Source organism: Amia ocellicauda, chromosome 16 (genome assembly GCF_036373705.1).
Source record: "Amia ocellicauda isolate fAmiCal2 chromosome 16, fAmiCal2.hap1, whole genome shotgun sequence".
In the NCBI taxonomy this organism is placed as follows: Eukaryota; Metazoa; Chordata; class Actinopteri; order Amiiformes; family Amiidae; genus Amia; species Amia ocellicauda.
Window position 1 is genome coordinate 25,412,591 of NC_089865.1, and position 274,019 is coordinate 25,686,609.

A 274,019-nucleotide genomic window follows, 5' to 3' on the forward strand; every position below is an offset into this window, starting at 1 on the left:
CCCTGCTTCCACCTTAGTTCACCACCAGAGGTCTCTCTCTCCTGAATACTAGTCTAGTGCTTCTCCTTTCCTTTGTCCAGTCAAACCAGTCTTTCCACATTCTTCCCTACCAGGTGCACCTGTTCTGTCCTCCTCTCCTATCATTGGTCAATCTTTCATTCACCTCGTTCAATCCCTCTCTCCTTCACAGTACTTAAACCCCTCTGTTTCCTAGATTCATCGTGAAGTCTTGCATTCTCTCCTGGATCAATTCTAAGCCTTGTTTCTTGATTGTGTGCCCGTGTATTTTGTGACCTCTTGTTTCCCTCTCTCGTTTACCCCTTTCGGATCTCCCCACTAGCCTGTCCACTTGATTGATTGACCTGGACTGTCCCTGTTTACGCTCTCTCATTTTGCCCTTATCGGATTATTTGCTTCAACTCTAAAGCCTGCACTTGGATCCTTTCCTTTGGTCCTTGAGGGCATCACAATTATATAATTATAATTATGTAACTTTCATTATTGCTTGGTTTTATTACTCATTATAAAAGAGGTTCATGTGTGTGTACAAGCAAGAGAGAAATTAGCAATGTGTGTGTTTTATTGCCTTGCGATATGTGTGATGCGAAATAAAATGATACAAAATATTATTAAGAATAATAATAAAAAAGAAAAAAAAAAATCTCAGAAGGCTTAGCAGACTCCCTTTATATAATTGGTTTATTGAGTTCCCACTGTATTCCAAACCACCAGAGACATTATCTACAAAGAAACGGACAATCTTTTTGATGAAGGAAACTTAACTAATAGCTAAATCAATTACTTCCATTGAAAAATTAGCCTGCTGTGTTTAAACTCTTTTTACGCAGAGTCAGATCTGTATTAGCTAGGGACATTACAAAATGAGCCCCACTCTCTTCATAACTTTGCTTTTATATATGTGGAGTCTGAATATTAGTCCTGTTACCTAATGGAGTGGAGGCAGTGGGAGGGCTGAATTGGCTTGATACTGCCCCTGCCTGCTTCTGCCTCTAATGTCTTTCAAGACTCACACAATTGAGATCCTTGATGCGCTGGCTTTTTAATCTGAGCCACTACAATACACAGCCACTTAGATGTAATGGGTTTACCTTGGTGATAATGGGATTAAGCTGCACTTAAAAAGTGGACCTTCCACCCCCACTTACAAAACATCTAATGTTGACTTTACTGTAAATCTCTTCTCCCTTTTTGTGGTGGGGCTTTCCTTTTTTATGTTAGCATTTATTGTCCATGTTTTCTGAAATGAGAATATAGAGTTTGTAGAAGACTTCATGTATTCAGTCTATCATTATCATCATCAACAGCAGCCTTTTTCAATCCATTGCTATGGGTTATGGCCTCCCCAAGATATTTCCATTATCTATGTGCAATAAAAGTGGTTCACATGATTACAGATTAAATACACCTGTCTCACAGTCTGGTACTACCAAAATACAAAATACTGATGCTTTCAAAAGCACTCTGGGATAAAATTGTAGAAAGGCACAGATGAGGGATATAAAAAGATTTCAAAAGCATTGGATATCCCTTGGAACACAGTCAAGTACATCATTAAGAAGTGGGAGGTATACGGCACCACCTAGAATTTGCTTATAGTAGGCCATCCTCCCAAACTGAGTAGCTGGGTAAGAAGGGCATTGGTCAGAGAAGCCACCAATGACAACTCTGAAAGACCTACAGTTATTATTATTATTATTATTTTTTTTCTTAGCAGACGCCCTTATCCAGGGCGACTTACAAAATATAAGCGTAATACAAAGTGCAAAAATACAGTGCAGTTGAAGGCATAAAACATATTACAAATTCCAATTTACATAATACAATGAAATTCAAAGCATAATACATTTTACAAATTCAGACAAGTCACAGTCAAGGGCCAAGGGAAAGGGAGCATAGGGTAAATCAAAATAAACAATACGAGTTCTAGTAATGCAAGGCAAGTAATATGATAAAACATTGTATAAGTGTTGTCTTACAGGAGAGTAAATGACTAAATTACAAGTACTGTCTGAAAAGGTGTGTATTGATTAAGCGCCGGAAGGAGAGCAGGGACTCTGCTGCTTTGAGTTCAGTGGGAAGGTCGTTCCACCACTTAGGGGCCAGGGATGAGAAGGAGCGGCTCTGGAGGAATGGGAGTGGAGCGGAGGCAGAGTTAGTCTTTTAGCACTGGAAGACTGCATCGGTCTGGAAGGAATGTTTGGGAGACGAGGGTCTGAAGGTAGCTTGGTGCAGTGTGGTCGAGACAGCGGTAGGTGAGGGTCAATGACAGAATGCGTGCCGGTATTGGGAGCCAGTTGAGGGAGTGGAGCAGTGGAGTATCATGTGTGAATCAGGGCAGAGAGAATACCAGAGTTCTGTATGAGCTGGAGTGGGTGGGTAGTAGTTGGAGGCAGGCCGGCCAGGAGGGAGTTGCAGTAGTCCAGGCAGGAGAGTAGTTGGTGAGGAAGGGTCGAATTCAGCGTATGTTGCTCAGGAAGAATCTGCAGATGCATGTCAGTGTGGTGATGTGCTGAGTGTTGTACAGTTGCCCATGGCTGATATGTGATAAACTTTCCATGTGTCATCAATAGCTCAGGTACTCCACAAATCTGGCCTCTATGGAAGGTTGGCATTTCTGAAAAAGCCTATGTTAAATCACACTTGGAATTTGCAAAAAGATGTGCCAAAACATCCTGTGATCCAATGAATCAAACCACGCTGAATATTACATGGCAGACAAAAATAAGTGCATGCCTTATACAGGGAAGTGCCAACACTGCACCGAGAATAACAGCATCTGGCTTATAAAGAGCATTCCTGCTGCAGTGTATTAACTCTATTATGAGCCAACAACTGTAACTTTGTTTGTTTCACCTGAGCAGTTTTTAGCTGAACCGATCTGAGGATCAGCATTTACATTTCACTCTGCCAAGAGATTTAATAAGCAATGAATAATAATTTCAGAATAAATGTAGTTTTGAAACATTGAATGGACAAGGTGTCTTTCCTGAAGAAGAGAAAACTACAGACTAAGCGTTGTGGAATATATGCAAACACTCACATACTACTCTTTTAACAGTACTGTTTTAATTGTGCTCTGGCACTTTCAGCTTTCACTGTCATTGTCTATTGGTTATTACCATAATAGGACATACTGTGATATCTTCGTGATCTTTGTTTTGCTGCAATGCTGTGATAATGATTTAGGAATGCTATTGTCAGAGTGGGTCAAATGCAACAAACTTTCATAGTGCAGTGCTGCCTACTAATTAATATGGTACTCTCGAGATCTCCTCCAACTGGCTACTCAATTGCAACAACAAAAACAGTGCAGAACAAAGCTGCATTGTACAGTACTGAGAATTCAGTGTTGTTTGACTGGCACGCCAAATTGTAATTTAGAGATATCTTGAAATACAATGTAATATACAGATGGGTGACAAATTAAAGGAAAAAAAAACATAAAATCTCTCAGTAAGGTGTTGGGCCACCACGAGCCGCCAGAACAGCTTCAATGCGCCTTGGCATAGATTCTATGAGTCTCTGGAACTCTACTGGGGGGATGGAACACCATTCTTCCAAAAGATATTCCCTCATTTGGTGTTTTGATGATGGTGGTGGAGAGCGCTGGTCCAAAATCTCCCATAGGTGTTCAATTGGGTTGAGATCTGGTGACTGAGAAGGCCATAGCCCTCATGCCCTGTGGAAGAGACCACTCCCATCAGGACAGAAATGTTTCACCATAGGACAAAGGTGATCACTCAGAATAACTTTGTAATGATTTGTAATGACCCTTCCCTCAAAGGGAACACATGGACACAAACCATGCCTGGAAAATGCCCCCCACATCATAACAGAGCCTCCAGACTCCTTTACTGTAGGGGTCAAGAAGTCAGACCTGTACTGTTCTCTTGGTGTCACCACACATGCACTCGCCCACCTGTCGAGAATATGGTGAAGGATGACCCAACTGACCACATCACTTTTTTCCACATCTCTGTAGACCAGTGCCTATGGTGCCCCAATAATGACCCCTCTTTCAATGTCACTTAGATCCTTTGCTCTTGCCATCTTGACCCAAAATCGAGGTCAACTGGGCCTTCTCAGCATTTTTATACATGCCACAGGACATGATAGGATGTTAATTGCTTAATTGTATCATGCAGTACACTTGTTTGGAGTCATCTGCATTCGAGATCTGGGGAATTTGGAGGCCAAGTCAACACCTTGAACTCGTTGTTGTGTTCCTCAAACCATTCCTGAACCATTTTTGCTTGGTGGCAGGGTGCATTATCCTGCTGAAAGAGGCCAATGCCATCAGGGAATAGCGTGTCCATGAAAGGGTGTATATGGTCTGCAACAATGCTTAGGTTGGTGGTACATGTCAAAGTAACATCCACATGAATGCAGGACCCAAGGTTTCCCAGCAGAACATTGCCCAAAGCATCAGACTGCCTCCGCCGGCTTGCCTTCTTCCCATAGTGCATCCTGGTGCCATGTGTTCTCCAGGTAAGCGACGCACCCGGCCATCCACGTGATGTAAAAGAAAACGTGATTCATCAGACCAGGCCACCTACTTCCATTCCTTCATGGTCCAGTTCTGATGTGCACATTGTAGGCGCTTTTGGCAGTGGACAGGGGTCAGCATGGGCACCCTCACTGGTCTGTGGCTACGCAGCCCCATAAGCAACAAACTGCGATGCACTGTGTGTTCTGACACCTTTCTATCAGAACCAGCATTCACTTTTTCAGCAATTTGAGCTACAGTAGCTCGTCTGTTGGATTGGACCACACAGGCCAGCCTTCGCTCCCCATGTCGCCGGTTCACCACTTTTTCTTCCTTGGACCACTTTGGATAGGTACTGACCACTGCAGACCCGGAACACCCCACAAGAGCTGCAGTTTTGGAGATGCTCTGACCCAGTCGTCTAGCCATCACAATTTGACTCTTGTCAAAGTCGTTCGGATCCTTACGCTTGCCCATTTTTACTGCTTCTAACACATCAACTTTGAGGACAAAATGTTCACTTGCTGACTAATATATCCCACCCACTGACAGGTGCCATGATAACGAGATTATCAGTGTTATTCACTTCCCCTGTCAGTGGTCATAATGTTATGGCTGATCGGTGTAGTTCCCTGCTTTAGTATCCTCCAGAGGGCAACATAACTTACCTTGGGTTGAGTAGTGCAATGATATAATAAGATATGTTTTTTCTAATTAAATAACTCTTGTAAGATGTTTGACATGTAGAGCTCAATTCAATAGAATAGATCAGACACAAACACAAGTTAAAAAGATACAAACAGCTCTTTATTATAAAATATACATTGACTATGCTAAATTAAACACAATATGCTGGTCGCTACAGTAATTAAAAACATTTTTAGTATGGACCTGGGGACTAATTTCAACAGCCAAGTTCCTTCCAGTTCATACTTAGCTAGCGTAGTAGTTTAGTATCGAGCAGTGTACAAACAACTGTAACTGTAACTGTTTTAAAAGGTAAAATTAAGATTACACCATCTAGTCTATGAGGAGAAGTTTTCCATTCAGCCACTACTGACTGCACTGTCTGATGTGTTGGGTCTAGACTCCAACCCCAGGAAATGTCCACATGTACCCCCAAGATCTGATGCCTGTATCAGGGCTTCATCATGAGGCTTGGTGGGAAAAAAATCAACAACAAGAAACACCTAACTCCCACTGCTACACATGTAGAACTGTAGATCCTATTAACACTTCACACTGTTAAAACTAGCACATTTTGCATTTCTATAATAAGAGCTGGACTGATTCATTCACAGGGCTCCCTACACTCTCAGAAGATGAAGCCGTATTCTGCAGGATAACGACACTTAATTTGTTGCCAATTACAGAGAGGGAAAACAGTCCAGCCTATACAAGCATGTGTTTATCTAATTGAAAAAGCCTGTAATACCTGCATAATATTCAAGGGGGGAATTAATTAAAAAGAGAGCCCTCCCCACAGAGTAGGTCTTCAGGGTTTTCAGTTATTCAGTGATTTGTTTGCTAATTTGTTTTACTTTGCATGTAAAATGCTGTCGTGGTTGTTGTTTTCCATTGTGATTTGAGCTGAAAGTCTGTTTGAAAAAAAATCAAATGCACTGTTATTGTTACTGAGGAAATAGCAGCAGGCTGCTTCATTTTGAGATTATTCTATTCAAACCTTTATGCTGAGTTGTACTTAAGCAGCTGGAATTCATATGGTTGTATTTCAGCCTGAAGCCCCAATTACAATAAGGAAGCTAATAATCTGATTTATTCATTCTGTGGGCTTTCTGAAAGCTATTTACCTCCACCTAATAATAATGTGGAATTGCTGTCTTCTTTTCATGTAGATGTCTTTGACAGTTAATCTCCTTTATTTAAAATAAATGACAGATTTCCTACTGAGAAGCTCAAAATGTTCTTATATCCCATCTTATTTATTACATTTTCTTTCAGCAGATGCCTTTACTACTCAAACAAATCACATTTCTGGGACCATATTGCAGGAAGAGAAGAACATATAATATGCAACTTCAGTTCTAGTAAGAGTAAAAGCTCTGTTTAGAGGCAGTTAAAGGGTAGTTTGAGTTTGAGCAGAAAATATGGCAATAGTTACATCAGTGCTATATTAAATGGTGTGAAAACTGGCTCAACTGGGAACAGGAGAGACCTAATAATATTAGATTTATGTAGGGTCAACACACCAGATTAAAATTGATTTCTTTGCTTCAATTTCAGTGTGAAGTCTTATTGTATAAAAACAAGAATGTGAGATGAAATACAGTTTGTTGGGGAGACATAAATTAACAAAAGTGAAAATTTCATGGGGGAGAAAACCTTTGCTTGATTTAAGTGGAATACTCTCAAACCAAAGCTGACGTCCTTTCATCCTAAAAAGAAAAAGTTTAATTTCAGCCCATTACATGAAACCTGCAAAACATATACCTCATCTACAAGCAAAACAAAACTACACAAAAGAACAACAGAAATGTTTCACAAAAACCCACAAGATCTCCTACAGTTCTGCGGTCTAAAGTGTCCTGCTGTGATACAGTCTACTGTTCGATCTTTCCTGCTTGTGTTTTCTCAACCAAGCTTTATTTTATTATCTGTGCTTGGTAACGTTTCTTGTCTAGCAAGACTACACAATCCTTGTCTAGGAAGACTTTAAATCACCAGCCCCTTCAGAACTGGGAAAACTGGTTAATACAAAGAGTTGAATTATGTAAAAGTGGAATGAAAATCTGAAGACACTGTGGCTGTCTTGTAATGATCATCTCTACTAGCTTTAATCTTATCTCAACAATAAAAAAGAGCACACCTCCCCCTCTTGAAGTAAAGCCACTTCTGCCTTCCAGCTTCATTTAGTTGTGTATGCCTTTAGTATATTTTTTATTAGGATAGGGTTTTAGGTTATTTTATTTGCCCATTTTTTTATTAAAGATGATTTTATCAGAGTTTTAGGTTTTAAGATAATTTCCCACCTTTTTCCAGGGGGTTGTAACTGCGGACTTCATGCCATGCATATTTATTGCGATTTCTGTATAGAATGTAAAGGAAAATACTCCTCCCTCAGCTCTGCCTCCTGTGGCGCCACCTCCCGTGGTTCCGCCGCCGCCTTCTGGAACTCCGCCTCCTGATGCTTCCACAGCTCCGACCTCCTGATGCTTCCACTGCTCTGCCTCCAGTGGCGTTGTCTCCCGTTGCCTCCCCCGGCGCCGCCCCTTTTGTCTGCGCCTCCCTCGGCTCTGCTTCCTGTGGCGTCGCCTCCTAGACCTCCTGACCCTGCTCCCGTCCTGGGGCCTCCTTCCCGGCCACCAGACCCCGCTCCCGTCCTGGGCCCGCCTCCTGGACCTCCTGACCCTATCCTAATCCTGTGGCCGCCTCCCCGGCCACCGGACCTCGCTCCCATCTTGTGGCCGCCTCCCTGGCCACCAGACCTCGCTCCCGTCTTGTGGTCGCCTCCTAGACCTCCCGACCCATTCCCGATCCTGTGGCCCTCTCCCAGACCTCCAGACCCAGTCCTGTCATGTGGCCATCCCCCTCGTGTCCGGCCCGTTTCGACTATGCCGATTGTGGAGAGGGGGGTACTGTCATGGTTTTCAGCCATCACCCTCTCTCTTTCCACTAGAGGCCGCTGTCTCCCTGTCTTTCCTTTCCCCCTCATTGTTCTTTTCTCACCTGTCAATCACCTTATTAACATTCCAGTCTCCCTTGTGCACTTCTTCACTCTTCCTCTGTTTCCATTGGCTCTGCACCTTTCTTCCCAGTTCCTGCTCCCTGTCTTAAACCCCTCACTGCCCTCACTCGGGGTGAAGTCTCGTCAAGCACCGCTTACGACGCTGAGCCCTGTTGCCTTTCCTCCGAGCCTTGTTTCCTCCGACCATCACCACGTCTTCGCCCAGCCCTTGTTTGCTCTATTTGCCCGATCCCCCGACCCCCGCCTGTGACCTCGACCACAACTCTGCCTTGCCTTTCTTGCCCAGATCTGCCGGTACCCGACCCACGCCTTCCCGACGATCCCGCTATCCAGCACTGCATCTGGGTCCTCTGTTCCCGAGCCCCTGAGGCACACGTGACAATTCTAAAGATGCTGCAATTGCATGGATGATTTCTCATAGAATGATGGATTGTGGACTCCTGAAGAGATTTACATTGGTTTACACATGCAGACAGTGGTATTCTGTGTGTGTTTATGATTTTGGAATTACTCTAATGGCTTTAAATCAAACTATTGGACTAAATAGTTATATCACCTGCTGTGCAATTTTGTCTGGCTAAGTAAATGTTCATTATTTAATTCTACTTCTGCTGTACTTATTTACTTTTTTAAATTAGATTTTCACTAATGCAATAATATTGAAATACTGTATTATGACAAGGCAGTCATATGAATCTATCCATCTGCCTATGTATGTATCTCTCTATCTATCTCTCTACATATATCAATAAAATATGCTTACCTCATTCACGGCTACTCCCAACCCAGCAATTTCAAAACATGTGCTTTTTATGGTTGAGTATTTATTTTCAACAAACCAATTATCACTATGCACTCAACAACACTATAAAAAGACAGCGATTCAGATGTATACCAACCCCAGCTGGGTATTTGTTTATTAGCAGTTACAGAATTCCAGAACAGGCTTTAACAGCACCTATAACCATTCAGTTCCTAATGCCTCCCATCTTGGCATTACCACTTAACAAAAAGGCTTCATTGCCAGACCAGAAAAACCTTAATTCCCAACAGCTTCTACTATTCCTTCAAAGAAACTCATCCCCCCCAAACCTACATCTTTCAACATTAGAAAAAGAAGAAGAAAATAAAAAAAGGAAATTTCTTTGAAGCTATGTATGTGTCACTAGATATTTAATCGCATCAGGGGTTCCAAAACAGTTAGGTGGTTTAAAAAACTTAAGTAATGTAAGAGAGATGTTGCTTTGAACTGCCAGGTCTGGTCTGGTTAACTGTTTGGAAATGGTGTTTAACTACTTTCACAGCCTGCCCATGAAATTGAGGGAGGTGTGAGTGAAAGAACAATATCACAGTGCCCATTTAATTGACCTACAGGCCTTTTCAGGAAAGGAGAAGCAGGTTGTACAAATGCATAGTACGGAGCAGATTTGCCAACGTGACAACATCTTACAAACATTTCCTGTGGCCGACTACTGCTATCCAATTCTTACTCTCCTGTGACCCTTGACCCTGTGACCCTTGAGATTTTAAATCTACAGAAGATTTTCAAATGATTCTCTATAAAATGTTGTAAATGCTACAGCCTCCCTGTTCCTGTCAGGAAAATGGGCCCATATGATCATTAAAACCTCAGACACAGCAAAAGAGACTTTTAACGAAGCTAGATTACCTCTTCATTGTCATGTGATGGGAATATAGTAAAAGATCATTGTTTCTATTGATACACACTGGGACTGAATAACTGAGCTAAATAACTGTAAGCAGGAAAACCTAACTTTGTCAAACATGCATGGAGAATGAGACAGGTTGAATTTTGTCAAGACTGATTCTCACAAACAGGACTGGGACAGGAGAGAGAGTTACAAAACAAATTCCATAGTTTTAAATACAGGAAGTCCATACTTCTACACTCAATGGTAGAAGGTAGCTACATGCATTCTGTTATCTATGTCGACTTATGTATGGTAGGAAAAAATATTTATGCACACACAGAGGGTGACACTTTTCTGCAGTATACAGTTTATGCTGAGAGTGTAAAGTTTACGGGATGTGATATTTTCTCCTCTGTACGAAAGCTAGCAAAGGCTTCAGTGGTGCATGGTTCTCTCCGAATTGAAATCCCAGGGGTGACAGAATACACCACCTCTGCAAATTATACATTCTGGATACAATGTACAGTGAAACAACACCTCTCCGGTAAGGGTCAAAGTAGTGAAGCTGTGGGGTGTCATCAGCTCTAAATGAAATCTTCAGTAATACTCAGTCTTTAGTGGAATGTTTGTATTCTTTGATTCATTTATCTGGACTACAAATAATTCCAAAACTGACAATTTGGAGTCAACCATTTTTACTTTTCTATCAAAACAGGTGGAAAATGTAACAATCTGCATGTTTTTCTGGAGAAATAATAATTCAGCCATCAGTTTTGCCAAGTTCGTTGCACTATATTTGCTATTGGTAAGGGAAACTAATGCATTTTTAAGAATCATAAATCATTCACTACTCTTTCCATTAATCAGTAGCCCCTTTTTAAAAAACATTTCAGGGCAATGCATGGCTGTTTTCAGTGTGTGAATTGTGTGGCTTTCCGGCACGGCTCAACTCTGCTGCGGAAATCAGATGTGAATTATTGCTCTCTTGTGAAATAAAATGAAAAATACTTTCCAAGTTGATCATAACTGATGATAACAACAATAATAAAGATAACCCCCACCTCAGAACCACCACATACACACATCTGAATTTTCAACTGTGCAAAATGGTACACTTTGAAGCCCACAGGCTTGTGTGTGATTCAGACAATCTAGTAATAACTACTCTTTTATGCAGGCTGAACAACAAAAAATGTAAGCTACATTCATGTCGCTATCCATTGCAATTTTAAAAAAGGCACTTATATAATTACTCTTTTCCTGATTCAACCTGTTTGTGATTAGATCTCAGGTACTTATGGCACTGCAAAATGTAGATGAAAGCCAGGTGAGTTTGGTGGAACTACCAAAAAACAAAAAATAAAAGCAACACGAGGATTATTTCATACATACGCAGGTAGGTGATCTGAAAACAGAAAAAGATTAGCTTTATTGCAGCTCTTTAGCTTCTAAAACATCAGACTGTTACATCAAAAACAGAAGAACACACATTCCTTGCTGCTTCTTTGACTTTCGGTGACTTTCTCTTCCGTGGCTGTGTTGGGATTGCTCTGTTATCTTGCTGGGAGGGGTGTCGTCTGTGAGTGGATGCGTGCATAAAAAACGTGTCCGTCCATCGCCCTTGTACACTGGTGAACGTTTGGCTGCCTTTCCGTTCTCAAACTCTTAAAGGACGTCTTGCTGATGCTGCGTGGATTCGCTGACAACCTGTTACAAAGGTAAAGCAAGGAAGCACTGTTAGGTCACCATCCAGAAAGGGGGCAGAATTGCAGCTGCTGTCATCAGTGCCTCGAAGGGGCATGATGTCTTCAGGAATGGTGAATTGCTGGCCATTCAATGCATGATAACACCAACTGTGAAGGTGTGAAGCTCGCCGTGATCACATGGTGCAATGTCATGTGATGTGTGATACAATCTGTCGGGTCATGCTGCAGTGTGCTCTGCAACTATGCTAGCTCTGATCAGAACAACTATAACATAGATGAATTCAATAATAAGAATTCTATTAAAGGTTATTCCAGATTGTTCCCTACTATCTTGATCAAGGCTATTATTTATGTAATAGAGGAAATGAATGAATGATTCATACACTGAAATGTATACATAACAATATTTAACACAGCACTGTATTTTCTATAAAATGCAAATCCCCTAGCATTCTTTATTCTTCAGTATTTGTTTTTCACTCAAGTGAGACATTTAGTTTATCATTGGGGAAAACGTCTAAGCCTTGAGGCAAATATTCCTTCCTGTTCTTGTTTCATATGGAGAAAACATACACATTGCATTCTAATCCCAGACTTTATTAATACCTAGGTAATTTTGAAATGGACATTACTTTAAAAAACAAAAGAAACCATGAAAACACCCTATCATGTATTCAAAGTTTTGAACAGTACAGTATAGAAAAAAGCCCAATGAGATCATATAAAGCTGGGGGAAAAATTAAGGGAAATATTTAACAGGACTAGCCTGTGACTGACTTTAAAGGTTTCTAATCAAAGCTTGAATCTTGATGGAAAGGTAATCTCAAAGCCATGCATGTGCTAAGCCTGGTACTCAATCTTTCTAGTAAACAAATATGTCTGTGTCATACAAAAATCACTTGAGTGGGGTGAGAGGGTGACTGGGATGAAAGAAAATAAAGTCATCACATAGCCAAAAATCAAAATGTGAATTAAAAGTGAAAACCTAAACCAAATTACCCCAATTTTGCTTTTAGTAAGGCTCATTTGTCTATATCTCTCTCCATTTGGCAGACTCCCTGACCATAAACATAACTGCTGTCAAATTTGGTGAGCTAAGCTGTGACAATTGTGCAAAAAAAAAAAGAAAAAAAAAAGAGTGTAGCTCCCTGAGTTTGAGAGTGCCAAACATGCAAGTAACACACCACAGAGTTTGACTACAAAGATTGGAAGATGCTGTTTAGCCATTAAATCAGAAAACTTACAGATAAGTTGCCTACTGGAAGCTAGCCTGGTTAAAAAATAAACAAACACAATTCAATAATAATAATAATAATAATAATAATAATAATAATAATAATAATAATAATAATAATAATAACTTGTCACCTAGATATAACAAGAGTTTATTTATATTATACATTGTTTAACTGCAATCAGATTAAATGCATGGGATCCTCTTCTCCTTTCCAAGAACATCATGAAGGAAGATGAAATTCCTGTAACCTCAATTGAACATCTATCCTTTATAATTTACTGTAACTAAAAAAAATTCCTGGACTTTCAAGTGCTGTGCTTTTTACAGTCAATTTAGTCAGTACTGTGTCTCTCAGCTCAATAACCTGGTGTGCTGCTATAAATTCAATGTATTTAATGTGCTTGCTGAGAAGTGTTCGTTGTGTGTCTCTTACTGTAATTGACACAAGAAAAAAATAAAAAAATAATTGAAGTCATTTAGCTATCTTTTATGCTGTCTTTCATGTTGATATCATGTTAGCAATGCAAAATGTGATTTAGGTTAGCAATGGCAAGGTTTATTGTTTTTAGATGCAAACAACTCAGGCCATTCTGTACAATAACACTGGATCCCTGTGGCATCGTTCTAAAAGAGATTTGTGTTTTAGGTTGTAAATGCTGACAATGTTATGACAGAAGCTGTTTCACAGTTCAGAGAATATGAAGCTGAAATCTCTCTCAGTGAGGGTCAAAGTGCTTAAAAAGTTCTGAAAACAAATGTATTGGTATAACACAATAAAGATTGGGTTCCACCCCTTTTAAAAGCAGATGTCAGGAAACGATTGCCCCAGGAGGTCTTCACCAATGTTTGTGATCTCAAGGTATCTGTTTGGATGAGATGCAGAAAATCTACAACCTGCCTGGGCATTTTTTTAAATACATTTACTCTTCCCTTCTTTATGCCCCCCCCCCCCACCCCATGGTTTCTCTCTGTAACACTCCCCCCCTTTGTAATGCCAACCCCACTCATTTCAATGATCATTTCAAGTCTTGTTCCATACTTGGCGCAATAATGAGGGAGAAATTTATTTGAATCTGTCTTTTACATATAGCATCACAGGGAGACCTCTCTACCCCCCGCTGCTATGAACAGTGTGGGAAGAGAAGGAAGCTATTAACCCCTTTCACATAAGCACTGGGTCAGCCCTACGCAGGTTATGACCCAGTGACAAGGGGGCCCAGTGCACACTTTCACACTACAGTTGCAATAAGATCTTACTCTACCCAAGTCCATACTGGCTGGCTGACTCACCTCGCCGTCGCGGGTCTCAATGGTCTTGATCAGTACGGTTTTCTTGGAGTGGACCTCAGACATGCGCTGGTGTTGTTCAGGGCTGGTCTCTGGAAGGACAGAACAAGGCAAGGGTTTCAGCTTGAACAGGCCACAGACATTCAGGGCAGGGGTTGCATTATTATTATAATTTTTATGTGTATTATTTGTTTGCTGATCTAAATGACTGATTGTCCACTTAACCGAGCTACAATTGATCAGTTGGACCTTTAACATTATTGTCAGCGGTGACATCATTCAGTTAATGATTGATTCCAGTCACTCAGAGCTCAGCGGAATCAGGGTTGAGAACTACTAGGGGGATTCATATGGTATTTTCTAAACCCAATTCAAAACAACAACTTTGTTTACGTACCTCAGTCTAATTGGTGCAAAAATAATACCTTCCAGCTTAATTAATTTGGTAATTTAACAGGCTCTGAGTGTTTTTTGTCCCCCCAAGATAATAACAAATCAATTATTATTCAACAATAAATTCGTCTTAAAATTAAAAATAAATAAATAAATAAATAAGATGATATACATATGAACTAAGTCTTACTACTTTCCCATTTTTCTTCGTACATTTGGATGAAACACCCTTTACAAATTAAGACACAAGTTTAAAATGGTACTGGTCTGGAGTAAATGCCAACAAGCTGTAGTTTAATCTTGCAGGGCATCCTGCCATCTAGAGGGCATCATTGATACTACACTTTTTCAAACTTTTGGGGGTGTGTGTGTGTCGGGGGGGGGGGGGGTTATTGAAAACCTGTCATCAAGCCTTTATTTGTCTTGTAAACAACCCAAACACATCACCAGACACCAAATGAACAGCTGAGTAAATCATTCATAATGGCTTGAAATATGTGTTATTGACCTACTTCAAGCTTGGGTAGGGGTTAATTTTGTGAACAATGTATAGAACAGAACAGAGAGATATTTCACACTGAAATATTTTACAGTTTTAAGTTAATTTTAAAGAAAAACAACCCATCAGACATAAGGGATCAATACTGGAAGAATGATAGTATCTTAAAAAAATCTTATACATATATACACTCATCTAAAGGATTATTAGGAACACCATACTAATACTGTGTTTGACCCCCTTTCGCCTTCAGAACTGCCTTAATTCTACGTGGCATTGATTCAACAAGGTGCTGAAAGCATTCTTTAGAAATGTTGGCCCATATTGATAGGATAGCATCTTGCAGTTGATGGAGATTTGTGGGATGCACATCCAGGGCACGAAGCTCCCGTTCCACCACATCCCAAAGATGCTCTATTGGGTTGAGATTTGGTGACTGTGGGGACCAGTTTAGTACAGTGAACTCATTGTCATGTTCAAGAAACCAATTTGAAATGATTCGACCTTTGTGACATGGTGCATTATCCTGCTGGAAGTAGCCATCAGAGGATGGGTACATGGTGGTCATAAAGGGATGGACATGGTCAGAAACAATGCTCAGGTAGGCCTTGGCATTTAAACGATGCCCAATTGGCACTAAGGGGCCTAAAGTGTGCCAAGAAAACATCCCCCACACCATTACACCACCACCACCAGCCTGCACAGTGGTAACAAGGCATGATGGATCCATGTTCTCATTCTGTTTACGCCAAATTCTGACTCTACCATCTGAATGTCTCAATAGAAATCGAGACTCATCAGACCAGGCAACATTTTTCCAGTCTTCAACTGTCCAATTTTGGTGAGCTTGTGCAAATTGTAGCCTCTTTTTCCTATTTGTAGTGGAGATGAGTGGTACCCGGTGGGGTCTTCTGCTGTTGTAGCCCATCCACCTCAAGGTTGTACGTGTTGTGGCTTCACAAATGCTTTGCTGCATACCTCGGTTGTAACGAGTGGTTATTTCAGTCAAAGTTGCTCTTCTATCAGCTTGAATCAGTCGGCCCATTCTCCTCTGACCTCTAGCATCAACAAGGCATTTTCGCCCACAGGACTGCCGCATACTGGATGTTTTTCCCTTTTCACACCATTCTTTGTAAACCCTAGAAATGGTTGTGCGTGAAAATCCCAGTAACTGAGCAGATTGCGAAATACTCAGACCGGCCCGTCTGGCACCAACAACCATGCCACGCTCAAAATTGCTTAAATCACCTTTCTTTCCCATTCAGACATTCAGTTTGGAGTTCAGGAGATTGTCTTGACCAGGACCACACCCCTAAATGCATTGAAGCAACTGCCATGTGATTGGTTGGTTAGATAATTGCATTAATGAGAAATTGAACAGGTGTTCCTAATAATCCTTTAGGTGAGTGTATATATGCTTTTGTATATCAGATATTTTGAAACACTCACCTCGGAAACTTAGAGAGGAGAATGACTGCACAGGAAGGGTGATCCTTGGAAGACAAAAGCACAAATAAACCAGTGTAATTTGCTTTGTGTTTGAAAGATTTATTTCAGGTAACCTCAAAGACTTCTCTTTGTGTTGTGCATTCATTAGAGTAGTGAAGATCTGATCAAACCAAACAAAAACAGGTGCATTATCCTTTTATCTGGTCCCCCTGCTTTATCTTGTTTGACCATTTGAATCTGACCTGGAAAGCTAGCTCTCAATGTGTGAAAATGCAGATGTCTGCAAATGGTTGGCTCATTTGAGTTCATAAGAACAATTTCATTTTTATTCTGCTTTTAGACTATATGGTCATCAAAGTTTAAACCTTATTGAGGGGCTTTGTACTTATCTGTCCTGTTAAGTATTACATTTTAAGTATTAAGTATTAATCTATTAGGCATTTTAGAATCTTACAGCAGCACACATTTTTCCAATTTTACTTCATGATTTTATACAATAAAACTTACAGAGTGAAATATGTCTCTGCTACAGTCACTTAGTATAGTATCTCAGTTACATATCTTACACAAGTATCCAGAGAGGAAAGCAGCAATGGGCTACACAATGTGCCAGTGGCAAAGCCAGGGTCTCAACATCTTGGTTGAATGTCCTTTGCTTTTAATACTTTAGCCATTGGATCAATTCTGACTATATACACTGATCAGCCATAACATTATGACCACTGACAGGTAAAGTGAATAACACTGATAATCTCGTTATCATGGCACCTGTCAGTGGGTGGGATATATTAGGCAGCAAGTGAACATTTTGTCCTCAAAGTTGATGTGTTAGAAGCAGGAAAAATGGGCAAGCGTAAGGACCTGAGCGACTTTGGCAGGGGCCAAATTGTGAAGGCAAGACAACTGGGTCAGAGCATCTCCAAAACTGCAGCTTTTGTGGGGTGTTCCCAGTCTGCAGTGGTCAATACCTATCAAAAGTGGTCCAAGGAAGGAAAAGCAGTGAAAGGGGGACCTAAACAATATTAGGCAGGTGGTCATAATGTTATGGCTGATCAGTGTATTCCATATTTGATTACCTGAACTCAGCCCAGCTCTACAAAACAAATGTGCCAAGTACACACCTTTCATTTAGACTAGTGGTGCCCAAACTTTTTCACAATGCGGCCTGTACAGGATTAAATATGCTGCGGACCGGCAATGCCCCACCTGCGGACCAGTCTTTGAGAACCACTTATTTTTGCCAGAGTAACTGTTATGCCTACATTCCAGCTATTGTGATTACCTTCTAAAATAGGAAAAAAGGGGATTTACTCAGTGCTTTGACATGAACATTGCAATGCCAATAACAAGCAATTGTCAGGCCTCTGATTTGTAGTTCCATAAAAGTACAGATTATTTTCAGTAACTGATGGCAACTCATTCCAAGATCCAGTCCATGGGTTCCCTGCTTCTTCTCCTGCCTATGCTGTTGATAGCATTGCCTTGTCATTCCAGAGTGTGCCATCTACACTGGGCAGGGGCAGGACTGCTTGACTGTTGCACTGATTTCAAGAGGACTATGCCTAAGTGATATCTCATTATTGTCTCTGAAAAAATCCCACTTGGGCACACTTTAGAGATTGTGTAATGTTGTGGTCTTGGTCCTGGAGAGTGCCAGATCTGCTACATTTAAGAGATGTTTTCAATCAGTCTAGAAGCTACTCTTTGGTAAACCGAAGTCACTGGGTTATTGAGGAGACCCCTACCTGCTTTCCTCTCCTTCCAGCAGTTTCCTGTAAGTGGCAATCTCCACGTCCAGGGCCATCTTGACGTTGAGGAGGTCCTGGTATTCCCGCAGGTGACGTGCCATCTCGTCCTTCATGTTGGCGATCTCGGCCTCCAGGCGTGCAATGGTGTCCTGGTATCCACTGGCCTCACCAACATAGCGCTCCTCCATCTCTCGCATCTGCCTCATCAGGGAGTCATTCTGAGAGCAGCGAGACACATGGAGAGAAGCCAATGAACCCAACACTAGCTTTACTGCCTATCAGGGCTACCTGGCCATAACGCTGAATAATTCTCCTCTTACATTCTTACATTTTGTTTACAGATTAAATATACACACTCCAACACAAGAAAGGAAACATTTAATTAACCAGATGAGAAGCAACATGAGGACTCAACATATCATTCCCACCATTGTTGTAATGGAAAATTAATAGTCTTCTTGTGTCCTTTGCATGCCAATTAACTCTCTTTTGTCCAGTTATATCACATTTTTAATTCAACTTCAGGCCATGAAAAACAGTGTGGTTCATCTCTGTGGTTTATCTCTGAGTATGCAATACTTGTCAGTAGAGACTCACAGTGCCCTTAAGGGAGTCGATCTCGCAGGTGTAAGACTGGATCTGGTGGCGGTACTCCATCATCTCCTGCTTGGCCTGGCGCAGAGCATCGTTATTCTTGGCAGCAGCCTGACTGAGGTCCGTTACCTAAAAGCCAAAAATAAAATGCAACAAATATGGAATATGGGGGAAAAACTATGGAACTTAACTTTGTTTTCAACCCTGTAAACTGCATGGATCTGCATGAATGAATGCCATGATTGCTTCATAGGTCACACATGAATCTAAATACAAGGGCTTGATTTACATTTGTTGTATTTGTCTTGGTTTAGGACTGTCTCACTGTTTACAGCTTTAGTTTCCTTTTTTATGCATCCATTTCAGAATCGCCAATTACTCCACCACTACAACTCTGTGCTTCTGCAGGAGGGATGTCACCGAGCACATTTGAGCTAATAGAGTTTTGCTGTTTTGCTGTCATTTTATTAAGGACAAAAGCTGAGTAAAGGAATTTAGAGGTGATGAGATACCTTGGACTTGTACCAATCCTCAGCTTCCTCAATGTTCTTGGCAGCGATGCTCTCATACTGGGAGCGGATGTCCCTCAGAGCGGCGGTCAGGTCAGGCTTGGACATGTCCATCTCCACCTGGACGTGGCTCTCCTGGAGCTGAGCCTGCAGCTCACGGATCTCCTGAGGGGAAACAGTGCTGTCAGTGAGTTTCTGTAGGAAACGCTGGGTTCCTCTTACAGCAGGCAATGTGTTTAAATGGGAGAGAAAATAAAAAAGGGACTTCCTGGATGGACGATAATTATGCACATCGTTGTAGTTGAAAGTAGTCACTCCCCTCACTTGAAACAATGCTATTCAATGTATGTTAATTTATGTTTTGACAGTTTATAAACTAACCATTTGTTTAATTAATTTTCATTCTGTAAATCAGTGAATATTAATCGGAATATAAAGAGCTGGACTGTTTATATCATGATATATTTTTCATATTCCAGTACCGGTATGTTGTGTGTCTTTGTTTCACAGCTGCCTGTATTTAAATCTTTTTTTGTGCTGTGGTTAATTGGGTGCTTTTGACAGGGGTGGTGGCTAAAACTAATAATAGAGTGACTGGGTGGGGGGAATGAGCTGTGTCGCCTTCTAGAGAAAACAACCTAGAACTGGCTGCTGCTCTTCCGCTTTTATATTGTTGCTGATAACAATTAGTCCTGTTCCCGTTAAACTAGTCAGAAGTGAGTAGGGAAATAATTAAGCATGGGTTTTCCTTTCTTTTCTGTATCTGTGTTTCTTTCAACAAACAGTTATTTGACTGAAAAGATTGTCTTTAGAATGATAATGATACACAAATTGATTTGCAAAAGCAGAGTCTCATCCATAGGGATTTGGCTATGTGCCTGTTAAACCAGAAGAGATTAAGCTGAAAGTAAAACTTTTGCAATATTTATCTTATAATATGTTACCTTTCACACCATTACACATCTTGTCATACTTTTCTGATTATTATTCTTTAACATCAAGAACACAGCACTAACATATCTTGTTACTTATTCAATTTGATGTGATCTAACACAAAAACACAGGGGATACTGTGACTGCCGTCCACAACCCCAGACCGGGTCAGTTTTGTGAGACATTTAATCTTCCCCTTACTAATAGAGGAATGCAGTTAGTCTAACAACTGCACGTCCTTTTCCAATCGCCCTTTCAAGCCAAGTTAAATATAGCTGTGCATCTGCTTGCTAGTGTTAAACTGTGACCTCTATACACATTTATGTCATTCAAAAAGCATTTCTCACTTTCAGAGGCACTAAAGCTAAATGTCAAAAATCATGATAGCACCTCCATCTTGCAATTGACCATATTATTGTTCTAGGAACTCCCAACTTGCATTCACTGAGCACTTGCAAACTGAGTTCAATACAACAATTGGAAATAGCCAGACTTCTTCAGCTTTACAATATAGACTTCCATTATCCTCTTAAGGGTAAGGGGGGCTGATTTAGTTTTTTAATAGTGGTTGATCCCAGTGGTTGATCACAGACCATTGTGATAGTGAGAACTCTATTCCCAACTTAAGTGCCATGCAGGACAGTAACAGACTTCATCAGCAATGTCAGTGACCTGTGATCAAGCTCTGTTTGGTCATTTTGTCATTTTTTCAATTCTCTAAGAAATGGCATAAGACTCCCCTGGGTCAAAAATATGGATGACTGTGAGACACTGCAAGAAAAAAATGTTGGGAACGATCAGTTATTATGAAAAATAAAAAACGTTTAAAAAGCTTGGGCAGACTAAAGAAAACATGAGAGCACAATGTGTGTCTGCCACAGGCAGAGGTCTGAGCTGTCAAGACATTTCAAATTGGGGACCAAAAGGACAATAATGCATAATTAGAGAGAATATGAATATATTTTGAGAAATGTAGAGGTCTCTTAACTAACCTCCTCGTGGATCTTCTTGAGGAAGGCTATCTCCTCCTGGAGAGTCTCGATGCGTCGCTCAAGGTCGAGACGGGCCATTGTGGCAGCGTCCACATCCTGCAGGAACAGAAACAGAATCACAAAGTGCCATGCACAGGGTCATCATCCATGTGGCTGTTTTCTACCACTTAATAGTCATAATTGTCCCATAGTTAGTGAATAGTATTTGAAAATAAAGTCTGCGGGGTTTGTCCAAACTACAGGTCTAACTTTGGCAGCACTTCTACCAGTTTATAAACCCAACTTGGAATAACCAAACATTTAGGGGTTAGGTTCAGTCTTCATGCCCACTGTTCATTGCCTGCTAAAACTGTGACTGTCAAATTATATTGTGAAGCTATAAAAAAAACATACTCCAGATCACCTAGACCTTCAGACAGCTTATTGAGATTGTGCCTAATGAGAACATAAGAACATAAAAGCATAAGAAAGTTTACAAATGAGAGGAGGCCATTCGACCCATCATGCTTGTTTGGTGTCCATTAATAACTAAGTGATCCAAGGATCCTACCCAGTCTATTTTTAAATGTCCCCTTATTTTCAGCTGGGGAGTTTGTTCCAGATTGTGACAACTCTGTGTCTCCTGTTTTCCATCTTGATTGCCTTGAAGCCCAATATCCATTTGTGTCCCCGGGTCCGTGTGTCCCTGCTGATCTGGAAAAGCTCCTCTGCTTTGATGTGGTCGATGCCTTACATGATTTTGAAGACTTGAATCAAGTCCCCATGTAGTCTCCTCTGTTCGAGGCTGAAAAGGTTCAGTTCCCTCAGTCTCTCAGTAGGACATTCCCTTCAGACCTGGAATAAGTCTGGGTGCTCTCCTCTGAACTGCCTCTAGAGTAGCAATATCTTTCTTGAAGTGTGGAGCCCAGAACAAGTATTCCAGATGAGCTCTAACTAGTGCATTGTACAGACTTAACATTACTTCCCTTGTTTTAATTCTACACTTTTGACAATATACCCCAGCATTGTGTTTGCCTTTTTTATTGCTTCCCCGCATTGTTTGGATGGAGAAAGTGAGAGTCCACGTAGACTCCTAGGTCTTTCTCATGCGTTACTTCATCCAGTTCTATTCCTCCCATAGTGTAATTATAGTGGACATTTATGTTACCTTCATGTAATTCCTTGCACTTGTCCACATTGAATTTCATCTGTCAGGTGTGAGCCCACAACTGAATATTATCTAAGTGACACCTTTTGGACTTGTTTAATTTGGGCTTTAATACCTCATTGACAACAGAATCATTACATTCCAAACCAGATCAGTGGGACGTTCACCTCTCTATCTTTTATACCCCTGCCTCTATTTTTATTTTCTATAGCACCAGCAGCTGCCGAGAGAAATAGGATTTCCTCAGTGCATTTGTGAAGTATTTAGCAATCGCTTTAATTCTCTCCCGTTGTTGGCATGTTCCCAAAATAGGAAGGCAGGGGTGGTGAATTAAATATAAGCAGTGCAGGGCTGTAACCAGAGCACATTGCCAACGCCCACACAGAAAGATCAGGAGCCTCAGTGCTTGCCATGGCTAGAGAGCATGACATCAGCTGCTAAAAGCACTCTGGCATAAATGGGAGATATGTACCCAACAACTCCAAGACTAGGCTAATCATAAACAATGCATTTTTATGTAAACGTGATTCCTAAAATGATGGTTTTATGCATCTTTACATGTTGCTATACTGTATAAGTAAGATGTATAGCACTTTGTCAGTTCAGTTAGATCACATACACAACTTTTAACATTTAACCATGTAAACTCAGCAAATAATGCATAAAAAACTAAATATGTAGGACTATGTTCTTCCTATGTATCAGGATGTGTCATGTCATCACTTCCATGATAGTTGCAAACAGCTCAAAATATACAATATTCAATGTACTCAGCACTGTATATGTACAAAACTACTGATTCCTAATTGAGAGAATGATTGATTAATGACTGGTTTTATTTACTGACTGGCTGATCAGCTTGTACAGTTATTTTCTGATTACTCATATAAAAAAAGAAAAAGAAAAAGAAACTTGAGATTTGAGAAATCCATAAAAGCACTAATGTTTAATATGTGCCAAATGTGGAAATAGCACCTAAATCTTTTAACAGGCATGTTTTCTATTAATGATTCAGTTTGCCGATGCCTGTGGGCTGCAAAGGTAGATACTGGGATGTGCCAAAATATTTGTCAGTCGCCCCCATTTCAGTCTCTCCAGTTGCATTTGAGAATTGCCTTCTGTTTCATTACATTTTAAATAATGAAAATTGGTTTTAATACAATTATTTTGTGAAAGTGAGAGATCCATATTTTCAGATAAAATTTTATTTATGAATATGTAAGCTAGCAATAATTTTGAATGTAGTGAATATGTACACCGATCAGCCATAACATTAAGACCACTAACAGGTGAAGTGAATAACACTGATAATCTCATTATCATGACACCTGTCAGTGGGTGGGATATATTAGGCACATTCTGTCCTCAAAATTGATGTGTTTGAAACAGCAAAAATGGGCAAGCGTAAGGATCTGAGTGACTTTGACAAGGGCCAAATTGTGATGGCTAGATGACTGGGTCAGAGCATCTCCAAAACTGCAGCTCTTGTTGGGTGTTCCCGGTCTGCAGTGGTCAGTACCTATCAAAAGTGGTCCAAGGAAGGAAAAGAGATGAACCGGCGACAGGGTCATGGGCGGCCAAGGCTCATTGATGCACATGGGGAGCGAAGGCTGGCCCGTGTGATCCGATCCAACAGACGAGCTACTGTAGCTCAAATTGCTGAAAAAGTTAATGCTGGTTCTGATAGAAAGGTGTAAGAACACACAGTGTATCACAGTTTGTTGCATATGGGGCTGCGTAGCCGCAGACCAGTCAGGGTGCCCATGCTGACCCCTGTCCACTGCCAAAAGCGTCTACAATGGGCACGTGAGCATCAGAACTGGACCACGGAGCAATGGAAGAAGGTAGCCTGTTCTGATGAATCACGAGTTCAAGCTGTTGACTTGGCCTCCAAATTCCCCAGATCTCAATCCAATCGAGCATCTGTGGGATGTGCTGGACAAACAAGTCCAATCCATGGAGGCCCCACCTCGCAATGTACTGGACTTAAAGGATCTGCTGCTAACGTCTTGGTGCCAGATACCACAGCACACCTTCAGAGGTCTAGTGGAGTCCATGCATCGACAGGTCAGGGCTGTTTTGTGACCTACACAATATTTGGCAGGTGGTCATAATGTTATGGCTGATCGGTGTATATTTATCTGTTGACACTGACAGTCAATAACTAAGCCAAATGAAAAAATTGCTTCCCTGCCAACTATCCAACTATTTATGTAATTCTTTCCCCAGGTCAATTCTTCGAAAAAAACCATCAAAATAATGCCAGGAATTATTTTAAAGTTTACTTTCTCCAGATCTATAGTGCTCTTCTGTTTCTAAACAAGAAGATGTTATATGTCCTTTAACTCTTATCTTACACTTTGTTCAGTAATATATCTACAGCTTTAACAGAGTTTTGACAAAAGGCAAGATAACCAACCATTAGAGTTAAGTGCAACAGACCAGCAAGTTTTATACCATAAATTATAGGAAGTTTACATGGTTGATAAGTAGAGATAATGTAATTGAACTATTACAAATGAAGCAGCTAACTGGTAAATTCAGAGTTTGCCCAGAAGACCTTACAACCGGGCTTCTGAACATTGGCTAAGGGCCAAAACTGTTGAATGAATCAAGGATGTCTTAGTTGCCTAAGAGACAGTTAAACTTACAGATCGGAAGGCAGCCAGGTTATTCTCAGCATCTTCCTTCTGATGAATCTCTTCCTGCAACCTGAGGAATTTGAATGAAACAGCAAAATTAGTTTTTCATTCTAATTAACAGCTTTCTGACTTTTACAAGCATTCTTGCACTATCCTGCTGGAATGGGACAACATGATGCCCCTGTTTCTTTCTTTCCTACATCCTTTGCTTTCCCTGTCGTACATTGACATTCTTCTCTTGGATGAAGTTCTAAAATCACTTCATGCAGACACACCAAAAACTTTACAGTCTTTTCAAATTCAAAGAGGAATTGCAAATCTAAAATGGTGTATTAGCCACAAGCTCCAGATCAACACATTGTCTACAGGCATCAGTTTAAAAGTCCCATTTTGGAAGTCGATATCATACCTTTTCACATTTCTACCCATGTTATGACAGGTGGCATGGTTAAGGATAAGCGAAAATACCAAATTGTACACTGCCCTAGATACTTGAAATTGTATCATTTGTTTTTAAAAAAAAATGTACAGCTGTGATTTCCACAGGACACTTCATTGTAATTCTCAATAACTGGCTTTCAGTGCAGGTATGAAGAGCTATTCAAAAAATCTGAACATTAACTAATTTCACTGCATTTTGTTTTGTTTTATTTTATTTGTATTATTATTATCAGGAACACCTTTTATTATGTACTATCAAAAATGTAATGCTTTGTTGTACTTGTGAAGTGTTTTGTAACTGCTTATATTGTGAAGGGCACTATATAAAATAAAGACTTAGGGTTTGATTGAGTCTAAAGGAACATTTGTCCTGATTTTAAAGAGAGTAAAATGTATCATGTTAAGGTAGCTCTAGTTCTGAGCACCAGCTTCACTTTATGTAGCAGGCTGACACAAAATAATAATTGGGTTCAAACACATTGGTGATTTGAGTCTCATTGTTTAATTTAGAATTGCCTTCTTGGATTGCCTTTTCTTTTACCTAATTGGGTTTTCTAAATTAAATACCAAGGTATTTTCATGTCATTTTGAGTCTGCCCTGAAGTGCTTACAAAAGTAGCACATATAGCACTGGATCATGTAGGGAATATCACATTGGCTTGACCCTTCAGATTTGCATTTCAGAACTGATCTGAAGGGAGGCCATTTTGGGCAAACAATCAGTTTTCTTTAAGGATTTCCATTTTTTACATATTACAGCAGAAGCAAAATGCTTATTTGACAGATTGTTCAAAAATTAATTTCCACACAAAAAATTGAAAACACAATGTAATACATGATACTAAGAAATCAGTGTTGCCACATTATGGAAACTAAAGATAAGCATTCTGAATTTGAGTAGAAGCCTTCCATATGTACATTTATAAATCACCATGATATCTGTTAAGCACTCCTTATAGTTATATTTTATATCAGATTATCGTTTCTGTGTGGAGTTTGCATGTTCTCCCCATGTCTGCGTGGGTTTTCTCTGGGGACTCCGGTTTCCTCCCACCATGCAAAGGTTAGGTTAATTGGCCTCGCTAAATTGCCCTGTGTGTGTGTGTTGCCCAGCGATGGACTGGTGTCCCATCCTGGGTGTATTCCTGCCTTGCACCCTATGCTTGCCGGGATCGGCTATGGCTTCCCCGTGACCCTTGCCAGGATAAGTGTTTTCGAAAATGAATGGATGGATGGTTGGATTATCATTTCTTAGTAATTCATGTTCTTTTTATATTTAAAAAATGTTAAAATATGATTATTTAACATATGAAAGAATGAAGCTGAGGTAGTAGATGTTTTTTGGTTTCAAACTACTGATATTGTTTTAACATAAAATCACTCTGCTAACAAACCTTTGCTAAAATCTTCAGGAAGGAGGAAAAACACCTAAATCTGGAGAGAATGCCTCCGGGCCTGACATATTTTACACACATTAACATTTTCTGCATAACCAATCGATGGAAAGTCATTCTGCATGCATATGATTCATTGGGGAAACTGTCACTGGAAATCAATCAATCAATCAAGTTCAAATAAAAATTATTGAGGAGGCCATTCTTCAGGACTTTTTCATCTTAATTGCGTGTTCGTGAATAGGAAATTATACGCAGTAATTAAGATAGCTATAGATGGGAAACCTTACTTGATATCTCAAACACTTCACAGAAATATGTATCATGTGTGCTCCTTGTTTAGGATTTTTTAAAACATTCCAACAACAATGAACCAAGGTTGCCTAGTAATAATTCACACTGCCATTCAGTATCTAACTTTGAGGATCAAGCTGTAAAGAAGCTGGATATTTATGAGGTAGACCTTGTTCAAAAGCCATATGCCTTTATAAGTCAAAATAAAGAATTCTTCCATTTTTTAAATACATAAAAAGGATATGGATAGCAGTTTCAGAGTTCTGCCACTGTCACATTGAGTACAAATTTGAGAGCAGTCTCTACTCTTTTAGTGTTTTTCAATGTTTGATCAATTGTTGTCTAAACATGACACAATATACCTTTTAAATCTTGAACAAAAAAATAATTCAAACCACTTAAGAATATTTATAGTTCCTTAGATTTTGTTTCAAGTTTTACTTCAAGAGGCACTGTCCACATACTATTTTATGACACGGAAATGCTGTCAGTTGGCCGCTAGTAGATGCAATGTTATTTTTGTCTTATCTTTCCCAGAAATGTTTAATTGATTATAACCATAAAAAGCAACATAAAAATAGTTTGAATTCCATTACAATAAGTTATGCATTAATGCCAATAACATAGAGTATAAAAGTGGTATTGTATTGTTTATGTTTAAATAAATCTTCATAGTTAGCACAATAATAAATCAATAATCCTTATATTTCCTAGCAGTTTGACAAAATCCACCCATAACTTCCTTTATATGGACAGATACAATGGCAAGAGAGATGGAGGGGAGGGGTGTGTGTGATCCGTAATAAATGTGGATGTAATCAATTTATCACTTCACAGCCTTACTTCCATTTATAGACATGCACAACAATGTTCTTGAGAGCAGAAGCAAGGATGTCTTCCAGAAGCAGAGGAAAGAGTTTAGTGACAGGTCAGAGAGCCAAATATGAAAAGGCCACAGATTCCTTTGCTGGCACAAAAAAGAGTATGAAGTTGCTGCAGATGAAACTAAACTGATTTCTTTAGAGGAGAGATGTCAAATCCAGTCCAGGAATTCTGCTGTGTCTTCAAGTTTGTTTCAACTGAAGCTCTCAATTATGTGAAATGATCTATTTATTATATCATTTAGACACATATAGAATAGATTTAAGATATTTTATTGATTCATGATGGCACTGTAGAATCATTTTCAGGTTTTAGAGAAGCATTGATTTCAGTCAGTTACTCAGCTAATCAGACTGATTCGGTGTCTGGGAACTGGCTTGGAACAAAAACCAGAAGACAAGGTGATGTTGTAGGAATGCACTTTGTGACCACTGGTTTAGAACCTCAACCTCAAACATAGGTTTCTTGAACTTCATAGAACGGTTCTTGTCCTCCAATTGGTTTTCAACCCTGCATATTATATGCTTTAAATCTGGAAATGGTCATACAAAAGTAACGATGGATGACTCCTTTCCCAGCTGATGATCAAATCTGCTTAATGGATCATGATGCAGAAATGAGGCACTGACATATTTATTTAAGGCAAAGCAAGGCCCCAAGCATATGTGTCAGACATTCGCTTAGAAAAGCATTCTGAGGCATATAATGCAGACTGACTCAGACCGGAGTCAGGCACTTGATTGATAGAAATGGGAGTGTAAGGAGTTTTATGTCAACAAATATAGTAAGACAGAACACGCATCTACTGTAAAATCACATCACACTTTTGCTTGTTTACAGAAATAAACTCAGTTGTCTTGTTAAAAGCCCAGGTGTGAAATACAGATATTAAATAAACAGTGTACTATGTTCTGCTGCCAAGTCACATAACTCTGATGTCACAGCATCAAAACCATATATTTACATTTTTTGACTGGTTAACTAGAGTGTTGAATGGACCGTCCTGTGACATGATCAAAGACTATATATGGAGTTTTACTTTCAGCTCTACTCAGCTGGCTTAAATCCGGCCTTTGTAAGGAGAGCTGTGTCTCAGCTCCGTTTCCACTGTTATTCTTTCTCCAGTTTTCTCAGTGCCCAAGACTTCCTGTAGACAGCATGTAATGATGAGTGTCTTTCGTTTTGTTATAGTAATCTCTTTCACAGAACATCTCAGCTCCTTCTGTTTGATTAAGTTTTGGAGTGTTTTGTTTGGCACACTTCAATGCCTCTGAACAGTCCCAGAAATTCTCTGAGAAAAAACTGTTTACAGTTGAATGAAGATCTGTGCTCCTGGGATGGCATATATCTGTCAGCTGTCGAGAAATTGCTTCCTCATCCCAAAAGTGGCATTTTTCATCTTTAAAGTGTAGACAATCAGAAATCAGAAAAGAAAGAACAGATCCTGTTGTCTCATTTTATTCTGAAAGAGTTCGTCCTCTTAAAATCTCTCGATGCTCTGTGAAGAAATCTCATGCATACATTAGACTGGATCTGCCATTTGAAAAATTCCATAAAAACTAAATATTAAAAAACCAAAATTTGCTGTGACCTCCTGAGGAATCCTCACAAATGCCAAACCCTGGATGTTTTTTTGAACGGGATTTGGGACGTTTTAGCTGCTAGAAAAAAAAGAATATCAAGCAGTCTTTGATAGCTGTCTTTGCTTTATATACCTTTTCACAGGCCTGAGTTCATCATTCTGAAGGAGGTGTATGGAGAATGAGTAGGCACAGCTTGAAATGGAGTGGGGTGCAGTCAAAAGATGTGGTTGAAGCTGAAAATTTGGGAACATTTAAAAATAGACTGGATAGTATCCTTGGATCACTTAGTTATTAATGGACACCAAACGAGCACGATGAGTCAAATGGTTCTGGTTCTTTAAGTAGGTATCTCTCCTCATAAGAGAAATACATATATTTTATTTTGAAAGAAAATGATTTATCCTGCAATGGAAGTTTCCAATACTTGTGAACATCAAACACCTCAGGCATCTTGTTAATAGCGGAATCTCTTCTGTATTTTCCACTTCACAGACGGCACAGGAAAATAAGGGATACATTCCGACAGGCATGACGTTACTGCTGTCAGCAATTTCTTCAGTTTCTGTAAACCTGCTTGTTGTGATGACTTGCACTGTAGCAGAGTTCAGTCTCCTGCAACTGAAGGAGATCTGAAGGATGAATTCAAATCTAATTTGGAACAATGACATTTGGTTCTAATCTCTGAGTCAAAATTTGCATGGAGGTGGAACAGATGTTGCACTATAGCAGCATTTGGAAGTCCAATAGAATTGATAGGTCTTCTTATATCACAGTCATTTAGGACATGTGTTTCCATGACACAGTAAGGGCAGAAAAGGAATCCAGTAGACATCATGGTCCACAATTAACAGAGTGAGCTCCCCCTGTTGTAAAGTTTTAAAATGTTTTAAATAATACATAAAAAAACGTGAGTTCTGTCCCAATAAACTGTTTAGAATTACTATTTGCTTTACATTTTAGGAGAACAGAATGAACACATGAGTATATATTTAGTTGGGAATGCATGTATTTCTCAAAACCGTGTTTACCCAACTTTTATTTTTTCTAATCCTAGTAACCTAGTAAATGAAATGATGACACTGGCTAGATGTTTTTAAAATAATGTTTTGCATGACAAGGAGTGTGGAGGGAAGTGAAAGATTGACAATTCTCCATTACATTTTCCACAGTGTCTTCCACAGTGACTTGAGGGGTCAGAAGTGACATGACAGGCAGCTGCATGAAACACACAGTGCAATCCATTAAATAGCACTTGGGCTGTCCTGTGATGAAATTAAACAACTGGGAGATTTTAGTCATGTCTTTCATGTCTTTTTTTTGTTTTCACTTCCACTCAAATAGCAGTGGACACCCTTGTTCATGCCTGTGAAAAGTTTATTCTTTACTCTCTGAAAAGCATACTCACATATTTCTAATATGTGTTCATATATGTATAGTATAATATATATTACACTTTGTAAATGATTATATAAAAATAATCTCCTCAATTCTCCACCTCACCCCACATTGATAGAAAACTATTTTTAGGAACCACAGATGCATGAGGTTTGTGATAGTAAAAAGGACATTATAAGAATAGATCTCTAATTTCGGTTCACCACGTGATTGATGGCTGTATTCACAGTCACAAAATAGAAGCTGACAGCTGCAGTGGTGACAAGATTATGGACTATGAGTCAGACACATGCATGAAATCTGCTATATTTGAGCTAGAAAGAGCTTGCATAAGATTTCATTATCATTTCCAGTATCCTTGTTCTGGCCATGCTTAAATGTGCTTGTATCAAACGATAGCACTTTCTCACAATCCATGGGCAAGGTTTTCTAACCCTTTTGGTACTCTCACACATTGTTCAAATTGCTTTCTAAAGTCTTTAACCTTTCCATTGGAAGTCACGTATGAATGCTCAATTCAGATTTTTATTTTTATAAAAAAATTATTTGTGTCCATACAAACTGCTTTCCTCAAGCATGAAGCAAGTGTCACATAATTCTCTCAGCCTCTCTTTCAAATAAGGATGACTACTCCTCTAAAAGCTAAATCCTGTTTTTCATCTGATTATAAAAGCACCATGAGCTGCATAGTACTGGAACATATAGGTTTTAGATACAGGCAACATAAATAAATATAGGGACTAAAGACCGATATAAGACTTTTGTTTTTGAGGATTTGTTAAATGGAGAGGATTATTTTTAAAAATAAACTTATTGTTATTGTTATTGTTATTCTTATTCTATGGTTAAAGTTTACTCAGATATCAAAATCCATTCAAACGTTCACCACCAAACAAAATGATTTTAAAAACTGCGGCGTAAAGCAGTTTGTGGATATGTCTTCCTTGTCTATAATGCCCAACACAGAATTAAAGCTGGTAAATGTGAACCTTTCTAATACAAACTATTTCAAAACACAAATCAGTGTTTGCATTAAACTAACCTATCCATGGCAAGTATGTCTCATAAAAACAGAAAGAAAATCAAGCATGTGTAACTGGGCCATTAGACACATAAATCAACTCACTTTATCATTTAAATCCAGTCGAGGGATATATAATAGGTATTCTTCATTGTGTATATCCACACAAAATGCAAAGATAAAACAATGCATTTTCAAACTCTTCGCCAGACATCTGTACCTCATTTGTCCGAGACATGTCCACTGACTTATGGGTAATATATTATTGACCTATATTGTCTGCTATTAAATCCTCTGTTTTGTTTAACCAAACTCAAATCATATCCCACTATGATGAGCTTCAGGGAATATCTGTGAAGAAGTGCAGTTCAGTACATTGTCTAGTGAAAAGTTATATACTTTATGCCACCTGCATTCTTTCAAATGATTTTTTAGAGTACAATGTAAAATATTGTTGATTATTGTGATAAGTTACTAATTCATTCATATTTAAATTAAAATAACAGTTAATTCAAATAACATTTAATAATGTTTGTTTCTCCAGTGATTAACATTACCTATGTGGATATTGAAGGCTACTAAGACAGTGCTTGGTTTCAGCAAGAGAGAAAATAGTGTGCAATAGAATTTACATCAGAAATGTTCACATCCTGTTATATAAAACAGCACAGCCAAAATGTACACTGCTTTATGAAATATGACCCCTCAGAGTCCAGCAGCTGTCTGAGGTCTCCTCAGCACAAAGCTCTATCTCCTGAGTACCAATTTATTTGAAAGTTTTAGTTTCCTTTGATATAGCAGTGATTAATTTCTGTTAATTGAAGGTTTTCTATTCAAATTTATAATGAATTCAGTGCTAATAATTCCACTAATCCTCTAAAAATATAAATTCTTTACATTTCAGATTTACACATTTTTCTATTCACTTCCTGAACCACATGGTTTGAAAATTGGAAACAAAACCGTGGTGACATTTTACCATTTGATAGGTGTGGTGTGAGAACAAAATCTTCTTTTTGAAAAGGTGGTGTCCTTGTAAGATTTTGACTTAATCACATCCACCGCTATCAAACACCCTCCTTTCACCACCTTCCTAAGCTGGTGCTTCTGAGTTGTCTGGTATTTTCATGCCCAAATATGAGAAGTTAAAACCATCCCTTCATTCAAGCCTGTACTACTACTCCACCATAGGTATGCAAACGTCTAAAGAAATGTCCCTTGTGAAAACCCAAACCCCACTGTGACACATACAAAAGGAAAAGGCAAGTTCAGCAAGGTTCAGCAAACTGTGAAGCACCAATATTAGTAGGTTGTACTTTATTGCACTGTCCCTTCCTCCCATTCTCCCTCTCCCCAGTCTTACCTCTGCTTGAGCTTCTGCAGGTCATCAGCCAGGTTATCCCTCTCCACTTCCACGCGAGACTTCTGGTTGGTGAGGGCTTCCACCTGTCTGCGCAGCTCTCTCATCTCCTCCTCATAGATCTCGGCCACCCTTGTGGGCTCCCGGCCCTTCAGTCTCTCAATCTCCACCACCAGCGTCTGGTTCTGCTGCTCCAGGAAGCGCACCTTCTCGATGTAGCTGGCAAAGCGATCATTGAGGTGCTGCAGCTCCACTTTCTCATTGGTGCGGGTGGTCAGGAACTCCTGGTTCATGGCGTCGGCCAGGCTGAAGTCCAGAGTATCCCCGCCGCCATAGGTGCGCACAGGGGCCACCCTGGTGGACCTAAAGCTTGAGAAACTGGGTGACGCTGAGCTCCTGGAGACCTGGTAGACCCTGGAGGTGGCGGAGGAGGCGCTGGCGGAGCCCCTGCCGGAGTAAGAGGACCTGGAGAGACTCGGGGAGCCCGCTCCGCCCCCGAATGTTCTCCTGTAGGAGGAGACCCTCTGACTGGAAGAGTAGCTCATGCTGAACGGTGGGAGAGCTTCTTGCTGTGGTTGAAAGCTGGGAAAAAGAAAAGTGAGGGCTGCTGTCCCAAGCTCTTGCTATTTGTATCTCTCTCTCTCTCTCTCTCTCTCTCTCTCTCTCTCTCTCTCTCTCTCTCTCTTCCTTAGATATCAGCTGTCGTAGGCTCCGCCCACCATCCCCCAACACACTCACTCACACACACACAGGCATACCAGGACCTACTGTCCAGTGCCTGGGGAGAGTGGCAGTAAGTTGGGGCTTGTTTAATAGTCTGCATTGTCTCAATCCTCTGGAGGAAGGCAGTAATTATTAATGAATATGACCCAGACAGGATGTTATTCCATAATTTCACCAGTTCCCTCAGGAACTGAGAGGCCATACGGCTTGATCATAATGGCCTTACAAACATAAAAATAGGTGTCGATTTTAATCCAAATGTCATCTTGAATTTGCAACTTCAAGGTATGTTGCATTCTTTAAGATATATGTAATTCTTTATACAATTAAGTTATCCAAATAATCTTTGACTGAAGGCAAGGATTCATATGCGATATTGTTGCATTACTACTGACAATATTTTGGTATAAACCAAATGTATCTGGTAAACAAATCTGATGGCACAGTAATAAATATTTATATGCCTTGCAGACACTTTTCTTGAAAGCAGCTTGTGCATTGTGCATAGCCATTTACAGCTAGGCTGTTATTGTTTCTTCAGGACCATTAAAAAACGTTTTTTCCATAAGCATTGGTGCACCTGGCCTATGTTCCCAGGCTAGCTAAATTAACTATTGAAATAAAACATAAACAAGAAGTTTTAGGATTTATGGTAACTGAGAACAAAAGTAGACTGAATGCACTTTGCTTGGTGTTATTTTAAATGACAGTTACCTGTTAGAGGAAACAACAATCCTGATTTGGTATTGGACATAGTTTTTTTTTTATGATTGACAAAAGTGTCTTAACTGCTTAGTTAATTTATTTAGGAAAAATTAAGTAAAACAAGTGAAGGAAATCTTATTATCTTATTATTAAAATGTAATCTAAGGAAAATATAAATTTAAACAACACAATAATATGTTTTAAAGGTTTGAAAGTTCTAGCTCAATTCCAAAACATGTGAATGGTTACCTAAAATCCATTTACTAATACCAACTACCTCTTCCTAGTTAAATGTTTACAAGGGTCATATATAATGTCACAATGACCTGTATATGTCTGTATCCAATTCAATGATCCTTATATCTTTTCACCATGATGGAATGTCAAATTCCAACTCTCCTCTGTCATTGTCGTTCAGCAGGTGCCTTTAGTTATTGAAAAAAATGTATGAACATATCTTATGCATTTCCAGACGCACTGACTTTTAGTCATAAACCATATACTGTCACACATAGCACTTTCCTAATGAAAAAACAAAACAATGAAGTGGATTGATGTGAACAAAAGTTAACAAAGACAAATTAAAGTCTATAATTTTAATGGTAGGTGTATTTTAAGAGTGAGAGACAGAATAACAAAAAAAAAATCCAGAAAAACGCATTTCAAAAAAGTTATAAATTGATTTGCATGTTAATGAGGGAAATAAGTATTGACCCCTTCGACTTAGTACTTGGTGGCAAAACCCTTGTTGGCAATCACAGAGGTCAGACGTTTCTTGTAGTTGGCCACCACTCAGGAGGGATTTTGTCCCACTCCTCTTTGCAGATCCTCTCCAAGTCATTAAGGTTTCGAGGCTGACGTTTGGCAACTCGAACCTTCAGCTCCCTCCACAGATTTTCTATGGGATTAAGGTCTGGAGACTGGCTAGGCCACTCCAGGACCTTAATGTGCTTCTTCTTGAGCCACTCCTTTGTTGCCTTGGCTGTGTGTTTTGGGTCATTGTCATGCTGGAATACCCATCCACGACCCATTTTCAATGCCCTGGCTGAGGGAAGGAGGTTCTCACCCAAGATTTGACGGCACCTGGCCCCGTCCATCATCCCTTTGATGCGGTGCAGTTGTCCTGTCCTCTTAGCAGAAAAACACCCCCAAAGCATAATGTTTCCACCTCCATGTTTGACGGTGGGGATGGTGTTCTTGGGGTCATTCCTCCTCCTCCAAACATGGCGAGTTGAGTTGATGCCAAAGAGCTTGATTTTGGTCTCATCTGACCACAACACTTTCACCCAGTTCTCCTCTGAATCATTCAGATGTTGGCAAACTTCAGACGGACCTGTACATGTGCTTTCTTGAGCAGGGGGACCTTGCGGGCGCTGCAGGATTTCAGTCCTTCACGGCATAGTGTGTTACCAATTGTTTTCTTGGTGACTATGGTCCCAGCTGCCTTCAGATCATTAACAAGATCCTCCTGTGTAGTTCTGGGCTGATTCCTCACCATTCTCATGATCATTGAAACTCCACGAGGTGAGATATTGCATGGAGCCCCAGACCGAGGGAGACTGACAGTTATTTTGTGTTTTTTCCATTTGCGAATAATCACACCAACTGTTGTCACCTTCTCACCAAGCTGCTTGGCGATGGTCTTGTAGCCCATTCCAGCCTTGTGTAGGTCTACAATCTTGTCCCTGACATCCTTGGACAGCTCTTTGGTCTTGGCCATGGTGGAGAGTTTGGAATCTGATTGATTGATTGCTTCTGTGGACAGGTGTCTTTTATACAGGTAACGAGCTGAGATTAGGAGCACTCCCTTTAACTATATTGTGGTCAATTGAAAACATCAAATCAATGCATGCACTCTCCCTGGTTGGTTCCCTGACAAATTGAGTTAGAAAGCAATCATTTACCATCTCAACCATTTCTATTTCTGCTTCTGTAGTCCCAACTGGGCTTGAAATGCCTCATTAGAACAGCCACATCCTTGCTACATGCAGTCCTGATTACATTATACAATGCAACATATTTCTGAATATCTGAGTTGGGTGGTCTGTAACACACTCCTACCACTAATCCTCCGGATCTCTTGTTCAAAAGTTTAACCCACAAAGATTCTGTTTTGTTGCTAGGATCTAATTTGAGTTCTTCTGCCTCAATGTCATTTTTGTCCCTCCTAAACTGTGTATATCCTTTCAACTTATATTCATCCCTATCATTTCCTGTAAGCCATGTTTCTGTCACTCCTACGACATCATAGTCTGCTAAGACTGGTCTGAAACTAGGAAAACAACAAGATGTCTGCCTCTCACCTGTAGTCTCCTGTGTCTGTCTGTGGCAACTTGTAAATACTTCTGACATATGTCATGACTGAGTTGCTAGTACATACACCCCTGCAGTGTCTAAAATCCTATGGTTTTTCTGTTAAAAATGGAAAATAGTGGGTGGCAGTGCATTTTGCTATCTAGCTCTGTAGTTAATTGGATCTGCTCCTAAATAACAGTATAAAGTCGACATGTCTACTTTCTTAATCCCAGCGTTTTCACTTATCTCCAGTGCCTGATGTTCAGTTATAGGTGCTATAATCTATGAAGTATTGTACTGTATAATTGACTTTCACCTGCACTGAGCCAGGCTGGGAGTGAAAAGGGCTTGGTACAGTTGATTCTTATTCTTGAGAAAATATAAGCCATTGTGAATTCTCAGTGTGGAAGCTATGGTTAAGTTTAAGGCTCTTTCAGAGGTGGCTAAATTGCAGTTTGAATCATGTATTCAAAGTTGTGAAAAGCACTGAGGACTGCTTTTAGGACTACTAAAAGACCCAAGGACTTAAGTGGAAATGAGGACAAAAACCATTAGGTACTCCCACATAGGCCAAACTGTGTCTGTGTAGCATGTGTGGGTTGGAGGTCCAGCTCAGGATTCGAACCTTTTGCTGTTATTTAAATCTTGTCAAAATAAGCCAATAACTGGTCTGTTATTGAGAACTGGATTGAGTATAGTTACTTTGTAAGTGCAGTGGTCAGCTAATACATGGAACAAAAACCAAGAAACCCTTTAGCTCTTTAGAAAACAGTGTAAGAGTCCAATAGGAGGCCAGATGCCAGATCTCTTTAAATCATCGTGTGCTTTAAACCTGTGAAATGGGTACAATTGATCAATTTGATCAAATAAATTAAAGATACCAACATTAATATGAACATAATTCTGCAATCATGAGGTAGTTTATCATGACTTGCCCATATTCCTCATACACCAAATGGTAACAAGTCAGCTTGTTCCATTTAAGTCAATGTTAGGAGCTAAAATGCAGTCTTTGGCATTAAGGTTTAATGGACTAATCGGGACATGACATTAGAGCCTGAAAGTTATGAAAATAAAAATAACTAGCAGCTATCCTGTTTATTCTTATTTTATTGTATTCCTATATTGTAATGTCTTTTGAGACTTGTGGGTATGTTTTGAAAAGCTTTTGTGGGTTAAATGGGTGTCTGCTGTAGATTGGCATCCAGATTGGCATTATAATAAAGGGTTTCTCAGAATATATGGCAACAGAGGCTGAAGCAGCAGACTTACTAGGTCAGGGAAATGGAAATGATACTGTGTATACAATGACAGGATGACTTTTCTACCTTTAGGCTTCCAGTACAGAATTGACACTGAAATTACAGTAAATGACACTAAATTATATGTTTTGTTTTTGTTTTGTTTTCCATCCCAGCATGGACACTTGTTGGAGTCACATTTGGAGTTACGAGTTAAGAAGGATGTTTTGCTCATCTCAGCTTAAAGTATATGTATAAACATGACTTCCTGTATGTTGTCTGTTTCCAAGGGATCCAACCATTCAATTAAACTGCAAACCACTATTACATTTTTATAAATATTGTAAGCCATATGTTATAATTTTGTTAATCTGAAAAAATATTAGTTATAACAATGTAATTAATCTGTTACTACTAATGCCTCAGGAAAATTCTGTTAAAATTATAGATTTGCAGATGAACAATTTCACGTTGCTGTAGTCCACAAACTGTGGGTTAATTGCTGTAATTGTTTTTGTCCTGTGTGAATTACTGTAATTACCTTCATCATTAAGTTATAAAAATTGTGAATTAAAACTAGACAGCTTCTCATACCTATAGTTTATCTTATAATGACTGTTATGACACCAATATTAAATACTACTGCAAACAATAATAAAAATAAGTACAGCAGACACTATTGTATAATATTGTGTAGGTCCCCCTTTTGCCGCCAAAACAGCCCTGACCCATCAAGGCATGGACTCCACTAGACCTCTGAAGGCGTACTGTGGTATCTGGCACCAAGACGTTAGCAGCAGATCCTTTAAGTCCTGTAAGTTGCGAGGTGGGGCCTCCATGGATCGGACTTGTTTGTCCAGCACATCCCACAGATGCTCGATTGGATTGAGATCTGGGGAATGTGGAGGCCAAGTCAACAGCTTGAACTCGTGATTCATCAGACCAGGCCACCTTCTTCCATTGCTCCGTGGTCCAGTTCTGATGCTTAGGCGCTTTCGGCAGTGGATGGGGCTTAGCATGGGCACCCTGACTGGTCTGTGGATACGCAGCTCCATACGCAACAAACTGCGATGCACTGTGTGTTCTGACACCTTTCTATCAGAACCAGCATGAACTTTTTCAGCAATTTGAGCTACAGTAGCTCGTCTGTTGGATCGGACCACATGGGCCAGCCTTCGCTCCCCACGTGCATCAATGAGCCTTGGCCGCCCATGACCCTGTCACCGGTTCACCGCTTTTCCTTCCTTGGACCACTTTGATAGGTACTGACCACTGCAGACACCCCACAAGAGCTGCAGTTTTGGAGATGCTCTGACCCAGTCGTCTAGCCATCACAATTTGGCCCTTGTCAAAGTCACTCAGATCCTTACGCTTGTCCATTTTTCCTGCTTCTAACACATCAACTTTGAGGACAAAATGTTCACTTGCTGCCTAATATATCCCACCCACTGACAGGTGCCATGATAATGAGATTATCAGTGTTATTCACCTCACCTGTCAGTGGTCATAATGTTATGACTGATCGGTGTATATATATATATAAATATAGTATATATATTTATTTTTTCTTCCTGTGGAGGTCAGTGATTCATCAAGAAAAAAAGGCTTAAATTTGTTATGCAGTTTAGTTTCCCAATATTATTCTTGAGTTTGTGTGATCCTATTTGCAACCTGACTTCAATATCATTCCTGTAAAGTGTGTATATAACATTGCCAGATGTTTTTTCATTCACACTTCTCTTCTCTCTCTTCTTCTCCTCATGTTCACATTCTGTGCTCTGCAAGCCAGAGTCCCACGCTCTCTTTCAAGAAGACTGACATCAGCGTTCATTGCCTCCTCTTTGCCTCCCCCACACCACCCCCTCTGTTTCACTATCTTTAGGACCTGCTAGATTTCCCCACCATTCACTTCAGATGACTGACTAATAACATGTGGAATTTCACAACATGACTTCAGATCTCATTCCACTGGGTTCCACATATCGAAAAGGTGACAGGATTTAAGGTTCTGTTATGGAGGACATTCAGGGAACCAGAAAACATTCTCCTGCTTGCTAGTAAGCATTCTTCATTTGATAAACTCTGACATGTTCCAATAAGTAGTCTAATAATTATATTTTCTGAATCCACACTATGCTAGATTTAGAGATATAATACTCAATCAGTATCAATATAGTAAATTATAGATCTTGACCCTGGAGTCTTATATTTAGGGTATATTGTTGAGAATTAGCCTAATATTTTGACTCTAAATATAGAAAACTAATTCAGCTAATACAGACTCTGATAATGTATTAAAGGTATGACATGTGAATAACTATAAATACAGAATCAATTGGAAGGTCCAGATATTTTTTCTAGCTGTTTAATGTCCTTTTTTAGGCATGGTGAGATAGTAATTAAGAAATGAAAGGCAATGCATAACTATACTGAAAATATTGTGGAAATAACGAAGCCATAGACACAGTTAAAAGTGCACAACACACCTGAAAGACTGCACATTAGCATGCTGAATCACACTGGTCATTTTTTGCAGGACTTCATTTTTATACAAATAAATAAATAAAGTTATCCCAGAGTGTCTGTGTAACTACTCCAGTTCAACTACAGCAAGATAACATAATCATCTCTGAATAATTAGAAAAAGAAAGTATGAATATAAATATTTGTTGTCATTCAGTAAAGTTACATGGTTAAAGAAAAGCTGATACTTGCCAGAAAACATTAAAAGTACTGTACTGGTTATCTAGAGTAGGGACTCCCAAGTGACCTTGCAACCTTTGGGTAGTGTTCTCTTTTTCAGATAACCAGGGTTGCATACGCACCCTATCATCAGTGTTGAGGTCGTTACTGATAAAACGTAATACAGTAGTTGTTATTCGTTTCTTGAGAAAAAAGTAATAATATTAATTTTACATATTAGTTAATTTAAAAAGTAACATATATATGTTATATTACTCGTTATATTACCCGCTACATTCCTTTCTTTTGCCCTGCAAAACAATGTGACTTATCTCCATAGTCTGGTAATGCATTTTTCAAATATGTGCCAAACAAACTGTAACTTAAAGCCGTGGGTTACCTTTGGTCTTGGGTCAGTAGTGTAGAAAACTGTGAATGAATGCTTATTTCCACACAAGTTTTATTAGTCGGAAACTTCATTACAAAGAACATAAGAAGAACATAAGAAAGTTTACAAAGAAAAGAAGGCCATTTGACCCATCATGCTTGTTTGGTGTCCATTAATTACTAAGTAATCCAAGGATCCTATCCAGTGAGGGAAAAAAAGTATTTGATCCCCTGCTGATTTTGTACGTTTGCCCACTGACAAAGAAATTATCAGTCTATAATTTTAATGGTAGGTGTATTTTAACAGTGAGAGACAGAATAACAACAAAAATTCAGAAAGACACATTTCAAAAAAGTTATACATTGATTTGCATGTTAATGAGGGAAATAAGTATTTGATCCCCTATCAATCACCAAGATTTCTGGCTCCCAGGTGTCTTTTATGCAGGTAACGAGCTGAGATTAGGAACACTCTCTTAAAGGGAGTGCACCTAATCTCAGCTCATTACCTGTATAAAAGACACCTGTCCACAGAAGGAATCATACAATCAGATTCCAAACTCTCCACCATGGCCAAGACCAAAGAGCTGTCCAAGTATGTCAGGGACAAGATTGTAGACCTACACAAGGCTGGAATGGGCTACAAGACCATCGCCAAGCAGCTTGGTGAGAAGGTGACAACAGTTGGTGCGATTATTCGCAAATGGTAGAAACACAAAATAACTGTCAGTCTCCCTCGGTCTGGGTTTCCATGCAAGATCTCACCTCGTGGAGTTTCAATGATCATGAGAACAGTGAGGAATCAGCCCAGAACTACACGGGAGGATCTTGTTAATGATCTCAAGGCAGCTGGGACCATAGTCACCAAGAAAACAATTGGTTACACACTATGCCGTGAAGCACTGAAATCCTGCAGTACCCGCAAGGCCCCCCTGTTCAAGAAAGCACATCTACAGGCCCGTCTGAAGTTTGCCAACATCTGAATGATTCAGAGGAGAACTAGGTGAAAGTGTTGTGGTCAGATGAGACCAAAATCGAGCCCATTAAAATTATAGACTGATCATTTCTTTGTCAGTGGGCAAACGTATAAAATCAGCAGCTCATTTTGGACATGCCGTGTATATGAACATGACTGATTCAGGGGCATCAGTGATACTGGGAATGACAGATCATTCGTGGGTTTGTGCCAGTGTTGTTAAAACATTGCGAGTGAAATGCCAGGTCCAGATGGCACCGAGTGCTTTTACTCTACTGATCAATACGCGATTGCTACTGCACATAGTAGAGAGTGCAATAGCGCAGGCACATCGCATGCAAAATAATGATTCATGGACATTATCAGCGGAGGAGCATTTATTGCGATGCTATACATTCGTGGAGTAAAAGTGTTCATCTGGAGAGGGATGTCAAAATGCAGTGTGAGGTATGAGTTAATGCAGTCCTGTGTGGACTGTCTCGAGCTGTCAGGTATGCAGGCTAAATATTTAGTAAATAGTTTATTGAAATACACTGATTTTATTCACTGTAGCTTTGTATGTTGAAAACAAAGTTTACACAGTGTTGAAAATGTTTACTTTAGTGTACAATTATGTTTTGATAAATGCAATATAAATGCAGATATTAACAATAAAATATTGCTTTTGAGCATTATTCCAATATTTACATTTACACTTGTTTCATTATCTTATTGTATGCCGTTTTTTAGCTTTTTGCTTATTGTAGGCTATGTAGGTATTTATGTTTTGACCGCAGTGTGTGTGTTTAGAAAAAAGTGATTTGTTCTTGCATTAGAATGTAAGTTTCATCTGTATTAATGTTTTGATTAATGTATTAATTAAGGTTGCAGCCCGTGAATACATTTCTGAACACTCGAATGGCCCACCCCTTTGGTGTGGTCTTTGGTGTGGAACCTTATCAAAAGCTTTTTGAAAATCTAAGTATATCATATCATATGCTTTCACTTGATCTACAGCTGCAATTGTATGTTAAAATAACTATATTAAAGTACATAAATTTGTAAAACTTGATCTACCTCGTCTAAACCCATGTTGACTATTTCCAAGAATATGGTTTTCATTAAGATGCTCATCTATTTTCTGTCTATTAATTAAAAAAATATATTACATGTAATGCAGGTGAGACTGATTGGTCTGTAATTTCCTGGCTCAGTTTTGTTCCCTTTCTTCCCATTTGCAGCCTTTACCCTTTTCACTTCCTCCTTAATTGACCTCTTGCTGTTATAGTATTGAAAAAAAAACTTTAGCTTTTAAGTTTTAGCTCCAGAGCTATGTTTCTTTCAATTTCCCTCTTTGCTTTCCTGATCCCTCTCTTAACATCTCTTTGTAGTTCTATATGTTGTTTGTATTTTGTTTAGTCTCCATCCCTTTTGTATGCACTATACAAGATTGTATTTCTCTTAATATCTTGTTGCATACTTCTATTAAATCATTTTGGCCAATGTTCTTTGGTTTTCAATTTGCTAAGTTTTGGTACAAATTTTTCTAGTAGTATTTTCTTGAATTATAGCCATCCATTTTCAGCTGAATCTGTATCCAGTGTGCCCCAGTCTAACTCTTCTAAGTGCTGCCTCATACCTTCAAGGTTTGCTTTTCTAAAATTGTAGACCATTGTTTTAGACTTGGTCCTTGTTTTTTGAAAGAATGCCTCAAAGCTAACCATATTGTGATCACAGTTTGCCATCGGTTCTCTAACTAGTGTCCCTCTGACTCTATCTTGTTCATTTGAAAATATCAAATCAATGCAGGCACTCTCTCTGGTTGGTTCCCTGACAAATTAAGTAAGAAAGTAATAATTTGCCATCCCAACCATTTCTATTTCTGTAGTCCCAACTGGGCTTGAAATCCCTCATTATAACAGCCACATCCTTGCTACGTGCAGTCCTGATTACATTATACAATGCAACATCTTTCTGAATACCTGAATTGGGATTTTGCCTGTCTCTCCTAAACTGTGTGTATCCTTTCAACTTGTATTCATCCCCATCATTTTCTGTAAGCCATGTTTCTGTCACTCCTGTGGCTTCTAGGTATAATGTCTTGTTCCTTATACTTCTGGCATTGAGTTACAAACATTTCAGGACTTTCCTACAAGCAAAGTCTCCCTTTGTTTTCTTTCCTTAGTAGAACATCTCCCCTTATCAGAGCTCCCTGCCCCCCTGGTCCCTAGTTTAAAAGATTCTCAATTACTCTGCACATATGCTCTCCCAATGCATTAGTCCCCCTTCTGTTTAGATGTAGACCGTCCGGTTTGTACAGGTCCCATCTATCCCAGATGAATAGATAAATCTAAAGCCCTCTTCCTTACACCAGGATTTCAACCACATCTCTGCCTGTCTCTCTGGCCAAGCACGTGGTACCAGTAGTATTTCTGAGAAAACTACCATGGAGGTTCTGCTCTTTAGTTTCTTTCCTAGCTCTTTAAATTTGTCTTGCAGAACCTCTGGCCTACCTTTGGTTCCAATGTGAACCATAACCAGTGGATCGCCCCCGGCTTTGGACAGTAGCCCGTTTACTAGTTTAGGTAGATCTGCAACCTGAGCACCAGGCAGGCAAGATACCATGTGGGTCTCCTTATCACTAGAACACACTGTGTGATCTACACCTCTAAGAATCGAGTTTCCTACTATAACTACCTGTTCTTGGGGGGAGTGGGCACCATGGTGCCCTCCCATCACCCTCTGAGCTGTCACTGTCCAACTCGGTGTCCAGCAGCTGGAACCTGTTGGGCATTTCTAGTGGTGTACACGTCCTTTTCTGTGGATTCAACCTACTGTAACCCAGCAGTTCTGTACACTTTCCTGCTCTAAGGGCTCAGCCTTCCTAAGTTTTGGCCTGCACAACATCTCTCTCATGGGCTAATTGACCAATTTTTCCATATCACTAATACAGCGCCGATCACCAAGCTGAACCTGAAGATCATGGACTTTGATCTCTAGGACTTCAACACGCTGGCAACATCCACAGATGAAATCTTCTTGGATGAGTTCATCCAGGAAAGCAATCATTCTACAAACCTGTCACTGTAGTGGCCACATGCTTCTAAATTTAGTAAGTTGTTGGTGCCCTAATTCAACTGCTTGACCTTTTTGTTTGTTACAAAGAAACACCACAGCTGCTTAAATACCTTTTTGTTCAGCTTCTTGCCACCAATTGACACCTCACTGATTCACTGACTCCACCTCCAGATTCCTAAACTAGGTCACCTTTCCTTCAATCTAGTCTAACCACACAACAGCTAGACTGAATTAATTACAATTAAGGCAAACTAGGAATAAGATTAACTTCAATTAAGGCAAACCTAAAAACAAGATTAGGAATGCTAAGACTGTCTGAAAGTAGAAACACAACAAAATATATTTCTCTCAGCAAATAAAAGTGATATCTCAAACCCATATCAGGAAATAAAAAAGCAGAAATCTTGGCAAAGGCTTGTCACTGTTGTCTGTATTAAACTACAAGAACCTTTAACGAAAATTAATTTGATAAATGAAGAAGGCGAATGGCCATATAACAAGACAAGTGTCTTCTGCAAGTGATTGGCTGTCTTAAATAATTATTGACAGTTACTCCAATGAGGGGCGGATCTACAGGGGGGCAAGGGGAGGCAGCTGCCCCCCCAACTGTAGTGGTTGCCCCCCTGCTGCCCCCCCAACTAGCACCGCGGACATAACATTTTTACTTCTCCCCCCGCTTGCACCGTGGACAAAACACCGTTAATCCCCCCCTCCATAGCACCACGGAAAAAACACCGTAAATCCCCCACCCGCTATCACCGCGGAAAAAACACCGTAAATCCCCCACCCGCTATCACCGCAGACAAAACACCGTCAGCACCCCATGTTAATTTGGCTAACCGCGGGGATGATGATGGCCCCCCTAAAACACAACTTGCCCCGGCCATGCCTAGAACCGCCACTGCCAACGAACAACGCCAGCGTTTCGAATCCTATGTGGGCGTGGCTTTCCCGGACAAGGAGTGGGTTTCATAATGACGCCAACAGCACGAATACAAGCATACATGCGCGCAAGGCATGGGGTTCTTTTCTCAATATGGGAGGCTATTCTTTTAGATACCAAACAGTCCAAGTGGTACCTCTGCATAGACATTACATGCTGTGCACACTGTTTTTGTGTTTTAGATATGGCACACATGAGGAAATACATCTCGTGGAATTTACTGCTACTTGATTCCAATTTAAACACCACATGATTTAGATGAATGTAGTGAGAAACCTCTTATTTTTTATGGAAAGTAACTGTAATTTTATTACTTGAATTAAAACGCTAACGTGTTATATTAACTCGTTATCAAGACAAGTAATACTATTACAGTAGTGCATTACGTTACTAATGCGGTACCCCCAACTCTGCCTATCGTTTATATTTGATACTGGCAAAGTGTCAAATCCATACTGATCAAAGCAAGACAATCTTTTAAACAAGTTTTATAATGTTTTATCAACTTTTAACTTACTTACAATTTATACAAATAAAATATATAGCAGCCTATTACTCTAGTCCTAACGAGTTCTCTTTTGACTTGTTTTAACTGATATAATCATTGAAATATAGACATAATTATACAATATATTTGCTTGTAAATGAAGCCACTGTGGCGTTAAAAGTAACACGTATAAAGTTAAATCACCTATGGAGAAAGGTTTCTGCTATTAAGTAACAAATAATAACAATAATAATACATATGTATTCCCTGTAATAATTAATCTCCTTTCTCAGTAGAATTTCAATAATATATGGAAAGGTCCCTATAACTGTTACACCAGTATATATCTATAGTGTATACAATAGCATGGCCCAAACGTATCGCCACTTCAGAAGGTTTACAAAGATATTGTTCAAAAGCAACGTGTCTTCCAATATGCAGAGTGATAATGCTGTCCAGATGCGTGCAAAATGCCAATAAACGAAAATAATTAAATGCTACTAGAGAAACTGCTGAGCATTTACTACAAATTAACAAACTTCTAATAGGTCATACAACACAAGTCTTACTTCAGAGATTTCTATGTAGAGCCAATCAACAGTTTACACATCCCCTGTCTATTATGGGTCCAATCCACTGGACTCTGTTCTTTCCTCTAGGCTGAATCAGAGTTCATCCACCTCTGAACTGTCATGATGTATGAATGAGAATAAATCTTAAAATCTGCAATTTCATAGTAATTGTACACTGATCAGCCATAACATTATGACCACTGACAGGTGAAGTGAATAACACTGATAATCTCGTTATGTCAGTGGGTGGGATATATTAGGCAGGAAGTGAACATTTTGTCCTCAAAGTTGATGCGGTAGAAGCAGGAAAAATGGGCAAGCGTAAGGATCTGAGCGACTTTGACAAGGGCCAAATTGTGATGGCTAGATGACTGGGTCAAAGCATCTCCAAAACTGCAGCTCTTGTGGGGTGTTCCGGGTCTGCAGTGGTCAGTACCTATCAAAAGTGGTTCAAGGAAGGAAAAGCGGTGAACCGGCGATAGGGTCATGGGCGGCCAGGGCTCATTGATGCACGTGGGGAGCGAAGGCTGGCCAGTGTAGTCTGATCAACAGACGAGCTACTGTAGCTCAGATTGCTGAAAAAGTTCATGCTGGTTCTGATAGAAAGGTGTCAGAACACACAGTGCATCACAGTTTGTTGCGTATGGGGCTGCGTAGCCACAGACCAGTCAGGGTGCCCATGCTGACCCCTGTCCACTGCCGAAAGCACCTATAATGGGCATGTCAGCATCAGAACTGGACCACAGAGCAATGGAAGAAGGTGGCCTGGTCTGATGAATCACGAGTTCAAGCTGTTGACTTGGCCTCCACATTCCCCAGATCTCAATCCAATCGAGCATCTGTGGGATGTGCTGGACAAACAAGTCCGATCCATGGAGGTCCCACCTCGCAACTTACAGGACTTAAAGGATCTGCTGCTAACGTCTTGGTGCCAGATATTACAGCACACCTTCAGAGGTCTAGTGGAGTCCTTGCCACGATGGGTCAGGGCTGTTTTGGCGGCAAAAGGGGGACCTACACAATATTAGGCAGGTGGTCATAATGTTATGGCTGATCGGTTTAGATGTGTATATTCTGACTAGTGGTGTTATAGTGGTGGCAAACTGTATGTGATTAGTCTTTTTGGGGACTAATTCCTCTTGCATATCAGCATAGGAATATGCCATATGCAACAGGAGTGCTAGGGGATATAGTGTTTAGACAGATATGTTTATATTGATGTTTGATTGTGTATTGTTAGCTGGCACATTGAGTGAATGTGTGGGGATAGGTGACTACCAGGAAGCAGAGTTTGTTTCTGCATAGTAGTCATGCATAGGAGGGTATTCATATAGAGCGCCATGGTTCTTGAGTTCCCCAAGGAGTGGAACTACCCTATAGTATATAGTGGTGTGTGTGCCACAAGGTATGTGGAATTTGAATAAACCCTGTTGTTTAATAAAAGTGTATTTAAGAGAGACTCATCTTTTGTGTCAAAAGGCCGGATGATGGTGCCTATGCTGATGGAGCCAGGGGGAGCTGATGGAGCACTGGCAATGAAGGTGCCAGGGAGTGCCAGGGTGACTGTAGGCCGATGCCACAGGATATGATGCCAACAAAGGCCCGGAGGAAGTGCCAATATTGGATGGCCTATATAGGGTGCATAGGGTTTTATTTGTTAGAGGATCCATGCTAAATTGAAGTCCCTGTCATGTGTGGATGTTGATGTTTGATTGGGTTATGTGACTATGTGAGGATTGGAGAAAGAGTGGCACAGGAGTTCCTGATTCAGTCAGTCCCCCAAGTAGTAGAGCTACCTCAGTTTGAGTATATAGTGGTGTGCATGTGCCACGAGGTGTGTGGAACTTGAATAAATCCCTTTGTTTAATAAAGAGATTCATAGTTGATAATTCAAGGCTTGGCTTCAGAAACAAGGGTGGTCTTTTCCTTTCATTTAAAGCACTACAGCACATGAGAGTAAATTGAAGTTGTCAAATGAAAGGATTATATATATATATATATATATATATATATATATATGAAACAAAATTAAGATGTTTTATTTTAATTAGGATTTTAAAAGGGATGCCACTGAATGAACTTACTGTTTAGTATAGACCTCAGAACTCAAAGAGGTGAAGACGTAATGCAAAAAATGTCACCACCTCCCCAAAGCTCTTTCCAATGAACCTTTCACCAGCTTGACTTAAAAAGGTAAGGCATTTTCAGCAAGGGTATTCTTCTGCATTGATATACAAAGCTAAGCACAACACTGTGTGGAACGAATTATGATTCTTCCCTGGACCAAAGATAAACAGTAATGCTGCATATTAAAGATAAACCAATCCACGCTGTATGTCACAGCAATAGCTGGCTATGTTGCGTTGGCTCTCAAATATGTATGGTGCCCTTTCTGAAAACAGTGAACTAGATGTGTAAGTGTGATCAATAAATCCCAGTTTCCTTTTTTGTAGCCTTGAAAATATATATGTCATAATTGCTTTCATTTTCACCGTGTATGCATTCTGTATGCAAATGCCAATGTGTTCATCTGCACTCACCTCAGCAGACTTTCTTCAATCTTTACATCTGCAACAGTTACCGTTCAAGTCAAGAATACTACCGGAAGGGGTTGGGGACATTGTAGTTCCCATGGAAACTACAACATCCCCACCCCCTTTTGATAGTATTTTTTTTTCAGATAATCAGGGTTGCATTCACAACCTATTTATTTAATGCTTGTATCTCAGTTATATATTACAATTGTTCTGGACTAAAGAAACAAAGCACACTACATCATATTTGAAAACATAAAAGCTGAAATGCCTTCTTCAGTTGAACAAAATATAAGTCCAGAAAAATGGAAAGGCAATGGCACATTAGAGATACAGGTATACACATTGTCACCTGATAATGTCACAAATTATGCAATTACTTATTATGGTAAATCCTCAGACGAAGAAATAAACACAAAAGCATATTATAATAGTCCTATAAAAATAGATAGAGAGAGCTACCCACACCACATTTGCTTGGATGCTAGATAACAGATATTTCTGGAAATCTGTAACCAAGAGGATGAAAAACATGTATATCTATGTAGGTTAGCACATAATTAGTGTCACATTCCAAGGAAAAACAAACTCAATAGGCACTTTAGGCACATGGCCAAAAATAAATATTGCTGTAGGCTCATGGCCCAACAACAAAACAAACAAACAATAATGTGCATTTGCAATGTATGGAAGGGGGTCATTATTGGTTATTTTACACAAAGCAGGCCTACAGTGCATCCTACATCCGATGTGCAGACAACTCTTAAGCAGAAACACAGAATCTAGTACTGATCCAAATCCAAAGGTGTCCCCTAAGATCAGCTCCTGTTTATTCAGTTGGTGACACAGTCTGAACCTTCAGGATGGCAAGCAGTGACTTTAACCAGCTGAAAAATTTGGATGTCTTTCTCATAAGAAAATTGTATATAAATAGCTTTGGAAAGTTATATCGGATCTCCTGAGAGTACATTTATAATCCTTTATCAGAAAAATTATGCTACAAGAGATCAATGAGGTCAATAAACAAAGACACAAATCGACAAGCCTTCTTTTAGAGTGATAGGTTGTTTTTGTCTTTTCGCAATTTGGAATCACCAACTGTTAATTGACTTCATGAAAGGCCATGAAGGGAGCAGCTGAACTATAGCATCATGGGAAGAATTAGTGCCACTGATTGGTGTACTAGTAAGCACCAAGAGCCTGCACATCTACAGGGGTTGCACATGTGTGAATGAGGCTAAGGAAAGCTTGTCTGACTTCAAGCTACCCAGCCATGCCAGAGCTTGACCAACTGCTTTCCACCCCATGAGGAATCCTGGTCACAGTCAACAATGTTGATATAATTTTGATTTGAACCAGTGCTGTCTAGACTAGGGATTAACCTGTGCTTAAAGCAAATTAATTTACCACCACTGGAGAGCGCGAACAGTCTCCCTTTTATGAACAGGGTAACACTTTATATTACTGTCATTAATAAATTATTAATAAATAGTTTATAAAACAATTAGGAACCATTAATAATTCAATTTGTAAATTATCAATAAACCTTTATAAATATTAAGAGTTTATTAAGATATGATTTCATAATTATATAAAAAAAATGTTTTCGCTACTTTGGCTCAAATCTTTATAAATCTGATAAATGTTTAGTGATCATTTACAAATGGAATTATTAACAGTTCCTAACTGTTTTATAAACTATTTACCAATCATTTATCAATGACACCATAATATAAAGTGTTACAATTAATGGTTCTTGGAGGACAGGAAGCTGGAACAATAGGTTTAAAGAAAGTTTTTCATGTGAAAAGAGACTTGGCCGGGGACAGGGAACAGGTAAAAAACCTGATTTGGCTTCACTGTCAAGCATACAAGTATAAAAGAGGGTTAAAAGTAGCTTTAAACAAGGCCATTGTAAATGCTGAGTGAGCAGACCCCCTGTAACTCTAAAGTTGGCTCCACAGTTGCTCCACAGCTGCTGGTCTCAGAGCTATATATAGACTTCCATATACTGCATTATCATGGGACCAGCATCTCTGCTCATCATCACAGTAACAGTCAAGATGACGGAGACTGTAAACGTCCATCTCCCGGGGGTTTGGGGCAGAGCTCTATATAAGGTCAAGGGAAGATGCTGCTTAGTTCTCATGACTAATGGGAAATCCACTGCTTAAAACAACAAAACAATTACAACAATCTCCATTCCAGTGGGGATAGCATCTGTGTGTGCTGGCGGCCTGTAATATTTAGAAAGAAATAGAGTCTCAAAGATCGAAATTAAACCAATACACAAAAAGAAATATAAAGAAACATGTCCTGAGAGTCTGTGTTATAAATGTATTGCAATAATAATATTCATATATAGGGGTTGTCAGGAGTAATTTTTAGTCTTTTTCTGTCCCAACCATATCCATCAGCTCTTTAAATAAAATGTTAATTCTGAGGCTTAAAATCTCATGCTTTCTATCTAAAAAGGTCAGTTTAATGGTCATTTACCTCACTCACCTCAACTAGATTGAAAGACATCACCCGCTTAGTTTAGCCTAAGGATTTATAATGTCTATCTGCAATTGGATATCTCAAGAACAAAATGTGTGTGTATTCAACATGGTTGCACACGAAGGCTAATGTTTTGAAGTTTACATATCACTGAAAAATCTTTATGCAGATTTTTATGTTTACATTCAATTAAGATAATTAGCACCAGTCTGTGACAAAATGTAGTAGGGCTGAAGCCAGCAGACTTGATTCTTGTTGATACATTAGCAACCTTGGAAGAGTGATGCTGTGTGCATGGACAGTTAATGTCAAGGATGGAGATTAGCAGATTCTGCTAGATGCCAAATCCTGTTTTGACAATGTGATTCTCTATGTACAGGAGGTGTTAGCCAAACTCCAGCCTGCTGAACAAATGGTTTCTGTGATCAGTACTGGAGACCCATATTGTATGGCTACTTTCAGAGGAAAAAATAGAAAGGACCACCATGTCTTAGATAATATATACATTTGTCTGAATCAAAGCTCTTCAAATGTGCTTGAAACAACATTACTGACTTATAAAAAAAAAACTCTTCCTTCAGTAATAATAACAGTTGTTTTAGTTAATTCTGGTCTTTCTCTGTAATTAGTTGTAACAAGTTTATATATTTTTTATTTTTGTATTTGCATTTATTTTCATTTTCCAGTTTATGAACTTTCAAATCTGACATCTGACAAATCTCAAATCATAATGACAAGCTTTTAACATTAAAAATATGAATAGATGGTTATTATATCAAAGGTTATACTTTTCACAAAGGGTTGATGCCAAGGGAAATTGTTTGGCAATTTGATGGAGGTCTCTGGTATGCTGGGGTCTTAAAGTCACCTCTCACATAGAATTTTATTCCAAACATGATGGTCGTAGAGCCTGCCAGCAATTTACTGTATGACTGCTATTCTTAGCCACAGTTCCCTATGCTTAACATTGTTGCTATGAACAGCTTCTGATATGAATATAAAAATGTACTGCAATAACATGTAGGGATTCAATTTAACTCACCATAAACAATCTATACCATTTAATATGCTACTAAAAGGTATTTTTGAAATAAGAATGCCCATTTGAAACCTCCAATCAGAACATATGTTGGGTGTGTGATGCCGTGTTGGAGTGGACATGGAGAGACCACCCTTTTCCGGATCCTGGGGGAGGCAGATTGACCGTAGAGGCACTTGACATGCTGTTCCACTATGACCGTCTCGCCCCCTTAACAAAACAAGAAGCGACCCACTTCCTGATGAGGAAAGGCATGATAATAGCCTGTTGGAGAGTGAGGGAGATGGAGAAAGAGAGAAGAATGCAGAAACATAATTGTGGTAAGGACCTTTGGCTTTGGACTTTGACTGATCATGGATTTCAAATTGGTAGATGTTTGTCATTTCTTAGAATTTGTGAAGAAAATGATCTGTTTAATGTTTTATTTGTTTTTTTGTTTGGTTTCTATATTGATTGTGCATGAACACTATATATAATAAATCATTGTCTTTGTTTTTACTATCTTTGGTCCTCTCTCTGTCTCGGTGGACAATTAGAGACTACTAGTGAGTGAGAGTACTAGAGTACAAAGCTTTAACCTACTGTGGTTTATTATATTGTCAGAAGCCACTTTATAAATCAAAATGCAATCGGTCAAAGTTTTATTCCAAAGTCACAACCTGGGAATCTGTGGGTTGCCAATAAGTTTTGATCTTCAGCCATGAAGTCTAAGACAATTTGATACCTCTTTCTATATACATAACTGGGTAAATGTATTGTGTGGTAAAGAGTCAAATTGGTCATCTTCAGAAACCAGGTGGAGGTTAAAGGATGTATTTAAGTTGGTGTTCTTGTATGCTGTGCGTATACCCTATGTGTTTTGACAATACTTCATAAACATGCCTGAACAACGTGCTATCTAAGTGAATATGTTAGTTGCTGGAACATCTCACAGCAGCTTCTGAATCAACAAATGAAACAAAATTGACGTATACTTTGCAGGCTGTTAATTATATTCTCACTCAAAATTTTGGTGTAAAAAGTGAATAAACACTGGTCTGAAAGTGGTTAAAAAGGGTCAACACATAGATAAAGTTATTAGTATTAGTTGCAGTCTGACATCTGTTCCACTTCAAGCCTCTCAGACAGTGCTCTTATAGTAGTAACAAGCAGTTTCCCTTTAACTCTGACCTGTTCATAGACCCTGAGGACTGGTGTCTCATTCGTAGCTGGGAAAGGAAAGTTGTTTACATCAAGATTGGTCCACTAAATTGATGCCCTTTTTCTGGCACACAATGCTTCTCTTATCATGTCAGCAGTCATTTATTTTGACTTACACCTGAAAAGTTGACAAACATGTAAAATTATGTAAAACGTACCAAGTTCAGAAATAGCTGTCAAACTCACTTCCTGAATTACTTTTTTGGAGCCTGGAGAGACATTTTAAATTCATCCACTTTGTCATTTAATTAGACCAATTAAATATGTGAGAAATGGGTTGAAACAGAATTCAAAAGGCATTGTGGTCATCCAGGAATTGACTTTGACACCTGCGCTTTGGAATGAAACTATCTTTCTTGCACCATCTGTGTGTTTCTGGACCTGGCCCAAAACATTCTGCTTTTAACAGACAATACTATGCAATAACATCTCACAGGCAGGTACTAAACCAGGCCTGCTTATTTTCAACTCTTTTCAACCATTGTGTAATGCTGTGAGTGAAAATACAAGACTTTTTAGGCCTTGTTAATTTGTGTTGCTTTAAAAAGGTCTTTTAAGTTTCTCTGCAATTTTGCAATGGCACTCTGACTAGGTCAATACTGTAACAGGTGTATAACTCTGTCACCTTATTGTAGAGTGCAGAGGCATTGTTGTTCAATGCATTTCTGTACAACACCAGGCTTTTGTATTGAGACATTTGTCAATTCTTAAATGTCCATTGTAGTGGGTTGTGGTTGCTCAGTCACAGTGCTTTAATGACCTGTGCGATTGGTTCACAGTTTAAAATTCAGCAGGATTCAAAATTCACTCTTGCCTCGGTTCCGTGCTGTGCAATGTCATGCCTGCCAGACTCATCCCAGAGCTTTTATTGTAAAACCAGGCCGTTGTGAAGTCCGTCCCTCTGATGGGAGGAGCAGCGACTGTGGGTTTGGTTTGTGTTTCGTTTTAAAAACCAAGACAGAGAACACTACGAGCAATACAGCCTGATGTGGAAAGGACTTCTGTGTCTATTTTATTCAATGTGCTTTACATGATTGTAAACAGCGTAATAAATACACATTTCTGTTACGAGATATTAGGAAGAGCTAAACGTGTATAGACAACGTTATATTCATACAAGCACATTCCCATAAGAATACGTTTCCATGTGCAACAATAATTACATATTTGCTATTTAGTATTATTATTATCATCATCATTTGTGCTAGTATATACAGTGAGGGAAAAAAGTATTGATCCCCTGCTGATTTTGTACGTTTGCCCACTGACAAAGAAATGATCAGTCTATAATTTTAATGGTAGGTGTATTTTAACAGTGAGAGACAGAATAACAAAAAAAATATCCAGAAAAACACATTTCAAAAAAGTTATAAATTAATTTACATGTTAATGAGTGAAATAAGTATTTGACCCCTTCGACTTAGTACTTGGTGGCAAAACCCTTGTTGGCAATCACAGAGGTCAGACGTTTCTTGTAGTTGGCCACCAGGTTTGCACACATCTCAGGAGGGATTTTGTCCCACTCCTCTTTGCAGATCCTCTCCAAGTCATTAAGGTTTCGAGGCTGACGTTTGGCAACTCGAACCTTCAGTTCCCTCCACCTATGGGATTAAGGTCTGGAGACTGGCTAGGCCAGTCCAGGACCTTAATGTGCTTCTTCTTGAGCCACTCCTTTGTTGCCTTGGCTGTGTGTTTTGGGTCATTGTCATGCTGGAATACCCATCCATGACCCATTTTCAATGCCCTGGCTGAGGGAAGGAGATTCTCACCCAAGATTTGACGGTACATGGCCCCGTCCATCGTCCCTTTGATGCGGTGCAGTTGTCCTGTCCCCTTAGCAGAAAAACACCCCCAAAGCATAATGTTTCCACCTCCATGTTTGAGGGTGGAGATGGTGTTCTTGGGGTCATTCCTCCTCCTCCAAACACGGTGAGTTGAGTTGATGCCAAAGAGCTCGATTTTGGTCTCATCTGACCACAACACTTTCACCCATTTCTCCTCTGAATCATTCAGATGTTCATTGGCAAACTTCAGACGTGCCTGTACATGTGCTTTCTTGAGCACAGGGGGAACTTGCGGGCGCTGCAGGATTTCAGTCCTTCACGGTGTAGTGTGTTACCAATTGTTTTCTTGGTGACTATGGTCCCAGCTGCCTTGAGATCATTAACAAGATCCTCCTGTGTAGTTCTGGGCTGATTCCTCACCGTTCTCATGATCATTGAAACTCCACGAGGTGAGATCTTGCATGGAGCCCCAGACCGAGGGAGACTGACAGTTATTTTGTTTCTTCCATTTGCGAATTATCGCATCAACTGTTGTCACCTTCTCACCAAGCTGCTTGGCCATGGTCTTGTAGCCCATTCCAGCCTTGTGTAGGTCTACAATCTTGTCCCTGACATCCTTGGACAGCTCTTTGGTCTTGGCCATGGTGGAGAGTTTGGAATCTGATTGATTGATTGCTTCTGTGGACAGGTGTCTTTTATACAGGTAACGAGCTGAGATTAGGAGCACTCCCTTTAAGAAAGTGCTCCTAATCTCAGCTCGTTACCTGTATAAGACACCTGGGAGCCAGAAATCTTGCTGATTGATAGGGGATCAAATACTTATTTCCCTCATTAACATGCAAATCAATTTATAACTTTTTTGAAATGCGTTTTTCTGGATTTTTTTTTGTTATTCTGTCACTCACTGTTAAAATACACCTACCATTAAAATTATAGACTGATAATTTCTTTGTCAGTGGGCAAACATACAAAATTAGAATTAGAATACACTGTATGTATTTTAAACGGCACAGCGTGACTCCCTTAATGTATTACTCTTTCTGCAGATTTGTAACTGCAAACAATACTTTTTGCCATATTATTTATAATTTACTTAGCAGAGGTCCTTAACCAGGGCAAGTTGCGTTTGAAACAAAATACACACATTTCACGATTAATCATCCAGCTACAATATAGCAGGTTATAATTTGTGCAGGGTTGGGGAGTAACGGAATACAAGTAGCGGCGTTATGTAGTCAGATTACAGTATTTTGATACTTCGATATTCCCGTTACGTTCCTCCTGTCAGACGAGTATTCTGATTACCGATACTTTTTAAAAAGAGTAAGAGATTACTGATTACTTATACATAATTTACATTAAGTTAAAGTGTACACGTGTAAGGGAATCTGAAGGTGCCCGTTTGTAGTATTTTTGCAAGATAGTTGCTCTGGCCAAAGAGCGGCTGATTCGGCGCCATTCAGCAACAAGCAGCAGAATGGAGCTGCTAGTCAGCGCTACCCCAGCCAGTAACACGCAGCTCTGTGGCCGCTGTGGCAACATTGTAAGTGAGCAGGGATTGAATTCGTGAAAGTGCAGGCAACTGCCAACTTCCAAAGAAAGAAAATGGAGCAAATATTAAAGTGCAATACAAGATGTGCCGACCACGGGACAATGTCTGCTTCCGAGGACTAAACTTAAAATAATAATAATAATAATAATAATAATAATAATAATACAAAAAACATCTGGATAACATTTTTTTTTAATGTGTGCAACTGTAATACAATTATGCTTGACATGCGAGTAGAAAATACGAATTTTAATCACAATTATAATAAATACGATTTAATAATTACATATTTTTATGAAAGCATAATAAGCAAAATGGCAGCACATAAATAGTATCACCAAAAATGTCATCGATAGTTTGTATTTGCTGTAATAAGTTATTCTATCTTAATTTAATATACATCCAAGTACATTACAAATAGTTCCTGTTCATCCTAGCTGGTTCGGTGACCTTAAGAATGAAAAACTTAACATAATACTAAAATAACAACATACGACGTGTTTATAGACTAAAACAAAACAAATCGTACAAACTGATATAGTATCTTAGGAGGACTGTATATTACAACCACTAGGTAGAGCTAGTGAGGAGACGGCACCATGGTTATAATCCACTATCTATGTCCCTGCCTCAGGCGGAAGTAGACTGAAAAACCCTGGGAGCTGGTAATGTTGGCTAATGTGTATTAACAATTTCATAATAAATATAGTCCTAAGCCTCCATCGTGGTTTCTCCTTCTTATACCTAAAACATCACATAATTGGCGACGAGGATGAATATGGATGGCGTCGATACTGCATTTGCAGAAGAGGTTTCGCATGAGTAAATAACGTGGTGAGTGAGCAATTGCAATAAAAAGCTATTAACGAAGAAGAAAAATTACGCAGGCCTTACTGGTAGCGCCGGTATAAAAACATGGGCACAGTTGGCACAGTAACTCCATTTAATAGCCAGTTGCAAAAATGTGAGGAATACTGTGAGATGTTGGACTATTTGTTTCTTGCAAATGATATCGAAGAAGCCGATAAAAGAAAGGCTATTTTGCTGAGTGGAGTGGGAGCAACTACGTATAGTTTATTGAGAAGCCTGTTAAGCCCTCAAAGGCCAGGGGACAAAACATATACAGAGTTGGTAGACTTACTCAAGGCCCATTTCAATCCAAAACCTAGTGAAATTGTGCAGAGGTTCAAATTTAATTCTAGAATGTGCAGACGTGAAGAAAGTGTGGCTGATTATGTAGCAGAATTAAGGAAACTGGCACAAGACTGTAATTTTGGAGACACCCTGTCAGTGATGTTAAGAGACAGACTGGTGTGTGGGGTGAATGATGACAGAATTCAAAGGAGGCTGCTGGCTGAGTTGGATTTAACTTTTGAAAAGGCACTGAAAACTGCACAGGCAATGGAATCTGCTATCAAGGATGTTAAGGATTTACAGGGTCAAGGTGAACAGGTAGAGTGTCCAGGGGCCAGGTTACGGTGCACCACACGTCTTCCTCAGAGCACAAGACCCAACAGAGGGACCTGACGTGTTTCAGATGTAAAGGACAACATGCAGCAGTGGAGTGCAGGTTTGCTAATGAATTGTGTCACAGATGTGGTAAGCAGGGGCACACGAGAGCTTGTAAGAGTAAAGCGAGCTTTATTCCGAATGATATCCAGAAAGAGAGCCGACAAATAAAGAGGGGCTTTAATTTAAAGTCAGGAAAAGGCAGAAGAGCTCACCTCTTAAGAGAGGAGGGGGAGAGTGAATCTGAAGAATTAGGGGAACTTCACACAATTTATAGTGTGGGGCAAAAAGGACTGACAAAAATTGCTCCCATTATTCAGACAGTCAAAGTGAATGGCTCGGAAGTGACTTTCGAAATTGACACAGGTTGTGGGGTGACGGTAATGAACAAAGAACAGTACTCCAAGTTGTGGAAAAGAGCCATCCTTCCAGAGTTAAAACAGTGTGGTCTGCTGCTAAAAACATATACAGGGGAAAAATTGAATGTGCAGGGCATGAGTCAAGTGACTGTGCAATACAGAAATACAAAAAAGTTGCTTCCTGTGATAGTGGTGGATGGAACAGGTCCAAACTTACTAAGTCGAGGTTGGCTTAAGGAGTTAGCCATAGAGATCCAACCGGTCAATAAAGTGGGGGCAGGTGCTGCACCCAACCTCACACTAGAAGAGGTTTTAGAGAAGCATTCAGATGTGTTTAAGGAAGAATTGGGACAGCTCAAGGGCAGGATACATGTGGAAAAGGAAGCTCAGCCCAGGTTTTACAAGCCTAGACCTGTTCCCTAAGCGGTGAAGCCCTTAGTAGACCATGAACTAAAGAGACTACTGGAAGATAAGATAATTGAACCTGTTCAATTTGCAGAGTGGGCCACACCTATCGTTCCAGTGATTAAACCAGCTTATCTGGAGGTGAGCAGTTTACTAAATTAGATATGAGCCATGCATATCAGCAGATTGTTTTAGATGAAGATTCAAAAAAATATGTCACAGTAAACACACACAGGGGACTCTATACGTACTCCAGATTACCTTTTGGAGTCTCCTCCAGCCCTGCTATATTCCAGAGAACTATGGAGGGGATTTTGCAAGGGATTCTTCATGTTGCAGTGTACCTGGATGACATTCTGGAAACCCTCAAGAGGTTGGAAAATAGTGGACTAAGACTCAAGAGAAGTAAGTGCACGTTCTTGGGAAAAGAGGTGGTTTTCTTAGGGCACAAAATAGACTCTACAGGTTTACACCCAGTAGTGGAAAAAGTGCAGGCTATCCAGGATGCACCAACACCAGGAAATGTAACAGAACTCAAAGCATATCTGAGACTGTTAAACTACTATCACAGATTTTTACCAAAACTGTCCACACTGTTAGCTCCTCTTCACAAACTACTGAGAAAGGAGGTGAAATGGGAGTGGAAAACTGAGCAACAGAGAGCTTTTAAGGAGTCTAAAGCCCTCCTTCAGTCATGTTCAGTGTTGGTGCACTATGATGGGAACAAAGAACTCATCTTGGCCTGTGATGCATCACCATATGGGGTTGGGGCTGTCCTCTCGCACAAGATGCCTGATGGTTCTGACAGACCCATAGGATTTGTATCTCGGACATTAAGTGCAGCTGAAAAGAATTACTCCCAGCTAGATAAAGAAGGTCTCGCAGTGATCTTTGGAGTAAAGAAATTCCATAGTTACCTTTATGTCAGGAAATGTACTATAGTGACAGACCATAAACCACTAATTTCACTGTTTAATGAGATGAAAGCTGTTCCACAAATGGCTTCCCCCAGGATCCAAAGATGGGCTGTCACGTTGTGTGCTTATGAGTATGTAATTGTGTACAAAGCAGGCCAAGATCACAGCAATGCAGATGCCTTGAGTCGATTACCATTACTGGAGGAAGGTAAACAAACACTTGAGGAGGAGAGAGTGCTATTGCTGGATCACTTGGACACGCCTCTGGTAACCTCCAAGCAAGTGAGGAAATGGACAGACAAGAATGTGGTGCTCTCCAGAGTCCGGGAGTACGTACTGCGAGGATGGCCAACGAAGTTGGAGGATGCAGCTTTCAGACCATATGTACAGAGGCAGGAGGAACTCAGCACACAAGAAGGATGTGTGTTGTGGGCTGCCAGAGTAATCATTCCTCCACCAGGCAGAGCAGCTGTGTTGAAACAACTACATCAGTCTTATCCTGGGATCGCCAGAATGAAGGGACGAAGTTACGTGTGGTGGCCTAAGCTCAATACAGAAATTGAGACACTAGTGAAGACGTGCCAGGTATGTCAGGAGAACAGAAACATTCCAGCTGTAGCTCCTTTACATCCTAGGGAGTGGCCAGAAAAGCCTTGGAGAAGAGTGCATATAGATTATGCAGGACCATTTAAAGGGAAGATGTTTCTGGTCCTAGTGGATGCTTACTCCAAGTGGATTGAGGCCTATCCTCTAAACAGCGCTACATCAGCCATCTCCATTGCATGTTTAAGAAAAAGCTTCAGTCAGCATGGCATACCAGAGATGGTGGTGTCATACAACGGGACTTGTTTTACTAGTAGTGAGTTTGAAGAATTTATGTCATTAATCATGTCATCATCGCACCTTACCATGCTGCCTTTAACAAAAGGGTTGTTAAAAAAGAACACTGGGGAGAACTTGGAAACCGAATTAGCAAGAGCTTTGTTTAGCTACAGAATAACCCCCCAGTTGACAACAGGAAAATCTCCAGCCGAGCTACTGTTTGGAAGAAAACTCAGATCCACACTTGATCTCATCCACCCAGATTTCAGGGGTCAAGTCGAACTCAGACAAATTAGACAAAAGCAGAACCATGATCAGCATGCTCAAAAGAGGAGTGTAGTGGAGGGTGAACCAGTTTACACCAGAAACTTCAGTCAAGGTCCCATGTGGATTCCTGGAATAGTGGAGAAGAAAACGGGACCAGTTTCGTGTACTGTCATCCTGGGAAATGGGAAAGTTGTAGGAGACACATTGATCAAGTACAGAGCAGGTTCACAGCTTCTACCCCCATAACGAGTGAGGTGCCAGACTCCCTACTTCTGGAGGGGAGCCTTCCAGCAGCAACACCAGCAGAAATGCAAGCAATACCAGGTGGGGATGAGAACACTCCCACCAGTTCAGACTTACCTGAAAAGGGGGCCTCCTCACAGCTGGAAATGATACCAGATCAGCAACCTGAGGTCAGAGGTCAACCTGTAAACTTTTACAAACCGATAGATTTCGCTTAAAAGAAGTAAGACGTCATTAATGTGTTAATTGCAGAAACAAGATGCACAACATTCCTCACTTGTTGATGCTTAAAAATAACGCCCAAATTGCATTGATGTCAAACGGTGTTTTCGGTGCTGTTGAATTGAAACAAGGATAACAATACATGGTGTTTAAAAGCCCCTTTATTAAAACAGGTTGCTTGATCCGTGTATCTTCACAGATAGAACAAAATAAACTGTAGTCTTTATAAGCATTACACATACTTACAATTTACAGATAAGGTACCTATTTAAGTTTGAAAGAAAATAGGTTTATTTATTTATTTATTTATTTATTTATTTATTTATTAGCAGACGCCCTTCTCCAGGGCCACTTACACTATATCAGTGATTAGCAGAAAACTGAAACCAACTCCTGCATTAAAATGACTGAACGTGATGCACCTTCTTTGACATTAACACATTATTGATATGTCTGCCCAGCAGGCAAAATACATTAGAAACAACGTTGTTTCAACGTCATATTTCAACGTTGAAAATACATTGAAAATTGATTGGATTTGCAAATGGAATCGACGTGGAATTTTCAACGGTGAATCAACGTTGATGATTCAACGTTGGATCAACTTGGAATAATATACGTTGATTCAAGGTTAGATAGGCAACATTGAAATTTCATTGAAAATTGGTTGTATTTGTAAATGGAATCGACGTTGAATTCAACGATATATATATACAGTGGGGGGAAAAAGTATTTGATCCCCTGCTGATTTTGTACGTTTGCCCACTGACAAAGAAATGATCAGTCTATAATTTTAATGGTAGGTGTATTTTAGCAGTGAGAGACAGAATAACAACAAAAAAATCCAGAAAAACGCATTTCAAAAAAGTTATAAATTGATTTTCATGTTGTCCAAAGGACAACGTCTGGAGGATAACATGTTGATCCACGTTGCAACTAGATTTCAACCACGAAACAACGTTGAAATGACGTCAAGTGCCTGCTTGGTGATTTATGTCGGTTTGTAAAAAATGTAAGGTTATCAAGATCAGGCCCGGCGCCACGGGGGGCAAATGTGGGAATATTGTGCCCACTCACATTATATTTTGATCCGGTTATTAATTGTTCATGTAGAAATGTCTTATGGTGCATTCTTGTTACAAAACCGGCGTGCGTTGCCGCAGATTGTCTGTGATTGTGTAATTTTGCAACTTTAATTGTGTAATTTTGGTGGGCGGGATGGACGCTTACGGACACGTCTGGCAGCAGATAGTTAACCAGCCACAAAACATGGACGCGTGGAAACGGGGCATCTGCCTCAAAACCAGCCAATCAAAGTGCTGTACTATTTCAGCTCCAGCCAATCCACTCCCTGCAATCTTGAATGAATCCCTGCCTCCAGCAACAAGTTCCGCCAGAATTCTACAGAGACTGTTCAAACTGTAACCTTACCTTAATTTGTATTATGACCGATAGTAACTGTGTGCTGTATTTTGCACTTTTGTTTTGCTATTTGCTATCCTAATTCACAATGGATAAGGGCACATGGCAACGGAATAGATAATAATAATAATAATAATAATAATAATAATAATAATAATAATAATAATAATAATAATAATAATAATAAACTCTGCACAGCTTTGCGTTTAGTACGTGAATGTTTCCTCTTAAAATAGCATATTATTTAATCGTTTCTCCCGTCTTTTACAGACCGCACACACAACGGTTTGACGATGTTAACTTTTTCTTCATTTCATCCCACACCTTGTGTTTGAATGCGTTAGTGAAAGTTTCCGAAAATGGCGCCCAATTGATACATTTCTCTACATTATATTTAAATAACTAGCATAGATTATCAGTTAACTGTGATCATCGCTGCTTTAGAGAAACGTCCGCCATGTTTTTTTTCCCTTCGGGTGTCTTAAAATTCCTAGAATGCAGTGCGTAATTGACTAAGTAAGACCAGTCTTAGACCAGTCTAAGGAAAGCCTGTTTTATGCAACGGTCTTAACAGTGTGTCTGTCATTAGTAGGACTTATAATTATACTAAGACAAAGACTTAGTCTATGTTTATGCAACCAGCAGATGTCCAGATTGACTATAAGAAAGACTAACCACACAATAGTAATGAAAATAAATAAGGATATATTTTAGCCAAATAAAGTTTGTCGTTTTTTTTTTTTTCATTTGAGTTACGTGGGGAACTATTTTTCTCAGCGGAAGGTTACTAGACAAAATATCAGAATATCAAGGTAAATAAAGGTTTTTAAGATTATTATAAAATTGTTTTCAAATATCAATAGAGCCCTGTGGATGTGGACTCTAATGTTTGATAGATGATCTAGACTTTGGCTCGGGACAAATATCTCCCATAGCAGTCATCTATCAAATGTTAGATCAAGCATCGCTGGGTTCTATTGCTTAATTAGAAAATAAAGGGTTCAATTAAGTGACTGAGAGCCTGGGTGGAAGAAAAGACAGAAGGCCCTGCAGCCCTCCATGACCAGGGATCTGCACCTCTGATGAAAAGATAAAAAGGAAAGAAAACTACAACAGATGTGGTGTATCATCATGTCACACAGCAGGCTGCAATGGTTAAATGTTGTCCCATAGTCACATTGCCTTTTGATGTGCAATCTATGCAATTGTCTATTTTGAACAAAAGACAAACAGTGTGAAAACCGTAGCATTAACTCAGGGAATTATTTGCCTGGGGCAGAGCTTTCTAAAATGCTCCAATGCCTTTGAAACTATTTTTAATATTGTGACTGGCTTTGTGTCAAACAAGGCAGGTTAGACTATTGAGACTTACATGAAACTCACATTTGGTGTTTGATATTAAATTCAGTGGATTTGACTAATACCCACATAGAGTATAAGTCATGTGTGTGTGCCAGTATCTCCCTGAGAAGGAACATATTCCAGTTCTAAGCAAATCTTTGTGCAACTGTGCTGTGCAACTGTTGACCCAAATATGTTATAATTCAATGATTGTGTACTTTTCAATGAAAATGGTTATCAAAGCTGCTGTTCCTTAAAATCAGGCAGACTGGAGCTTGTACATTGTATACCTCACTCATCAAATAGCAAGTGGCAATATAAAGGCAATATAGTCAGACAGCTCACCTTTTTGAGGGATGTCAAGAAAGCCACAGGACTTGTAAATATCAAATATCTTGTTCTCAATAGCTCTGGTAAATTCTTCATAATCATCTAGGACTGATATTTTTTAAAATATTAATTGAATGTGGATCCTTCTAGAATTCCTCTACATAGTTATATTTAGAATTATCTTACAGTCAATTTATTAATAAAGCTACCTGGTGATATGAATAAAGATTATCCACATATGTGCAGCAAACTTGCACAGTCAGCGCAGAAAGAAATGCAGCCTAGCTGGGGTGGGAGAAAGTGTTAAATGGTGGATTATAGGGAATATTTAACTATAACTTACCATACTGGCCTGAGGCTTGGTGAGTACCACACACACACGCACACGCACACACATACACACACACACACATGTACACACATACACATAATCGCCAATTGACCTCAGTAGCATGTCTTTGGGATGTGAGAGGAAACTGGAGCACCTGGAGAAAACGTTACTTTGCTTAAGCTCAATGAAACTTAATGATTGTATCTATCTTTGTCTGTCTTTTATTTTGTTATTTTTTGACTGGAGAAGTACAACAAACACATGTGCGCTCACTGAATTTCAGTCTGATTCCTTTGCTTAATAATATGCCACTTGGGCAGCAGGGTTCAGAATAAACAAAGAATAAAGAATATTGTTCATGTTCAACACTTTTTATGTATACATGTATGTATTTATTTACATTAGTACATTATTATTCTGTTGCAAAGACCATTTACCACCTCTGACATGAGTTTACAGAGAGCAGGACACAGCTAACCTAATAGTACCAAGGGCAGCTGAGGTGAAATCTGCAGGGGAATGTGTGACTTGGCAGACATATGCTAGATACAGCAATATCAGTGTGACAGTATGGCACCTGTCACAACACATGATAACAGGGGTTGCAATTGTCTCACTTGCTGCAGCGGTGTCCTCAGCTGCCCTGCATTGGCAGGTTGCATGTTCACGGCTGCTGTCAATGAGCACAATTACAATATCATCACCAGCTGTGCTTCCCCTATTCAGTCTCTCTCTCCTGCTTATTTTAAATAGCTGCTGTGACCCCTTACCTGCAATCCAACCATCCTAGAATAGACCTGTCTCTGCCACTACCCCTATCCGTGGCAAGGATACTTTCAGTCAAATTCAAGGAGCACAAGAGGTCTGTTGACCTACCCTCTTGTGGACTCCTCTATTGCAACGATTGGTCTGCCTTCCTCCAGTCTCGTTCGGACAATAAGATATTTAATCGGCATAGGTGGAATTGGCAGTGCGGGGTCACAGAGACCTTTTTATCCATGGCTTACCTTGCAGAAGCTCATTCAGCACACCTGCTTAATAATAGTGGCTTGATTGCATTGTAACTTGTGGGCCTTGCAGAATCTCTCGGTCCACCCCCAGACACTCCACAGTGGGAGTTATCAGCTACTTCTTGGTCAAAGTCCTGAGACATGGAGCTCAGGTCACAGCCTGCTCCTTGGTGGCTTTGGTGGCAGCGAGGTGCCAGCTGTCACAGGCCAGACAGTTCCCAACACAGACAGGACATGATTTATCAACATCCTACCTCATCTGGGTACAGGTTTGGACCAACAGTGAAGGCTTGATGCTTGACCGCTCCCTACGAGTCATGGAGCAATCGAGACAGTTGGCTTAAGTTCATTGACACTTGCCCGCTTCAGGCACTCCCCGGACTCAATTAGGTGCACCCACCTCTGTCTCATTCTCCTGCACAACCACTTGACACCTCTTGGACCCCCACCCAGGGTAGCCTAACCCTCAGTGCACAAGATGCTCACTCAATGCATTCCATTCGGCCTGGCGATTGGCTCACTACGGGGGATTTGAAGGACGGTGTCCTAATCATTACATCTCACAGGAAGTTCCTTTACTTTGCCTTCGAGGGAAAAACATTAGGGCTTCGCACACAATCTCCAAGTGCATGGTGGCCGTGCAGGCCTTGGTTCTCGGTCCTCATTCCCCTGTTGTGTGTACAGTGTGTTGTGGCACCCAGCAGACCTCCTGCAGCTCTGGGTCTGAAGGAACAGCTACCTGCAGGTAAAATAAATACAAGTTAGCGTCATTGGTTTAATGCGGACTATAATCAATATTTTCTTACTTACAGGATGTAAATCCTTGTCAATTGTTTGGGTCTGTTCCAGAGTGCCTACAAGGAAAAAGACAAGACATCCACTCAGAGGGATTTATTGGAATTCACACTGCATTGTACATACCTGCCCATAGTTTTGCTGCACTGCCTTTTCCGTGGAAGAACAAAGACAAAATTGTAAAATTATTTTTGCTAGGCTCCATACAGTAATTATGAGGGGTGATGAAGACAGTGTTCTATAATTTTAGTTAAGGCATTTTTCTATTTTGTTATTTCCTTTGTTTTGGGTGGGGATTTTAGAGTATTTTATTGCCCTGTATATTAAAGTCTATTTTAGCTAAAAGCTATGTACTTACCTGTGCCTGTTGTGGTGTCCTGGGGTCCTGATCCAGCCTGCTCGGGGGAAAAACTGGGTGTTACAAGCTCCTTGCTCATATTAAAGAGAGGTGGTGTAGTTGGGTTAACATGTACATACTATCACCCATAAGGTGTGACACATAGACAATAGGAAGTGTTGCTTAATCCATGATGGTGGGAAAAACAGTAAAGACAGTTCATCTTTTTCCCAAAAACAGGATATTAATCCACAGTAGAGATGGGTCTGCAAGTAAACAATCCCACAGTCAAAAAGGGAAACAGTCTTGTAATCTGCAGCAACCACTTAACTCAAATAAAAACAACCAAACTTTATTGAAATGTAATACTTTCAGAGCTGACATACACAGTTCTTATTACTTATTTATTAGCAGAAACCCTTACCAGGGCTTATAGTTTACAACAAACATCAAAGCATAATAAGTGCAGTAAATAAATGCAATACAATACAAAAAAGGACCATCGTTTAATAGGAAGTGCATAAGAGCTAGATTGTGGAGAAAGGTGAATAAACCCTTCACTTTAGCTACAGTCCCAGTTTCTCTTTAACTATACATTGTATCTTGCATTTATTGTATTTTACAGTATTATGCAAATCTTTTGGGAACAGAGTTACACCCATTATGTGTGCAGTGGCTGAATCAGGCATAATTGTCAGTCTTACATTTATTGTATTAATAATGAATGGGAGATAACACTTAATGTAATGGTAAACAAATAAAGAAGACTAATACCAATGTGTTATGAGCCTTTAGTATTTATTTATACTTACATTTGGATGTATTTATTGAAGTGCATTGGGACTCAATTAGGCAACAGTGTAGATAATACCTGATTACAATTTTAATGTCTTTCTGTTTCAAGGCTACTTTAAAATCCCATTCTGTCTCAACAGAGCCATACAGTCACACTACCACTGAACATAATTATTACCTGAGCTTCGGCAGGGAAGACAAAGCACTTGTAGCTATAGCCTTGTCTGCTATCGGGTAATTCTTGAAAGTCACATGCTAAAACACTTTTAAGTAGCCATGATTGTGACAAAGGTTACTTTTTAAAAGTTACTTACTTTATAGAATGTACCAGGAAAATCACAGATTACTTATACCGAGCTACTGACACTCAATAGTTTTGTACAATTGTGAAATGTTTATTTGTATGCCTCTGTTTGTTGTGCATAAACTGATGAAAGTCTGCTTTCTACAGTGCATATCCTCTCTATACAGTGGGGGAAAAAAGTATTGATCCCCTGCTGATTTTGTACGTTTGCCCACTGACAAAGAAATGATCAGTCTATAATTTTAATGGTAGGTGTATTTTAACAGTGAGAGACAGAATAACAAACAAAAATGCATTTCAAAAAAGTTATACATTGATTTGCATGTTAATGAGGGAAATAAGTATTTGACCCCTTCGACTTAGTACTTGGTGGCAAAACCCTTGTTGGCAATCACAGAGGTCAAACGTTTCTTGTAGTTGGCCACCAGGTTTGCACACATCTCAGGAGGGATTTTGTCCCACTCCTCTTTGCAGATCCTCTCCAAGTCATTAAGGTTTCGAGGCTGACGTTTGGCAACTCGAACCTTCAGCTCCCTCCACAGATTTTCTATGGGATTAAGGTCTGGAGACTGGCTAGGCCACTCCAGGACCTTAATGTGCTTCTTCTTGAGCCACTCCTTTGTTGCCTTGGCTGTGTGTTTTGGGTCATTGTCATGCTGGAATACCCATCCACGACCCATTTTCAATGCCCTGGCTGAGGGAAGGAGGTTCTCACCCAAGATTTGACGGTACATGGCCCCGTCCATCGTCCCTTTGATGCGGTGCAGTTGTCCTGTCCCCTTAGCAGAAAAACACCCCCAAAGCATAATGTTTCCACCTCCATGTTTGACGGTGGGGATGGTGTTCTTGGGGTCATAGGCAGCATTCCTCCTCCTCCAAACACGGCGAGTTGAGTTGATGCCAAAGAGCTCGATTTTGGTCTCATCTGACCACAACACTTTCACCCAGTTCTCCTCTGAATCATTCAGATGTTCATTGGCAAACTTCAGACAGGCCTGTACATGTGCTTTCTTGAGCAGGGGGGCCTTGCGGGCGCTGCAGGATTTCAGTCCTTCACGGCATAGTGTATTACCAATTGTTTTTTTGGTGACTATGGTCCCAGCTGCCTTGAGATCATTAACAAGATCCTCCCATGTAGTTCTGGGCTGATTCCTCACCGTTCTCATGATCATTGAAACTCCATGAGGTGAGATCTTGCATGGAGCCCCAGACCGAGGGAGACTGACAGTTATTTTGTGTTTCTTCCATTTGCAAATTATCGCACCAACTGTTGTCACCTTCTCACCAAGCTGCTTGGCGATGGTCTTGTAGCTCATTCCAGCCTTGTGTAGGTCTACAATCTTGTCCCTGACATCCTTGGACAGCTCTGTGGTCTTGACCATGGTGGAGAGTTTGGAATCTGATTGATTGATTGCTTCTGTGGACAGGTGTCTTTTATACAGGTAACGAGCTGAGATTAGGAGCACTCCCGTTAAGAAAGTGCTCCTAATCTCAGCTCGTTACCTGCATAAAAGACACCTGGGAGCCAGAAATCTTGCTGATTGATAGGGGATCAAATACTTATTTCCCTCATTAACATGCAAATCAATTTATAACTTTTTTGAAATGCGTTTTTCTGGATTTTTTTGCTGTTATTCTGTCTCTCACTGTTAAAATACACCTTACCTTAAAATTATAGACTGATCATTTCTTTGTCAGTGGGCAAACATACAAAATCAGCAGGGGATCAAATACTTTTTTTCCCTCACTGTATATATATTTGTTTGATTATTTATTTATTTATTTATTTATTTATTTGTTGGAGTGAATGAGGGTCCTGGAGGAAGCAAGGAAGATCGACTGAGGAGCACCACCCAGAGGAGACCTGACGCACACTGGATCAGACCCATACCTGCTGTTTTTATGAATGCTTGAGACTTGTCCTGGATTCACCTGAAAAAGGGAAACCAAGAGACAAAAGCCCATCCTACTGAATTGATGTGTGTTATTTTATTACGGAAAGCATATTTTATTTTAGATTAGGTTTTAGTGTAGCTTAGTTTGTTTATTTTAGTTATTGTTTAATTAGGCTAGGGATAGTTTTAGTCACCCAGTTTTATTATTTCCATTTTGTTTAGGTTTCAGAATTACCCGCTGGATGACTCGTCTTGCAGACTTGATATTGAACTTTCTTCCTGTGTTGTGTAGCAGTAAAGTCAATGTTTCCCTTACCGGTGTTTGCGAGGTTCCCCATTTTCTCTAAATATCCACCAGTGACATTTATCTAAAGTTATTAATTTAACTTGATAAAATTCCACCACATCTCAACTCTTGACAATGTAAAATTAGTTTTTCACCTGCTGAAAGCTAACTGCTATAACATGCTATAATTGGAGACTCCTGCAAATTGCATTTTGGCTCTGTATTAGATAATGAGTCATCGCTTCACCTTCTATTATAATGACTCAAACAATGAATTAAAAAATGCCATGGCTTTTTGTTCACAAAGTATTTTCAGAGAGAAGTAACAGTGTGTGTGGGTTTTACATTTTTCTTTATACATGTATTTCTTGTACTAACTGCTAACTGAGTGCTTGTAGACATGTTGCTTTTCAAAATATTTTGACTGATGCCATTTAATTGAGAAGAAAACAACGGGACCGGATGGAGGCACCGCTTGTGTCATTGGCGGTGCATGTTTGCCGTCTGCGTTTCTGCGTTGATTACCGCTGATTAAATGCAGTCACTCATAAACATGCCTATCCTTCCCCCACTTCGAGGAATCGATAACTAACGTGACCGGGGCCGAGTGGTACTCAACCCTTGACATTGCAAGTGGATACTGGCAAGTCGCAGTAGATCCGTGAGATAGGGAAAAAACTGTTTTTACCACCCCTATAGGTCTTTATGAGTTTGAAAGAATGCCCTTTGGGTTACGCAATGCCCCAGCCACCTTCCAGTGCCGGATGCAGAGGTACCTGGGCAATCAAGTAAATACTTCTCTTTTGATTTACTTAGATGACATTGTCTATTCCCCTGATTTTGAGACTCATTTGCCCCATCTAGAATGAGTATTTCAGACCCTCCGTGAGTATGGATTGAAATTACTGCGTTGGAAGTGCTGTATGTTTCGCAAGGAAGTTGGGTACCTTGGGCATCAGGTGAGTAAGGTGGGGGTGGCCCCCGGAGAAGATTGTGGCCATAGAGAGTTGGACAGTTCCCTCGACTCTGTGTCAGATCAGGTCATTTCTGGGGTTTGTGGGTTACCGACGTTTCATCCCCGCCTTTGCTAAAATCACTGCCCCACTCCATGGGTTGCTCCATGGTAGGCAGCACTGTGGAGTAGTGGTTAGGGCTCTAGACTCATAACTTGAAGGTTGTGGGCCCAAATCCTGGGTGGGGCAGTGCTGTTGCCCTTGAGCAAGATATTTCACTTAGATTGCTCCACTAAAATACCCAGCTGTATAAATGGGTCCAAATGTAAGTTGCCCAGTATAAGAGTGTCTGCTAAATGACGAAAATGTAATGTAAAGAAAAATGCCCCTGTGACATGGATGCCATTGTGTTAGGTGATGTTTGACAAGTTATGTGCCCAGTTGGTTGCTTATGCTGATTTTCTATAGCCTTTCAAACTTTATACTGATGCTAGCTTGGATGGGCTAGGGGCAGTTCTTTCCCAAGTACAGGAGGGGAAAGAGAAAGTCATCGCATATGCTAGTCTTAGTTTGCACCCCTCTGAGAAAAATGACCAGAACTATAGTTCTTTTAAATTGGAGCTGTTAGCCCTTAAATGGGCCATAACGGAGAAGTTTAAGGACTACCTATGGGGAATGACTTTTACGGTGTTCCCAGATAACAACCCCTTAGTGCATTTGAGCACTGCCTGGCTGAGGGCTGTAGAGCAGCGATGGGTGGCCCAATTAGCCAACTTTACATTTGATATCCAACATAGGCCGGGAAAATGTAATCAAAATGCCGACATTTTGTCTCGTCTTCCAGGATAGAGGAGTGCTGTGGAGTCCAGCTGAGGGTGTGCTGTAGCGAGGGAAATCCCAGTGGAAGCTGGGGGTGACAGAGTAGTTTCGGCGGGTGCCCCTAAATCTCGTTGTAGATTTACAACCTATATTAGAAAAGGAAAGACATTCATATTTGCTTATTTTGCACAGAGATTGTTTTCCGAATACAACTGACCCATACCTGTCCTAGAATCCGGGGAATCGGAGCCGAGGCGGTCTGAGCTTCAGCCTGGCCCAAAACGGCCCTGGAGGCACCGAAGAGAAATTGCGTACCAGAGCAGGCATCTCACTTACCTAGGTGATTTGTGGGGTGGCTGCTACCTGACAAGACAGAAGTAAATTAACAGTATCCCTGGTTCTGAACTCCTTAAGCTATATTTGAGCATCTCTGGGAGAGAGACGCCTCTAAATCTGTTGCTGCTTACTGTGAATGTTTACAGTACAGGAAGATTAGTTCTATATGGATAGATAGTGTGTTTTATTGGGTCCTTTTATTATTATTTCTTTATGTTCTTTAGGTTAAGGTATTTTAGACTTTTATGCACATTAAAGGCAGGTTTAAGGTTTTAGCTAGTGTATTTATTGCCTGGTATCTTCCCTTATTGTGTGTAATTGTCATTTGTCTTGCACAGCCTTTGTGCCCTGTGCATGTTACATCAAACCTGCTTAAATAAAATATTGTTATTATTACTTACCTCCTGCTGTTGTGTGTTGGGGTCCGATCAAGCCTACCCGGGGAGAGAATTTGAAGGGGGTTGCGAGTTCCTCTCTCGCTCAGCAATTGAGGTGGCATAGTTGGTCACATGTTTCACACTGAGCCCCCTTAGCTATGACAATTATTTCAAAGTTGTCATATTTAATAGATGAACACCCTGTTCCCTGGCCCGAAAAGCTGTTGAGTTGGCTCCAGTCAAACAACTTGCTTTTTGATCTCTATTTAATATTTAGCTGTGATGGTAAATTCCCTGCTTCAGATTAAATCAACATGCAGTAAGCATATTCATCTTTTGCAACACACTTGTGTGGAGTCAGAAATTAAAAATGTCTGTCTGAATCAGAGGTTGGCTGCTTTGAAAGAATCAGTGGGTTGAAACTAACCTCTGCTCCATTTAAGAGTGACGGCCTAATATAGTATCTTAATCTCTCCTCCATGAATTGAATGATGTACAGCCAACGGGCCCAGCCTGCGCAGTGTCACATTACACCTCTCGATTTGTCGGAAGTGCTTTTCCATATCTTTACCTCATCATCCTCTAGTGTCCCCTTGTTCTACCCTCTGCCTCAAGTCATATCGATCTTCACTTTGATTCATGTAATTACAGACATATGCAAATAGAGAATAATTTGAAGTTTTTAAGTAAATAAGAAAGCATTGGGCTATGATAGCGGAAGGACCTGACTAGACTATCTCCATACAAGTAAATGTGTCTGCGTAGTTCCAGTACATCGTTAGCTTTGGTCACAGTCCAAGTAGAATGGTAAAACACGCATTGGAATGTGAAGCAGGCTTCCGAGAAAGAGTCTGGAGCTTTTATTGGTCTTACTCCTTGGCTTTGCCAATGGTACTATCTGTGTGTCTGGGGTTTGGAGAGGCAGAGCTGCCTGTTAAAGCAAAGTCACACAGATCACCTTTCCAAACACAGCAGGGTTGCCTATCAACCAATGTACACAAATGCCTGTGCCGTGAGCTGTGCAACCCTGTGACTGCCACTTTGTGGGGTTGTCTCATGAAGAGGGTGGAGAGCAGCAAGGGGGAGGGGAGGAATTGACCTTTCTGGAATAGGAATATGGTCCAGATCTTGCATATGCTAGTACTAGCAAAGCAAAGAGTGAATGAGTCAAAATCAAACCAAAGGCATCCACACTCAAACGAAAGACTTCAGCCGTTGAGATGGCTTAGTCTATTCTATAGCCTGGAGATTTCTAGCCCTGGTCCTGGAGATCTCCTGTACTGCAGGTTTTATAGGTTTTGGCAGATAACCATGTGTTTTGATTAATGAAAATCACCCAAATACACTTAATCACGCAAGGACCACGAATTGAACAAATACCTTGCTTAAACTGGTGTGTTGGGGCTGACCAATAACACCTGAGGGATTGGGGAACCATTTATTTGTGTGCGTGAGTGTGTGTATTCTTACAATACAGATGCATGGTGCATACATACGATTACTTTATTTTGTTTAGTGAATGAAAGCAGCAATGTTTTTAATGTCCAATGCAAAATCTCAGAGGATAATATATATGAAATTGCCTTACTGTGATAATAGCAAACGCCCTTATCCAGTGCAACATGTATACCTCAAAGTAAAGCTGCCAAGGAGATTTTGAGATATTTTGCAATCATGTTATTGTAATTTAAATGCCACCAACAAACCAGACGTGAACATTTCTACTATTTAAATTTATTTATGTAAATATTGTCCTTTTTGGTCCACAAGTGCATATTGGGAATACTTCAGTCCGGCATAAGCAAACAAATACTTGCTGGAAGGAAGATTCAAACCCACTTACATAATACACTTGTGTATTTGCAACAGACCTGAATTAATTACAAGTTCTTATCTTACAGTTCATATGTAGAATCAGTCCAGCTCAACTCATTATTCACTTCACAACTGTGGACTGAGCTTGCAAAGAACAGAAACAGCAAATAAAGATCCTTTAAAAAAGTTATTTTGACAATGCAGCACAGGGACGTGCATGTATGCATGTGAAAGCCAGTCTTTCTAAATGTAGCAGTCAATGGGTAGTGGCTCACTATGAGGGTAGGAATTTAGCTGCTTCACAAATAGAGTTCAGCTATCCCAGTGTTCTCACACAGTTGTCACCAGTTACAGTTGGGATTACCTCCACGATCACATTTCCAGGGGGCCACGGATAAACTGTAATATCCAGGGGGCCTAGAATTTTATCTGCTTTGAATTTACCTCCCTGCCTACATTTCTGTGTAACTGAAACTCTTTCCTCTGAAATATTATTTCTTATTCAGGACTGGTGAAATTGGTTTAATTGTTTCTGTTAAGACAAACAGTTAATTGAATTAGGTAGTTAAGTACTAAGTAGAGCAAAAACATGAAGCGGTAGGCATTCAGGGTAATGTAAGTAGATGGATTATGAACTGGTTGATGTATAGGAAACAGAGGGTGTCGATAAGAGGAGTTGCTTCTAACTGGAGTTAGGTTGTTAGTGGAGTTCCATAGGGATCAGTATTAGGGCCTATGCTTTTTCTAATCTATATTAATGATCTGTACTATCTGTACTATTACTGTGTACAGTTCTGGGCTCCACACTTCAAGAAAGATATTCCAGGTCTGAAGGGAATGTCCTACTCGGAGAGACTGAGGGAACTGAACCTTTTCACCCTGGAACAGAGGAGACTACGTGGGGACTTGAACTAAGTCTTCAAAATCATGAAAGGCATCGACCACATCAAAGCAGAGGAGCTTTTCCAGATCAGCAGGGACACACGCACCCGGGGACACAAATGGAAATTGGGCTTCAAGGCATTCAAAACGGAGAACAGGAGACTTATTTACACAGAGTGTAGTCATAATCTGGAACAAACTCCCCAGCGATGTGGTAGAAGCTGAACGTTTGAGAACATTTCAAAATAGGCTGGCTAGGATCCTTGGATCATTCATTTATTAATGGACACCAAACCAGCACGATGGGTCGAATGGCCTCCTCTCATTTGTAAACTTTCTTATGTTCTTCTTATGTTCTTATGTAATAATATAATTTATACGTTGTGATAGAGAACTGTACAGACTATAAGTGCCTGGTTCTCTTTCAGTTTTCATCTTTACTTTTTCTGGATATTGCTTTTTAGTGCAAAGGAAAGGCATATAGTGCCCCCTGCTGTCAAGACTATGTGTTGGTGTTCCTATTTTTCTAGGCAACATTTCTTTGCTGGTAATTCTGCCTACGATTCAGTATTGCTCAATAGTTTGAACACACATATATTCCCATGTAAACAGATGATACAGGAACAAAAATGTACATTTACAGCACTTATATAAGGTTTTATATTCTTCCATATACTTGCATAATGTATATTTATTATATTATAGACCTCCACACCAGCAGGAGTCGCTATTCTTTTTTGTTTTCCACAATGTCGCCTTTCTTCAGTGACGCTTAGGTTATGCTTTCTATTTCTTCTGGTGTTTTTCAGTGATCCAGTGACAGTACGAGCTTATGAAGGTATGTAATGTAACCTATGAGAGATATGTATGTAAATATATGTAACGACGCCAAGGGTGTGGGTTAAATGATACCTGTTTTTACACATGTTGTAGCTTTACCAAGCTTCTGTATCCGATTTGTTTTATTTAATTACTTAAAACATCATTCAATCACCACACTTCAGTTGAGTGAGTTGAACTAGTGCAGTGCTGTACACGTTTAATGTAAAATCAGTATTGTTTGAATTGAAATAGCATGCCCAAATACAATTGAGGGAGCTAGCGATATCTACGAATGAAGTGTAAGAGATGTTTAGCAGCTGAACAACGGAAGGGGGATCTAGAGTTGCTGCAGTAAAGTGATCCGATCTGTGTTTGATATGATGCATTTATTGGCAATGTGGCAGGGAAATAAACACATCAATATAACCTACGCTATGCAGGTGATGAATATATTTAACACACAATGTTGCCACAACGTTATAGCAACATATATTACATTTCTAGAACTGTGTGTGCTAGCATATTCTTGTTAAGTTTGCTTAATAAGAATCAACAGGTATACCAGACATTTCCCACCTGAGTACTACATGCTACATTACAACTGTGTTGGGTACAGTGTTCGTTTCATTTATATATTTGATTGACCTAAGGACTGTATACTGGAGAAAAGTGTGTACCTCTGGAAATTTTAAATTAACACGGTTTATTGTGGAAATGTAATGTTTGATGCCTTTACTTAACTGTATTTTTGCATTTTGTTTTCCACGTATGTTGTAAGTCGCCCTGGATAAGGGCGTCTGCAAAGAAATAAAAATAAAATAATAATACAAAAAAATGTAACCAGACCTAGCAAAATGTGGGGTGGTGTTTGAAAGGTCTCAGCTTATACACTATTTACTTTTCATGTTAATTTGCTGACTCTAATTGCCTTTTGTACAAGGGAATTGAAGAAATAAGTTAATTGAGATACACATTGTTGCAATTTCCATTGACGGTAATGTTAATGTATTCAATTCCAAACTGATAAGCATAAAGTGTTAGGGGTTTGAACTTCAGCCGTTGAGGAATCATCCATTGTTCCTCAGATCAGTCATGCATATATACACACTATCACTTGTATCGCTTGCTTGGAGATGCAGGGGGTTTGCCAAGGCTTGAATGCTTACTTGATGCCAGCTGGCTGTAGCTTTCAAGCCTAATCCCTTTTTTTAAATCATGCTTTCAGACAGTTTTCCTGACCTCAACAACAACAACAGCTGTGACTATCAGTCGTAAAAACTTCTTCCACCAAATGCAGATCTGATACCGACAATTATCCCAGGTTTTATTCATCCTGCTTTCATTATATAACTGAAGCATATATAGAGCATTTAAATAATAATAATAATAATAATAATAATAATAATAATAGTAATACAGTAGACTATGACAGAAATGCACATTCTGTCCAAGACTCATTCTGGTTAGCTAGCAGTACAGTAGTAGTAGTAGTAGCCTATCTGCTTTATTCTTCACATCCCTATCTTTCAGTCGGCAGTCATGAAGAGCTCCAAAGAAGCCATGCAGACCGCAGCCAAGGAGTTGCTGCAGTTTGTGAACCGCGGAGTGTCTCCCTACCACGGTAAGCCAGTTCTCCTGTGGATTTCACACGCATCCATTACAGGTGCGGATCTACACCATCAGCACCCCACGTTAATTCGGCTAACCGCGGGGATGATGATGGCCCCCCCAAAACACAACTTGCCCCAGCCATGCCCCCCCAGCTAAAATGGTCTAGAACCGCCACTGATCCCTTACTTTAGCCTAGACCCACGTCCTATGGTGTCCTCTGAGTTTTGTTCCAACCAGGCCTCTTGGTTTCTAAATTAACTAAATCTGTGGTTCTCAATCCTGGTCCTGGAGGAGCCCCTACCCTGCTGGTTTTTGTTCCAACCGAGCTTTCACTTACTTAATTGATCTTTAATTGAACTGTTGATTTCCTAAATAAGAGCCTTTTCATTATTTTAAACAGTAGGGGGGTTTAGTTAAGTTCCTTATACAATTTAATACTTATTATCTTAATAAGGAACCAACTTCTTATCAGTGACACAAAGTCAATTGGAAGCTAATTATTATGTCAATTATAGAGGGAACAAAAAACAGCAGGGTGTGGGTCATCTGGGACCAGGGTTGTGAACCACTGAACTAAATGAACACTGCCTGTAATGCTATTTTCAGCCCATAGTGGTGTATTTAATTCAGTGGTGGGAAACCCAGGTCCTGGAAGATTGTAGAGGCTTCTGGTTTCTGTTCCACCTCCACTCTCAATGACTTTACTGAAGCCTCGGTTAGCTACAGTGAACCAGTTGAGCAGTGCCCAGGTTGTGAGCAGGTGGGACACTTGCAGACCTCCACCACAGATTTAATTAATGAAGTTAATCAGCTAATCAGACCATGCTTTTGCTCTAATCTCCCCGCAATTTAATTGAAGACACTGGGTTTTATTGGGGACCCCAGCATAAGCCTTGAACAATAATTACATTTTGAATGTGTTAATTTGCAGTGTTCCACGTTTACAAAGAGCTACTTATTACATTTTTGACACCATTCATTGCAATAGAGTTTAAGTGTATTTGAAGCTCTTTAGATATGGCATTTATTGAGCTTTATACTCCAGCAGAACATTTATTAGCAACAGAAGACAGTTATGACTTTTTGCAATGTGATAGGCCAAAGATGAAAAACATTGCTATGTTCGAAAGTGACTTCATGCTTTTTATGGCCACCCTTGGCATTAATGATCGTTTGGCATTTTTTCAGCAAAGCGTCTATGTGCTTTCCTAAGAAAAAACTGTTGACATTTGATTAGATTTATCTTGGCTTAACTTCAGCATCTTAAAGACCTTTTCCTCAATGGACTCAAGCATTTTAGATTTGTATTATGCTCCTTTTTCTATTATTACTTAAAACAAATTCCACCTGTGCTGTATTGAAATCATACACAGTTTAACAAGGAAAGATAAAAGGTCAAACGTGGCTTTGCCACATTTACGGCCTTGTGTGCTAATTCAGCAAGAGACATTGAACCTCTGATAAGTGAGCTGACAATTTCTGCTGACATGATGTTGACATTGTGTTCCCAACCCTATCAATTTTATTGCAGTTTCACACAGAATATAGACATACTGAATCTGTATTAGGTTTAATACAGAGAGCTCCCTTAAAGTTTTGTTATTATGGCTTGCAAGATATTTCCAAGAAAAATAACTTTTTTTGCAGGTGTTAAAAATGTAATGGTGTAATGTTTTGCCTTTGTTTTTGCAACTGTTGTTTTGTCTACAGATTACTAGGGATAGGACAGTATACAATTTCCACAGTACGGTAACCTTAAGGAACAATACTATGGTAACCTTAATAGCATGCAACGTCATTCTCTATAGGTCTACTATATTTTAGAGAATAATATAATATGCTCAATGTTTTAAATAGCCTAATAAACAATGGAGCTTATTTTCTTTTTAAAGCTTTAAAGGCAGTGTAATAAATGTCAAAGTAGTCCAATGAGGCAGTCCTCATTTTTATTACCATTTACCCTTTGCTCAAAGAATGCTGTGCTGCAGGCACATCAGATTAATTTGTTATGCTGCAGATAAATCCAACATACAAACAAAACATTATAAATAAAGTGCAGTTAATGTAATGGAAACCACATTAGCAAATTATTGGTCATACTGCTTAAAACACAAACATGAACTAATATTGATTAGTTATAAGATGTAGCACAAAAGACTATACAGGTATATTATTATTATTATTATTATTATTTTATTTATATACCTATATTTATATACTTTGCATGTTCTGTTCATAAAAATATTGGTTTGATAATTTAACAATACTACAAATAATAATAAACTCACCATATTTATTGGACATTCAATTTTATTCTGCTGCTGTTCTGGGCTCCTGCTCTTTCACTTCATTTTAGATTCTCCCTCAGAACTTTCACTTCTGCCATGTTTTTGGTCCATTATAATATTTTGTTGTTCCTTTTTAATGTTTCGAACTAAATTATTAAACTTAATGCGTTATTCAAGGATAGAGCGAGTCAATCTGACTGTCTCACTGTGGATTTAAATAATTTAGTTTTTAAATAAAACACTTTTCAAACTGCTATGCCTTCTATCTATGCAAGCTGAGCATTTCAGTTTCCCCAACGTTTGCTGCAGTGAGGGAAAAAAGTATTTGATCCCCTGCTGATTTTGTACAAAGAAATGATCAGTCTATAATTTTAATGGTAGGTGTATTTTAACAGTGAGAGACAGAATAACAACAAAACAATCCAGAAAAACGCATTTCAAAAAAGTTATAAATTGATTTGCATGTTAATGAGGGAAATAAGTATTTGATCCCCAATCAATCAGCAAGATTTCTGGCTCCCAGGTGTCTTTTATACAGGTAACGAGCTGAGATTAGGAGCACTCTCTTAAAGGGAGTGCTCCTAATTTCAGCTCGTTACCTGTATAAAAGACACCTGTCCACAGAAGCAATCAATCAATCAGATTCCAAACTCTCCACCATGGCCAAGACCAAAGAGCTGTCCAAGGATGTCAGGGACAAGATTGTAGACCTACACAAGGCTGGAATGGGCTACAAGACCATCGCCAAGCAGCTTGGTGAGAAGGTGACAACAGTTGGTGTGATTATTCGCAAATGGAAGAAACACAAAATAACTGTCAGTCTCCCTCGGTCTGGGTTTCCATGCAAGATCTTACCTCGTGGAGTTTCAATGATCATGAGAACGGTGAGGAATCAGCCCAGAACTACACGGGAGGATCTTGTTAATGATCTCAAGGCAGCTGGGACCATAGTCACCAAGAAAACAATTGGTAATACACTACGCCGTGAAGGACTGAAATCCTGCAGCACCCGCAAGGTCCCCCTGCTCAAGAAAGCACATGTACAGGCCTGTCTGAAGTTTGCCAATGAACATCTGAATGATTCAGGGGAGAACTGGGTGAAAGTGTTGTGGTCAGATGAGACCAAAATCAAGCTCTTTGGCATCATCTCAACTCGCCGTGTTTGGAGGAGGAGGAATGCTGCCTATGACCCCAAGAACACCAACCCCACCGTCAAACATGCAGGTGGAAACATTATGCTTTGGGGGTGTTTTTCTGCTAAGGGGACAGGACAACTGCACCACATCCAAGGGATGATGGACGGGGCCATGTACTGTCAAATCTTGGGTGAGAACCTCCTTCCCTCAGCCAGGGCATTGAAAATGGGTCGTGGATGGGTATTCCAGCATGACAATGACCCAAAACACACAGCCAAGGCAACAAAGGAGTGGCTCAAGAAGAAGCACATTAAGGTCCTGGAGTGGCCTAGCCAGTCTCCAGACCTTAATCCCATAGAAAATCTGTGGAGGGAGCTGAAGGTTCGAGTTGCCAAACGTCAGCCTCGAAACCTTAATGACTTGGAGAGGATCTGCAAAGAGGAGTGGGACAAAATCCCTCCTGAGATGTGTGCAAACCTGGTGGCCAACAACAAGAAACGTCTGACCTCTGTGATTGCCAACAAGGGTTTTGCCACCAAGTACTAAGTTGAAGGGGTCAAATACTTATTTCTCTCATTAACATGCAAATCAATTTATAACTTTTTTGAAATGCATTTTTCTGGATTTGTTTGTTGTTATTCTGTCTCTCACTGTTAAAATACACCTACCATTAAAATTATAGACTGATCATTTCTTTGTCAGTGGGCAAACGTACAAAATGAGCAGGGGATCAAATACTTATTTCCCTCACTGTGTTTTAACTTAGTTCTATGAAGCATCACAGGCTATCGGTTACTGTAATACAGTTGCTTTCTTGTCTGCAGTGGTGGAGGAGTGCAAGTCGAGGCTGCAGGGAGCCGGGTTCACAGAGCTGAAGGAGTCCGACCATTGGGATATCAAGCCTGCCAATAAGGTCAGTATACAGTACACTGCTGTTCTGTTGCTAAGGGATAATAAAGTAGATCTTGCATTACCTCACATGTAATCTTGACCAATACAGCCATTCCATTGAACTATGTCATGACTTCTGTAGTTCTGATGTTGTGCATTTGAAATCCCAGCTTTCTTGAAATGAAAACCAGACAATCCTGCATCTCTGTGTTTGACCCGACCCATTTTAACCTGTGTATCTCTCTCTCTCTCTAGTACTTTGTGACCAGGAATTATTCCACTATCATTGCATTTGCTGTAGGAGGGTTGTACAAGCCTGGCAATGGCTTTACCATGATTGGCGCCCACACGGACAGCCCCTGTCTGAGGGTAAGTTTCTCCAGAACTGTGACTGTTACTTTTATGAAGTCCATCTATTACACTTCAATAAAAAATATTATAGCTTAAAAAATACATAGCATTCTGCAGTCCCTAGGTACATCCTGTCACTGTGTCTTCTATGTTGTTAGTGTTCATCCATCCATTGTTTTTTAGAGGATGTATGCTTTGACTCATCCAGCCTGTAGAGTCGTAGCTTTGAATGGGCGGAGTTTACCGATTGGCTATTCCAAAGTGGTTGAAAAGCCAGAAATCCAACTGTATATCAAAATAAATGATTCTGTTCCCAGCCATTGTCTTTTCTACTAAGTGGGTGCTGCAGTTCTCTGCCATCTCAAGAATATACATTATCTGCCTCAGCTGACTGACGGGTCTGTCCTCTCTCTCCACTGCCCAGGTCAAATCGCGCTCCAAGAAGTCCCAGCAGGGCTGCTTGCAAGTAGGGGTGGAGTGCTATGGGGGTGGCATCTGGAATACCTGGTTTGACAGGGACCTCACTGTCGCTGGCAGAGTCATTGTCAAGGTACCTCAGCCTTTGCAAAGTTATTATGTCTAGGAGTTACTAAAAGGTGAGCAGGGTGGCTTCACTTTGATGGGATCTTTTTGATGGAACTTTTTTTGACCATTTGGGAGTTTATGGAGCCTCACATTATTAAATGAGCTGAGGATCTGCTGAACAGCATTTCCTTATGCACTGTGCATTTTTTGAGGAAGTGATGAAACTCACGGGAAAGTATTACTTATTTGTCGGAGTCTCAGCCCTTTGAAACTTGGCTGTTTACTTTCCGCAGGAACAAAACATCTTGTACACACTCTAGCAGCAAGATGTATTGGATAGCGAACAGATTCAAATGGATAACTTCAGAGAAACAATTTATGATAATAGGTCTCAGTTTTTAGTCTTCAATCTGTGCATTTATCCAAGTGAACGCTGCAGTTGCAATCTCAATACTCAACACAGTGAGATCCTCCTGAAACACAAAACACAGAAGAAAGAAAAGGAAAAAGACTGAATGATGTTCTTAGTTCAACTGATAATCAGTTTCCTAGTTTTAAGCGTGAATATGGAGAATCAAGTCTCGGTTCTGAAAGATTGAGTCAGATACTGTGGTTCTAAGTGAGGCTGTGGTTGAATCTCTGGTGCCTTTAGTTGCAGGTTCTAGCCTGTACTCAGATGTAAAGGTCCATCAGTTTCAGAAGTGATGTATTGTAGAATTGTAAGTTGCATCTCTGTGCAGAAGGGGGACGTTTTGAACCAAAGGCTGGTTCACATCCCTCGGCCCATCCTGAGGATCCCCCACTTGGCCATCCACCTGCAGAGAGACATCAATGACAGCTTTGGCCCCAACAAGGAGAACCACCTGTAAGTGAGAGTGTGAGAATGTGTGTGTCAGTGAGAGAGAGAAGGAAAGTTGTTTTAAACCTCTTCATTTGCCCTTGATTTGTACATCATGCAGTGTTTCCCATTAATTAACTTAACTGTGTTGGCCCGCCACAGTTTCAGAATGAAGTAAAAAAAAAAAAATGTTTACTCTCATAATAAACATAAAAGATTGCTATGTGCTTTGCACTGTCGCGTTGGCAATAAGGAGCTCTCGCTCACAGCCAGTCAGCCTCTGCTCTCCCCTTGCACTTGAGATGAGAGTGGGCCTTCGGCAGCAAATGTGATGCTCGGTACAGAACGCATTTTGAGGAGACAACATCGTTTGAGGTAATGGTTAGGGATGTGCATTACCAATATTGTGGCAACATTTTCCGGTCATAACAGGGATATACAAACGTTATTAGATCTGTGTAGCTAATTTATACAATCTAGTTAACAATTTACTTTTCCATGGTTCTAAACCACACTCAACATAAAGACTGCCGGTCTACGTTCGGAAACATACCTTTGTGTTTGAGTTCCAGTGAATACAAAGTAAATACCTAAAGCTGGCTGTGTGTGTAGCTTAATAATATTAGTTTGTTTGTTGCTCCTCTTTCCTTTTCTGTCATTGCTAGTGACGCAGAAGTGTGTACATGTGGGTTTATGGCACTTTTTTGTGACATTTAATCCATAATTGCTGATATCAGCAATTCATGGTACGCCGTTGTGACATTTAATCCTTAACCGGAAGTTAATTAATATGCTTTTTTGATATCAAGAATACAATTGCTGATATCAGAAATTGAATTCTTGATATCAAAAATGCATACTAATTAGCATCCGGTTCTATTTTTGATATCAAAAATGCATACTATCCGGTTTCGGCTGCTTTCCTTGTTATAGTTACTCCCGTTCTTCTGAAAAGCCCCAAAGTAGATGTGAATAACTCAGCACTCAGACTGGCATCCTCTCATCCTCTGACATTGCCCTGTTCACTGCTGAACAACCTCAGCAGTATTGCCATTCTCTACTGGTATTTGGCGTTTATTTGTCTCTCCTTGATAGTTTGTAGAAAAAAGGTTACACACACACACATCTTAGAAGGTGCTGGGTATCGGAAAAAGATCATATCAAATGAAAAATAAATACTTATAAATACTTTTTATGATTTTTTGGAGCTATAAGTAAGTGTGCGGGTATTCTTTTGTTTTCCTTGATAGTTTGTACCATATGCATTTATCTTATATCAAATGAAAGAACAAGTTGTGGCGTTTCGTATTATGATGCTAATCGGCTGACAGAGTACAAACAAAAACACGAGCAGATGCATATTAGTCCTGTACACTATGAGAAATGGCCTATTTCACAAGCCTGTAGCTCAGGCTAGGAAGACCCTACATATGCGAGTCAGACATCGGTTGAAAGTTCCTGGTCTCTAGTTTCTATTTTTTATATTATTTTATTATTTATATTTTGATAAACGTATTTGATACTTGTATTTATAATGATCTGAAAATAATGGGGCAGAGTGTAAAGGGTTAAGTTACACGTCAACGGATGTTAATTAGTATGCATTTTTGATATCAAAAATAGGAACCGGATGTTAATTAGTATGCATTTTTTATATCAAAAATAGGAACCGGATGTTAATTAGTATGCATTTTTTATATCAAAAATAGAACCCGATGCTACTTAGTATCTATTTTTGACATCAAGAATTCAATTTCTGATATCAGAAATACAATTGGTGATATAAAAAATATCAGATCATTCTTGATATCAAAAATTATATTCTTGATATCAATAATTGAATTGCTGATATCAGCAATTGTATTCTTGATATCGGCAATTATGGATTAAATGTTACATACGGTTAACATACCAGCTGTAGATTTGTGGTTGTTTAATTGCACTGCACGTATTATATACTTAACAATGATTTAATTTACTTTGTCAAAGTATTTCCTTGTAGAACTTCTCGATGAGGAAGCCACTGTTTACATTCTTGTAGCGCAGATGTCCGCAGATCTGTAGAATTTCTCCGATCCCATTCGTGGAGCTGTGCAGATCTGCGGAAATAACAAATCCCTCCCTCACATCAGCTAATTAAATGTCCAAATGCGGGATGCAAACTTTGCCACTGATGTGTGTGCCCCCCCTTGTATATTTTATATTTAATTGACTGCAGTGGAATGAAAACCCTGTAAATACACCAGTACAACACGTGACTTAATTTCATTGATGGCTCAAGTGTAGTCTCAAGCTGATACAACCTCATGGGTTTATGATTGGATTGTTAACAAAAGTCCACAATTCTTCACAGATCTAGCCTCTTTTCATTTCAAAGTGCACCAGAGTGATGCATTTAACTGTTAAAATGTACAACATTTTCTCACGGGGGGGCATGCCCACGGACCCCCCTAGAGAATGCGGGGTCCCCTCACCACAGTTTCCAAAAATACTGTGGGAGACACTGTCATGTAAACAGCATATACAAACACTATTATATGTCTGTTTTTCACTTGGCTGAAGAAAGTGTTGAGTCTGACTTGGCTCTGTCTCTTACAGTGTACCTATCCTAGCCACAGCTGTCCAGGAGGAACTGGAAACTGGCTCCTGTTCCTCTGGCGATGCCAGCAAAGCCATGACAACAGTAAGAGACCCTCACTGCTACTTCCTTTATGTTCAAAAACAAGAACTAGTAATGCGAACTCTGCCCTGTTGTTTCCATGACTGCATTTTCTAATTAATTTTTTCATTCACCCTCATCCTTGTCAAGGCTGCTCTCTCTCACAGCTCAGATAATTGCCTGTACTCACTCAAGGTTTCTGTTGGATCCTTTTCCCCTTTCAGTCTCCTTATTGTATATTTAAAGAAAAGCATACAACCTTCATTAGTATGAATTGCATTCCCCTCCAAGGAAGCCTTGAATTAAATAAAATCAACAGAAACTCAGTTGAAACTCCTGAGAACAGTTTTTTTGTCTTTTATTATTGATATTTTTGGTTTTATTTCAGTATGCTAATGAATCCTTGTCAAGAACCTGTGTCTGTTTTTCACAAAACATGTAGTGCTTTAAATTGGCAAGAAGCTTAAACCTCGATGAGTGTGTTCCGCCAATTTTCACTTTAGCTCCAAGGCCTTGTGGGAATTTACAGCATCCTTGATAGTTGTAAAACTATTCGGACTGTTGATTTGGTTTGATAGCTCGACACACGCAGCCCCCAGGTTGTTTTTAACATTTCAGCCTTTATGGCATAGGGCCATTGTAGCTCTTGCCTAACTGCTCTCTCCTCTCCCTCGATGGCCACTGACAGGCTGAGAAACACCAGCCTGCCCTTGTCAACTTGCTTTGCTCCGAGCTTGGGGTGGAGAAGGAAGCCCTGATGGATTTTGAGCTGTGCCTTGCAGACATCCAGCCCGCAGTGAGTGAATGCTTTTCTCAAGTTTAAGAATTTGGGATTCCATGTTTGGGCGGAGAAGTGGGCAAACTTAAATGCTGAATGCTGGACTCCAGGGTTTGTGGTCTTTTCACAGGCACTGGGTGGCGCCTTTGAGGAGTTCATCTTCTCCCCTCGCTTGGATAATCTCCACAGCTGTTTCTGTGCCCTGGAGGTGAGGAGTAGTTTGATTTCTTACTGAAGACTTGATTTGCATCTCATAACACGGTTGACTCCAGTGGTGGCATCAAACCTCTCTCTCTCCTCACAGGGTCTTATGGAGTCCTGCAGCTCAGCTGAGTCCCTGGATAAAGACACCAATGTCCGTCTGGTGGCACTGTATGACAATGAGGAGGTGAGTGGTGGTGGCTGGCTTCCGTGTTTGTGTAAATCCCAATATAATGCTTTGTTTCAAGCACTAATTTTGACACTTTATTCTGATGTGGTTCACTAGGAGGCAAAAAGGACCATGGAGAATTGGTGCATTGATTTCCTTAGTGTTCGCTGTCAGGATTGTTCAAGTGAAAATATGTAGTAATGAACTTCAATGGTCATTCTATACACTACTGTAAGAAAACACCATCCAAATAGTTGAATGTTTCTTTCATGCAGCACTGAAGTAAAGCCTTTCTGTGTTGTTTTACATTTGCATGTAAAAGGTGGTATTGTGTATTTAAAATGGAAAATGGTCAATATTATATTCTGACATTGAATTTAGGTTGTCAAGGGCATATTGTTCTTTTAATTGCACTGCAGGATCCCATTGAAAAAAATATAAATAATATTTAAAAATATAACAATATTAAATGGATATTTCGCTGGCTGACTCCCTTCATGCCCATGTGCTGACCTCTTTCCCCCTTGCGTGTCGCCCCCCAGGTGGGCTCAGAGAGTGCGCAGGGGGCCATGTCCTTCTTCACCGAGCTCATCCTGCGCCGCCTGTCCTCCAGCACCAACAACCTGACGGCCTTTGAGGAAGCGGTGCCTCGCTCCTGTATGATCAGTGCGGACATGGCCCACGCGGTGCACCCCAACTACCAGTGAGTCACTCGCCTTGGCACCAGAATTACCGACTTCCAATCCATGTCAAAGCCGACTGACTGGCATTCCTGTTGAAAGGGATGTGTGACTGCCGTCAGGGATGGCTGGTCTTTACTGGACAGGGTTTATTTGGCTTCAACACGTCAAGACAACTCCTGTAGCTTACCGAGATTGTCCTCCAAGGAGTTGCAACAGCCCTACCCACAATGCAATAGTGCTGCTGTTTGTGCTCGGGACTCGCAGTTTGAAGAAGCGAGCGGCTAGGCAGGGCATTTGTTGGAGAAAGTGTGTGTGTCTGTGTGCTTCAGTTATCTGCCCACATCGCTACAGACTTAAACCAAGGCGTCCTCGCACTGAGCCAAGTTGATTTCTAAGAAAACTAAATGTTGGTTGATCTTACTTGCATTTAAGTGCCAATATACATCTAGCCAAGTAAATTATTATTTTCTTTACATCAACACTAAACTCGATACAGTAACATTTCAAAAGAGCTGCTTTGGAAACAGACAATGGTGAGTATTTAATTTCCTGCAGTGTAGAGAACAGCAGAGCATTATGACTGAATGCAGCCTGTCCTAGTTACAGCCTTATTTAAGTGGTTACATAAAGGCATCTAATACTTTGTGTGTCTGTGCGGTTCTGCTTGTCCTTGGCATCACTATAGCTGCAATGCTCTCGAACACTTCTGAAACCTATTGAACGAAACATTTATATTTCAGATTTTTGAAGAACCTAGTGTTTTTAGTGGATGAATGTTTGCTTTCTGACCATGAATGTTCAGGAATAACATCCTGTAGTTTATACCTGTTAAATGAACTACAATAGACGCCAGCCCACTCACAGAGCTTAGACAGAGAATGTGGGACAACAACATGTATATATACCTTTGCTTTATTATAAATGCAGAATATATATTTTAACTATTTTACGATGCAGCGATAGTGCAGTGCATATTGTTTTCTAAACTGAATTCTTTAACACATTAGCCATTTCATTCAGTGTCCCTCCCACTACCTGTCTATTGGACTGTGTGGAAATACAAAACTGGGAGTATAAAATGTATAGGCCTAGGGAAGAATAACATCAGAAAGATGTTTGTAAAATGCTGTTTGGGGTTGTCTTCAGTTTATAATGGTGCAACCTGGTATCACGACATTAAATCGATACAAAGACAGTGAAATTTGTTTTATTCTCAGTACTTCCTAGCCTTCTAAGATACATTCACTTACAGCTCAAGTCTTACAGCTTAGTTTGTAAGTTTATTGGTGACAGCTGTGTACCCTTGAGCTATAGTCTCCAGCCTAGTCTAGTTCATTTTCATAGGTCACACTAAATCACATTTTTACTAAACTCATGTTCGTTATTGATAATTTAAGCAAGTTGCTTCAATTAAGTTAACTTTTGTTCCTTGAGTGTTTAAATGAATTTAAAGGGGGGTTGTTCCAATGATCTCTAAAACACCTGTTTAATCGCTCAGAATGATCAGACACCCAAGACTTAAGGGTCACTTACAAAACTGTCTTGACTCGGCTACTTCAGGACCAGGGTTGGAGTTTCCTGCTCTGGGGATTGAAACCTGTCAGGGCCCATTCAGTGAGACAGATCCCTCTTTTCCCATTGCTGCCGAAGTCATTGCTCATTTTCCTTCATTCATTCATTCACTTGTGTGTTTTGTCCTTCAGCAGTCAGTGGGTGGTGCCCTCTTGTTGATGTGTGATTTTTTTTTTCCCCCCAGAGAGAAACATGAAGAGAATCACAGACCGTCTTTCCATAAGGTAATGGATACCTTTCACAACTAACAGTCAGTGTTGTCCAGCTGTTCTTTCAAAGCCGCAGGGTTTTTTAATGCTGTTCTTACTGAGGCTTTTCTTACCAAGCTGAAGTAATAATTTGCTTACCTAGAAGACTATGAGGTGTTTTCTTTAAATCCACAAATCTTGAGATTGAGGAACCATGATTGAGCTCTCTGGGTGTTTTGTGTCATTCCAAGGGCCCTGTGATCAAGTTTAACAGCAACCAGCGCTATGCCACCACAGCTGTGACGGCCTCCGTGGTCAGAGAGATTGCAGACCGTGTCAGCGTGCCGCTGCAGGTAAATTGAGATCTGCATTTTCTCATATTTATTTTTAAAGGATTTTAAGCAGCTGTGGCTGTTGTCCCTGATTTAGATATCAAATGTATCTGCAACTGAGTGCCTTCAGTTAAAACAATAAAACCAGTAAAAAAAAAAAAAGTGCTCTAACCCTGCTAGAGCATGAATCAGGTGCCTTTTATCTGTGTGTCTTATTCACTGGCTAGATGCCAGAGGCTAGAGGGTCAAAGCCATTGAAGCAGGCTGATTAAATACGCTCATATTTAAATAAGCCATTGCATTGGGCCAAAAGACTAAACCTTCACTAGATTGAATTCAGTTTTGCTTCTTTTCACAGTGTGGGTTATGGAAGTATTAATTGATCGAAAGAACTGAAGATGTAAACCTGTGACATTTGTAAAACATTTCCAACAAAGCAGTGTTGTTAAGGAAGAGAGCAGTGAAATGAGGAATTGGGCAGATTTCCTGAAGAAATTTAAAGATCAAAGGGAGCATCTTTAGGGACTTTCCAGACTTTCATTAACTTTCTGTAAAACCTTGGAAAAGTGTGCACAAAATTGGCCCACAGTACGATGTTGCTTCCTAACTGGCGAAAAAGTCCAACCTTATGTTTTCCTAAATAAAAAAAAAAATGATAATTTTAAACCAAAATGCTTAAAAATGGATCTGTAATGCATATATTGGGATTTTGAAACTGATCAGAAGAGGCAGATTTTAAATCCTTCAAAGCCTGAAACGTTAAGAGTGCTAAACCGATAGCTCATTATGTCTGGTGAAAATAAAATTGAAAACAAATGTGACAATAACCCAGCCAGAAACAAGGCCGCAGCATGAACTGTACATAGAGGATGGAAAGGATAGATCTGGTCCAGCAAATTGAAAAGGAACAAAATGAAACACTGGAGGGCTGCTTTTATAATACCCTATTATTGGAGAAATATTATTGCTTAATTAATAATTCTACAGTGCGAATCTTAGTTTAATGAAAACCTCATGATCTCAACATGTCTTTTTGGTTTCAAGAAAAAATGTTTAGGTGAGTTTACTCAAAATGTAGAATTGTTTTTGCGCTGAGATTAAATAATTTAGCTGGTGCTTTTATGCAAAGTGACTATAAGGTGAAGTAATCCATTTCCAAATGCAACTTTTATGCAACCAATGCAACAAATGTTTGCAATACAAATTATAACATTCCAACTGAACTGCAAATACAGGTATAGAGAGGTTCAGCACCAGTTTTTTCTCTTGCATTGGTAAAAGTTTTCCCCTAGATGGAAAGATGATAAAATTTTAGGAGAATACCTTGTTTTACTTGCAGATACTGTACTGCAGCCCAATGTTATAAGAAAAAGAGACACCACAATAACAAAATATGATTCTTTTTATAAAGTCATTTTGAAGAAATCTGCTAATAATTGCAAATGATAACATATATATTTATTTTTGCTGTACCCTGTATTTATTTTTGTTTGCATTTTGGTATTCGAACAGTTAACGCTTTTTTTTTTGTAGTCGTGCAATCGACGACACTGACTCTTCACTAGTTCGTACCCAGCAAGCTCAGTGAAAGTGTGTTTGGATCTACTGGATCATCTCACATCCTGGAACAATAATAATGCACAAATGAACTGCATGTTATTGATTACTGTTAAAAATGTACAGCAATAATACCACTATTGCTGAGAACTAGTATCACCTTTAACTAATTTAGCCATATTTAGAAAGCATTAACTGAATATGTACAAATGCTCCTGGCATGAGGCAACCCTACTGCAAAATAACGTTAAATATTTGTATAGTTCTATGTCTCATTAGTAAGACTGAAGTCAAGGAGGTTAAGTGACTTGCTGAGTGGGAAAAGTCAGAGGCGGAAAAAGCCACAGAGAAGAGGCGGATTGTCTGGGTCCTCACTTGTCTTATGTTGGGTTTGGTTTGTAGGATGTCATGGTGAGGAACGACAGCCCCTGTGGCTCCACCATCGGCCCGATTCTCTCTGCCAAGCTGGGCCTGCCTGTGGTGGACCTGGGCAGCCCCCAGTTGGCCATGCACTCCATCCGTGAGATGTGCTGCACTTCAGGCGTCCTGCAGACCACAACGCTCTTTAAGGTACCTCAAACACAGCCTGACTTGATGCCACCGCCTTCTCCCACCTTCTCATTTTCATTCATCGCCTGTAACACAACTATACTATGTTTTCTCAGGAGTTACAAACAACATTACGATGACGAATATAGCAAATTAGCAGGGTTGCAATAAAGAACAGAAAAAGAATGCTCTTTTGAAAAATGGGGTGGAAAAAAATTCAAATAAGTAGTGTCCATAATGAAGTGTGCCTCCCTGTCAGCCTCCTTTTCCTGTCTTTCAAATGCGTATTTCTGGTGTGGATTTTAAAATTCATCATTGGCAATGCCACTCTGTCTGGGAAGGCTGGGGTAAGCGAGCCAGTAAATTGATGCTCGTCCAAGTGTGCTGTCCTCGTTCTGAGATTGTGACAGGCAGGGGAAATGAGTTTGCAGGGCACGGAGACCAAGGCCAACATGACATGCATTTGAAAGAAAAGGGAGGATGAAAAGAAAAAGAGGAAACAAAAGAATGACGTTCGATTTCTTGAAAATAATAGAAAGGGCTGATAATAGTTGGTGTATTTTTTCCCCCCAGAGATGAAGGAAAGGGAATACAGAGAAAGATATTAAGAATAGGAGACAGAAGAGAAGGGGAGCTGTGCAATGTTAAAATGAGAACCCACATTCAAAATTTAAATTGTCCAGATTTCCCACAATACCCCTTGTGTAAACATTGGCATCCTCCATAAACTTGTAATCTGGCTCTGTAAAATGGAGAAGGCCAAGACACGACTGATATGTTTATGCCTGCTCCGTTATATGCTTTATATTCTGTCCAATACACATTCTTTTGATCTGCAGCCTGCTCATTTTAATATGGCAGCACTGTTTTCTATATATATATATATATATATATATATATATATATATTCTAACTAACTTTCCTTTGATAGTAGGATAGCACGTTGATATTCTATATGTATGTGCACGTCCCAAGCTATACAAAAATATGTGGTTTACACTTTTTGTTCCTTTTTAAACCTTGCTTTGGCAAATGTTTCCCTTTTGAAGTTGGGAAATAATTTGTGGATTGCATGTTAATCACAAACATGTTTCTGACACTTTCACTTTGGCAGATTATACTTTTAATGGGAAAAAAAGATCAATGCACACAACCAAACTAGCCACATATGCATATATGTATTGTTTCTTATTATACTATTTAAAATGTATAGCAACAATAACACCACCTTTCGAAAACTGTAATCATTGTTAAACTGTAATGTTAATACTTTTTCCACATACTACATTCAGACCCTCTTTGCACATGACATGACTACTGCAAACTAAAGTTGAATACTACTATAGACGTGTACATTACATGCATCTATACTAAGAAAAGTCAGATTATTTTGTTGCTTATACACTTTTTATGTTTGTCCCCCCCACCCCAGGGTTTCTTTGAACATTTCCCAACTGTTTGGAGCAACACGACCATACATTAGAGCAGACGGATGCTGGCACAGCGACTGACACAATGTCCACACCGCCCCTGCGCTGAGGACTGTGCGCTACTGACCTCTATGCATTGTCAGGGGGGCTTGCAACATTAGACGAGAGGAGGCGAGATATTAATCTAGAATGATTGACTATAGATGCCTTTTTTTGTCTTTATTTTGTTTGGGAAAGGTCTGTGATCCTTCTGCATAAGATTGATTCAGTCAATAAAATTACCTTTTGAATGCAAATGGGTTTTGAGTCAGTTATTTTAGTTTTGTTGGGTTTGTTTACAGCTGTAAGTGCTACAAGTCGGACTAGGACTGCTGCTTCAAACCTGCTGTCTGTCGGGAGTCACCTGTAGCTGCGGGAGAAATGTCATTACTGCAAAACATGGCACAACAGAAACGACTGTACTTATAGGATGCCTGAGTAATTAAACCCAAATTGTGGATTTTGTCTCTAACAATTGTGTGTGACACAACAGCCAACAGCTTTAGTGACTCACACTGCTGTTTGAATATCTCCCATCATGCAGTCTGGCGTCTTGAACGAGTGTGATGGCTTTCAAGTATATCAGTATCTGTAGAACTCTATTGTATTTCTATCAATGTCATTTGCTTTGTACTATAGTGCCCTTGTAAATGATTTATCCACGAGTAAGACCAGCACTTTCAATTCAGTGTATTACATTTTGTATTTATCATATAGGTGGGGAGATTTAAGTATGTTACAGTAAATAATAAACCTATACACTGCCCTTACACATTGGTAAACCCTTGGGAAATCTTAATCTGTACTGAAACATCTGGAAAAATCCTTTCTTGCTGTTGTGCTCTTGAGCAAGGTAGTTTATTCATCTGGAATACTGTGTACAGTTCTGGGCTCCACACTTCAAGAAGGATATCGCTGCTCTAAAGGCAGTTCAGAGGCAAGCAACCAGTCTTATTCCAGGTCTGAAGGGAATGTCCTACTGAGAGACAGAAGGAACTGAACCTTTTCACCCTGGAACAGAGGAGACTATGTGGGGACTTGATTCAAGTCTTCAAAAGCATGAAAGGCACCGACCACATCAAACCAGAGGAGCTTTTCCAGATCAGCAGGGACACATGGACTCGGGGACACAAATGGAAATTGGGCTTCAAGGCATTCAAGACAGAAAACAGGAGACAATTATTCACTCAGAGAGGTGTCGCAATCTGAAACAAATTCCCCAGCGATGTGGTTGAAGTGACAATTTGGGAACATTCAGAAATAGACTGGATAGGATCCTTGGATCACTTTGTTAGCAATGTACACCAAACAAGCGCAGTGGGTCAAATGGCTTCCTCTTGTTTGTAAACTTTCTTATGTTCTTAAGAGTGATTCAGTTCAAACTTCACTGTATACATTGATACCTATGTCAGTTAATACATTAATAGTAGAAATAAAGTAAAAATGGGATAGTCAAATTCAATTTAAAAACAAATCACACCAACTGGTTCATATTCAAATTAGTTGTATTTGTTTTGTTTACAAACAGGAGAACAATACCTGGGGAAAATAAACAATACAATAATTCCCACGATAGATCTTCTGCAGTACAACAACCATTTCCTGAAAAATACACTAGGTGGCAGCTGACAAAACTAGCGGACCACTTTTGCATTTGGATTACAATATCTCCAATCACTTGTTTCTGTAGGGACATTATAGCTTGAGGAACACAGTTTAGAATTCTGGTTTCACCAATGTATTTGAGGTTTATGCTGTTCAAAATTCTGTATTTTGGAATATCAATAAGTATGCAATCTTACATGTTGCAGAAGATTTGGACTCTTAATGTTTAAAGATCATGGTAATGTAAAGTGTTTATATTCACTATTCATCTTAGTTATTCGTTAAGACGTTTTACATATGTATATATTTTTAATGAAAGTAACTACTTGTGTTCATGTCTGTTGACAGTAGCAGTGAATAACAAAGACCTTTGATATGGTTTGAACTTAGCCTATGACTTCTGGGTAAATCCTCACCTTGAGTACATTTTAAGTGATACAACTTTTTGGACTATTTTATTTTTTACCTTTCAAATGATCACACAGCCTCAAAAAACACTTTCTAAAACCTCAAATTAGGCCAAATTTCCGTTGACCAGTCAGTGATCTTGTTAATTTCACACTTAAAATAATAGAAAGAAAAATAAAATGGCCAGTAATCAAACTTCAGTCACATTTGATCCTGGTTGTAGGCATATTTTACTGCTCTTTGTTTCCCCATTTGAACAGGTTGCCATGAGCCTTCTGTTTCGTGCATGGCAGTGTGTGGCGAGTTAGTGGCCTGTTCTTTTCTTCCACCTGGTATTGCAGCTCCTTTGCTGGTATCGTTTGGGGCTCAGTCCCTTTGGGAGTACAGCTGTGTTGTCTGGCCCACTTTGGGAAAGCAGCTGTAGACCTGAAAGGGAACCTTTCAGCTGTCAATCACTCCAGGGCAAACAAAGCCCAGGCCACCTGCTGAATGGAGGCAGGACCAGCAACACGGTCATATTGTTGCTCTGCAAGGGAATCGGCAGGACTGTGCTCTTTTTACCCAACTGAATTTGTTTTTAATTTTTTCAGGGAAACCAAATTAAAGCTCCCGCAAATTGCCACCTTTATTTTGTTGCCACAATAGAATCTAATGTGAAAATTGAAAAGGATATTTTGTTTCACTAAATGTATTAATATCTAAATGTTATTCTGTCATTGTGTGTATGTGTATCTATCTATTCATCTACCTATCCATATGTATGTAAAATGTATTGTGATTATACACAAAATTATTATTTGGAGTACAGAATGACTATGGTGATTGAGGCACAACTGAAGCACTGCTGCAAGAAAATGTGTTCTATGGGAAGAAATAAGGAAAGCTCTCATGAAAAGCATAGTCTCCTTGAATAAATAGAAATCGGCATTATTATAGTTTGTTACCATTTAGTCTATGGAACCATTGTGTTTGCAGAAAATCTACAAGCGGGAGGATGGGATTGTCTAGACACATTCAACCAGTTACAGCCCAGTATGGCTGATATCATGGCAGGCTGGTATACATGCATATCAAAATGTCAGGTTTAGGTACAGCTGAATCTCCACCATATGTTGACAAATATACAGTATAAAGGTCAAAAGATATTTAAGACTGTATACAACTGTAGAAAACTGTCTAATCAGGGACACGGGAGGCTACTAGGAAGCAGCACCACCCATCATCCAGAGGAAAACATGGCCCAGGAAATTCCACGGTGGTGGGAAGCTGACGGTGTAGGGAAGAACACAGGGCTGATCAACACACTATATAATGATATTGAGGAAGATGAGGGCTCAGTACAACACTGTCACCCTAGAGAACACCAGGAAGGTACCGGAAAAGAAATACAGCCTAGTAGTCAGGGGAAAGCTGGTTTGGTGGAAGATTTGAAGACTGAGACATAATAGTGTAGGGCAGCACATCATGTTGTTAACATAGAAATATATACAACCATGAAAACAAATCCTTCTTACTTTTGTGCCAGTTTTTCAAAGCAACATTGGATTGGATCACCCTGATCCAGATACAAACTTACCAAATCCAGATCTGTGATGACATTTATGATGAACCTGAGCCTGTTGAAGACCCAGACCAACCTCCGGCGTTCTCTCAGAATGAGGGACTGACTGGACGTGCAATAAGGGATGCAATTGTTAGAAACTACTTTTGACTGGTTCATCTCTGATGATTGTGTCATTGTAATTAATATACAGTGATGAATGACAGTTAAAATTAAATATATTATTTTTGTTTGATATTGACAGCTGTTTGGCGGATTATTTTATGGGGACAAAATCTTTTTTTTTTCTACTTTACTGTACTGAAAGGCTTAATAGTTAGCCTACTGTTTACTTTATCTACTTTATCACTGTAACGGTTAAACAAATCAAGTGCAAAATATAAATAAATGTATATATACTACATGATACAAATGTTGTATTATTTGACCAAGTAAAGTTTTATTACATTTTGTTCCTGAAATCCACCCTTCTGCTGGGATCAGGATAATCCTGATTTTTTGGATCAAAGTTATCCCAATCCTTCTAAAAAGTTTTGAACAACACATACTGAACATTGGATCCAGATCAAAACCAAGACTGGATTATGTGATCTAATCCGATTTCAGAATACTTTTTTCTTTTGAACAACCCATTTTCAAGATTTGATCCAATCTGATAGCCGAAATCTGATCAGATTACTTCTGAACAACTGGGCCCAAGGAATTGACAGAGTACCTAATTGCAGCACTAGTAGGCGCAGGAAGGTACCAGAAGAAAATACAGCATATCCCTGGAGAGAGTTTACCAGTAAATTTCACACCAGTGGAAAGCTTGAGATTGAGATATAATGGTGTATGGCAGTGTATTAAGCTGGTAATGTACACTATATAGGTACATAATTATATGTAACTACATTCTGTGAAATTAAGCCTCAGTACCAACCTTCCACATCAGGTTGCACAGGAAGGTAGTAGGATGTAATAAAGCACATCATCCAAGAAATGTTTTTTTTTTTTACCAGGTTTAGCAGGGAGGGAAGCAAGACATTGAGACATAACAGTATAGTACAGCCCACGATGCTGAGAACACACTGTATAGAGTATAGTTACAGTGTAAAGTATGTCTATATACAATTATAAAATACTAAAGTTATGCCTCACATGGTGGGAGCCTATGGGGCAGATTACACACACCCCAAGGTGCAGAGGATGATTTGGGGGAGACTGGCTGGTGTGGGCACCAGGAATTACCTTGGCACACCAACTACTGACATGCATCAGCTGAGCTGGCAAGCAAAAACATTAACATTATCAGTAAACTATGCCAAACCAGTTATTACAAATAGGAAATTAATTGAATAAAAAGTAGTTTTACAATTAGTTATTTAAGCAAGCCATAAACCAGAGGAGGAACTAGCTAACCCAGCTGTGTCAATACTATGATGTGGCTATTGCTTAGATTCATGTATTTAAAGTAGCGTTAGTCCAGCTGTTCCTCTGATTTCTAAGTTAATTGTTAGAGCTGATCAGTATTATGGATCTATACATTTATTACCACATGGAAATAGGTAAATTACTGAAAAAATATGAATATACATAAATAAAAACATGAAAAAGGTGTTATTGTAATGTAGCTATGGTGTCAATTTGATGTTCAAGTTAAACACTGGTTAATGTGGGTTTAGAGACAAGCTTTACAAGCCAGCCTGTCTCAAATGTGTAAATAATTACTGTAGGTGGCGAGGCTGCACACACCGTGCAGGATGACCGCGGGCGGGCAGCAGAGAGGCTCATTGCCGCTCGGAGCGCTGTCTGTCTGTGTGTAGAGCTCTCTCTCGCAGCTGCTGAGAGACGCCACCCTCCGGCGCTACCAAGCTGCGTCACGCTGTGGATGGAAACATCTGTATGCCAGCTGCGGTTAACGTCAGACACTGTCTACAAATAGGACTTGACTCTATTGAACTTTTACATGTACACAATTCAGACTGGGATGCAAACACTTGACATACTAGAGATATGCATTGCTTTTCTAGCACGAGGCATTAAGGCACCAATGGGTGATCAATTCCAATGTATTGCATTTTCAGAAATCGTGTCAATAGCAAAATGATTGACTTAAAACTGAGAAACAAAAAACTTTACTAGCATAATAAGAGGATAGATGCATTTGTGCATTTAGCAATTAACCAATTACTAATTGGCGCCTATATAATCCGGGTTACTTTATCATTTATACTTCCTCCACAGTTACTTATTGGTTTAAGAAAACCGTTTTCCCAAATAGGCCTACTATTTCGTGTAGTTTTTATACGTCTATCTGTATGTCTGGCTGTCTAGTTACCCCCAATACAAATATGAATAAATTGTACATTAATAACCTCTTTAGGTCGCAAAATGCAAATGTAAAATAGAACCATAATGTATTGATCAAGCTGATCATATAGTGCAGATGAATTGTGAAACAGGTGTTGGCAGTATACCTTAAAAAAAAAAGGAAATATACTTTCAATGTGGTATTCATAGAACTACTCTGTTTTGTATTATTTATGCATTGCACTGGCAGGGGCAGCCAGTCAGCCTCGCCCCTTTACTGTTCACAGCATCAGTCGTCCGCCAGCACCATTCAGACAACAAGCCAATTTCACATAAAGCACAACTCCGCCTTTACACAGAATACACCCATCATTTTACAGAAAACAAAATGCATGTATATATATATATATATATATATATATAACGTAAAAAATACACGATTTGAGCTCATTTAATGGAAAGTGGGTGAGTGGGTGTGCTGGGAACTGCTTTGCATACACCGGCTTTACTGAGAAGTTAAAATCCCACCTGTTTCAGAGCACTGCGAGGCAGCCCCCTTACTTTCCATATAGATAAGGCAGATTAAATCAGGAAAACCCACCCGTTGCGACGAGTATATGTCAATGCCGATATAGCATATAGCATTACTGCCCCTGACATTAACACTATCTTTTTAGCGTCCGACAAACCTGCAAAAATGCATTTGCACAAGTCACTCGCAAGTCCTAAATCTTTGCTTTTCAACCCGTCTCTCCTCCTTCACGACGAAGATGCTGTGGTCCTCCTCTGGATGACGTCACTGCGGGTCTCCATCAGAGGAGTGCTTGACTCCAGCTCCGGAGCCGCGTCACTGTGTCCCGGGTTTTGAGTCCCTCTCTCCTCCGGTTTAGCGCAGTTAGTTGGGATTTCATGTGTTTTTGCCAGTGTAGTGACTTTACTTGCATCCAAAATGAAGGTTTAAAGCAATTGTAGCAAACCCCCTTAGCATTTACCACTAGGAAACATGAAGCACCCGCGGCTGTGGAGTGTCCTGTGCCTGATGACCGTCTGCTACCAGCTAGGGATGTCAAGCAATAGATACGGTAAGAGGAAAATAACAAGACGTGTCCGTCGCATAAGAATCTGTGGGAAAAGTAACTCGAGAAAACGACGAGTGTAATTAACACGTGTTTGTAAAATGACTACATTAATTAATTAATTAATTTATTTATTTATTTATTTATTATTATTATTATTATTATTATTATTATTATTATTATTATTATTATTATTATTACTTCAGATTCAGGTGGATGTTGCAACAATCAGTTCTGTACGACGCAAGAGAGAGCAATAAAATAGATTGAGTGAACTTTACTATGTAAGAATCTATAGCCACCGTACCGATTTGATTGGTTAAGTAGATTATCCCTTTACACATGTTTAGGATTACAACACATGGAAAGAAAATGACTGTACATGTATGTAATGTTGATTTCTCGCAGTTTGATGTATGGTTAATTCTACTCATAGTTTTATGGCGGAACTGATTAAATCCTGGTTACCTTACATTATTATTATTATGATGGTGATGATGATGATGATGTAGTACTCGAAACAATGGATAATACAGACAGATATCATAAGATACCTTCATGTCAAAACAGCGTCACATACATGTTGTTGTGGTTTGGAGAAAGGGAGGAGCAGTCATATTTGAAAGACCTGTGTGGAGAAAATGACGGGGAGGACGCGGTTGTCGTCAACACAGCTCAGTGATAGTTTAATTACCACTATAGTGTCATATAAAACCAGAATTAAACTATAAGCTGACAGCTGCTCGCACAGATCTAGTGTAAACAAGACGCTGTTCTTATTCAAAGGTAACACCCAGTTAAAAATAGACCGACGCGTTTATGCAGATATAGCCAGAGTAGAGTCCAACAGTCCGTCTCTTTGGTCAGGCAGATTTGTAAAATGACCATACGTTGAATAATAACCAGATTGGCTCTAGTGCAGCTTCTGCCAACTCAAACATCATGTGGGTGGAAGAAAATGATGAGAGCTGTGTTGACTGCTCGATAATACTGTAACGCCCCCCCACTCCCCAGTGTGTGTGCTAACTGTTGGGTTCACTGCCACCACCTTTTCATACCCGGTAAGGTCTACAGGTTTAAACCAAGACAGAAGGAGACCAATTTTACTATATAAATTAAGGTAAAATGTACAGAATGCCAGAGAACAATTGATAAAAATATATTCATTTATTTGTACATCATATAAAAATAGAAAGGGATACTTGGGTTATGGGGAATACAGCAAGGTCAGAGGCAGTCTCTAACCCTCACTGAATGTAAGTCACAATACACACCAAATCATACGAAAATCACCCCACACTTCAAAGGAGAATTTAACATTAATCTAAATAAACCAAACCACTCACTCATAAGGCAACTAATAAATACACCACGCCATATAAAAGAACCACCCAATAAAGCAATATAAAGAAACACCACTGACCTACACAATCTCACCCAACCCCCCCAGATGTAAATGAAACACCCTTTTTACACACCTAAGCTAATGAATAATAATAAATAGTAAATATAGGCAGTTACTAAACAACCCTATTATTTCTATAATAAATAATAATCTAAAATATAATAGCCTAAAATAGAAGCTTTAAGATACAGTTAAGCCATACAAAGCAAAACAGTTAAATCAGCAGTAGAAAATACATCTTAGGGCAAAGGATCTGTAGGATAAGGATGTGGATTTGTGTGTGTATGTATATATACATATGTGTGTGTGTGTGTGTGTGTGTGTGTGTGTGTGTGTGTGTGTGTGTGTGTGTGTGTGTGTCCTAATACATAATATTTAGAATACAGTTCAGCTGCTTGATTTAATTTGTGTATGACATAGCTGTAGAGTTCTAAACACCTATTTGTCTGTGCTATTCTTCCCATTTTATCCATGTGTATGATACAGTCTTTATTTTATCTTGCATATTATATATTCTACAGCTGGAAATGGATAGGAAATAGTAAAAACATTGTGGATGCATAAAATACTAATCAGCAATATTCAAAGCACATGATCTGTTATATGTATATAGTACTAACTTAATTGAAAGGCACAAATGCTTAGTTACGTAGGGCTATATCAAATTAAACCTGAACCCTAATGTGGTTTAATGTATTGCCAGACACCTATTTTATTTATTTTAATACATATAGAGCAAAACTTGATAATGTACAAGTTTCTAATGTTGTAGTTGTAGGTCAATGTTTTGATTTGGTCTAGGCCTTAAACAGAGAAATATCAAGAGTAAGTGCGATACAATTGCAGGAGCATATTGTACACTGACTGGTACTCTGCCAATTGGCACATCTGTCTCACTTAAAGGGCAACTTTAACTGGGTAATCACCATCTCAACTGGGCCTGCCTTGCGCAGATTAACTGGTAGTTGCCAGACATTATTTTGGTTTTCTATGGGAGCAGTCTGAAGCTATGCGTGTATTTTAGCCCCTGTTGCCAGAATAGTCTTTTGTCTATTGACTCCAATTTAGCTCTCAGTTATTGAAAGGGTCTTTAATTAAACTAAAAAGCTGTTTAATTCAGCATTTATTTGCAACTCTTTAAATGTGGATCTCAACTTCAACATTACTAGGTCTTTAATAATTCAAAAACAATGACTAAGTGAACTCATACGCTGTAATGTACAGAGTAATTACTGTACATCCATTGAAAGCACAATAATGATTGTGTTGTTATAAATCCAGTGTTGCAAACCGACACTTGTGGTATAGCCATGCTTAATCTTATGGGCAACCATAGTGCATGTTGATCTGAATACATAAGTGAATGGCTGCTAACATGAAGTGTACACTTACTATTCTGCATGCCAGGGAAGGTAGATATTCTTTTAGCTGTAGTTGTCTTAGCTCTTTGGGCTTGTTTGTACTTAACATGTGAGGTACTTCCCCCCCTTCAACTAGCAGATCCACAGTGATGGTGGTTTTAAAAGGTGCAGTGTGCATTTTGTTTCAATTGTTTTGTATTCAACCAGTGTTTCTCTCAGTTTTTGGATTTCCCTCTCAACTCACTCATTCCCGAATGAAAACGAGCAGCAAGAATGTCAGAGCTTTCTGGGCACATGTTTCTGACCAAGGTGTTACTTCAGTACCTTGGTCAGCACCAGAACTAAAAGAACTAAGAAGCAAAATGTTAGTAGACACTTTCTAGAGACAAAGACATGTGCCAACATCCCCACCCATACAGAACAAATACATTTAACAAATATGGTAGAAATGTGTGATCTTTACATTTTTCATATGCCATTCATGCCAAATGAGTGGGATATGTTTTAAATAGCCTGAGCCCAAAGAGAATGGACTTTATCCTAATTGGACAATGAGAAATAATGGTTTAGATTCTTCTTCTTCTTCTTAATTCAAATGTAATGTTGTATGGCTTTACAAACATACACTGTTCTACATATACACAACATTACAGGGGTAACAATCCACCCATTACAGTGAATAAAATTAAGAGATGAACTACAATACGAGAGACATGTTTGGTGGTGCTGTAGTTCATATTTAAGAAAGGAAATGTACAGAACACAAGTGGTAAACCTGAAGAGTAACTATATGATTTTTGAACATGGCACCCCTGTCAATCCCTTCAGTGGGAATGACCCATGCCACCTCCCCCACTCCCTCTTTTTGTACCACACCTAAACACTGGGCAGACAGTGAGAGCCTCTGTCTGATGTTTCTGAAAATATTTGAAATCCGCTGCTCCCCAGCTGCTTTAAAAAGCAATTGAGCTTTCCTAGGTAGTCAGAAGCCTTGATTGTGTTGGTATTCTTTCTGGCTCATTATTAACCTCTTCAAATTGATTATTTTCCTACTGGTGAAATCAAAGGGAAGACTGAAGTGGTTTGTCGTTAAATGGCTCTACACACAGAAGTGGTCGGTGGGGTTTATGAAAAGTTCAAAAGGATTAGTTATTTCCCACACACATTAAAACTTAAAAAATTTAATGTCACCATTTAATTTATTCATGTATACAGTTGTCCACTAAACCATGATCACACAAGAGCGTGAACTGTGGTTCCTGATAAAGTCCACACTACAAGCAACTACTATCTATGGATTGTGAGAATCCTTGTGATTATAGTTTTCATGCCTTCAAAGTGGATTTGATCTGAGTTAAATAATGCTGAAAAACATATGAGCAAATACCTATATGATCAGCTTTGAAGCCCAGGTGAAGGTGAAGGTCTTATCTATCAATCTATCTATCAACCCATCTGTCAGTCTATTGGTTTGTCTATTTCTCTTATCTCTCTCTCTCTGCCTCTGTCAATCTGCCTGCCTGTATTCCTGTCCTGGCATACAACTATTGTCAACATGAATTTACATTTTTCAAACAAAATCATTTTTGGACAGTGAAGAGAGTATTTAATTTACAATCGTTAGCGCTTACAATAACTCATGTGGAATGCATATCATTTTAATGTTTTATCATTTTTAAACAAAAGCTGGGTTATCATATTATTATAATAAAAAGGCAATTATTATTATATTGTGTAGTCATTAAATTCCAAGTGTATAATATTTTCATGGGTACTTTCGTCTCCTGCTCATTTTCACCAACTCAAAGCATGGACTGTATACCATCTCAGAGTTTCAGAGTCATGCTTAGACTCCAAACTCAGCTATAGCCCCTAGGTTGCTGCCAGATGGAGTTAGGTCTTATCTACTGAGATGCATCTTAATTTAGGCCTGTAGATTTGAGGGCACAGACCTACGATCATATTTGCAAAGGATTTAAATTTGTATATAGAGTCCTATGCATACTCAATAGCTATACCATGCCTTGTAAACAGGGATTTTATTAATATATGTGGATAGCAGTTTCTCAAAAAAATTATGTAGAATTACCCTATCAGAATGAATGTATGCATGTTGACCTTTTAACCATTATAGACCCTCCGTTCTGCATGCTGAGATTCAGCATAATGCTGTTCAGTTGTGTGGATCTGTTTGCTACTGATAATATTAGCCAGCATGAATGCAGGGATGTGCAACAATGCTGGCAGAACAAATGTCTCCCTGTTTTCAGATGTAGTTGTTTGGAAAGCATTGTTAATTGTGGCTGCTGCCGAGTTGTGAGTAGCATAGTGGAAACACTACAACAATTAAGACCGCTCTCATTAACACTGTTAATTGTTCAAAGAAAAAGGTGTCTGCCTTCGTTGTATATCTGGGGTGTGTGTATGAAGCAGTGAAAGAGACTAAATGTAAATTATTTTTGTCATAGCTATTCCTGTGTTCATGAGGACACAGTTTGTAGAAGTCCTGTTTTCTAAATGTGTGGATTCCAAATAGAGTACAGTGCAATGGGTATACAGTATATTTAAATGTGGAGATTGGTGATCCTGTCATGCATATGTTGCGTAAGGTGTGTCTGAAGGGTTTTTGTACCCCACTACCACAGTAGCCTCCATCTATTCCCCTAGGGCTAATCTGATCAAACAGGAATTATGGGTCGCCCTTAAGTCGATCAATTGATAAGAGCTGCTAAACATGTCATTGCAAACTGCTATGTAGGTGTTTCAATCAATTCAGTCATTTAGAGATCAATTTGATTAAACATCTGAATATCTATGAGTGATTATAGATCATGGTTCCTGTAATTAAACGAATCGAGATGGAGACCTGCACACAGTTCTGAGAAGTAGTTAGACTCAAGACCTTAGTCCATCCTTTATACATGGACCAACTTAGTCCCTGAGGTCTTGCACTATTACTTAATTCCAATCCCCCTAAGCCTATTTCATAGTGGCAGGCAGTTTTAACTTTATGGGATTTCCTTAATACTTGAGGACTGTTGTTCAGTTCAGATCCTTAAGAAATTACTTTCTACTCTGCTACTTGTTATTGTAATTGTAGTAATTTTCACTTTTATATTAATATGTATTGTAAATTGCATGTTTGATGTTCTTCATTGCATTAACTGTAAAACTAAAGTTAAACATTTGATCTGAAAAGTACATTATACATGTAAGAGCTGCAACACATCTGAATCGTTTTTTGTTTTATTTTCTTTACTATGAAGAAATAATCAGTAAAGGTCTGTACATCCTTGGGTGAGTATTTATATGAGTGATATACAGACAGGTGACAAATTAAAGGAAAAACCAATATAAAGTGTCTCAGTAAGGTGTTGGGCCACCACGAGTTGCCAGAACAGTTTCAATGTGCCTTGGCATAGATTCTACAAGTCTCTGATACTCTACTGAAGGGATGAAACACCATTCTTCCAAAAGATATTCACTCATTTGGTGTTTTGATGATGGTGGTGGATAGCGCTGTCTAATACGTCGGTCCAAAATCTACCATAGGTGTTCAATTGGGTTGAGATCTGGTGACTGTGAAGGCCATAGCATATGATTCACATCATTTTCAAACTCATCAAACCATTCAGTGAGCCCTCGTGCCCTGTGGATGGGGGCATTGTCATCCTGGAAGAGACCACTCCCATCAGGATAGAAATGTTTCACCATAGGATAAAGGTGATCACTCAGAATAACTGTCATGATTTGCAGTGATCCTTCCCTCTCAGGGAAGAAGTGGACCCAAACCATGCCAAATGTCCCCCACAGCATAACTGAGCCTCCGGACCACTTGTCGAGAACACTAGCCAGTTGAGCGGTCTTTGTGACTGAAGCTCCTGCCATTCGTGCCCCAATAATGACCCCTCTTTCAAAGTCACTTAGATCCTTTCCTCTTGCCATCTTGATCCAAAATTGAGGTAAACTGGCCCTGCTCAGCATTTTTATACATGCCATAGTGCATGATAGGATGTTAATTGCTTAATTGTATCATGCAGTACACCTGTTTGGAGGCATCTGCATTCGTTATGTTCCTCCACTCATTTATTCTGGTTTTTGCTTTAACTTGTCACCTGTCTGTATCTGTCTGCCTATCTATATATCAATTTGTCTCTTTGTCTATCTATTATATTGTGATTGTTCCCTTAATTCTTTGGCACTGATAAAGTACTTAAATGGTACTGAAAACCATGCAATGATCAACAGATACATATTACTTCATACACCGATCAGCCATAACATTATGACCACTAACAGGTGAAGTGAATAACACTGATAATCTCATAATCATGACACCTGTCAGTGGGTGGGATATATTAGGCAGCAAGTGAACATTTTGTCCTCAAAGTTGATGTGTTAGAAGCAGGAAAAATGGGCAAGCGTAAGGATCTGAGTGACTTTGACAAGGGCCAAATTGTGATGGCAAGACAACTGGGTCAGAGCATCTCCAAAACTGCAGCTCTTGTAGGGTGTTCCTGGTCTGCAGTGGTCAGTACCTATCAAAAGTTTTCCAAGGAAGGAGAAGCAGTGAACAGTATGGTAATGGGCGGCCAAGGCTCAAGGATGCCAAGGATGCACGTGGGGAGCGAAGGCTGGCCCGTGTGGTCCGATCCAACAGACGAGCTACTGTAGCTCAAATTGCTGAAAAAGTTAATGCTGGTTCTGATAGAAAGGTGTCAGAACATACAGTGCATCACAGTTTGTTGCATATGGGGCTGCTGACCCCTGTCCACTGCCGAAAGCGCCTACAATGGGCATGTGAGCAGCAGAACTAGACCACGGAGCAATGGAAGACGGTGGCCTGGTCTGATGAATCACGAGTTCAAGCTGTTGACTTGGCCTCCAAATTCCCCAGATCTCAATCCAATTGAGCATCTGTGGGATGTGCTGGACAAACAAGTCCGATCCATGGAGGTAGGTGGTTCTACCTCGCAACTTACAGGACTTAATGGATCTGCTGCTAACGTCTTGGTGCCAGATACCACACCACACCTTCAGAGGTCTAGTGGAGTCCATGCCTCGACGGGTCAGGGCTGTTTTGTCAGCCCTACACAAGGGGGACCTACACAATTTAGGCAGGTGGTCATAATGTTATGGCTGATCGGTGTATGTGACCAAATTACTATAAAAACATTTTACACATTATATTGAATAGACTTAAAATGTGAAAGGGAAGATTGGAATGGTCTAAATGTGTAATCTAAGATGTGCCAAAAGGTGATAAGAACTTTAATGAGCCAGCTACCTTGAATGCAATAATAACCCAATATGATAAAGAGGTCTGACAGGGAGAGGCAAAGGTACCTTGAGGACTACTGACCACAGGCTCAGAACAGCTGCACACAAACACAGTCCTGTTAGTTTCATAATCATTTTGAGATGCTAACATGTCTTTTGGCCTAGTCACATCACATCCTGGGACTTGTTTGTCATTGCTGTGGGGGGTGAGTTCCTCACCTATCTGGTTTGTACTGAAAGGCAGTGCCCAACACAAACTGACCTCTACAGTAGCATAACAGGAAATATTGTCCAGAAATCAAACTGAAGCAATTTCGGAGGGGGGTTGCAAGAAGCACAGCCATCGCTTGCTTGGATAAAAGGCACACAGTCTTATTGATTCCATTGTATTTAATTGTATTCATTATTATTGTATTTATTCTGGTTATCTGCTTGAGACACGTCTTAACTATATATGGAGATAAACAACATCCCTCCTCCCACACCAGACATTTGGTACCAGTCTGGTATCTGGTACATTATAAGCTTTTCAGGTTAAAGAAATAGAAAATATTGATCAAAGAATGTTTGTTTCAAGGTGTGGGCATTTGATTTTATCACTTTTTATTTTATAGACCATTCGAAGGTGGGTTTAACTTAGTTCAAGCAGTTAGCCTCAAGTAAAGTTGGCCCCATAGCAACACTGCTCTGTAACTGAGAACAGAAGAGAAAGCACTGGCAAACTATAACTTGCAATTAATGATTTAAAAGTAATATTTAGTTTAACACTTTGGATCTGTCACAGCAGAATGCTGTTGTGGTTGTTTGCTCTCTAATGACAGATGTTCTCTGCACACTCTGCCTAATGTAGCGTCACACTTATCCCACTGCAAGGCTGTTTATTCTATGAGCCACTGCCTCATAGCTGCTGTAGGTAAAACATAAATCTTCCTGAAGAGATTCCCCAGGAGCAAGACATGAATCCTCTACTCCCATAGCACATACTTTGTGATCTGCACACTCAGGGCAAATCTACAATAACAGCGTACCATAATATTTGTTGTTCAACTTAAACTTACACCAAAATACAAGAAAGTAACATCATAGTAAATGGGAATACGTAGTTAACACCTGAGCAGGTATAAGTCCAATGAACAACAAAGACCTTTATCATTTTCATATTCATGATTTAAACTAATTTTTTATATTAAACTAAGTATGATGTCATGATTGTTGTCATAACTTCTCTCCCTTTAGGGAAGAGGATGTGTCTACCTTAAGTACAGTTTGGTATCAGTGACCATTGTCATTTTCAGTCAAAAGCTTTTTCTTTCTCATTTATACTCACCCAATTTGGATTAAGTATTTGTTCTTTTCATCTCCACAGCAGAAACAAGAGCACTACAACATCTTTCTAAACATCTGAATTCTTATCTCTTTTGCCAAGAAAGGTATTTGTTCCAGAGTCTCTGCGTTGATAACCGTTACTTTGATAAGATCCTTCACACACATTTAAGAGAGATTCACAACTTCAGGTAGTGAAATGTAAAAAGACAATCACATTGGACAGCAGGATATTTCAGAATAGGCATTGCGAATGTAGGTTTATTTTTTGCGTTGTTTATAATGCTCAGTAGAGCTGTTACTCTATATACTGAGTTTATGTGCTCTTTTTTAATTGACCCATGTGTTGTCTTGTGTGGGTTATCCTTTAACACTTTTAAGGAAAAATATATCAATAGGATGTCAACATCAATATCAGGAAATCAGGAGCATTTTCTTTGTTTGTGTTGTTGAAAAATGACGTGTTTCCCAGAAACCAAACGGTTGCTGAAAGCCAATGACAGTTACCTTTATTCAGTCTTTGAATAATTCCAGTAAAGTGGATTTTTTCCCTTATTTGAACAACAACAGTCTCCCAATTGCATGTTTTGTTCCTATACTCCACCCCCCGCCAAAGACAAATTTGAAATGGAAAAAAAATCCATAAGCCTTAATTAAACAAAATTCATGCAAACTCCCCACCATTTCCATTTATAAATGTAACAATGTAATGCCTGCCCAGTTATCTTAGCAGCAAAACTTCAGTATACCTGACAGCATTTCCAATTAAAACTGCTGTTTCCTTAATTATAGGGAAATCCATTGTGTGTTTGAGTGTTGATAAGAATGGACCTGTTATCCTTTGTCACTGAGGCCGAAGGGAGAATTTGTTGTCACTAAGAGATGGGAAGGTAATTTAAACATGCAAGGCATATATGAAATCTATTATATGGGGTATTTTTTATGTTTATAAAGGTCATTACTGGTGGGTGGCAGAAAAAACACGACTCTTTGATTGTAACACTAGCAATATGATAATATGCTCATTTTCAGTGCGCACTGCTACTTTGGAAAATCCTTCACATTGTGTGAAGACCGTGTGCAACTGTGTTTTACATTTCTAATAAAACACAAAGTTGGCTTTTATAGCTTTAAGCACAAGCTATGTGACATCGGGTTAGTGTACCCTTGACATAATCGTCTTCCAAAAATATTGAGAAAAAGTCAAATAGAAACATCATGTGTGAACTGAACTGGTGTTTGTGTCAAGTTAGCATGCAGGAGTGCCACATGTTATAAATCAACCATATTTATCTTCTTTGGTATTTTAAAATTCAATGTTCCAGGTTTGCTGCATGATTACCTAATCTGAATGTATATACACTCACCTAAAGGATTATTAGGAACACCATACTAATACTGTGTTTGACCCCCTTTCGCCTTCAGAACTGCCTTAATTCTACGTGGCATTGATTCAACAAGGTGCTGAAAGCATTCTTTAGAAATGTTGGCCCATATTGATAGGATAGCATCTTGCAGTTGATGGAGATTTGTGGGATGCACATCCAGGGCACGAAGCTCCCGTTCCACCACATCCCAAAGATGCTCTATTGGGTTGAGATCTGGTGACTGTGGGGGCCAGTTTAGTACAGTGAACTCATTGTCATGTTCAAGAAACCAATTTGAAATGATTCGACCTTTGTGACATGGTGCGTTATCCTGCTGGAAGTAGCCATCAGAGGATGGGTACATGGTGGTCATAAAGGGATGGACATGGTCAGAAACAATGCTCAGGTAGGCCGTGGCATTTAAACGATGCCCAATTGGCACTAAGGGGCCTAAAGTGTGCCAAGAAAACATCCCCCACACCATTACACCACCACCACCAGCCTGCACAGTGGTAACAAGGCATGATGGATCCATGTTCTCATTCTGTTTACGCCAAATTCTGATTCTACCATCTGAATGTCTCAACAGAAATCGAGACTCATCAGACCAGGCAACATTTTTCCAGTCTTCAACTGTCCAATTTTGGTGAGCTTGTGCAAATTGTAGCCTCTTTTTCCTATTTGTAGTGGAGATGAGTGGTACCCGGTGGGGTCTTCTGCTGTTGTAGCCCATTCGCCTCAAGGTTGTACGTGTTGTGGCTTCACAAATGCTTTGCTGCATACCTCGGTTGTAACGAATGGTTATTTCAGTCAAAGTTGCTCTTCTATCAGCTTGAATCAATCGGCCCATTCTCCTCTGACCTCTAGCATCAACAAGGCATTTTCGCCAACAGGACTGCCGCATACTGGATGTTTTTCCCTTTTCACACCATTCTTTGTAAACCCTAGAAATGGTTGTGCGTGAAAATCCCAGTAACTGAGCAGATTGTGAAATACTCAGACCGGCCCGTCTGGCACCAACAACCATGCCACGCTCAAAATTGCTTAAATCACCTTTCTTTCCCATTCAGACATTTAGTTTGGAGTTCAGGAGATTGTCTTGACCAGGACGACACCCCTAAATGCATTGAAGCAACTGCCATGTGATTGGTTGGTTAGATAATTGCATTAATGAGAAATGGAACAGGTGTTCCTAATAATCCTTTAGGTGAGTGTATATGTATATGTACACACACACACTACATTGTATCACTACAGTACAATGTTAAATGTAGATCTAATATATAGAAATTGGAATTATATTTGGCAAACTATTTTCATAGCATTGGCGATTCTAGACCCTATGTAGGGGGGCTTCAGCCCCCCTGTCTTTCATCTCAGCCCCCCTGAAAATGTTAAGTGATTATTTTCTGAAATCCGTTTAAGCCCTTCGTATTTTGTGATCTCTCCTCCAAAGCGTGAGGTCGTGATTGACTGACAACAGCGGCGGCAGTAAACAATCAGCAAACTCTCCTATTGTGACGTCCTCTAGGACCAAAGGAAAGGATCCAGGTGCAGGCTTTTAGAGTTGAAGCAGATAATTCCAATAAGGGCAAAACGAGAGAGCATAAACAGGGACAGTCCAGGTCAAACGATCAAGCGAACAGGCTAGTAGGGAGATCCGAAAGGGGTAAACGAGAGAAGGCAGCATGAGGTCAAAAATACACAGGAAGACAATCAAGAAACAAGGCTTAGAAATGATCCAGGAGAGAATGCAAGACTTCGCAATGAATCTAGGAAACAGAGGGGTTTAAGTACTGTGAAGGAGAGAGGGATTGAATGAGGTGAATGAAGGATTGACCAATGATAGGAGAGGAGGACAGAACAGGTGCACCTGGTAGGGAAGAATGTGGAAAGACTGGTTTAACTGGATAAAGGAAAGGAGAAGCACTAAACTAGTATTCGGGAGAGGGAGACCTCTGGTGGTGAACTAAGGTAGAAACAGGGGAGACCGTGACACCTATCATCCACTCAGCAGCGTCGTGGTTGCTGCTCGTTGTGTGATTGGTTGAAACACACAGAGGGAATTGCGTGTGGTGCAGATAGATGGCTCAAGGACTGTGAACGTGAATGTCGCACAGGTGAGCTAAGATCTAGATAGGTATTTTCTAATGTTAGAGAATAAACTTGCATGTGTGTTATTGTGTATTGTGATTAGAGAGGCTCAGGAAAAAAACGAGTCATCTTTCACAAGCTGGGAATGCCAATACCGACGAAGACTGGGTGAGCTCCTCAGTCAATAAGTATGCACAGATCGATTGAAACACAAATAATGATCAGCACCAGAACCTTTGGTGTGTGATGATATTATTATACACAGATCACATATTTTGCCCACAATCCCTCATCGACTTGCTTCAAGAACTTGCCTATTGATATCACAATATATTTCAGTTCCATAGCGGTTTTATTTATATGAACTTTGAACAGTCATATTTGACTGTAATGTGTAAGAATGCCAGTTTATAATAATTCTTTCAACTTTTTAACACAAGAAAGTGCCAAAGAAAGATTGAGTTTGATTTTAAAAACACATATCAATGAAATGCATATCAACACCATTTCATATAGTTTTCATTATTGTATTTGCTTCGTTTTTCTTTTGAGTTACTCTTCTGTAAACTGTTTTTTCTAGTAAGTTTTTTTGAACTGTCATCTGAATAGAGATCAGTGACTAACAGACCTTGTCCAGTTTCACTTCTATTCCTTTTTTTATACAAAGTGGGTGACTTTCGTGCAAATTATTTTTAAATCTATAATTGAATCAGTTTTGGGAAATGGATTTCTGCTGTATGATAATAAAGTTGGGTTTAAATTCCAGCCCATTTGTTGAGTGTGTCATTTATTATATTTGGCAAGTGGCATTTTTCTCCCTTAATGTATGTAGAATAGACATTTAAACAGTCCTGGTGCAGTCATCTCCAAGAATAGTAAACATCTGTGAAGACAACATGAAACATGGATGAAAAATTAAACTCCCATTGTATATCAGTTTGATCCAGTTTAATTTTAAAATGTAATGACAAAATAGAAAAGCATATCATATTATTCTATAATAATAATAATGTAGTGGTTGGTTCAAATATTTTTTCCCACCTGCAGGTGCCCAGCCCTGGTGGCCCTCATACAGCTGTATACCAGCACTTAGGAACTCGCTCGTGTGGAAATTTAACACCAAACATATGCACAGTGATTTAGCAGATTTATATTATTTATATCATATTATATTTACCTCAGTGGTGGCCAGTGGGTTTATGAACTGGTGGGGCACATATGCATATATATTTGCACCTCAGGCGTTAAATTTCCTGCAAAATCGTACAAGTTTAAATGGTAAGTAGTCTCAGAGTCACGGTACGGTCAATGATACAATTAATTTTCCCATTTTTGAGCACCAATAATATAAAGCATATTAAAACAATAAATACATATACATTTGACTGTTGTCACAACTACCTAGCACTTACACTACATCCCCGCTAGATGAAAACTAGTGGATGCTGGATTTTAAAACAGTTCCCGGAGAGTGAGGCCACAAATACATTTGGTTCCATGAGGCCCACTCAGAAGGATTTAAAGGTTGCCATAGACAGACACAGGACAGTCCGGATGAGAGGCAGTCATCTTGTTGTGTTCCTAGTTTCAGAAAGTCTTAGCATTCCTGATTGTGTTTTAACTGCCTTAATTGTTAATTGAAGTTAATCTTGTCTGTAGTTTGCCTTAATTTAAGTCAATTCAGTACAGCTGCTGAGTTGGTGAACGTAAATAGGTTGAAGGAAAGGTGATTTAGTCTAGGACCAGCAGGATTTCAGTTAAGTGAGTTGTGCCAGGTGGATCCAGTTGGAGCCAGTAAGGTGTGAATTGGGGGCGGGTAGACAAAAGGGTACTTAAAGCTGCTGTTGAGAAAGAGCTGTGCTGTTCCTTGGTGACAATAAAGTCAAGCAGATGACCAGGGGACAAAAACCAAGAGCCCCCCCAAAAAACGTGCACAATTTAGAAGCATGTGGCCACTATAGTGTCATGTTTGCAGAATGATTGCCTTCCTGGATGAACTCATCCAAGACGATTACATTTGTGAACGTTGCCAGCATTGTAGTGTAAGGTACACTTATAAATTTCAGTTAAAGAAGTGAATAAGGTGAATAAGTATCACCTTATCAAGAATCCTGTAATCTTGTAGAACTCAATTTCTGCAATAATTGGATGCAGACACCAATTCCAAAGATACAAATTATCAAATTTATTAAAAACAAAGATAAAATGTAGCACCACACTAGTCATACAAAAAGGGAAAAACTAATTAAAATTCACTCAAGATCAACAAATCAAAGACAAATCACTTCCGTGACCAAATCAAAGACCATGGAATCGCATATGATGACACACAAAATGTTACAAAAAATTACAAACACATTGACTACAATACCGGTTAGTAAGATGAAGGTGAGTCTCTCATTAGTATTGTTATTCGGACATTAAATAACTAATGCAAATTAGTATTTAAGTCAAATAACTTGTTACATATATCAGTCTCATTTACGTTTGGGTTCTTGTAACCACAATTCTCCCTAATTGATTACTGTTCAATGATTAAGGATAGGCAGGGCCACCTATAATCTAGTGTCTATTAACGTGTGTCAATTTCAGACTAAACAGTTAAACAGGAATGAGAAGATATTTCTCGGCGTTGACAGATTTTATTTCTAAAATTGTCAAACAAAACAGTTTAATGCAGCACTCATTTATATTTAAGAAAATACTAAATTATATTACACATTCTAAAGTTTATGACTCACATAATAACATTTCTAATTGATTTCTCAAATGTCATGAATAATAAACTCCAAACTGTTAACTTATCTGAACTTCGTCACAGAGAGGCCTCTCTGTCTTCAGGATCAGATAAAAAACACACGGCACGAGGTCCGTGTGGTTTGGAACAAAGGCAGTCCGGTTCGGCTTTGTCCAATAACTTCCACTTCAGTCGATGCACCTGGAAGTTGGGGTTTCGCAAAAGTAGAGTCTTTTCCAAACAGATTTTCCACTGGTTTGAAGGCTCCAAGGTTGTGCACAAAATCTTCTTTGCAAGCAGGATTTTCCACCGTAGTTACTTGAAGACAAAGTCTTTGAGGAAAGCAGGGCCATGTTAGTTGTCGGGTCAAGTTTCTTAAGACTCAAATAGCTATTTAAATGACTGAATACTTTCGTATTGCAGTCGACTTAGTCAATTGTCCAGCTGTAAAACTCCACTGATCAGGTGGGCACAGGCGGGCATGCGCAGTCTGTAAAGTTCTTTACTTAATAAAGTCCTTTAAAAGAATTCTTTGTACGGCTCATTCTCCTTCTCCCAGCAACTCTTCTGTTGCCGGCAAAGACTTAGTTGGTTTCCTGTTTCGGTTCTGGTAACAGAGCTACCAGTTGAGTTGTGGCAGTGGGTTACTGGTTCAGGTGAGAGAGAGAGAGAAAGAGATGCCGTGCGCTAGCTTTTATGCCCGTTAGATCAATAGACGATTGGTTCTTGATTTTGTGAGATTGGATTTCAGTTTCAGACCCCAGTGTCCTATTGGAGGAGGCTCGATTTATGACTGATGTCAATCCATGCCATCTTTTGGAAATGCCAGTTGGCCTGGGTTCGTAGCTCTGTGTCGGGATTTCGGCTCTCGTCCACTTCAAAGAGTTTTATTACCTCCAAGCCCTATTCCCGAGACATTTCACAGCATGGATTCCAAGCCATTTGGCCCATTCTCGGTGCCATCCTCCCAAGACTGCCACTTTGATATAGAACAGTTCACGTGCCGATGAGCTCAGGAAATCTGATAACTTTGGGGGAGAGGTCTTCTTTAGATCAGAGCTTCAGCTCAGAGCTAAAATGCTCTATCAAAATACCCCCCCCCCCCCCTTAATGCTACTGTATGTTGAAATCCTAGAAATCAAGGTCCCTGATCTTGAGGTTGAGCTTGCTGATCGGCGCTGTATTAGTGATATGGAAGAATCTGTCACTCAGCCCATGAGAGAGATGGTGTGCACGCCAAACATTGTTGAGAACTTAGAGCAGGAAAGTGTACAGAACTGCTGGTTTACAGTAGGTCGAAACCACAGAAAAGTGTGTGCACAACCCTTAGAGACATCTCAAGAGCTAGAAATGCCCAACAGGTTCCAACAGGTTCCAACCGAGTTGGAGAGTGATGGCTCTGAAGGTGAGGGGAGGGCAGCTGAGCACCAGAGCACCATGGTGTCCACTCCCCCCCAGAATAGGGAGGTAGTTATAGTAGGAGACTCAGTTCTTAGAGGTGTAGATCACACAGTGTGTTCTAGTGATATGGAGACCTGCATGGTATCTTGCCTGCCTGGTGCTAAGGTTGCAGATCTCCCTGAACTAGTAGACGGGCTACTGGCCAAAGCTGGGGGGAATACAATGGTCATGGTTCACATTGGAACCAATGACATAGGAAAAGGTAGGGCAGAGGTTCTGCAAGACAAATTTAAAGACTTAGGAAAGATAGTAAAGAGCAGAACCTCCATGGTAGTTTTCTCCGAAATACTTCCGATACCACGTGCATGGCCGGGAGACAGGCAGAGATTAGAAAGTTTAACACGTGGTTGAAATCTTGGTGTACGGGAGAGAGTTTTAGATTTATGGGTCATTGGTCTTTCTTCTGGCATAGATGGGATCTGTACAAACCGGATGGTCTACATCTAAACAGAAGGGGGGCTAATGCATTGAGAGAGCATATGGGCAGAGTAATTGAGAATCTTTTAAACTAGAGACCAGGTGGGCAAGGAGCTCTGACAATGGGAAATGTTCCACTAAGGAAAGAAATCAAAGGGAAACTGCTAGTAGGAAAGTCCTGAAATGTTTGTACCTCAATACCAGGAGTATAAGGAACAAGATCTAGAAGCCACGGTGCTGGCGTGTGACTATGATGTAGGAGTGACGGAAACATGGCTTACAGAAAATGATGGGGATGAATACAAGTTGAAAGGATACACACAGTTTAAGAGAGACAGGCAAAATCGAAGAGGTGGTGGGGTAGCATTATACATCAGAAATGACATTGAGGCAGAAGAACTCAAATTAGATCTTAGTAACGAAACAGAATATTTGTGGGTTAAACTTTTGAATATAAGATCCGAAGGATTAGTGGCAGGAATGTGTTACAGACAACCCAATTCAGATATTCAGAAAGATGTTGCATTGTACAATGTAATCAGAACTGCATGTAGCAAGGATTTGGCTGTTATAATGTTTCAATTTCCCAAACATAGATTGGGAAAGCCCAGATGGGACTACAGAAGCAGAAATAGAATTGGTTGAGATGGTAAATTACTGCATTCTAACTCAATTTGTCAGGGAACCAACAAGGGAGAGCGCATGCATTGATTTGATCTTTTCAAATTATTATTATTATTATTATTTATTTATTTAAAAAAAACAATTCTTGGCAGACGCCATTATCCAGGGCAACTTACAACATAAGTGCAATACAAAGTGCAAGAATACAGTAAAGTACAAGGCATCAAACATTACAAATTCAAATTTACATCATACAAAACAGTTCAAAGTATAATACATTTTACAACTTCCAATTTACACAGGTAAGTACAGTAAGTGAGGTCATACATCCTGGAAAGTAAGAGCTAAGTGCTGTCAAGATGTTAGGTCACAGTCAAGGGCTACGGGAAAGGGAGCAAGGGGGAAATCAATCAATAATACAAGTTTTAGTACTGCAAGAAGCATGATAAAATGTTGTGAAGTATGAAGGTATGAGGCGGCACTTAGAAGAGTTAGACTGGAGCACACTGGATACAGATGCAGTTGAAAATGGATGGTTATATTTTAAGAATATACTACTTTACTATATAATACTATATACTAAATATGTACCAAAACTTAGCAAATTGAGGACCAAAAAAATGGTTTAATAGAAGTATGGAAAAAATATCAAGAGAAAGAAAATGTTGTATAGTGCACATAAAAGTGATAGAGATTAAACAAAATACAAAGAATATGTTGAACTGCAAAGAGATCTTAAGAAAGAGATCAGGAACGCAAGGAGGGAAATAGAAAGAAACATAGCTATTGGAGCTAAAACTAATGCAAAGAGCTTTTTCAGCAGCAAGAGGTCAATACAGGAGGAAGTGAAACGGATAAAGGGCAAAAAATCTTGGAAAAGGAACAAGATGTGGCAAATGTTCTAAATGAGTATTTCACAGAGGTTTTTACAAAAGAAAAAACAGATAACATGCAACAGGTTAACAATCAGTCCAGTCAAACCCTAAGAGAGATCAGGATAAATAAGGAGTAGGTACTAAAGGGACTAGCAGAATTAAAAACAAACAAATCACCTGGGCCAGATGGTATATTTCCAACAGTACTTAAGAAATTAGTTATAGGCCGCTAACTAAAATATTCCAAATTACACTTAAAACAGGGGATGTGCCAACTGACTGGAAGACAGCAAATGTCATACCAATCCACAAGAAAGGGGACAAAACTGAGCCAGGAAATTACAGACCAATGTTGGAAAAAATGATTAGACAGAAAATAGAGGAGCATCTTAATGAAAACCATATTCTTGGAGATAGTCAACATGGGTTTAGATGAGGCAGATCATGTATTTTTTTTAACATGCAACTGCAGCTGTAGATCATGTGAAAGCATATGATGTGATATACTTAGATTTTCAAAAAGCTTTTGATACGGTTCCACACCAAAAACTGATCCTCAGATTGGAAGCTTTAGGTATTCAGGGTAATGTAAGGTGGATTATGAACTGGTTGATGTATAGGAAACAGAGGGTGTCAATTAGAGGAGTTGCTTCTAACTTGAGTGAGGTTGTTAATGGAGTTCCACAGGGATCAGTATTAGGGCCTTTGCTTTTTCTAATCTATATTAATGATCTGGACTCTGGGATAGTTAGCAAACTTGTCAAATTTGCAGATGATACGAAAATAGGTGGCTCAGCAGATAAAATCTCGGCAGCACAGGTTATTCAAATGGACTTAGATAATATTCAGTTGTAGGCCGACACCTGGCAGATGAAATTCAATGTGGGCAAGTGCAAGGTATTAAATGCAGGTAACAAATATGTCCACTATAATTACACTATGGGAGGAATAGAACTAGATTAAGTAACGCATAAGAGAGATCTAGGAGTCAACGTGGACTCCTCGCTTTCTCCATCCAAACAATGTGGGGAAGCAATAAAAAAGGCAAACAGAATGTTAGGGTATATTGTCAAAAGTGTAGAATTTAAAACAAGGGAAGTAATGTTAAGACTGTACAATGCACTAGTTAGAGCTCATCTGGAATACTGTGTACAGTTCTGGGCTCCACACTTTAAGAAAGATATTGCTGCTCTAGAGACAGTTCAGAGCCGAGCTACCAGACTTATTCCAGGTTTGAAGGGAATGTCCTACTCGGAGAGAATGAGGGAACTGAACCTTTTCACCCTGGAACAGAGGTGACTACGTGGAGACTTCATTCAAGTTTTCAAAATCATGAAAGGCATCGACCACATCAAAGTGGAGGAGCTTTTCCAGATCAGCAGGGACACATGGACACAAATGGAAATAGGGCTTCAAGGCATTCAAGATGGAAAACAGGAGACACTTCTTCACACAGAGAGTAGTCACAATCTGGAACAAACTACACAGCAATGTGGTTGAAGCTGAAAATTTGGGAACATTTAAAAATAGACTGGATAGGATCCTTGGATCACTTAGTTATTAATGGACACCAAACGAGCACGATGGGTTGAATGGCCTCTCGTTTGTACACTCTCTTATATGAATTTAGAAAGTATCTGTGACTGGCTGTAGAAATCATACAGAAAACCAGAAAGAAATTGCTCTTGAATCCAGACTGGGATTCTGAATCATTGCAGTATATTTTAGATCCCATTAATCTTTTGTGTTGCTTGATTGGACCTTTGAAGACAAATGCAGGTCTGTGGATGCAGTTCTCCATGGCCTTAGGATTTGGACATCTACAGTGACATAAACCTGAGCTGCCATTTGTATTCTCCACTCCTACTCTGCCACTGCCTCTGGCTCTGGGGGGGTGGCTGAGTCAAGCTGTGACGTCTGTTTCTGCATCACACCTACATCCCGGTTTGTGTAGCTCTGATCAGCATCATTCTTGATTGTCTCAGAGCGTGGGATTCATGAAAAAAAGATGAGGCTCCTGCAAATAACACCTCATTAAGCAGGCGTAGACACACTCAAACAGAGTTTTGTTTTTCTCGTCTGTGTCATACATATTATTGAATTAGTCCTTCTGAATTTTGGTCGAGATTTGGAAGGTTGTTTTTAAACACACCGGAATCTTCAGCAATTGAACAGTTCTGTGTAATACGTTTCTGAACTGCTCATCTTCAGTTAAAACTGGGTGTTTTGCATTTCTAGATATGCTTTTTGGTGCTGAAGTTATTTAAAACAATGTGTAGGTTTCAATGAATTGATTCCACTAGTTCTTCAAGGGAATCTATACCTTTGATGTTACCAGAGGTTCCCTTTGAAGTTAAACAGGTCCACAGTTAAGACTGCATTTAATCAACTGCCCAGACCAATAAAGACCTCCATTCAGAGTGCAAGTTGAACCCTATTGTTCAGGGCTCAAGGGCATATGACACCAAGCAACAAAGTATGTCAACTTGTATCACATCCTTGAATTTAAGGAACACTTAAGGGTTTGAAAAACGAATGTAGGAAACATAACTTGTTTTATTAAACTTGCAGCAAAGAATAATGGTTCAGATGTGAGCTATATTATTAATTGACTATGATTGGGATACCCCAAGGTGTGTCACACAGTTGACTGAGCACCACCATGGCTGGTTGGATAAAAGTGGTCTAGCATTTAATCTGCTCACTTATGTTAGAAGTTGTAAAGGATCCTTTCAAGAGATTTAAACACAGATAAGGATGTGGTAATACCCATAAACTCCAAATATTTGTGACATAGGTACAGTGGGGGAAAAAAGTATTTGATCCCCTGCTGTTTTTGTATGTTTGCCCACTGACAAAGAAATGATCAGTCTATAATTTTAATGATAGGTGTATTTTAACAGTGAGAGACAGAATAACAACAAAAAAAACAGAAAAATGCATTTCAAAAAAGTTATAATTTGCATGTTAATGAGGGAAATAAGTATTTGACCCCTTCAACTTAGTACTTGGTGGCAAAACCCTTGTTGGCAATCACAGAGGTCAAACGTTCTTGTAGTTGGCCACCAGGTTTGCACACATCTCAGGAGGGATTTTGTACCACTCCTCTTTGCAGATCCTCTCCAAGTCATTAAGGTTTCGAGGCTGACGTTTGGCAACTCGAACCTTCAGCTCCCTCCACAGATTTTCTATGGGATTAAGGTCTGGAGACTGGCTAGGCCACTCCAGGACCTTAATGTTCTTCTTCTTGAGCCACTCCTTTGTTGTCTTGGCTGTGTGTTTTGGGTCATTGTCATGCTGGAATACCCATCCACGACCCATTTTCAATGCCCTGGTTGAGGGAAGGAGGTTCTCACCCAAGATTTGACGGTACATGGCCCCGTCTATCGTCCCTTTGATGCGGTGCAGTTGTCCTGTCCTCTTAGCATAAAAACACCCCCAAAGCATAATGTTTCCACCTCCATGTTTGACGGTGGGGATGGTGTTTTTGGGGTCATAGGCAGCATTCCTCCTCCTCCAAACACGGCGAGTTGAGTTGATGCCAAAGAGCTTGATTTTGGTCTCATCTGACCACAACACTTTCACCCAGTTCTCCTCTGAATCATTCAGATGTTCATTGGCAAACTTCAGACGGGCCTGTACATGTGCTTTCTTGAGCAGGGGGGCCTTGCGGGCGCTGCAGGATTTCAGTCCTTCACGGCATAGTGTGTTACCAATTGTTTTCTTGGTGACTATGGTCCCAGCTGCCTTGAGATCATTAACAAGATCCTCCCGTGTAGTTCTGGGCTGATTCCTCACCGTTCTCATGATCATTGAAACTCCACGAGGTGAGATCTTGCATGGAAGGAGACTGACAGTTATTTTGTGTTTCTTCCATTTGCGAATAATCGCACCAACTGTTGTCACCTTCTCACCAAGCTGCTTGGCGATGGTCTTGTAGCCCATTCCAGCCTTGTGTAGGTCTACAATCTTGTCCCTGACATCCTTGGACAGCTCTGTGGTCTTGGCCATGGTGGAGAGTTTGGAATCTGTTTGATTGATTGCTTCTGTGGATAGGTGTCTTTTATACAGGTAATGAGCTGAGATTAGGTGCACTCCCTTTAAGAGAGTGCTCCTAATCTCAGCTCGTTACCTGTATAAAAGACACCTGGGAGCCAGAAATCTTGCTGATTGATAGGGGATCAAATACTTATTTCCCTCATTAACATGCAAAACAATTTATAACTTTTGTGAAATGCATTTTTCTGGATTTTTTTGTTGGTATTCTGTCTCTCACTGTTAAAATACACCTACCATTAAAATGATTAACTGATCATTTCTCTGTCAGTGGGCAAACGTACAAAATCAGCACGGGATCAAATACTTTTTTCCCTCACTGTAGCTCTGTTGGAACCCAGCCTTTCTGTAGAGTTTTACAGTAAAGATGATTGTTTTGTAGCTCTCACTTACAGCTAAAATGATGTTGATTATTCCATTTTGACCAGCTGGTGTACTTCCTCACAGAATGTATTTTTATTCTACACTCTACTGAATAATACACAGGCATAAGCACCTGTTGACTAATTTCAGGTTCTTATATATGACAGATAATTGCCACCAAATAATATTTGTACTCGCAGACTACCTTGTCAATTTCATTTCAATACCGCTGTCAAATGTTGTAACTGTTTGGGCTGCAGGTGATGCAACATCTGCAGTAATTAAGGATGTTTTGGCAACCTGATCCTGATAGTTTTGTCAGACAGCAACTTCCATTAGCAAGCATCAGTCCCCTGCCCCCAAGGGAATAGGAATGTGATGTAGTGGAGGGTGATCCAGGTCTGGGATAGCCTTCTAAAAAGCCCTTTAAATTTTTACTGGCTAGCTGTTCTAGGTCTGGCTTGAAATTTCTAAGACCTTCAATCGGAATAAATTTGCAAAGCTCAATTGGATTTGAAAACAAAGCCAGAGACAAAAGGCTTGATCACTTGAATTTGTGAAGGGCAACTGAATCCCCCCCTCTCCCAAACAAAAACATGATAAATATCCTGCACCCAGATCAGACTTTCTCTGATGAGTTTATTGAGCATTACAGTGCACTGCATCAAAATACCTGGGAGCTCTAGGGATTAGGGGTTGAAGTATGTATTCAGCTGTGGACAGAAGCTGAAGGGTTCCTGTGGAATTGAGAGTCCTGGGGTCGATAATATAGGCCATGTTCACAGACCTGTGCAGCACAATAATTGTCAAACAAGAATGTCAGGAACCATTAACTGAATAAATGTGCTACATTTGTTTTGCATAATTCTCCAATCAGAACTGCTAGGAGGGCTCAGAATGCTTTACTTATATATATGTGGAATGTCAGGATCTCTACTGTCATAAGGAAGAACCAGCACTGTAAGTGTTAAATCATTTTCTTTTTTTTTTCAGTTTGCAATGACGACAATGCCTTATCAAACCTCTCTCTTATCCCAGCCAGCTCTCTGGCTCACTCCTGATGACTCATCGGTAGTCTGGGGAAACGGAGACAGAGACGGTTGCTAAGAAACTGGTGATTGACTGCTGTTCCTGCTTGTGGCACTATATTGAGAGGCCAATTCAGTCAATCCAGGTCTGCAGTTAGACCGAATAAGTGACTGTGCTGCTCATATGCTTTCATATCAAGGAGGGGTTTTCACATTTGATTTCCAGACCAGTCCTTATGTTTCTGGCATGGTATGGGCAGTCAGAATTTGAACTGAACCTGTGGGGAAGTATAGTGAAAATGCACAACACACAGAATGCCAGAAGGTCGTGTCAATCCTATGTCTAGGGGAGTGCCATAAGCATATTAGGGTCATATGAACACATGACCCTGGTTACACTAGCACCTAGAGGCAGTACCCATGTACCCTTATAATAATAAAGTGTCCACTGTAGAGGCACAAGGTGTTTCAATATTATGGAAGCTTCTGTTCAGAATGGATATTGAGCTCTATAGTCCAAACAACACTGGTTCACATGTAGATTATGTCATAGTCAGCTGTCACCAGGATTTCCCAAGCAGCAGTGGACAATTGACAAATCAGGCTTGAAGTGGGCTTGAGCTGTTCAGGGTTCCTACAGCTTGATACCCAAGGATTACCCTTGTAGCCCTTTGGAGGTGTAGAGTAATCAGTGAGAGCTGCCTTAGGCCTCCCTGCAATGCTGTCATGTTTTTGCACTCTGGGTTTGTAGCGTCACAAGATGGGCAAGACTTGGCAACGTGTTTCCCAGCATGTACGTGTTGACTGGATCCTACCCTTCCCTGTGTACAGGGGTCTCAGCTGAGCGCATTGACAATTCCCAGTTCCACATAATGGTCCACATTCCATGTGCAGACATGTTGCATTTGTATTTTTGTAAAATATTGTCGGTAATTGATGCATTTCTTGTAGTGCTACGCATAATTATTATTATGCAGGTATTCAGAGGCTGGTTTTCCTCAAGGGGTATAGCAGACGGTGGACACTTTTAATTGAAAAACAGCAGAAAGAGTTAGTATTTATAGTTAGTATTTATTCATCAACAAAGTGTGCAGGAATTAAGGAATCACATTCACCTGATGAGAGGGAGAGACAGATAAACCCTGAAAATGTGGTCGTGTGAAGGCTTTCTCTTCACCCCACCAGATGAGTAATTACCTGCATTTCCTCCCACACAGTGCTGAATAATCAGCACATATTGTTGCAGCTGTTTTTTAGTTTTGAAGTGTCAGTCACATCAGTCAGTATCATTCTATACTCTTTCTTGGAAAAAACAATCCAAGTAGTCGATTAATCATTTTGTACCACATTCGTTTCCTGCTCAGATTGGATGGTTTGTGTTTTTTTGTTTGTGGATTTTCCAGAGTTTACATCCTGTCATGACATCAGCAGCATATCAACGGCCTGGCAATATCAAAACGAAGAGTTCCTGCTCTGGGGACTTGTGATTGTTCAGCCACTGCAGGAGATTAACATGGGAGTGTCAATACCTTTGTCAGAGAAGTGTATCTTATAATGTGTCTATTCTGTAGCCGTGGAGATTTTCAACAGCGTGCCCACTCCTCAATTCTCCTGTTCCCCTCTTGTAATTCAAATGCATGCTGATGTTTAAACTGTGGGCAAGAAATCCACATTTTCTGAGCGAGTGTCCATTTCCATAGTGATTTCCACTCAGTCCTGGAACTAAGAACAGGAGGTCCCTCAACGGGCCCTGGAATGCGATGCACTCCAAGGAAAAATGGTGTTTAAATAAAACTTTGAATTGTCAAAAACAAGCAAATCAAATGGGATTTAATCACATATGAGCTCAGCCCTGGTTGTGTACTTTGACCTCCATGTTTAGTTTTTTTATGTCAAGGTCTGAGACACAGACAGCTGCCTTTTCTTCCCACTCTCTGTCCAGCCATACAGATCAGCTTCCAGCTCTGGTGTTTAACCAGCTGCTGATCAGTCCCTCCATCAGAAGCGATAACAGGTGCCAAATTTATTTTCTCCACCTCCTGATATATTGGCTGGGTGCCAGTTGTGCCAGTACTTCCTGGTTTTGAGGGAGAATGGCTGTCTAGTTTACTTGTAATTATTAACTGTGTCAGGGTTTGCCATCCGTGCATGTATGGTTTTACTGAGAAACAGACCTGAAATTACATTTTACTTACATTGTATTCTTTACATTTTAATGTCAACCTAAAAAAAACCATAAACAATAAAAACAAACAAAAGCAAACTGTATATACTGTACATATATTGGTGTATTTCTGTTTACTCCTGATGGTCATACATGGGCACTTTTGCCCAGACTGGATGATGTATTTTGTTGGTGTGAAGCCAGCATCAGTGTTAATGGCAATCTTTACTGTCAGGCAGTCCATTTATGACGTCTGTTTTTACAAGATTCATTTGAGGAAAAATGTGTTCTATATCTGCTCTGCTGTGTGGGAATCTGTTTTTTTTTTTACCCACTGGCTATTAGTTTGATTCTTTCCATTTGTTTTTCAAGCTGCAGTGTGTAGTTGTAGTAGTCAGGGGCTAGTTGCTTAAATCAAGTTTCCCCTCAAGTATTCTTTAAATGTAAGGGTACTACATAAGGTGTTTTAACACATTGAAGTCAGTATGCAAGATAATGCAGTCTTTTAAATTCATTATTAACATTTTATCTCAGTAAGCCCAAGTGCTAGTCAATTCAGTCTTTTCACTTCTATGTTTACATTATATTTACATAGGTAGGCATGTGAAGTTAAAAGTAATAAAAGTACATTTCCATTCCATTTCCCCAGTAATGTGTTTATAGGAACCTGCAGATCATTAAGCTCTACTCTGCAATGGGTTTCCTGTTTTTGACCATTGTCAGTTGGTTAATTGGAGTCACAAACTGTTTTTCAAGCCTTCACACTAGTAGCTTGGGAACCTGTGTGTGCTCCACCATGATGCGTGTAGATAAGTTGTTTACTTTTTATTATTTTTCCTTTTTTTTCATAGAGAGTAGTGATTGCAGTGGTTGTGTCAGCTGGGAAACCTAACAGCTCTCAGCCAGTGACTTAAGTCTCTATAAAAACAACATAAACTGGAAATTGGATGCTGCTTGCTAGAAATCCTGGCGGCATTTGGCTTGGCCACAGCAAATGGTAATGCCTAAATTTGTAGCTTTGTCCTCCAAGCACAATGCTAGGAAGCCTACACAAATATACCCCATAGCATTTTTTGCAGAACCTGTTGGAGGAGGAGAAATCCCACTCCAACCCCACAATTAATTCAGAATCAGAAAAAAAGAGAAAAATCAGAGAGGTGAAAACTCGTTTCCAAGTTATATATTTAGTGTTTTAGTCCAGGAACACATAGAAACAATCAAAGGCTCTGCATAACGTTGTGTTTATAGGTGAATATTGGTATCAGTCTGACCGGCAGGTGAGGAGATTCTCTATGTAAATTAGTAGGTTTTAATTAATGAACCATTGTTTTTTTGTTTTTGTTTTTTATCCCCCCCAAATTCAGTTGTCCTCTAAAACTACCCAAGGTTGACATTATTTTGCCAAGTCAGTTTTGGAGAGAGGTGCATTTTGTGGAGGTGCATCCTAAAACAAAAGGGATGAGAAATTAAATGTGACCCTCACCATTTCTGACTATGTATAACATGCAGGACGCTTTAACCATTTCTGCAGTGCTATTAGCATTCAGCAGGTGCTAAACTGCTCTGGATGTGTTAGACAGGTAATGCATTTAAATAAATGACTCAAGAGGAAGCCTTTCACTGTTTGAAATGATTCTGCACACAAGAGAAAGACTATATGTTGTAGCTGTCATTGTGCTTCTGTGACCAAGGTCCTTAAAATTGGTTTAATTTTCAGCTAGCTAGGATTTCTTTCTGACATTGGTGAAATTTCCATCCCTTATGAATCATCCTTTTGAACAACTGATTCTTTTCTCACTGCTTCCTGATTGTTTGAAAGGGCATCGGGACCTTCTGTAAAATTTCAAACATCAAATGTGTATTTAGTGCAGTGTGGATCAGGGCTGTCAGTACTATGTTAGAATTAGAGTTAATGGCATGATTTCCTGAGTTATTTGTTTTGAAGCTGCCATTGAGTAAAATGGTGAAAATGCACATATCTTTTCAACAATGGATTTTGAATGTTTGTTTGGCTTTTGAATGTGAAGCAATAGAGCAAAAGCTTATTTGATGTTGCCAAGCAGTATCCTTAAGAAAAGAAGATACAGGCAATTTAAAATATGCTTTCAGTCACACTCTTCGGTGCTACAAAAGGAGCAGATTTTGTCTGTATTTGTAAAGTTTTCTCTTTTTTTTAAGTTAAACTGACTGACTTTTCTTTCCTAAATTAGTCCACCTCTTGGAAGATAATAGACCTCCTCTGTTTGTCTCCAAATTTTTTGTTTAATGTGAATTGAGCTTAAACATCTTTATATACACTCACCTAAAGGATTATTAGGAACACCTGTTCAATTTCTCATTAATGCAATTATCTAACCAACCAATCACATGGCAGTTGCTTCAATGCGTTTAGGGGTGTCGTCCTGGTCAAGACAATCTCCTGAACTCCAAACTGAATGTCTGAATGGGAAAGAAAGGTGATTTAAGCAATTTTGAGCGTGGCATGGTTGTTGGTGCCAGACGGGCCGGTCTGAGTATTTCACAATCTGCTCAGTTACTGGGATTTTCACGCACAACCATTTCTAGGGTTTACAAAGAATGGTGTGAAAAGGGAAAAACATCCAGTATGCGGCAGTCCTGTGGGCGAAAATGCCTTGTTGATGCTAGAGGTCAGAGGAGAATGGGCCGATTGATTCAAGCTGATAGAAGAGCAACTTTGACTGAAATAACCACTCGTTACAACTGAGGTATGCAGCAAAGCATTTGTGAAGCCACAACACGTACAACCTTGAGGCGGATGGGCTACAACAGCAGAAGACCCCACCGGGTACCACTCATCTCCACTACAAATAGGAAAAAGAGGCTACAATTTGCACAAGCTCACCAAAATTGGACAGTTGAAGACTGGAAAAATGTTGCCTGGTCTGATGAGTCTCGATTTCTGTTGAGACATTCAGATGGTAGAGTCAGAATTTGGCGTAAACAGAATGAGAACATGGATCCATCATGCCTTGTTACCACTGTGCAGGCTGGTGGTGGTGGTGGTGTAATGGTGTGGGGGATGTTTTCTTGGCACACTTTAGGCCCCTTAGTGCCAATTGGGCATCGTTTAAATGCCACGGACTACCTGAGCATTGTTTCTGACCATGTCCATCCCTTTATGACCACCATGTACCCATCCTCTGATGGCTACTTCCAGCAGGATAATGCACCATGTCACAAAGGTCGAATCATTTCAAATTGGTTTCTTGAACATGACAATGAGTTCACTGTACTAAACTGGCCCCCACAGTCACCAGATCTCAACCCAATAGAGCATCTTTGGGATGTGGTGGAACGGGAGCTTCGTGCCCTGGATGTGCATCCCACAAATCTCCATCAACTGCGAGATGCTATCCTATCAATATGGGCCAACATTTCTAAAGAATGCTTTCAGCACCTTGTTGAATCAATGCCACGTAGAATTAAGGCAGTTATGAAGGCGAAAGGGGGTCAAACACAGTATTAGTATGGTGTTCCTAATAATCCTTTAGGTGAGTGTATAATATGATTTATCAGTACATTAGAATTTCCATTGTGGGAACTGTTGGATATTAACAAACGCTGAATAGTAACCATAAACCACAGCAGAAAGTACATGAACACAAATAGCTACACCAGCAAACAGAACATGGGGTAATTTGTCCACATCTACATCAAGGTTAGACAACTCAACAAAGTTCACATCACCAAGTGTCTAAATGAACTGATTCTACTACACTGTGCTACACAAGAAGCAAGTAGATGTAACATGTAAGCCTAAAAAATAGACACTAATGATTGTACTTGCAAATTAAATGATACAGTGCATCCGGAAAGTATTCACAGTGCTTCACTTTTTCCACATTTTGTTATGTTACAGCCTTATTCCAAAATGGATTAAATTAACTATTTTCCTCAAAATTCTACAAACAATACCCCATAATGACAACGTGAAAGAAGTTTGTTTGAAATCTTTGCAAATTTATTAAAAAAAAAAAAAAGCACATGTACATAAGTATTCACAGCCTTTGCCATGAAACACAAAATTGAGCGCAGATCCATCCTGTTTCCACTGATCATCCTTGAGATGTTTCTACAACTTGACTGGAGTGCATCTGTGGTAAATTCAGTTGATTGGACATGATTTGGAAAGGCACACACCTGTCTATATAAGGTCCCACAGTTAACAGTGCATGTCAGAGCACAAACCAAGCCATGAAGTCCAAGGAATTGTCTGTAGACCTCCGAGACAGGATTGTATCGAGGCACAGATCTGGGGCAGGGTACAGAAAAATGTCTGCAGCATTGAAGGTCCCAATGAGCACAGTGGCCTCCATCATCCGTAAATGGAAGAAGTTTGGAACCACCAGGACTCTTCCTAGAGCTGGCCGCCTGGCCAAACTGAGCGATAGTGGGAGAAGGGCCTTCCAGAAGAACAACCATCTCTGCAGCACTCCACCAATCAGGCCTGTATGGTAGAGTGGCCAGACGGAAGCCACTCCTCAGTAAAAGGCACATGACATCCCGCCTGGTGTTTGCCAAAAGACACCTGAAGGACTCTCAGACCATGAGAAACAAAATTCTCTGGTCTGATGAAACAAAGATTGGACTCATGTCTGGAGGAAACCAGGCACCGCTCATCACCTGGCCAATACCATCCCTACAGTGAAGCATGGTGGTGGCAGCATCATGCTGTGGGGATGTTTTTCAGTGGCAGGAACTGGGAGACTAGTCAGGATCGAGGGAAAGATGAATGCAGCAATGTACAGAGATATCCTTGATGAAAACCCGCTCCAGAGCGCTCTGGACCTCAGACTGGGGTGAAGGTTCATCTTCCAACAGGACAACGACCCTAAGCACACAGCCAAGATAACAAAGGAGTGGCTACAGGACAACTCTGTGAATGTCCTTGAGTGGCCCAGCCAGAGCCCAAACTTGAACCCAACTGAACATCTCTGAAGAGATCTGAAAATGGCTGTGCACAGACGCTCCCCATCCAACCTGATGGAGCTTGAGAGGTCCTGTAAAGAAGAATGGGAGAAACTGCCCAAAAATATGTGTGCCAAGCTTGTAGCATCATGCTCAAACAGACTTGAGGCTATAATTGGTGCCAAAGGTGCTTCAACAAAGTATTGAGCAAAGGCTGTGAATAATTATGTACATGTGCTTTTTTTGTTTTTTATTTTTAATAAATTTGCAAGGATTTCAAACAAACGTCTTTCACGTTGTCATTATGGGGTATTGCTTGTAGAATTTTGAGGAAAATAATGAATTTAATCCATTTTGGAATAAAGCTGTAACATAAGAAAATGTGGAAAAAGTGAAGCGCTGTGAATACTTTCCGGATGCACTGTAATTAAGGATCCCTTTAATTAATCATTCAGTGGCAACATGAAGGGCAGCAAATTCCAAAATGACACCAAGTCCTTCCTACCCACAATGCATCAGTTTCCTTGCTCTGTCTGTACCCACAGTCCATTATTTTCCTGGCTGTTTGTACTACTTCCTACCCACAATCCATCTGTTTCCTGGCTGTTTGAACTGCTTCCTACCCACAGTCTGTCTGTTTCCTTTCTATGCTTGGACTATGGAGATATCCAAACCCTTCTTCTTTCATTGATTCAGCTGACCTAGAATGACTCCTCTGAATTCTTCACAATGCATCTGACGTGCAACAATTAGCCCCCCGGTTTTTGTAGATATCTCATTAAAGTGTTGCTCAGGCATTTTCCCCAACACTGAGCAGTAAGGTTTGTCAGGGAGTCTCAGCAGATGCATTCTCCTAAACCCCAGAATGCAAATATGTTGCAGAATCATGGCAGGGGACTCTAGTGCTATGTCATTTTCATGCTGACTGTCTTCACATGAGTGAAAACAAGCCCAGTTTGGGTTGTTTATTGTGTATATTACACTGTGCATCTGTCCTACAGTTCAGGCAAGGTCATTTCATATATATTTATGACAAACGCATGTACACACATTGCAGGTTGTGAGGGATCTGAAAATGTGGTTGTAAATACCAGCAGAAGGACTGTGGGCTTCTTTTTATTAAATACTATTACAAAGGGCTGTGTCTGTTCTATGACTGGGTTTAAGTCTATTTTGCAGCTTAGTCATCCAATATAATTTAAAGCAGCCTCCATAATTGTGACTGCTATTGTATAATAACAATATTAAAAACTTTAAGCAATACAATAATAAATGTCATTTTTTAAAATATAAAATATACCTGAATTGTATTGAAGTACAAAATATTCAAACTATTAGATAAACCAGTTCAGAACAGTAGGTTTCTCAGGTCTGGTGAGAGGAAATTATGTGGATGTCTTTATTTTACATCTCAGCACTAAGCAACAGAGGAAGCAAAGGCTGAATAATGTGTGCAGGATAAAGATGTGTGTCTGGGTTCATTGCTTTGCTTACTTCATTGCTTATTCAGTTGGAGGGAATCGTTTGTTCCTCTTATTTAATTTTTAAAAATAACCTTTTGTAATGTTTGTGTAAACTGTAAGTTGCCCGAGATATGGGGTAGGGCACCTGCCAATAAATAAATAATAGCAATAAAACACATTGTATTGCTTCAATTGCTTTATAATAAATTGCCCTGTCCCCCTAGTATATATATATATATATATATATATATTTACACTCACCTAAAGGATTATTAGGAACACCTGTTCAATTTCTCATTAATGCAATTATCTAACCAACCAATCACATGGCAGTTGCTTCAATGCATTTAGGGGTACAGTGGTAACAAGGCATGATGGATCCATGTTCTCATTCTGTTTACGCCAAATTCTGACTCTACCATCTGAACGTCTCAACAGAAATCGAGACTCATCAGACCAGGCAACATTTTTCCAGTCTTCAACTGTCCAATTTTGGGTGAGCTTGTGCAAATTGTAGCCTCTTTTTCCTATTTGTAGTGGAGATTAATGGTACCCGGTGGGGTCTTCTGCTGTTGTAGCCCACCTGCCTCAAGGTTGTACGTGTTGTGGCTTCACAAATGCTTTGCTGCATACCTCGGTTGTAACGAGTGGTTATTTCAGTCAAAGTTGCTCTTCTATCAGCTTGAATCAGTCGGCCCATTCTCCTCTGACCTCTAGCATCAACAAGGCATTTTCGCCCACAGGACTGCCGCATACTGGATGTTTTTCCCTTTTCACACCATTCTTTGTAAACCCTAGAAATGGTTGTGCGTGAAATCCCAGTAACTGAGCAGATTGTGAAATACTCAGACCGGCCCATCTGGCACCAACAACCATGCCACGCTCAAAATTGCTTAAATCACCTTTCTTTCCCATTCAGACATTCAGTTTGGAGTTCAGGAGATTGTCTTGACCAGGACCACACCCCTAAATGCATTGAAGCAACTGCCATGTGATTGGTTGGTTAGATAATTGCATTAATGAGAAATTGAACAGGTGTTCCTAATAATCCTTTAGGTGAGTGTATATGGGCTGTGGTTTAAGAGCGAGCAGATGAATTCTAGTGCACATAGGTGTGCTTCTAGGTGCTGTAATGGGAGGTTTGTAAATGGTGGAGGGCTATGGCGGTTGAGAAGTGGCCTACTTGGCTATTTGAGAGGCTTGATGGATCAGTGTGACCGCTGCAGCAAAATTCCATGTGATTGCATTGGCCCCATTCCCAGGGAAAAAATCAAATACAGCACAAGGCCAGTCATCCAAGCAGCCTGGGGTATATGGAGATAGACTGCATGCAAGAATGTTGGGTTGCAAAAGAGAAGTCAAAACTTATATTGGAAAATACATACCTATATACTGCACGTACTACAGATGCCTATTGGATCATTGTTTTGTTTGAGGGGATTCTTCCTTCAACTTAATGTAAATCCACCATCATATAATTTCAGTTTAATTGCATACCTCCATCTGTATTTAGAGGTAGTATTGACTACTGAAGTGTTGACAGCAGGTCGGACTATTTTTGTGATGGTTTGTAGTTGTTGCAAATATAAATCAAGCAAAAACATTTTTGAAATGATAGTAATTTTGTTTTTAATACTTTGTAACAACCCTTCTTAGGATTATTGCACCATTAAGAAGTGCTTCATGTACAAACACAGGAGGCAGGTCACTTTACTGGTCTTTGTATTATGACAAAATCGACTGTGTGCTACAGTGAGGGAAAAAAGTATTTGATCCCCTGCTGATTTTGTACGTTTACCCACTGACAAAGAAATGATCAGTCTATAATTTTAATGGTAGGTGTATTTTAACAGTGAGAGACAGAATAACAACAAAGAAATTCAGAAAAACGCATTTAAAAAAAGTTATAAGTTGATATGCATGTTAATGAGTGAAATAAATATTTGACCCCTTCGACTTAGTACTTGGTGGCAAAACCCTTGTTGGCAATCACAGAGGTCAGACATTTCTTGTAGTTGGCCATCAGGTTTGCACACATCTCAGGAGGGATTTTTTCCCACTCCTCTTTGCAGATCCTCTCCAAGTCATTAAGGTTTCGAGGCTGACGTTTGGCAACTCGAACCTTCAGCTCCCTCCACAGATTTTCTATGGGATTAAGGTCTGGAGACTGGCTAGGCCACTCCAGGACCTTAATGTGCTTCTTCTTGAGCCACTCCTTTGTTGCCTTGGCTGTGTGTTTTGGGTCATTGTCATGCTGGAATACCCATCCATGACCCATTTTCAATGCCCTGGCTGAGGGAAGGAGGTTCTCACCCAAGATTTGACGGTACATGGCCCCGTCTATCGTCCCTTTGATGCGGTGCAGTTGTCCTGTCCCCTTAGCACCAAAACACCCCCAAAGCATAATGTTTCCACCTCCATGTTTGACGGTGGGGACGGTGTTCTTGGGGTCATAGGCAGCATTCCTCCTCCTCCAAACACGGCGAGTTGAGTTGATGCCAAAGAGCTCGATTTTGGTCTCATCTGACCACAACACTTTCACCCAGTTCTCCTCTGAATCATTCAGATGTTCATTGGCAAACTTCAGACGGGCCTGTACATGTGCTTTCTTGAGCAGGGGGGCCTTGCGGGTGCTGCAGGATTTCAGTCCTTCACGGCGTAGTGTGTTACCAATTGTTTTCTTGGTGACTATGGTCCCAGCTGCCTTGAGATCATTAACAAGATCCTCCCGTGTAGTTCTGGGCTGATTCCTCACCGTTCTCATGATCATTGAAACTCCACGAGGTGAGATCTTGCATGGAGCCCCAGACCGAGGGAGACTGACAGTTATTTTGTTTCTTCCATTTGCAAATGATCGCACCAACTGTTGTCACCTTCTCACCAAGCTGCTTGGCGATGGTCTTGTAGCCCATTCCATCCTTGTGTAGGTCTACAATCTTGTCCCTGACATCCTTGACAGCTCTTTGGCCATGGTGGAGAGTTTGGAATCTGATTGATTGATTGCTTCTGTGGACAGGTAACGTGCTGAGATTAGGAGCTCGTTACCTGTTTAAAAGACACCTGGGAGCCAGAAATCTTGCTGATTGATAAGGGATCAAATACTTATTTCCCTCATTAACATGCAAATCAATATATAACTTTTTTGAAATGCGTTTTTCTGGATTTTGTTGTTGATATTCTGTCTCTCACTGTTTAAATACACCTACCATTAAAATTATTGACTGATCATTTCTTTGTCAGTGGGCAAACGTACAAAATCAGCAGGGGATCAAATACTTTTTTCCCTCACTGTATCTGTGGTAAATTGTGTGGGGAGAAGAACTGGATTTCCATTTTCGTGTATGTTCTGGGAAAACGGAGCCTGTTCCTCAATACCAGCACAATGATTTGTACCCAAAACATGAAGCTGGTCTCCATCCTTTGCTGTTATTGATGCCTGAGACACCCACTTGTACCTCACAATGAATGTTAAAACTTTCAGGATCATTACAAGTACATTCCTACAGTTCATACTGGGAACATGAGAACATTTACTGCAGGCTTTACATTTTTCTGTAGATTTTTAATCTTTTCCTGCTCTGTTATGCCTCTTGTAAACCATCAAGTGCTGTCTTCCATGCTGCCTAGGCCTCCCACTTGGGTGAGAAGAGCTTAAATTAAACCTGGATTTGTTAAGGGAAAACAAAAACCTTGATAACATTTGGAGCGTGTATGTGTGGGGGGGGCAAGAGACAGTTTGTGAATAATTATTTTCCCGTTATTATCAGTTGGGCGATTTTCTCTAATTTATTTTGCCCAGATACTGTCTGATACAGATTCCCACATTCTTTGTCGGTTCCTGAATCAAATGTAGCAGTACAATTGTAACTCCTGTCAGAAAAATGAGACGCAATAACCATCTCTGCCTGGTTAATAAGTTCAAGCTGTTTGGAGCTACATGCCAAGGTGGCACAAGCAAAGGGGATATGATAATGCTTAGAACGAAGGCATCCTCAGTCAGTATAAAAATTGTGTGATATTATGTTATCCCTGTCTCTTTTCCAAAGCAGCAGAAGAATGGATACAGTGGAAGTTCAGATATTAAACTAAGAAACTGTTTATGCCAAACTTTTCTTTGGAATTAAGGCTCAATGCTGATATTGGTTTCCAAGACTGTATATAAATTGATCTCTGTGTAACACACGAATGCCTGTTTTCCCATCCTTGTCACCCGGATGCGCTGTAAGACAAAGATAGATGCTGTATATCCTCATATGTTACCCCAGCCAGTTAATTGTTGATTTCTGAATATATATATATATATTTTATTCCCTTTAGGATGCCTTTTTGAGAAGCGACTGTGTTCCAGACAGGAGCTTTGCCTGAATGGTAAGAATCTGTTCTGGTCTCTTATGGGGTGGAAACATTCTAGCTGCCAGAAGTTGAATCAAGGAAGTGAGACAGCTGTCAATGAAGACTCAACCTGGTGAAACATATTTCCTTCAAATATAGCAGTGTTTCACATAACAAATTAATTTAATTTAAATCTAATTATTCATATAAATGTGTTGACATACCTATTAAATATCTTCACTTTCAAATATTTGTATAAGTGAACAGAATTAAAATGCATATATTAAGAAAAACAGGAAACATAGCCCAGATGATATTTTTTATCTTTGTTATTTTTGTAATTATGCTAATTCCTACCAGAATACAGAAACTGAATTAGAATATTGTGGATTCTAACAAATCCAGTATTGTACATTTTTATTTATTATCATGTGATGCTTTTTACACAAGTCAGATGCTTGATGTTGTTGATTTTACAATACTTCTCTAATAAAGCGCAATGCAAATCATACTTGCAAAAGCATATGACATGTTGTAAGGCAAGCACTGTATACATTACATTTGGTAATTGACTAGTATCTGACACTTGGTGTAAATGTACATGCCTTATGCATTTCCCAGCATGTTTGTAGGAGTTCTGGCATTGCCCCAAAATCTCAGCAACCGAAAACGTATCTATCATTATTAAAATAGCTGCCGAGCATTTAAATGATAACATCTATTCAGTGGTTTTGGGTACAAGAAAATAGAGACAGACAATCTGAGCTCATGCTGGGAGCGGAGCGCAGTCGCTGACCTTACCAAAGGGTTCTGTTCAAACACAATGTCGTTGACAAATAAAGAACAACACCTGTGCACTTCCCAGCTCTCACACCTGTCAGATCGTGTCTGTAAGTTTGTGGCAGGCATTATCTTCTTCAGGATTTATAAAACTCTGACTCTCACATAATACTATAATGTATTTACAAAAACTTTAGTTGTGCATTTATTAATGATACTAGAATGTTGTATATGTGCAATATGAAAGTTAGCATTTTACATTTACAACTATTTATTTGTTTGCTAGTTAGTTAGTGTATGTATTTATTTATTTATAAATGGAAACACCTCTGTAATACATACTTGTGTGTAATCTGTCTTCCCCATTATTTAACTTATTTAAATGATTTAAATATTATTTACAATGGTTTTAAATACTTATATGGTGTAGAAGTGCGGTGTCCCAATGTCATTTCATAACATTGTCACAACTATATTATAATGTCAATTAATGGTTGCAGAAACATTGTGGTTATGTTACAATAATGTTCCTTATACATTTTTTCTTCTCATGTAATATACACATTTAGGTTGTAAAAAAGAGCAAATCAGCAGAATGGAGTGACAAAGTACACACAATGTTAATATTTTACCTGAGAAGCTGACAGTTTTACCTGCACAAAGTAGACATTTACTCAGCATTGCCATCGGGAGTCCTGCTTTTTAAATGTATTCGAACCTCCCTTATGAAAATGTAATTTAATTGCATTATGTGAGGATACAATGTACCTTTTTACTCTATCCTTATTATATAATTTTTAACTTTTGGCACTAGCTTTTCCCCTGACGCGTGGAGCACTTACACGTCAGCTAATCTCTGTAGTTTCTTGCTGGTATCTGCAAAGTCTCAGGGTGCTGAGAGAGACTCCATTCCCCATCGCAGGAGAGAGAGGAGAAAGCAAAAGTGGGACAATTGCATAACTTCTTCGTGGCTCATTATTATTGCTGTGCCTCACATTAGTACGCTAGCTGGTTACAGGAGAGTGTAAAAGCGCACACAGCATTACATTTTAATGATCTGGTGATTATCAGCCCTCTCCGAGCAGGTGTATAACCAAACCTGTGTATTGGGGGTAGATAAAATGTCTCACCCTGCCTCTTTCGCCTCTGCTGCTTTTCAAGGCTCTGTGTAGGCAATGCTCATGAACCTGTTGTTGATGACGCTGGTCCGAAGACACAAGGATTCAGCATTTGCATTCATTCCGTGGATCATACATTTACATATAGCAGGATTTCAATGTGTATCTGTTTAATCTCACCATTCTCCATTTATCATCAAGATCAAGAATAGTTCTGATTAGAACATGCTCTTTAATATTGAAGAACAAAGCAGGAGAGCTATTTCAAGGCTTTGTGACTCTCAAATCTCATATTTCAATAACCACACACAATACCCGTGTACTGTTTCAGTAGGGTTTAGGTAATAGATCTAGGTGATCATTGCAATGGGGAACTAGCACAAGCTCTGAGGCAGCATTCCTGATTTTTCTGTTCCTTCTCGTAATGTTTTGTGTGGAGTCCACATGTAGTGTAATAAGAACAAAAGAACATAAGAAAGTTTACAAACGAGAGGAGGCCATTTGACCCATCATGCTCATTTGGTGTCCATTATTATTTAAGTGATCCAAGGATCCTATCCAGTCTATTTGTAAATGTTCCCAAATTGCCGCCTCAACCACATCGCTGGGGAGTTTGTTTCAGATTGTGGATGACTCCGTGTTTGAAGAAGTGTCTCCTGTTTTCCGTCTTGAATGCCTTGAAGCCCAATTTCCTTTTGTGTCCCCGGGTCTGTGTGTCCCTGCTGATCTGGAAAAGCTCCTCTGGTTTGATGTGGTCGATGCCCTTCATGATTTTGAAGACTTGAATCAAGTCCCCACGTAGTCTTCTCTGTTCCAGAGTGAAAAGGTTCAGTTCCCTCTTGAAGTGTGGATCCCAGAACTGTACACAGTATTCCAGATGAGGTATAACTAGTGCATTGTCTTAACATTACTTCCCTTGTTCTAAATTCTACACTTTTGACAATATACCCTAACATTCTGTTTGCCTTTTTTATTGCTTCCCCACATTGTTTGGATGGAGAAAGTGAGGAGTCCACATAGACTCCTAGGTCTTTCTCATGCGTTACTTATCTAATTCTATTCCTCCCATAGTGTAATTATAGTGGACATTTTTGTTACCTGCATGTAATACTTTGCACTTGTCCACACTGAATTTCATCTGCCAGGTGTCGGCCCACAACAGAATATTATCTAAGTCCCTTTGAATAACCTATGCTGCCAAGACTGTTTCTGCTGAGCCACCTATTTTAGTATCATCTGCAAATCTGACAAGTTTGCTAACTATCCCAGATTCCAGATCATTAATACAGATTAGAAAAAGCACCAGTGTACGGCCCCATTCACTCAGAAACTTTTGCAGCCTTTTTTGTGTCAATTTGTTTCCGGACAGGTCTGTCTATGACCAAGAACTTGTGACCGTGACCTTAACGCAAAAACAGACCAGATAGTTGGTGGAGGTGGAGGCTGAAAATAATGTAGTCACAGCAATTATTGTGTTATTGATGAACCAGCAGGTTGGTGACATATGTGATGGTAACTATTGTCACGTATATGTCAGAAGTTATATACCAATAAATCATGAAATATAATATCTCTATACATAGGCAGATGTGTTAGACTGCATTACAGTGTATACTAACTGTAGTTTGTTGTTATTTTATTTTATTTTAAGGCAGTGATGTCAAACTTTAAAAAATGAAAAATAAAATAAGTTTTGAGCAATCAATCAATTGCAGATCTTATGCATGTAGTTACATAAATATACATGCAGATACATTATAATTTCACAACATGAGTTAGACATTATCTACCTTGTTATATAGAATTATATAAGCATAATCAATTGCACAGTACTTACCCTACAGTACTAATCGAGATACGTGTTATTTGTTATTCTACATAACAGATTTTTAACACACTTAAACAAGACTATGGCAAATCAATACTTTGTTACCTCGAAAATGCTTGTACAGATACAGGTTTGTAATTAGTGATTTGCAGGTAGTTCAAAATCTTGAAATTTCCTATTGGTCTAGGTAGTGAGACTTCTAAATGATAAATGTTAAATAAGTGTGCAGCAATACAACATTTTTTTAGTCCAGGTAGAAATTAGCTTGGCAATGCAAGCAAGAAAGATTGAATAAAAGAGAACAATTCCATTTAGCCGATTATGATTATACTTGAGGTTTCAAGATCATTCTCATGATGAACCACAGCCGACTTTGATCATTCCTCCCGAAATTACAGTTAAACGATGTTGATGTAGATCACAGAAGGTGCTGTCCTAATAAAGGTGCTGAAGATGATGGGGAGTCAATCCGAAAATAATTGAATTGTTCAATATATTCCCCTTGCTTTTAATAATATTATGTTTTAAAATGTTTGCAGCAAAACGTCATATTATACAACTGAGTAAAGCAATAGATTAAAATGTAATTGAATTATCCTATAATTCTCGAACAACTGCATTTGCACATAATTTTATTCTCACTCCAATAATGTTATAATTCAACATGCCTTTAAATTATGCAATGTATCAGATAAATCACTTTGGGCACAGAAAATAATAAGGGAAAGCAATAGCTCTCATTTTGTGATGGATAAGGACACCACAAAAAGAAGGCACATATTTACTAAATCAGAGGTGGAAATACTTCTCAACTGGCCAGCAGAGATAAGTTGTGTATAAAACTAAAACAATAATTATAAATCAATAGAAAACAAAAAATGAGAAGAAATAGCTGCACAGATAAATGCCTTACTATTCTTACAATTTTTACAAGTGTGCTGGTGGCATCAAAGATGATTACGTTCCATTATTCTGTGAATCGCAGCCATACTATCACTTACATACAGAGACAGAGTGATGTACTTACACAACTCAAATCTCTCCTCACCATTGCCCCCAGACCACTCTTAACTTAAGTCAGTGTTTGGGATACACATTGCATTTGAAATGTTGCACTTACCATGTATTCTCACGTTGCTTTTGGGAAATGGCCCCCTGCTCTGCTACACCCACTGTGCTTCTGCCCACATCAGCTATATTAACACTCAGATCTCCTGGTCTGAAGCTTTGTCTGACACTGAAAGAATACAATAATAGAATGAGGGTGTTTTCAGTTCAGTGACATTGGATTGAGCTACAGACTGTGAATGAGACCAGAGGGGAACTGGGTTGACGGCAAGCAGGCCAGAGATTCAGGACATGGCCTAAGTGAATAGTCTTGTTTATCCCTTAGCTTAGAGCTTTTAGAAACAAGCAGAGAGACCCCATGCCTGCGAAAAGTGTCATAGCTCGAGCAACACACACACATACACACACACAAACATACACACATGCACATGCACACACACACACACACACGCACACGCTGTCGTCAGTCACCTGCACTTCAATTCATTCCCAGCACTTCACCAGTGTCTCCTAGGCAACGGTGACATCAGCAGCCTGACAGCAGCCAATCCACTCCCACACAGTGAATTGAGGCACTGTAGAGATGAGTCACTCGCCAACAGAGCACCTGCTGTCTGTCTCTGTCTGTCTGTCTGTCTTTCTGCCTGTGTTAATTGTCGATACAAACAGCCACTGTCTGACTAACACCTGAACAAGGCTTTAACAGTTATCAGTATTTAACATTTTCCACTTGAAACGATTAGCAACACATCCCTCTGTATTATGTTGTTGCTTTTTATTTAAGGGGGTTGGGGGGAGGTCCGTTCCCATGCAGGTGTAAACAGTTCATATTTTCTGATAAAAAATAAAAATAAACACATCTTCCTGGTGTAGTACAGTGAAGAATACTCGCAGAAGAAAAATTAAGTAAAACGGCTGGCAGCATATGTCTTAGTGTTTGTTTTGTGTCTACATGGGTTAATTAGAACAACTGATCAATTAGATTGAAAAACCCAAAGAACCAGATAAAAATATTTGTTTGCAGATCATTTGATGGGTAAATGTAATCCATTAGATTCATTTATAAAACATGATTTCATTCCAATTCCAAAATTTGAAGATAATTTAGTAGGTTGACTGTTTTTTACGTTAAACAAGCTAACCTGTCCTCTTCTACAGCAAAAACACATATTTACATTTAAAGAACATTTTATCCAATTCAAATAACTGCATCAATAAAACAAACAAACTAACAAAACCAAACAGAAAAGACTGTCACATTTTCAGGTCACTGCTAATCTCCTTGCTCTCAGTTAAGCATAGATGGTATGTAGTAGATTTAAATATCTTAGTCACTGTCCTACTGATGTTTGGATCATAGTTGTTTTGTAGCTTGTTTTTGTAAACAGGGAGAATTTTTGTAACAGGCTAGAAATGTAAATCTGTCATTGTTTGAGCTAATAAAAGCAAGCCTTTTCCTAATCACGGTTTATCCTTACTGAAATGGCTGGTTTAAAATGACTGACTTTTCCTCCCCTCCTCTTTTTCTCTTTTCTCTAAAGAGGAATGGGCCACCACATTCACTTTTAGCCCACTGTTAGCATCTGAGGCCAGTGGAGCGTGTCTGGAAACAGTGTCTTTCATATCAGCAGTATAGCTCCAGTCTAAGGTGCATGTTTCATATCTGTATGCTGGACAGAGCAATTTAACACTTGAAAATATGAACACCCACTCACTCAATTTGAATACAAAACTACAATCAGACATCTCACATAGAATAAGAAATGTACAACCTTGTGTTGATGAAAGAAACTTTTTTATTATTATGAATTAATGGAATACTGTTACAAATAAAGAACAACTTAAAATAATGACAACAAACTATGTATGTAAAACTTTAGTTTCTAAGGTCCACATGTTTTATATTTAAAATAAAAAATTACCTCAGCCAAAGCTGACATGAGGGTGTTCTGGTATTTGTTCCATATAAGCTATCAGTTTAAATTCAATATTTACATGAACTACTCATCTGCTTAGGTTGAACTTTCTTCTGTCCTTTAAAGAGTGGGAGGGCAAATTGTTTTATAAATTAATTTAAAAGAATGGTGAGTTTTGATGAAAAGAGTGGAATAATTGGCATTAGCAAGCCCCAAACATCTTGGTTTTCAAATTGAACAGCAAGGTTGATTCCTATCCATATGGCCTACAGGGTGTATGTGTCACCACCAGAGTCTGCAGTCGGCCAGTGATGTCAACAGCCAACGTTGTCAATGCCAAAGAGCAGTGGCACCCAAGAGCAACAGTGAATGATAACATTGGCTGGCCATTGACATCAGATTTGACCAAAACCTATAGCATTTTAAATATACAAACATAATAGTTTGATTTGATCTTTCACTATGTTTTAGTAGGTCGGCAATGCGAAAATTCGATTTTTATTTACTGCTTTCCATTCCTTGTTACTCCCAAAATGAACCTGAAGATTTCTGACCACCAGTTTTGCAACTGTAACTTGTACGGGAGGGCCCTGTAGCTTGGATCGAGCTGGTTCCTGAGAGGCCTTTGACGCAAAAATGGAAAATTTAATATACCATATAATGTGTCAATATAAATGTGTAATTGTTTTAATTGAATGGCCCATCATAGGTCACCAATAGCGGCTGTGTTTTTGCTGGTTTAATTCCCCTTGGGGCTACAACTTATCCAGGCCTGTTGAAGTAGGTTGTGGAAGTCATCTGAGCAATCCTCATTTCTCCACACACTAGTGACTCCCTGTGACTTTGCAGACACCTGCAGATTCAGATTGTTAGCAGCTTTGGCTAGATCAGAGGACACACACGTTGTTTCTTCCCTGCTGAAAAAGCATAGAAATGTAGCCATTATCCAGTTCTTAATTTGGTTGAAATAAAATCGGTATTCCAAAAGTGTGTATTATTATTATTATTTTTATTTCTTGGCAGACGCCCTTATCCAGGGCGACTTACAACATAAGTGCAAAAATACACAGAAGTACAAGGCATCAATCATTACAAATTCAACTTAGCTAAAACATAGCAATTCAAAATAATAAATTTTACAAATTCCAATTCCAATTTACACAAGTACAGTAAGAGACTTCCTACATCCTGGACGGTGAAAGCTAAGTGCTGTCAAGATGTAGGGTTACAGACTAGGGCTACGGGAAAGGGAGCAAGGAGGAAAACAATCAAGAATGCGAGGAGCATAATAAGCTGAAGTGCTATCTAGCAGGGATAGAGGACTAATATTACAAGTGCTGTTGGAAGAGATGCGTCTTGAGTAAGCGCCGGAATGAGGTCAAGGACTCTGCTGTTTTGACTTCGGTGGGCAGGTCGTTCCACTACTTAGGGGCCAGGGATGAGAAGTAGCAGGCTCTGGAGGAAGGAGAGTTTGAGAGGAGCCAGAGTTAGCCTTCTGGCACTGGAGGAGCGCAGTGGTCTGGAGGGGATGTATGGAGAGACAAGTGACTGAAGGTAGCTTGGTGCAGTGTGGTCAAGACAGCGGTAGGTGAGGGTCAAAGTCTTGAACTGAATGCGTGCCGCTATCGGGAGCCAGTGGAGGGAGCGGAGCAGTGGAGTAGCGTGTGCGAATCGTGGCAGAGAGAACACCAGACGAGCCGCAGAGTTCTGGATGAGCTGGAGTGGGTGGGTAGTGGATGCAGGCAGGCCGGCCAGGAGGGAGTTGCAGTAGTCCAGGCGGGAGAGGACCAGTGACTGGACGAGTAGCTGAGTTGAGTAGTCGGTGAGGAAGGGACGGATCTGGCGTATGTTGCTCAGGAAGAATCTGAAGGTGTGCGTCAGCGTGGTGATGTGCTGGGAGAAGGAGAGCGCAGGATCGAGGGTGACTCCTACATTTTTAGCAGAAGAAGGAGAGAGTGTGGTGGATTCCAAGGGGATCGAGATGGGGAGGTCAGCAGAAGGTGAGGAAGAGTGGGGGAAAAAGAGGAGATCTGATTTGGAGAGGTTGAGCTTGAGGTGGTGCGAGTGCATCCAGGCGGAAATGGCAGAGAGGGTCAGAAGAGGGAAAAGACAGGAAGATCTGGGCATCATCAGCGTAGAAGTGGTAGGAGAAGCCATGGGAAGCGATGAGGGGGCCCAGGGAGCGAGTGTAGAGAGAGAACAGGAGCGGGCCCAGGACGGAGCCTTGGGGAACACCTGTGAGGAGAGGTTGGGGGGTGGATGAGGAGCCTTGCCATGTCATTTGGTAGGACCGGTCGCTGAGGTAGGAGGAGAACCAGGTGAGAGCAGTCCCAGAGATCCCAAGGTCAGCGAGGCAGGAGAGTAGGATGGAGTGATCGACGGTGTCAAATGCTGCAGAGAGGTCAAGGAGGATGAGGACTGAGGAGAGGGAGGCTGCCCGAGCGCGGCTGAGGGAGTCAGTGACACCCAGGAGAGCCGTTTCAGTGGAGTGAGCTGTGCGGAAGCCGGATTGCAGAGGATCAAGGAGTGAGTGTTGGGACAGAAAGTCCGAGAGCTGACGGTGGACCGCCCGCTCGAGAGTCTTGGAGAGGAAGGGAAGTAGGGAGACAGGGCGGTAGTTCTGAGGAGAGGTGGCATCAAGGGTTGGTTTCTTGAGCAGTGGGATGACAGCAGCTTGTTTAAATGCAGAGGGGAAACAGCCAGAGAGGAGTGAGGAGTTGAGGAGGGAGGAGATGAAGGGGAGAAGATCAGGAGCGGTTGCTTGGAAGAGACGAAAAGGGAGTGGGTCCAGGTCCCATATTGTGGGTTTGTGACGTAGGAGGAGAGCAGAAACTTCAGCATCTGAGAGAGGTGAGAATGAAGAAAAGGAAGCTAGGTCGGTGGGAGGTTTCGGTGTGATGGGAGATGAGGGTGGAGTAGTGAAGAGCCTGCGGATATCTGCAATCTTGGAGGAGAAGAAGGAGGCGAAATCATCAGCATTGAGAGATGAGGGAGGAGGAGAAGGAGGGGGGGCAAGGAGGGAGGAGAAGGTGGAGAAGAGTTTGCGAGGGTTGTTGATATTGGATTGGAAGTGAGATTGGAAGTAAGACTTCTTGGCTGAGGTGAGAGAGAACGAGAATGTGGACAGTAGGGAGCTGTAGAGTTCGAGGGCGGCTGGGAGTTTGGTCCTTTTCCACTTTAGTTCGGCGGCACGCAGACTAGTTGGGGTTGCACGGAGAACAGCAGAGAGCCAAGGCTGAGGAGGGGAGGGACGGGCAGGACGAGACATGAGAGGACAGAGAGAGTCAAGGGAGGAGGTGAGGGAGGAGAACAAAGAGGAGGTAGCACAGTTGACAGATAGATTTGAAAAACAATCAATGGAAGGCAAGAGAGTGAGGGCAGTGGAGGCAAGGGTGGAGGGGGAGACAGAGCGGAGATTTCGGCGGAAGGTGACAGAGGGAGTGGGTGGAGAGGGGAGGGAGGGAAGGGAAAGGGAGAAGGAAATGAAGTGGTGGTCCGATATGCCCATGGGTGTCACGGAGAGTGTTGAAGGGGAGCAGCCTCTTGAGAAGATGAGGTCTAGCTGGCGGCCAGCCCTGTGAGTGAGGGGAGATGGGGAGAGAGAGAAGTTAAAGGAGTGAAGGAGAGGAAGAAATCCGGCACAGTGGGAAGGGTTGGAGAGGTGGATGTTGAAGTCTCCCAGGAGGATGGTAGGTGAGGACAGCGAGGGGAGAGAGGAGAGAAGAAAGTCAAGTTCATCCAGGAAGGAGGTGAGTGGACCAGGTGGACGGTAGAGAACTAGAAGGAAGAGGTGAGAGGGAGAGGTGATTTCCACTGCATGGAATTCAAAGCTGTGGGTCGAGATAGAGGAGAGAGAGGGGGGGACAGAGAAGAGGAGAGAAGGGGAGAGCAGGAGCCCTGTTCCTCCTCCCCACCCAGTAAGACGAGGGGAGTGGGACAGGACAAAGAGAGAGGATAAGGCAGCAGGGGTGGTAGAGTTGTCTGGGGAGATCCATGTCTCGGTGAGAGCGAGGAAATCCAGAGACTGGTGGGAGGCGAAGGCAGAGATGAAGTCGGCCTTGTTGGAAGCTGAGTGGCAGTTCCACAGGCCTCCAGAGAGTGGAGTAGAGGAGAGGGAGGAGGAGGAGGGGAGAGGCAAAGAGATGAGGTTAGAGGGATTTGGGAAACAATGGCGCACAGCTCTACGCAGTGTGAGAGGCAAGGCTGTGGTCAGGGTGGGTCTTTCAGTGGAGGAGACTATAAAACATCTCCTCCAGGACTCCAAACCCTAGAAGCCAGCAGGGCTCCTGATGGCCATAGCCCCACCCACCACTTCCCCTATAAAAGGAAGAAGGAAGCGAACCAGTGTGTGCATGCTTGGCTGGGGTAGCAAGGTGCACAGGAGGGTGAGAAGACGACAGAGAGCGAGAGAGCGAGAGAGCGAGAGAGCGAGAGAGCTGGAGAGCTGGAGAGCTGGAGAGCTGGAGAAAGAAGGGAGAAAGAAGGGAGAAGTTCACAGTTGACAGATTCACTGGCTTACGACCCTTTTTCTGGACCTGGACCATTCTCCTTCTTAAACTGTCTGACAACCTCCCACTGGTAATGAACTTTGATTACGGACTGTGACTACGAACCTGCCTTATCCCTGTCGTACTTCAGACCCCGCCTACATACAAGCCCTTTCTTGTGACAGGCCCCCAACCCGTTACAATTGGTGAAGAATGCAGGCATAGGCTGGGTGGTCTGGATCAAGAAAAGAGACACACACGCAAGGTTGTTTTGTGGAAAAAAAAAAAAAAAAAAAAAGGGTCGAAAATCCAAAGCCAAACAACAAAGGCAGGCACACAAAATGGCGGCGGTGGAAAACAAAAGTGGAGATCGGTGCTGACTGGATGTTTAATCCCAGCTCTCCACTGTGGCTGAAGACGGAAGGCCTCAAATACTTGCACCTTGCACCTTCCTGTTGGAGTTTCTGAACCTGTCTATTCCTGACAAGCTGGAGGTTCTCCAAGGAGGTCAGTCTGACATGAAGACAGCTGTGCAGGAGTTGCTAGATTTCATGGAGAAACGGAGCCAGCAACAGCAGAAGGACAAGGCCATGCAGCCAGAGGAGGCAAAGCTCTCACCGGTGCCCCGCTTCCAGCCTGAAGGAGAAGAGGAAGGGCCTCTTCAACTGCAGTCTTCCCCAACCACTGATTGCAAGGTCTGTCCAGTGTGCCTTGCAGGAGAAGAGTGGTGTTTCCAGGTTGGACAACCTGGGCATGTTTCGCCTGATGGAGAGGAACACTGGGAAGGGGGACGAGCCTTACCAGTAGAATGCTGTCTGGAGCCTGAGGAGGAAGAGGAGAAGCCTCTGTCTGTCCCTGAGCTGGAGACAGAGCAGGAGAGGTTGAGGTTGGGAGGTTGAGGTTGAGAGGAGGTCGAGCTTCTCTTCCTCTCCACCCCAGAGAGAGGGGTGGAGTTAAATGCCTTCCCTGAGCCTGAGGATGAGGTGGAGTTTCCCTCCCTCACAGAGCTGCAGTGGGAGGAAGAGTACAGTCTGGAGCCTGAGGAGGAACCTCTGTCTGTCCCTGAGCTGGAGACAGAGCAGGAGGACCTGCAATGGGAGGAACTGGTGCCTTGGCAAAAGACACCAGGAGAAGATGAGGACAAGAGGAAGACCTGCCAGGGAGAGAGGAAGATGAGGAACTGCTTCTTCCACCGTGGCCGGGACACAAGGAAAACCGGCCAGGGAGAGAGGAAGAAGAGGACCTGCTGTGGCTAGAGCAAGAGAGCCTCTGGCCGTATCTGCCGCCGGAGCCACAGAGGGCCAAGGTGTTCCTGCCGCCGGAGCCACCGGGGGCGAAACCCGAGTATCCAGTGTCCAAGAGGGAGGAGCACGATTGTTCAGAGCCCCGGAAGGAGGAACCCGAGTCTCCCGTGTCAGAGAGTGAGGAACCCGAGTGTCCAGCGCCCCGGAGGGAGGAACCCGAGTCTCCCGTATCCAAGAGGGAGGAGCCCGAGTCTCCCGTATCCGAGAGGGAGGAGCCCGAGTGTCCAGAGCCCCGGAGGGAGGAGCCCGAGTCTCCCGTATACGAGAGGGAGGAGCCCGAGTGTCCAGAGCCCCGGAGGGAGGAGCCCGAGTGTCCAGAGCCCCCGGAGGGAGGAGCCCGAGTGTCCAGAGCCCCCGGAGTGAGGAGCCCGAGTGTCCAGAGCCCAGGACGGAGGAGCCCAAGTGTCCAGAGCACTGGAGGGAGAAACCCAAGTGTCCTAAAGATGAGGAAGAGGTGCTGCCTTTCTCATCCCACTACAAGGAGGCCACACCAGAACAGGAGGAGCCTATAACCCAGGAGAAGGCATCACCTGTGGTCCCCTGCACTGAATCAGAGGGGAAGAATATACCAGGCCCTGAATCTGGAGAGCAGCCGGAGCAGCCGGAGCAGCCAGAGCAGCCAGAGCAGCCGCAAAAGGAACAGCAGCCGCAGACGCTGCAGTTAACTCAGTCGGGATCCCGGAAGACAGAGGAGTCACAGCAACCAAAGGGTGAGACTCGTGTGCTTCCTCCATCAGGTCTCCTGGACAACCAGAGTTCCTGTCCTCGACCTGAGTTCCTGGCTGCAGTAAAGGAGATGGAGACCCCTTCATGGCAGTCCACCCCGAGGACCAGATGGGTGCGATACGGAGAAGGACAGGACATGGGGGAATGGTACATCCACTGCAAGGATGACCCAGCACATGGAGACCCCATCTGGCTTTTCGGCCCTCCCGCCCGCCCCTTGTGTCTTTTGGAGGGGGGCTTGGCCGTGGTATGGTCGTCATCGTGTGCGCCACTGGCTTCACTCTTGAGGGGGAGGCTATGTGGCAAGTGTGAGAGGCAAGGCTGTGGTCAGGGTGGGTCTTTCAGTGGAGGAGACTATAAAACATCTCCTCCAGGACTCCAAACCCCAGAAGCCACCACTTCCCCTATAAAAGGAAGAAGGAAGCGAACCAGTGTGTGCATGCTTGGCTGGGGTAGCAAGGTGCACAAGAGGGTGAGAAGACGACGGAGAGAGAAGAGAGTGGAAGAGCAGGAGAGCAGGAGAGTAGGAGAGCAGGAGAAAGAAGGGAGAAGTTTGCAGTTGACGGATTCACTGGCTTACGACCCTTTTTCTGGACCTGGACCATTCTCCCTCTTAAATCCCGGGACAACCAGTCTGACAACCTCCCACCGGTAACAAACTTTGATTACAGACTGTGACTACGAACCTGCCTTCTGAATCTACTGTTATTATTGTTGGTAGTTTTTGGTTTGTAGTTAGGGACCATTTATGTTTAGTTAGAGCTCAAACAGAGCTAGGTTTTGTTTTGTTAGTTTTTCCATTGAGGGGAGCAAATAAAACAACAGCGAGCCTATTCTGTACCCTCTGTCTGCCTCCCTACTGTGTGTTTCAAGACCAGACCCCGCCTGCATACAAGCCCTTTCTTGTGACAGGCCCCCAACCCGTTACAATATATAAAAAACTCTGCGGAAATTTTAATTTAAGCCTATCACAAGTTAATGAATGTTTTAGCAGCCTTTTCAAGGCAAACATTTTTTTTCTTTTTCGCTCATTAGTGGTGAGAGTAGAAAAAAAGAAAATGTACAAGCTACAGTAAGTCAAGGCAAAAGTCTTGCGTTGATGCATGAGTTTTTTTTTTTTTGCAATAACTATGAAGTTTTTTGTGGTTTACTCAAAAAGGGCTTATTAGTCAGAAGTCCTGTGCAAACTGACAATAGGATAAAAACCTGTAGGAGTTGGAGAACAAAACAAAAAACATGATCAGTGAAACCATTACCTCAGGTTTGCCAGTGTCTAAATCATTTAATCATTAAAGGAGATTGGTCGAGTTAGACAGATAACTAAATGCTGTAGGCCTCTGGTGGGCTGCCCAGGTCTCAGCTCCAATCTCTCAGTTTTCATGGGTGTCTTCAATCTGGGGTTAATCTGGAGTATGTTAACCTATAATTGGATTATTTATGTAATTAAATGAAGGCATCTGCTCAATAATTTGATGAAAATATATGATAATAATTGACATCTTGTTTGCAATGGCAACCTGGCTCTTGGGTACCAGAGTGGTCTCACATGTTCAATATGTCTCCACGACAGAGCACTTCTTATTCCTAACAAATGAATTGTGTTTCTTACATACGTATACGTCACTAACAGAATCTGAATTACCACATGAAATCACACCCAGCAGGTTCTGAGTGAGCCCGGGAGGTGCCTGTTCCTTTGGACCGCTGGGTGTGTCTCCCTTGACATGTACGGCGTGGTCCTCTATTTGCAGATGGACTGTTTGGCCAGTGTCAGGATGCTTCTGTGCGGGAGAGGGTGCTGTACGACGTGACGGTCCCAGTGCTCCAGCGTCTGCAGGAGGTGCTCAAGCAGCTTATGATGCAGGGTAAGTCAAGATTCAACTGAGCTCCAAACTACTTAAACTGGAATCTTCATGAAATGATAATTGCTTCATTGCACTTTGTAAAATATCTGTCAGCTGTTAAGCAACTGGAGATAGTTCATGTAATTAAGAAACAGATAGCTCACCTGGAACAAAAAGCTAAAGGCACAGTGGTACTCTAGTATCAGGGATGTAAACGAGGGCTCTGTAAAATATGCAATCCATGCCAGCTTCTCACAGCAGTGTTTAAATGTATTTCTTCATTTAGTTAATTTGTTACAGTGAAGAATACTGTTATCGTGCATTTGTAAGTTATGACTGGAGCATGCTGCTGATTTGATAATATTCTCACCCTGCATAAATGAGGAACAAAGCAATCCTGAATATCGTGTGCTCATTGTGGACTTTATCAGTTAAAATCGCAATGATCTGGGGCTGTTCCCTTCTAGATTATGTTCAAATCATGCTTGTAAAAAATCACAGAATATCCTATACTATTGGGTGGATTTCACTGCCATAGAAATAAAGCATTCTAGCCTTTTTCCTCTCAGGGTAATACATATGGAAATGCAAATACTGGGGTCATAGTGATCTCAAAGATCTGCTGAGCAGTAGTTCATAATATAATCAATATTGATATTTGCTGCTATTTCCTTATTAGTTTGAAAATGATTTTGTGTTGCTTTAGTGCTCAAAATGTAATCAATAAAAATAATAAAATGTATTTCATATTGACCATTCAAAAACCACACACAACCATCTTAACCAATCACAACGATGCTCTGAGTTTATTTAAATATCCTGTACAAACCTCTCTCATTTTGGGATGGGCATTGGAATAGGCAAGAAGTGGGGTGGTGTTGCAAACCTGAAAATTCTATTTCAAAATTTGTTAATTTATTTCACAAACTTTAGAAGTGCAACAACGTTTGGAACAAGGCATCCAGTAATCTTACTAACACCAGGCTATGGGAATGGCTCACATTTACTGTATTTTTCCTATAGCAATTGATTGTGGTATGGAGGCAAAGGGTTGCCTAGATATACCACAGTTGATTTAATTGTTTATTTGGTCTTGTACTGTGGGATATTTATAGCATACTCTGCTAATGTAATATTGATGTTTGTATTAATTGTAGTCTGTGAAATGATAAAAATAGAAATATGCCTAATCATTAGCCAAAGCCATTTTGGTTTTCTGCAAGCATCAATGTGATATATGTATATGTTTTTGAATCTTTCATCTACAGGTTTGTCATGGCAGGATGAAATAACGCAGTACATAATTTCTCAGGAGATGAACCGTGTGCCTCGGACCTACTCCCCTACTTTTCCCAAGGAGGCCTACCTAGAACAGTAAGCTCCAGTCAGTTGTGTCTTACAGCACCCAATACACCACTGCTGGGCCATCCTGGTCCTTGGGCTGTTTCATCTGAGCTCTCTATGATGTAATCAAAACATTAGAGAGCTAAAATGAACCAGTTAAGGATTGCTTCCAGGCTGCAAGCTGTTGGGGATGAACGGATACCCACAATACCTGTAGGACTACACGATCAGCACTACGATTGACTTAAGTTTCGGATTTCTATTGTCCTTGAGCTGTAGACTAGAATTACAATGTCAGCTGGTGTCAACTAAAATGATGACTGCGATTTGTCATTCAAGTGCAATCCCTTGACTGAACTGCTGCCTTTCAACAGGGCTAGTTGTCAGTTACTTTCCTCCCTCAACCACATCACCCTGAGGAAAAGGAAGTGAAGAACAGTATAGTGAGTCTCAACAGGTGACATGGAGATGCCATTGGTCCCTTTATGACCTATTTAGATTAAACTCAAGTGAAATTAGCTCTCTGTTCAACGTGTTTTTAAATGGATCTGATAGATAGAGGCTGAGGAGAAATCAGCAATCATCCTGATCATCCCAACCCTCAGCCACTGAGCCCATTGAAGTTAAGGTTTGTGATACTAGGATACATTTTGTCTTTTCCAGTTACTTAAAGCTTATTGAGTTAGTGTGGTCAAAGGGAATTCATGTAAAACTTCATCCTGTATCAATGTTATCAGAAACGGCTTTGTTAGATCCTGCTGAGAATCCCAGGACAAAGTGTTATTGGTGTTTTAAAATGTTTAATACATTTGAGTTTAATATCCCTCTATAATTCACAATTTACATGAAAACAGGCATATTCAGAATGCTGGTGTCTTTAAATGTGCAATAGAAATAATCTGTAATCACTTGAAGTCAGGTACAACATTTAGGATTTTTCGATTGTACACAGCATTGCTTATTGTACTGATTCAGATTTCACTGATTCTAATTCTGCTTGGGCAACTACCAGATTACAACAGCGATTTCTTACTGCACGTATGGTCTATTTTTTTTTCTCATTTCTGTATTTTTTTCTATAGTGTAAGAAGACCACAAGGGGACACTCAATACCCTGAAGATATCATTGTGTTGGAAGATGAATTAGACCTTTCCTCCAAGGAAGGGTGTCTTAGTTATGAGTCACAGTTGATGGTTTGACGGAGAAGCCATTGTGTTTGTTTGTGTGCTTGTTGTTTCAGATCCACTAAACCGGCGGAGTCCTCTGGGAAACTGTCCTACTCAAGCTCCAGGTCCCGTTCTGGCCCTGACCGCCTGACTCCTGCCCTGATGCAGCGCTACCTAGACTACATGGTTCTCTCAGACCAGCCCCAGGCTTCACTCCGCATGCAGGCCCCGCTTATTGACCCGTATACCTATCCCCAGGTCAGGAAACTAACTTTGTATTGGTATTATTTCTTAATTTGACAGTTGCAATTACAACATTATAGTCTTATGACACTCTTATAACCCTGTGTCTTCAGGGATACAAAGTGTAATGCTGGATTACACCAAATAAAGTGCAAAGTAAAAATCAAATAGCAGACCGAACAATCCATATAAGCTTCATTATACTCTTGTGTTGTATAGTGTCTTGCAACTACTCTTCCTGATGTTTTGTGTGTTTATTTCTTGGGACTGGGCCATTTGCCATGTCTTTTAGTGTCACCGTGGATTCGTATTTACCACTGAAAAAGTTAAAACCATCTTCCCCTTCCCTTGGCTTCAAATGCAAATGTTTAGTTCTAGGTGAAAAGGGAGAGCAGGTTGAGACACCTGCTAGGACCTTTCTATCACTGGGATAGAAAACAGCTGTGAGATGACAGCCTCCTTTTGTCCACCACCACCCTCCAAACAGTGGCCCAGCTTGGCCTTACCGATTTCAGCCACTCAGAGGAAAGAGAGCTCCAGGGGCTGTACTATCTGGAACATGTAGTTTGCACAAATAAGATCAAATGACTGCATTGCAAATCACCACAAAAATGAGACTTAAGATGAGATGCTGCTGTAAGTTCACATTAAGGGCATGGTGGTTTCATTTCTAAATAGGCCAATAAGTTTAGCGTTTCCACAAGCAACACTAAAAATCTTCCATCTTCTCACTGCAGTAACTGGGGCTATCAAAGCCAGACAGACTTTTTTTACTCACTATGAACATTTGTTTATTTATCTATTTATGTGTTTTGAAGTCTGTAGTGGAACAGGTCAACCTGTTTTATTTATTTCAGCTTCATTGGTTAAATCCTCAACTTATTAAAACCCTTAATTCTAAACAATCAAACAGTTAAATGTGATAATTTAGAAATCATTCAGAACAAACCTGTGCAATTGCTTCACACATGTACATGTAGCTAGACACACAGCACAATTAAAATAGGAGAGCAAACAGTGCCGAGCAGGACCACCGTTCACAGGCGAGATACAGAAACACTGCTGGAACTACAAATGCAATCTGTACAGGAACGATTTGAGAAGCTGTAGGAAAGAGGTGAGGGAGGGTTATATGTGAGGCTTGAGGAGCCTTAAGAAGATAGGGAGAAGACAATGAAGACTGCAGCAGATGAAGGTTTAATTTGAATTAATACTGAATCTCTCTAACCTCAGCAGATTACAATGGGGGCTTGATGCAAGTGTCAAAATAGTGAAAGGTTTTCACAGACCCAGGGGACCGCTGCAGGTTCGACAAGGAAACAAGCTACCCATGGATACAAGTGGACATCAACAGGAAGTGCACTTAAGACAGAAAATAGGAGGCGCTATGCATAAAGGTTGTCTGGAATAAGCTGTACTCAGCCATGTTATTGAAGCTGAAAATCCTTCAAGAAATTTGTGTACGAGCAATAAGATCACATGAGCTGCTGGCAATCAAATGAAAATACAAGTCAAGTGGCCTCTTCCTGTCCGTAACCTCTTTTATATGCTTATGTGTGTGCATGCTTATACACTTGATGTGTAAGGAATCCCCACGTGTTTTCATCTCCTCTGACTGACTTACAGGACTGCTTGTGTGAGTTGTGTTTTTCTCCTGCATTGTAGTTCGGATACCAGGAGGAAGAGAGGCTGGCGAGCTCCCTGGGGGCGGGTTATCCAAGGACGCCTCAGCGTTCTGGGGGAGCCCGGCCCAGTGATCGTGATCGGCAGCTGCTCCAGGATCTTCTGTCCCTCTATCTCTCTGCTGGACAGCCCCCCCGGGAAAAGGAGACTGCGTCTTCTTTGTATCATGAGGAGCCCGACTTCCCTCTAGCCTACAGCCAGGACTATGACCAGGCCTCCGAGAGAGAGGCCCAGAACAAACAGAAAAAGATTCCACGTGGTCCCAGCACCCTGCCTCCCAAGGATGGTAAGACGGCTCTACGTCACCATTAAAAGGCCTTAAAATAATGGTGTAAGTGTCTAATTGGTCAAATAAATTAATAGGTTATTAAAGTAATCGAGATCTCCAGTTGGACCAATAAACAGAAGATACTGTGACCCAATTCACAGAATATAGCAACTCACTTACAATCTCACTTCAGTAACTGTGCAATCACATTTTTTTTAACACCTTGGTTTGCTACTTTGCACAGCACAAATGGTGCTGTAGGGCTTATGCATTTTTTGGGGGCATTACATAAATTACTTTCGCGTATGACATTGTTATCAATTGACACCGAATTGTTGAAGACTATTGTGTGCCACTATTATTGCTTATCTTGTACATGTATAGGAGTCTGTCCTCTATAATACCTTCCGAAACTTTGTTGAGGTGGAGAGAAAATAAAAATGTAATTATTACAACAAACCAGAATGCATTTGTGTTCTTTTTTTAGCGGCTGGTCAAATTAGTCTCCATTGGGGTTATGGTGAATTAGGATGCAAGTTGACACCGAATGAATGTCTGTCAAACTTAAGGTTTTTGGAAAGGCAAAGTGAGAAGATGAACCAGATTGTTAATAACCTTATAGCAGGGGTCCCTTTCTGGGAGGGCTATAGTCCAGCTGTTTTTTCAGGCCTCTTGAAATAGCTGACACTGGAAATGTTGATTTGATTTTCAATCCTCCTTACTTCTTCACACTGACAGTCAGTAGCTAATGGCTGTATAATTCATATGAATTTATTTCAGGATGATGAAATGATCATGATAGAAAAAAGAACCACAGCGGGTGTTTTTGTAGTACTAAATGTGTTGTTTTTTACATTGTATGAATTGTGTTCAAGGCTTAAATGAAATCATTAGTGTTACACTGGCAATGTGTAGGTCTAATTCTGTAACTGCTGACATGACTGTTCCATAATAAACCCTATCCACATTTTCTGTTGAAATTTTCCAGTTGTCGTGTAGTGAATTAATCCACATTTCACTGGATTCTTAGCACTAGAACATAAGAAGAACATAAAGTGTAGAAACAAGAGCAGGCCATTCGACCCATCATGCTCATTTGGTGTCCATTAATAACTAATTAAAAAGTGATCCAAGGATCCTATCCGGTCTATTTTTAACTGTTCCCAAATTTTCAGCTTCAACCACATCGCTGGGGAGTTTGTTCCAGATTGTGACAACTCTCTATATGAAGAAGTGTCTCCTGTTTTCTGTCTTGAATGCCTTGAAGCCCAATTTCCATTTTTATCCCTGGGTCCATGTGTCCCTGCTTATCTGGAAAAGCTCCTCTGCTTTGATTTGGTCGATGCCTTTCATGATTTTGAAGACTTGGATCAAGTCCCCACGTAGTCTCCTCTGTTCCAGGGTGAAAAGGTTCAGTTTCCTCAGTCTCTCAGTAGGACTTTCCCTTCAGACCTGGAATAAGTCTGGTTGCTCTCCTCTGAACTGCCTCTAGAGCAGCAATATCTTTCTTGAAGTGAGGAGCCCAGAACTGTACACAGTATTCCAGATGAGGTATAACTAGTGCATTGTACAGTCTTAACATTACTTCCCTTGTTATAAATTCTACTTTTTACAAGATTCCCTAACATTCTGTTTGCATTTTTTATTGCTTCCCCTAAAGCCACACTAAAGCCACACCTCTTTTACGTAGAAGATAATCAAATGGGGCTGTCATTGAAAAAATGTCATCAGTATTTCCAAATGGTAATGTAAGAATGCTTGGTTTTGTACTCTTGTACTCTTGAAAGAGATTGTGAGTCTATTTCAAACACCTCTTCCTGGTGTGTCTGGGTTTCAGATTCAACTTCAATTTCAGGCATTCAACACCCTCTGTTCAACCTGTGACTCCTTCTTGCATTACAGACGCCACGCAGAAGAAATTAGGAGCCATGCTGGGGAAATACGGCATCGATGTGAACGATCTGAGTGCCCAGCAACTGAACAGTCTAACTTCTACTCTGAAGCTGCTGCAAAACAACCTGCAGGACCAAACAGGTATCCATTGTGTTGTATGTCATCTCTACAGAGGACATTTCCCCACACAACCATGAAAACACAGACAGCACTGCATACATGGCAACCAAAAAAAATCAAAGTACTGCTTTGTTGTTGATTTTCAAAGGCACTGTTTTGAATATGGATGGTCATCAGTACGGAAATTAAGATGTACTTCCAGAATGGTTACTTAGACTCATTCTGAACCTTACGAATGTGGAAGTTTTTTAATAATCAGTGTAGATGTAGTAATGTCTGTATAACCTACTCTCACACACACTTGTTTTGATAGGGCATAGTGCGTGTGAATTGTTGCCATCTTACCTTGGGCAATATGGAGTCATTATATATAATGAACGGCAAGCCAGAGGAAATGCATTGGCCACTGTTTTGTTTCCATTGTTTGGTTTCCATTTTATGTTTGTCTCCATATTAGTTTTGTTTCCAGACGTGTTTTGTTTTGATTTTATTCGATCATTGCCCTTTTGCAATTCTTTTAAAGTTATGATGTGTTGCTTGGTGAACTAGAGCATGGTTATATTTGACCTTGCGTGTAAAACGTCTTTGACTGTGTTCGTTGTGAATGTAATACACAGTATAGTCTTTTGTGTCACTGCCCCTTTCTTTTGGTGTGTCTTTTGGTGTGGTATTTTTGATTACATTTATTAAAGTAACAGATTGTTCATACACTTTATTGAATTCATGTGAAGCACTTTAAATGGATTTGCATTTTGTTTTATTTTGAGCGAGGTTTCTTTATAAGGGCGGTGATCATTTGACTGTGTTCCTGTCTGGGTGCTACTGGAGAGAGTCCATTAATAGTAATACAGTACATAGTTGGGCAGTCATCAACGCATTTTGTAACCAGTAAACATTGTTAAAGCATATTGTAACCAGGAAACATTGTATTTTATTTATATGTATTTTGTAATAAAGATCATTACCTTGTTGATAGGGCAGAAAACACACTATGCACATTTTTATTCAATTTATTCTTCCATTTAGTTGGAAGAGATCTAAGTGGGGATTGTAAAGCGATTTATTGATCGGAGTTCTCTTTGCTCCTGGAATAATTAAAGGGTGGCATAGTCAATTCAACCATATAGTAACCAGGGCTCCACACATAGTCTATTTTGGTTATGTGACGACATTTTTTTGAAAGCTACCAATACGATTTGATATACAAGAGAGGAATGGCAATTGGAATCTGTATGTGATTATGTGAGCATGTATTAATTTGAATGCATTTTACATTGTACAAGAAATCTTACCTTACAGCCATTGTATCCACCAATTTGTGCAAAGAGAATTATGTGTCACTGTTCTCAGTCCGTTTCCATATCACCCTCTGTAAACAAAAATGGTCCTTCATGTTGATCCACATGCAGAATACCATTTTCAGGAAACAAACCATTATATCAGAATACAGCATTCAGCAAACAAGTCATCAGGGTGGGATTACATCTTAATTTTGGCAAAAGTGGTAGATGCCATCACTCTGTATTTCCCAATGCAAACTAACTATTGTTCTCGCTTTATTGGACCCCCTGTCCTCATTATAAGACTGCAACAGACAGTGCTGAGGACCCAAGTGTCATTAAGGGCCAGACGATTGTACAGATCAAGCTTACCACAATCTTTTTTTTTTCCCATCTTTTCTCTTTAGATCTATTGGAAGACAACATAATCTCAAAGAAAAAGGTGGGTTCAGATATACAAAGAACCACTAGTGGGCAGCCTTTATAAAGGAAAACATGTTTAATAACAAAATAGGTTTGATTCCCCTCTTTTACTGATACATCTGATCATGTTTTATGTATTTATTTATTTGTTTATATTTGTTAAAATTGCCATTTCAGGCCCTACATTTTTCTTCTTTCCCTTCTTCAGATAAGATAGAGTCTGGGCACAGCTGAGGAGGTGTGTAGTAATTGAAGACACTAATGATATGCTTTCTTTTAAAACAACCTTGTCTGTATACATATTTATGATTTCCCCTTTAATCGGTCCATCATTAGGCCATAGCAGGGATCTCCAGCCCTGGTCCTAGAAAGCCCAGGTCCAGGAGGTGTTATAGGTCATCAACTTGGAAGCATGTGATTCTGATCAGTCAATCATGGCTTTTGGTCATTTCAGTAATTAAGAGGTAATTTGCAACAAATACATGAATACCCTTCAGTCAACCAAGGACTAGAGTGCCCTTAATTAAACGAGGTGAGTGCATGGATGAATCAATAAATAAAGTGTTATTAATCTTCAAAAAACTGTTAGGGTGACCTTTTCAAGTTAAATTGATTTGGGCTCTTCAGGATTAGAGCTAGAGACCAGCATGCTACTGGCTGAAAAATCGCAGATCATCAGCTCTTTTATGCTAGCAGAGATGATATAGTTCTGATGGCAATGTCGGAATAAGTACTGTTGTGGTTATGGTGCACAGCGAGTTTGGTAAAAAAAAAAAAAAAAAAACATTAACTAAATAAAATAGACGGGGAGTAAGGAACTATGAACAAGGCTGTGTTTGGCTCTGGGATTCTAGATACATTTTAATCTATCCAGAATGCTAAATCACCTGAGCTAGGGAAAGGGAAATGAAAATGTATTCAATTTCTACAGGGGAACTCAGTCTATGTTTTAGTTGACCAACTGAAGTATTTATAACACCATAAACAAGAGAGTTTACATTTGGTGTATTGGTAGCAAGAGGAGCTCTGAGAGCATGACATCTATAGTGGAACGCTTTCATGTAGATTATCTGAATCTCCTGGACCAAAACCAAGTTCAGGGAGATTCACCTTATTTGTCAGCCTACACTAGAGGCCTCAGCCCTGGTCCTAAATAATATATTACTTCACACTAGTTAGATGCTCCATTGGTTCCAAATCCAATCCAATCCAATCCAAAATGTCCAGAAAGGGCAATTTGTTTTGCAAACAATTAACAATTAGCAATTAAAAATATTAAAACACCATGCATATTCAAACACATTAAAGCATCACTGGACAATACAGAAATCAATCAATAAATAACAGATAACATCACAAGCATGACCATCATAAATTATTAATATATATACAATCAGATAAATGGTCCTGTAATCCACAATCAATTGATACATGTAACCAAAGACACACAATACGTGTAATTCAGCTGAGTTTGTTAATAAACTCAATAGCTGAAGGGACAAATGATTTTGTGAACCTATTTGTTCCACACTGAGGAAAGCTAAACCTGTGTCCGGATGGGAGAAACTCTTCATAGAGAGGGTGCTGGTGGTCTGATAAAATAGCCTGTGCCTTCTGAGTGACCCTTGCTTGATACAAACATGTAAGACTTTGGAAAGAGACCCCAGTAATCTTGTGACCCAGCTTCAGTTACCAAACCAGCAAATCATTGAAAAGGTCAGAATAGACTCAATAAAGGAAGAATAAAACAATTTCATGACAGTCTTGTCTACACTCAAACATCTTTGGTTACCCTTGTTACAAATAAAATCAGTATAATTTGTAATTTATTGTAAAGGAAGGTCCCTAAGTAATTGTACTGTTGCACTACTTCTACTGGCATGCCTTTAATGAGAGTAGACACAAGGGATGAAGGCCTCCTACAGAAATCTAAGACCATTTCTTTAGTTTTAGAAATGTTGAGAGGAAGGAAGGACTGGTTACACCAACTTACAAATCCATCTACTATTACGCCATGGCTATTCTCCTCGCCATGTAAAAGGCTCACGATTACAGAATTGTCCGCAAATATAATAACATGCCTTGACTCCTGAATGCTCTGACAGTCATTTGTATATAACGCAAATAAAATTGGAGAGAATACACAGCCTGTGGAGATCCTGTAAAGATAAAAGCTTATTTGACAGGGTGCTATTCACTCGAACTCTCTAAGATCTGTCAGTTAAAAAATCAGTTAGCAAACATACAATGTTAAAATCCACATCAAACATAGAAATAAGCCTATGTACAAGGACATGCAGCTGTATACAATTAAAGGCAGTAAAAAAGCAGTTTAGCATGTGTAGAAGCCGGACACAAAGAGGGAGAGAGTCTCGGGTTCCGTTGGTGTCCGGGGTTTATTGGGTTCACAGACGACAAACACAAGGGGTAAAATAAACAAAGCAAAACAAAACGTCCACACAAAATAGGGGCTCCGGGCAGTTAGGGTTGTAGGTCTCACTCTTTATTCTCAGCGGTTAGCTGCCCCGTTGGGGAGGGAGAGGGATTAAATAGACAGGCCACAGCTGCCGCTGACGTCATAATCGCCTCAGTGCTCATTGCCCGCAGCCGTGAGTCCGCAGCCTGTTAGCGAGGGAGCGGACAACACAGCTGCGGCACATGAGCACCTCATCAGCGGACGTCAGCAGCAGCCATGCCGTGACAGACAGTAGGCTGTCACACACCGCCCCCCCTAGAAAAGGACCGCCTGACAGGCGGACTAGGAGAAGAGGAAGGGACAGGGGAAGGGGAGGGAAAGGGCCGGGAGAGGAAGTCTGCATTGAGGTGCTGGGGGCCAGGGCAGTGACGGACTCGAAAGTTGAAGTCCTGCAGGGCGAGGTACCAGCGGGTGATGCGGTGATTCGAGTCCTTCATGCGGTGCAAGCCACTGCAGGGGGGCGTGGTCCGTCTCCAGGGTGAAGGTGTCCCCCAGGAGGTAGTAGCGGAGTGTCTCCACAGCCCACTTGATGGCGAGACACTCCTTCTCAATGGTGCTGTACTTATGCTCCTGGGGCGACAGTTTTTTACTTAGATAGAGGATCGGATGTTCCTGACCTCTGACACTCTGGGACAGGACTGCGCCCACTCCAACTTCCGAGGCATCGGTCTGTAGAATAAAGGGGAGAGAAAAATCAGGGTATTTCAATACAGGGTGTTGGCAGAGGCAGTCCTTAATCGCCTGGAAAGCCACCTGACACTGCTCCGTCCACTGGACCGTATCTGGAGCACCTATTCGCGTCAGTTCGGTCAGGGGGTAAGCCAGGGTGGCAAAGTCCGGCAGAAACTGGCGATAATACCCGGCAAACCCTAAAAACTGCCGAACTTCCTTTTTGGACTTAGGAGGTGGACAGGAGGCGATAGCGGTCACCTTGTCAACGACTGGCCATACCTGCCCCCCTCCTAAGAGGTACCCCAGATACTTGGTCTCCCTCCTCCCAACTGCGCACTTGCCCGGGTTTGCCATGAGCCCCGCCTGCTGAAGGGACTGGAGCACAGCTGCTACATGGACGAGGTGGCTATTCCAGTCCTTACTGAAAATCACCACATCGTCCAGGTACATAGAGGCATATTGTTGGTGGGGTCGGAGCACACAGTCCATCAGCCATTGGAAAGTGGCAGGGGCTCCGTGCAGCCCGAAAGGCATAGCGCGGAATTGGTACAAACCCTGAGGAGTGGAGAAAGCGGTTTTCTCTCGGGACGCTGGACTGAGGGGGATCTGCCAGTATCCCTTGGATAAGTCCAGTGTCGTGAAAAAGTGAGCAGCGCCCAGCCGATCCACCAACTCGTCCACACGGGGCATCGGATAGGCATCAAACCTAGACACTGCGTTGAGCTCCCTATAATCAACGCAGAATCTAGTGCTGCCGTCAGGCTTTGGCACCAAGACTATAGGGCTACACCACTCCAATTGTGACTTTTCAATTACTCCCAGCTCCAACATCTTCTGCACTTCTTCGTTGACAGCCTGCTTTTTGTAATAGAGGGTGCGATTAGGGTTTGACATGCACGCAGGTGTCCGGTGCTGTGTGGATGTGGTGTTCAATGAGAGGTGTGAGCCCGGGTCGGTGAGAAAAGACATGCTGGAAGCGGCGCAATAAAGAGCAAACCTGCTGTTTCTGGGTGTTTGTTAAATTGGGTTCAATGCGAACCTCAGAAACAGCGGCTTCAGACTCTTTATTTTGGGAGGAGCTAGGAGCACACAATGCTTCATCCTCTCGCCACTTCTTCAGCATGTTGAGATGGTAGATCTGCTTTTCTCTCCGACGGTCAGGGCAACACACCTCATAATCGACATCCCCTAAGCGGCGGGTGACCACAAAGGGTCCCTGTCACTTAGCCAGCAGTTTAGACGTTGAAATTGGGAGTAACACCAGTACCTTGTCCCCCGGGGTGAACGATCGTAACCGGGCTCCCCTGTTGTACAAGCGCTGTTGTCGCTCCTGGGCCTGTAAGACATTCGACTGTGCAAGTTTCCCCAGTGCCGATAGCCGATCTCTCAGGTCCAGGACGTGCTGTACCATAGAGGTCCGGGAGGGGGTGGTCGCCTCCCAGTCCTCTTTTATTAAGTCGAGGATGCCCCTTGGCCGCCTCCCATATAGCAGCTCGAAGGGAGAGGAGCCGGTGGATGCCTGGGGCACCTCATGTACAGCGAACAGCAGGGGCGGCAATAACTTGTCCCAGTCCCGAGCGTCTGTGCTCACAAACTTACAGATCATGTTTTTTAGGGTTTTATTAAAGCGTTCCACTAGGCCGTCTGTCTGGGGATGGTAGATTGAGGTCCTGATGGACTTTATCCCCAGCAGCCTACAGAGGTCTCGCATCACGTGTGACATGAAGGGAGTGCCCTGATCTGTCAGGATTTCCTTTGGGATCCCCACCCGAGTGAAGACCTTAAACAGCTCCTCGGCGATCCTAGTCGCTGACATTGTCCGTAGAGGAATCGCCTCTGGGTACCGAGTGGCATAATCCACTATGACCAGCACAAATCGATACCCCACAGAGCTTTTCTCTAACGGACCGATCAAATCCATCCCAATGCGCTCAAATTGTATCTCCATGAGAGGCAGCGGTACCAGCGGAGCCCGCGGTACCGCACTGGCATTGGTCTTCTGGCACTCTGGACAGGCAGCACATCACCTCTCTACCTCCTTTTTGATTCCTGGCCAGAATAATCGGTCCATTATCTGGTTTAAGGTCTTGTCACGACCCAGGTGACCTGCCATAGGTACTTTGTGTGCAGAGAGAGAAACACAAAGCACCTGTGCAAACGCGGTACCAGCAATTGTTTTGTGACCGGGTCCCCCCCTCGGTTTTTGGTTACTCTATATAATAAATCTTTGTCAATGTGGAACTGGGGATACGAGCGCGCCCTCTGTGCGTTCACTATGCGACCGTCCACAACTGCGACCTGGTCATATAACCGACCCAGGGTATCATCCCGGGACTGGTCCAGAGCGAAATCGGAAACCCGGGAGAAGACGCGATCCGGGGCTGCGCCAGAGGTGTCGGCCCTCCTGGTGGAGGAAGGGGAGAGCTGGCAAGTCCCAGAACTCGTTCCCTCCCCCGGCTCCGACAGAGTACTGTCAGCTGCTGTGCGACTGGGGTCGGAGGGAAGGCTGTTCCCTCCCCGCTCATCGCCGGCAGCCACTAAGGGCGATCAGCCCCCAAAGCCACGTCCCACGCGTGCCCCAGCCAAATCAGATAATGAGAGCCTAGGATCCTTAATATTAGATAGAAATTCAGACCAATCCCGCCCTAGGACCACCGGGAATGGCAAACAAGGGGCGAGCCCCACGTTCATCTTATAAGTTTCCCCACCAATCATTATAGTCACCTGGGCCGTGGGGTACCAGTGTATGTCCCCGTCGTTAATACACCGTATAGCTACTTTAGTGCCTCATCTGCCGGATCCCTGGGGAGCCAGGCCATCCTGGACCAGCGTCTTGCTACAGCCAGAGTCCAGGAGGGCCTTGACTTCACATTCCCCAATTCTTACCGGTACCGTGAAGTCTTTTGCTGAACTGGGGTGAGCGGAGGGGCGAGCAGCACAAAGCGTGGAGCAATCAGTTTTCATCAGGGGTGCTCGGCCGAGCTATGTCCAGGCTGCCTATGACGCCGGCCCGTCACCGTGGCTGTTCCAGGGGACCGCACACCACCTGGGGAGAGAGAAAAGGAGGGGGCTAAGGAGATTTATTTATGTTTATAAAGTTTATTTTTGGGACAGGCAAGGGAAGAAGGGAAAGCGGGTCGGGGAGAGACAGGTTTAGGAGCTGGGGTTTCCGGGGGAGTCGGGTCAGAGAGGGTCTTGGGAATGGGAGGAAGGGTGCCCGCCGTCGGGCGTCAGGAGGTGGCATCGTCCCAGGCAGCGAGGTGGTTCTCCGCCAGCCTGGTGGCCTCCTCCAGGTCTTCGGGTTGGTGGGCTTGCACCCACCCTGCGGAGGGACGTGGGAGACGGCAGATGAACTGCTCCAGGGCCACCAGGTCATCAGCTTCCGTGGCGGATTGCTCGTCCAGCTTGAGCCAGCAGTGGCAGGCGTCCCGCAGCTGTTGCGTGAAGGCCCGGGGCCGGGAGCCGGGTTCGAATCGGAGGCTCCTGAGCTTCCGCTGCTGGCCGTCTGTTGTCAGGCCGACCCGGTCCAGGACACTGTCCTTCAGTTTCTTGTAGACCAGGGCATCCTCTGGACTGAGCGCTCTGGCGGCGGACTGTGCCTCCCCGGTCAACAGGGGAGCCAGGCGTACCGCCCACTCTGACTCAGGCCAGCCGCAACACAGGGCAGTGCGCTCGAAGATGTTAAGAAAAGCCTCCGGATCGTCCTCCGGCCCCATCTTCGGGATCCTCAGTCCAGCCCAAGCCAGGTTCGCTGCGGCCGCAGCAGGGGCAGGTGCAGGAGCTCGCACCTGAAGTTGCTGGACCAGCGCATCCAGGGTGTGTTGTTGATGAGCCTGCAGCTGCACCACTGTGGCCAGCAATTGTTCCACGGAAGCTGCCTCCATAGTTGTCCCTCCATGCACCAGGTTTGTCCTCAGTGACAGTGTGCTGCAGAGCTTCCCCACATTGGCCACCAAATGTAGAAGCCGGGCACAAAGAGGGAGAGAGTCTCGGGTTCCGTTGGTGTCCGGGGTTTATTGGGTTCACAGACGACAAACACAAGGGGTAAAATAAACAAAGCTAAACAAAACGTCCACACAAAATAGGGGCTCCGGGCAGTTAGGGTTGTAGTTCTCGCTCTTTATTCTCAGCGGTTAGCTGCCCCGTCGGGGAGGGAGAGGGATTAAATAGACAGGGCACAGCTGCCACTGACGTCACAATCGCCTCCGTGCTCATTGCCCGCAGCCGTGAGTCCGCAGCCTGTTAGCGAGGGAGCGGACAACACAGCTGCGGCACATGAGCACCTCATCAGCGGACGTCAGCAGCAGCCGTGCCGTGACAGACAGCGGGCTGTCACAGCATGATTCTTATTCCCGTCTAAATGCTTCAGCACTAGATTTAATAAAGTGCTGGTAGCATCTTCCACCCCCCTCCTAGCCCTATAAGCAAACTGTAATGGGTCTAACTTGTCCTGAATCATGATTAAAATCTCACTTTTGACAATATGTTCAAATGTGTTCATGACCAAGGAAGTAAGGGGCACATGCCAATAATCATTAAATACTCTTGGCACCTTAACTTTAGCCATGGGAACCACAACAGACTCCTTCCATAATTTAGGAACTTTCTGCTGAATTACTGACAACTGGAAAATAAATGAAAAAATACCACCTAGTTGTCTAGCACAATTCCTTGGTTCTTCAGGTGCTTATTCCAAAATAATCTTCAGTGTATCAAGAAACCGACTTAACTGATTGGTATTACAAGTTTCCAAGTCTGTATAAATTAATGAATGAAGGGGCACCTATTAAACCTGTTGACAAGGAACATCTTCACCAAAATCCTTTTATTGCACATAGGGAGTACAGTGTAGTTTATAAGGCTGCAGTTATTCATGTGATCCACAAGATGGAAGTATGTACTGGCACAGGAAAACAGGATTTCTGTATAATCTAACTTAGTTAAGTCACAGTGAGTGCAGATGACACCCTACTCCCAGAGTTGAAGACTGAGTATATTTCTCTATTTTCAGTGTGTGTTTCTTCCTTACACTGTTATCCCAAATTATTTGAAAATGCCTCAGTGGGAAATGCTCTTGGGGAGGATGCTTTAACAGGCAGGAGGGTTGCTTGAAGAGAATAGACATGCTTGATCACTAAGATATATGGAGTATGATATGAGACCTGGAAGTTTCCTGGAAGAGTCCAAATGTGGTGAATTCTTGAGAGTGAGACTCACATAGGTCATCTTCCAGAGAACATATAACTAGTACTAATATGGTGAAAACAAAGGTGAATTCTCAAGCCATCAATTACCAAAAAAATTACATTTAAAATAAACATCCTCTACATTTGCCTTCATTGTGTGGAATCAAGCATATGCTCCCTTGAGAAATATATGTAAGGTTTAGTGTAAGGTTGTGGACCTGACCTTCTAGAGTAAATAGACTCGATATGCAGCTCAAACATTGTGATATATTTCTACTGTTACAGAGAAAATTATTGTGGAGTGATAGCGATACATAATACAGAGTAATAGTCATAACACTGAAACTCCCAATACTTATTTTAATACTGTTCGGGCAAAAGACAGCTTTAAATGTCACAGATTTCTGAAATAACTTGTGAGCAGCTTGAGGGGGAAAAAGACAACCCTACAAGCAACACAGAGTTTAAAGTGGTGAGCCGAGATTAACACTGTGAAATAACTGGTGTGTTTGATTCCCCAACAGCCTGAGCTGAGCGAAGGGGACATGACACACCTGGGCGAGAGGGAAAGCGATCGTTTCGAAAAGCTGCCCGTCCCACAGCTAGAGCCCCAGCCAGCAGCCACCGGGGTCCCCATCACTCCCTCGGGGATCATGGGTGCCAGCTCTGTCGGAGAAGGGGCCAGTGTGTCCATTGAGGGAGTGGAGGTGATAAAAAAGAGCTCCAAGGCCCCCAGTCTGAACGTGGCTGCAACACCCTCTCACACCAAGGAAGAGTATGGCTACATCGTCACCAATCAGAAGTAAGCAAGTTGCTGTTGTCATTTGTTTATCGGTCTCAACCAAGATTTCAAGTCCAGAGTCCCTGTTCATTGCTCCACACTGCTGTTATTAGTGAGAGAAGCATCAGTCCATCCTCTGACACTTTACCTCTGCAGTGTGAAAAATGGACTTTGACGGTGTAGACACCCAACAATAGTATATTTAGAGCAGGGGTTCCCAATGTCTGGTGATGGACGGCCAATTTCCAGAGGTTGCATGGGATGGAGGGCAGCAGTAGAGAATTAACCACCAATGAAAACAAAATATGTCCCAAATCATACGTTTTTATTAAATATACATTTCTGTCAGGAAACATTTATGAACTTTAATTGTTGTTTTATTTTTTCCTCCCGAATTACATGTGCAATTTGTATCAGAAAAAAATCTGAAACTGTAAAAATATAGTAAATGTTTAGAAAAGGGGAGGATGAAGGCTGGCCCCTGATTTAGAGGTTGTGGTTTACTCTGTTTTCCCCAAACATATTTCATTACTATCCTTTAGAAATCCCATAGGCGAGATTATTTTTAGACCTTATTTTGTCTCAATTAAAACTGGGAAACATTGTTATAATTAAATGCATGTAATTAACTTTTTTCCTGCTTGCTTGCAACTTTATTTCCTTTGTAGTTGCCTTTCCTTTTATTGTCATTTACAAGTGGAACATAGACACTTCATTCAGACGACATATCAACATTTTAATGCAATGTGATTAAAAATTCATTCTTTTCTAAATGCTGTGCACTCATAATTGCACATAACTATTCAAATGAATAATTTTATCAAATCAAATACAATTACATTGAAAATGTTGCACTCTTTTGGATGAAGTATATATTCTGCTTGTACTGATTATGTTTGGCTTCGATGGTTAGGAAAAAACATAAAATCAGAAACCCTAGTATAGTCTGCAGTAGAGGTTAGAGAAAAAAAAAAAGTGTGTTAAAAAAAGTTTATCCCACCTTAATGCTAGGAAATACACCGATAAGCCGTAACATTATGACCACCTGCCTAATATTAAGTAGGTCCCCCTTTTGCCGCCAAAACAGCCCTGACCCATCGAGGCATGGACTCCACTAGACCTCTGAAGGTGTGCTGTGGTATCTGGCACCAAGACGTTAGCAGCAGATCCTTTAAGTCCTGTAAGTTGCGAGGTGGGGCCTCCATGGATCAGACTTGTTTGTCCAGCACATCTCACAGATGCTCAATTGGATTGAGATCTGGGGAATTTGGAGGCCAAGTCAACACCTTGAACTCGTGATTCATCAGACCAGGCCACCTTCTTCCATTGCTCCGTGGTCCAGTTCTGATGCTCACGTGCCCATTGTAGGTGCTTTCGGCAGTGGACAGGGGTCAGCATGGACACCCTAACTAGTCTGTGGCTACGCAGCCCCATACGCAACAAACTATGATGCACTGTGTGTTCTTACATCTTTCTATCAGAACCAGCATGAACTTTTTCAGCAATTTGAGCTACAGTAGCTCGTCTGTTGGATCGGACCACACGGGCCAGCCTTCGCTCTCCACGTGCATCAGTGAGCCTTGGCCGCCCATGACCCTGTCATTGGTTCACTGTTTTTCCTTCCTTGGACCACTTTTGATAGTTACTGACCACTACAGACCGGGAACACCCCACAAGAGCTGCAGTTTTGGAGATGCTCTGACCCAGTCGTCTAGCCATCACAATTTGGCCCTTGCCTAAGTCGCTCAGATCCTTACGCTTACCTATTTTAACACATCAATTTTGAGGACAAAATGTTCACTTGCTGCCTAATATATCCCACCCACTGACAGGTGCCATGATAATGAGATTATCAGTGTTATTCACTTCACCTGTCAGTGGTCATAATGTTATGACTGATCGGTGTATATATATATATATATATATATATATATACAGTGAGGGAAAAAAGTATTTGATCCCCTGCTGATTTTGTACGTTTGCCCACTGACAAACAAATGATCAGTCTATAATCTTAATGGTAGGTGTATTTTAACAGTGAGAGACAGAATAACAACAAAAAAATCCAGAAAAACGCATTTCAAAAAAGTTATACATTGATTTGCATGTTAATGAGGGAAATAAGTATTTGATCCCCTATCAATCAGCAAGATTTCTGGCTCCCAGGTGTCTTTTATACAGGTAACGAGCTGAGATTAGGAGCACTCTCTTAAAGGGATTGCTCCTAATCTCAGCTCGTTACCTGTATAAAAGACACCTGTCCACAGAAGCAATCAATCAATCAGATTCAAAACTCTCCACCATGGCCAAGACCAAAGAGCTGTCCAAGGATGTCAGGGACAAGATTGTAGACCTACACAAGGCTGGAATGGGCTACAAGACCATTGCCAAGCAGCTTGGTGAGAAGGTGACAACAGTTGGTGCGATCATTTGCAAATAGAAGAAACACAAAATAACTGTCAGTCTCCCTCGGTCTGGGGCTCCATGCCAGATCTCACCTCGTGGAGTTTCAATGATCATTAGAACAGTGAGGAATCAGCCCAGAACTACACGGGAGGATCTTGTTAATGATCTCAAGGCAGCTGGGACCATAGTCACCAAGAAAACAATTGGTAACACACTATGCCGTGAAGGACTGAAATCCTGCAGCGCCCGCAAGGTCCCCCTGCTCAAGAAATCACATGTACAGGCCCGTCTGAAGTTTGCCAATGAACATCTGAATGATTCAGAGGAGAACTGGGTGAAAGTGTTGTGGTCAGATGAGACCAAAATCGAGCTCTTTGGCATCAACTCAACTCGCTGTGTTTGGAGGAGGAGGAATGCTGCCTACGACCCCAAGAACACCATCCCCACCGTCAAACATGGAGGTGGAAACATTATGCTTTGGGGGTGTTTTTCTGCTAAGGGGACAGGACAACTGCACCGCATCAAAGGGACGATGGACGGGGCCATGTACCGTCAAATCCACCATGAATGTGTTTTAAGAATGAATAAAAATGCATAGTAATGTGCCCTCCGTGGACAACACTGGAACGGTGAGCAGTTCTTAGATTGTCGTCTGTCAGAAGTGAAGAATGATTTGCTGAAATGCAGTTGCTCTGGAGCAATTCAGTTATGCTCTGTCGGATATATATATATATATATATATATATATATATATATATATATATATATACATTCACCTAAAGGATTATTAGGAACACCTGTTCAATTTCTCATTAATGCAATTATCTAACCAACCAATCACATGGCAGTTGCTTCAATGCATTTAGGGGTGTCGTCCTGGTCAAGACAATCTCCTGAACTCCAAACTGAATGTCTGAATGGGAAAGAAAGGTGATTTAAGCAATTTTGAGCGTGGCATGGTTGTTGGTGCCAGACGGGCCGGTCTGAGTATTTCACAATCTGCTCAGTTACTGGGATTTTCACGCACAACCATTTCTAGGGTTTACAAAGAATGGTGTGAAAAGGGAAAACATCCAGTATGCGGCAGTCCTGTGGGCGAAAATGCCTTGTTGATGCTAGAGGTCAGAGGAGATTGGGCCGACTGATTCAAGCTGATAGAAGAGCAACTTTGACTGAAATAACCACTCGTTACAACCGAGGTATGCAGCAAAGCATTTGTGAAGCCACAACACGTACAACCTTGAGGCGAATGGGCTACAACAGCAGAAGACCCCACCGGGTACCACTCATCTCCACTACAAATAGGAAAAAGAGGCTACAATTTGCACAAGCTCACCAAAATTGGACAGTTGAAGACTGGAAAAATGTTGCCTGGTCTGATGAGTCTCGATTTCTGTTGAGACATTCAGATGGTAGAGTCAGAATTTGGCGTAAACAGAATGAGAACATGGATCCATCATGCCTTGTTACCACTGTGCAGGCTGGTGGTGGTGGTGTAATGGTGTGGGGGATGTTTTCTTGGCACACTTTAGGCCCCTTAGTGCCAACTGGGCATCGTTTAAATGCCACGGCCTACCTGAGCATTGTTTCTGACCATGTCCATCCCTTTATGACCACCATGTACCCATCCTCTGATGGCTACTTCCAGCAGGATAATGCACCATGTCACAAAGGTCGAATCATTTCAAATTGGTTTCTTGAACATGACAATGAGTTCACTGTACTAAACTGGCCCCCACAGTCACCAGGTCTCAACCCAATAGAGCATCTTTGGGATGTGGTGGAACGGGAGCTTCGTGCCCTGGATGTGCATCCCACAAATCTCCATCAACTGCAAGATGCTATCCTATCAATATGGGCCAACATTTCTAAAGAATGCTTTCAGCACCTTGTTGAATCAATGCCACGTAGAATTAAGGCAGTTCTGAAGGCGAAAGGGGGTCAAACACAGTATTAGTATGGTGTTCCTAATAATCCTTTAGGTGAGTGTATATATATATATATATATATACTGTATATATATGAGGATGCAAAGAAAGTTAACATGCTTAAGAATGTATTACTAAAGGACACACACATTCACACATACTGTAAGGAAGTAAAGCAGAAGCAAAATAAATAGCCAAATAAATATCCAAGGGGTTACACATTTGTTATGCAGTAATTTCTTCTGATTTATTTTAATAGAGCAGTGGTGGCCAACCCTATACCTGGGGAGCCACAATCCTGTAGGTTTTTTAGGTTGAATATATTTTTATACAGGGTAGCCATGAATAAATTAATATAAGAGATAACAGTTACAATAAAGCCATGCAGCTGGCACTGTGGACCTCCAGGACCAAGGTTGACCAGCCCTGCAAAAGATAATTGCTTTAATATAATCAATGAAAACATGTAGTGTTTGATAAGGGAAAACAGATGCAATTAGGAACATTTATTTAGGAGTTAGTGTTTCTTCAGTAGGTCTTTCAGATTCATGTCTGAGGGTGGTTTCTGAGTGTTGAAAGAAAGCTGTCCGTTGACTTCTGTTGCAGCTGTTAGTGGTGGTGAGTGTGGCTCTAAGTCCTTCTTTGTCTCCTCCAGGCCCCTCAGTCTGTTTGATGGTGTGAGGCTACTGGAGACCCTAGCAGAGAAGATCCATCTCACCACCAGCTCATTTATCAACATCAGGTATGGAAGAGTTGGGCTCCTTCTAGCTGCTGAATATCACCTGGCTGTTCAGGGGTCCCTTGTCAGCAGTGGTGGACAACGCTCTGTTCTACAGGTTTCAGGTCCCTTTATAATCATCATTAAACAAACAAAGCATTCATGGCTCAGTTTAGCATAGATAGATAGGTGACTCAATTAATTAGCTGCGAGCTCTGGAGAAACACCACCTCCCTGAAACCCCTGCACTGCAGCCTAGCAGGATAAGGGCTGCCCACTACTCTTTTATAGCTTGTTTCTTCTCTCCTGATGGGGAGCCTCATGGTGAAGTTTATTAACCCCACAAGGAAAAGATCCCAAGTGGCCCATTAATGGTGGGAGAATGTTGGATGAGACCACCGCATCCTAGATCTGGCACACATTCAGAGACCTGCAGGAGGGCTGGCTTGAGGTGCCCTTTTACCCTTTTACCCTTTTTTTGTCTGGTAAATATCTCCTCCCAATAGCTAGTTTGATGCAGGATGTACAGTTTGTAAGTCAGAGCTCTGATACAAAGGCATGCAATTCACGAATTAAGAAATACATCCCAGGCAATGATATAATAATTGCAGATCAGATTATAAATAACAATCCATTATTTCTGGCTCATACAGGCTTATTGTCTTTATTTTGTACTTTATGGAGATATAAGTCAAGATAAATTCTGCTTTCAAACTTTCAAACATATCTGTTTCCTTTATCCTATCTCTATTTATTTATTTATGTATGGTATCAATTGCATTCCACTGCCAATTTGGGTAGTTACTCAAAGTTCCTAGATCTAAAGGAAGCAGGGCTGGGTTTGTGCCAGCAGATCAATGGCACTTCAAATTGGGCGGCAGCGCAGCTAAGGGAAAGATGGAGCATGGCCCTTCTATACCAGACCCATAAACTGTCTCCTGGTTCCAGGATGTTTCTCCCCATTATCTGTGAATCACCAGTTGGCTTCAGGCATGAGAGAGAGTGTAGTATTTTAAGCAACATTAGTAATATTCACATCTTTAAAAACAAGCTAAAATGTGGGCTGTGGGATTATAAAAGGATTCCATCCATATCATTAAGTCTTTTATGGAAAGTTTTATATATATATACTGTGTATATATAATCTCAGAGAGAGAGAGGGATACTTAAAAATGTGAATAATTCAGTTCATAATAATTAAATATGTGCACTTATCCTATACTGCTTTCTCAGTATCCACACTAGTAACTCTAGCTGAGGAGATGTTTTCTCGTATTCTTGCAGTTTTATGAACAAGTCATTAGTTTTCAGCATGGCAACTCCCCAGATGTTAGTTAATAAGCAGTGCATCATATGATCCTGCAGTGTTGGGGCACCTTAGACTTGTGCACACTGATTTCATAAATATTTTATCTTGTTTGAGGACATATTCATTCACCAGCATATATTTGTGTGCACATTGGGAATTAAACCCATTCAGAGAACACCTACACTACCTGTCAAAAGTTTTAGACCACCATTTTTTCAGTTTTTATTGAAATGTACGCAGTTTAACATCTCAATGTATTCCTTCTACAATGGAAATCAAATATTGTTCAGAACATTCTTCCCAACACTCTTGCAGAAGTTCCCACAAATGTGTTGCACTTGTAGGTTGCTTGTTCTTTCACCCTTCTGCCCAGTTCATCCCATGTTTTGGGTCATTATCTTGCTATAGGATGAACCCCTGACCAACTAGGCGTATACCAGAGGGTAAAATGCTGTGATTGCCATTTTGGTACTGTATATCCTAAAGTCATGTTGAGAATGGCGTGGAGATTTGAATATCTTGTTTCAGCCTCTCACTGTTAATGCACCTGCCTGTCATTACAGTGTTGTTGGGCCTGCCTTGACCTTCCGCCTCAGACAGAACAACCAGAACCTCAGCGCAGACGATGTGGCCGATAAAGCTGGTAAGTGACTGCAGATTTTAAAATAATCACTGGTTATCTGAAAAATTAAATAGCTCACAAAAAGGGACTATGGGACATTGCACACAATAAGAAAGGGTGGAAATTCATGACAAAGCAAACAAATAAGCCTGTGGTTACAAACTAAAGAAGGCCTGTTAGACCTGTGTTGCTTATTTGACCCAAGAATTTCACCTGACCATTTTTCAAAGGAGCCCAGAAAGAAAAAGCTCCACTTACATGCTTACATGGCTGGGAATCTTCTTCCAGACACCACAACTCATTGTGTAAATAAGCTCTTCCTACTTTTAGGCTAGAATGTACTTCATTTTAATTTCTACCACCAACCTCTGCTCCTTGTTCATGAAGTAGTCCTTGGGGTTCAATTTGCCCATTTGCCTCCACATGGAAAAGTGGAATCAGGCATTTTGCTAGTAGAATTATTTATTTTAGAGGATCCCCAGAAATCATCTGCATCTAAATAGCTAGTATGATTTTTACCCTTTCACTTTGTGGAAATCAGTCCTTACTGGTTTCAGTCCTTGCTTTCACTGCAACTCATTTCTACATTTCTACAGTGAGAGACAGAATAACAACAAAAAAATCCAGAAAAACGCATTTCAAAAAAGTTATAAATTGATTATTGGTTAATGAGGGAAATAAGTATTTGACCCCTTCGACTTAATACTTGGTGGCAAAAAACTTGTTGGCAATCACAGAGGTCAGACGTTTCTTGTAGTTGGCCACCAGGTTTGCACACATCTCAGGAGGAATTTTGTGCTACTACTCTTTGCAGATCCTCTCCAATTTATTAAGGTTTCGAGGCTGACGTTTGGCAACTCGAACCTTCAGCTCCCTCCACAGATTTTCTATGGGATTAAGGTCTAGAGACTGGCTAGGCCACTCCAGGACCTTAATGTGCTTCTTCTTGAGCCACTCCTTTGTTGCCTTGGCTGTGTGTTTTGGGTCATTGTCATGCTGGAATACCCATCCATGACCCATTTTCAATGCCCTGCCTGAGGGAAGGAGGTTCTCACCCAAGATTTGACGGTACATGGCCCCGTCCATCGTCCCTTTTATGCGGTGCAGTTGTCCTGTCCCCTTAGCAGAAAAACACCCCCAAAGCATAATGTTTCCACCTCCATGTTTGACGGTTGGGATCGTGTTCTTGGGGTCATTCCTCCTCCTCCAAACACGGCGAGTTGAGTTGATGCCAAAGAGCTCGATTTTGACCACAACACTTTCACCCAGTTCTCCTCTGAATCATTCAGATGTTCATTGGCAAACTTCAGACGGGCCTGTACATGTGCTTTCTTGAGCAGGGGGGCCTTGCGGGCGCTGCAGGATTTCAGTCCTTCACGGCATAGTGTGTTACCAATTGTTTTCTTGGTGACTATGGTCCCAGCTGCCTTGAGATCATTAACAAGATCCTCCCGTGTAGTTCTGGGCCGTTCTCATGATCATTGAAACTCCACGAGGTGAGATCTTGCATGGAGCCCCAGACCGAGGGAGACTGACAGTTATTTTGTGTTTCTTCCATTTGCGAATAATCGCACCAACTGTTGTCACCTTCTCACCAAGCTGCTTGGCGATGGTCTTGTAGCCCATTCCAGCCTTGTGTAGGTCTACAATCTTGTCCCTGACATCCTTGGACAGCTCTTTGGTCTTGGCCATGGTGGAGAGTTTTGAATCTGATTGATTGATTGCTTCTGTGGACAGGTGTCTTTTATACAGGTAACGAGCTGAGATTAGGAGCACTCCCTTTAAGAGAGTGCTCCTAATCTCAGCTCATTACCTGTATAAAAGACACCTGGAAGCCAGAAATCTTGCTGATTGATAGGGGATCAAATACTTATTTCCCTCATTAACATGCAAATCAATGTATAACTTTTTTGAAATGCGTTTTTCTGGATTTTTTTGTTGTTATTCTGTCTCTCACTGTTAAAATACACCTACCATTAAAATTATAGACTGATCATTTGTTTGTCAGTGGGCAAACGTACAAAATCAGCAGGGGATCAAATACTTTTTTCCCTCACTGTATATATAAGCAAATATATATGGATATGTTTTGCACTGTTTCTAAGCAGAATTCAAATTAATCCAAACTTTCTAATGCAAGATTACTTATGTAACTAGCCTCTAACACACTGGTGTGGTTTTACTCCTTTCTAAGCTGTGGTCTGGGATTTTAAGTATGTAAACCTGCGGTACCATGTAGAAGGCATTACAAGTGCAGGGGCTCATTGAGAAAAAGGGCACGTGCGGGTGGGGGCAATTTGGGGCAGTAGGGCAGGGGCTTCAGCCCTAATTTAGTTAGTGTGCCGTCCTAACAATTGCAATGAGGCATTTTGTCCTGAGAGTTATAAAGGTACACTTTGGTTTTAATTGTCTCAGTCAGTGCCTTTCTAGGTCTTTGCATCTGCACTCACTGGTCCATTTGGTGGCTTGAGCAGAACGGCGCAAGGTTTTATACAGCTGTCACATAATGGCAAGGCGCTTGTCTATACATGATGTCTATAAATGATTTTATTGTGCCAGAACAAATCTTCCACAAATGCAACAATGGTCAGAGCAGAAATGACGGTTGCCATCCATATATATAAAGGCTAATTTGTTCCGTAAGATGTATGTATCTCTGAATACTGTTTTGTGATGGAAAAACCTTTCATCAGTGGTGACAGTGGTAAACACAGCCGTTGTTTGTGCATCCCTCTTTGATCCCCCAATATCAGCCTGCTTCTGAGTGAGTGCCAGGCCCTCATGAAAGCACTCCTATTTGTCCCCCCCAACCCAAAAAAAAACCCTTTTTTGCAACCTGATGTAAAGCCCTGTTCATTAACATAAACATTGCCTATTCATGGCAGCCTCTTTTTATGGAGACACGCTCGTTGACAAAGTGGAGGGGCGGGCGGGGGAAGGGGGTTAATTAACCCAGCGTGATGCCAGTCGCCCAGCAGCAGCTTGTGCGAGGTTGGAACTGGGGTCTGGGAATGAAAGGAGAACGTTACTGGGGAACAAGTTCACTCTTCGAGTACAGCGCCCAGGGGCCACACAAACTATGGCAAGCCCCCCCACCCATCCCTTTGGGAGAGTGTTAAACCACTGGGAATGAGAGTTGGGTGCACGTGCTATAAGGAGGATCTTTGAAAGCTGTTTTTTTTGGTGGACACAGTGGTACTTCTATTTGGTAGAGATAATCTGGGAGTCAATATATTGCATTAAGCCTTCAATACAATTTACAATCCATTCATATAGATTTCCTCTTTTATGTTATGTTTCTTTTTTGTTTTGTTGTGGGTTTTGTTTTTACATTTAAAACTTTTACATGCAAATTACTGATACTGTGCTGTTGTTTTTTTTACAAATTCATTTTCAGTGGTGAAAATGTGTACTAATTAGTTTGACTAACTTTTTGTTTTGTGAGACTTTCTATGGGATTAAAATAACTCACAACAGAGAAACATAACAGGAACTATATTGAACTCTAAAGTACTGGTGTTAAAGTTCTTAGATGTTGTTGTTACTCTGACAAAATACTAATTCTGAGCATAGAAAGATCCATTCAGCCCTCATGTGCAATCTTATTCTCTTCACGATATACAAGTCAGGGTCCTGGCTTGTTGCATTGTGGTTCCTGTTAGGCAAGGAAACTGGTCAAGTTATTCTGCCACCAGGGTTCACCTTGCCAGATAATGAGCAGCATTTTTGACAAAGGAGTTCAGGGTGAGGGGAAAATCTGACACAAACTGTCCTGTTTATTGATTCATTTGGTGAAAAGTACTTTTGATGGGGGCCCATAATTTAAGGTGGTGGGGCATCAAACTATAGCTTACAACAACAATCTCATTGATCACAGGACTGGCATGGATTTCCATAGTCTGCATCATTTCCATGTCCCTGTGCTGTAATTTTAGTTTTTTTTACCATGGATATTTTTATTAATTGATCTGAAAGTGTGATGTGAAATCAACCTGATCAATGTTTACCAATACAAATCAAATCCTGCCCAGCCTAGGTATAGGTGCCCTGGTTTAGAGGCTGTAATGTCTGATATAGGCAGCCCTAAAAAAATAATAATCTAACCCTCAATTGATCCAGGTTGCTTTGAAGAACAGGCTGTATTCACAATGCTTCTAGTCTGTGTCGGCAAACATCAAAAGATGAGAAGCTAAAAGAATCCTTCAAGAGCAGCAGCTGTTCTGATAGAAAAATCCCATCTTGAGACTCGTCCTGTTTTTGTGTATTTATTTATTAATTTTTTGCTTTTCTTCCCAAATGTTAACCCCCCCTACTCATCCCCCACACCTTACCCTGAGTGAAGGCCTGCAGCTTTATTAATAGTCTCTTTTGATGTCACAGTACATGATAGCAATGGCAAGGTTTTGTCTGTGTAATTGTGCACTTCTACTTATTAGCTAATTTGCCTCCAATTTGTCCTTTTAACAATTCCGTTGCAAGGTTACTTCTGGGACTTTTTCTTCCCAAAAACACAAGACTAATTTCACCATTTGAGATTCATACCTCTGCTGATAGCCTGTGCTATGCCATTCTGTTAGCATTTCCCAGCTGTTAGCAGCGGCAGAAGGCTGGCACCCTGTTTATCCAACTGAGGGATATTACCCAATGGTTCCCTGCAGAGGTTATAAAGGGTTTCTCTCTTTTGTGGCTCCATAAAGGCACTGTCATATCTGGGGACATCTCTCCTGCCGCTGCTGCCAGCTGATTCTACAGGGATCTCAGCAATGGAGGACATAGGGATGTGAAAATGCTTGTAATATCATCACCAAGTTTTATTTTCTTGTTCGCTCAAGAGAGAACATTTATATGTTTCAAAATGTTGAGGCTGAAGCTAAGATAGTGTATGATTACAGGGTTTAAGAAGAGACAGAAATATACGAGTACACAGGTTAAAAAAAGGACAGGAAACTCCTTAGGTAACACAACACTTAAATCGGAAATAACTTACAGATTAAATGTGTTTATTTACTAGTAAAATATGGTGTAATATTTCGGCCTAGACCACATAAAATCTTTGACCTTTATTTATAAAATAAATTAGTCTGTGATTCGATACAAGTTAGTAATTTGTAAATTGAGGGTAGCTTGAAGTTTTGATTTTAGTCAAGGCCTAAGTTTGCTGGTAAATTGTTTTGTAAATCAGATCCAAAGACAATGAGATCAAGTATAGTGCAGTTTTTGATTGCCTTTCTTCCTGGTCAAAGAGCCCTTGAGACATGTTTGACACAACACATTAAAGGTGACAAAAAAGATAATACAAAATTAATAGACACGGTTTTGGCCTTTTGATCCACTGCCAAAGTATACTGTTAAAATGTGAATTCTGTTTTAGTTTTTATAGATATTTAGAGTGGTTTTCAAAAGGGTTAAGAACAGGAGTTGGTCTGAAAGCGATTTTAGATTAGATCTTTGTGATTCTCTCTCCAACATGTCTACAACGATAAGGCCAAAGCCTGTACCTCTCTGAGGCTTTGTGTTTTCTGTAAATTAAAATCCCAAGCTAATGAAGATTCTCTTTCCTTGATTCCAAGATCCCCTAATGAGAGAGGTGCTTGAAATATTTATGACAAATCATCTTTTATCTCCTATGAAGTTAAATGCTTGGCTGCATGGCAATAGGAAGTGAAAGGTCAGAGACAAGGGGGGTCGGTCTTTCCAGTAGGGTTTCAGGATTTCTGCCTGAGACACTCTGAAAAGGAAATGGGCTTATTTGTCATGATAAAAGCTAATGGAATATAATTACAAATCATACAGTCTTATACCATTTTCATTTATATAAAAGTTTTGAAATTCCTGTACCACACTCTAGCATTAGAGAACAAATTTTTGTATTTTCTTGAAGAAAACCTTGCCCGTAATCACAAAGTCTCTCTGGACATAAGTAGGAGGACAAAGTAAAGAAGCAAAATTCATTGCAAAGTGTAGTTTGATTGAAGGCAATTTTCTGTAGGGAGTCAAATTATCCATCTGAGAGCAAGACAAAAACGGCAGTTATTTCAAAGGTTTGTGGAAGTTCTTTTGCTGAGAAAATTGTGGGAGCCCTCCCCCCCACACCAACATATAAACACCCCCACTTGAATCTTGAAAGAAAGTTTCAAAGTAAACTGTCGACATTTTCACCAATAGGTTCCTCCACTGAAAAATGTTGGATCCTTTGAAAAATAATTGATCTTAAGTATATGTATGTATGACTCTCTTTTTCAAAGTAGCTATTAATATTATAAACAGGCAACAGATAAAGTGAGCAACTTTGCATGCATTTGGTATACTGATATATACTTTGCCTCAAGACCTAGTCACCTATTTTATTATTATTATTATTTTTATTTCTTGGCAGAAGCCCTTATCCAGGGCGACTTACAACATAAGTGCAAACAAAGTGCAAAAATACAGAAGTACAAGGCATCAATCATTACAAATTCAACTAGATAACTATTTGGTGACACTTCTCTAAGATGTCCAGAGAGTCAGATTGACCTATAATTCATAAAACCAGGAAAAAGGCTATTTGAAAAACAAACAAATAAATACAAAGCAGCAGTGCAAATGAAATAAATGAAGATTCATTTTCTCCCAGGCTTTAATGTTGTCCTTGTATTTCATTCAGCTTTGAAATGCTTTGCTTTTAGTTCACTGTATCCCAGATGGCACACATAATAAACCATCATTAGGCTCTGCTTCCTCTGGGAAAGGTTCATGTACCACCGTAAGGTTAACATAAAACAATGCTATGCCTATGATGCTCCTGGGTACAAAGTAGTATAGCTGACTAGTACTACAAAAAAGAGTTTGACACCGGGGCTCCTGAGAGGCAAATCTGGTGGAAGACTTCACTTGGAGTACAGAATTCATGCCATAGCCTGGATCAAGATGGTCTCCAAGGCAATGCAAAAGCCTCTAAACGCCAGTGGGGCCAGGTTGGGAGAAATCGGCTGGGTAATCTTCAATACTTTGCACAGCACCTCCGTGTGGCTGCACGGACACCTGCAGGTTGAGGTTGGCAACAGATGGATCTGCATCAAAGCCTCCGATACAGGTTTTGCCTCAAAGCGGGGAGTTGTTGTTGAGGAATTGGTTATTCCAAATTGGGGTGAAACAAAAGGGGGTGAAATAACATGCAAGTCCCAAATTTAACAAGTCTGCCATTGTTTGCAAGGCAAGGGGGACATTTCATTTAAATGTTTTATTTTCTCCCATCAGTGGCAGAGAAGACGTTTTTGGAATCAGAGACTGGGCTGAAGATCTTGCAGACTGGCGTGGGAGAGGTGGGAATTTGTTTTTCCCTTTTTCTTGGGTAATGTTGAATCTAGAGAATCTCAGCTGCCTACTCCACTCTTCTTTTCAACACACCTGATTGCTTTAGTTTAATTATCATTGCTTGCTTAAAAGTTGCTAAATATTTTGTGGGAAAAAATATATGTATTGACAAAAAACACAATTTCCTTATTAGTATTTACATTATGTAGCTTAAGAGAGCGTAGGGGATCTGTTCTGCTCCCTGTTTATGACATAACCAGAGCAGAGTTAAGACCAAGAGCTGGGCAAGCTTCAGGAACACTTTTGGTGTTATCATATATGAGTCATTAACAAACAAATTCTACACCATCTTAATATTAAATGTGTATTGTTTTGTTATTTTTGGAAGAAATGCTGCTCAGTAGACCTAAACATGTTAAACACGTTTTAATGGGAAAACATGATATAAATGGGAACTAAATGTTATTTAAAGATAAACATTTATTTCTAGTTTTCTGAGTGAGTATCTAATTACAGGAATTGGTCCACCAGATTCATTTGACTTTTGTATTTTGTATGAAGGCATGGGGCTCAAGTCCTAATTAAAAAAAATGTCAATAGTCAATAACATGGGCAGCTGTATAAGTTGTATAATAATATAGCTTCCCTACGCCTGTATCTTTGGTCCATCTAGGAGTATAAACCACAAAATGCAGACCTTAAAATCAGTACAATCTATGTAAATATGGAAGTGTCTCGCTACTGCTTCAAGGATCTACAGACAGTTATTATTACCTTATAAAATAGTTTTAAAAAATGGTGGTTTACCCCACTTAAGACATCAGCTTATTTTTATGGACAGTTGTATTATGCCAAACAGCAAACAGTTTAACATGTCACATTGCACACATTTACTCTTCACTGCACTGCCATGTTTCACTGATGTATCCCTTGCTATTGATATCACGTCTTTTTTTGCCTGATCTGTTCTAAATGGTTTTAGACATTGGAAGTGTTGCATTCAGATGGCCAAGTTCCTTACATAATCATACCACACCGTTAAGGATTTGATAGCACTTGGTGTCACTACAGCTTAGTATGTGTTATTTTGGAAACATAAAAGAGTTTTAAACATATTTTTCAGCTGCAGTATATAAGTCTACATAGGTCAATCTGCATTGATTTCTTCATTCCGTGAAATGCAGAAAACTTTACTTCAGTTGAAATGGAGTGACCTTTGTGGCATTCAGTTCGATTGTATCAGGAGAAAGGTTGAGCTGGCATCCCCATTGCTATGGGTGTCATGGTGACAAAGTGGAAGTGACCGTATACCTAAAATCTTTTTAAATCGCTTATACCTGCATGATGCCTATTAAATAAATGTGAAAATTAATGTTTATTTTAAGTTAAATTCAATGTAAATGATTATGTATCACAATTTGCTTTACTCCCGAGTAGCTGTAGTGCTGATTGGGCGACAGGTATACATGCTGATATGTATAATAATGTTGTGCAAATTCTTGTTTCCCTCTGCCTAGCTTTTTATACATTACCTCACCTCAAATGGTCTCCACTTTTTTCAGATTCCTATCTCCCTATCCCCTGACACTTTCCAGCACCACTCACTCTTCCCCAGTTCCCTTTCACCCTCTCTCCTCTTCCCCCCTTTGCAGATTTCCTCCCCTTTCTCCCTCTCTTCCATTTCTGATCGCTCTCTCTCTTTCCCTACAATTCCCCGTCTTCCACAATTCCCCCTTCTGTCAGTCTCTCTCTCTGCCTCCCATATTCTGAACCCCTGTCTCTTTCCCTTTCTCCCTCCCTCCCTCCCCCCTTCTCATTTTCTCCTTTGTGCTCTCTATTTCTGGCCATTCAATTCCCTTTCTCTGCCTGTGCCGTGTTCGGTTTTTGTAGATGTTTAAATCTGGAATAATTCCCTTTGTTACACCCTGCCGCTCACATGTTTTAATTATTCACCTTCAGTCGCTGGAGGGGTACTTCACTCTCTGGGTTTTATTTATTTATTTTCCTGCCTTATTATTTTTGTTTTTATCCACTAATTAGACCTGGCTGCACCTGCCTCTCTTTAAGTCTTTTATGTTAAATAAATCACCTCCTTTTTTGTTTTTGTTTCACTGTGTTGTGTTTTGTGTTCCCCCCCCCCATTCTGGGGTCTACAGAGAAACTGAGGCGTTCTATGTTTTAACCCCACCATGATTATTCCTCTGTCTTGTTAATTGCAATCCTCATAGGCAGTACCATGTGCTAATTGAACGGGGCTTTGCTTACATGAAGCAGTAATGTTTTGGGAGTCGATGAAGAGCAACCACAAAATGGAATAATAAATAGTGAAAGGGTTTCCGAGCACACTTCTTGATTGTTTTTGTGATCTAACAGCTACATAATTATTTATTTTTCATCTTGAATCAAATAGACTTGTATCTGTGGTGACTGTGTATTTGTCTGGTTGTTTTTTAATGCTACAGCAGATTATCACTCTCAAGAACCTTTTCAGAGCTCATATTTAACTTCCGAACATGCACTTTGAACTGGTTTCCTTCAGGTGTTTAGTTTTTTCAGATTAAAGCCTTAAGCTCTGATTTGGTATTACGACTCTGTATATTAAAGGTCACTGCTCAATATGACTATTGCTTTTCATTGCAGTCTGTCATATCTATAAAATGACAGAAAGTTACTTCAGTATTTAGAAAGTCTTCTCTGAGGAACCTACTTTGATTTGTATCTTTATATATAAGGATGTATAGTGTTCTGGGGAGATTTAGGCTATATGTCAGCAGAAGACTTTCAAATTGAACTGTAAATCTGACAGGTAAACCAATGAACTACATTCAAAACAAAAAGCGAATCCATCTGGACAAGACTCCTGCTTTTTTGTATAGTTGTGGAAAAGCCAAGGATAGACTGAATTGCAGCAGTAGGCTTGAAGTAGCCATTCACTTACAGAATAAATATATATTGGTAATATGTTTTGTAAAATATATTTTACCCAGAACATATTTAGAAATAATATAGTCAAAATATATTTTAAATATATTTTATAAATTTAAATATATTTGTAATACTCAAATTATTGCTGTTTTAATATATTGTTAAATATTTGTGACAACATACACTACACTACACTAACCCCAATTTTTCCAGTTTTTATGGAAATTTAAGCAGTTCAAGTCCAGTGAATAACCTGAAATGGTACAAAGGTAAGTGGTAAACTGCCAGAGTTTACAAAAAAAGGTTAGGTTACCAAAAACTGAAAAATAATGTACATTTCAGAGTTATATACTGTGTTACTACACCCTCTTAAGCATTATTTGGCAGTTTTACACGCAGCTCCTGTGCAATGCGCACATTGTTTGAAAGGTATTCTCTTAGCTACCAGCACGTTTAATTCTCAAACGATTAAACAAACAAAATGATTCCATTATTTATTTTTTATCTTCAATTGTTTATTTGTTCTATGCTTTAATTTAAGAGTACATTGTGACAATAAACTTTTGACCAGTAGTGTATAAATACCAGGGCTGGGGTCAACTAATTCAATTCCAATTCAATTTTTTATCCCTTTAAATTCCAACACATCAATTCATTATCCAAAACACTTTCCTAAATTCCTTTTCAATTCAATTCATCTCAATTCCAAATTCAGATCAATTCTGCTAGCTCAATTCCAATTCAATATTCCAATTCCTTAATCCTTAATGGTTTCCTTCTTTGTTACCATCACTTAAGTTTTCAAAGTGGTCAAACACCAGAGGCTTGTCTGACATTGTAGAAGTGTTTGTCCAAATCAGTAGGCAGTGGGTCCTCAGCCAGTCCAGGTTCAATCACAAAATCAGGGTTCTCAGTAACAGTCCAAGTCAAAACCACCACAATCCTTCTACCTAACAAACAAGGAGAGCGAGGTAGGTCCTTATATAGTAAGTTTTAGAACAGTGGGTAATTGCAAGTAATTGAGATGGTTCTTGTGATATATCCTTCCCAACAAGAGGGTAGGACAGGACTAGGACACTGTCTTGTATGACTGTCTATTAGGTGGATGAGGAACTCATTGGCTAAGATTCAGATAATAGAAATTCCTCAGTTGCTAGGAGGCCAGGAACAATTGACCCGAGAAGCTGCTGAGAAGCATTTGCCTGTAATTTTAATAATAAAACATTGTCTTGTAAACATTGTATTGTGTAAGTCATTGAAAAATGTGATGAATTTTTTTTTATTACAAATAAAATAGTTTAAGAACAGATAATACATAATTATAGAGGATTCATAATGGATTAAAAAGGGTAAAATGGTAAAATGATTAAAACAAGGCACATGAAAAGCATTTCCAATTCAAATTCTGAAGTCTGAGATATTGACAATTACAAATTCAATTCCAGCTTAAAATGTCAAAATTCCAGTTCAATTCCAATTCCAAAGATTGAAACATTCACAATTCCAATTCATGAATTTGAATTACAAGAGTCATTAAGAATTAAAATTGGAATTGATCAATTCAAAAAAGTATAAGATTTGAGTTGGAATTAGCCCATGAATTTCAATTTAATTTGAATTGACCCCAACCCTGATAAATACTTCCAAAATATATGTCTAATATATGTGACTATATTCTTAATATATTAGTACAATATAAAAAGTGTATATTTTTTGTTGTATTTGTTATATTTAAAAGTTCAATCTAAATATATTTTACTTCTATTACCTATATATTGTATCAATATATTAATAAATTATGTCTAGTTAGAAGAATATGTTTTAATAATATTCATACTATATTATTAATTTAATCAAAACATACATTTGCTGTATTCACTACAGGTGTGTTTTGTATGTTAATAAGTATAATTAAAAGTCACAGCTAATATCAGAAAACAATTATTCAGTTTTACACTTACTAGGTAGTGTTTCAGTCCAATACTACAAACATAATGACATGGACCAGCAAAATACAAAATTTGACTACATATGGCTCTTAGCAGGGAGTAAATTGTTACTGAAGCATATAAACGTTCTTCACAAATTGTATTTCTGCATGGACATTTAAATTAATTACAACAAAAATACAAAGTAACTTTAATCATTTGCCTTTGAAACTTTTGACAATATTGATTACTTCATCATGCATGAGTAAATGCAACATTGAAAGTAATATGTATTCCAACATTTGAAACATGTTAGTGCTTGTAAGCAATTCTGTACATTTTGCAGCACTATTTCAATACAATTGTATATCAGTAAACAAAGGGTGCACAGACACATATATCTTTATGTGTGTATATACATATATATATATATATATATATACACTCACCTAAAGGATTATTAGGAACACCTGTTCAATTTCTCATTAATGCAATTATCTAACCAACCAATCACATGGCAGTTGCTTCAATGCATTTAGGGATGTGGTCCTGGTCAAGACAATCTCCTGAACTCCAAACTGAATGTCTGAATGGGAAAGAAAGGTGATTTAAGCAATTTTTAGTGTGGCATGGTTGTTGGTGCCAGACGGGCCGGTCTGAGTATTTCACAATCTGCTCAGTTACTGGGATTTTCACGCACAACCATTTCTAGGGTTTACAAAGAATGATGTGAAAAGGGAAAAACATCCAGTATGCGGCAGTCCTGTGGGCGAAAATGCCTTGTTGATGCTAGAGGTCAGAGGAGAATGGGCCGACTGATTCAAGCTGATAGAAGAGCAACTTTGACTGAAATAACCACTCGTTACAACCGAGGTATGCAGCAAAGCATTTGTGAAGCCACAACACGTACAACCTTGAGGCGGATGGGCTACAACAGCAGAAGACCCCACCGGGTACCACTCATCTCTACTACAAATAGGAAAAAGAGGCTACAATTTGCACAAGCTCACCAAAATTGGACAGTTGAAGACTGGAAAAATGTTGCCTGGTCTGATGAGTCTCGATTTCTGTTGAGACATTCAGATGGTAGAGTCAGAATTTGGCGTAAACAGAATGAGAACAAGGATCCATCATGCCTTGTTACCACTGTGCAGGCTGGTGGTGGTGGTGTAATGGTGTGGGGGATGTTTTCTTGGCACACTTTAGGCCCCTTAATGCCAATTGGGCATCGTTTAAATGCCACGGCCTACCTGAGCATTGTTTCTGACCATGTCCATCCCTTTATGACCACCATGTACCCATCCTCTGATGGCTACTTCCAGCAGGATAATGCACCATGTCACAAAGGTCGAATCATTTCAAATTGGTTTCTTGAACATGACAATGAGTTCACTGTACTAAACTGGCCTCCACAGTCACCAGATCTCAACCCAATAGAGCATCTTTGGGATGTGGTGGAACGGGAGCTTCGTGCCCTGGATGTGCATCCCACAAATCTCCATCAACTGCGAGATGCTATCCTATCAATATGGGCCAACATTTCTAAAGAATGCTTTCACCACCTTGTTGAATCAATGCCACGTAGAATTAAGGCAGTTCTGAAGGCGAAAGGGGGTCAAACACAGTATTATTATGGTGTTCCTAATAATCCTTTAGGTGAGTGTATATACACCTATATATATACATACGGGTGACAAATTAAAGGAAAAAACTGAATAAATGAGTGGAGGAACATAACGAATGCAGATGCCTCTAAACAGTTGTACTACATGATACATTTAAGCAATTCAAATCCTATAATGCTCTGTGGCATGTATGAACATGCCGAGCAGGCCCAGTTGACCTCAATTGTGGATGAAGATGGCAAGAGGAAAGGATCTAAGTGACTTTGAAAGAAGGTTCATTATTGGGGCACGAATGGCAAGAGCTGCTGTCACAGAGACCGCTCAACTGGCTGGTGTTCTTGACAAGTGGACGAGTGCATGTGTGGCAACACCAAGAGAATGGTACAGGCCTGACTGCTTGATCCCTATATTGAGGGGGTCCAGAGACTCTGTTATGTTGTGGGGGGCTTTTTCCTGGCATGGTTTTGGTCCACTTGTCCCCTTAGAGGGATGGGTTACAAATCATTACATAGTGATCACCTTTATCCTGCGGTGAAACATTTCTATTGAACACTTATGGGAAATTTTGGGTCAACGTGTTAGACAGCGCTCTCCACCACCATCATCAAAACACCAAATGAGGGAATATATTTTGGAAGAATGATGTTCCATCCCCCCAGTAGAGTTCCAGATACTCATAGAATCTATGCCAAGGCATCCCAGCATCAGGTAACGAAACATACTGACAAACTGTAGCAAAGTTTCAGAGATGGTTTAAAGGTGATTTTAAAACAGATTATATCTAGGAGTCAAATAAGATACCAGTTAAAAAAAAAAGATGTTGTGCAACCAGAGTTCATCCAAGAATAGTGTAAGCCAGACAAATCCCTGTATTTCATGTGAACCAAGGATACTATCCAGTCTATTTCCAGGACATTCCCTTCAAACCTGGAATAAGTCTGGTTGCTCTCCTCTAAACTGCCTCTAGAGCAATGATATCTTTCTTGAAGTGTGGAGCCCAGAACTGTACACAGTATTCCAGATGAGGTCTAACTAGTGCATTGTACAGTCTTAACATTACTTCCCTTCTTTTAAATTCTGCACTTTTGACAATATACCCTAAAATTCTGTTTGCCTTTTTATTGTTCCCCACATTGTTTGGATGGGGAAAGTGAGGAGTCCACATAGACTCCTAGGTCTTTCTCATGCGTTACTTATCTAATTCTATTCCTCCCATAGTGTAATTATAGTCGACATTTTTGTTACCTGCATGTAATATCTTGCACATGTCTACATTGAATTTCATCTGTAGGTGTCAGCCCACAACTGAATATTATTATTATTATTATTATAAGTCCCTTTGAATAACCTGTGCTGATGAGATTGTATCTGCTGAGCCACCTATTTTAGTATCATCTGCAAATTTGACAAGTTTGCTAACTATCCCAGAGTCCAGATCATTAATATAGATTAGAAAAAGTACAGGCCCTAATACTGCATACTGATAATTGTATGTTAAAAAAACTCTAATAAATTTGTCAAACATAATCTGCCTCGTCTAAATCCATGTTGACGATCTCCAAGAATATGGTTATCGTTAGTGGTGTTCATGAGTCCTGGATAGAAGGGAAGATAAGAAATAGGCATAACATGATACAGAACAGGGCAGTCAAGAGTAGGCTTTTTAAATACAGGTGTTTAGGAACTAAATCAGGTTGTTGGGATAAATGAACGTTGCATGAAATATTAGAGGCATGTTCCCTGTTACATGCATGAAGTAAATCTGTAGGCCAAGGATCAAGAAGGCAGATAGAAGAACTAGATTTTGGAGACATCAGAAAGAGTTACAAGAGAAAAGGGGAAAAAGGCAGGGTGGCAAAATAGGACTATTGCAAAAATCTCTGACACATGGGTGTTTCTCCTCAATGTGTTTTTGCTACATAGCAATGTTAACTGGGCAGACCTCCTTGTGCTCTGTTCTTTAGTGATGTAAAACAAGATCCTGTTTGCTGCTATAAATTTGAGCATAAGAACATTAAAAAGTTGACAAAGGAGAGGATGCCATGCTGTCAATCTTGATTGTTTGGTTGCAAGGAGCTTAATAATATGACAGTCTCATCCGGGCATTTTTGTAAGGTTCCCAAGGAAACAAGGGGAGTTGATTCAGCTTTCAAATGATTTCAAATTCACCCTCTGGTGTCTGTGTAAGATATTTTGTGTAAAGGTATTCTGCTAGATTCTAATTCTAATCTGTGTGCAGTATTTTTCAAATTTACAATAAAGTCTGTTGGGTGTATGATATAATGTGATGTCTTAAATACAGATATCCATTCCATATGAAGTTTTAAATGTAAAATTCCCAGTTTTTCCTCTCTGTTAGCCTTGCCATATTTTCCTATTCAAATTGAATGGTGACAGATTAGATTTGAAGGATTAGACACTTATATAGTGGTGCTTTGTTTTTGTTTTGTTTTGTTGATTTGGGGTTTTGTTATTTAATTACTGTTTACTTTTACAAAAAAAAAGTGTAATCCCACTCCCCCACCAAACACACACATACAAAAAGAGTTCCCTTCAACATGTTCAGTAGTCTGGTTAACAAATACTCAAATACATGTCTGCACTCGCCTGGTAATGAAAAATGACTCATGCAGTGAGTCACAAATGAACTTTCCAAACAGCATTTCAGACTAACAATAAAATATTTTCTGTGCTTGAGCAAGGTAGCTACTGTGTAGGAATACATAAGGTTCAGATTTGGTGGGCAAGTAAACTGTCTGTTAACATTTGCAAAATAATAGGGCAGTCAAGGGATCCTTTAGTCTTGCAGTATTCTGTCAGAACACTATTCAAATCTGAAACAAGGTGCAATTTGGCTAGTGTGAAGTAAGAACTTGTGTGAAAGGAACTACAGGTGACTGAAATAGTTAAAGCAGCTGTCGTTGGAATCCACACATCTGGCTCCTGACTTATGCCTCGGTTCCACTGGCTTAAGCATCCGTGTCGTGCCATGGCGTAACGTCCTCAGACGTGTCCCAGAGCTTTTTTTGCAAAACTAGGCCGTTGTGAAGTCCGTCCCTCTGATGGGAGCAGCAGCGACTGTGGGTTTGGTTTGTGTTTCGTTTTAAAAACAGAGACAGAGAACAACACTACGAGCGATAGAGCCTGACGTGGAAATTACTTTTGTGTCTGTTTTATTCTTTCTGCTTTACATGATTGTAAACAGTGTAATAAATACACGTTTCTGTTAAGAGATATCATGAAGAGCTAAACGTGTATAGACAACATTATATTCAGACAAGCACGTCCCCATAAGAATACGTTTCCATGTGCAACAATAATACTAAATAGCAAATATGTAGTGTTATTATTATCGTCATCATTTGTGCTAGTATATATGTATTTTAAACAGCACAGCGTGACTCCCTTAATTTATTACTCTTTCTGCAGATTTGTAACTGCAAACAATACTTTTTGCCGAATTATTTATAATTTACTTAACAGATGTCCTTAACCAGGGCAAGTTAAAGTTGAAATAAAATACACACGTTTCAGGATTAATCATCCAGCTACAATATAGCAAGTTAGTTTAACTAAAGTGTGCACTCTCAGTTTATGGACGCATTTATTAAACCAGTCCTTAATGTTTTAGAGGGAAACCCAGATCTGCTGTATTTATTTATTCATTAATTTATCTTGTAAATGGGCACACATTAACTAAATCGTGTTCGCCTTCATACTGATTGTGTCTACAGATTTTCCTGCACACCATTCACTTAACACAGCCTCAAACATCGGCCAGCTGTTCATAAAATATTAATAAAATTGGCTGCTACCGATCCGATTATTATCCTTCAGTTTATTTTTAACTAGTCACAGCACTGTACTGGGGTCCTGTGAAATCCAAGTTTTTAATGCACTCGGATATTAACTGTAAGCAGTCATTGTTTCTGTATGTGGATTTCACTTCATGCTGCTAATAAAACGAATTTCTTCGTGATCGCACATGGCACGGCACGACACTATGTATCTGATCTCTTCCCTGTCTGTCTACAAGTCAACATCACACCTCTGCTACTGAAAGCGAAACATGTGGGCGGGACGGACGCTTACGGACACGTCTAGCACCAGATTGTTAACTGTCCACAAAGCACGGGCGCGTCTAGATGCTTAGCCAGTGGAAACACCCATTTAAGCGTCCGGGGCCATTGGAAATGGGGCATTCAATGTACAAATCACATTCTACCAATCCTTCGGCGTGTTGTAGTTTAGCACATTTTGTTTTCATTCTAAGTGCTTGTAGGTAATATTTTCTTTATATAAGCTTCTTCACGTCTTTTAAATTGGTCAGACTGGCAGGATTTATCATGTCTATTCATTCTGAAAGAAGCAACCGTATCTTGCTGGAGTAGCAATTATGTAGATGCATGCCGTTTCCACAGGCTTGGTGTCATTTCCACAAGCTTGTTGAGGTGAAAATTTTGCCTCGGGGTCCTGGTTATGAAGTGTGTTGGAAAAACCAATACAAAGCTAGAGCCCAACCTAGAGCTTAGAAGAGCACAGACCTGTCCTATAGAAGACAAGGAAGATATGTCTCGTCTTCCTTGAAATACAGGTGTTGATGTCCTAAACCTGTCTGAGGCCTGATTTATTTGTATATGTTTTCTTAAAGTATTTTGATTGTAAATTTTTTATAATTTATTATTTTGTGTGTACATTGTTTTAGTGCAGCAATGCAATTACATTGGACCTCAGAGCTTATTTGCTGAAAGCTTAATGGCTTATGTCGTCTAGCAGACTGTCGTGACCATCTTAGAATTCAGTGTTTTCTCTAGGGGAAGAGCTCAGAATTGCTTTAGTGTTGAACTATACTGTTTTAAAATGGCCCTGAAATGAATCTGGATAATTGTTCTCCCCTTCCCTTATGCCCAACCAGAAATTAATTTCCCAGATATAAGTCAATACTGTCAAACATCAAATGAAATGTAAAAGGTGACATTATATTTGGTATAAAAATATATAAATTCCAATTATGATGGGGCTGCATCATTTTAATCTTATTTCATGTGATGGATTATAACTATTACTATCACTATTACTATTACTATTATTTATGTCTTAGCAGACGTCTTTATCTAGGGTGAATTACAGTTTACACAAACAGCATTTTAAAGCATTACAAAAATACAGTAATACAATCAATACAAAATACATTTTGCAATGTGCTAGTTTTGGTACTTGTATCTGGATGATTGAGAAAAAAGCCTGGAATTGAAGGATTCATTAACATGTTAAGGTATCCCCTGCTATAGATACTTTTAAATCCCGGCTTGTGTTGTCTAATGTTACTTAATCATCTTATATCTGACCTAATCAAGAACCAGACTTGCTGCACTGGTTGATTACAATGGTCTTTCCCATGAAATGGTAATGTATACTTATGTGTTTTTTATTGTCTTTTATTCCTCCTTGTTCATGCACATGACCCCTTAAACCGTAACTGACGGCATTTCTACAATCACGGTTTTATGAGTCTTTCTGTGTTGTTATAGTGTATAAGTAAGATACATACCATTCTTCCAGATCAAATATATCATAAACCAATTTGAAAAATGTAACAGACATGTATGCTCTCTCAGTTTGTTCAGATGTGTGTCATAATATTTACCTGGGGAACACAATGTCATGCACTCACCTCACACTTCTCCCACTCGCCACCAGAGGTCATCATCTCCTGAATTCTGAACAGCACTCCAGACATTGCATTCCTCACTATCATGTGCACATGTCCTAGCATTCCCAGTCTCTCATTGGTCCAGCCCTTCTTTCCACTCACCACTGCCTTCCTCTGATGCACCTATATATATCCTTCTGCTGCAGTGTCTTCTTGCCAATTCTTGTTTTGCCTCTTCTAGCCTAAGCCCTTATTGTTAGTGTTTGCCTTCCTGGATTTCAACCTTTGCCTGTTTCCTTGTTTCCTGACTTCTGGACTTCCTTTAGTACCCTGTTTGCTGTGATATTGACCTCTTGCCTGTTTTCCTTTGACTACAACTCCTGGATCTCCTGTATTGCCCTGTCTGCTGGTATTCGACCCCAAGTCCATTCCTGACCTGTTCCCTCTGCTCTGCGCCTGGGTCCTCTACACCTCTGGTTATTTCTGTTTGTCATCCCTGACAGAAGAATTGGCCACTCTATCACTTGCTCCCCCTTCTGTAGAGGCGGGTCCTGAGACTTACACCTGCAGCAGAAGCTCAATCAGTCTGTCTCGCCACTCCTGATAAATATGATGGCTCACCGGACCACTGTCTGGCTTCTTGTATTTTCCCCACCAACCCACTGCATTCCCAACTGAAGAGGCGAAGATAGCATTTGTTCTCACTCTCCTCACTGGTAAAGCACTGCAGTGGGCATCTGCCGTGTGGTCACAACAGGGAGAACTCACCTGGTCCCTTACAGTATTTCTCACCCATTTCAGAGACGTATTTGAACACCCTGCTGAAGGGAGGGATGTGGGATGTTGGCACTTTGTCAGGGCTCCCTGTCAGCTGCTGAATATGCTGTACAGTTCTGCATTCTAGTAGTCACTAGCCACTGGAGTGAACCAGCCCTCCTCACCACGTTTCGCCAGGGCTTGAGCAACGAGCTGCATTTGGAAACAGCCTGCCATGATGATGCCCTAGGTCTTGAGAAACTTATACAGCTCGCTATTTGACTGGATAACTTGCTCCGAATCAGAAGGCAGCAATCCCCGCAGCCAAGTCCAACACTCGGTTCTAAACACGTCACTGGGCCACACTAGACTTTCGTCTAAAGAACAACAGAGGAGGCTTACCCAGCATCTGTACTGTGGCCAGTCCGGTCATGTCCGTCCTGGAGCTGCTTTAGTTTCTTATGATGTCAGAGTGAGTCCTGACCAATGCCCGTTTCCGGTCTACTTTTCAATACAATGTCTTGGTGAAGCTAAGATGGGGCACTGAAACAATCTTTGTCTCTGCGCTGATAGACTCTGGATCAGCAGGCAATTTCATCAATCGAGCGACGGTAAGATGTTTGGGCATGCAGCTCTCTCTGATGGTTATCGACTCCCCAGGTACAGAAGTCATTCTGGGATTTCCCTGGCTCTCTCACCAAAATTCAACCATTTTGTGGACTGATGCTGAGATACTCGCTTGGGGTTCTCATTGTCTGTCCCTTGTAGAGCAACTAACATCGAGAGTCCCCTGCTTTCCACGCCTCCAGAATTCCCCTCCAAGTTTATGGATTTGGCAGCAATGTTCAACAAGTCCCGAGCTTCGCAGTTACCTCCGCCCTTGGGACTGTGCCATTGACATTCTTCCAGGTACCTCTCCTCCCAGAGGACGCATCTACCTCCTTTCCCTTCCAGAGACTCAAGCCATGGAGGAATACATACAGCAGGCTTTGAAACTTGGGATCATTCATCCATCTACCTCCCCAGCAGCTGCAAGTTTCTTTTTTGTTTCCAAGAAGGATGGGAGATTGTGGCCATGCATTGATAATAGAGGTCTGAACGAGATCACCATCAAATACCTTTCCCCTTTACCTTTGGTGCCAGCTGCTCTAGGACAGGTGCATGGAACTCGATTTTTCACAAAACTAGATCTCCGCAGCACTTATAATCTGATCAGGATAAGAGAGGGTGACGAGTGTAAGATGGCATTTATCACTCACAGTGGCTGTTATGAATATTTGGTCATGCCCTTTGGCTTAGTTAATGCTCCTTCGGTGTTTTAAGCCTTTGTAAATGAAGTTCTGAGATGCTTCCTTAATCGCTGTGCTATTGTCTACATTGATGATATTCTTATCTATTCTCCATCTCTCTCTGAGCATATTTCCCAGGTTCGGGAGGTTCTTCACTGTCTTTTACTTAATGGGCTCTTTTGATGGCAGAAAAATGTGAATTTAATCAGAAATGCATCAGCTTCCTGGGCTATATAATTGATGCAGATGGAGTTCACATGGATCAAGAGAAAGTGAGGGCTGTCATAGAGTGGCCTCAGCCAAAGACCGTCAAAGAACTTCAGAGGTTTCTGGGATTTGCTAATTTCTATCGCCGGTTCATTAGAAATTTCAGTACCATCGCCTCACCTCTCACTTCTCTTCTTAGGGGAACCACTCACACACTCTCCTAGATGGACTCGGCAACTACTGCTTTTGTTAAGCTCAAGACCCTGTTTACCACAGCTCCAATCTTGAGACACCCCAATCCTTTGTGTTCTTTTGTAGTGGAAGTAGATGCCTCTGAGTCTGGAGTGGGAGCCGTGCTCTACCGAAGGCACGGACAACCTGCTAAATCCCATCCTTGTGCCTTCTATTATAAGAAACTCTCTGCACCTGAGCATAAATATTACATCAGCAATCGGGAGATTCTGGCCATTAAACTAGCGTTCGAGGAGTGGAGACATTGGCTAGAGGGCGCCAAATACCCATTCCTGGTCCTCACAGATCATCGAAATCTTGAATATATTTGGTCTGCCAAACGTCTTAATCCACGTCAGGCGTGATGGGCACTTTTTTTCACGTTTCCATTTCACCATAACATACCGCTCCGGATCCAAGAATACCAAGGCGGATGCCCTGTCACGACAGTTCGACAATTACATTGCTCCGCTCTCCCCAGAACCTATCCTGCTTTCCTCCTGCATTGTGGCTCCTATCCAATGGGATGTCATGCCCCCAATCCTGTGAACCACCACCTCCTAACTGTCCAGCACCACTTACCTTTATTCCCGCTTTGGTGCATTCACAGTTGCTGCAATGGTTGCACTCTATCCCTGCCTCTGGACATCCTGGAATCAATCGTACCATCTCTCTGGTTCAGAGGAAATTCTGGTGACCCACATTGGTGTCTTATGTAACGTGCTTCGTTGCTTCCTGCCCAGTCTGTGCCCAGTCAAAGACCTCCCTTCAGCTCCCTGCCGGTCTCCTGGAACCGCTCCCTGTACCAAACAGACCCTGGTCGCACATAGCTCTTGACTTTATCACTGATCTCCCTCAGTCTCATGACTATAACACCATCCTTGTTGCGGTAGATCGCTTCTCCAAAGTGTGTCGACTCATCCCATTGAAGGGAATACCCACCACACTAGACCCTGCTGAGTTCCTTTTTGACCATGTCTTCTGTGTATATGGTATACATATACCATATGGTATATGTATATGGACATAGTATCTGACCGTGGGCCCCAATTCACCTCACGGGTTTGGTCAGCTTTTCTGAAAGGTCTCAATATCAATATCAGCCTCACCTCCAGTTACCATCCACATTCAAATGGTCAAACTGAAAGATTAAACCAGGAGATCAGTAGGTTCCTACGTTTGTACTGTAGCACCTCTCAAAAGGACTGGAGTCAATATCTCCCATGGGCAGAATATGCCCAAAACCCGCTCATAAACTCCTCCACTGGTCTCACACCCTTTCAATGTGTTCTTGGGTTTCAACCTCCTCTCTTTCCCTGGTCAGGAGAGCAGTCAGATGTCCCAGCCATAGACAAATGGTTCCAGCATTGCAGTGAGGTATGGCAGGCAGCTCATGTTCGACTACAACAGGTCATCCGTCACCAGAAAATTCAGGCAGACCGTCGTCGGCGACCAGCTCCTCAGTACCAACCTGGGCAGCAGGTTTGGCTCTCCACCAGGGACATCCGTCTCCGCCTCCCTTCTATGAAGCTCAGCCCATGGTTTATTGGACCCTTTAAAATCCTCCGACAGGTGAAACCCGTTTCCAATCGCCTTCAACTACCTCCACAATACAGAATTTCTCCTACCTTACGTGTCTCCCTTCTGAAGCCTGTGATATCCGACCCAGCTCAACCCGCCAGTTCAGCCTCTGATCACCTTCCATCTCCTCCTCCTCCCTTGAACCTGGAAGATGGCTCTGTATACACTGTCCACTCCCTGCTCTGTTCTCGTCGCCGGAATGGCTGTATCCAATATCTGGTGAACTGGGAGGGATATGGTCCAGAGGAGTGTTCCTGGGTTCCGGCATTTGACATCCTAGACCCCTCACTCATTGCCGACTTCCATCTGGACCACCCCCCGGCCTCGTGGACAACCCCGGCAACAGCGACCTGGGACGTCAGGGGGCGTTTTATAGGGAGGTCACCAGAGGTCATCATCTCCTGAATTCTGAACAGCACTCCAGACATTCCATTCCTAACCACCATGTGCAGAGGTCCTAGCATTCCCAGTCTCTCATTGGTCCAGCCCTTCCATCCACTCACCACTGCCTTCCTCTGATGCATCTATATATATATATATCCTTCTGCTGCAGTGTCTTCTTGCCAATTCTTGTTTTGCCTCTTCTAGCCTAAGCCCTTATTGTTAGTGTTTGCCTTCCTGGATTTTTACCTTTGCCTGTTTCCTGACTTCTGGACTTCCTTCAGTACCCTGTTTGCCGTGATATTGACCTCTTGCCTGTTTTCCTTTGACTACGACTCCTGGATCTCCTGTATTGCCCTGTCTGCCAGTATTCAACCCCAAGTCCGTTCCTGACCTGTTTCCTCTGCTCTGTGCCTGGGTCCTCTACACCTCTGGTTATTTCTGTTTGTCTTCCCTGACACACACACTGTAACATACATTACTGTGCATTAGCCAATTTACACAAACCCATGGAGGTAAGAGGAATGATCCAGCAATGTAAATGTTGCAATGCACTGTGATCAAAATGACTGACTGCAGACTGGCATTTTTGCTTCCTTTTTTGAATGTGGGAACGCTTATTGCACAAACAATCTACCCTGAGGATACATCTCCCCTGTTGTTGGATAGTAATGGAATAAAGGAATAAAGGTCTTCACTTCTTTTCCCACAGCCGTAGTCACATACTCTTAATGTTGTTAATGGAAACTACAATTACTAACAAGGAGTAAGACCATGAAATGCTATCACTGGATTGACTTGATAATTGTTGCCATGGGGATGATACATTTGGTGATTCTGTATTTTCCCTGCTATCCAGTGTAATGACCGTGCACGGCCAGTTCCAACAGCACTGCAGATCAATAACATCATGTTTTACAGCATAAACAGTGTGACTGTTTATGGTCTTGGGTTGTGGCTTTGGTGTTTGTGGATACAAAATTCAAGGAGCTGTCGCATGTTGCACATACCTGTTGCATCTTTTATTTAGCACAACATTTGCTGAAGGGGAAGAAATTGTCACTCCCACCTCCTCTTCTCTTCCTTGCTTTACCTGGTGAGCCTCCTGTGCCTTGGACCCACTGCCTGGAATCCTTCCAGACGTACCTCGCAGCTCTCGGCCTGGAGGATGTGAGTGACACCTGCAGAAAGGCTATGCTTACTCACAGTTTTGGGACGGAAATGCAGGACATTTTCAAAACCCATTGGTCCTGCTGCTAAATACTCCGACACTATTGTGCTTTTGAACTCACACTTCACTACAGCTCAGAGCATCATTGTCCAGAGAATGCTTATCTGTCAGGGCCAACATCAGGTGGGTGAGTTAGTTCATCACTGCGTAGCACATTTTCTATGCGTAGGGAGTTTTTGTCATTTTGGTGCGTCGCAGAACATTTTAATAATACTAAAGTTCAGGAAAGACTATTACTAGAGTCTGACAACCTGACACATGCTAATGTTATTCAAATAGCTTTTCAAATTTTGTCTGCCACCCAATTCGCCTCTAAGTTAGCTTGCCCCAAGCCGTCCTCACCTCCAATTGCGGCACACCAGGTGGCTTAGTCACTACAGCCTGATAGTCCTGACTCCCTCGATATCGGCTGAGATCTCCCTTCGGCTCTCAGTGCGCTACAGTCCCAAGCTCCTGATAGGTTGTATTCTCCATGTTTCCCGCCATGGTGCCAACCTCCTGTTATGACTTGTTTACCATCCTGGATTTCACTTTCCTTGACACCAGAGGGTAAGCTATCCATGCTGTCAGCTAACCATGGCAACAGCAATGGCCTCCCTACCTGTCTGTCAGCCATTAACCACCAGCCCCTTCTCGGCTACTTGGTGCACCCCATCATCCAGACGGTGATGGTGTCAACACTCAGCTGCGAACTCTGTTGGAAGTGGGTGTCATGCATCAATCAATGATGCTCCATGGATTCACCACTTGGTGATTGCTAAGAAAAGATCAGACTACGTGTGTGCATTGATCTCAGGGCTGTGAACAAGGTGGCCATCACAGACAAGTACCTCCTACCCATGGCACAACAACTCACCTCCCAATTCCACATGTCCACAGTGATCAAGAAGCTGGGCCTTCCTCAGGGTTATCTACAGGTTCCCCTCCACCCTAACTATCAACATTTCACAGATTTCATCACCCACGCTGAGGTGTTTTGTTATATAAGGAGACCTTTTGGGATCAGCTACGCACCCAGCTGTTTCCAGAAGGTCATGTCAGACATATTTGTGGGGATCCCTGGGATGGTCATCTACCATGACAATATTGTCCTACACACCCCATGAGTGCCACCCAAGATGAGTGCCTCCACGTGGTGTTTGAGGTGCTAGCCAGACGCCGCCTCACTCTCAACAGAGAGAAATGTGGCTTCTCAGCACCAATTTTGTGGTGTTTCGCCTGACAGCTGATGCCCTCACTTCACTCTCCACCAATACTGAGGCAATTCAATGCCTTGCCAAGCCCACCAACACAGCTCATATTGCCTTATTACTCAGGATGAGATGAAGCGGCTAGTGGGATGCCCATTGCTGGCGCAGAAGCTGCTATGTGGCCGCGGATGCTACATGGAATATTTGGAATATGAAACCGAATATTCCGGCTCTGAATATTCAGAATATTGAGGGTGGTATTCAGAAGATGAAAGGAATTCTGTGCCACAAAAGGCATCCATAAAAACAGAGAGGGTGTGACTTAAAAAAAGACAGACTCAGACAAGAGCAGATATTTTGTTGTATGATGAAAGTTCAGTTTTGTTAAGAATTCTAAAAGGAATAGAAATTACAAAGCAGCTTAATGGGAAAAAAGAAACAGATGTACTGCATTTACTTTAAACGACTGATGGTAAAATGTGGTCTGCATTAACACCACACTAATTTAAGTCACAAATATCTTAAATGTAAAATTCCTAAAAATATCTCACAAAATACAAAAAGTAATTATAATAAATGTCTATCTATTGTTAAATATTACACTAAAAGGAAGACAGCACTCAACAAAATTACAGGTACGTACACTGTGCTTTCAATTGTAGTTTCAGGATCCTTTTCACATGTATTGTCTAGGTTTTAATATCATTATTTGTGTCTGTTCTGTTTATTTTGGACATCTGCTTTTCGATTAAAGGTATCAAATGGATGGAATATTGTTAACTGTTGCCCTTTCCTATCTTAATGTGATTTGTTAATACTTCAGAGATGCTTTGGAGCTAGTTTGGTATAGTTTTTAAATTTGTAATTATAAATCTAAATATATGCATGTCATTCAAGAATCCAGGATTTAATTCATATTCAAGTTTTGTTCTTCCCAATACAGTATTTGAGAAACGTCTTCCAATCTGACAGTTACAAGCTTTGAGGATATTGTGTCCTTTTGGTGAACCTCTTTCATATTTAAGATGTTCTCTTTGTCATTGTATAGCCTTCCTGACCATGTTGCCAATTGTGCTGATTAGGTTAAAATAAGTATTTTCAATGTCTTGACCTTTAATAAAAGATGTTGTATTACAGAGTTTTATATTGTCATATTAGTTTGAAGTTTGAATGACTTAGCCTGCTACTTGGCTGGTCCATTTCTCAATCATTCAAGGCAAGTAATTTTTACAGTTGTGAATGTAGAAATCTGGCAGCACTGTAGGTGTATCTGGGTGTGCAAAAGCCAAAAGGACAGGGCCCTGAGCATGTGAAAGAGCTTCTCCAATGTGTCCTCGAGAAACATCTCCACACTGGGTAACAATGGAATCGCATTGAAATGCACACAAATCCTCACCTTGTGCATTGTCATTTGTCAACAGCAATGGAATAATCAGATGCCCTCCTGGCTTCTCCGTAAGCTCAGTCATATCTTTCTCTTAGTCCACATTCTTAAAGAGTTCAGGCTTGGAACACATACAGGTTCAGTGTCATCCTGCAGATTTATTTTTTATTTTGTTCTGCTAAATGATCTGCAGGCCATGTATACATGTGATGGTGTGCTCCTCATGTGGTGAGATGGTTTGGATCACAGGTAGTGGTCTGTGAGGGAACCAGAATTTCTGCTAAATCAGTCAAGATTCTTCTTAAGAAAACAAACCTCTGTGTGTCAGTGGTTACTTGTCTACAGAAAGCAACATTTTCTTATGGAAGATGGTGGCCCAAATCACAATACGAATACAACACAAAAATGGGAATGGAATCAAGGCATTCTGGAAATGATATTCATTGAGCATGTGTGAGCTGTCCTCAGCCTATCCCCTACCAGTAAATACACTCAACAGAGACTAATAGAAAGTCTGTACCAAGAATCACCTGGCAGGGAGTAAAAAGCAGCAGTGAAAACTATTACTCCCACCCCTATTTGTCCATTAAGATATACAATATATTAATAACATAATTCAATGTTTCAATGTATTTAAAAGAATAAGGTCTCTCCTTGGCCCAAATGACTGTGTCAATCATTTTGATTGGCAGTTTCCAGTACATTCCAGAGGTGTCCTGCGAGACTGAACAGGCCATCAAATTTACTCACCACTATCCTGCTGGAAACATTGTGTTACACTCCTAGCTTTGCAACATGGCATTATCATTTTTGAAATCTATAGGTTTCTTTTTTCCAAAATGTCATAAAACATCTTGGCAATCTTTTGGCTAGGCTAAATCAAAATTCTGATCTACCTGCAAATTGCAAATTACAAATCTGTACCCAATCGCAATTTAATTTATTGTCATAACAGATCTCTGCCCAATTGCAGTTTAATGTATTGTCTTTTGGATTGTTTTTCTTTGATGTAAACGTTTCTTCCTACACAATCTGTTCATAGCACATGACTTTGGTGCAATCCATAACTGCTGGAGGGAGAGTTTATTAGAGTCCCATTATTTGTGTTATTGTAGAATATGTGTAGATATATTTTCTGGTAGAGTCGCAGAATATTATCAAAAGTACTCAGACAAATACATATAAATGAATGCATGTGTAATTATTAAGTAAATATATCAAATGTAAACTAATTTCTAATACTCCCCCAGAGCAATGTTTATTTAGAAAAAAACAGACATACTTAGGAGGCAATACACTGTGTAGAGTTCAATATAGATTTTGAAGCAAAGATGCAATGTGAAATATTTTGGTGTACTTCCTGGCAGATACTGTAGACAGACAGATAGATATGTATTAATGTATTTACATTTCATGGGTTCAATTTCCTAGGTCTGTATCAACAGTTCTACCCACAATATGTTTGAGGTGTATCATATTCTTTGGAAACAAATGCTATGGTGTTTATCCACAATGAAAACAAATATTCGTTTCAACAATTTCATTTTCTTACAGTGTTTTGCTTGTTTTTGATTCTTATATTAAATGTCTTTGCTTAGATTTTCTGAGATCAGTTGGTTGCCAGGGCACATTAGACTTTTTTGTTCGTTTGTAAAATCTTGGGTCAGGTGGATGCTGTAATATGATATTGAAAATTGATGTTCCGACACGAAGAAACAAATATCCTAATTTTGTGTTTTTTAATGTGAGAAAAGAGGCCCCCTCTTGTTTGCCATGTTGGCCTAGCCAGAGCGCACGGGCTCCATCAGCAACATGTGGAGCTGTCGCCACGGCAACGCCTTTTGATGTGACAAGTGGCCGCCGAGAGTGAATAGTAGCGGGGCGGCTTATAATAAGGAGGCCTCCATACAATCTGGAGCATCGCAACCAAGAGCTCCACATTTACCCCTTTTCTCCCTTTTTAGTCCTTCTTTTCACACTCATCCGGCTTTTTTTTGTACCCTGTCGTTTTGTTCTCCCGGTACTCGCATTTCTTTTTTTTTTCCTGCTTTCTCGTTTTTCTTTTCTCTTTCTTTTCCCTTTAATGGGGATTTTTTTGATATGACTTGTCAGTTATTCTCACCCAAAATCGCTGCGCAAATGGGGGTCTGACCAGGAGCGCGCTGAGGGGGGAAAATCTCTTTTTGTTGGTCTATTTTGAAACGTACTTTAAACGTGACTGGACAAGCTGCAGCGGTGGCCGGCAATGAAGATGCTGTAATTTCCCTTTTTCATTTAGGTGAGTTACGTTTAATCTCATTCCAGATGTATCTTCTTTAGTCTATCTTTATAATTGCGCTCCGGTGGGTTTAATTGATTTGAGGTTCACCGCAACTACTGCTCCATAAGCCGTCATAGTCGTCCAATTTCGGGAATTGTATTTAATATGGATGGTATTTGTACAAATAGAGCCTAGAATTGATAAATACATCTAATTCATTTCTGACAAAATTAACCTTTTTACATTTTCGGTTCCTCTTGCAGAAAAGGGAAATATTATTTGCTAGAGAACCCTGAAGGCTTTTGTATATGCCTTTAGTTTACTTAATAAATACATTAATAAATCAACCAGTAATATTTGTAATAGTAGAACTAGTAGTACTTAGTATTAATACGTTAATTAGTCGTAGTATTAAAAGCAATAAGAAGTGTTTTTAACTCGATAAAAATAATTGTCTTTCGGGTAAATAAATAAATAAATCATAAAAACATGTTTTTTTTTTGTTTAGAACGTTTTTGTTTTGTTTTTTACAATCTGAATTTGTATACCCGTCATTAAAATTAATTAATAATCGTATTAACAATAATTGCAAATAAGTGTATAAAAAGTCAGTCCAAAACCAAGACAAAAGTCCCCCAGACACTATATGTGAAGCTATATATTGACAGATAAAATAATTCGAACCGCTTGTAAAGAATTTAAATGCGTTATTATTATTATTATTATTATTATTATTATTATTATTATTATTATTATTATTATCAATAATTATTATTATTGTTATACACGTGGAGCAAATTATTTTATTATGTATGACATTTATGGCTATAGAGATTAATTATATAGTTACGAATAAGGAAAGCAATCCAGACTTTGCGTCTTTTTAAAAATAACATACTGGGTTTGATTAAGGACACAGGGTGTGTTAGCGCGGGCACTGTGTTGGAATATATACAAGTAATTTACAAATATTTTTAAAAATAAATGTAATTTAGAATTCCTAACTCAAATACAGCGTTCATTTTAAGACACGTTGTTGCTTTAGTTTAACTCCCAGATTAATTTTACAGGAGTTTCTCATAAATGATAATTAACACATTTAGTTGTTGGCTGAAAAAACGACACATGCTGTGCAAAAGCTACATGAAATGTATCAGTACACATTTTGCGTATAATTTTTTGTAGGCTGCAACACACCAGTTTTTATGATTTGTATCTTATATACATAAATGGCATATCTATTTTACAATTATTTGGCTGAATTCCTATCAGTTCATATTGTGCTTCAAGCATTGGGATGTTTCTTTATAAGTGCCTTAATATAAATTGCGTTAATTTAAATGCATTAGGCTGGCGCTTTCATGTTTAGTGAAATTAAATGTGATGTTCTATATAACTCAAATTGTACTTTCTTTATTATAAAACTGATATTTAAGTTTTCTATTATATTATTTGTTGTATTTCTGCTGCTCTGTGTTAAATAATTATATCTGGATTGGTAAAGCAATATATGCACACCTGTTCATATCAGTTCAGGACGTTTTTCAAAAGGGGAGCAAGAAATTGAATTGTTTGGAGTTTATTTTTCGATTACAGTAATGTAGTAAATTACCAGACAAAAAATATCCTATATAACCGATATCTGGCAATAAATAAAAAAAAAAAAAAATCTGCATGGAGAGAATAGACAAACGCTGTGTGTATTATTTTCTTTAATTCACAATGCAGTAAACGTAAACTTTAAATATACATGTCAGACTTTATTTTATTTGCAATTGGATTACAAAAACCGTAGTTAAAAAAAGTCAGGCTCGCACATTTTGTTTCAGACATTGACTTACATTGATACTTGCGGTTGTATTCTTATTCTTATTCTTATTCTTATTATAAAGAATGCATCTATATATATATATATCAGTCTGATGAAGCAAATTGGATGCTAAGATGTTTCAGTGACTTATATGTTTTATATAATGTAAATATGAACGACATAAATCTAACGAAATAATCCAATATAACAGCCGGAGGCATCCATTTTGTAATTAACCATGTACCTAACGTGTACCTCAGAGATTAATGTATTTACCGATATTTGTCCAGTAAATGAAAACCCAGACCGCCTTTTCATTTGGTATTTAAAAGTAGTATCATCCTATATTGGCTTTGGTTTATTCCTACGCATTAGTGTTGTTGCAGTATACATTATATTAACTTAAGTACATCTCCAGGTTAAGGAGAAATGCCGTAATTACAACAACAATAATAACAATATTAATAATAAACAAACAATTACTATTAAAATAATGACATATTATTGTTATAATGTGTCTCATTGTAATAAGGATTATGAGCAGCTCAGGATCTAACAGGGGAGTGACCTCCCAAATAACCCATCATTAAAGTGTATGCCTGCATTAGTATCCTAGATTGCAATGTTGTCATAAAGTCTCTTTGGTACTTTCTTCTTAGGTTCCTTCTAGTTTTATGTATTTCTGAATAATAATGGGAATAATAGACTGTTTCCTGTGTAAATAATCTATATATCATATATCTATCTATCTGTATCTCTCTCTCTCTCTCTCTATATATATATATATATATATATATATATATATATATATATATATATATATATATATATATATGTATATATATAATGAAAAATGTAATAGAAGAATGATAATGATAAATAAAACAGTCTGCTCTTTCAAAAGCCATTAACTTAACTGGGCAGCCTCCAGTGCGCTTCAGTGCATTTTCAGTGAAGGTAACAAGATTTGCATAGTGCGTTATTTTTGTTTGCAATCCATAGGTATGGATTGCATTTATTATTCATGTAGGGAAAAGCTTTGTTTTCTTCAAATTTTCCTCAGAAAAGGAAAGACAGTATATGGGGGTAGGCTACAAACAGTGTCTTTCAAGGTAAGATGAATAAAAAAACACACAATGGTTATTCTGTAATTATTCTCCCATTCATAGTTTTTCTTTGATTTCTTTGATTTGTACCTTTTTAGATCTGTGAACAATTTATATTGTTCACTGACCCCTTAACATGAATCAATAATCACCAACACCGTGTTGTAAATGTGACAATAAATCTCATATCCCAGTGCATTTGTCTCCTTTGGGATTGCAGAGGATTTTTGATGGTGCTCACACAGTTTGTTTTAGTAGATTTGACCTAAGTTCTCCTAAAATCACTATAGATTGACCCACTTGAGTCTGCTTTAATCACCAGTGCGTGTTGAATTTACCTTCCTGTCAAACCTCCTTGCTTCCTTGCAATTCCTTTAAATCTGTGATATGTAATTTCCTGAAGGATTCTAGTTTCTGCCTGGTTAAAAATGGATTGAAGGCGAAGAGAGTTAGGTGGCTACCAGGGGTCACTCACTCTGAGACTGGGGCTATGCCACAGATTCAGCCAAGGATCTCACATATTAATGCAAAATCAGCAGTGTACTGCAAATAAATATGAACATTCAATATAAAAAGGTAATGGTTCAAAATCAATAATTTGTATTATTAATATTATTTACAATTCTCTGTGTTTTGATTTTTAAACTGAAATCCTGTTTAGTTGTAAATTGTCTTCACACATGAAGCAGCCTTACATAAACCTTATATAATACCGAATATAATCAGTGTATTTTATATTCAATAACAATACATCAACAAATTAAAATAATTTATAAATTAGACAAATAATACACTAAGCACTATCAAAAAACAATAATTATGAAAAATAGACAGGATGGCAAAAAACTGTTATTTCTGTAGAGATGTTTAATTGATTGAACAGTTTGGAGATGTGAAAAGGTGTCAGCTTAGAACAAGAAGAAGCGATATGTGATATGATTGAAGATTTTACAATGGCAATGGACTGGACACATTGCAAAAAGAACAGATCAGAGGTGCACTGAGAAAACTATAGAATGGATCCCATGAGATTAAGTTAAGAAAATACCACATAGGAGATGGGAAGATAAAATCAGTAGCTAGTAGAGAAACTAGATCAAAATAAATGGAAACACATTGGTCAGGCTTTCATCCAGCAGTGGAGTTGACAGACACACACAACACACAACACATTTGTAAATATATCTTTAGACACTAAGAAAGGTTTTAACATCAATCAGTCAACAGTCAAATATTTTACTTCAAAGTTATTTTTGCACATTTATATTTAAAAGGGATATGTTTGCTGTATGGAAAAGATTATGTGGATTAAGGTGACATACTTCACTCTTATCAAAAGCTGCCTTTTGTGTGTATATGTGTTTGTTGTTGTTCTTCAGCTTTTTCTTCTTATTCCTGAAGATAGCTCATTTGTACTAGCTTGTATAATGTCACAAAAATAATAATACTAATCACCTGTATGTATTGATACCCCAGGTGGCAGATGAGCTGATGTGTACTGATGCACAAGGAGCCCAAGGTTGTCCCTGGCAGACAGTTTGATCTCTAGTGGGTAGTGGCATAGTCTGATTTTGTACCAGTAACCTCCAGAACATAGAGGCTGACTGAAGACTTTTAACCAGACTGAGACCCCTGACGAGGTAGCGAAGCATGTCACAATTCTGTGGAGCCATAGTGAACAGCACTACCTCTTTTTGCTTTCAGGATTTTTAGAGGAAGCAAATTAATGACATTTCTGAGAAGGGCTTTTCAACTGTGAGTGATGCATTCAATATTGTGCAAACATTTTTTTTTATAAAAAAGGGTAAGAACAACCTTAGAATATAGGCAGATAATTGTCATTTTTGGCAACCAACTTGAACGTATAGCTTTATTGTTTAAGTAAAAGCAATGCCCTGAAACAGATCCTGTGAGATTAAGTGAGTTACAGTTTTATGTTTGTCTGTAGAATTCCTTTATGTGGGAGCCTCCTGCTTCTTCAGTCACCCCTCATACTGTAGAAGGCTGAATCTCTCTACCTGTTACTGGCCATCTCTATACAGTTAGTGACGTCAGGTTAAGTTGTTGCCCTGGTTACAAGGGCTCATTGCTCGGATACCGGTGATGTAGTGCATGCCTGTGTGGCCAGCGTAACCAATGATCATGGAAAGCCAGTCGCTACTCTCCTGCTTTGAAATGTATCCTCATCAGACACTGGAATATCTCCCCTATCAAAAGCACCGTTACGTCCTCACTGATTCGTATCGAAATCTGCCCACACACTGCCGTTTTCATGCAACAACGCATACATAGGGCAAAATACTGTTATTAAAACTACAATTAATGTAAAAACAATGTATGTATTTGCATATGCATATGAGTGTGTTTATATATACACACAACCACACACACGCATACACACACACACACACACACATACATATATATATATATATATATATATATATATATATATATGTATAGTGTTTTGTGGTTTGGTTTATGTTTACTTTAAAGACTATATTTTCATGTTAATACTTGAAAAGGTAAAACTTTTAATTTTGACTGTTAGAAAAAATCAAGTTTATCAGCTGTGATGCATCCCTGATCTCAGAAATCTCACACGTGCATTGTGGGTAATATTAACAATGAGAAACACATGCAAAATTAATCATTAGACTATGCATTCACTGTTTTTTCTGTAAGTGAGATTTAGTTGTACATGAGGGTTTGTATTTGTAATGGATTTTGACCTGGTATATGAAGTTGAAGAATGTGAAATATGAAGGTTGAAGAATAAAATAAGGTTTGGCCTGGGTAAATGTAAACTCAGCTGAATTTTCCAGCAAATAAAAACATGAATACATAATACTAAATAATAGATTATTTTAATTGTACTGTTCACTTTTCAGTTGATTTATATATTTTATTTTCCTTCCCATAAAATGCATATTAATTAACAGCTAAAACTATGATTTTTTTCTTATTATATCACATTTCTGTCATATTCTAATATTTTTTTATGCATACTGAAATTAAATTAACATTCATTGTACGAATCAGACTAATATTTGTGTTTAATCCAATTGTAATTGGTACTCTCAGTGCATCTTTTGTTAGTTTAATATGCATCCATTTTTCTGTCTTGTAGATTTTGTTAGATTGTTTAATATAATTTGAGTATACAGTTATGACCTGTATATATCTTCTTTGTATATATATATATATATATATATATAATTAAACTATATTTATTTCCCATCATATTATCATATTATATCATATTATTTTATATATTTACAATTGTATTGAATACAAATTCATCCTAGCATGTTCCAGTTGATTGAATTGGGGGAATATAAATTCCCTAGGATTAATGAGTGTTCAGTAAACCTGGAAAATATATTACTGATATATTACTGAAGTATAGTTACCTAAACAATATTTATTAAAGTAAAGAAATAGCCTAAATGATGGACATTGTTTCAGATTAAGGCTTTCAAGGCATTACATTTATGTAATCATTTGACCAGTGATTGTTAAATTTGTGTAGGGATAGAAAACATATCAGATGCTGTTTAAGGTCACATTTATGTTACATCATTGTTCCATTTAGTTATAATGATGTGGAAACACATTTTTTTCCCAAATAGCTCTTTGCTCGCTGGTTTGTCAGTTTGGTCATAATCTTCAATTCTGTGAAATCCCTATTTGTGGACAAATTAACTGTTACTGGTTAGCTAGAAGAAAGGTGATTATTTTGCAGGACAATGGCTAAGAATTAAGGATCAATGCCTTAAAACAGCAAAGACCACTCCTCCACTATTTTTTTTTCTTTTGTTTGCAAGAAAATAGGTGGAATTGTGATGTGACTGTGTTGCCTGCCTTTGGTGTGAAGTGATAAAGCACTGGACAGGGCTTTACCAGAAATGTCTGCATGGAGGGAAAAAAAAGAAAGAAAATGGTGAAGGTTGACAAGGTGAGAAAAAGGAGGAAAAGCAGGCAAGTGATGTAGGGGAAAGCTGGAGGAAGATAGAAATACAAAGGACAGAGGACAGTAAACAAGCCTGCTAGTAAAGCAGGGAGAAAGAGGGAGAGAATGAGAGAAAGGAGAAGCCCTATGTTGGTTTGTAAATACCCAAACTGGAGGCAAGATAGATTTGTTGATGGGGTTGATTGAATCGCACCCCCACACCCCCACCCTCCACCCTCTCTCTCTGTCATTCTCTATCTCTATTGAAATGCAGATTCTTCCCTTCTCTCTGTGAAGCATTCGTCTGGGTCTATTCACAGACCATACAAGGGGCAGACATCAATGGTGGGCTCTCCAAGAAGCTTGCCAGGGGTTCTTTTTTTTGCTTTAAATTCTGCTAAATCACTTTCCTTCCACCTGGTTCTGTTACACAAGCAGGCTTATTTTTCGCCAATGCTGGGAATTCCTAACTACCCCCAACATTTGAAACGTCCATAATAAGAGCTCTCATCCTCTTGACAAATTGCACACATTAACACCATTAAAAAAATGAACCAAGAGAAAGTTAAAGTGTTTTTCGATTACGTTGGATAAAAGAAAGTTGAGGCGCTGTGCTTTCCAGCCCATTGCAATGGCAGTGAATGGTGATTTTTGCAACTTCATGTTTTTAAATTGATTTTTTTAGGATATCTCTCATTGCAAACTGATTTGGTGGGGGAGATAAAAATAAGCAATTATTTGTATTATGCAATTAAATATTAGTGTACTACATTATCACCTACATAAATAGATTATGCTTCATATTTTAATGAGTTTATTTATCATTAAAAACAGCTGTTTTTATCTTTAGTTAGAAAACAGTTTCCTAAAAATGAGGAGATGGCCATTCAATTCAACTGTAATTGCGTTTAAGCTGAAATTAGACATTTTATTTATAAAGATGCTCTAAAAAAGCTTTCCAGTTGAGGTTGTTTGTATCTAAATGAAGCCATGTATGCAGTTGTCTAATGCAAGTTTTACCATATCAAGCGGTTTTAAAATGTGTTTAAGAGCTTATATACAAAGAGTAAAACAGACCTCAGCTCATTTTACTTTTAAAAGGCATAAAGATGTCAAAATTATGTCTTAATGACGTTTGATTGCAGCATTAATGTCAGGTAAAAGAACAATACAAAAGTACAGTAAATGCAGGACCATGGGTACAGGTCAGACGTTTAACACCTGCTTCTTGTGAATCTCTAATATAGAAACAGGACAAATTGTATAGTCTACTTGGCTGGTATAACTCTCTCTGATACTAGGTGAGTGTGCTAACTTTAGACTTTCTGCAATAATTCAGATTTGTAAAGCAATACAAATTACAAAATCAGTTGGAATGCAGGCCACTGTGAGACACATTCAGGGAGATGTTTCATTGGAATGCACTCTCTTTTCATTGCTTTCACCCCTTCGCACCAGTCTCAGTCTTTGTGCTTGTTCATTTCTTTACTCAAGAATCAGTATGTACCACGGTTTCAGGCTTTCCTGAACTAAACATTAATAATATAGAAGTCTGGGTGGTGCATAAAGGATCCTGGGTAGTAATGTACCTGTGGATAGTATTTAAATGGTGCATTTAGCTTTATTCGCCCTGGACCACAAATATCTTCATCACTTAGGAAATAATTAGACTTTCATTTGATTCATCATGTACAAGAACATCAGAGTGTTCATATTTTATTTTACCACTCTGAACAGAACTGACAGGATGGTATACACAGAATGATTTGAGATCTGAGAAGATGTTAACTTCTGTCTGTTAAGCTTGCTGCCTTGATAATATTTCTTCTTGCTTTTCTTAGAGAGACTTTTGTTGCCAATGGTGTTGAAGGGCATCCAAATACCATTTGAATAAAACTTTTGCTAAATGTCATGACGCACACATCTTCTATGCCCCTGTTGAAATTGATGTGTCTGTGTCTGAGCAGCTATATATTTTATGCACAATAACAGTATGCATTGACCTGGAGCATTTGCATGGGATCAGAATGTTTGCATTATTTTCTGGAAGTTAAGTGAAATAGTTTCAAAGATGTATTTCTAGCAATAGACCACGTAGTTTTAAAAATATATATAATATGATAAAATATAAAATAATATAAATATAAATTGTTTTATTCACATGGTTGTTTTGTTTTAACTACATTTCTTTTAAGCAGGGTTTTTGTAGCATTACTACGGTCTCATTGCTGTTTCCTATAGGTTTTCTTGCAGGTGTTGTTGTTTTTTTTGTGAAAGTTGGAGACCTAAACTAAAGTGTATTGGGCTTCATTTATTTTTCCAGTGACACATTTGTCGAACTTTTCAGATGTATTTAACATTTAGATGACTTTCTCGGAAAACAATTCCATCAAGGGACGCTCATTCTCTTAGGAGATCTATTGTTGCAGAAGATTTATTGAAGGTGTTGTGAGGCGATATTGGAAGTCACAGAGTTTCTGCCCTTCTCAAGACATTGTTAATTTAGAATAGCCAAAGCCCTTTTAGTAAACCCAGAGCATATTATATTGAAGTGGCCCCGATTGTGCAACTGACTGGATGGCTTTGGACAAAGAAGAAGTGGTGTGGGCGTCTTGAGTTGCTGATGGGCCTCTCTCTAGAGATTCGGCAAAGGATTTTTTTTTTTTCACATGCTTGTCGGTGCTACTGTGAAAGCCCTGATTTTCCCAGAATTTTTTACTTTAGTTTTTTATTTATTCATTCTCTAAAAGGGGAAGTGGGGGTTATGTGTGAGTGGTGAATGCAAATCCAGGATTGATGTGCACTGTTGGGTTATGATTGATTGCTATTTCATTTCAGCGTCTCTTTTGTATTCTTTAATTATTTCCTCACCCACTCCCCCTCCTCCCTCAGCCCCCCTCCCCAAGGTTTATACATGTATACAGTTTTTACCCAATCATCCTTAAAAGAGCTTTGCATCTACTTAAATGCAGGCTTGGTGGCAGAATGACTACCATCCCCACTCCATCTCAGGAGGAATCCTTCTCAGCCCACAAAGGAAAAGTAGCTGGTGATGTCAGTTCAGTACCCAGTGGGAATAGAGCTGTGTTATTGAGACAAATTCACAATTCCCTGCAATCTTTGTCAAGTGATGCTTTGAGAGAAACATTTCATAACTGCAGATCGAATCATGCACAAAAAAAGTCTAGTTATCACTCAGGAATGTCAATTATTTTTCTGACAATAGAAATCAAATCACACACACAAGAAGCTTACCTCAGAAGTAGGGGGTGGTAATTAAAAGTTACGTACAAGGAAGTCCACAGAATTGTGTGTGTTCATTCTCTTTGTATATGAAGCTCAGTCTCTGTGGATTGCTGCAGGAGATGTTTTATCAGCGGAAAGTGATTTGTGAGTAGAGGGGTAACTTCGAAAATAAAAACAGGTTAAAGTTTTTTTTTTTAAATTAAATATAAGTTCATGTTCCTTAAGTTTTCATAGCACTGACTATTCTAGCATGGCAAGATCTTCAGCATTGTGATATGTATCTAAATGTATATGTCCGTATGTGCAGCAAAGAACTTACGATCTGCACAGATGAGAGGAGTCCTGGTCTATGATTTTGAAGTCATTTTGTCATGCAGGGTCTTTATTGTAGGGTCACGGGACTTATGTGAGATCAGTCAAACACTTACTCAGATGGGATTCATATCCAGGAATTGGCCAACCATGGCACAGTAGTGATGAACATCTCCTTTCCTTCATTGCGTTGAACAAGCAGTGAGAGCTACCACCTTCCATTCTCATACTCTCTGGGCAACAGACTCCTGAATGGGAACCTCTGCTTAGGACGCAGTGCATTTACAGGATGTAAAATAAAGGAAAATCCATCCAGTTATTCCCCCCACACCCCACCTCCCCTCTCTCTCAATAGTGGCTTCAAATGATGTCAGTATTTTTTATATATATATATGAAATCTTTGGTGTGTGGGTCAGTGGGTATGCCCTGTCAGTCAGTGAGTAACTGTCAGAGCAGCGCCCTCTGACCCTCGCCTTTATTTCAGCCAGCAGGCTCACTGAGGCCCCAGGCCCCTTGCCCCACCCTTTTTTGTTGTCTTCTCTTGAAAATATCCATGGCCTTCCAGTTGCCACAGTCTAAATGGCTGTCAGTTACCCTGTGGGGCCCCTTTGAAAGCAAACTAGGTGCCCCAGATCGGCCTTCTCATCTGCACCAGCTTTGCCTACATTCCAGGGCTTTGTAATTAGGTTCAATGTGAGAGAGAGAGCGATCTGGAGGTCTAGGCCAGGAGCTCAGCATGACGGAGCAGTGGTTTTCCATTGCTAAGGTGAAAGAAGTTGTGACTCTCTGATTTACTACAGCTTTCCCAACTTGTATCTCCTGATAATGAACAGAACATCTCAACTTAGGATCTCAACTTCAGCACAGTGCAACTGGGATTGTATATATGGATACGCATACTGTACATACCTGTTCTACCCAAGAAGGAGACCTTAGTAAAGCTTGGCAAGTCAGAGATTATAGAACATTGTGTAGAATAGGTCTAAGATTTTTATACCACTTGCTTACTTATTCCTAAAAAGAAACACACATGATGTAGGTATACTGTTTTGATTGACATGTTTTTACAGTGTGCTTGGAAGAAATGTGCTTTGAATTATTTTTTAAGAATCTGGAGGGTTTTTTTAAATATATTTTATATATTTCAGTCAATACACTGAAAGTTTCTTTCAGTTATGAGTCGAAGTTGAATCATTTGTAACTTTCTCTTTTTTTAACCATTGCAATCACAATCTAAAGAAGTGAAGGAGAGGGAAAATAAATCATACCCAGAAGTTTATATTGACAGGTGTTGTACAGGAGAGCAAGAGTGTGGGGGCAGAGAGAAACGGTGTAGGTTTTGTTCCTTTCTTCCAAGAAGCCTCCTCTTGCCTCCTTCCGACAGGGGATTTTACTTTCTAGCATTCGGTCATTTCCATGGCAACGGCATGGCCCATTCTTCTGACCACCCCCCTCCCCTCTTTCCCGCTGAGGTGAAGAACCACCATTGGTGCACGGTTTCCACAGCAACATCAATAAGTGCGAGAGGGGGAGAAAGTGGATAGATTTGGTGGTAGAGGTTGGGGGGGGTTGGGGGACTTTATCATAGCACCACCCTACCTTGCCTCTCTCCCCCCCTCTCCTGTGCAGCTCCTTTAGACTCCATTGTGTGAGGCAGCTCAGGGTGACAGCACCAGAGAGAGAAGGCGGCCCTCATTAACTCACCAGTGGGATTTTCCTTAATCGTTTACATGGACTAATTAAGCAAAGGCGGCGGGGGAAGTGGCTTTTGCTAATTTGCGGAGTAAATCAAGGCTGTGTTTTGTTGCTCTCCTTTGTGACTGGGCAGCCGCTCTCTAATTACCCACGGATGTTTCTCGCCTTGTTTACTGAAACGAGGGGAAAGACAAAAGGGGGCTGGCAGCATCTTTAACAAGAGCCCCCCACACATTCCAGCAGACCACACAGCACTCTGCGGAGAGGGGTAACTACTGGGAATGGAGGCACCCTTTTCTAAATGTTTTGTGTGAAAAAATACAGGAGAGAGAAGGAACAGCAACCTCTGCCCCTCAGACAGGTCAGGAGTCAAAAGCAGGGTCTGCCACTTGTCACAAAGTGCAAAACTCTCCTCCTCACGGCAACACAGTTTATGGAAAAGCTTTGTCTGTTATTTTAATGTGCAAACATGTCTCACTTCACACTTTCAGGTTTTCATGCAAAGCCAATTGAAAGTCTGAGAAACTTAAGAAACTGATTAAGTCCCAGATCAGTCCGACCAATAAGCAGAAAAGCTTTCAGTCACAGTTCTGGGCATACAATATCCAATTTCACAACCAATGATACAAAAAATACACGACACTCAGATAACAGTTAAACAGCCATCAAGTTATGAAGAGATTTTTTTATATATATATATTTCTTATGATCAGTAACAGTTCTGATAACACTTTACAATAATGGGTGGGTGATAATAATGTCTGACAAACAAAAATGTACAAATTATATATTATTAATGAGAATAAGATTATAAAGTGTGACCAGTGTCTTTATTTAAGCTGAACATTTTAATCACTAGGCAGTATGCTCAATAGCATACAGGGCCAGCCCTGACCAATTTGGTGCCCTAGGCAAGGTTTTAGCTGGTGCCCTTTGCATCACAGCCAATTCCACCAGTGATCATTGTGTTCATACACTCACACAGAAACTGCATAGCTTTATGTCTTTGAGGTTTTTGTTATTTTAGAAAAAACACAAAATAAAAACAGTTTAAAAAACAATATAAATATAAATAAAAGTATTGCACACAAAAACTATATTACAGAAACCTTAGTGCAATATGCATAATGTACCATTGTTCTACAGCAAACAGCCTGTCTTGCAGCAAACAAGTGACATAAAATGAATTATAAATTAGTGCATGGTACGTGCAGCACACTTGAAAGAAAAAGTGTATTTCTCAAAATTATGTTATAGGTTAGGTTATTCCCCAAACACCTGAACAGTCTTTCCAACATTCCCTAATGAATTTAAGGTAAAAATAACTGACATTAACTGTACTAGCTATTTAAATTAGCGAACATCCCTAGTATTGTCCAAAGTAACACTGCTCCAACGGTAACTATGCAATTAGATAAACTATTCATTCATCACATCACATCACCTCTGTCCTTATCCTCTGTCCTTTTTCCTCCTCTTCTCTTCTTCTTTTTCTTCCCTGGGCACCAGAGGGCTTTGGTCTTTTTGACATGGTTTGAAGTAGGCTACTGATACTAATTTATCATATTTCACGTTCAGTGTCACTCACTACTTCAGATAACTGAACCCCCCCCACAATCAGGTAAGTCTAACTATGAGAGTTGGGGGGGGGGTTTGATTGATCGGGTGACACTGCGGGCCTATGCCACGGGCCGGCCCTTATAGCATAGCATGTTTTAGGTCTTCATGTATATGTAGAACTATTCATTTTCATATTGTATTTATTGAGCAAACAATTGAGCTGCAATTATTGTACATTATTTAGAGATATCAGCCTATCAAATGCAAATAAGTTAAATGCACAATTAATAAAGTCAAGTGCAAGAGTTTTACTGCATTATTCATTTGCTTTAAAGGTGTGCTGTTTAAAACACAATGGGGAGATAAAGGAATAGTTAAAAAGGTGCCACACTGCTCTTCTTGTGTGTTTCACTCAGTTGAGAAGAAAGTGAACTCGCTCATGTCAGCCTTGTGTTAAATGGCTCTGTTGCAAATGCATTTATGACAAAATCAGGGCAAAATGCATTCAGAAGTTGGTTTATTTAAATGAACCTAGGAAACTGAAAGATTGAGTAGCATAGGTCTTTGAGTTTCACTAAAAATCACAGCTGTTGAAGATGTCATCTATTTACATTGTTTCAAATTAATATGTTTTTAATTAGTTTTAGAGAATCAGTTTGGATTTTTTACAAATGTCTAATGGATCCTACATCTTGTTAGCTTTCTTGGTTTATGTTATGTTTTATCTGTTTTGATAATCTTATTCTCATTAATAATATATAATTCATACATTTCTGTTTGTTAAACATTATCACCCACCCATTGTCACCCACCCTGGAATACCCAACAAAGTTGGCAGTAGCCTGATAGCCAGGATTGGAGCTGGTCCAGACAGCAGGCCACCTCCTGCACTCTGGGCAGAAGAGCTTGACTAGCTGCCGGTCTCAAAAAACCCTAATCAAATTTGCACAGTGCAGCTGGTCTACAGGTTTTGTGTTTGTTGTTATTTTAGGAGCAGAGTAATGCCCTGTTGTTAGTCTTGTGCATGTGGATGCAGACTGCAACGCTGTTGGCACTGTACCTGTCTGAGACACTGAGGTGCTGCAGGCGTTCTCTTCCCAGACACTTACTCTCCACTTCAAACACAAAATGCAGTCCACCAAGGGATCAGAGAGGGAACCAGCTGTGAAAAACGAAAACAGAAAAACATTAATAACCAATGCAACCCCACCCCCTGGAAGTCGCCCTAAGTTTGCCTTTTTCTAAAGGGTTACCTTTGGCAACTTCTTTGGCATAAATTAAAACACTATAATATATATTTAATCAATATACCCTTCAGGTTTTTTTTTTCTTTAATTTGTATGAAGATTTTTTCCAGGAAAGAAATTGCATGCAGAATAAGAAGAAATACTCAAAAATACAGTGTGGTTGGTGTTATATGTGTAGAGTTTCAGCATTTATTCTTAGTTTGCTTTATTGTCATAGCAGGTAGTCGACTCATTGCACTGGAGAGAGGATTCCTGTTGGTAGATAAGGCGAATAGCAAGAGCTTTGTTCATGTCGATGTGTCAGATTGTCAGAAGATGCTTTTGTATGTGCCATTGATTTGTTCTGGAGAAACTGCCAGGATTGAAACTCATTAGAAGACAGGGAATGTTTATCATCCAAAGCACAAGTTTTAGAAGGTCTCTTTCATGTTGCATGTCATAAAACTGGTGTTTCCAAACCTGGTCCTGGAGAGCCCCATTTCTTCCTAAATATATAGCACCTTATATGACATCTATCAAGTGATATACTTTTTTTTTCAGTACTGGAATAATAAATTGAAGTGCTTGTGTAATTGTAGCTGGTGAAAGTACTTAAACTCAAACCCATGTAGTAGTCAATAAGACCCTGGGAATTTGACAGAGAAAACTGTATGACCTATATGCTTGGCTTTCAATCAGTAACTTTAAGAATTATCGAAGTGCGGAAACATTACCGACCTGGAGAACAATAGAGTCACCGACTCATCTGCTCATTAGAGTATAACTCATCTCACTTGAATTATATTTTCAGGTTTCAATTGAAAAATTAGTTGTGCAATGAAATTGTTTGTGAAAGCAGTGTTCTGCTGTTGCCTTTCAAGTAGGGTCCAAATAAAGACGTTTATGCAAAATATGTATACGCTTCTATATTTATTTTTCAAAATACTACTTCCCTTTAATATATTAAAATATAGATCTATTTTTAACAAAATACGAATCTAGCAAGATTTGCTCTCATCAAGTCTTTCTTTTAACACAAAGAATCATGCAACAGCTCAGTGCCTACTGAGTTACTCTAACAGGTGCATTGCTCTGTAGCTGGTCTCAATTTAAACTGTCCTTGTAATGAAAGGATCATTAATATCTGCTTGATTGGTCATCAGATCTGTGTGATTTAATGGAGAAATGGATGTGGAATAAAAATGATAATTACCTCTTTAAAGGTCAACTGAACTGTTTTTCTTGTGGCAAAAAAAATATTTACAAAAAAAACGTTCCTTTGTAGTTAAAATTAAGTGTTTATTTGCGGTATCATGTTCTGGAAACACGTAAGCAAAGGGCAAAGTACAGGTAATAATTTTTTGATTTATTAATTGAAAGTAGAGCTCCAGAATGTGGTTAAGCAAACAAATGGTACATCATCTTAGTAGTAATGAGGAAATTGTGATTTTTCATTTCTTTTTCAAGAAATACTGTTTAGTTGACAATTAAACACCTCATTTTGTGAAATTTCTCATAGGTTAAGCTAAGAGAAGACTGCATCGGTGAGTCAGAGAGTGAGTGCCGTGATGTGTTGTTTGTAACACATTGTCTCCACAGAGAAGTGATGGCCAGGGCGTCCCCCATGCGATGCGCGTTCGGGATGCCTCCCGCTGGGTGTTCCTCACGCTGGTGGGTGTGGCCTGTGTGGGGGGCGTTGTCATTGCTGCACTCACCATCGCCTGTCTGCGACACCACTCCCGCCAGCTCAGCTCTGGCAAGCTGGGTTTGGGGCCCGAGGGAGGCAGTGACACACACTTCGAATACCAGGTACCCTGCTTGTGATGACATCACATTACACACAAATGTTACTCTCACTGGTTACAGTGCAGTGTAGGTCATTGGCAGTCTCTCTGTGAATGTATTTTTCATCTTCCTTTTTAACACTTCATCTAACTTATTTTGATGAGTATTTGTAGCTGTTCAAAAATCTGGTGTTTAATGACAGGTTGAGACTTCTGCAGTCTCAGAAAAGCAATTTTAAAACCAATTGTACATTTGATCCTGCTACAATATTAAATGTTATTACAATGTTATGTGTGTATATACATAACCAGAAATATATATGTAATTCTGTGACACTTTCATTAAAATGTGTTTCTTTATAGACTTAAAACAAAATAGTACAATATACTGTATTTGCTTGAAATAAATAGTAAATTGGGGGAGGAACTTGCATAGTGTCATCATTATTAAAGATACACACATTGTACCACTGATTGTTAGTTTAGGAATTGACTTTTTCTAATTGGGTGGAGGGGAGGGGGGATAACTTGAGATTTCAATAAATAAATACATCATAATACATTATTAAATTAAAGTAAAGCATGATGCTGTGAACAGATTCAATGCAGCACATTGTTATGTCGAAAATAGGTCCCAAAGGGACCATGGGACAATGCTGAATTGCTGCAATGGGAAGTGCTGAAAACTCTTAACAAATCACTTGCTAAAACCACAAGCCACTGTCCATAGAACTAGAATGCCAATGGCTACCACTTTCCTGGTTGCAAATAATGTATTTTAGTGTATTTTTTATTTTGTCAACATCATTTTGTTCTATTGTGCAGGGCTCCACAGCTTTTTTGTTAAGTTTTGCTTTTGGTTTTGACTCTTTGTTCAAAATATCATATTTTATATTGAGTGGTTGGTTGAGGCAGTGCTGCATGCCATGGTGCAGTCTCAGCAGATGGCATCCCCCCTTGGCAACGTACAGCATTTTGTGGAGCAGGCAGGGCTCCCATCCCAGTCTGCTGCTGTGGAGCAAACTTCGTCTCATGCACTCCCACAAGGTGGCCAACAGGCCCATCTTTCAAAACCGGTGCATGGTCCCTGACCTGCAGCAGCAATCTCCGACCTACCTATTCTCTCCCCTGCACCAGTGACAGCTGGGTGATCCATATTGTAAAAATCAGCTATTGCCTCCAGTATCAGTCCCGTCCCCTGCCTTCCAGGACATGGTGTGGATGTTTGTGAAGGACACTCTTCAGCACTTGGCCCTCTGTGCAGAAATAATTTGAGTGACAGCACGGTTTTGAATTTTCAGCACTTCCCATTGTGTGTAGCAATGTCCTGTAGTTCCTTTGGGAGCTATTTTATTTTTTCAGATAAGCAGGATTGCATACGTAATGTAGCATTATAAAATATGATTTGAGATTTAAATAAATAAATAATGATAATTTAAAAAAGTGCATGTGGTTCACCTGCCATGAAGCTGTGAACAGATTAATTGTAACGCATTGTTTCAGACTACACTGAAGAGAATAAATAATTGCAATGTGTGTGCTGACAGTGTCACTTTTCCTTAAAATAGTTTCCTGTAGAAGAGCTAAACAAGAACATTTAATCTCCTTGTCAATGAGCACAGAAGAGTGTTACTGCACATTTATTTGTCTTGTTTTGTTGTTGTATGTTACAGTGCATCCAGAAAGTATTCACAGCGCTTCACTTTTTCTACATTTTGTTATGTTACAGCCTTATTCCAAAATTGATTAAATTCATCATTTTCCTCAAAATTCTACAAACAATACCCCATAATGACAATGTGAAAGAAGTTTGTTTGAAATCTTTGCAAATTTATTAAAAATAAAAAACAAAAAAAGCACATGTACATAAGTATTCACAGCCGGATGCGCTGTACCCCAGGAAATCAAACCCCTAGAATTGAATATTGACATTTGCACTAAAGAGAAAAAGTTGCTGAAAACAAAACAGAAATTCACTGTGCAAAATAAAAAAAATGTTTATCTGTTTGTTTGTTTTGCCAGCTTTAAATCTGCACCCTCCATGGCTATATGTCCTCCTTAACTCAAGTCCATCTTGACTCTGTGCCCTTCCTGCTTCTATTTTCTATTTTTGCCCTGGCTTTATTATATTTGTGCCCTACCTGACCCTGTCCCCACGTTGACTTCTGTGTCCTTCTTGACCCTATATCCTCTTTGACACATGCCCTCCCCCAGGAGCTGTGCCGACAGCACATGGCAGCCAAGACGTCATTCAGCCGACAGGAGGCGGGCGGCACGGACACATCGCGGGTCAGCAGCGTGTCCTCACAATTCAGCGATGTCCCCCAGGCCAGTCCCAGCTCGCACAGCAGCACCCCCTCCTGGTGTGAGGAGCCCGCACAGTCCAATATGGACATCTCTACGGGACACATGATACTGGTGGGAAGCTTATCAGCCGCAGATAATCATAATTCTTAGTTCTGAAATGCATATTCAGAATTATTTTAGGCCTACAGCTAATTTGCTGTGTGACTGTGTGACTGGAATTTGCATTGTATTGTGTATATATTTTTCTGGGTGCGATGATCTTGGAGAGCCTGGAGAATTTAACATATTCCTTCTGCTGTCTTGTGGTCAACAAGAAATAAAATATTAAAGGGCCTAACTTTCGAATTAGGCACATACTTACTTACTTTTGCATTTTGTATTCTGGAGCGAAGATTGATATTGATAAATATTGAAAGGCATCCGTCTGAACTATCTACACTACAAAGCAGAGCTCTAGCACTGATCTTCTGACACCTCAGAACTTGATTTTCACCAGCAATGCAATGATTCATACACCCTGCAGGCATATAAAGAAATCAGGGTAGAAAATGGGCAGTAAAGTCAGAATATTGTATTGCACAGATAACTAGGTGCTCAACTAGAGCAATTGATAATGAATAAGATTTCCCTTGTATTCTCATTCTGGCTCTAGTTATTAACACTGTATTGCATATGAAACAAAATATTAAGTGTATAAACATAATTATTAAAGGTCATAAGGTACATCAGAACCGTTTGTTAAGAGACATCATGTCATAGTACAAACATAGCTGTCATTCTGGATATATTTCTTGAGTGGTGTCTTAGTACAGTCCTCTGTAGGATACATTATGCTCTGCTTTCTTTGAGACTGTGGTGAAAGAATTGTAGGGAGGACAAGAGTGCACTTTTTAGGGGACATATTTTACCAAGAGGTTAGCGACAAGCTGAGTCAATGAACGATTGTTGGGCAAGCAAACCATTACAGCTTTCATATATTACTTATTTAATTGGGGATTCTGAAGTATTTCTTTTTTGAACCCATGTAGCTACCAGCAATCAGCATGATTTTTGTAATGTCATAATTCCAATACAAATGTTTCTATGCCCCTCCTACAGTTTACTGACTGATGTTTCTTTGAGTGCTTCTAGTTTTTATAATTTTTTTGGGACTTCCAGACTAACCATTGGAGCGATGTAGAGTTTTTGAGAGCTGTGGCCTATGGCTAACAAATAACGAGGCCTATTGTATTCCTAGTCAGATCAGTAAAGTCCACCAGTAAGGTCAGTTGAGACCTCCAGCTCTGAAGTAGTTGTCTCCATAGCACATGGCTAAAGGCGGCACTTACCTGAACTTTAACGTCTGTTATCTTCCCCTTCCCAGGCCTACATGGAGGACCATCTGAAGAACAAGGACAGGCTGCTGAAGGAGTGGGAGGCTCTGTGCTCCTACCAGGCTGAGCCCAGTGCCTGCTCTGTGGCCCAGAGTGAGACCAATGTTAAGAAGAACAGGAACCCTGACTTTGTGCCCTGTGAGTCTCATGCCAATGGCACCCTGGCTCATAAAAACATTTCTTAATACCAGCGTTCATGTCCTTACTGTGTTGGAAAGTAAATATCCATCACATCCCCTTTAGATAGTCTATCCTTAGTTGTATATTATTTTGTGAAGAGTTTTTTGTTAGCAGATATCCACTATGAAACAATAATATTTTCATAGAGTTCCTTTAATGACACTGCATAGCCAGTGAGTTTCTTGTTTTTGTTTACAATTTATAATCCATAGTTAAAAAGGGCTGGGGAAAGAGATGGTGAAACTAATTAAACTATTCTGCGTCCTTGTTTCTTGTGCTTGCAGATGACCATTCACGAGTGAAACTCAAGGCAGACATTAATCCTTCAAGGACAGATTACATCAATGCCAGCACTATAGTAAGAACATTTGCTTTGTTGTTGTTTCTATTTAGTTTTCAAGGCAAATCCCAGCTAAGACATGTTGTTAAGACAATGGGTTTAGATTTTATTGGTTCTGCCAAGTATGATGTCATATTTTTGGCACACATCTATTTACTCTACACCTGCATACCATTCTGATCTCTTATAACATTGTTATTCACTCTAATGTGCAAATTATTTTTATTATAATATTACTATTAAATAATAATCAACATTATCGTCATCATCATAATCATAATACAAATGTTAATAACAGAATCATGTTCACAATGCATTGTGGTTTAAAGGTCAGTGTCAATACTCTAAACCTTTAAGGTACTGGACTTTGTCAAAGGAATAATTGTGTGTAGACCAAAGCAATATTGTATATAAACATTTGCAAAAGCTCCATTAGTACTGATTTTGCTTGTGATTTTAACCACCTCTTTTTACTGTGTGACACCAGATTGAACATGACCCAAGGATGCCTGCTTACATCGCCACCCAGGGCCCACTGTCACACACTATTGCTGACTTTTGGCAAGTAAGTCTCTCGATGACTCATGTGAATTGAATAGACACAGCCATGCTACACTGTATGCAGTTTAGTTGTTTTATTTCACGATCCATTTCTAGGAACTATGCTACATTGTGCAAACATCAACTATAATATTTACCCAAAATAAATAAGTATATATTAAGTATATATTTACTCATTTGTAAAAGGTAGCACAATACTTGACTATGCCATTTAAATTAATCACACTACTGACAACATTTCTCCCAAAATCCAAATAAAAATATGAATGGAATGGAATGGCTGCCATACATGTAGAAATGCTGATTTAAGAAAAATGTGCAGTGGTCTCTTAATTTTTTCCAGATACTGTATAAACAGTACAAAACTGTCATGATTAGAAATTATACAATATTATCACATATAAAACTTTCAACAAAGGATACCAGCTTAGTTATACTAACATCAGGTGCTTTTCTAGTTTTCCAATCTACTAATAGAATAAGGAAAAACAGATATATTTATTTATTTATTTATTTAATTTATTTTATTCAAACCTGCCAATAATTCCCTTTGTCTCATTATATACATTATTAGAGAATAATTCTTAGAAATACAAATCATAATCATAAAAATAAGATCTAGTCAGAATCTTCTGTAATGTACTTGATTGATTTTCGTCTTGAAACTTGTTCCCAAAACACAAAACAACTTTATTATCTTCTCAGTCTTCAGGCCTAACTTGAATCAAAACTTGGACCAACCACAGATTACAAACTACAACCCCATTGTATTTCTGTTTTTAAATAGTTGAAAGTGACATTGGAGAGTAAATGAATCAGAATTAGATACAAGTCTCCAAGTAGGGCAAGGCTTTGATTTGGACTAGGCCTAAGTGTTTGTTTGAATCATCGTGTTCTGCAGCTAATGATAAATAAATTAAAGAAAGTCTGCCCTTCAGAAGTGTCATTGAACACACAGAGCTGTGCTGGGGTTAAAATGCTCTGCTCTGTTCTGCTCTCAGAGTGCCACATAACAGGACCAGAGATCAGGGAGGGAGAGAAGTAGGTCTTAAGTAACACTTCTTTGGGGTGAATTTTTTCAAAATAAATTTATAAGCCATCAATGTAGAGCTCCAGAAAGCGATTAAGCCTGGTCTTCCTTGAGCAAGGGGAAAATTACCTGGCCATGGGGGCAAGGCTATCGGAAACCCTCCCCACTAGGTGGAGTGAGCCCAGGAGCTGCTGCAGCAGAGTGACACATTGCCCTCTGTTGTAGATGGTGTGGGAGAATGGCTGCACTGTAATTGTGATGATGTCTGCGCTGGTGGAGGACGGAGAGAAGCAGTGTGACCGCTACTGGCCAGATGAAGGCTCCTCCCTTTACCATATTTATGAGGTGAGAAGGGTACCAGTCATTGCATCTATGGATGTTACTCCCTGTTTCAAATTTCATTTTTCATAAAGGCATTATAACCATATTCAAATAATCAGTTTTTATTCAGTGTAATACAGACAGTTGGCCACAGTCTACGGCAAAAGAAAAGATACAATCTATTTAACAAATTAAACAGTAACTAATGCCTCTAGTAGCTCTACAGTATCATATTCAGTCAGGTTCTGGATTACTCTGCCCATCTCCTGCCAGACAGGGCATATTTAATAACTCCCTGTCCCCCTGGCACCTGCCTGTCACAAGCACGCACAGCATGACAATCAATTATGCATGCTCATGATTGGCAGATCCCCAGGGGACAGACAGGTATTGTTTTGCACAGAACCCCATACCCCTTGAACTGCCTAGGGTTTAAACAATTACATCCCTTTCAAAACTATACACAAAATCCCTAACAGTTTTGTGGCTCGGTCACTACAATATGATGACTTTGGTTTAGTTTTCCACTAAAGTATAACCTGGACTGAAGTATCAGACACTCAGTTACTGCAAAAAAGGCTCAGTTACTTGCTAATGATTAGGGCCCTGCATTTTTTGGCGACTTGTTTTTTCAATTGGTGATCGACTGCTATGCACTAGATGTTCCTGCAGCCATTACAGTTATAGTAATTGAATTAACAATTAAGAAATCGACACTACACTTTGACGAATTAGAAAAATAAAAACAAATTATGACGAGTATGAATAGTTATTGAATAAATTGATGTGTTCCAAAGTTCCAAAACATATGGGGATAACTAATGATAGAGTCAAGACATCGAAGTCAAAAAGCATTTAATTGAGCGAAGGCACACAACAATATCATAAGAAGAACATAAGAACATAAGAAAGTTTTCAAACGAGAGGAGGCCATTCGACCCATCGTGCTCGTTTGGTGTCCATTAATAACTAAGTGATCCAAGGATCCTATCCAGTCTATTTTTAAATGTTCCCAAATTTTCAGCTTCAACCACATCACTGGAGAGTTTGTTCCAGATTGTGATAACTGTGTGAAGAAGTGTCTCCTGTTTTCCTTCTTGATCTGGAAAAGCTCCTCTGGTTTGATGTGGTCAATGCCTTTCCATGATGTTGAAGACTTGAATCAAGTCCCCACGTAGTCTCCTCTGTTCCAGGGTGAAAAGGTTCAGTTCCCTCAGTCTCTCCAAGTAGGACATTCCCTTCAAACCTGGAATAAGTCTGGTTGCTCTCCTCTGAACTGCCTCTAGAGCAGCAATATCTTTCTTGAAGTGTGGAGCCCAGAACTGTCCACAGTATCCAGATGAGGTCTAACTAGCGCATTGTACAGTCTTAACATTACTGCCCTTGTTTTAAAATCTACACTTTTGACAATATACCCGAATATTCTGTTTGCCTTTTTTTATTGCTTTCCCACATTGTTTGGATGGAGAAAGTGAGCAGTCCACATAGACTCATAGATCTTTCTCATGCGTTACTTCATCTAGTTCTATTCCTCCCATAGTGTAATTATAGTGGACATTTTTGTTACCTGCATGTAATACCTTGCACTTGTCCACATTTAATTTCATCTGCCAGGTGTTGGCCCACAACTGAATATTATCTAAGTCTCTTTGAATAACCTGTGCTGCCGAGATTGTATCTGCTGAGCCGCCTATTTTAGTATCATCTACAAATGTGATAAGTTTGCTAACTATTCCAGAGTCCAGATCATTAATATAGATTAGAAAAAGCAAATGCCCTAGTACTGATCCCCATGGAACTCCACTAACAACCTCACTGCAGTTAGAAGCAACTCCTCTTATCGACACCCTCTGTTTCATAGACATCAACCAGTTGAAAATCCATCTACTTACATTACCCTGAATGCCTACAGTTTCCTATTTGAGGATCTGTCTTTGGTGTGGAACCTTATCAAAAGCTTTTTGAAAATCAAAGTATATCATATCAAATGCTTTCACATGATCTGCAGTTGCATGTTCAAAGAACTCTAATAGATTAGTAAGACATGATCTGCCTCATCTAAACCCATGTTGACTATCTCCAAGAATATGGTTTTCATTAAGATACTAGTCTGTTTTCTGTATATTCATTTTTTCCAACACATCTAATATTTTTTTTCCATTTTATCCACCTGGTGTTTCTTACGCTGAGGAAATGTCATTTCTTTATCATCATAAAAACACAGAGAACGAAAGGTTGAGATTGACAGCTATGACAGCATCCCCCAGTAAAGACATATGGGGAAGGAAAATTAATGCCGACAACATTTTATGATTGATTTGACACAGGCTAACATTTGTGCTAACATTCCCATGTAAAAAATAGATAATCATAAACTACGTGCCTTTCTGAAACAATATATAATAAATGCAAGAGCAATTCCTACAGAAGATCAACTGAGAAGGGAATATCTTCCCCAAATTGCTGATTTGATGAAAAATGTACAAATGGTAAATATGTCTGATGAGTCTACAGATGCAAAAGATCAGTAGGTTTTCAAAATTTTGTTGACTGTCAAATACCTCTGAACTAAAAGTAATATTCGCCGATACAGTTAATCTGCATTCTGTGAATTACTCATCGGTGGCACAGGATGTTATGAAATGTTTAAATGCATTTGTTATTTTTAATAAGGTAACTCGATTTGTCTCCGATAATGCCAATTTAAAGATCAAGGCATACAAGTACATGCCCACATAACAGCACTCGCCAGAAATATCCAGGCAAATAATTTTCCAAAAGCAGACATTAAAGAAATATTTAAACATTGCCCAAGCAGGAAATTATGTTTTAAAAACTAGCTGACAGAAGCAATCCAACATGAAGGTTGTAAAGTTCCCACCTTAGCCATGCATAACAATGATGGGGCACTTGGTATTCTGCTGCTGAATATAAATCCAAAGATCACTTTTTACATAGGCTTTTTGGAAAAGGAAATGCTAATTTCACCAAACACTGTAGTGTTTTAGGACTTCAGGATATTTCTAAGTTTAAAAATCTCATCTCTCCCTGATTGTGACACATGGCAAGGAACTTATGGATCTGATTCAGTGATTTGAAAGCTGTGAAGTGAGAGTCCATCAAATATAATGAAGTTGGAGAATTAATAAATACATACCGAGGAATAGCACAAGAGGTACGCAGCAGAGACGCCGCAATAAACAAACTATGTGTAAAAACCTTCCATGACGTTTCTGAAAAACTGATTAATTACTAAAACCTGTATCAATGCAAAAATAAACCATGTTTTATTCAGTCATCTCATAACTGTCTGATTGCAGTGAGGATATTTGACCCACAACAAATGTGTAGCTTGGATCAGGAAGCCCTGATTATATTCCATTCCAGGATTTGATGCTGACTGTAATTCAGAAATTGACAAATACTGACCATATGCAAAAGAAAACTGCAGTATAATGACTCTGAATGCAGCCTTAGAATGAAGGTCACAGGGCCCTACTCATGAGGTCTAATAAGTGCTTTGTATAGTTTCTGGTGTTAGTGGTGTCATTTATTTTCACCTCCCTTCATCAGTTTCCATCTTTCCGTGTCTGATTCAGGTCAATCTGGTTTCGGAGCACATCTGGTGCAATGACTTCCTGGTGCGCAGTTTCTACCTGAAGAACGTACAGTCCCAGGAGACTCGAACCCTCACCCAGTTCCACTTCTTGAGCTGGCCTGCCCAGGGCATTCCCACCTCCACCCGCCCACTTCTGGACTTCCGCAGGTACAATCCACATGCAAAAAGAGCCTCTCCAAAATCGCATTTCCAATCCAACCCTTAAAGGCCGTCTTTCCAATATTATACAAAGCTCACGTGACATCAGCATTGATTTTCATGATACACTGAGTAACTGTACAGACAACAAGATCCTTAAATCCCTGAGAAGGATCAATGGCTGTGCTGTGCAGTGACACCTTCTGGAATGAAGTGTCTGCTGAGCTCTTTTTATCAGTTGTAGCCTGTTTGCAAAAGACATACCACTGTGCCATAGAATGCTGACCACTTCTGTTCAATACTGAGAGCAATCAATGGCATTTCAGAAATGGTCATGGTCCTTCAGTATTATTTGCTGCGAGATGCATGTGTATTGCATCATGTTACCCCTATCAGTGCTGCCCAAGACCAGCAATGTGCAATTTGGTCACTATTTCAGTGGAAGCAGATGTGGCTCTCATTAGGTAATTCAGATCAACACCCACTGTAACAGGTGAGCTTTAGTACATCTGTTACATGTATCAAAACAAGATTTTGTCAGATAAATCAGTTTTAAAGCACAGGATCTTGTTAACCTAAGGAAAGTCTACATAAAACATGAATTGATAAAAATGTATTGGATCAACAAAGAATCTTTTATCCCTTATTGTTTTTTTAACCACAGTTTATACATTTTAGTATTACTACAAATTACTCAGGTTATATGTAACATCATAGTTATTATTAACATACATATAAAAGTGTCAAGAGTAAATGCAAATTTAAACACCATGATTAACATAGTTTTAGAAACATACACTTTAAAAAAATTGATGTGACATTTTAAAGACTATACTTTCCTTGAATATTCCCTATTTGACAAAATATAGGGTTAAAGCAAGGCTAAAGCCTCAGACCTGCAAACCTTTTCATAACTTAAAATGTGGTAGAATCTCTTCATATAGTCACGTTATAGACACTTAAGTACAATTTTCTTCTCCACTTTAAATGATATCTGCAATTTATATCCATTCCTCCTGCTTCTATTGTCTGGGTTTTAATGTGTCCAGATGCAGTTAGGATCTGTCAACTGCTTTGCCTTCTACCTGTAACATTTATCCTTTCTGTACACTGCCAGAAGAGCCCAGAGCCTAGCTTTGTGAACCTCCGCTCTAGAACCTAAGCTTTCCAATTAAAACCTCACCAGCCTGCTTGTGTTTCTTCAACTCTCCTGTCAACCAGCATCCCACTCACATCTGCTCTAACCAGTTTGCCATCCTCTTCTCCACATACCTCCCATTCTTCCCTCCACCTACCTTGTCCCCTCCCTGCTGACTTCCCAGACTAACCAGTGGGAAGGCTGGCATGCCCTTTTCTCTCCGATGGGCGTCCCCTAGGCACCGTCGGATACACAGCTGCCAGTGTCATTTTTGTGATTTGCAGCTAGTAGTCTGAGTCCAGTTGCATAGTCACAAAAGTGATCATTGGCAGCTGTGGCTGCTGCATGGAGTACCACTGGACTTTCCTCCTGGTTACTGCTTCCACTTCCTACAGGCCTACTGTGGGTCTCCTGCTTTCCTTCCTTGATTAAGCCTTGCTTTAATCAGGTCTGTGCACCCATCCCTCCCCTTCCTTTGCGTATGATGCCTTTTTGACCTTTCCTAGAATGGGTTGGGTGGGAAACCAAACAATTTTGGAACTGTTGGAATTCAGTGGCCTATGAATGACATTCTACAGCTTCCAGCTTGATTCCTGCTAATTATTGTTTTAAAGGTGTAATTTGCTATTTGCTACCTTAGAACAATATTGTCTTATTAATATTAATATTGTGTATATCTATCTTGGTCATTGTTTTTATGGTTTTCATTCTTTTGCTCTGACCAACTGATCTTAAGTCTAACTTTGGGGAGGAGTAAGAGTATTGAATTGTTTCTCTTAGTTAAGTCAATGTAAGTGGTGCAGTGGGCTCTTGTCTGTTATGTTCTGCCAGACAAGCAACACACGCCCCCAGCTCTCCATCTAGATGTGGTCAGCTGCTCTATCCATATTTTTCTGACTTGTGCTGCAGGGTTTAGAGACTGCTTCCTTCCAAGTACATACAGAAAGCAGGGAACTGTCAGTCAGCAGAACAATGATAAAGCCTGCTGAAGAATGCAAACCTCCCTAGTAACGAGCATCTCTAGCAGCACATCCAGAAATCAAGGGAGGAGAAGCTGACTGCTTGACTGGAAGGAGATGAAAAAAACAGATATCAGCTGTTTCACAGCTTTTATCAGCTGTACTGACATATCAGAGTAGAATTAATCGGCACAACACTGCTGAAGTTGTAAGGAATTGAAAGGCTTGAACAGGGTGTTTATAAATCCCATGACGGTGATTTGCAGTGTCACAGCACTTCCCCCGAGTCAGTTCTCAATCATATATACTTGATTGAGATAGAGATATATATATATATATATATATATATATATATATATATATATATATATATATATATATACACACACACACACATATATATATTGAATGGTTGTAGTAAAGTAGTGCCACCTTGTGGAAACTTTTCCCCACTGCCATTCACAGGCGCATGGTCCAATTTGCATACCCTGTGAATCAAGAGGACATTGGACATACAGTTATTGATTGGTTGTAGTCCTGCAGTGCACAGAACTTTAATTGCATAACAATCCAGTGTGGAGCAGTGTAGAAATAATCCATTAGAAGCTGGTAATATAAATGGTTAACAACCGACAAGTATTACAACAGAAAATCACAACCAATCTACTTAATTTTCTGTGCATGATAGCTGGGTAGTCAGCACTGCTGTGGATTTGTGTTGTACAAAATCTACAAACAACCATAAAATGAAAAGTAACCTCATTCATTTGGGTACAGTTTCAAGATTCATCCTAGTTTATAAAGATGTAATAAAAAAACCTGAGACAATTTAAGGTATAAAAGTGTAAAAGGCCACCCCAGTTTTGTTATGTGAACCAAAACTAAGGAATATATTGTTACATGTTGAAATCCTGCTTCTAATAAATGAAGTAATTAATATTTGTTACAACTGATTGCTATTGCTAGTGTACTTTGTAAGCTACAGCGTGATTTTTCTTCACCACTGGACTCACATCGTTCTCAAGCAACACGCATCCTTTTAAGTTTGCTGATCAAAGCTCAACAGACCTAGAAGAGCTGCTGGACATAAAGCCTTTTTTCTCTTTATTTCAGGAAGGTGAATAAGTGCTACAGAGGCCGATCCTGCCCTATAATTGTGCATTGCAGGTAGGCACTGCAAAATAATTATAACTTTGGATTTTATTTTTTTACAAGATTTGGTGGGTTCTTTGAAGCAAGGTATATTTAGCTCCCAAGCATACATATTGAATGTATTTTTGTATTATGATAATATTTTGAGAGCTGGGTTATTTAGTGCTAATTATATAGAAACATGTTCTTACCCTTTTATAGTCTTCATAATGTGGAACAGGTGCTTCATGCAGAATAGGCACACACACACGCACGCACATGCACACACACATGCACTTCTCTACCTGCCTAGTGGGAACCATACCATCCCAGCATTCCACACAAAAGATACATAGAGAAAAAGCTGAGTATTGATATATTTTGTTAAAATATTAAAGAAATATATTTTTAAGAATGTAGTTTACAATTGAAATTATAGCAAATGAATACTTAAACAAAAACAACAAAAAAATACACATAGAAGAGCTCTATAATCCTGGCCAGCTAAAGTTGTACTTTCCAAGGAGAGAAACAGTCAAAAAAGTGTATATGATTCAAACACCACCCAAACAGATCTATGTATCTATAGACTACTGCAATAATTAATCAGATTTTTCAGTAGTGTACTAGACTAATTACAGTAACATATTTTTACTGTAAAATGTTCAGTATGAACTTTATAGTAGCCCCAGTGTTGACGAATTGTGCTGCGAGTTAATACAGAAAATATTTGACAGTGTGCAATGAGAAAGCAGAGTGATAGATGAAGCATTACTCAAAGACAGGGCCATAGTGTTCAGCCAGTAGATAGGATCATTAGTGTTGGTCTGAAATGTGTTCTCTTTGTTCCACAGTGATGGCACTGGCAGGACTGGGACCTACATTCTGATTGACATGGTGCTCAACCGAATGGCCAAAGGTGAGGCTGTTAAGGGCCTACTGTAAACAAGACAGTACACTTTTGTTCCGTGCACGGCAAATGTCTATGATTATCAGATCTTCTACATAACTCTATGCTGTACGTCATAGAAATCTAGAAATTTCCATTCTTCTTCTTCCATGTTCAGGGCATACTCTAATATAGCCTTTTGTCTTTTTGTGTGTGTGTATGTGTGTGCGCGAGTGCAGGAGTGAAGGAGATTGACATTGCTGCAACACTGGAACACATTCGAGATCAGAGGCCAGGGATGGTTCGGACCAAGGTACAGTACCCTTTGCTGATTTTGCCATTAAAAACATTACAAACATTAATACAAAACATCAACTAAAATGAAGTGACACCAGTGGTCAAGGCACTACCAAGCTGGCCAATGCAGAATAAACCCAGTCTATTTCTGTGTGTTTGTGTGAGTTTTGTAAGTTAAATAAGTTTGCATTCCTCGTAAGTAAAGTTCCTAGGTAAGTTCTTTGTGATGTTTTTAAAAGAACCTTCTGTAAAAAATTTACAGTATTGGATGGAATTCAGTTCAGTCATCTCTTGGAAACTCATGCAGGATGAGTCATATTTCTGCATGGGGGAAAACACTGGAACATAAACTAAACAAACAAAATCTACACATCCCCCCTGTGTCTTTCCCCACAGGACCAATTTGAGTTTGCGCTGACAGCCGTTGCTGAAGAGGTCAATGCCATCCTGAAGGCCCTGCCACAGTGAACCCGGTTTTCCCCCTGCTGATGCGGAGGCCAGACAGCTAGTCAAACTTTACCTGCGCCATACAGATATTCTTCCCTCTATGCCCATGCACAGACATAAATAAACATATATGCATACACACATGTACATCACTGACAACCAGCACAAGGCATCAGCAATGTTCCTCCCTCCCCATTTGCTCCATTCAACGAAGTGTAAATTACCACTTCATTATGTTAACTCATCTAACAGCGCCTTGGTTCACATCACTAAAGGGTCCTATCCATAGGCACTTCTTAATCTCTGTCTTGCTGCTACTGTTCCATCTTTCAGTGCTGTAAAGCAAATTACATGCATTTATGTCTGCATGCCACAAGAGCTCCTTCTAGAACAATGTAAGTCTCATCAGTAAAGTATTGTAAAGGCAAAATATTCTAAAAAGTTCTATGATACCTTTAAATTTATATTTCATTCTGTTTGTATTGGAAATAAAGAATGGACACTTTCCTGGATTTAATGTGGAAAGGGTATTTCACAGACACTCACACAGGCTGTGACAGTGGGTGCCTTTGTTTCAGAACTTCTTCTCAGTGCTTGCATTCTGCTCTGTGGCTTCTACTGGCTTGTACCTCTGCATACGTACATAGTAAATGAGTAACTTCAAAACAGTCAAACAAAAAAATCTTGTAATATAACATTTTTAAAATATTTTTTCTTGGAAAGGAGTAGACTTGATATTTAAGATATTGATATTCAACTGGGGTGATTAACATATTCGTCATTGCCTTTATATTTGGCAATCTAGGTTAATGTCTTATTTTCACACAAGCAGAGCTTTATTACAAACCATTGTAAAATGATCAGGAAATTATCAAGGAATTCAGCCATTTCTATTCTAGGATCAGACATACCTGCAGTGTATTTAAGCCAAATGGGGTTTCATCTTCTGTAGAGTTACTTTAAAAACAAACAAATTGGTATGTCAGAACATTTTAATTAATGACACTCCTTGTATGAACTCAAACTGTACACCCAGAATCTTTACTAGTACTTACTAGGATGAGTCAGTGCTCGATGAGCTATGGAGAAATATCCATCATAATTATATATAGGTGAATAAAAATGGCATATTAAACAAAATGCATTAGCGGCAATGTTCTTTTTTGTGACTGTAAGTGTTACACCAATGTCGTTTAATTGGTATCGATCAAGACCCCTGTCCACATCTCTCCACATTCTACAAAAAGGAATATTTAAAAGGTTATTTCCTCGCTAAATGTAGTTGGAGCCTTGTATCCAACCCTGAAAAGATGTCTGAAACAACTGCATCATACTGAACAAAAAGACAGTTGTAAAGATTGAGCAGCAGTAGTGTGGGAAACATTTTTATATATAAAATTGACCGTGACCAGATCCTTTCAGAAAAGTAGTAATTTGATTATTTTACTTATTTTCTGTATTCCATTCAGGTACCATTATCATTTGAGACTCTTGAGGGGGGTGTCACTGTTAAATAAGAGGCCACAGTGACAGGCTATGTCAGACATTTATGGTTGAACCTAAGTAGGCCGAATCCTTACATTTTCATTCTACTAGGTATCTTTCCATCTGAGTTTTAAAGACAGATCAAATCAGGCCCCTACCCCACCATTGTCATTTTAAGTGCTGTCACTGTTCTAAAAGGAGCTCTTTGATTTCTAATATTGTGTACTTTAAACCTTTGAACCAACTATTCACCAAGATCTCAAGTTTCTCTTGGCTATTTGAAGTTTTTCGGAAAGCTGTCTTGCCAACTTAAGACAAGATGTCTGTATTTATCATCCCACTTTTTCTTGCAATTTGAAACCTTTGCCAGGCATTGTGTGAGGCACTATACCACCTGTGTGCAAGTCATAGATATTTAAAGGGGGAAGTCTATTGCCTAACATTGGCGATTCTAACTCGGGCTGAACATGTGTTTTCTCCATACATATCAACCATCTCAGTTCGTCTGTAATCTTGTCTTTCTAAGCAAAGTCACTGCAAACAAACAAATGACCATTGTCAGCCCAATCCAATCTAGAGTATTTTGATGGCTTTAAATTCTTAGCTTAGTTCCCATGTAAGTCACTTTGGATTAAAATGTCAAATTAATAAATGGTTTACTTATACCTCTTCATGCTTTACCATGATTTCCCTTTGCTGTCATTTTACTTTACCACAGTAAGGTTTTATAAGGGGTGTTTGGATGCTTTCCCCCCCAATTATCCTACGGGAGTTGGTGTCCAAAACAAATTTAGGATGAGTTTGAAAAAGGGATTACAAAGCATTCCTAACATAGTAGAGTGCAGGATTACACAGCTGGTGGAATGGGCTGATACAGTGACTGTCCTGGTCGTTTGTCATGGTTTTACATTCTACCAAAATATGTGTTGAAAATGCTGCTTCCCCCAACACAGAAGCATTATTTAAACTATATTGTTATAATTATTCTGATTGTTAAAAAATCTAGTGTTGCTGTATTCTTGTAGCAAACAAGTAGAAAAAAATCTATTAAAAAAATATTTATTTTGTATCTTGATGTGAATAAAGTTTGTTTGTGGAGTTGTGCAACTGCAAAAATTGCTCCAGTGTTTTCTTCATGAGACATGAAAGGCAAATTTTAGTTATTTAAAAAGTATTAATGAAGTACTGCAGAGACCCCAAGGGTTCTGCATATGATAGAGAAGTTCTATTATTTGGGTGGGGGTGGTTTTACCCCTTCAATTCCATAGGCCTTGAACACTTGTGTGAATAATTTAAGTATTCTTCATATTTCAAAACAACCTAATTAGGTTTTAACCAAAAAGTACCACCCATTGAAAGAAGAGTGAACTCAACAACCCAAATATCCTCTATTTTAATCTCATGATATACTCTTGAAACATGGCCTTTTGGATTCAAGATCTCCTTTACATTCCAATGTAATTTCCATGTACTCATTACACCAGTAGGATTTTTGCCTTCAAGAACAGGAGTTGCACAGTCCAGGTTTACTCTGAATGCAGCCAATACACAGCAATTCACACCATGCCATCAGATTAAACCATTAAGGACATTGCATAGACATGGTCAGTTTATTTATTCAAGATGCATTCAAAGCACATCCAGTTGCATTGCTGGTCATCAGGGAGCTGGAGAATATTCCAACAGCTGGAGAGCAATAGGTTTCACTGCAGCCCTGAGGGGAGAACAAAAGCCTGCAATAACCTGTTCTAGCAAACCAACCACAAAAATATATAAGGGGTAGCTTCAGGGTTGCGGTCTGTCCTCAGAATTAGATCCATTTGGCAACAGTTTTGAACCTCAATGTGCAGACAAGGTTGAAGGGTGCCAATACAAACCAGAAAAGCCTGCCCATGAGCATTGCATATGGCCCTCCTTCATTTAACATGTTACAGTGCACACTAGTGGTAAAGGCTTACCCAATCACTGTGCTGGGAGGCCTGCAGATATCTTGGCCTTTCCTGGGCAAGGCTCCCTGGTATGGCACTTGTCAGCATTGGGGTCCTCAACCACTGGGATTCCTGGAATACAAAAGGGAGAACATCTTTGGTATATTCCCTTACCAGGAATTGTGTACACCTCAGCTGGCAATATTCTTGAATTACAAGGAGGTTCCCCCACTACCAACCTGGGATCATCAAGTCCCAGTGGAGTTGGGAAGCACACCAGTTGCACTATTGAAGTTAATCTCATTGAAAGACTCCAGAAACCAATAGCAATAGTACACCAAGAACCAAGACCTTGAACCACAATATTCAATAGACTGCACTTTCCTTCAAATTAAACCTTCATTCATTTGGATAAGTCTAGCACATACTGCGCCCATCAAAGCATTCTTCCACACATCTTGGCTGATGGGGAACAGATTTCTGTGGAGCACATGAAGTAGATGTGCAGAGGGGCACAAGTTGTATTAGTCATTCAGTTTGGACACTCCACCTAGTGAGTTATTGCCAATATCCCCTTAATGCATTCTGCAATAGAAGCTGCAGTCCATCAAGATACAGATTTATTCAACAGTCCATGCTCATCTACCAGCTGTATACCAATTTATAAATGCATGACTGTGCAGGCAGCAAGTTAGTGCATGGTATCACCTCCTCTTTCAGGTACCGGTGTGTTACATGATCCATGCTTGAACAGGAAGGTGCGGATCTCAAAGGTGACTGTGGTGTTTGGGCAGCGGCTCCTTGTGGTGGAGGTGTGACCATAGTCCAGAGGGTTGGGGCAGCTGAGGGAATAAGGAGAAATGCCATCATATATGGGGTACCAGTAGCATTGGTTCTCAGGTGTCCAATAAAAACCATTTAAGCATTTATAGAATGGCTAATCAGCACTCTCCAATTAATAGATTTAGTGCAGCAAAGTCAGGATGTGTTGAAGTGCTGTAACCAGGACACAAAGCATACATATGTAGCATAAGGTACACTTATACATTTCAATTAAAGAAGTGAATTTATAGTATCACCTTATCACGAATCCTGGAATCTTGTAGAACTCAATTTCTGTAATAATTGGACACAGACACCAATTCCAAAGATATAAATTGTCAAATTTATTCAAAAACAAAGACTAAATGTAGCACTACAATAATTATACAAAAGGGAAAAACTAATTAAAATTCAACTCTAGATCAACAAATCAAAGACAAATCACTTCCGTGACCAAATCAAAGACCATGGGATCACATATGATAACACACAAATCGTTAAACAAAAAAGGTTATAAACACATTGACTACAATACCGGCTAGTAAGATGAAGGCGAGTCTCTCGTTAGTATTATTAGTCAGACATTAAATAACTACGCAGGTTAGTATTTATGTCTGGTAACTTCTCGTTATATATATATCAGTCTCATTTACGTTTAGGTGCCGAGAAAGATCCTATCATTACTTGTTACCACAATTTCCCTTAACTGATTATTATTCAATGATTAAGGATAGGCAGGGCCACCAATAATCTAATGTCTATTAACTTGTGTCAATTTCAGAGTAAACAGTTACACAGGAATGAGAAGATATTTCTCAGCGTTGACAGATTTTATTTCTAAAATTATCAACAAAACAGTTTAATGCAACACACATTTATATTTAAGAAAACTAAATGATATTACACATTCTAGAGTTATGAATCACAGATTAACATTTCTAATTGATTTCTCAAATGTCATGAATCATGAACTCCAAACTGTTAAACTTATCTGAACTTCGTTGCAGAGAGGCCTCTCTGTCTTCGGGCTCAGATAACAGCACACGGCACGAGGTCCGTGTGGTTTGGAACAAAGGCAGTCCGGTTCGGCTTCGTCCAAGAACTTCCACTCAGTCGATGCACCTGGAAGTTGGGGTTTCGCGAAAGTAGAGTCGTTTCCAAACAGATTTTCCACTGGTTTGAAGGCTCCAAGGTTGTGCACAAAATCTTCTTGGCAAGCAGGGTCTCTCACCGTACTTATTTGAAGACAAAGTCTTTGAGGAAAGCAGGGCCCTGTTTGTTCCAAGGGTCAAGTTTCTTAAGACTCAAATAGCTATTTAAATGACTCACACTTTCGTATACAGTCGACTTAGTCAATTGTCCAGCTATAAAACTCCACTGAGCAGGTGGGCACAGGCGGGCAGCGCAGTCTGTAAAGTTCTTTATTTAATAAAGTCCTTTAAAAGAATTCTTCGTACGGCTCAATCTCCTTCTCCCAGTTTAACTCTTCTGTTGCCGGCAAAGACTTGGTTGGATTCTGGTTCCGGTTCTGGCAACAGAGCTACAGGTTGAGCTGTGGCAGCGAGTTTCTGGTTCAGGTGAGAGAGAGAGAGAGAGAGAGAGAAAGAAAGACTGTCCGCTGTTCCTTATAGTCTGTCAGATCAATAGGTGATTGGTTCCTGAGTTCTTGAGATTGGATTTCGGTTTCAGCCCCCAGTGTCCTATTGGAGGGGGGCTTGATTTATGACTGATGTCAATCCATGCCATCTTTTGGAAATGCCGGTTGGCCTGGGTTCGTAGCTCTATGTCGGGATTTCGGCTCTCATCCACTTCAAAGAGTTTTTATCACCTACAAGCCCCTTTCTCCAGACATCTCATAGCAGAATTCCAAACTATTTGGCCTCTTCTCGGTGCCATCCTCCCCAAAACTGTCACTTTGATTCAAACCAGTTCCAAGCTGATGAGCTATGGAAATCTGATAACTTTTGGGGGGGGAGAGGTCTTCTTTAGATCAGTGCTTCAGCTCAGAGCCCAAATGCTCTTATCCAAATACACCCAACATAACGCTACACATATGAAAGATATTGGAACCACCAGCTAATTTAGTCATGCCAAGAATACCTGCAGTGGAAGAGGTTCTAGGGTCAGTTCCAGTTCTAGCACTCACCCATCATAGACCAACACCCAGACAGCCTGTGCACAGTGGGGGAAGGCAACACTAGTGTACCAGCAGCACCAGGCTGAGGTCAGGGGCATTCAGCAGTTGCACCTTCCAAGAAAATTGGCCTACCCAGCAAGAGCCGCAGGGGCCGGTAGTACTGAGGGTAAAACCAGCTGCAGGTCTCATCTGGGGAAGATAGCAGGTTGAACAGGGTACGTTGACACGGAGGAACAATGCACTACCAAGCAATGCATGGGAAGTATACCACCTAACATGGGCCTTTAATTCTATTCCACAAAGTTCCCCATGCTCACCTGTGGCAATCCTGAGCTGCACCCCAAACACTCCATGGGACAGAGGGGGATTTTTCACCACATATCCAGTGCTGACCAAGTTCCCCTCTGCATAATGACATTCCACCAGCAGCCTGCACACACAGAAAAGGGCAGCTCTGCAAGAGGGCTTTCAAGCAAGAAGGCTACTGTGAAGCTCAACATGGATGTCTCTGTCAGTTAGTACAGGGACAATAGACTTTGGATTCATGGCATGTACATCATAGTTTACCTGTTTGTCCACAAGGAAGAGGCAGATTTAAAAAGTCCCTAGTGATGACGCCATAGTTCAAGCTACTGCGCCTGGCCAGGGCCATTACTTCAGACAGGTAGATAGGAGTTTCTCCCAACACTTAAGAACACAAGGGGTCATTAATTTGCATTAATTTCAGCTGCTAAAGACACTCCAGAAATTACACTGAAATCTACCAAGTCAGCAGCTAAGATTAAAATGTAATATTCTAAGCTACAAGCCTTGGAAGTCCTTCAGGTTTGAAGAACCCAGGAGCATTACTCACAAATGCATGGGTTCCACAGCCAGTCACAGGGAACTTGAAGACTGCAAAGTCTGCTGTGCAGATGACTGGGGTGCAGGACTTGTTGCCAGCAATCACCAGGGAAGCAGCATCCACATGGGGCACAGTAATGGTGCAATCGACCACAAAGAAAGTGCTGGTCAGTAGTGCATTCTGTGAGAGGGGAAGACCATGCATTTTAGGAAGCGCAGCTATGGAATAGCAGGCTATTCCAACACTGAATACGACTGGATCAAAGTGGCTTGCCAGCTGCACCGAAATCAAGTCACATTTTAATGAGGTCACTACCTTCTGCGAAGCCAGTCTTGATGGCCTTATGTTCTACTTTTAAAATTGAAAGTGCTCTGCAGTCATCCATTCAGGACCTCAATATGTGTATTCAATTCCCCCTTTGAAAGGCAGGATCGCAATGAAGTTCTAATCCAGTTTACCAAGAACCACTAAAAGCAAATCAAAGGGAACAGGTAAATGCTAGTTCACTTAAACAGGATTGTTCAATTTTATGCATCAGTCATTGCTGCCAACATATTGAACCAAATGGATCAGTCTGCAGCACTTTTAAAATATACATGCAGCTGAAATGGTATAACATTGATCATTTTATGCTGATGCACTGCAATCAGTATACAGACCAATGTCTATTAAACTGCCACTTTAGTAGTTCAGGTGCTTCACGGGACATGGCTGGATACAACAATGTTAAAACAATGGTTTGATACGTCTGTCACATTATTATTATTATTATTATTATTATTATTATTATTATTATTATTATTATTATTTATTTCTTGGCAGATGCCCTTATCCAGGGCGACTTACAACATAACATACAACATTGACAGCTTCTGGCAGTTCTCGTTAAGCCTAGAAGTTGAGCATCTCTAGTGTTAAAGGACAATCTTGCATCTCATTAACCCCACAAAATAGAGTTCTGCCAATAGCCATGCATGTCCTCTAAAAGCATAGCTTACTAGCTAAAGGGACGTTCTAGTTGACTGTCCATATTCCAACATACGGAATGCTACGGGCTACAGGCATTGAAGTCATACAAGGCTATGCAACCCGGGTCAACCAAGGATTGCCAAACATACCTTCGAGGGGATAGTAGCAGTGGGCAGTGTGCGAATCTACAAAGCAACCCTTAGAAAGGAAGGCTTTGGACCCTATTCTCTTGGGCCCACAAGATACCTGCTGGCTCTTGGGGGTGTGGCATCCTGCAGGGTACAAAGTCCATTGGCATCCAATTAAACAGCCATTTCTGAAGAGGAAAGAAGCACTGCTTAGAGGTAGAAGGGACCCCCAGATCCTTGCATTAATGATCCTTTTGGATCAGAGTGTCAAGATGAGGACTCACCTTGCTTTGGCACAAGTCATTTATAGGGGCATGATATAGTGCCATTCGAAAGTATTCACCCACCTTGGCATTTTTCCTATTTTGTTGGCTTACAACCTGGAATTAAAATAGATTTTTTGGGGGTTTGTATCATTTGATTTACACAACATGCCTAACACTGAAGATGCAAAATATTTTTTATTGTGAAACAAACAAGAAATAAGACAAAAAACTTTATAGAGGCACATTTTGCAGCAATTACAGCTGCAAGTCTCTTGGGGTACGTCTCTATAAGCTTGGCACATCTAGCCACTGGGAGTTTTGCCCATTCTTCAAAACTGCTCCAGCTCCTTCAAGTTGGATGGGTTCTGCTGGTGTACAGCAATCTTCAAGTCATACCACAGATTCTCAATTGGATTGAGGTCTGGGCTTTGGCTAGGACATTCTAAGACATTTAAATGTTCCCCTTAAACTACTCAAGTGTTGCTTTAGCAATATGCTTAGGGTCATTGTCCTGCTGGAAGGTGAACCTCCATCCCAGTCTCAAATCTCTGGAAGACAAACAGGTTTCCCTCAAGAATTTCCCTGAATTTAGCACCATCCATCATTCCTTCAATTCTGACCAATTTCCCAGTCCCTGCCAATGAAAAACATCCCCACAGCAAGCTTAAAGTGGTCCTATGGACAGATACTCCAATATCCACTGTGGAGCTTTACAGCTCCTTCAGGGTTATCTTTGGTCTCTTTGTTGCCTCTCTGATTAATGCCCTCCTTGCCTGGTCTGTGGGTTTTGGTGGGCGGCCCTCTCTTGGCAGGTTTGTTGTGGTGCCATATTCTTTCCATTTTTAAGAAATGGATTTAATGGTGCTCCGTGGGATGTTCAAAGTTTCAGATATTTTTTTATAACCCAACCATGATCTGTACTTCTCCACAACTTTGTCCCTGACCTGTTTGAAGAGCTCCTTGGTCTTCATGGTGCCGCTTGCTTGATGGTGCCCCTTGGTCAGTGGTGTTGCAGACTCTGGGGCCTTTCAGAACAGGTGTATATATACTGAGATCATTCGACAGATCATGTGACACTTAGATTGCAAACAGGTGGACTTTATGTGACTTCTGAAGGTAATTGGTTGCACCAGATCTTATTTAGGGGCTTCATAGCAAAGGGGGTGAATACATATGCACGCACCACTTTAAAATTTTTTTTTTTTAAACAAGTTATTTTTTTCATTTCACTTCACCAGTTTGGATTATTCTGTATATGTCTATTACATGAAATCCAAATAAAAATCCATTTAAATTACAGGTTGTAATGCAACAAACTAGGAAAAATGCCAAGGGGATGAATATTTTTGTTAGGCACTGTACCTGGATCTCTGCACGCTCTCCCCTACTAGTCACTTAAATCACCTGGATAATGTACCTGTTCTCCTGTGAGGACCAAGCATAAGGAATTCAATTAAAAGGAGCAGCAGAGGATGTGGGTATAACCTGGAGGCACCCTTTAAAATTCATTGAGGATGAATGATCAGCCCTCCATTGAGAAAAGAGCCAATATAACCAGTTTTTAAAAGGGTACACATTTGAAAAGCATCTATAAAAGCCAAAACCATTCCAGCTCACATACCTAGCACCCACAACACCCTAAACCTGACAAACCAATTTACTTTAGTGTTATTCAAGTATCACAGAAGATCCAAGGCATATGAAGGACCAAGCTGCACTTGGAATGCAGTGCTTACCACAAGCTTTACATCACAGGCAGTGTAGGGAATGATCAGGATGTTCTTGCCATCCTTCTTCATCAAGGCATAGCCACAGAGCTTGGGGGTTTGGAGCACAGGGACCAAGGTTTTGGAGGAATCTACAGAGAAGGATTTTAGATCACCTGTACAGCCTTTGGATTTCAAATTACAGCAGTGAACTAAAGAACATTTGGAATACAGTATTTAAATTAGGTCTAGTAAGGCTTCACCATTTGGCAGGGTCATTCACCATTCAACTTGAGGTACAGTAGATGGACTCACTGTTAACTAGAAGATGCATGGACACACAGAATAAGAGGTCAATCCACTAAACTGAAGTAGTCATGCTGCTTGCAAATACAGCTAGCAAATTCAAAACCCAATAGGAGCCTACTTTTCAGGGCCTCCTGCACCATTGCTATTTTGAATTAAGGTCAACAATCATTTCATTTCTGAAATGCAAATGTAACCCTTCTTTATGTGGTCCCCTTTAAGAGTAATCAGATAGTGGTCATTGTCCCTGCCCCCCCCCCACACTTTTCTCTTGTGAGTTTGCGCACTCTGTTGATGATGTGCAACTTAGAACTGTCAGCGGACAGCGGACAGGGGACCAGCAGGTAGCTGCACTGTCATGCACACATCACTGCAGGAGATGGACATGCCTTTGGGAGGTTCAGGTACTGGAGCAGTGGGCACAAACTGCTGCTTCAATACTCCTTCATAGTATTGGAGGTTCAGTGCTACATGAACTCTGTTGTCCTTCCTCTGTCGAAAGGCAAAGGGATTAGATCCCCAACAGGGTCTGCCTCCTAGAGGCTTCTTGGAAACTGCAACACAATTTTTATTGGCATTTGGATTAAGTCTGTTCTCAGGGTAAGACCATAAGGGTCACCAAGACCTTTTTGAAGAACAATGCACAACTTCCTAGACATTGCACATGTACATTCAATGCTGTAGGAAGATAGAAAGCAGTTATCCAATGGTACAGACATTGAATATCATCAGAGCCTTCAGGGAAAATCAAGTCAATTTAGTTCTGTGGCAAAATGTTGCAATATTCTTCTATATCCTGTATAGTAGGAATTTGCCATCATCCAAGACTGCAGATCACATCAGATCTAGTCAAGTCATATTTAAAATGTTAACCAAAGTGCTGTACAACAAAAGTAAAAAATAAGTACATAAAACACCAACCACAAAAGATGTAACTCTATACACAGGACATAACATACGACATGACCCATTGGAACACCATTGCCCTTCTAGGCCAAGGAGAAAATGCGTCTTAAGATAGGATTTAAATGCATCAATAGTAGTGGGAGATGCACAGTGGAATACCATTTCATAGCCTAGGGGCAGCAACATAGAAAGCATAATCACCCTTAAACTTGGGGTGGACAAAAGCATTTGGTTTGAGGATCCAAGAGGTGTAATTGAGACTGAGGTCAGAAATTGGTTGCTAATCCATGTAATGCTTTAATAAACTAAACCTTAAAATTCTATATTTAACTGGTAGACAGTGAAGAGAGGCCAGTATATGGAAAATGTCATCCCTCTTCCTGGTGCCAATCAGGAGCCTAGCAGCTGCATTTTGGACTCCCATGCACAGAGTTGCAGATCTAGACCTTTGACCACCAAGCATCACTTTTCTGCAGGAAGAGCCGTGTGTAGTACTGCAAGGAGAACTAGATCGGCATTCTGCTTGTCTGACAAGCATCACTGGGCTGTGGAACTGGGAGGAGCCTGGCCTCAGGCTTGAAGTTGTAGCCTTTAGCATCATCTAGGAGGACACTATCATTGACTTCATCACCTGAAAGATGTGGAGTTTAGTGCCGAAGCTTAGACACACAAAGCATTTCTCAACAGACAAGGTGTAAAAGCCAGACACAAGAAGGGGGAGAGTCTCAGGTTCCGGTGGTATCCGGGCTTTAATGGGGTTCACATGGGTTAACGTCAGTTAGCTGCCTGCGTCGGGGAAGGAGAGGGATTAAATAGAGAAGGCACAGCTGCCTCTGACGTCACAATTGCCACGGTGCTCATTGCCCGCTGCCGTGAGTCCGCAGCCTATTTGCAAGGGAGTGGACAACACAGCTGCGGCACATGAGCACCTAATCAGCAAGCATCAGCAGCAGCCGTGCCGTGACAGACAGCATCCTGTCACAGAAGGTTTGTTAGATCTTCACAACCTGTTTTTTCAGGCAGAGAGAACAAACTGAATGGTCTGAAGAGACTGGACTCTGCATTAAGCAGGCAGGTTGGTTGCATAAAGACAATAGCTGGGTGCTGCTCTGGTTTACAGGCAGGTTTGCCAATCAAGCCTGTAAACAGATTAAACTTCCATTTGCTTGCATAAATAAAAGACCCCTGGAAATAAAAGGTATACAATCCCTTGCCATGTTAGGAATGTGATGTCTGCCTCAGAAAATGGTCATCCAAGACAGTACTGTCCAAGTGCTCCATTTTTGCAGAATTGAGACCAAATCCACTACAGGGTTTCATCTAATTAAGCACATATCCACACCACTGAACAGCTCACCAAGTTGATCAAACCATTGCCAGGAGTGACCAACCCTACAAAAAGGTTAGCTCTTGTAGGGCAGCACTTGCTCCTACATCAAGAACAGGGGTGAGTTACAGCAAAGCCAGATTAGAGGCATGAGACAGGTGGGGAATGAATAAGTAGTCCAGGAAAACAAGACATCTTGCAATCCTACCATCAATCCATAGCCTCATCACTTAAATGCCATGTCCGTGTCTTCATACTGCAAGAGAACATCATCCTCATCTGGGGAGAGAGCATGGAATATTGAGGTATACCCAATGGGATGCTAACTTGCATTCCAGGCAAGGACATTGAATCAATAAAACTTAAATAGTCCCTGGACTCCACCTTTAAAGCCAAGTTTAAAGTTGCCACTTGGACAGAATTCAAACCATGCTCCAGAGCAGTGCTCATTGACATATAACTCATCATTATGGCTCACATGGTTAGCATTCTGTGCATCATGTTTTGCAGAGATGTTTCTACAGGTTATTGTAGAGCAGCGGTGGCTAACCCTGGTCCTGGAGAGCCACAGGGTCTACAGCAGTGGTCTCAAAAAGCCGTGTGTATGCTGGTTTTCATTCCAACAGACTCCTCTGACTTATTTGAAGTAATTGTTTAATTAGCTTCATACGTTTAAACACCTATCCAGGCCCCAGGATTTTACAAGCAACTGTACCTTGAATCAAATCAAATTTTGCTCCATCCGGATCATTAACACCTTGAACCATTGAACCAATTGTGCATCTTAATTAGGCAAGATGTCCCCATGTTCAAGGTATCCAATGATTGGGGATTTAGAGACCTGGAAAACCTGCAGGATTGCATCTCTTCAGGTACCAGGCCACCCCTGCTGTAGAGACTTCCACACATCCTTGTAGCTTGGCATTGTTTGAAGCACACCAGGCTAGGGAGGAACAATTACCCATTTCATCAGCATCTCCATTAGAGCTATGAAGATCAAGAGGAGCAGATTCACCCAACATAAAGCCATCTTCATCAGTTTCAGGAATCGTCTTCACCTTGCTAAACAAATCATCCTGAACTTCAAAGGCATCTTCACTCTCTACCTCAGCATATGACAAACAAAAGAAGACCCCCCCTTATGTTCACAGCAAACACAACCTTAGCTTTCCTCCCCTCCATAACATTTTGAACAGAAAACTGACCAAAAGTGAACAATGGCTGAGTGGCTATAGCAGGTTTATATAATGACATACTGATGTACTGACTCTGACAATGTCAAAAGTTTAACCCACAAAGATTCTGTTTCATTACTAGGATCTAATTTGACATTTTTGACTTATAATGCTACCCCACCACCTCTTTGATTATGGCTGTCCCTCCTAAACTGTGTGTAACATTACAACTTTTATTCAACCCCCTTCATTTTCTGTAAGCCTTGTTTCTGTCACTCCTACAACATCATAGTCACATGCCAGCACTTTAGCTTCTAGGTCTAACATCTTGTTCTTTATACTCCTGGCATTGAGGTACAAACATTTCAGGACTTTCCTACTAGTAGTTTCCCTTTGTTTTCTTTCCTTAGTATAACATCTCCCATTGTCAGAGCTCCCTGCCCCCCTGGTCCCTAGTTATTTGAGATAATTCAGATGTTCCTCTGTTCTTTCATCTTGGCCAGCACTTGGTCTAATATGCCCTCCAACTGTGGACCTTCAACTGGCCTTCCAGGTTCCTTCCATCTGTTGATGCAGGGGGCGCTGGCTCTCCTTGGTGAGACAGTCTTAGTCGCAACGTTTGTTGCTTTTCCCCCATTTTTGGGGGGTTGCTCTCTTCTCTGTTGGTAGGTGGTGGATCAGTTGTAGTCATCTTTATAAGGGTCTGATTAGAAACTTCTAGGTCTGCTTTGGGCGCTGTAACCTTCCTCCTCACCTGTGGTGTGGGAGGTGGCCCAGTCTTAGCTCTTACTAGTGGAGAGAGCAGGAGGGGGACACACCTCTAGAGGGATCTTGGTCGACCCTCTTCTGAGAGGTGGGGATGTTGTTCATTTTTGATGGCTTAGTCTCTCTGTCAGCCTTTTATCGTTCTGTCTTCTGAGGTTTTCTCCTGGTATGGAGGTTTCTAGAGCCATGCCGTGTTGTTCTTCTCCCCTATTCACCTCCTTCCCTAGTAGATGGTCTTCTACTCCTGGTTAGGGCTTAGCTTGTTCCACTAAGGCTTGCTTCGTTTTGCTAACATCAAATTCCTCTTTTTTGCTGGGTAACTTCACCATCAGTTGGAGCGAAACCCATACCTTCTTGAATGGTGTCTCTACTGAACTTGATCCTAGACATCTGCTGATCTTCATCTTCTTTGGTGAACCATGCTGCATTGATTCTCTCTCTGCAGTGGTTGTAAAATTCCATCGTCATAGCTTCAGATGACCAGGTCAGATGCACATGTAATTATTCCCTGCAGAACTGTTGTGATCTCCTTTGTTCCTTGTCTTCCTCTGTGTACTCCCGATGAGAGGTTTCTCCTTGGGTCACCTCTCCTTCCCTTGAGGCAGGTGGGGCTGTTCCTAGCCTGATCCAGTAGCCTGGTGTTCTCCAAGTCCCAGATTGAAGGAAGCCCACTCTGTTTGAGGGGGGTTGTTAGACTCGTCCAAGGCCTGGTCCTCGCCTGGATCTCCTGCTGGTGGTAGAGATTCCGTTGGGCTGGTAACCACAAAGAGGACTGATCGGTGTCGCTGCTCCAGCAGACTGTGCTCCTCTCGCCAAGACCCGGTCCCCATAATCCAAGGATCTGGATTGCTGGACCAGGACTCCCAGGGTGCGCTGCTTCTCCAGTAGCCTGCTCACCAACCCAGGTGCTCCTCGGGCTCCAACCAGTCCAGTCCTCGGCGGCTCCCCTCAGATGTTTCTGCTACAGCTAGGCCTCCTTCGTACCAGAACTGGAACTCCACTGAATCAGGAACAACTCCACACTGCCTCTGTCAGGATAAAAACAACAATCAAAAACAAAATCTCTGCAAAAAAGACTGACAACATTAAACAATTCAATGCTCTTTATTTCTTTTGTGCGGTTTACAACCCACCTTTAGTAAGGCAGGAATTGGCAGTAGAAAAAACTAGGGAAAGACACGAAAGGTGTGGAGGGCTGTTTCCAGCCCAAACAATTTGCCCAGGCTGCAATCATAGTCCAGGTGACCTGTCTCTTAAGCAGCTCGCACTTCCAGGGGTTGAGCCAGAGACCCGCCCAGCGGATGCTCTCAACGAAGTGATGGAGGTTGGTCAGGGCCCTGGGGGCATGGACCAGGAGGTCGTCCAGGTACAGGACACACTATGACCGGGGGATGGGAGACAGCACCTGATCCATGAGGTGCTCGAAAGTGGTGGGCGCATTGCACAGTCTGAAAGGCATCACTGTAAACTGCCATAAGCCCTGCCCTATGGAAAATGCAGTTTTCGGATGGCCTCCGGCGCCACTTCCACCTGCTATTAGCCACTGAGGAGGTCAAGGGAGCTGAATCAGGTGGAACACATGATGTAGTCCATGGCATCATCAATCCTTGGCAGGGTATAGTAGTCCTTCCTGGTGACCTGGTTCAGGTTCTTCTTAACCAGTACCACCGGGGCTGACCACGGGCTGTCTGATGGTACGATCACCCCCGCAGCAGCCATCTCCCTGATTTTTGCATCCGCAGCCGACATCTTTGCCCATGCCATGCGCCGAGGAAGTGTTAATCTTGTGCTGGACCAGGCTGGTGCAGTCTTCATCCCACGCCACAAATATGTCTCTGAATTCAGACAGGAGCCCCTCCAGCTGTCACCTCTATTCTTCACTCAGCACTTTGATGTTGCAGTGTAGCAGATCACAGACCGCCTGTCTGGTTTCCACTGACACCATGGTCTTGGTCTCGCAGGTCCACCCACGGTTCATGTTTGAGGGTGCCGGTCGGTCCCCCTGGGGCTGTGCTCACCAATTGACAGTGGTGGCTTGCTGGGCTAGTGTGGTGGTCTGCTGCTTGCTGTCAGCTGCTTCCATTTTTCCCCGCCTCCACCAGCACTGCACTCTCGCTGGTGTGGCAGCCTTTTGGGAGGTCCCTTCATCACCAGCATTCGATAAGAGAAGAGTGCTGCCACCCAGAAACAGGAGTCGGGGCATGTGAAAGTCCAGGCTTGCCCCCAGGTTGGAGAAGAAGTCCAAGCCCAGGATGGGATTGGGGCCAGCCAAAACTCATCGACCTCCACCCACAACATCTTGGTGCCCAGCATTTGTGCCCTCTGCTCCGTCACAGTCCTCAGGCTCAGGTGGTTTCCCATGCTGCTTCCAGGATGGTGATGGTCCCGGGACGCAGCTGGGAGATGGTAGAGCTGGAGTCGACCAGGCCCCGGCAGGCCTGCCCTTCCAGGGTGCACGGAAGGTACAGGCGGCAACCCTGCCCAATCCGGCCCACTTCAACCGCATCTTCTAGTGCGGCTACAGTGTCGGGGGAACATTATAGCGGGAGAGCCTCTTCCCTTCTAGAACCTTCCCTCTGGAGTTTTCCAATTGCCTGGGCCAGGCTCCGTGGCTGTGGTGCCCGGCAGACCCGGGCAATGTGGCCTCAGGTGTGGGTGTCGTCAGCCATCCCATTTCTTCCTCGTGTTCCCCTCTTGCGGTCAGGCTCCTTCAGCCCCAGTTGTCCAAGTGGGCCCTGGCGTCATCAGCCATTCAAGGCTCCCCTTCCGGTATGTTCTGCTGTCCAGCTCACTACAGGGGAAGAGTGGTGCTGCTCTTGCTGGAGTTGGAGGCTCAATGTGGCAGTCTCCCTCTGTAGAGGGATCCTTTAGCAAGAGAGAACACAGAGATTCACAGATAGAATGGCTTGCGAGGTGGTGAACAGTGGGATGTAGAAACAAAGCCGGTGCTGGAGAGGGGAGCAGAGGAGACTTTTGGGTCATATTGCAGAGTTGTGGCGAGGAATGGACTGTGAAGACTAATTCTTTTTTTTCCATACTGGAGATCTTTCATTTCCAGTCTGCGGCTGTCCGTCTGGCTAGCGGGTTGCTGTCGGGCTGCGAGAAAGTATTACCTGTATAATAGTATTGTTGATCATATCTGCGAGAGGAAGAAGAAGAGTTATTATTGTCTTTTGTACAGGAGATATATTTGTATAGAAATAGTAGTTTTATAGGACTTTACTAGCTTCCTTTTCTCTCTTATTTTTGGATAGGGTTTTTAGTGTTTTATTGCCCCTATTATTAAAGGTGGTTTTAGCTAGGTTTTACATACTTATATAATAATTCTGTACACTTATCCAGGACAGTCTTCGTGCCCTGCCTGGAGCCTGTTAAATATGGTTATATTTTACCCGCCTGTGTCTTGGGGTTCCGTCGAGCCTGCCGGGAGTAGTATTGGAGTGGGTAGATGAGCTCCTCCCTCGTATATCAAAGGAGGTGGCGTGGTCAGGCAGTGTAGTCACCCCTAAGCACCCACTAGGGTGTGACACGCGTATTCCACCATTCCATTCCATTCTATAAGCGATGACCCACAGATTTGATTGGAATTTTAATGTTGTATTTCAGATTTCCTCTTTTAATTTACAGTGTTAATGCATGCTTTTTGTTGCATAGGACTGTAGGATTCATTTGAAGTGTACATGTGTATCATTGTCCATATTATGATGAAAAATAACAATGTTATTTTATTTCTTCGCTGATGACCTTATCCAGGGTGACTTACAAAATATAAGCACAATACAAAGTGCAAAAATACTGTGCAATTTAAGGCATAAAACGTTTTACAAATACCAATTTACACAAGTGTATACAATATGTGGTCTTACATTGTGGGTTGTAAGAGCTGATGAGTGCAGACAAGATGTTAGGGCACAGTCCAGGCCAAGGGAAAGGGAGCATAGGGGAAATCAAAATAAACACTACAAGTACCAATAATGCAAGGCAAAAAGTATTACAAAACATTGTATAAGTGCGATCTTAAAGGAGGGTAGATGGCTAAATTACAATTACTGTCTGAAAAAGATGAGTCTTGAGTAAGCACCGAAAGGAGATCAGAGACTCTGCCATTTTGACTTCAGTGGGAAGGTCATTCCACCACTTAGGGGCCAGGGATGAAAAGGAGCATGCACAGCAGGCAGAGTTAGTCTTTTAGCAACCACACTGAGCTGGAGGGGATGTATAGGGAGACGAGGGTCTGAAGGTAGCTTGCTGCAGTGTGGTTGAGACTGCGGAAGGTTAGGGTCAATGTCTTGAACTGAATTTGTGCCGTTAATCAGGAGCCAGCAGCAGGAGCGAAGCGGTGGAATAGTGTGTGAATCGGGGCAGAGAATACTAAACCAGCTACAGCATTCTGGATGAGACGGAGCAGGGTATATTGCCAAAATTGTAGAATTTAACAAGGGCAGTAATGTTAATACTGTAAAATGCACTAGTTAGACCTCATCTGGAATATGGTGTACAGTTCTGGGCTCCACACTTCAAGATATAGCTGCTCTAGATGCAGTTCAGAGGAGGGCAACCAGACTTATTCCAGGTTTGAAGGGAAAGTCCTACTTGGAGAGAGAGGGAACTGAACCTTTTCACCCTGGAACAGAGGAGACTACATGGGGACTTGATCCAAGTCTTCAAAATCATGGAAAGGCATTGACCACATCAAACCAGAGGAGCTTTTCCAGATCAGCAGGGACACATGGACCTGGGGACACAAATGGAAATTGGGCATCAAGGCATTCAAGATGGAAAACAGGAGACACTTCTTCACACAGTTATCACAATCTGGAACAAACTCTCCAGCGATGTGGTTGAAGCTGAAAATTTTGGAACATTAAAAAAAGATACACCCCAGTTTATTAATAGTTTTACAAGTAGAATGGATTGGATGAGTGATAACTATGGAATACAAGTATTTAGACCATGGTTTCAATAGGAATTTGATCTCCAAATTAGTGTTAAGTTAATGCCAGGACTCATTAAAGCTACAGACAAGGACTGGATAATGGCCTGTTGGTCTCATCAGATTTGCACAAAGAGAAAGCAAGTCTCCTGTAGCACACCAGCTCCTGGTAATGAGGAATAAAGATGTAAAATTACCAAGAGCTCCTGGTAGCACCCACCATTTTTTTTTTTTAAATTTAACCATACCACACACAAATAACCCACCAAACATCTCCGCTAGGAAGCCTTCATGGGGGGGTTTAATGGATCATATTCAGCCAAAAGATCCAAGTTCTACATTAAATGAACTCAAATGTAATTTACCTTAAACAAGGTCACCATTGAGGAAATTGAACAATTGTTCCTCAGTAAAAAGCACTTCTAGGAAATTATAAACTAATTTAACAGGGGAAGTGTATATACATTTGACAACACTCCAAGTTCACATCTTGAACATGTTGGGACTGTTAGGACTACAAAATGTATATGCAAGAGAAGCCATACGTCCAAGTAAGGAAGTTAGATTCCCATAGTATTTAATGGTATGGAGAATTTGCAAGGTATGGTCACCAAGGGGTGTGCAGTCACGGCATATGCAAATTAAGTGCATCATGCTGGATTAAAAAGGATTAAAAAAAATGATATTGCAGCAAGGTTTTACAGTTTTGCAAATACAATTAAAACCTAGATGACAAAAGGAGGCTCACAATCTGAACTGAAGCATTACAAACACCCCCACCCTGGCCATCAACCAAACCTTCTTGGGAGTCCAAATATTGCACCAGGCTTCTCATTAAAAGCCCATCAAAAGGAATTCAGCTGTATGCAGTTGATCTAATCAGGTGGCCAATTCAATTCCCCTAGTGTAGACAGCCAACTTTGAAATGGCATTTTAACTAGAAATGCTTCCCCACCCCAGCAGGAATCACATATCCCAGGTATATTTGATGCACAAGCACCCTGCAATTCAAACTCAGACAGGGTCAGATTCACCATTTATCTCAATCAATATGCTTTACAGCAATGACATCATTGCATTACTGGTCATCAAGCAGCTTGGAATGCACTTCAGACCAGGAGAGCAAAAGGTTCCACTGCAGCCCTGAGGGGAGAAGAAAACATGCATGGATTTCTGAAATAGCCTGCTCTAGCAAGTCAACCACAAAGATATAGGGGGAAGCCTCAGGGTTGCTGGCAGTCCTCAAAATTAGATCACTTTGGCAACAGGATTGAACCTCCCTGTGGAGAGGTTGAAGGGTTCCAATACAAAATCAGAATAGCCTGCCCATGAGCATTGCATAGGATCCTCCCTGGTTTGGCAGAAATGTTCCAGTGCACACCAGTGGTAAAGGCTTACCTAATCACTGTGCTGGGAGGCCTGCAGAGCTCTTGGCCTTTCCTGGGCAAGGCTCCCCGGTACAGCGCTTGTCAGCATTGGGGTCTTCAACCACTGGGATTTCTGGAATACACAAGGGAGAACATCTTTGTTTACCAGGAATTGTAAACCACAGCTGGCAAAAATCCTAATTAATGCTTGCATGTCCCCCCCATAGCAAGCTGGGAACATCAAGTCAACCACAAAGGCTGGATTTTAAAGTCATTTGGAGGAGTCCTGCACTTACTGCGTCCATCAAAGCATCCTTCCACACACGTCTTGGCTGACGGGGAGCAGACTTCTGTGGAGCACATGAAGTAGATCTGCAGAGGGGCACAAGCGGCATTAGTCATTCAGTTTGGACACTCCATCTAGCAAGTTATGACCAAGAGCCCCTAAATTCATCCTGCAAATCCTTCAAGATAGACTCTTATTAAACCTATTCTCAACTACCTACAACTGGAGTAGGCAAAATCATTGGTCTGGAGGACCCCATCAATTACCAGAGGTTGGGAATACAAATCAATGTCCTGGAGAGCAAAGGGCTATTCAGGCTTGTGGAATGACAAAGCACAACCACCATCAGGGAGAACTCCAGTCCTGATCGAAAGGGGACCCATTAAACATGATAGTTTTAGGTTCTCCTGCACCACGGTTGGACAAGGGTGACCAGCAGCCAGCCTACCAGTTATTCTCCCAACATAACCATGTATAATGCAGGAGGACTGTGTAGGCAGATGCACACATAGGCCCCTCACCTCCTCATTGAGGTAGCGGTGCGTCACATGGTCCATGAACTGGAAGGTGCGGATCTCAAAGCGACGGTGGTGTTTGGGCAGCGGCTGCTTGTGGTGGATGTGCAGGGTGGAGGTGTGACCATAGTCCAGAGGGTTGGGGCAGCTGGGGAAGGAGAAATGCAGTCATTCATGGGTGACCCAAGAGTAATGCTTTTCAGATTAATAGAATGTCCGAGTTAACACTATCCATAGAAAAGATGACAGTCATGTATGCTTTAGGCTGGTTACAGGATTTAAGCACATCCTCTGTGAAATGTTTTTGTACCACAAGGCAAGCTACATCCCAGGAATTCCTGCAGTGGAACACTCCTAGGGTCAGTGCCAGTTCTAGCACTCACCCATCATAGACCAACACCCAGACAGCCTGTGCAGAGCGGGGGTAGGCAACACAGTAGTGCACCAGCAGCACCAGGCTGGGGTCAGGGGCATTCAGCAGCTGCACCTCCAAGAAGACTGGCCTGCCCAGCAAAAGCCGCAGGGGCCGGTGGTACGGAGGGTAAAACCGACTGTACGCATCATCTGGGGAAGACAGCAGGTTGAGAGGGGACTTTTGCCAAGTAGGAACCATGCACAACCAAGCACCACTTGGGAGGTATACCACCTAACAAGGGCCGTTTCTCCTAGGCAGCAAGGATCCCATAGTCACCTGTGGCAATCCTGAGCTGCACCCCAAACACTCCATGGGACAGAATTGCATTGGGCAGGTAGGGGTTTTTCACCAGGTATCCAGTGCTGGCCAAGTTCCCCTCTGCATAACGACACTCCACCAGCAGCCTGCACACAGAAAAGGAAAGCTTGCTTGAAGGCCCTCTTGCAGAGAAGGCTACTGTCGAGCTCAACATGGGAATCTGCTTCAGTTAGTACAGGGACCATAGGATTTGGATTCATGGTATGTAGAGCATACCCACTTGTCCACAAAGAAAAGGCAGATGGCATACCCAATTTTCTTACCTGAAGGGACTGTCCCTAGTGATGACTCCATAGTTCAGGCTATTGCGCCTGACCAGGGCCATTACTTCAGCCAGGTAGATCGTGGTCTCCCCCACCACCTAAGAACACAAGGTCATTTCTACAACATGGGTCAACCCACATCCTCAACTGGATCCTGCATGACATTAGGCATTTTACAGGATAGCTCCTTGCTGCAGAGGACTTGGAGAATGCCTGGATAGAGTACAGTAATCTCTGCTCCAGCCCCAGCCATTGGTGCTCCTATGGTAGCTGGCATTTTAGAATAGAGGGCTCAATTTGATCCAGTTACAGCTGCCTACAAAAGGCCAGTTATTACATGGAAAAAAACAGCCAAGATAGAAGCTCAGATTAAAATGGAGTATTCCAAGTCACAGAAGACCCCAGTAGCATTACTCACAAATGCATGGGTTCCACAGCCAGTCACAGGGAACTTGAAGACTGCAAAGTCAGCTGTGCAGATGACTGGGGTGCAGGACTTGTTGCCAGCAATCACCAAGGAAGCAGGGTTCACAGTGATGGTGCGATGGACCACAAAGACAAAGTGCTTGTCAGCAGTGCATTCTGGGAGAGGAAGTACAGGAACACCATGCATTTACAGATCCCAACTACTGAATTGCAGGCATTCCAACATGGTCAAATGGACTGGATTAAAGTAGCTTGCCAGCTGCACTGAATTGAAGTCCCACTTTAACCTGGCCTCTACCTTCCAAAAGGCCAGCCTTGAGCAATTTAACAGATGTGCCAAGGCCATTTATTGGCCAGGGTTCACTTTAGAAATTCAGTGAAGAAAGATGTCCATTCTTGGACAATGAAACTTGTAACTTGCAGGTGGATTGCACAGAAATCCATGCATTCCATCTTGCAGTCCATGCTTTTATTCTTGTGCAAGTTAGTGGTGCCAAAGAGTTGAACCACATACAGGGAGGTGTACATCCTGGGTTCTTGGAGATGCTATGCAGGATTACAAACTAGATCCCGATTTCTTGGACTAAACTGGAATTGGGTTTACACAACACTCCCTAAAACTTGGTACAAGAGGTTCATCTAGTTGATCTAGGATATATAGACTACACACAACATTGCACCTTTCCATTTGCATCATTTTGTATGATCAGGATATACCAAATTTGCACTTTTGCATTTAGCCCATACACCAAGTTGGTTGCTGGATCAACATTGTTGCACTTATTTATACCATTTATGTTGCATGTATATGCTGTAACTTCTGGACAGAAGTTTGGTCTATTTTAGAGATTGCAAAGTGCAACTGCATAAAATGTACAATTTCTAGTCAAATGCCATTTTTTAGCAGTTCAGGTGCTTGGTGCTCCAAAACTACGATGTCATTCAAATGGCTTGACATGGCCAATACAAATTAGATCACTTCGGATGGCTCTAGTTTAGTCTGTGTGACGATCTCTACAACTAGAGACGCTCCACTTAGTCATTAACTCCACGCTGCCGTCAAAGGACATTCCACTTCAATGCCCCTTGCAAAACTGAAGCTGGAATACTGACAGCCAAGGTACACAAGACCATTCCATCCTGGACATGCAAAGATGGGCAGACATACCTTCCAGGGGATAGTAGCAGTGGGCAGTGTCTGAATCTACACAACAACCCTTGGCAAGGCATGCTTTGGAGCTCTTGGGACCACAAGATACCTGCTGGCTCTTGGGGATCAGACATCCTGCAGGGTACAGAGAGCATCCAATTAAGCATTAACCATTTCTGAAGAGCAGGAAGGACCAAGATCCTTGCATTATGGATCACTTTGGATTCAAGGGTCAAGACCAGGACTCACCTTGCTTTGGTACAAGTGGTGTATAGGGGCAGGATACCTGGATCTCTGCTCGCTCTCCTCCACTAGTCACATAAGCCACCTGGATAATGTACCTCTTCTCCTGTGAAGAGTAGGGAACTACATTAAAGCAGCAGAGGATGGGGAGTTAACCTTTTCAAATCCATGGAGGATGGCAGACCAGCCTTTTTTGATCCTCCATTTAGAACAGTAAAACCAGAACTACTCTTGGTTTTCACAGGGTAACCATTTGAGAAGGTCTTGGCTTCTAGGGATACACTCCCAGCTCTCACACCTAGCACCCACTGCAGCCACACCCTAAACCCAATTTAAACTCTCGGGACTAGTCAAGCATTAAAAGACCCAAGGCAGGTCATATGCCAAGTTGCACTTGGAATGCAGGGCTTACCACCATCTTTACATCACAGGCTGTGTAGGGGATGGTCAGGAGGTTCTTGCCATCCTTCTTCACCAAGGCATAGCCACAGAGCTTGGGGGCCTGCAGCACAGGGACCAAGGTTTTGGAGGAATCTACAGAGAAGGAGTTTAGATTTCAGATTACAGCAATCACTGAACTAACAGGCATTTGGAATACAGTACGTGACCAAGTCGACAGCCTTTGCCATCTGTCAGGGTCATTCACCCTTCAACTCAAGCTATAGTTGGACTTGTGGTGAACCAAATGCATATAGAAAATAAGGGGGTCAGTCCTCCCATTTCTAAAGTACAAACCCAGTGCTCACCCAGGATTTGCACAGCCGACAGGGGACCAGCAGGTAGCTGCACCGTCATGCACACATCACTGCAGGAGATGGACAGGCCTTTGGGAGGTTCAGGCATTGGAGCGGTGGTCACTGGGCAAGACACAGTGGTCACAAATGGCCTCTTCAGGATCAGGTCATAGTACTTGAGGGTCAGCGCTTCATGGAGTCGATTGTCCTTCCTCTGTACAAAGGAATAGGGATTAGAAGCCAACAGGGTCAGTACTGGGTCAAATGGTATTTTGATCTTAAATACAGACTGGTCACAGAATGCAGTGCAGCCATCACTTACCAAATTCCTTACATAGCAGCCATCGAAGGATGCCATCAGCACCAGGCTGCTGTTGCTTTGCCTCACGGTGTGCTTACAGGACCTGGGGAGCTCCAGAACTGGGAGTGGCCTCATTCTGTCTGCAATGGGGTACACCATAGAACTACATTAGGATAGGAAGAGGCTTCAAGGTCTCAAGTACACCCTTAGCTCACACCAAGTAACACCCAGCACTGGTCAGCAGCATCTACCCTCCCCTTTCAAGCATTTAAAGTAGCAGTTCTGATTAATGTAAATTCAATCTCAGCCACTGAATGTCAAACATCACCTTTCTGCAGGAAGATCCGAGCATGACGCTGCAAGGAGAACTGGATCAACAGTCTGCTCTTCTCACAAGTAACACTTGGCTGTGGAACTTGGGTCATGGCCTCTTCCTCAGGCTCAGAGTCTGAACCTTCAGCATCATCTGGGAGGCCACCACCGTGGACCTCATCACCTGAGATGACAGATCAGCACTTTGTCCATTTATCCCACACCGTGTGGGTCAACTTAACCATGATGAAGCTTAGTCTTTGCACAAGGCAGGCATAGATGCTCCACTACCAACAAGGTTCCAGTTAAATTACAGAAGCAGCACTTTACTTTGTGCATATTATAGCTACCAGCAATATCTACCAACTGCCAATTCTGGTAGCAAGGAAAACCAGATGAGGAAAGCATGAGCCTCCAGTCTCAAACCCTAATGTACACAAGCATCTGAAAAGGTTAGTTCTATAAATACATAGCAAGGAGACTGTATAGAGAAGGCAATGGAACAAAGTCCAATCATATTTTTCCCCTTTTTTATATACACCAATTGCTAAGCCACTTGATTAACTGTATCCCAGTTTCCCCACTAACCAGTTCACTTTGCATAGTACTGTACTACCACTATTCCATCAGCACTGTAGAACAGAAGCGAAGGTCATTGGTTTAACGAATACATGACCACATATCTGCTATGCAAAAAAGTGCTACATGGTCTGCCCCATGCAATTTTCTGCCCACCTATCACTTTTAGACCCACGGCAACATTCCCAAAATAGATCCAATTGTAGGACAAGGACTCCCATAGATCATGAACTGGGGTGACAGTCACAGCAAAGTCAGGTTAGAGGTACAGACAGGTGGCAAATGCCCAAGCAGTCCAGGAGAACAAGAAATCTGCCAATCCTACCATGCTCATCAGCTTCATTTAAATGCAGGTCAGTCTCCTCAGCCTCAAAGGTGGCATCATTCATCTCATTATCTGGGGGAAGAGAACATTATCTTTAAAAAAAAAAAAAAAAAAAAAAGACCAAAATCAGATATGCCATACATCATTCCAGGGACCATTACCCTCCCCCCCCCCCCCCCCCCTTTAGAGTTCAAAGATCTACTAAATACGTACACCATTAACTGACAGTCTACATACAGTGGACACATTGATACCCTTAATTCGGTTTGATTCGGGATAATTTGCACCGAATAAAGCCATAACTTTCATGTACAACATCCTGCAAATGTATTCCTGAAGTGTTAGAGCTCCATTTTTAAGTGCACCACTTTGTAAATACCCCAATTCCAAAGGGATGTGCACTTAACATGAACACATTTGCAATATAAAGGGTTTTACATTTAAACAGCATGTACTACATATGGATTTTTTTTTTTTTTTTTTTTTTAAAGCAGACTATAGGAACACAACCAAAGTCGATCGCTGGGGGCTGCAAGTAACATGGACTCAAGGCTGGTCTCATTGTTCACCTGATCAGCCCGAATCCAACAATACATCATTTGTTGTGTTGGACTAGGGCAAAGTGGGGAAAACAAGCCAAGAAAACGGTCTTTCGGGGGACTTCAATAGCAAACAGCAGAATCTCCATTCAGAAACAATGTTCAATTGAACATCCATGCAGGTTATGGGATGGAAAGTTCAGCCACACATTACAAAGATGGCTGGCTTGTGGTATGAAACATTAAAACAGTCCTATAGCCAATTCATATATGGGACAAGCATTTCAGCTTCTGAACATTTTGAATGTGGTTTGAACACACTGCATCACTACCCTTCAAGAATCTCTGGCCTCCCCCATTGAAGCCCCATTTCACATTACATACACTTTGCATTTTGAAGCACCTGGAAATGCCTTTACTGGAGAGCTTACCATTGGGAGAAACTGCAACACGAGGAGCAACAGCTTCAGTATCCCTGTTCAGCAGAAGTCTCTCCACATCTCTTGGTAAGGTGGACTGATCAAGCCAGTCTGAGCCTACGTACTCCGATTCAGCCACTTCCAAGTCACCATCTTGATCCACATCCTTCAGACCCACTTGGAGGTCAGAGTCTTCACCCCAGTAACCATCAGCATGACTAACAACATTAGCCACTTTTATAGGATTAGAGCGGGCATGATCATAAGCACCATGCTCATTGAAGTAGAAGGCATTACGGTCAACATTTTTGTTCACCAGGTTACCCCAGTTAGAAACTTCTACAGGATCTTGTGGAGACTTCCATGCTTCCTCATGGTCATGCGCCAAGTCATGCCAAGCCATGCTCATTTCATCACCATCAACACCAGGCTGGGGAGGAAAAGCACCCATTTTTTCAGCATCCTCTTTTGACCCATGAAGATGCAGAGACATGTAGTCATCCAAGAGTAACCCATCTTCATCAGGGATTCTCTTCACCCTCCCATGCAAGTCAGCCTCTATTTCAAATGGATCTTTACTCTCCATCTGAACATATGCCAGGCCACAGACAACCCATGTTGCCAGCAAAAACATTCCTTCCATTCCTTTACTCCACACCATTTTTGAACAGAAAGTGAATAATGGCTTACTGGCTCTAACACATTTATATACTGGTGTGCTTATTCCGATTGTCGAACGGGCTTGCAATCTCCGTCGTTCCAATCACCCAGCCAATCAGCTGCCTCAGGTATTAATTGGCAGCATTCTCACAAACTCATGAAGGAATTTTCTTCCATTACAATGTCAGTCTATGTGATTGCCTGCGTGCCACTAACACGGACTGTTTAACGTATTCCTTCAAGTCGTACCATGGAGCTAATTCACAGTAATAACCCGCAACACCTATTTTAAAGGCAACACAACTCATACTATCTCACAGAACAACAGTAAGCTAATACAATAGAAGAAGAGTGAGAATAAAATGGCAAAGATTTTGGGATTTTATTTTATCCATATATTCATTCATTTATTCATATTAACTCAGTCTATGTTTCTGTACAATAAGCTTAAGAATTCTAAATTCCAACGTAGTTTACATGTCAACAGTTCATTGCGCAACAGAAACATCCAATCAATAATAATTATACTAATTGTACTTATATATGATATGGCTTCCGAGCCCCGTTTCCTTCCGAGCCCCGTTTCCTTCCAAGCCCCGTTTCCTTCCTTCCGAGCCCCGCCTGTGACCTCGATCACGACTCTGCCTTGACTCTCTTTTCCTGACCTGCTGGTACCCGACCCACGCCTTCACGACTACCCCTCGATTCAGCTCTGCACCTGGGTCCTCTGTTCCCGAGCCCTGAGGCACACGTGACAGGATGGGGATGGCTTCTGAACTGGAGGCCAACTCTTGCCTTGGGGGTCGTTGAGGGACGGGGCTCTCAACAATAAGATGGCTGTTTGGCTGACTTCCTGCTTATCCTGGGTGTCAATTGGTATAGCAGGAGAGGCTGTGCTGGCTATCATTTCAAGTTTTGTTATCCAGGTTGACCTGAAAAATTGACAATACACAATACACCATACAAAATTATATAGGCGCGGAGGTCTATGACAGAACTGTTTAAAAAAAAAAAAAAAAAAACTGGTTTACGACAATCACACATATGTTTGGCCTGAATATAGCTGCAGTAAACCCTGTCTTCATAATATAGAATATAATATTCTAATGTAACATGATGAGGGCACTGTCAGGGTCCCCTAAATTCACTTCTGTAATACCTTCCACTGGATCTTTTTACCAGTTAAGTGGGCACATATTATTATCAAATAAAACTATATATTTAAAAAAAGAGGCAGATGTTTCTAGAAACAATTATCATCTTCATGTAGATACAATCAATGAAATAAATACAGAGAAGAGCTTATACTCAGTCACACACATGAAGGTGAGTGCAGGAAAATAAATGAAAGTAAACTAAAGGCTTTCTTTTGCGCATTTATTTAAAACACCCCATTTGTCCATAACACCACCAGTCAAATATATTATTTTTCTATTTAAATATCTCCTTAGTCTTAGCTGCTTCATTGTAGATTATCATTATCATATCCCTCACTCCTGCACTGCATCTCACACACACAATCACTCCAGGATGGCCATCCTGCAACAAACAAAAGCAGAAGTATTATATCAAAGCAAAAAGCTGTTCCAGTTATCCAATTAGACTAGGGAGTAAAGTGAAATAACATTAAACACAAAAGAAGCCATGCATTGCAATTAACTAAGGTGAACAAATTATATATATATATATATATATATATATATATATATATATATATGAAACTATTCAAACAAATAAAAAAATAAACAATTATAATCTGTTACATTAATATACTAATCAACATTTCACCAACTCCAACCGTTCATTAAAAAACAAACAAACAAAACAAACAAAAAAGTGACTTCTGAGCCGTGACGTGACATTAAACTTTAACTGCATGTCTCTCCCTATACATTTCATGAGACAAACACCTGTCACTTCAGCTCCTTGCATGGGAACATGTTCACTCCAGCAACAACTCAAGCAGTTGACATTTATTTCAGTAGAAAAACTTGACTATGATATTGATGTCAAAAGGTTTGTCTTATACTATGTAAAAGTATAATTATTATAATTATTAGTATAATTATTATTGATTGGATGTTTCTGATGCGCAATGAACTGTTGACAAGTAAACTACGTTGGAATTTAGAATTCTTAAGCTTATTGTACAGAAACATAGACTGAGTTAATATGAATAAATGAATGAATATATGGATAAAATAAAATCCCAAAATCTTTGCCATTTTATTCTCACTCTTCTTCTATTGTATTAGCTTACTGTTGTTCTGTGAGATAGTATGAGTTGTGTTGCCTTTAAAATAGGTGTTGCGGGTTATTACTGTGAATTAGCTCCATGGTACGACTTGAAGGAATACGTTAAACAGTCCGTGTTAGTGGCACGCAGGCAATCACATAGACTGACATTGTAATGGAAGAAAATTCCTTCATGAGTTTGTGAGAATGCTGCCAATTAATACCTGAGGCAGCTGATTGGCTGGGTGATTGGAACGACGGAGATTGCAAGCCCGTTCGACAATCGGAATAAGCACACCAGTATATAAATGTGTTAGAGCCAGTAAGCCATTATTCACTTTCTGTTCAAAAATGGTGTGGAGTAAAGGAATGGAAGGAATGTTTTTGCTGGCAACATGGGTTGTCTGTGGCCTGGCATATGTTCAGATGGAGAGTAAAGATCCATTTGAAATAGAGGCTGACTTGCATGGGAGGGTGAAGAGAATCCCTGATGAAGATGGGTTACTCTTGGATGACTACATGTCTCTGCATCTTCATGGGTCAAAAGAGGATGCTGAAAAAATGGGTGCTTTTCCTCCCCAGCCTGGTGTTGATGGTGATGAAATGAGCATGGCTTGGCATGACTTGGCGCATGACCATGAGGAAGCATGGAAGTCTCCACAAGATCCTGTAGAAGTTTCTAACTGGGGTAACCTGGTGAACAAAAATGTTGACCGTAATGCCTTCTACTTCAATGAGCATGGTGCTTATGATCATGCCCGCTCTAATCCTATAAAAGTGGCTAATGTTGTTAGTCATGCTGATGGTTACTGGGGTGAAGACTCTGACCTCCAAGTGGGTCTGAAGGATGTGGATCAAGATGGTGACTTGGAAGTGGCTGAATCGGAGTACGTAGGCTCAGACTGGCTTGATCAGTCCACCTTACCAAGAGATGTGGAGAGACTTCTGCTGAACAGGGATACTGAAGCTGTTGCTCCTCGTGTTGCAGTTTCTCCCAATGGTAAGCTCTCCAGTAAAGGCATTTCCAGGTGCTTCAAAATGCAAAGTGTATGTAATGTGAAATGGGGCTTCAATGGGGGAGGCCAGAGATTCTTGAAGGGTAGTGATGCAGTGTGTTCAAACCACATTCAAAATGTTCAGAAGCTGAAATGCTTGTCCCATATATGAATTGGCTATAGGACTGTTTTAATGTTTCATACCACAAGCCAGCCATCTTTGTAATGTGTGGCTGAACTTTCCATCCCATAACCTGCATGGATGTTCAATTGAACATTGTTTCTGAATGGAGATTCTGCTGTTTGCTATTGAAGTCCCCCGAAAGACCGTTTTCTTGGCTTGTTTTCCCCACTTTGCCCTAGTCCAACACAACAAATGATGTATTGTTGGATTCGGGCTGATCAGGTGAACAATGAGACCAGCCTTGAGTCCATGTTACTTGCAGCCCCCAGCGATCGACTTTGGTTGTGTTCCTATAGTCTGCTTTAAAAAAAAAAAAAAAAAAAAAATCCATATGTAGTACATGCTGTTTAAATGTAAAACCCTTTATATTGCAAATGTGTTCATGTTAAGTGCACATCCCTTTGGAATTGGGGTATTTACAAAGTGGTGCACTTAAAAATGGAGCTCTAACACTTCAGGAATACATTTGCAGGATGTTGTACATGAAAGTTATGGCTTTATTCGGTGCAAATTATCCCGAATCAAACCGAATTAAGGGTATCAATGTGTCCACTGTATGTAGACTGTCAGTTAATGGTGTATGTATTTAGTAGATCTTTGAACTCTAAAGGGGGGGGGGGGGGGGGAGGGTAATGGTCCCTGGAATGATGTATGGCATATCTGATTTTGGTCTTTTTTTTTTTTTTTTTTTTTAAAGATAATGTTCTCTTCCCCCAGATAATGAGATGAATGATGCCACCTTTGAGGCTGAGGAGACTGACCTGCATTTAAATGAAGCTGATGAGCATGGTAGGATTGGCAGATTTCTTGTTCTCCTGGACTGCTTGGGCATTTGCCACCTGTCTGTACCTCTAACCTGACTTTGCTGTGACTGTCACCCCAGTTCATGATCTATGGGAGTCCTTGTCCTACAATTGGATCTATTTTGGGAATGTTGCCGTGGGTCTAAAAGTGATAGGTGGGCAGAAAATTGCATGGGGCAGACCATGTAGCACTTTTTTGCATAGCAGATATGTGGTCATGTATTCGTTAAACCAATGACCTTCGCTTCTGTTCTACAGTGCTGATGGAATAGTGGTAGTACAGTACTATGCAAAGTGAACTGGTTAGTGGGGAAACTGGGATACAGTTAATCAAGTGGCTTAGCAATTGGTGTATATAAAAAAGGGGAAAAATATGATTGGACTTTGTTCCATTGCCTTCTCTATACAGTCTCCTTGCTATGTATTTATAGAACTAACCTTTTCAGATGCTTGTGTACATTAGGGTTTGAGACTGGAGGCTCATGCTTTCCTCATCTGGTTTTCCTTGCTACCAGAATTGGCAGTTGGTAGATATTGCTGGTAGCTATAATATGCACAAAGTAAAGTGCTGCTTCTGTAATTTAACTGGAACCTTGTTGGTAGTGGAGCATCTATGCCTGCCTTGTGCAAAGACTAAGCTTCATC

General features: G+C 40.6%; 5 protein-coding genes across 9 annotated transcripts; 3 read left to right on the plus strand and 2 right to left on the minus strand.

Moving 5' to 3' along the window:
- Window positions 1–9,103: 9,103 nt before the first annotated feature.
- Window positions 9,104–33,992, minus strand: desma (desmin a). Of its 3 annotated transcripts, XM_066687418.1 has the most exons (10): window positions 33,375–33,991; window positions 25,011–25,071; window positions 21,213–21,308; window positions 19,291–19,452; window positions 18,782–18,907; window positions 18,182–18,402; window positions 16,437–16,480; window positions 14,099–14,187; window positions 12,816–12,841; window positions 9,104–11,572 (listed from the first exon to the last, which is right to left on the minus strand). In XM_066687418.1, the coding sequence occupies exons 1-9, from the start codon at window positions 33,914–33,916 to the stop codon at window positions 12,827–12,829; spliced, it is 1,356 nt and encodes a 451-aa protein (XP_066543515.1). In that variant the 5' UTR covers window positions 33,917–33,991; the 3' UTR covers window positions 9,104–11,572; window positions 12,816–12,826. The 3 variants fall into 3 exon arrangements, with proteins under 3 accessions (XP_066543515.1, XP_066543514.1, XP_066543516.1); XM_066687417.1 differs by lacking the exon at window positions 12,816–12,841; XM_066687419.1 differs by lacking the exons at window positions 9,104–11,572; window positions 12,816–12,841 and adding an exon at window positions 12,948–13,671 and having other exon boundaries at window positions 33,375–33,992.
- A 19,781-nt stretch (window positions 33,993–53,773) lies between these two features.
- Window positions 53,774–95,695, plus strand: dnpep (aspartyl aminopeptidase). Of its 2 annotated transcripts, none has more exons than XM_066687661.1 (16): window positions 53,774–53,831; window positions 77,629–77,657; window positions 79,172–79,262; window positions 83,501–83,589; window positions 83,823–83,936; window positions 84,343–84,468; window positions 85,184–85,308; window positions 87,880–87,964; window positions 88,629–88,736; window positions 88,849–88,926; window positions 89,023–89,106; window positions 89,631–89,791; window positions 91,528–91,567; window positions 91,783–91,884; window positions 93,823–93,990; window positions 95,402–95,695. In XM_066687661.1, the coding sequence occupies exons 2-16, from the start codon at window positions 77,652–77,654 to the stop codon at window positions 95,450–95,452; spliced, it is 1,428 nt and encodes a 475-aa protein (XP_066543758.1). In that variant the 5' UTR covers window positions 53,774–53,831; window positions 77,629–77,651; the 3' UTR covers window positions 95,453–95,695. The 2 variants fall into 2 exon arrangements, with proteins under 2 accessions (XP_066543758.1, XP_066543760.1); XM_066687663.1 differs by lacking the exon at window positions 53,774–53,831 and adding an exon at window positions 78,867–78,962 and having other exon boundaries at window positions 77,623–77,657.
- A 6,264-nt stretch (window positions 95,696–101,959) lies between these two features.
- Window positions 101,960–243,160, plus strand: LOC136711559 (receptor-type tyrosine-protein phosphatase-like N). Of its 2 annotated transcripts, XM_066687891.1 has the most exons (23): window positions 101,961–102,386; window positions 139,645–139,695; window positions 154,638–154,751; window positions 155,999–156,104; window positions 157,316–157,499; window positions 159,150–159,453; window positions 161,338–161,469; window positions 163,136–163,170; window positions 172,010–172,287; window positions 177,256–177,342; window positions 179,191–179,270; window positions 186,489–186,553; window positions 225,694–225,903; window positions 228,093–228,296; window positions 229,549–229,696; window positions 230,023–230,096; window positions 230,566–230,643; window positions 231,895–232,014; window positions 235,590–235,756; window positions 238,958–239,011; window positions 239,830–239,894; window positions 240,104–240,177; window positions 240,558–243,160. In XM_066687891.1, exons 1-23 carry the CDS (start codon window positions 102,308–102,310, stop codon window positions 240,627–240,629), a joined length of 2,781 nt encoding a protein of 926 aa, XP_066543988.1. In that variant the 5' UTR covers window positions 101,961–102,307; the 3' UTR covers window positions 240,630–243,160. The 2 variants fall into 2 exon arrangements, with proteins under 2 accessions (XP_066543989.1, XP_066543988.1); XM_066687892.1 differs by lacking the exon at window positions 139,645–139,695 and having other exon boundaries at window positions 101,960–102,386.
- Window positions 243,161–260,272: 17,112 nt separating this feature from the next.
- Window positions 260,273–269,157, minus strand: LOC136711440 (zona pellucida sperm-binding protein 4-like). The gene is made up of 16 exons (XM_066687718.1): window positions 268,510–269,157; window positions 267,540–267,611; window positions 266,652–266,819; window positions 266,345–266,463; window positions 266,035–266,236; window positions 265,701–265,822; window positions 265,295–265,394; window positions 265,064–265,180; window positions 263,888–264,051; window positions 263,470–263,567; window positions 263,165–263,292; window positions 262,857–263,037; window positions 262,480–262,621; window positions 261,969–262,044; window positions 261,704–261,805; window positions 260,273–261,448 (listed from the first exon to the last, which is right to left on the minus strand). Exons 1-15 carry the CDS (start codon window positions 269,138–269,140, stop codon window positions 261,708–261,710), a joined length of 2,418 nt encoding a protein of 805 aa, XP_066543815.1. The 5' UTR covers window positions 269,141–269,157; the 3' UTR covers window positions 260,273–261,448; window positions 261,704–261,707.
- A 2,587-nt stretch (window positions 269,158–271,744) lies between these two features.
- On the plus strand, window positions 271,745–273,446 carry LOC136711774 (uncharacterized). Its single transcript, XM_066688231.1, has 2 exons — window positions 271,745–272,392; window positions 273,289–273,446. The coding sequence occupies exons 1-2, from the start codon at window positions 271,762–271,764 to the stop codon at window positions 273,429–273,431; spliced, it is 774 nt and encodes a 257-aa protein (XP_066544328.1). The 5' UTR covers window positions 271,745–271,761; the 3' UTR covers window positions 273,432–273,446.
- Window positions 273,447–274,019: the final 573 nt, after the last annotated feature.

What these genes read in the sequence shown, in the direction of transcription:
- desma (XM_066687417.1), bottom strand. Translation starts at nt 33,916, where the DNA reads ATGAGCTACTCTTCCAGTCAGAGGGTCTCCTCCTACAGGAGAACATTC. An exon ending in CTGGAAGGAGAGGAAAGCAG is followed by an intron (nt 16,481 to 18,181) that starts GTAGGGGTCTCC and finishes TTGTCTTCCAAG; the next exon opens with GATCACCCTTCCTGTGCAGT. An exon ending in CTCCTCTCTAAGTTTCCGAG is followed by an intron (nt 14,188 to 16,436) that starts GTGAGTGTTTCA and finishes CTGTCCTTCCAG; the next exon opens with AGACCAGCCCTGAACAACAC.
- LOC136711774 (XM_066688231.1), top strand. Translation starts at nt 271,762, where the DNA reads ATGGAAGGAATGTTTTTGCTGGCAACATGGGTTGTCTGTGGCCTGGCA. An exon ending in TGTTGCAGTTTCTCCCAATG is followed by an intron (nt 272,393 to 273,288) that starts GTAAGCTCTCCA and finishes CTCTTCCCCCAG; the next exon opens with ATAATGAGATGAATGATGCC.
- LOC136711440 (XM_066687718.1), bottom strand. Translation starts at nt 269,140, where the DNA reads ATGGAAGGAATGTTTTTGCTGGCAACATGGGTTGTCTGTGGCCTGGCA. An exon ending in GTCGGCTGTGCAAATCCTGG is followed by an intron (nt 265,823 to 266,034) that starts GTGAGCACTGGG and finishes CCTTCTCTGTAG; the next exon opens with ATTCCTCCAAAACCTTGGTC. An exon ending in ACTAGGGACAGTCCCTTCAG is followed by an intron (nt 263,293 to 263,469) that starts GTAAGAAAATTG and finishes TTCTGTGTGCAG; the next exon opens with GCTGCTGGTGGAGTGTCGTT.
- LOC136711559 (XM_066687891.1), top strand. Translation starts at nt 102,308, where the DNA reads ATGAAGCACCCGCGGCTGTGGAGTGTCCTGTGCCTGATGACCGTCTGC. An exon ending in TACATCGTCACCAATCAGAA is followed by an intron (nt 172,288 to 177,255) that starts GTAAGCAAGTTG and finishes TGTCTCCTCCAG; the next exon opens with GCCCCTCAGTCTGTTTGATG. An exon ending in CTATTGCTGACTTTTGGCAA is followed by an intron (nt 230,644 to 231,894) that starts GTAAGTCTCTCG and finishes CCTCTGTTGTAG; the next exon opens with ATGGTGTGGGAGAATGGCTG.
- dnpep (XM_066687661.1), top strand. An exon ending in ATATCAAGCCTGCCAATAAG is followed by an intron (nt 83,590 to 83,822) that starts GTCAGTATACAG and finishes CTCTCTCTCTAG; the next exon opens with TACTTTGTGACCAGGAATTA. An exon ending in CACTGTATGACAATGAGGAG is followed by an intron (nt 89,107 to 89,630) that starts GTGAGTGGTGGT and finishes GTCGCCCCCCAG; the next exon opens with GTGGGCTCAGAGAGTGCGCA.